This window comes from Psittacula echo (genome assembly GCF_963264785.1).
Source record: "Psittacula echo genome assembly, chromosome: 5".
NCBI lineage: Eukaryota > Metazoa > Chordata > Aves > Psittaciformes > Psittacidae > Psittacula > Psittacula echo.
In genome coordinates, this window is record NC_137739.1 from 31526002 (window position 1) to 31814359 (window position 288358).

At 42.0% G+C, this 288358-nt stretch overlaps 7 protein-coding genes across 33 annotated transcripts; 6 read left to right on the top strand and 1 right to left on the bottom strand.

Annotated features, from left to right (window-relative positions):
- Nucleotides 1-5922: 5922 nt before the first annotated feature.
- TMEM41B (transmembrane protein 41B) lies at nt 5923-21369 on the top strand. Of its 7 annotated transcripts, XR_013957066.1 has the most exons (9): nt 5923-6159; nt 7712-7829; nt 8971-9099; nt 11406-11499; nt 12353-12457; nt 14380-14518; nt 15435-20290; nt 20504-20588; nt 20761-21369. XR_013957066.1 is itself a non-coding variant. In XM_080619700.1 (8 exons), the coding sequence occupies exons 3-8, from the start codon at nt 7792-7794 to the stop codon at nt 15602-15604; spliced, it is 675 nt and encodes a 224-aa protein (XP_080475826.1). In that variant the 5' UTR covers nt 5925-6159; nt 6873-7000; nt 7712-7791; the 3' UTR covers nt 15605-21369. The 7 variants fall into 7 exon arrangements, 3 of the variants coding, with proteins under 3 accessions (XP_080475825.1, XP_080475826.1, XP_080475827.1); XR_013957064.1 differs by having other exon boundaries at nt 15435-20588; XR_013957065.1 differs by having other exon boundaries at nt 20504-21369.
- A 3694-nt stretch (nt 21370-25063) lies between these two features.
- DENND5A (DENN domain containing 5A) lies at nt 25064-142000 on the top strand. 19 transcript variants are annotated; one of them, XM_080617455.1, is made up of 43 exons: nt 25064-25412; nt 43243-43314; nt 43903-44012; nt 44692-45352; nt 52525-52712; nt 61126-61443; nt 63586-63801; nt 64722-64956; nt 65441-65591; nt 66272-66365; nt 68321-68602; nt 69927-70058; nt 72355-72507; nt 75655-75739; nt 77534-77618; nt 78574-78702; nt 84352-84473; nt 86419-86564; nt 87128-87246; nt 88426-88607; nt 89478-89560; nt 90729-90852; nt 103904-104026; nt 104478-104603; nt 107790-107924; nt 114646-114771; nt 115755-115871; nt 116768-116857; nt 118590-118706; nt 119668-119790; nt 121639-121755; nt 124242-124364; nt 124855-124971; nt 125569-125655; nt 126244-126348; nt 127547-127702; nt 128054-128257; nt 134592-134759; nt 137358-137519; nt 138681-138878; nt 139565-139717; nt 140760-140839; nt 141604-142000. In XM_080617455.1, the coding sequence occupies exons 1-43, from the start codon at nt 25286-25288 to the stop codon at nt 141754-141756; spliced, it is 6594 nt and encodes a 2197-aa protein (XP_080473581.1). In that variant the 5' UTR covers nt 25064-25285; the 3' UTR covers nt 141757-142000. The 19 variants fall into 19 exon arrangements, with proteins under 19 accessions (XP_080473581.1, XP_080473571.1, XP_080473583.1 ...); XM_080617445.1 differs by lacking the exons at nt 124855-124971; nt 125569-125655; nt 126244-126348; nt 127547-127702; XM_080617457.1 differs by lacking the exons at nt 124855-124971; nt 125569-125655; nt 126244-126348; nt 127547-127702 and having other exon boundaries at nt 52636-52712.
- Nucleotides 142001-157865: 15865 nt separating this feature from the next.
- NRIP3 (nuclear receptor interacting protein 3) lies at nt 157866-169426 on the top strand (the record flags this gene model as incomplete). The annotated part of the gene is made up of 6 exons (XM_080619902.1): nt 157866-158039; nt 164643-164822; nt 165605-165687; nt 168594-168733; nt 169173-169225; nt 169325-169426. 6 exons carry the CDS (start codon nt 157866-157868, stop codon nt 169424-169426), a joined length of 732 nt encoding a protein of 243 aa, XP_080476028.1.
- A 27443-nt stretch (nt 169427-196869) lies between these two features.
- On the top strand, nt 196870-209311 carry TMEM9B (TMEM9 domain family member B). Of its 3 annotated transcripts, none has more exons than XM_080620139.1 (5): nt 196870-197016; nt 198804-198895; nt 202528-202636; nt 203643-203777; nt 207639-209311. In XM_080620139.1, the coding sequence occupies exons 1-5, from the start codon at nt 196888-196890 to the stop codon at nt 207792-207794; spliced, it is 621 nt and encodes a 206-aa protein (XP_080476265.1). In that variant the 5' UTR covers nt 196870-196887; the 3' UTR covers nt 207795-209311. The 3 variants fall into 3 exon arrangements, with proteins under 3 accessions (XP_080476265.1, XP_080476266.1, XP_080476267.1); XM_080620140.1 differs by lacking the exon at nt 196870-197016 and adding an exon at nt 197025-197284 and having other exon boundaries at nt 207639-208847; XM_080620141.1 differs by lacking the exon at nt 196870-197016 and adding an exon at nt 197056-197295 and having other exon boundaries at nt 207639-208847.
- Nucleotides 209312-209490: 179 nt separating this feature from the next.
- On the top strand, nt 209491-213458 carry ASCL3 (achaete-scute family bHLH transcription factor 3). Its single transcript, XM_080620142.1, has one exon. The coding sequence runs from the start codon at nt 212719-212721 to the stop codon at nt 213235-213237; it is 519 nt and encodes a 172-aa protein (XP_080476268.1). The 5' UTR covers nt 209491-212718; the 3' UTR covers nt 213238-213458.
- Nucleotides 213459-216307: 2849 nt separating this feature from the next.
- On the top strand, nt 216308-223135 carry LOC308221205 (uncharacterized protein C11orf16; the record flags this gene model as incomplete). Its single annotated transcript, XM_080618191.1, has 7 exons — nt 216308-216474; nt 217266-217425; nt 218537-218765; nt 219548-220207; nt 220399-220493; nt 220653-220840; nt 223033-223135. 6 exons carry the CDS (start codon nt 216308-216310, stop codon nt 220797-220799), a joined length of 1458 nt encoding a protein of 485 aa, XP_080474317.1. The 3' UTR covers nt 220800-220840; nt 223033-223135.
- Nucleotides 223136-224529: 1394 nt separating this feature from the next.
- Nucleotides 224530-231614, bottom strand: AKIP1 (A-kinase interacting protein 1; the record flags this gene model as incomplete). Its single annotated transcript, XM_080618063.1, has 5 exons — nt 224530-224743; nt 225618-225668; nt 225981-226094; nt 228509-228586; nt 231504-231614. 5 exons carry the CDS (start codon nt 231612-231614, stop codon nt 224600-224602), a joined length of 498 nt encoding a protein of 165 aa, XP_080474189.1. The 3' UTR covers nt 224530-224599.
- Nucleotides 231615-288358: the final 56744 nt, after the last annotated feature.

The window sequence follows — 288358 nt, forward strand, 5'->3', positions numbered from 1 at the left end:
AGGATAATTGCATATTTTATTTTGTCTTGATTTTCTTCCCAAGTGATATAAATGGAGCTGAAGAAAGACCCTTCTGTAACATAACATCTGCACAACTCTGCTATACTACAGACCTCCTGTAGTTACCTCAGAATGTTGTATCACTCTTCTTTGCCAGTTTCTTTCCAGGCCTGTGCTCCAAGACTGAGGCTGTTGGCTGCCCTCCTTTCTGAACTGGTTCAAGCAGTACACTTTCTCTTTCACTGAGATCACTGTTGTATTTGGAAAGTCACTGTCACCTCAGCATGCAACACCCAGCACCCATGCTGAGATAACTCTGCACAGTCAGTGAACAGACTCAAAACCAACCATAGACGATATGCTAAGTGTTTGTAAACATCAGGCTTTGTCTATCGCAATCCTAACCAGACCAGGGAGGAAGTACCAGGAAGAAAGCACCTGTACAAAGTCCTTTTGGAGAAAAGTGAGGAATGATGTGACCCATGATGCCCATCTCCGTGCATGTTTCTGCTGGAACAACGTTCCAGCTCTGCGGTGGCTGACGAGGGGCACAAGCCATAAGCAGGCACTTTGATCCCAGTAGGTTGTCCAGCTAAATGTTACAGCCTGGCCCTCCACCACATTCCTGGTAACTGCCTCTGGCAGGGAGGTGAGTTCTGCTGTCATATACCTTTCAGGCTGTAAACAACTTCTTTTTCCAAGCTACTGCCTCTCTCATATGCCAGCAAAGCATTTCTCTCTTCTGTGTAAAGCAAAATCAGCTGGTTTATTCTAAAGTTTAAACTGTTAGAACAGCATAATTTCTTGCCGTAGTTCATAGAATCATAGAATAGTTAGGGTTGGAAAGGACCTTAAGATCATCAAGTTCCAACCCCCCTGCCATGGGCAGTGACATCTCACACTAAACCATGTCACCCAAGGCTCTGAACAACCTGGCCTTGAAAACCACCAGGGATGGAGCATTCACAGCTTCCCTGGACAACCCATTCCAGTGCCTCACCACCCTCACAGTAAAGAATTTCTTCCTTATATCCAATCTAAACTTCCCCTGTTCAAGTTTTAACCCGTTACCCCTTGTCCTATCACTACAATCCCTAATGAAGGCCCCCTTCAGATACTGGAAGACTACTATGAGATCTCCACACAGCCTTCTCTTCTTCAGGCTGAACAGCCCCAACTTTCTCAGCCTGTCTTCATACGGGAGGTGCTCCAGCCCCCTGATCATCCTCGTGGCCCTCCTCTGGACTTGTTCCAACAGTTGCATGTCCTTTTTATGTTGAGACACCAGAACTGCACACAATACTCCAAGTGAGGTCTCATGAGAGCAGAGTAGAGGGGCAGGATCACCTCCTTCCACCTGCTGGTCATGCTCCTCTTGACGCAGCCCAGGATACAGTTGGCTTTCTGGGCTGCAAGCAGACAGTGAAGCCGGCTCATATTAAGTTTCTCATTGATCAACACTCCGAAGTCCTTCTCCACAGGGCTGCTCTGAATCTCTTCTCTGCCAACCTGTAGCTGTGCCTGGGGTTGCTCCGACCCAGGTGTAGGACCTTGCACTTGGCATGGTTAAACTTCATAAGGTTGGCATCAGCCCACTTCACAAGCGTGTCAAGGTCCCTCTGGATGGCATCCCTTCCCTCCAGCTTATCAACCGAGCCACACAGCTTGGTGTCATCAGCAAACTTGCTGAGGGCACACTCAATCCCACTGTCCATGTCATCGACAAAGATGTTGAGCAAGACTGGTCCCAACACCTATCCCTGAGGGACACCACTCGTTACTGGTCTCCAGCTGGACATTGAGCCATTGACTACAACTCTTTGCGTGCGGCCATCCAGCCAGTTCTTTAGCCACCGAGTGGTCCATCCATCAAATTGATGTCTCTCCAATTTAGAGACAAGGATGTCATGTGGGACAGCGTTGAACGCTCTGCACAAGTCCAGGTAGATGACGTCAACTGCTCTACCCCTGTCCATCAGTTCTGTAGCCCCATCATAGAAGGCCACCAAATTGGTCAGGCAGGATTTCCCCTTAGTGAAGCCATGCTGGCTGTCACCAACCACCTCCTTGTTTTTCATGTGCCTTAGCATGCCTTCCAGGAGAATCTGCTCCAAGATTTTGCCAGGCACAGAGGTGAGACTTGACTGGTCTGTAGTTGCCTGGGTCATCCATTTTCCCCTTCTTGAAAATGGGGGTTATATTTCCCTTTTTCCAGTCTTTGGGAACTTCACCTGACTGCCATGATTTTTCATATATGACAGACAGATAGTTATAGATATGATGGACAGATAGACATAGTTTTACATAGTAAAGATATTAATGCAGTTTTCTTTGAGGTCGTCAGAAAGAGGACAATAATAGGGGAAAGCAAGAGAAAAGGGTTCTAAATCTGCACATCTGAAGAAATTATTCATATAATTCACTTATTGATAAGTGCTCCTGGTTTTGGCAATTTTCAGCTAGAAGCTCTGAGGCTTAGGATCACTCTCAAGTCTCCCTTTGTCCTCTTGATGACAATTAGCATGACTCAGTCTACAAAGCATCAGTTTCAATGACTCAGCATGTGACACATCAGTCCATCCAGGCATGATTTAAAAAAGAAGCAAATACAAGGTTTTGTGCTGTGAAAAGACAGCTTTTTCAATTTGATAGAAATAAAACATTCCATCCAACCACCCACAGAAGGAAGTGCCCTCTTAGCTGCTGTCCTAGTAATTGTCGATATATTTTGTTCCTTTCAGACATCTCAAAAAAGCAGGTTTCCTTTTGTTCATATATAATTTGAAAGAATTAATATTCTGAGTTTAAGGTATATTTAAGAAAAAAAAAAATTCTTACAAAGCTTGTGGGCATTTGCCCCATTCAGTCTATAGCCTATCCAACTGGAGACCACAGCACTTTTATCATTCTTTCCATGCTGAACAAAGTATTGTGCAGCATGTGTTCCATATCAGGAGGGGCTTAGAAAGAAGCTCCAACGACAGAGGAGATTTTATTTTGCTTACAAAGTTATACATTATGTATAGGGGTCACTTTATATGTGAAGAGAGTAAATCTATTGTCAGTCAACAGCTATCATTCTCAGGACACTGCAGAATGAAGCTCTTTCTGGCAGTGCTGGTTTCAACCACGTGTCAGAAATTTGCTTGATCACTCACTGAGTTCCAGTTACCAAAGATCTTTCTCCTCTGAACACATAAGGGATGTGGCTGACGGTGGTATTTTGCATTCTTTGTTTTCTTCCTAGTAAATGAATCTAATTTAATGTTTTAAATAGAGGATCTGAGTTGTTTTATTTACAGAGTGAGTCCTAAGGAACATTCCTCAGATACGTTCCCTTGTTTCCTGACTGAATGCAGAGGTTCTGCTGATCCTTGTTAGATGTAGGCGTCTTTGGAGGTGACTGTTCATATTGTCAGCAGATACTAAACACTGCTGACAGTTTCAAAGTTCAGTAAAATAGCCAACACATTCACAACAGCACTCCCCTCCATGGGGAACCAAGAACAGCATAAAATAATCTAAGAGCCTTCTGATAATCTAGTCTAAGAAATATCACTTATGCAGTATATTTCAACTTTAAAGTGATCTAGTTAATGAATCCTTAAATTTCACTCTGGCAGCAATTCATAAAGCTGGAGCTCTGTAACACTGAGTTAATTGGAGTTAACATCTCTATTTTTAATGAGACATATACTATTATCAGGAGCTTACTGCAGAATCAGCTTTCTGGGAACCATCTGCAGGCCATGAGTTTGTACGAAATAGAATGAGAAACATGGAGAACATTTTATTGCTCTAATTGTTTGTTGTATGTCTTACAGTGGTGCCTTGGACAGTGGGAACTGTAGAGAATTTAGCAAGAGTAATATGTTTCCCAGCCTGTGCTATCAGATTACCTGCATTTGGGTAACACAGAGGGGCTACAGAATACCAACAGGTTAACTAGAAGGCAGACATGCACTGAAGCAGGCTCTGCCTGACTCTTTTGCTCTGAGTGATTACTGAGCAACATTACTACAATGCCAGACTACTGGGATTCATGCCCCGCTACACAAACCACCACACCAACATGAGAGATAGCCCTTGCAGCATTTAGAATCTATTCTACAGCTTTTAAATTCTGGTATATATTTTATTTATATCTTTCACTATGTGCTTTTTCTCCTCTATTTCAGGATGACTTGGTAAATGTTTTCCTGCACAATAATCTCATTTACAATTTTACTTCCAACATTCTTCAGTTTAGTACCTATTTGATGTTTTATCAGAAATTATCCAGACAAGAAAGAAGTCCCAGTGTTTGAGTCATTTTACCTGGAGTACCAGAAACAATGGGATCAGCAGAGAGAGATGACAAACATGATGTGCACTTACAGTAGGGGAAAAATGCTATCTGTTACAATGTCAGCGATTCCCATCTTGCCAGTATGTACAATTTTCTAGTGAAAGGGCTTGAAAAAACAAAGCATTCTGTCATCTGGCATCAATGCCCAGAGCAACAAGTTCATAGGCCTGACTGGCTCCTAAGGGCATTAGCATTTCTGAGCTATTGATTAAAAATACTAGTGAATTACATGACTTAATGAAGTATTTTTAAATAGTTAGATTCTAAATGTAGGAAATTCTGAGTAAATTAAAGCTTCATGTGGAACCTGTCAGGAGTTGAAGATTTACTTGGAATCTGATAGCAATTTATAGTTTGGATTATTTCCTCCCATTGGATTTGGCAGGGGCTGTACTTGTGTAATAGCGCATTGGAGTATTTAAATCTTTAATGAATCATCAACTTCCTGTAGACACACTGTAACACAAGCAGGTTTGGTACAGTGTAGCAATAAAGCAACACTTTAAAGAGGTCTGCTGTGTGCTGAACTGCATCTTCCTTGCTGCTTTATAAATATCTATGATGTCAGGAAGTACAGTCTGTAAAATCCTAGTGTTATAAAATTACTTAGCTGTTCTACACTGTACAATCAATTTTAAAAGATATACTTAATCATGGTATAAGGCTAGTTGCATCCAGCGTATTCAGATGAATGAGGCTGAAGTTACATGTCAGAACAGTGTCCAGTTCACCCATTACAAAGCCCTGAGGAAGGGCTGGCCATTTTTAAGTAGATACAGCTGGAAAACGGGAGAGGGTGACACACTATCTCCCTCAGCCAACAAGTCTGCTAAGAAGCTTATGCTCATGTGTTCTTTGCACGGTTTCAAAGTGTACTTCCCTGAGAGCGTTTACTGTAACACTTATTGGTGGTGGGGAAGAGTTGAAAGGTTAAGAGGTGCACTACTGCCATAAAACTGCATGAGGAAATAAGTGCTTCGAGGTCAGATTCAGCTTGAATGCCAAGGGATGTGTGAACACTGGGACATGACCGTCCAGCTTTTATGAGGGATTTCAAACCTTCTTACTGACAGGAAGAGACACAAACAAAATCCCGATGCAGCTGGCGGGGTTTTCTTTCCTCCCGGGGAAAGAGCAATCCAGCTCTGTGGAAACAGCACGCTGAAGCTTTCTTCTCAAAAGGAAGGAACAAATCAGATCGAAAATCAAAACTGTAAAAATCAAGTAATGCTTCTTCCCCTCAGACCCCAATGCTGTTCGAGGCCCACTGAGGTACAGCCGTCCACTGCGGGGTTTTCGCCACCCTCTCTGAGAAAGGATGTAGACACACACGGAATTAAAGCCGCTCCCACACCTCACGCCGTTACTGAGGTAAAACAAGCTCACAACCGAGTTTTACCCTACTTTCCGCGGGCACGGCCGACCTGCACTTAGGGCTGAAAACACCAACTTGCATCCCACCACACTGAGGGGGGCACCCTCGCACGGCTTTTAAGCCGCCCAAACCAGCGGCACTCTGCAGTCGCGCATGCGCCATGCGGCCACTGGGGCGGGAACACGACCGCGACCCGGTGGGGTGAGCCGAGCAGAGGGGAGGAGAGGAGAAAAGGGGAGGAGTGACAGGTTTCAGCCTGCCTCCTTCCCGCGTCGTTCTGTGCCGGCAAGGCCTGCCCTGGCCCTGGTACGCCGGTCGGCGGGCGGGCCCAGGGGGTGTCGCGGAGCTATGGCGCAGCGGAGGGCGGCGGAGCAAGGGCCTTGCCAAGCGGTGGCAGCGGCGGCGAGCGGCAAGCACCAGCGGCAGCTTCTAGAAGGTGCTAGGGGTTGGGGCAGCGGGAGCGAGCGTCCTGCCAGCCGGGGACGGTGTCCGCTGGCGCAGAGGGCAACGTCCCTGGCCTACGCGGGCGTTTGACACGGCCGCTTCAGGGGCAGTCGGTGTGTGTGGGGTGAGGCGGGCCTCGTGAGGGGAGAGACTGCGGCAGCTGGGCCTGTTCAGTCGAGAGGAGACTGAGAGGGGATCTCATTAGTGCATATGAATGTCTCAAAAGAGAGTGCCAGGCTCTTTTGCAGTGGTGCCCAGCGACAGGATAAGGAGCAATAGCCATAAACTAAAACACGAGAAGTTTCACTTTGACGTGAGGAACAACTTCTTTGCACTGAGGAGCACTGGAACAGGGAACCTGGTCCCGCTGGCCCTGCTTTGGCAGGGGGTTGGACTAGGTGATCTTTAGAGGTCGCTTCCAACCCCGATGATTCTGTGATTCATGCTTGTAACTGCCACATGGATGTCTCCTTCGGTCTTAGCTCAGCCAGAGCACACCTGTGGGGTCACGCAGACCTCAAAGGGGATAGAAGTGCCAGCTTGTCCTGCCGGCTGTTTTGTCTGTGGGTTTCATTATGCTTTCACTGTGTTTTGCAACAGTGAGCTGGCAGTTTGACCTGCTTGAATGTTGTGCCTTGGCATTTAGTCATGCCACCACTGTTTGGGAATTAAAATATAGCCTTGCTATTTTTTTGTGTTCTTCAGGTGACCAAGACTGATACTCACTGTGAAGGTGTGCTACCCTGACAGTGTCAGAGTGTTTTAATACATACGCACCCTAGTGTGGATGCAGCGAGTTCTTACTGTCCATTCCTCTCTGTTTTAAATTTTGTGTGGGTATAGCTGTATTTGTGCCAATTGTTGTATCGCATGTGTATGGTCATATTGGTAAAAATCTAAAGTATAGAAGAGGCCTAAAATGTAATTGTGTCACTCTAAAGAATTCTAAAGCTAATAAAAGCTTGTATAGACGTATCCAAGAGAAGTCTATGAGTGTAAAATATGTGTAATTCTGAAGTCTTGAGAACTGTAATCCTTATATCCTAAGTTGGTGTGTGTTTACATATGTTTTTTCCTCATGAGTGTGTCTGTCCTGACTGGCTACTGGCTCTGGTGCTCTTTCTTAGGAGGGGATAAAATATAGTGAGCATGTCCAGAACTGCATTATCATACTGAAGATTTAAGTTCAAGTTAAATCTTTAGGTAACCAGATTGGCAAATGTCTGGCAAAAAAAGTTAAAAATACGTATGGCTTATTTTGTTTTGCTCTGTTTTTACAAATTTATTAATTGATGCTTAGATTCTTATGAACTGTAGAAGTTGACTTCTACAGGATGTTTGCCAGTGTAAGAACTTCAGACGTATTTGAAAGCTTTCAGGGAATGTGAGCTGTGTGTTGTATATATTAGTGAGAGCATTGGTGGGAAGATCATGTCCACAGAGAGCTTACCTTGAAGTTTCCTTGTACTACAAGTTTGAAGCCTGTTGTGAGAGCAGTGGTGTTTTGGTTTAGCTTTTTTAACTTTGTTATTGTTGAATTTCAGGAAAAGCACAGGCAGAAGGTGGATCAGCTCGGACATCACTGCTTATATTAGTGTCCATCTTCTCATCGGCTGCTTTCCTTATGTTCCTGGTATATAGAAATTTCCCACAACTTAGTGAGTAAGTATGGCAGGAAAGGTTAATTTATTTGCTTTTCATTCAGTACCAAATTGTAGAGGAACCTACATGGGGTTAAGTGATTTTTAAAGTGACATGAATTAATTATAGACAGAACCTAACATAAATGTGAGTTTATAACCTGGAATGCTAGGATAAAATGCATTAATATGGAACTACTAACTGGTAGGTTCTGTGAAAACAGAGTTGTACTTGACCTAGGATTTCTCTGCCACAGTTGAGATACCATGTTTTGAAAAGTTGCTGGCTGTCACATTAGCAATGGTAACTCACTGTGTTCTTAATTGTCTTCAGCTGAGAGGCAAAACATGCTTGGGTAGGCCTAGGTTTGTTTGAAAATTCCTTGTGTGCTGGCATAACTGGAGGCTGTCATCAGAAAGGGACATCCTTCTTTCATATCTAAGCTTCATGTTCTTTTTTCTCCTTTTTATTGCATCTAGTACTTGTGTTGGGAAGATAGATAGTTTGACAAGATGGAAGTCTGCTTGTCTGACAATTTTCTTTTTTTCTTTTAGTAGTTATTTTACTGTCTGATTAACTTGCTCAACAAGTTCAGTTTGCAACAATCCAGTCACTAAGTCTGGTACAGCGGAAGAGAGGACACTCAACTGTGCTGCCCAGGGTTGCACCAGATTAAGGTGTGACATGAGATTTTGCTCTTAAAGCTTTGTTTGTTTGTGAGGTAAAACTTTGCTGCTGCTCTTGGTGCACTTCAGATGTTAAGACCCTAGTGCTGAGGCAGTTACAGTTGGTTTTGGCTGAAATGTTGAGCGCTGTTCAGTTGCCAAGGTTTGGTTTGCGTAATTATTTGGTTTTGATCAGTACTTGGTAAGAGAAAAAAAATTTTCTAGGAATGAAGCAGATTATTGTAATGAATAAAGAAAGTTTGCAAGTATCTAAAATTGAGGATTTTCTAATGCAAAACAAATTTTAAATATTGTGTTCATCTGAGAATGTTATCGTAGTAGTTCATGTGGTTTGTTTGATGAGGCTGCAGTTTAGTGATGTAGTGTATCAAATTACCTATATATTACCTATATTCAGTAACTAATTTTATTATACTGTTTGATTATACTTACCACCATTTCTGCTTTTTTTTTTTTTTTTTTTTCTTTTTCTCCAGAGAGGAAAGAGAATGTATAAAGGTTCCTAGAGATATGGATGATGCAAAGGCCTTGGGAAAAGTCCTGTCCAAGTATAAGGACACATTTTACGTTCAAGTGTTAGTGGCTTATTTTGCCACATATGTTTTGTATCCTTTTTCAAATATAAAGGGCAGTTTTGATGTCATATTTATCTCAGAAAGAAATCTTGTATGTTCTTGATGATGGGTGAAGGTTAACCTACCTAGTGTGGTTATAGACACAAATATTCCAAAATCTTTGAACTTAAAAACATTTCTTTCATGTTTCAGTGTGCTTTTTGGACTGCGAGAAAGGATTGAGTAGGAAGAAATTGATGCATCATCTATAGTAGTAAATGGTGGTGGGGATTTGCATGCAGCTTCACCTTGACTCTGTCTGTTATGGACAATATTTTTAGCTTTGATATCAGACTCGGTCTCATTTTACTGTTTTGCTAACTTTTTTAATTGCAAACTGAATTTCCATTCAGAAATTACTGTTGATCCTAAGGAATACTGAGATTACTGCACTGCTCTTCTTTGAGATGTTCACAAGTGCCATATCAGGGTAATTTACAGAATATTTTGCAGCTTTTCTAAAAGAAAGTGTTTTGAGTGAGTTCTTTCATCTCTGTAGTGCCCACATTCAAAAAAAATTCTTTTAGAGAGCTAAATTTCTGAAGTAGTTTCTGCCTGGGGAGACACAAAGACTACCTGTGTTCCTTGTTAACTTTTTTTCTGAGTGCTGTATATGTTAATTAATCATTAAACACACTCTTAACTGGAACACTTAACTAAAGGTTAATAACTTAAAAGCTGTGTAAGAGGTCTGTTTTATAGTTTAATGCAGGAGGCTTTTGTAACTCGGAGAAAAATCGGCATTGGATGTGCTATTAGTAAGTGTCCTCTAGCTTGGTCTTTTTAGGTGTAGTTCACTAGTAATAGATTTATGAAGAAAGTTAAAATGTTAGTTTATATATTAACAAGAAATAGAACATAATTGGCTGTTTATTGAATTACTATAGCAGCTGATATGATCACACTTACTGTCTTAGCAGTAAACTGTGTTCAGTTGGCAAGCATGTTACAGTTATCTCAGAACCTTGACACTTACAAAAAGTTGTACTGGTTCTAATGGACTTGAGGAAGATTATTGGGCTTTGTGATATTTCAGTCAATTCAACTCAGATAAAATAGTTTGCAGATATAATTTTGCTTTATATTTCTATCTGAAGTGGGCAATACATCCTAGTCTCAAGCATACCTAGCAAGCCTTAAGCTCAAGGGCCTGTTTGCTTGTGATGCAGAAACTTAACTTTTGCCTTTTTGAAAAATTCTGACTGAAATTAGTGATCGTGTGTCCTAGTTTTATCTAGTGATTGCACCATATCTATTTGTAAGGAAGTAGAAATTGCCTTCATGTGTGTCTGTCTTCCATGAAACCCATAGTAGTTAATGGGTTTGGGCAGTTCTGTGAACATTTCAGAGAGAATATCTGAAATTTGCGTATCTCTAGTCAACATTGTAAAATCAGAAGTATGTGTTTTCTGTAATGTTATGATAAGTCTCCAGTGTCAGTTGGAGCCCAGAGAAAGAAGAATGTAGTACAGCTTTTATTACTTAGTGACTAATTTTTGTATGTGTAATGATCAATTGTCGCGGAATGGACTCAGTCAGAGATCAATGAGGTCAGACAAAGCCATTTATTCTAGAAAACTTAACTCTTTATATACTATTTCTTAAAGTTGTTTGCACTAACTTGGCACATTGTGATTGGATACGTATCTGTGAGGCCCTTAATAACTAACACATAGTTGGTTAAGCACAGGTGTGAGAACCTGACCTTCAAAGTTTTCCAACAGTCCTCAATTTATCAACTCAGTAAATTCCAGCTCCTTCTTATCTTGCTGGGATTCTCACTCCCAGTGCCTCATTCCCATCCTCCTTCACCTTTAGTTGTCCCTCGGTTCATGTCGAACTCCACGTAGGCACTTGCTGATCTGGGTATGTGGCTGTTCTTTGCCAGAAAATCATCCACAATCAATCTACTGCTTGTTCCTCTTGGGCTTTTGTTGCTCCTCTGCAAATGTGTTTTGAAATAAAGATCTTTATTTATATAAATTCCTATATAAATTCCTATATAAATTCCTATATAAATTCCTATATAAATTCCTATATAAATTCCTATATAAATTCCTATATAAATTCCTATATAAATTCCTATATAAATTCCTATATAAATTCCTATATAAATTCCTATATAAATTCCTATATAAATTCCTATATAAATTCCTATATAAATTCCTATATAAATTCCTATTTATACTTTCTCAATTGTAATATATATATCCTGACTGCTTATAAAATTAAGAAATGGGTAGCTTTTAATTTTGATTTGTTTGTTTTTCTTTTTTCCTTAAGTAAGATGCACCCAGCTTGCAAACGTTTGCTATTCCTGGGTCTATATTTCTCAGTATCCTGTCAGGGTTTCTTTATCCCTTTCCATTGGCCTTATTTCTTGTTTGTCTGGTAAGTATGAAAACTAGTTTGTGAGGGCATATATTTCTGTCTATTTGGAATATAACCAATCATCTGATCAGTTTCCTGTTTGAAATTATCAGAGTCTGAGTGAAATAGGGATGTACTTTAGTTTCTGAGGAATGAATAAGTTCTCATTCAGCTCTGTTGTGAGAATGGTGTTACCCGCAAAATTCACTGTAGCATCGGATGATGATCCAAAGGACTAAACTGTTTCTCCAAATTTTCTTAATAACGGAGGCATCTGAGTGTGAATCAGCCAGAGTTTCCTTTAAATTTGTTTAGCATCCACCAGAACCCGATTGTAATTTCAGAACACAATTACCGTATAGCAAAACACATTTATTTTTAAATGGCTTACATACCCAAGAAGCTTTGTTTAAGATACGAAATGTATGTTAATGACAAGCTTCAAAAAATACATAAAAAAGATGCAGTCATAATGAGCTGTAGTACATGAGAATGAGATAATTGAGTAGGTATAGAGGACCAAGTTGATGATTTTTCAAGTTAACATCTCTTTAATGCTGTTGTGTCCCTTATTTGCAAAGCTTTCACTGTTCAAAATCTTAAAACTGTAGAAGCACTCAATATTACCTGGTAAGTAATCAGCATTGTCTACTTTGAATGTTAAGATTGATCTACATGCCTTGGAAATAAAGGAGCTGTCTTGTCTAAGAACAGCATTCTTAGAGAGTGTATATACTGCTGAAGGAGAGCTCCTCAGCCCCAGTGGAGGGCTGCATAGGAGCAGGTATTATGCAGCCATGTAGTTAATGGGGATATAAGGCTTAAGATTAATTAGACTTTCTGCTCATTTGTTCTTTCTTTTTTTGTTTTTCAGTGTTCTGGACTTGGAGCTTCATTTTGCTATATGCTTTCATACCTAGTGGGACGTCCTGTTGTATACAGATATTTAACAGAAAAAGCAGTAAAATGGTCAGAACAGGTAAATTTTTTGGAGATGCTGAAATTTGTCAGAAAATGTATAGTATAATAGCATAGAAAACCAGGGCTTCATGCTTATGTATCTAGTCACAAACAAAGGATTCTGCCTCCTTTCTAACACTGTGTAATTATTTTCTCTGAGCCTTTTTAAACAGTGGGGAGTATTCCTGTTTTTATGGTATTTCCTGTGAGGAAGTTATTTTTACCTGGGAAGAGTTTGCAACTGATAACCCCCCTGATATAGCTCATGTCAGTAGGAAACCTCTCCAGTTTCAATTTAAAATAATAGCTCTCCTAGCATCAGAACTAATGAAAGCTGGGTTTGTGTAATTTATAGGGGAAGAAAACCCATAGCTGTATGTTTGATTGCAAAACGTTAATCTGAAGATGATGATGTGGTTGGAGCATTTGGAAACTTTCTTTTACAGTATCTGATAACATTACTTTCAGCAAGTGTTAGTTGTCAGATGAAGAGAAAAATTTGCAATTCAGAATCATAGCATGATTAGTATTTGACCTCATGACTCTTGCTTTGATACTGTGAAACATGAGGTTTTTTTTTGGTGGGGGCAAATATGAAGCACAACTTACAAATGTACTCTGTTCAAGACTTTTTTTTTTTTTTATTCATGTAAAAATAGTCTAAACTTCTTCCCTATTAGATAAGATGTAGAACTGAGTCTGATACATTTGACCTTATTAAATAATACAGTAGTATTTTGACTCTTGACCCAAGTAAATCCTGGTATCACAGTGTAATCTTGAGGCTGTTCTGGGTAACAAATGATTACTACTTCCACTAATGGAACTGGATATGTGATTTAAAATTATGTGATTACATGTGCAGCTCATATCTCACTGTTTGCAGGTTAATTGGACTATATCATGCTTGCATTTTGAGGACTAAGATGCAAGGTTAATTAATGCTTAAATATTTGTCCTTCACTAAGATTAAAAAACCCACAGTGGCATTACTGAACAGTAACAGGGCTACTGACTTCAGTGTTGTAGTTAAAGCTAAAGGGAAAAACAAGTTGCTACATGAGATTTAGGATGGAACTGCAATCAGACCAGGTTTGATTTCAGTTGTCTGAGGCCAGATGACCATGTTTAGGCTTGGTGAAGGTTTGCCAGGATAGGCCGGAAATGGTGGATGTTTTGCTATTCTTAAAAGTCGGTTTGAGGTTACAGTTCTCACTTGAAAGGGCTGATGTACTAAAATAGGCTGGAAGGAGAAGAGACTTTGATATAGTCCTAGTGTAATGAACTGGGCTAGACTCTAGACTTGAGAATATAACTAAGACTGTACATGAGGTTGGGGCTTTTGTGGTTGCTCCTGGGTAAATAATGCTAGGTGTTCTGACTTCTGGGTAGATAGGTTTTGCAACTGCCTTGGCAGCAGCCACCTGATGAACTTCAGAGCCATGACCTGGGTAAGTTTTCAAGAGAGGAATACAGCTGTGTTTGAAGTTTGATCATGAGTTATCATGGAATGGTTTAGGAGCAAATGTCACTGCTAGTTCCTGCAAAAGCTTTAGGAGTAGGATGACAAGCTGGCTATGCTGATTTGTGCTACAGTTAGACAGGCAGAGGTTGCTGTGTTCAAGTTAGGGTTCGGCCTGCTGCTGTGTCTAATTACTTGTTTGCTGTTTATGTTGGCTGATTCATTGCCATGCTCCACTACAGACTGGTATTTCCAGACTAACTTCATTACTGCTTAACGGTTGATTCACTGATGACTCTTCCTTGAGTCACTCATTGTTTAGCTGACTTTTATGTTTGCAACTTGTAACTTTCTACAAGAGATACTCAAAAACCCTCCTAAAAATACTCTAGTAGTAAAAGAATTGTTTAACTATTTCATGTATTTTCAAGGCAGGTATTTTTTTACTGATTATTTTGTTGTTGGTTTTCTTTTGGCAGGTTGAACGACACAGAGAACACCTCATTAACTACATAATATTTTTGAGAATAACACCTTTTCTTCCCAATTGGTTTATCAATATAACATCTCCTGTAATTAATGTGCCATTGAAAGTATTTTTCATTGGCACTTTTCTAGGTAAGAATTCTGGCTAATGACTCGCAGTTTGGGGTAGCCAGCAGAGGTATTATTTGCACCTGTGTATGAGTTATTCAGCAGAGATCACCACCTAGTGGAAGCCAAACGATTACACAAGAATATTTTTGTATTTCTCGATGTGTAATGTTTGTACCATCAAAAGATTTTTAGTAGTCAGGACTATTCTGATGCATTGAGTGAGAGGTGATGAGCCCAGTCTTAATTACTTGATTAAGGAAACATACATTATAAGAACACTATATTGGTAACTTTTCGTTTCGCTCAATGACTGAACACCTTCCTCAACTTCCGTAAGTTCCTATTTTGAGTTCAGTATAACTGTGTGAGGATGTATGGGACTTTGATCTGATGGATTTTTAATCTCCGCTCCATTTTGTTCATCATACTATATCTTCCTAGGAGTGAATTCATAATTTAACTAATGTAGTGCTAAACACTTTAGGTTCGTAATTGGTATATTTTTGCAAATGATTTTTAATCTGCTTAGGAAACTATCCGTATTTTTCCTTTATGAACTTAAAATTGGTTTGTAGAGAGAGCTTGAAATCTGCAGAGTCTAAAGAGCAAAGATTCTTTTATTAGTTACCTGTGTTTGATATTAAAAATATTTAAAATGGCATAAAGCCAGTTCTTTTGATAAGGGTTTTTTTGTCTTTGATTTTGTATTTACACTTCTCCAAAAACCAACAAAAACCCCACCAAAAACAAAAAAAAAACCCCACATGTGCAAGCCAACAGGGTCTGAAATTTTGGGTCTTAAAAGTTTGACTAATTTATGGTTTTTTTGCTGACAAGCTGTTGTGTTTTTTTTGTTGTTTGTGTGTGTGTTTTTTTTTTGTTTTGTTTTGTTTTGTTTATTCCTCTGCCTTCCTACCATTCTAATTCCCCACTCCAGGTGTGGCACCACCGTCTTTTGTAGCCATTAAGGCAGGAACAACGCTGTACCAACTTACAACAGCAGGGGAAGCTGTTTCCTGGAACTCTGTTTTTGTTCTCATGATTCTAGCCATCCTCTCCATCTTACCAGCTGTCTTCCAGAAGAAACTGAAACAGAAGTTTGAATAAGGATCAGACTGGACCAGAATTTCCCATACTTCATCTCAGGATCAGCACTTCTGATATTTGTATATTTGCTTTTCTATTGGATCTTAAGCAATTAAAGAGAAGGCTTGTAATTGATAAGAATGTCTTTAAATGAACACATGGCCCAAAATTGAAGGAACTGTGTTCAGAAATGTACTACATATAGTTTTGTAACCAAACCATCAGTGTTTTACTTTGGGAGGGGGTGAATGTGGCACTGAGGATGAGGGAAGTGTAAACACAGATGTAATGTTTTGCTCTGATTATATGCAGGGCAAAAAAATGTTATGTAGACATAAACTACAGATAATGCTTTCTGAAACTTGCAGGAAACCTTAATTATTCAGTCCAGTTTTGTAATATTCTCTGTAGGCGTGCATGTGATCTGGTCTTGAGTACATTTCTCATCAACAATATTTCTGGGTTTTTTTGCCTTTGGGAGTTCCAAAATAATAACAATATAATAACGGTGCTCACTTAGAAACAAAGGGGGGTTTGCAGTACTTTAATTACAATGATATTCTCAGTCTGATTGTTTACTTCTACTTATTAGCGCTGTGTGGATTTAAATACTTGAACCGACATCTGCTTTAACAGATTTAACTGGATTAACAAAGGCAAAGTGTCACATCATTCCCTCTTGTCCCCTGTAAAGTTTTATTCTGGGAAAGATATGAAAAGGGAGAGAGCAGGTTAGAATTTTGATCGTGGCTGGTTGATGATTTTGACTTTCTAATTTTTATTTTTTTACTGTTGATTATTTTGCCAATATTTCACTTGCTTAGATTTATCCTGCCAATTTAAGAAAATGATTGTATGATTATATGATTATATAAAACTTTCAGTTCTCAAAAAATTTAAAATGTTTAAGCAATTGTCATGGTTTAGCCCTAGCCGGTAACTTAGCACCACACAACCACTCACTTATCCTCCTTTTTCCCCTGCTCCACAGGGCAGGATGGGGAGGAGACTCAAAAGAATGTAAACCACACAGGCTGAGATAAGAACAGTCCAGTAACTAAAAAAAAAGTAAAATATACTGATAATAGAATACCAACACTAACAACAAAAATTATTTATAATAGGAAACAATAACAACAAAAAAAGCTCAGAAAACACAGTTGCTGACCACCTATTGACCAATACCCAGCCAGAGCCGAGCGCTGATCGGTCCCTTCTGGATGACTGCCCCCAGTTTATATCCTGGGCATGACATGCTATGGTATGGATGTGGTAGCCGCTTTGGCTAGTTTGGGTCAGGTGTCCTGTCTCTGCTTCCTCTTGGCTTCTTGTGCCCCTCCTCACTGGCAGAGCATGAAAGACTGAAAAGTCCTTGACCAAAGTAAGCACTGCTCAGCAGCAACTCAACCATTGGTGTGTTATCAGCATTATTTTGGGACTAAAGCCAAAACACCGCACTAAAACTAAAGCACTGCACCAGCTGCTAGGAAGAAATTTTAACAGCTGAAACCAGGCCTATATCTGCCCCTTATTCCATGCCATTTATGTCAAGCTGAGGTTCCACATTTTCCAATATACCAGTATCTTTTTTGTCTGTTTTATATATATGTATATATATATGTATGTATATACACACACAGAGGTATCATTCCTTAGTCCGTGGACCATCCCTATGAAGTTTGCTGCATTCATTCACTCCATGATCTGTTGTAACAGTCCTTCAGGGCAGGAGACATGGTGTGTGGTGTTGAATTGTTGCCTGATGATGTCACCACTGAGCTCATCTGGTCTCATCAAAGTTCATTCTTTGTTGAGGTGATAGATCTGAGGGAAGTCAGGTTCAGTCAGTGGTGACCTGGGAGACTCCTGCTGCTGCTGCCATTTTTTCCTATGGCTATTTTCTGCTAATGATCATGACAGTATGTATTTTCAGAGCCCAGAGTGGCAGAGATGGGCACATAGCTGAGGGGCTATAGAACCCTTATATAGCAGGCAACAGCATGTAATTGAGTTTATTGGCTGTTTTCCCTCAAAATTAAATCCCCTTGAGGTACACACTAGACTTCCGCATCTTCTCACATTACCCACCAAGTATATCTAGGTTCCTGAGCAAAAGCAATCCCATGAGTGGGTTTGCCTTTACCTGGAGCAGGAATAACCCAGACTGTCTTCCCCAGCAAATTCTTCATGTGCACCACAGGAACTTCGTCACCCTCTGCAGTACATAAAAGTTCCGATTAGGCTGGGCCAGCCCTGTTGGCAGATCCTCTGGTGTTGACCAACCAGGTGGCTTTTGGTAAATGTGTATCCCAATGTTTGAAAGTCCCACCGCCCATCGCTCTCAGTGTAGTTTTTAACAGCTCATTGTACCGTTCGATTTTCCCAGAGGCTGATGCAGGACGTCATGATGTGCTGTGGTATGGAAGACTCTACTAGGAAGAAAATTAACTGTTAAGCTGAAACCAGCACAGCAGTGTAATTTTGATTACCATTTCTCAAGCAATACATAAAGAGTATAAAATTTTCCATTGCAGGTTGATTAGCTAGAAGAAATGTCAGCTAGGCAAATTGGTGCAATTTTTACTAAAAAGCTGATTCTGAATAATATTCAAAGCATCATGTAACAGAAGGCTTTTTTGTCAGTGTATATAAAATTGACAGGATCGTTCCATTGTCTGGTAAGTCAGTAACTGGCAAGGGCAACCATCTATGATTTACCTTTAAGCAGAAGTATATATATTCACTCAGTAAGGTATACGATACCTCTCCTTGTATGCTTATAACTGTTGTAGCTTGTAATGTTAGTGGAATTCCATAAAGTCATGCCCTGGTAAGCAAGGAACTGGGGTGTGCATTTAAGTTTTATCCTACTGAAACCAGTGCTGCTTATATGCTTTAAGTTGGTGCCCCTAAAGTATCTTGCTGAAATGGCAGTTGGCACATTAGCATATGCTCCAATTCAAGCGTTTATTTGTCTGTATCTTCATGTTATCATACAATAGATCATTGAGAGCTGTTTCATAAATGTGATAATGTGCAAGGTACTGCTACCTTAAAGGGTTTTGGGGTTTTTTTTTGTAACATAATGTTAATTGACTCCTTTGATTCATCACAGTATTACATGTAAATATTCAGTAAATATTATTGATATACTGTCTTTTATTTAAATTCAGGCTGTACAGTAAATGGTATTTTTGACATAGATGGATAAAGGAATTCATATTACTACTGTTTGCAAGTTTATCGTAAGATCATTTAGCTTCAGTAGTTGGTTTGTTATTAGAATTTAAAAGTGTATTTTATTGGCATTTAAAACTGAGCAGTGATTACTTCTGTTGCTACAGTTTTGATCTCAGAGGTTGCCTACCCAGGGGATTTATTCCATAGTAAACTTTAGGGTGAATTTAGCTGTTGTAAGCGTCTCCTGGACTGTTGGCGTATGAAGTTGCTGTACATTTACAGCCTACTTTTCTGCATAGTTAGTTTTTCATGCAGATGAACTTTCAGAATAAACTACTTACTACTTATTGCCCAGTGGTTTTTCTCAGTATTTGTCTCAATTTCTGGTCAATTACAGATGCTGTTGTGAAACCTTTTCTGTGCTGTATAAAGCCAATGTTTGGTGGAAACAAGGTTCTAAAGGCTAAAGAGGGAACACTAAACGCTAAAGAAGGAACGGAACTTTTTCAGTTTAAAGTGAATCATGCTGTTGCTTGACATTTTCACTTGAGTTGTATTTCACTGTGTAGATGGGATCAGGCTATATCATCGAAAAACCTGTTGTGTTTCAGCCATGGACTGTGTTCCCATCACAGTGGCTAAAAGCCTTAAGACTTTAAAAAGGTCAAAAATAAGGTTCTTTCCTTTTGCAAAACCTTAGTGATTTTTTTTTTTTTTAACCTGTTCCTTCTGTGTTTATCTTCAGCTGCCAATGGCCTCAACCGGTTTCCTACCCCACAAGGGCTAAGGGTGGTGAGGAGTAAGGAAAGCCTTGTGGAAAAAGACAAAAAAGCGCTGTGTTGTGGAATACTCTACTAGCCTACATTTTTAGGGAATCCAGCAAGTGATCCAAGAGATAGCTGTAATATTTTGATAGGAAGAAAGTGACTACCATGAAACGAACCAGGACAGGCAGGTGTAGCTTTTATTTTACTTGCAAGGAGTTTTGAGCAGTTAGGTGACCTATCTTTTGGAATGTTTTGTGATACCTGCATGACATCATCACTAAATGTCTCTTGCCATTTGATAATAAAGCTATTACATAAAACATGGAACATTGTATCTTTTAGTACAATGAAGCATACTAAACTTCACATTAAGCTTTCCTTTTTTATTGACCTGTTTAAAAGGGATGAATTCTTCTTAAATGGGGTTTTTAATGACTGATTAAAAATGAAACTGAGCTGTTTACATCTGTAGATGAGATTAATTTTGTTTCTACCTCTTTCAGAATATGTAGATAAACTTGAATTTTCTGTCTAATTTCTCACAACAGTAATTTTGAAAAGTTTTTGTATTTTGCACTGAAAGGCATAATTTGCTTTTTTATGAATTCTTGATGAAAGGCTCATGTGCTGAAGTTATATTTCATCTTCCCTTTATATTCTGTTCTTTCCAGTTTATGAAATTCTCTTCTTGTGCCTTGTATAGAAAATTGATGCTGAAAGCTTGCCAAAAGGTTAAGAAAACAGAACTGAAAGTTAAAAGGTGTGAAGTCTTCTTAAAAAGTCAGTATTATGTAAAGTCAAAGCATGGCTTTTGTTGTTAGGTAACTGAAAGATTTTTGTGTGTTGTTCCTGAGCCTATTCATTCTGTATAGTTTCTGTGATAACCTATTTTTATGACAGTAACTAAAATGCAGTGTGGATTGCTCTGCTTTGCATTAGAACTGATGTATGTTTCCTGCCTCATACTCTGCAGTTCACTGGGATTAAGCTGCCCTACCAGCAGAACGGACTCAGCTGGGTAGCTGATTGAGGACTGAAATACCCAGCAGTTACTGCAGGTACAATTTTGTGAACGTACAGACTAACTGAAATAACAGCCTTTGTGAGAGTGTTGCTACAGGAATGAAATTCATACCTCCAGTGTTTTGCACTAGAAATTTATTAAAGGAACAAACCAGGAAATGCATTTCTTGTTTAGTCACATACTTTTTTTCTTTCTTGTAATAACAGTGGAGTAATGACTCTGGGAATTGTGGGAGCTGAAGCGCTAAGAATCATGCCTTCTAGTCAAATTCCTCTGTTCAAAATTAAGTTGGGCACAGAGAACAAATCCCATCCCAGAAGTGCTGCCTGAGTGCCTGTCCATTCCTTATCACCCACTACAGAGCTGTGCCAGAAAGGAGAAGTCAAACTATCCCTCAAATATATAATACTCTATTTTTCATAATGTAGGACAATTGCTTTTGCAAGATTACAGAATAGTTTTGCGTGGTTGGTTTTTTTGTTTGTTTGTTTGTTTTTTGCCCCTCCAGAAGGCTGAAAAAAATACAGTTCAAATTACAGAAAACTTTCATTCTGTTGTAAATGGTGTGAGGTTTGTGAATCATGTATTTCAGTATAGCAGTGTTAAGAGGGAAAAGAAAGAAGTTTTGACAGGAATGTGGGATCCAGAGTGAGCTTTTCAGATTTCTCCTCAAAGAGAAGTCAGTTATTCTGATTATTTCTATGGCCAATCGATGTCTTGCAATGATACACATTTCTGTTTACCTCTCAGCTAGTGGCTCTATAGCTCCAGGTCACCCAAACTGAAAGAAGTTATGGCCTTTAAATAATGGCAATTAATATGAATAAGAGTATAATATGTTTACTAACATACCATAACTCCCCTTCCTGACCTACTGTAATAATTCATGTTTCATTGTTTCCTAGTACACAAGGAAGAATCTGGGCCTTGATTATGAGAGCTAAATCAATGACTGGTGTATAACTATGCAAGAGGCCTTGTAAAAGCTTCTTTCTGTAGATGGTTTTCAAAGCACAGAAAATTCTGCTTCTGCACATCTCTAGGACTTCAATATCATCTTCATAGCCTCAGGAGGTCAGCAGGCTCTGGAGAGGAGTAGGAGTGCCACAGTGGGACATACCTTTTAAAATTTTGCATTGTAAGTAAGATGTAATGTTATGGGAGTAAGTTCTGATTTTTCTTTCACAACACTTGCCCTTGAGCAGTTGTATCCAATAATTTGGAATTTGCAGTGTTTACTGGACTTGGAAAAATTCTATGCCATGAAAAGGTGCTTTGAGCAAATCACAATTCCACAGACTTTCTCAACATCATAAATAATACTTAGAAGAATTCATAATGTAGTTTAGTGTTGTGGCCTTACTCAAGAACATCTAAGCAATTCACAAAGTTTACTGACAAAATTGCCATATTTTGGGTGTTTCCTGTGATGAAAATGTTGCTCAAGAAGACTGACAGATTAAAGCTACTAGCCTTTGAATTAGGCATCAGAGATGTTGCTTGTGGTCACTAGGCAAGAGCATTTCAGAAATTAAATAATCATGGGGTAGAAGATACAATAGGAGGAATGGGAGGAGGAAGCTCCAACTGTTTGGGTACATGTACTGGATAGTAGAATCATATAATCACAGAATAGTTAGGGTACAAAAGGACTTTAAGGTCATCAAGTTCCAACCTCCCTGCCATGGCCAGGGACACCTCACACTAAACCATGTCACCCAAGGCTCTGTACAACCAATCCTTGAACACTGCCAGGGATGGAGCATTCATAACTTCCTTGGGCAACCCATTCCAGTGCCTCACCACCCTTACTGTAAAGAACTTCTTCCTTATATCCAATCTAAACTTCCTCTGTTTAAGTATGAACCTGTTACCCCTTGTCCTATCACTACAGTCCCTAATGAAGAGTTCCTCCCCAGCATTCTTGTAGGCCCCCTTCAGATACTGGAAGGCTGCTATGAGGTCTCCACGCAGCCTTCTCTTCTCCAGGCTGAACAGCCCCAACTTTCTCAGCCTGTCTTCATACGGGAGGTGCTCCAGCCCCCTGATCATCCTCGTGGCCCTCCTCTGGAGTTGTTCCAACAGTTCTATGTCCTTTTTATGTTGATGAGTAGATTTAAGAGATACAAAGCTGTAAGCTGGCTGGGAAAGCAGAGAATTTATCTGACAAAGTATGAATGAGCTTGTCCTTTGCCCTGTTGCATAGCAAGGCATCAGTGCATTTAAATATTGCTGCTCAACAGCATTTCTAGTAATCCTCTGCTTGCTTACCAGCCCATCTAACTTTATTTGCTAAGTCTTCTAAATATGTGGTTATTGCTGGAAATGTTAAAATGCAAGTAAGAACAATTCTTTTTTTCCCCATTTTAGTCTTTATTTGACAAAAACCCTGCCAATATCTGTACTGTTTCCCTAGACCTTCTTGCAAGTCCTTCCAAGACTCTCAGGCTGTGACTTTTGTTCATAAGGGTTGACTTATGAACAAAAGTTCAGGCTTACTCAAAAGAAGTTTACTACATGCTGCATATTGTCCTTTGCCACACTGAAAGCAGATGGAGAAGCAAAATGTGCACAAAATGGCTAGAGAACATAGCAGAATAAGAGCAATCAGTTGTAGCTAGTTCTGTTCTCTGTTGCTTTCTTCCGCAAACCACCAGGCAAGCTCAACACAATCTAAATGTATGCGCTTACTGTAAAGTTAACATGAGATTTTCACTCTAATATTGCCTCTAATTATCCTGCTATCTTTATTGAAATCTTCCTTGCGGAACTGTCAATCAAATCTAAGCAATACCTTCATTCATTGATAAACAATTCTGTGGCACATACAGTCTTAATCAAGTGAATACTAATAGTGCCAGTGCTTCTTACAGTTTTTCCTATTTCCCAGAAGGATTGAAAAGCTGTCCACAATTCACCAGGCAAAATGGCATCAGAGCTTAGTTATTGTACTGTAAAAGGCTGTAGACCATTGACAGTGAAGTCTTATGAGCTGCTCTTAGTGTCCACAAAGAACTCGGTCTGTAAACTCATATGTGAGAAATTTTTCATGCTTGATAGCATGTTTAGTTAAGATTGGTGTCTGATGAATTCAGCATCATGGATACAACCTTAACTACTCAGGCAGTCCTAGATAATAATCCTAAAAGACTGAAAAGTTTTAATTTCTCCTTTTATGAGCCCTACAGGGTAAGGAAGAATACTGATGTGAAAGCCACGAATAAAGAACTGAGTGAGGAGGGGAAGGGGAACTGCTTACAGACCTAATTTTAGTCTAGCAAGTCTATCGGAGGCCCCTCTGTGGTCAGTGGAAAGAAGTACTCTCAGCTCAGAGCCTGGGTATGTGTCCCTCAGCAGCTTGGTTTGAGTCATTCTTGTTCTTCTTCCCCAGGGGAACAACCGTTTCCTTTCCACGCTGGGCCCAAGGGGAGGGATTTCACTCAGCTGTGCAAGCCTAACCGTTAACAGAATTGTCTGTGTTGTTAATTCAAATGGAAAAAACCCCCAACAACCAAGCACCCAAATACCCTAACACCAAACAATGCCAAAAGCACTTCCCTGGCAGCCACCCTCTGTCCCCCATGACCTGGGCTAGTTTCAGGGTATGGCTGCTCCACCAAGCTGCTGAGTCACAACCACTGGGGCAGCAGCCTTCAGGGCGTAGGGATGAGAAGCTGTAGGTGACAGAGAAGGATGGCACTGGTGAGGCCATGCCTTGAATACTGTGTTCGATTCTGAGCCCCTCACTACAAGAGAGACATTGAGATGCAGGAGCAGGTCCAGAGGGCAACGAAGCTGAAGGGTCTGGAGAACAAATCTGATGAGGAACAACTGAGGGAACTGGGGTTTAGTCTGGAGAAGGCTGAAGGGAGACCTTCTCACTCCCTATACCTACCTGAGAGAAGGATGAAGAGATGGATGATCTCTTCCCACATAACAAGTGATAGGACAAGAAGTAAGAGCCTCAAGCTGCACCAGGAGAGGTTTAGATAGGATATTAGGAAACATTTGTTCACTGAGAGGGTGATCAGGCATCAGAACACGCTGCTCAGGGAGGCAGTGGAATCACCATCCCTGGAAGCATTCAGAGACCATGTAGGTGAGGCCCTCAGTGACATGGTTTAGTGATGGACTTGGCAGTTCTGGGGTAACGATTGGACTTGATCTTAAAGGTCTTTTCCAACCTAGTTGATTCTATGGTTCTATATGCTTTTGAAGTATCACCGCAACTAAACCGTGCCCTGGGTGAGCAGCCCCTGGCAAAGCCGCCTTCTCCTCTCCAACTGCAGAGGGGGCAGAGCCTCTTCTGGCTGAGGAGAGCCTCTGCGGGAAGCCCCTCAGTCTCCGAAGCTTAGACAGGTAGCTACAGTCCCTCCCCAGGAGGTAAGAGGCACATCCGACGCCTACCCAAGGACAGCCAGCTCAGCCCACCCCACCGCCCTCCTAACGGCCACCGCGCGAGACCGCCCCTGCGCGCGCACCGCCCCCCGGCTGGCCCAGCAGCATGACGTCATCGGGGATCCCAGGGCGCAGGCGCAGCATTGCGGTTCCCTGCCCGGGCCGCCCCTCCGCAGGAACCGCTGGGGGCTGTACCCACAATGCCGTGCGGCGTTGCCCGCTCCGCTCCGTCATGGAGGCGGCCGGCGCAGCTGGCGCAGCTGGCGCAGCCCCGCCGCTCGCCGCCGCCCGGCCTCTCACCTCCTGAGTGCCGCGCACCCCTCGAGCTCCAGCATGAGCGGCGGCAGCGGCGGCGGCGGCGGCTCCGGCGGCGGCTCCTCGGCACCCGGCCGCTTCGCCGACTACTTCGTGATCTGCGGGCTGGACACTGAGACCGGGCTGGAGCCGGACGAGCTCTCCGGTGAGTGGTAGCGGGGCTGGGGGTCGGCGGCCTATGGCCGTCAGCGGGCCGCTCGGCTGTGGTGGCGGCGACAGCAGTTCTGGAGGCGGGGTCCAGCCTCGCCGCCTCCCCGCTTCGCAGACCTCGGGGCGCTGCGGGGAAGCCGGGGAAGCGTCCTCTGCCCCGGGCACCGGCGCCTTGGGATATTTCTAGCTGCCCTGAGTGCTCGACGTGCAGGAACGGACAGCTGTGCACAGCTGTGTGTGCGTGAAAGTGTACCCAACTTCTGACAAACCCGACAGAGTACCGCTCTTAAACGGATTTTTCGAAGGGAAGACGCTGTGGTGGCCGTGGTTATCATTTTAGGTCATCTGTATCTTAGCAGTGATATAGTGCCCTCCTCTTGGAGCTTGGCTGTATTTATCAACTTTTAGTCAGGCTTCTGGAGATTTGAAACACGCAGGGAATCTTAATGAATCAGGTTCTGGAGAGAAAGCAAAAGACTTTGCTTGTTCAATATTAAGTTTTGTTGTAGGATAAGAAATCTATTCTAGCAGTATCGGAAAATAAATTAGATTAGGAATTATTTATTCTGTTAGATGAGAATGATCACACCAAATATGCAGCTAAATTGTGTCAGACTGTGCCACAACACTGCGTCAAACCTGTGTTTTTAAGGCTAAAATCTGTTCTTTGTTTTAGCAGCACCTTGCTTCAGCTTAGTTTCAGTGTACTGACTTCAGTTAAATTAGATTGTTGCTTAGTATCCTTAGCTGTCCAGAAAGATATAGGAATGCAGGGGTGAAAACCTGACCTAACATCAAAAGTTATTTTGTGTATTTGAGCTCGGATACTTGACCAGTGATGTGCTCTTTCTCCCCCTCCCTTTTAATTAGCTTCGTTTTTACAAGATGTCATGAGAGTTTTTTTACATCATTGTATTTAAACCCTCTCTCACTAATAAAACCTTGTTTTTTGTGGAATTGAATTTGAGTTACTAGAACTGACTTACATTGAACTCACCTAAACTTTGGCTATCATGGAAGCTTCCTTTTTTTCGGTTATTTTTTTTTTTTTCCTTCTAATGACTTCAAACAGAATTTCTCATCCTGAGCAGTATCTTACCCTAAAAGAATTCGTGTTCGTCTGATGTTAAAATAACTGTAGACTACCGTTTGAGACTTGAAGACTGAATACATCATATTGGTCGGTTCTGTATTGACACTTTAATTTACAGCATCAATTTGATTTAAGAAACCCAAAAGAACAAAATGCAGTACAATTTAATTGAAAGATAAGTGAGGTTCCATAGATTTTTCTTGATGAAATCACCAGTGAGCAAAGTTTCTAGATTGAAAACAGTTTCTGGTGTTGATTTTGTTATTCATTTATTATATATTTGTGTAACATAGTGTAAGGCACACTCAGTAATACTCTCTGGTCTTGATAGAAACATAAATAACTTTCCTCATATAATTAAACTTAAAAGCAGCAGTATGTTATTCTGAGCTAGCTATCTAATAGGAAACTGGAAGACATCAGTGCTTTATTTAAAATACTCTGAGTGCGCAGGTCTGAAAGCTGGAGCATTTGTGTTCTTTCTTATATTTACTTGCCTGGTCAAGGACTGCATCTACAGTACATAAAACTGTAGTGTGCAGTGTATCTTGGATTCTGCTATTTCGCTGTGATACTGTAATGTTGCTTCTGACAAGGTGTGGGGTATGGGGGAACAATAGGTTTTGTTACTTATATGTGAGACTGATTTTTCATGAATTGAGGAAAGGATTTAAAAAAAAGAGGGGCAGAAACAAGGGGGAGGAAGCTAAATTTACGATAATGTCACAGTGTATGAGCTAGCTGGAATTTCAGTGCCTTTTCTTGGGTTTGTTGTGTTATTCATAATGCATGATAGTGTGACTGATAATGCTTTCAGATTGTGTCTTAGGGTACAGCCTTCTCCAGTGTCCACCGATATAAATGGAAAGGGCCTCTGTTGATTTCAGTGAATTTTGGATAAAGCTTTGAAATACTTTCTACTTCCTGGAAGGCTTTCTTGTTTGAATGAAAGAGTTACTGTGCACTGTTTCGCCTCCCTTCCCCCCCCCTCTACTTCTGTGCTGAAAGATAAATTCTGAATCCTTGTACTGTTGAAACAATTTGCTTCATAAGTGTCCATTGTTGGCAGAGAGGCACTGGCACTTGAGCTGGTGGGTGCAGGGTGGGGAGAGGATGCTCCCCAGCACGGCGGAGCCGGGCACACTGAGTTTCTCCAAGGCTCTGTGCATTGGGGCTGCCGAAGCTCAGATTGGCATGATGTCATCGCTGCCCCGCTGCCGGGGCCTCCTGGGGATGCTGCTGCCACACTTTGTTCTCACTGAGCTAATGAAACTGTGCATTTCAGGTATTCAGCCTTAGCACTGATGATACAGCATTTTCTGCAGGCTTATAAATGAAGTATAAGATCCTGAATTGATGCTCAGTTGTCCTGGGTTCAGCAGTAGCAGTCATTTTTTCTCCTTCTTAGTAGCTGGTGCAGCGCTGTGTTTTTGACTTTTGGCCTGGGAACAGAGCTGATAACACTGATGTTTTTAGTTACAGCTCAAATGTTTAGTCTGACCAAGGACTTTCTGAGCCTCATGCTCTGCCAGGGAGGAGGGGAAGCTGGGAGGAAGCAGAGACAGGACACCTGACCCAAACTAGCCAAAGAGGTATTCCATACCACAGCACGTCATGCCCGGGATGTAACTGGCAGTGACCCGGAAGGGCGAGATCACTGCTCGGTCGGGCTGGTTTTTGATGGGTGGTATCATATTCTCTTCCCTTGTTATTTCCCTTATCATTATTATTACTGATGGTAGCAGTAGTGGTTTGTGTTATACCTTAATTATTAAACTGTTCTTATCTCAACCTGTGGGAGTTACATTCTTTCCATTCTCTTTCCCACCTCTCCGGGAGTAGGGGGGAGGAAGGGGGAGAGTGAGTGAACGAGCTGCGCGGCTGGGTTTAAACCACGACATCAGTCTAGATCCTTTTCTTGTAGAGGCACCTCTGATGGCATTTTTCTTTGTGTGGTGGAAGCTTACTAAATAGCACAGCTGTAACACCTTTTCCTGGAAAAGTTGGCTGACTGATGGAAAATGCACAGTGTATGTATATATGTTTGCTTTCTTTTAATATAGTGAGAAATACTATGCAGGACTTTGTAGTTATTCTCTATTGCTAGGGCACTTTCATCCCCAAATTCAAGTGATCTTTTTTATTTTGATAATTGTGTTCTCACTGGGTGACCTGTTAAAGCAGATATTAAAAAATAAAAAATTACTTGGTGGTGGTAAAGCCAAACAAACAGCAAAAGCCCCCCACAACTCAAACCAACAACTTGGACAGGAGAGGAGCTGAGGTACAGTTTCACTTTTCCAGACGATGTTGATGTGCCAGAAGTGATGACAGAAATCTCTAAAGTATGCTGCAAAGGTCTGTTACAGATACATTTTTTTCATAGAGGTAATCACAGAATGGCAAATGTTGGAAGTAACCTCTGGAGGTCATCTGGTCCAACCCCTGCTGAAGCAGAGCCACCAGGTGCCTGGGACAGCATCCAGATGATTTTTGAGTATTTCGAAGGATGAAGATACTCAATCTGTCAGGGCAGCCTGTGCTCAGTCACCCTCACAGTGAAAAAGTGTGTCCTGATGGAACCTCCTGTGTTTCAGTTTGTGCCCATTGCCTCTGGTCCTGTCATGGGGCACCACTGAAAAGAGCCTGTCTCTGTCCTCTTTGCAGCCTCTCTTCAGGTGTTTATATGCATTGTTAAGCCTTCTCTTCTGCAGGCTGAACAGTCCCAGCTCTCTCAGCCTTTCCTCATACAAGAAGTGCTCCAGTCCCCTAGTCATCTCCATAGCCCTCTGCTAAACTGTCTCCAGTAGCTCCTGGTCTTATTTGTACTGGGAAGCCCAGAACTGCATACAATGCTTCAGGTGCGGCCTCACCAGGGCTGAGTGGAGAGTAAGGATCAGCTCCCTCGACCTGCTGGCAGTGCTTCAACTAATGCTGCCCAAGATAACATTTGCCTTCTTTGGAGCAAGGGCATATTGTTGGCTCATGGTCAGCTTGGTGTGTTAGCTGAAGCCCATGCATTCAGGAAATACTCTTCCTGAAGACACCCTTCGTTTGCCTTTGGAGAATTCATGTTAGATCTCCTTTCACTCTAGTACATGATCATGTGATACCATTTTAATTATTCTTCATCTCTCATACCTTCTTTTTTTTTTTTTTTGTATTTTGTTTTTAATGGTGTTGAGGCAAGATCTGTGTGTATGTAAGTAATGTAGCGTAGCAGGACTGGTTATGAGCAAGGTGTCTGTGCTGGCACAGTAACCATTTGGTGCTGCTGTGTGAAATTTGAGAGGAAGATGATACCTGGTGTATAGTATTCACTTAGCTCCACTCAAAATTAATCTGACAAACTGATATTAGAGTAAATGTTTCTCCTCACCAGTAAAATAGAAATGTTGTCTCACCCATTCCTCTTGTCTGTAGTTGAAGTGTTGGTATTTTTCCATTTTGCTGGCTTTGGATTTAAAATGACAGCTTATCTTCATATGTTTCCTGGTGGTGGGGTTTATTTTAACAGGGGTGTGGTGAAAAGATTGAAGGCATTTGTCACATAGATAAACCACTAAATTGCTTAGTATTTCAGAACTAGGGTAGTATTTTTCTATGTGGCATTCCATGTAGTAGTGCTGTTATCAGCACCTGTGTTAGTTTCCAAGTTCAACAGACTTACATAGTTGCAAACTTAAATGTTTTGTTTTAAAGGTATTTGTAAGGGATAGTTGAAAGAGAAGGAAGAAAAGTAAGCAAAATTTAAATTGGCAGATACCATTTTCTGACATATTTGACCTGTTTTGTATTTTCCTCTTTTGGGCATTTTTATCATGGAATTAAGACATGGTGTTTGGGTTAGAGCCAGCTGTGTTTCTTGCAGTGAACCTTTTCTGCAATACTGGTTATTCCTTGGGTAAATAGTGTGTGACTAAAAGTACTAACGCTTGCTGCAGAAGTGAAGTGTGCTGGTGGGAGCCATTGTTTGATTTTTGCAAAGACTGAAGTGTTTTGTGATTTTGTGAGGTTTGGTTTAGGTGTTTTTTTAACTCTCTTCCTCCCTTTGTCCATAATATGGATGGTATCAGTGCAAGCTTCCCACAATTCCCAAATGGTGTGCCTCTTTCTTTGAGGATTCACTCTGAGACTGAAAAGGAGGTTTTTCAGTTTCTTTGCTTTCCTGAGATTGCTAACCAAGGTGTTAATTCTGTGGGGGGCCTCTCCAGTAGCACCAAGGTTGAGACCACACACTGTTTTCACATAGGTCACTGTGGATGGGCAGTAGATAGCAACAACTTTTGGCTGGAATAACACTGGCACATGTGAAACATTTTAATCTGGATAATAGTTCATTCCACTCCTCCCTACCCCCTCTATCTTTTCCCAAGGAGCTGGAGCTGTTTGCCATGTTTGACTGCCAAAAAGATCTTTTGTTTCTTTGGGAACTGAGGCAGACGTGCTACGGTAGCTGATATGTAGAATAAAGAACGGGAGAGCTGATGTAGGGGGGAAGCAGTTGTACTTCGCTGAACTGCATTTGAAGCCACAGTTTATTAGGTGATGTTTCTATAATGCCAATCTTGTGATTGCCATATTTGTATATTAAGTTGATTTCAGCTGTGTGCTTTACAGAATCATCTCCCTCAACCCCCCCCAAAACTCTTTATTTTTCCACCCTTCAGTATTCAGTTACAATTTCAGCTTATTTGGAAGGCTCTTAGATAAGGTGTGGGGGAGGAGAAGGGTTACAGGTTCTTCATTTGAGAATAGACTAAAGATCTACAAGAGTGATGAATTAAAAGCTTACAAGACTGACTTTTGAAACCCTTAAAAAAAGCTGTAGGAATTTTACCTTATTAAAGCAAGGCATACAAAGAATGGTTGATTTGGCTTTTTGTTCCTTTGAGGTTTTTTGTAGTGTTTTGTTTTCTTTCTAGTTTCTTTTGCAAGAGTGAAACTGCACAAACGGAGCATCTTAAATTGATTGTATGGGAAATACTGACATTTGCAAATAATAAAACAGCCCCCACCTCACCTCACCAAATCTTCAAATTATTGATCCTGCAGTTACAAAATGCTGCAACTGTTTCTGCCTGCCTTTTGATTTAGTGGTGTCCTACTTGACAATTCTTGGCAATGATTTCTCATACTTACCTTTTGAATTCCCTCTAACCTGCAAGGCTCATGTAGCAGAAATATAATGCATATGAAGTGACAATGTCAGAAGCAATTACTGGTGTGTTCTCTTTGAATTTCTTGACAAGCCTTTCAGATTCATGGTCAAATTCACCACAAACTGATGAATGATGATTTACTTGGAGTGCTTCTGCTCAAGGCATGTTTCTTAGTCTTTCTAGGAAAATGTTACTTTGCTTATGGTTTGGTGGGCAATAGACCTTTAGTTTCAAACTTTCCCATAGAAGTGTAGAGTATTGCCTTTTTTATTTAGTTTTTTTTGGTTTCTACTGGCTCTATGGTCAGCTACAATCAGGTATAATGTGTACCTCTGTATTGAGTCATTTACATACTGATACTGAAGCATCCTGAGAAAGAAACTTTGTTGCATTCACAGATAAGTGATCTGCAGGCAGATAACATGGCATTCATAAGCAACCTTTTTATTTTCAGATATAGTAACATTTCAGTGTTTGAGTGAAGGGAGAAAAGGTTGGTTTTACAGAAATATATTCTTTCAGCATGACATCGAATGAGTTTGGAAAAGGTTTTTTGCAATTGTAGTTGCTGCTGCTTGTGTCTACAATTACACGCTGTTGCAGAAGTATGTATTCAGAGATCTCAAGGTTGCTGCAGTGTACTGATCTCTGCATTGCTTGTGTCCTCTACAAGCATAAATTTTTATGAACTATTCTTCTATTTGCATATATTACTTACTCCTCCTTAACTTGCTACTTTCGGCAAGCTCCCTTATCAACTGTTGTTTCTTGATTTTGGTCTCATTTAAAAGTATTGCTGAAGGTTGGTAAAATTTCTATTTATCAGTATCTCTGCTGTTTCTGAGGATGAATCTGGCATTGACTTTATGGCAGCCCAGGTTGTCATGTCCCTTTCGCTGTCCTTACTGTGAGTACCAGGCCTTGGTGTGAGGAAAGAGATTTAGAACGCACAGCCATTGATTAAATTGATATAGGTGCCCTGAAGCACAGCTCCATTGGGGGCCATATTCAAAGAGTTCTTTAGGCTGAAATCCACGTGAATGATCTGCAGAAGACTGACCTGATGTCTAAAGGGTTTATGATCCAGAGAGCAGAAGTTACTTACGCTGTGTGAAGTTACTTTAATGTTGCAAGGTCATTGCAGTCTCCCATGGAAGTATGCTTAGGATCCATGAACTAACCTTATCTGCACAGAGATCTGCCCTTGCATGTGTTAGTCGCCTTGAGAATGGCTGCCATTTCACAGGTAAGGCCTTATAAACAGGGCCTAATCTTGGCTTGGAAAGATGAAGGATTCTGGATGTATCCACTGAATGAGGTGAATTGAGTGTTCTTTTGATAATTGATTCCACAAATAGTCCTGAGTCTGTTATGCATGGGTGATAGTGAGCCCTGGCAAGAACTTGTATGGTGTACATGTGTGTCTGTGTTATTTTATTTTTAGTTTTATTTCCATGTCTTCCCCCCCCACACCCCTTTCCTTCCTATAAAGTCTTCCAAAGTTAAAACTATATACAACATGTTCTGTTTTACTCAAGTCTGACCAGGGAAGGGTTTTAACTCATACTTGTTTCTGTGGAAGCATGAGCCATCATGTTTGTTTATGGTTTTGTTCAAAGGGATGATAAGCAGTTAAAGGTGGTCGACTTGGACCTGTGACTTTTGTTGCCAGGACTGAATAAACGTACTCAACTTTCTTCTTCCTGTTCTAATCAGATTTTCATATTAAACACTTTTTTTAACCAAACATGAATCATGTCTTGTGAAGAAGAAAGGTAAGCTTGATATGGCACTTGTAAAAGGAGGAATGCTTGAAACAAGTGATTGGTGAGGTAATAAGGATACAGTCAGAGCTAAAACAAACTTCAGAGTTAGTCATATTTGGTCATATAGACCAAACTGTCAGTATATCTGATTAATTTTCTGGTATTAGAAATCACTTCTATTTAAGAAATAGAGAATACCCCATCAAGCAACTTGATGACTTCCTTACAGAACATTTTTTGGGGGGTGGAGGGAATACAGTCCTTACTGCAAAACGTTGATTTCAAAGAGTAGATGACAAAGTGAAACAGACTGGACAGGACTCATATACTGGGATGATTGTATAGCTGAACTTTTTGTATTTTGCTACCTCTGCATGTCATTGGAACCTGCTTGGAAGGCTTCCTGTCTAAAGTAAGGCTTTCCTGTTTCACACAAAACCTCAGTGGTCTCCCAGAAGAATAGAAATACTTGGTTAAAGGATTGGACAGATGCTTCGGTAACATTTGCTCCTTGTGCTCTTACACAGACATGTTTCCATCAGTGCTCAGAGCTGGAGCTGTGAGGGCAACAGTAGCACGCAAGGACACATAACTGAATGGGAGATGTCACTGTAAAAGGATGTCCAGTGATTCAGAGGGGTTGCATGAAATTGTCTGTGCTTCTGTTTGCTTAGGCTTTCCTGAAGCTGTCTCACTGGGTCTGCCAGTCTTAGATGAGCATAAGGAGAACAGCTGATTTCTATATTAAATATGCTTAAAATATGCTTGTCTCCACTTCTGTTCTATATTTCTAGGACACACAAGCCACCCTTTTCCTTTCTTAGTGTCTTCTGTTGCTAGATATATTGTGTAATGAAAATGGCATGTCTCCCCCCAACCTCCATGGCTGAGAACACGCCTGTCATTGTAATTTTGAGTGCTGCTTCTGTTGTTTAGTTGGAAACGGATCTTAATATCTTTCTGTATGTCTTTTTGCTGTGGCTAGAGCAGAAAAGTAGTTTAGTAAAACAATTCTGGTTTTAAGACCATTTCCTTGGAAATTTCTGCCAGTCTTGATTAAAGCGCATTGTGTCCATCTGCCTTCTTGTGTTGCATGCAAAATAGTAAAAAACCCCGAAGCTTTAGGATGCTTTTAAAGAAGCAAGCTGGGGACTTTTGGGGTGTTTTTTCTTGCTTGCTTTTTAAAAGCTGCCCCAGATTCTTGATGGTTTCTTCTGCCACTTCATTGTCCCACCTCTTCCCGCCTTCCTTGAAACAGTACCAGGAAAATAAAAAACAAAGGCTTTTGGTTTCCTGATGTTACAATCACAGAATGCAGATGTCCTCAGCTGTTTTTCTGCAGTGCTTTAAATTCATTGTTGCAGGATTTGAAACTATTCCAGCGTGTGTATAGCAATATGTTTTGTTATCAACTAAATGAATGCTGAAACTTAAATGATGAATGGATAGCTATTAACTCGTAAATTTTTATTTGCCATAGAGGGCTAGGAAGAATTTATTCTATCAAAGTAGCGGATGATCAAGAGATTATTTGTATCCAGTGGTTACAGATATCCAGTTAGTGGAACAAACTTTTTTATTGCAGTTTACAGTGGGGTTCTTCATGTTACAATTCTTGAAACATTGCAACTCTTGAGTTTTGGAAAGAAAAGAAAGCGGGGAAACAATAGGATCTTTTACAGTCAACAGATTAGAGTTAATTTATCTCTTTGTCCTTCCCACCTTTTTAGTGACTGCAGTAGGAATAGCTGTATTGTCCATTGAACATTCAAATGTATGTTGTGTACTGGAAAGAACCAGTTCTCACGGGATTGGGGTGGGGGTTGTTGTTACAAGCAAATGCAGGTTCCCTAGATGACAAACAGACAAAAAAAACCAAACAAACCCAAACAAAAACAAACAAACAAAAAGAACCAAAACCTGGAGCCCTGGAGCCTTTCCTCTCTCTGATTTTCTTCCTCTTCTCTCTACTTCCTCTAAAGAAAGTCCTCCAACTTTTACAGATGAAGGATGACACTCCATGCAACATACATTTCGATTACAATTAAGATAGATACCTAAGTTGAGGGCAGTGTGTCTGTAATGTGTATTTGTGTATTTGCACATTGGTTTTAGAAAGGAAGACAGTGGGCTTCCTTTGCCTTTGAGCTCTTTTGTCAGGGGAAGTGAAACAGTAACTTGCATAAAGAAGTTTTCAGAGGAAGTCCCAGATGAGAAAGTCATAGGTGGTAGATCTGTTACAAATCCAGAGGAATGACAGCTGCTAGAGACAGTGGTTGAAACCCTGATTTTTTAGAGCAGTAGATGAAACCCCTGATACCAGTTGCTGGTCATGAAGATTTTCTTGTATAGATAACCTGATCTACTTTGAAAACTGTTTAAGTCCCAGTTCTAGTAATAAATTAACTGGTCTAACCAGCAATTCAGCTTGCACTGTGGCAGGTGGTCTTGGCAGCAGGGGGAGGGGGAGATAGAACTGCAGGACAGAGGGTTTATGTGTTTCAGGATAAAAGGGAAGAATTCTTTTTAGTATCAAAGGAAGAAGTTTGCTGAGTCCTCTCTAATGAGAAATACGTGCAGTTCTGCTGAAGGAGGAGGAAGTGGAAGGAAGGAAACAAGTCATAATCTGAAGGCATTTGTCCGTTGATGGAGTGTCTGTTTGCTTACAGGTTTGGCAGCTGCAGCTTTTCTTGAATCATAGTTTTTATTCCAAGAATTCATGTTGAATGAATTTCTTACCTCAGTCTGCCAAACTTTAGATGTTAATTTCCTACATTGTAGAGGGGTGTTTTTGCACTTATAAAGAAGGAATTGGAGAAATGTACTGGTTTTGTTTTTAAAATAAACCATGTCTAATTATTAGTATATTAATAGACCTTTAGGTATGTATTGAAAAGACTTTTCTTCAATATTAGAATATTGGGTTCTCAAAAATCAGAATGGTGTTGCTCTGCAGAAGACTAGGTCTGAGGTTTTTGCTTTTTTTTTCCTCTTGTCTGTATTTTAAGGGCTAGAATGAATCAACAGATCGCCACCGCATTTCACATCTAGTATGGTACAGGTACAACCTGATTGTTTGATTATCCCAGTTTTGCTCTTAAGACTTGGAAATTAAGTATTGGAAAGCTTCCATTGGCAAGTGTGTATATGGCAAGTCTTATTTTTAACAGAACTCTTTTGCCTTTGATCTTAAGATATTAATTCTTGGCTTGACTATCTTTCCATGCCTATGTATATTTTATGCACCTGTACTTGTTTTTGCAATGTAACCACATTAACGTTATTGATCATCTGTCAGTTTGACTAATCAAGAAGTGCTCAGATCTCTCAGGGTACGTACCACCCCCCTCCAGTGGCCCCTCCCTCCAAAGTGCTCTCATTTGCTCCATACTTTTCATCATTTCTACAGTGTGGATTGCAGAAGTATGCACATTTTACCTGCTTAGCCAGCCAACTATTTTTATTTAGACCATGAATTTTAAAGCTGGAGTAATTATGTGTTTGGTAAACATAATTGTTTACCATCATATCTGTAGCCTTATTGTGTGTACTGAGAATGATTGCTGGCTGAACTGGGTATCCTACTGCTGTTTATGACATTAGCTGCTGGCTTTAGGTTAACTTAATTCTAAATGTGTTGTGGACTGCTGCCATTCTTGTATCTTTGGAAACAGTTCAGACTTTTTTTCCTTATGTATTAGGCTCTTCGACAGGTACGCTGTTGCAGTTATTGTGTCTTCATCCAAGATCCAAGAACGAGAAAGATTGTTTTCAAAATTACGTCAATTTTCTATGATGTCCATTTTCACTTAAGTATGGCTTTGTGCTTCATTTTATTTTTAATTGAAAGTGGGATAGAATTAGGCTATTCTCTGGATGGTGTTTGTAATTCATGCAGTGCTCAAATCCCCTTGTTGACTGACTTCTGACTTGCCACCGACAGTGGGGAAAACCTCTGCTCTTTGGCTGGCATGGTCAGCTCAGTCTCAACTCGCCACCCTGCACAAGTTGCAATGAGTCCCACCACTGAAAGGTTCTTTGGACCATGGTGTAGGAAGTGCGGAGGTAAAGGGTATGGTTATAAATGCATTCTGTAGGGATTTTTGAATCCCAAGTTTGATTCCTCCAGTGTGCTGCATTGAACGAGAAAGCTGTCCTAAGTGTATGGTTCATAGTATCTGTTGCTGGTACAGACTCTCATTGTTCTTACTCATTTATTTAATCACAGCAATATGACTGTTTCCTTTTGAAGCTATTTTATATTTATTTCATTAAACATTCATTTTAGTGCCAGCAAGAATTGCATATACAACTTGTGTATGCACAAAGATTTCTCTAAGAGAGTCCTTATGTGGAAAATATAAAGTTAATGTTTTGATTGCATTCTGTCTAATATTTTTTAATTGGAAAATGTCATGTATACAATAAATGCACACCGAGACCAAATAAATTTAATGAATAGCAGGCTCTACCACAAGAATTTAAAGAAGCAAGGTGCTTGGCAGGGTGAAAGCAGCAAACCACTTAATCAGAATCAGTAGAAGTTTCTGTGTGTCTTTGTTTTGTAATTATTTTGAGCAGATCAACAGACTCCATGAACAAATGATGATGGCAGTATTAAAGATTCTGTAACACCAGCGCTGCATGACCATTTAGTTCTTTTATCAGGCACTTTTTCTGGTAATGAGGTAGCTGCTTCTGATTTGCTCTGTATTGTCAGAGTCCAGCTCAATTTTCCCTCTACCTCTACCTCTGAAACACCTGCTTAAAGACTTTTTCCTAGCTAGTGTGCACAGAGAATTTCCTGTACTGTTCTCAGTCTTGCATAACTTTTACAGTTGTGGCACTGCAGTCACTTTCTAAAAACTAAAACCAAATAATGAATTGAGAGCATGTACAAAAGGCTGTGATTCAGTTTTAAAAAGCGTTGTTCGCAGAGTATCCCTGGCATCTATTTTATTTTTTATGAAGTTTGACCTTTCTAATTAAGGAAAACGTAGGCCACGTTTTCTGTTCTGTGCTAGAGAGAGCTTTATTACATGAATGGAAACTTTGTGTGAGCGTGTGGGTCACAGAGAATGATTGATTGTTTGATTGATGTATTGAAGAGAAAAAAAACCATCTAGGGTTAGAAGCATACTTACAAAGGAACGAACTACTTGGCAGGGAAAAATAAGTAGTTACAATCATGGAGAAGTTTTCTTGATAATTAGCATTAGAAATTAGCCTTAGGAGGAGGAGCAGCTTTGGGAGTGCTTTAGTTACCCATGTAGGTTATTAAAACTACCGTAGTCCCATATTTTCTTCAGTGCACCACTTTAAGAACCTCTGTGTCGGTGGTTTAATATTTGCTTCCCTCCTGTTTTAGGGGATTGCTATGAGCTCATTAAGCTGTTTGTGTGGACATGGGCTAAACTGGATTAGTGAAATGTTAATCTTTGTTAACCCCTTCTTCATTCTCTGTTTATTTTTAATCCAAATAATTTCACTGGTCCTATTTCAAGTGGGGTGCCACAGATAGTATTTTTCCAATGACAAAGACATTCTGAGATTCTCTGCTTTGCTGTGATTCCTTTCCTAGGTGCAGACTAGGTCTGATTCTAAACTGGTGTTTGTGAGTCTATAGAGTGCCTAGTGAAATGGTGTTCCTCTATGCTGCTGTGATACTATTCACATTGCAAAATACAATGGGATTCTTACTGTTTTGAAGGTTTGATGTTGAAAAGCGTGTTGGCCTGAAACTTCCTGGAGTATTCCTGTTTTTTTTTCCCTTTTCCTGGAGTTTTTACGTGTATGGATTTTGTGTTGTATGACAGTTTCTGACAAATAATCTTATGGCCATTTGATTACCATTCCTGCTTTCAATCCAGATAATTACAAATCTATAGTCTGTGTAGCAGTTTGCATCCTCATTTTTTGTAGAGCTTTTGCTGTAGGAAAAGTGAGGATTATCAAGTGTTTGAAAGGCTTCCTTAGTCTTCAGCAGGCAATACTGTGTTCCATTAAGAAGTTGGTTTTACATGGAACTTGAACAAAAGAAAGAAATTATTTACAGAGAAATCATGTTTGAAGACCTCTTTATAGTAATTTGCATCAGTAAGGAAAGTACTTTCTAGCCATCACTTGTGCTAGAGGAGAGGAACCTTAAGAAAAGCATGATCTGATAATCGCAGTCCTTTGATATTCATGTGGGCAGTTGTGCTCACTCTGAAACTTGTGGGATACATCATATTTTTATCAGTTTATCTTATGTCTTCTTTTTTTTCAGTTCTAGAATAAGACTTTGACCGCTTTTGTTGGTGTATTTGTCTCCTGCATTTGTTAAACCTGCTCTTGTCTTCAGTGTTTTTATCAAAACCATTTCAATATAAGCCATTTCATATCAAACCCAATAGAATTCTATGATTCTATTCTATGAATTAATCAGATGTTTGAATCACACACAGTCAGATCTTGAGATCATGAGTTATTTTTGCCTGCTGGAGATGTGTTGCAGTTACTGCTTTGCTGGAGCATAGTGTTTGAGGCTTCTAACTAGCTATAAATTTAGGGTTAATTACTTTTTAGACTCTGGATGTAAGCAAATATTGTTTGAGGATTCTCGTCTCATCTGTGGATGGCTGTCTTGCGACAATCATTAGCTACTTAGTGGGAGAAGTGAAGGGGGATCCTAGGCAACGGACTTGTTTGTGCTTGGGTTATTAGTTGTAATGGCAAGAAAACAGGGTGGCCTGTTTCCTGGTTTCACAAATCACCTTTCTGCCCTGGACTGAACTTTGCAAAAGCTGTAGGTGAGCTGTCACTTGAGATTCCCTGCCCTGTCAGTATCTTTGGTAGTCAGCATCGCCCAATCTGAAGGTCCAGCGGTTTGCTGTATTACAAGCATGAAGGCTGTTACAAGAAGAGGTAGCTAAAGATGGAAGGCTGTGCTGCTATGAAAGAGAAAATGAGCATCACGCTCACACAGAACTTGACATGACAGATACAGTATCAGAGTAGTATGGCTGTAGGGAAGAAGTGTAATATGGATGAACTCTGGCAAGAGCAGTGTCTGTGCAACAGCTGAATTGTTTGATGAATTGTAATGTAAGTGTTGCCTTATGTTTCTCTCTGGATCAGGACTTGGTGGGTTGCCAGAAATCAAGTTCAATACTTTCATTATAGACAGGCTTAAATTTAAAAAATTTATGTGTGTGTTGGAGAGGATATCTCTTGGGAGGAGATGGGGCAATGCCTTTTAAAATGCTGTCGTGGTTTAAGCCCAGGCCGTAAATCAGAACCACGCAGTCCACTTCCCCCCCCCCCTTTCTTCCCTCCGCTCCTGGAGGGACGGGGAGGAGAATCGAAAGAATGCAACTCCCATGGGTTGAGATAAGAACAGTTTAATAACTAAGGTATAACACAAATCACTACTGCTACCACCTATAATAGTAATGATAAAGGAAATAACAAGGAAGAGAATACAACCACTCACCGACCGGTACCTCACCCCCAACCTGCAGTGATCCAGCCCTTCCGGGCACTCTCAATTCTACATCCTGGGCATGACATGCTGTGGTATGGAATACCTCTTTGGCTAGTTTGGGTCAGGTGTCCTGTCTCTGCTTCATCCCGGCTTCTCCTCTTCCCTGGCAGAGCATGAGACTCACAGAGTCCTTGGTCAGGGTAAACATTCTGACCAGCAACTGAAAACATCAGCTTTATCAGTATTATTCCCAGGCCGAAAGTCAAAACCACAGCGCTGCACCAGCTACTAAGAAGAAAAAAAACTGACTGCTGCTGCTGAACCCAGGACAAATACATAAGCATCCTTTCAGTGTTAGTTTTGGGATTTTGCTTGGCTTCCCCACCTCCGCGTGTGTGTGGTTTTTGTTGTTGTATTTGTTTTTTTTTGTCAGAAGGGAAGAGCAGCATCATGTATTTTGCAATATTTATCACATTTATCATCTTCATGAAAATGTCTTCAAGTAACGGATTTTCTTTTTATTTCTGAAATATGCATGACCTTGCACATAGGTAAACTCAATGACTGTAGCGTGAGGTTTTCAAGTTCAGGAGAAAATTTGGCCTTCAGATATTTTTCTCCCTTGTATGTATGTGAAAGGGAAAAGCAAACCCAAAGGGAACAAAACAGCTTCGTAAATATCTGAGGTTTTCCCTCAACTATCTAAAAGTTGACATTACATCATCTGCACAGATGCAAATATAGAAAATAGTAGGTGTGTTAAATCTCCTGACTTATTTTTAAAGCCTCTTTTACAGAGGACTTTCTTTATTTGACTGTGCGTTTGTGTCAGTAAATAGAGATGTGGCATTATGTCTGCTTTTCTTTCTCCTTCTGGAAGATTGGAAGTTTCTTTAAATGCTTGTTTTTGTATTTTAAGATTGTTCTTGGCTCCTGCTGAAATGCTTCTGTGTTTTCTGTCATTGGCTCTGCTCTTTCCAAAGATGGTTTTATTTCAGTCAAGTTGTGTTCTTTCTTTTCCTAACTATCCTCTCTTATATACGTTTCCATTTTTCCCAAATGCATTTTTTCTCTTTGAACAATGGTATTCCTGAAGAAAAGGTAATAAATAATGTAGCTGAGTGGTTTTGTATGGAAATCAGCTAGGTTGATTTTTTCAGACGAAGAGGAAAAACAGTTCCTCCTTTAAATTCCAGTGCTAAGCCCCAGAGGGTTAGCAAAATGCATGTGAGTATTTTGAGTATTGAGACCTGTCCTAGGTCCTGATCAAGGGTAAGGTCTCTGAGGTGATATCTAAGACTTGGTTTAAACTAAATCAGGGGTTACATGACTTCTTACCTCTCAAAGGACTTCTTAAACATTCCACGGAAATGAAGTTTTATTTAGTGCATTTATTAGGTTCTTTATTGTCTATAGGCAGGGTTATAACTGTTTCTGTATATGGCTACTTTGTGGAAGTAAATGTTATATGAAATAAAGTTCCTAAGTTGGCTTAGAAATTGGAGTTAAAATATTACTGTAAAAGTACAGAACAAACCCAGCCAATTCTGAAATCAATTTCTATTGCCATGTAATTGCTGCATGTAAGAAAACAAGTGAGAAGTTGAAATATGTTTGCTCTTTTGCAGGTGTTGCTGGAATAGGTCAATTTATTTAAAGCATATGATTTCATGCAATTGTGCCTGATTGTTAGTGCAGCTGTCAACAGCTGCATGCTCATTTAACTAATTTCATTCTAGTAAGATAGCTAAGCTTATTTTAAGATATGCAGTTGTGCACTTAATTTTTAAAGCAACTACACACACTTGGAAGATTCACTGCAGAAAGCTCTATGCTATCACAATCAACAATCATTGCTCCAGAGAAAATTTGAGAGCTCAGAATCAAGACTGTATTAGCCAGTCTAGTGTATGGATGGCATCTGTCAAAAGTTGGACCATGCTACTTAAATTCATATAGTTCTGAAGGCCTTGAAATGGTCTTGTCCTTGGGGTTAGTTTCATCATCTGCTCTTTGGGAGTATTTTATAGTTTAACATGTAAAACTTTATTTTCACAAGCTGCTAATTCCTGTTGCTGCATCACTATTCTGATTGTGTATACAGGAGCTATGAATATGTTACACACTGATCACCTCTTTCAAGAAACATGTACTTGAAATGAGGTATTTGTATGAAGTTGTGTATGTATAAAAAGCATATTCAGAGAGTAGATAATCTATTATGCATGCTTGTCCTGTATAACATACTTGTATGTTTTTTTACTGGTATGTGTTAGCTATGTAATTACAGTTGACAGTATGAAATGTATAATGCAGTGTTGTTTTTATTTGTTATATAGCTTTATGCCAGTATATACAGGCCTCTAAAACCCGAGATGGTGCCAGCCGTTTCATTTCAAGTGCAACAGAAGGTAAAAGCGTGGGGTAAAAAAAAGCACAAATCTTTGTTCATCTGATACCCTATCTTCATGGGCATTTATGTGGTTCTTGATCTTTTTAACCTTTTAGACTCTCTTCACAGCTAACTTCTTGTAATAGAGTGGATACCCTTTTTTCCTAAGTCATGAAGAAGAAATTAAGTGGTGCCACTTGTATGTCAGTCTTAAACTTGCATCATCTTTGCATCTTATCTATTTGTGCTTTTCTTCATTAACAAAATTCCACTGAAACTGAAGCTTTAGCTATACTTTAACAAGAATTTGAAGTACCTGAAGAGTAACTTAGAAAATTGCTGTCACAACCACAATTTCAAGATAATTGCGCTTAAGGAAAAGCACAGATACTTAACAACACAGAAATGTTACTATGCTAATCCTTGCTGATATCTGCAGTCTGATTATATGCTGACTAACTGTCTTGCATTTTCTGTTTCTCTTAAAAGGAGTGTTTGCTTAATTCACTTATCCTCGCATCTACCTGCTGATGTCCTGCTATTTGGCCTTGTTTGAGCTTAAAAAGAGAATGAAATATTTATTTACGTATTTTTCTTTCACCTGCAGGGGAAAATTTTGAGCAGACTCCTTTAAGACGCACATTTAAATCCAAAGTTCTTGCTCGCTATCCTGAGAATGTTGAATGGAACCCTTTTGACCAGGATGCAGTGGGAATGGTCGGTATCACTTAATGGCTTCCTACCTTAACAATTGAAGGCATTCATCTGTATTTTCTTTGAAAGGAAATTGTGATATCTGTTATAGATAGAGAAATTCATTATTGTTTCCAAAATTATGCAGACTCAAAAGGGACTTTTCAGTTAATTATGATATTGTTTTAAAGGAGATGAAGTTACAACTTGTAAGTGATAAATTCCTAGAAGAGTCTTTTGTTCTCCTACAGTTTGTTGCCTTTTAGAGAATTGGTGGAAAAATAAATTAGTCTGCAATTAGTGAGTCTTTTTTGTGCATGATTTTTTTGTTAAATAGAATGTGGTGTAGTTTCTTTCTTCAGATGAAACATAGAACTTTTCTCTGTCAGGTTTCTGGTCTTGATGGCCAAAACACTTTCGTTTATCTGCGTTTGAATTCTGTTATTTTATTCCAATTGAGGTTGGTAACAAAATGGTTATGAGTTTCAACAGGAACTGGATATAGCCCTTGTAATATGTTCCTTTAGTTTTTCTGATGTATGCATATTATTGTATTGTACAGAGACGTAACACTTAATAGAATTGAAAGTGAAATGTGACAGCAGTCTGTGGATTCTAAATCCTATTTTCATCAATGTTTCTGCAGGCAAGGGGAGAGAAAAGTGTTTTAATTGATATTATCTCCCCTCCCACTTTTTTATAGCTGTGTATGCCTAAAGGGCTTGCTTTCAAGACACAAGCAGATTCCAGAGAACCTCAATTCCACTCTTTTATTATTACTCGTGAAGATGGCTCACGGACATTTGGATTTTCTCTCACGTTTTTTGAGGAAGTTACTAGCAAACAGATCTGCAGTGCAATGCAGACATTGTATCATATGCACAATGCTGAATATGACATTCTTCATACTCCACCCACAAATGACAAAGATAGCTGCAGCAGCACTGGAGACTGTAATGGCACTTCTGTTTCAAAGCTGCAGCGTTTTAACTCCTATGACATCAGCAGAGACACTCTTTATGTCTCAAAGTGCATTTGTCTGATTACTCCAATGTCTTTCATGAAAGCTTGTAAGAAAGTATTAGAACAACTTCACCAAGCAGTGACTTCACCTCAGCCTCCACCTTTACCTTTAGAAAGCTACATCTACAATATTCTCTATGAGGTTCCTCTTCCTCCAGCAGGAAGGTCATTAAAATTTTCAGGTGTTTATGGACCAATTGTCTGCCAGAGGCCAAGCACCAGCGAACTACCATTATTTGATTTTCCGGTTAAAGAAGTTTTTGAATTGCTTGGAGTAGAAAATGTGGTTCAACTCTTTACCTGTGCCCTCTTGGAATTTCAGATACTGCTTTATTCACAGCGTGAGTACTTGTTTTTTTTCTTCTTTTTTTGTAGTTGTACTGGCACAAGGTCTTTTCATTTCCTGAATTTTAAAAACCACACGAACAGAAGTATAGCTGCATTAAAGTGGCATAAGCATGCTAATGCAGTCCAGCTTATCTGTGTGCAGGTTTTAATGTGAAGAAAAGAATTTGAGTTCTTTTGTAAAGAGAGCATTGTACTGGCTTCTGGTTTTAGATACCTAAACTTAAAACTTTGGGCTTTCACATAAACTTCTGTATTCATGGACTGACTGTCCACCCTATTGTTGTCCCTGGAAATGTGCTTTTGGATAGAGTAGTATGCCTTCTCCATGTTCCTCTCCAGCTGCTTAGCTGAATTGCCTCCTATCTCTGCCAACGTAGCCATGCATTTTGAGAAGTTACCTAGTTAATTATGTATGGTTCTGAAAAAGAATTAATCTTGCAAATATATTTTTCTCTTTAGAGTACCCAAAGTCAGATTTCAGTTGTTACTTTGAAATAAAATTACCTTAAAAAAGTTTTATTTGACTGAATTTAAATCCCAGATCTGTTAAGGCCTTGAAACAGTTATTGCTGAAGTCACATAGATAAAGCTTGCTTTGAAGAGGATAGGCAACAACTAAGCTGAAATAGTATATGTTTATCAATTAATAAGTAATGTGGTTGTGGTATCCATTTTCTGTGTTGAAATTCGTGAATCCTCAGCTCCTTGTTCTGCTCTTGTTACTCTAATACAGAGTATATGCAGTTACGCCAGAAGATAATTTTTCTACACTTTTTTTTTTTTCCCCCCCAAGCTGGCTAACATTAGTCCAGATCCACCTATTTGTAATGGAATGGTTTAAAGTAGACAGACTGCATTTTGAATCATACAACACTGTTTTATAGTAATAGTAAAGAAGCCTAGAAGACTCCAAGACAAATCTAGGGATATTCCACAGTGTTACTGAAATCTGTTTGTGATAGTTTCTTCCAGTGAGATGTGACAGAAATATGTAAATACAAATAGTAGCTATTTATAAGATATAACCTGCAGTTATTAGCAACATTCTGCAAGCATGAAATATGGACGTTTGTGTGTTGAGATGTGCATAGACTAAGGCCAAAGGTAAGTTTTGTTTGTATAGTCAAGGTGATTAAAAGTGTATAATGCCAGCAGGGTGTTATATCACAGTTATTGCATTGTACAAACAGTTAACTAGGACAGAAAAAACTATACAGTAATTAAAAACACAGTCAGAAAACTTACTGTACTTGATAGTAGTTACTCTCTTGGATTTAAAAACCAAATTGCTTTGCTTATTATTCATAGAAAATCTAGAAACACTTGCCTAGCCTGCAAACTTCTTTTGTGGTTTCTACAGAGATGCATTATATGTCTGAGACTTAGGGATAGTTTGTCAATATGGATATCTGTGTCCCATCAGTAGAAGATTCAAACTTCAGCTTTTCCATCTGTAGAAGAAAGCAGTCCAGTTGGCCTGTAGTTGTGCTTTAGACCTCCTGTGCTGGAAGTGCATATGCCTGACTGGTTGGAAGCACTGCAAGAAAAACAATGCATGCATTGCCATATCAGAACAGTATTCCCTGATCTCTTTTCAGGCCATCGTGTTACAAATTCTGATTTCTCCTGGGCTGGAATTCTTCTCGCTTCTGGACTAGTGTTCTGTATCCTGAGTTCTCTTTCTAAGCCATATTAATATGTTCAGTTTTTTTCTTGGGCAGTTTCCAAGTGTATCTGATCAGTGGCTAATTAAAAAAGTTTAAAATAGCTTTGGAACACTTGAGTTGCTTGTTTGCACATGCAGACATCTGGAATTCAGAGGGATCTATGCAGCCAAAGGCCTGTGGGCCTGTATCTTTATGACCAATTTCTGTCCAGTGTTCTCTTGCCTCAATGCAGGCTTTGGCTGAGTTGGGCTATGTGGCACATTACGGAAGTGTCTTGTCTCTCTGTCAAGTTCTTGCCTACAGTTTCTGGCTGAAAAGTCTTCTTTCAGTATAAAAAAAATATTATTTGTTTGCTGACATCCGGTCCTCAATTTTGGTGAACTAAGTGTGGCAGTGACTTAATAGCAGCCATAGTTTTTTGAAATGTAGCTTCTCTTTAGTACTTGTTAAGGGATCTGATCCCTGACTCTTTTTTTATCTGCTTTTTTCTTTTTCTTTAAAACCACTTTGACGCAGTTTCCTAATTCATAGTCAGAACACTTTAAAAACTTCTGGTGACTTAGAAATAGAAGTTACTGCATACTGCTGGCATTGCCAATAGCCAAGTTGAAGAAGCCATTTTCTAAAATGTTTTTGATACTCATGTACTTTATTTTCACATGACTTGAAATGGGAGCATGAAGTATTTTGAAGTTCTAGAAGGTAAACTTTTTCTTCCTGTAATTTCTGTTTTTGTCTTTCCTAGCCATGATATTCTGTTTTCTTCTGTGTGGCATCAAATGAGATAATTGTTTAGTGAAGTGATTGCTTGTATTGCTTTGAAGAAGGATATCAGTAGGAAAACTGAACTTCTGACTGAGGTTCTGATTGTCTTTACCTGTACTTAACAGTTCCCTTCTTTGTTTTAGTTTCTTTAAGTTTATGTGGAGGTTTTTGTTGTTGGTTGGTTTTGTTTGTTTGTTTGGTTGTTTTTTTTTTAAAGCAGGAATATGCTCTTAATACACTTTGCTGTTCTCTATTGTCAACTAACGTCAGTGTTTTGCAGTTTGTAAAACAGGGAATGTTGGATGGAGATACAGGTGAGGGTTCACTCAGTTCAAAGTGGAATCAGGAATTTCTTGAACTTTGGTAAGGGCTTGTGCACATTCTTGCGTGTGCGGTAGTGTAAGGTCTAGGTTGTCCTTCAGGATGTAAGTCTTACACAAGTGTCCTTTGGGTTTCTTAAGTCTCTTGGTGCTCAAATCTGTGACAGTTGAGTAACTTCACTTGGCAGTGCATGTGTTTTGCTTTAAGATTCCTTTGACATGTTTCTGACGTTATGCTTCTGGAAATTCATTTTTGTCCCACTGTATTGGCACAGCCTGCGTGTTTTGGATCAGTGTAAGCCAAATGTAGGGAATGAATACCTTGATTTGATTGTCCTCTTGAGAGAGTTGTCTCCCATTTGGAAAAGCGTTAGAGGAATGCAGGTGACTATAAGACAGTGAAGAATCTGAAGCTACTTCTAGTGCTGAGCCAGTGCTGAGGAACTCTGGCAAAGAGAGAGTGGTGCTAGGGACCTTCAGTAGTACTCTCACCAAATTACTCTGCAGGAAATGGTTTGCATTCCTGCATTTTAAGTTGCTCTTGTATCTGTGGAATAGAAATATTCCTTATCTCTATAGAGCACCTAGAGCTCGTCTGAAAAGTGTGCACTGAGTTAAGACGGTTGTGAAATCTGCTTGGAAGTTATTTGCTCAATTGAAAACTACGAAAGGAGAAAGATAATACAGCACAGACTATGATCTTGAACAGTTTTTATTTTCTTGGTAATTGCTCTGTGCTGCCATTTTTAAACACAAATGAAGTTATTGAGGTGCTTGTCTGCTTTGCTTTCCTTTTGATTCTCTCTTCCCCATCATGTTCTTATAATTATGTTCACTCTGGAGATATAAAGTATTAGTTTTACTTCTTTGCAGTATTAGTCCTGTGTTGCCCAATTCTCGTATCTTACATAGGGCATTTTCTTCTTATGCCTGAGTTGGACACCTGCTGCTTGGTATAGGCGTCTTTAATCAGCCAGTCAGATACAGAAGCAAACATGAATACCAAGTACTTTGACCCGCTGCTTCTGCTAACCGCAGTTTGTTCTTACTGCAGTTACAGGGTTTTTGAAGTGAAAGGCCCAGTTAAAGAAATGTATGTTTTCTGTAAGGAATCTGACATGCCCAATACCTGTGTTCAGAAAAATCTGTTGAAATGTTTCATTTACAGTATGCTTCCTGCTACAAACAGGCATGCCTGAAGTGAACTCTTGAGGTAAAAGTGTTTGCCACCACTGTCTGGTGGCTCAACTGCATTGCATGCTACCTGTCCATAGGAACTGTGTTTATAATTTTTTCCCCTTCTGTTCCCCTTCAGGCTAAAGAAAAGCTTAATCCTGGCAAGTAGCCCATCTTCTGGTTTATCCATATACTTCCTGAAGATACCTAGCTAGACTCATCTGTGGTAACAGTCTGCCACTGTAGGGGCAACTCTCTGCCGTAAAGCAGAATATGGGAGTTGCATGTGGAATGGAAATTACTCGCCAAATACAACAGTATTTCATTGTGATCCATGAAGTAAGATGATGAGAAGGAAAAACATATTCCAGAATGTAATCATGTAATGGTTTTAAATTTGGCCAAGTCAGAGAATTTCTGTAGGCACTTGATAGACTTCTTGCTGATAGAATGTGAGAATAGAGATAGAATCGTGGTTCTTAGAGCTGCCACCTTCCTCCCATGCTGCTGCTCTCTTTCCAGTCCCGAGACTCCTTAATTATTCTTTTTCCTGGATTTACTTGCTTTTTTAAAGATCAACAAAAATGTCTAGATATACTAAATATAGATAAATACTGGCATAACTAACTTCTGATACATGCTTTAAGGGATAAGGTATTTTACCTCCAGTAATTGGTTAGAAGAACAAATCAGCCTTTTTTGGTGTTATTAAGTGGCCATGTTAAGGTGTAGTGGATTTTCTTTTCCTTGCACAGTGATCAGCTAAGTACTTTCCAAGCTAACAGTGCAATAGTGGTATGTCATTTTTCCCTACCAGTGCCCTACACTGTACGCTACCAGTACACTACAAGGCCAGAATAAGTACATTCTGGTTTTAAAACTAAGAGCAAGACGACTACTGAAGCATTTCTTCCCTCTTGTAAGTTTTTTGTTGTTATTATTTTTGAATCTTATGTAGTACCCTGGTACTAAGTGTGCTGCTTGCTTCTTTATAAAAACTAAAAAATATTCCATTCTCTCTCAGGATAGGTATAAGAAAATATTTAAGTCAGTTTGATTTATGTTTGCAGGTTTCTTGACTTTGTCCATACCTTTTGCCAGCCGCTCCTGACATGCGTAAAGCCTACAGAATGTAGTTATTGTTACTTGCAGGCTGCACCCATGCAGGCCAAACTGTTGGGAATGGCTTAAGCTAAGTGGATATCCAGGATCGGAGAGCTGCATTTGCAGATAACCTGATTGGAGAAGGTAGCTGCTGAGTGGATAGAAATTCTGAATTATTGATGTTACTTTGTAATTAATTTGAAGGCGTAATACTAAAGTTAGGTTAATGACAGAGGGAGAAGTTGTATTTGAAGTAGCCAGCAGGATTAGACGGGGGTTTTGTGTAGTAGGAAAACACTGTTTCTATTCTGAGACTTGCTCTTTCAAATGAACAAGCTGAATACAAACCAGCTGGAGTGCTTGTATATCTATGGCTACATTTAAAGTTCCTTTTAAAGATGAAGAAAATAGAGTATGGAATGGATTTTTCCCAAAGCTTATCATTAATTCATCACTTTTTTGCAGTCAGGCTGTGATTAAAGCTGCAAACCAGTAAGTGTGTAGGCAGAAACTGGTTTGCAGGCAGAATAGGAGAGTACTGCTGGTGATGTTCATTGATTGTTCTCTAATGTGTTTCAGTCCAACTAAGCTTTTGGCAGAAACTTTGTAAACTGTTTAAGCTATTCTTGCTTGTTTTGACTAAAGGCTCCTAATCTTTTCTACCAGCAGAGCAAGATCTGAAAAGAAAAATCCAAAGCCTAGATTGCAGATTTATGACTGATGGTAGCAAAACCTGTGCTGGGTTCCTATTGGGTTGTGGGACTCTTTGCAGACCTCTGAACTCTGCAATTTTGCCTTAAAACAAAAATGCCAGGAGCTGAATTTCTTATCCCTGTCTTCTGCTCTCTAAAGTCTGGGAGGCCAAAGGGTAGAATTAAAGCCATAACCTTAGAAAGTGCACAGTTGAGCTTAATTTTTCTCTAGAGGATTTGTTTTGAACAGTTGTTACTCTTGCAGTTTTCATCTGCATTCTTCAGCAGTGTTCAAGAGCTTCAGAAACCTCAACACCTGAACCTATGCATTCAAATGTCTTTTCCAATTTCATAGTGTCTGTAGCTCTGAGAACATATTCGGAAAAGACGTGCATACACCCCTCTCCAGCACACATATGGAGAATATGTGTGTACATTTTTTTTCCTTCCTCCTGTTTCCCCCACTCTTTCCTGGTTGGAATTGAATCTTGCTTGAGTATCATGAAAAAGGCATCCTGTGTTCCCAGGCTGTATTACATTTATAGCTTGGCTGGAGGTAGAAATTATCTTAGTTTTGTGAGCTTGTTCTATACTCTTTCTAGCCTGGCAGCTTGAAAGCAGTCTGAATGTTTCAGCAGTTACGTTAGACCGCACACTCTCAATTCATCTGGTGTTGCCTTCTCCTTTGTGATGCATAGATATCAAAAAATGTTAAAAATGATCCTGCAGTATAAAAGAGGAGGGCGAGGTGTTGGCCCAGCATACTGCAGTGTTAACTGCTCTAGCCACCAGCTGCTGAATAAAAACTTTTCGTATGCATGTTGCACAGGTGCATTTAGCAATGTTGTTCAGTTCTGGGAGATGAGTTGTTTTTACATTGAACTGAGACTTCAGTCATACATTGCAAAGGATAAGTGATGCTGATGCTTTTTATTTTGTGCACAGTTATTTCAGTCGCGTTGTTGGGTTGGCTACTGTACAGCATGCTTTATAGACATTTAAACATGCCCTTAAAAAATGTTTATCTGAGAGACACCGGGTGCCTTGGGTTTCATCCAAGGATTCCATAGAAAGCCATAAGCACAGAGAGAAGAAATAATTTCTGATGTGTTCCTTAGCTGATTACAATACCGCTTCCATACTCAAACTGGTGTTCCTGATCACCCTGGTATAGGTAGCACAAGGTGACTTAGTGGATGCTAAGGCTCAATTTGCTCATTTCCATATGACTTGTAGACTGACCTACTTTGTGTTGAGCTCTCTTAGTTGTTTCAGCAAATGTGCTTGGGTGTACAAGTCTGGGCTTTCATCAGGATGCTGCTCAGTTAGCACTAGGGTTTGTGGTTTCTGTTTTAAGGCAAGCTCTCATTTCTTTAACTTAATTTACTTAAAAATGTTTGTGAAAGAAAAGAAATATTTTTTGTTTCTTGATCTTTTTCAGATTATCAGAGACTGATGACTGTGGCAGAGACCATCACAGCACTAATGTTTCCATTTCAGTGGCAGCATGTGTATGTTCCTATCCTTCCAGCATCCCTCCTTCATTTTCTAGATGCTCCGGTCCCTTACCTCATGGGCTTGCATTCTAATGGACTGGATGACAGGTCTAAGCTGGAACTTCCTCAAGAGGTGAGAGGAGCTTGTCTCGATTGATTAAATATTGTACATGACTATGAGGGAAGTGAGAAATGAGCCAAAATACTAGTGCTAACTCTAACAGACATTGTGCAGTTCTTGCTGACTCAGAATAGCTGTTAGTTTATTTTTTGGAGATGCTGGAGAAAATCTGGTGAAGTAGATAAATAAACCCATTTTGGAAATTGTATGCTCTGATAAACTAATTTTACAGCAGAGTTACAGAAAGAACATTTTTCTGCAGCAAGGCCTAGTCCTGTAATGCTAGGAGATGCAAGAAAGTGCAGTGTGAATTCACGAGCTGTAGCCAAAAGGCCATACAGCTGCTTCTGCATGGTGCCGAGTGAGCAAAGCTCGACTGGCTTTAGTGCTGTGCTGTGCTGGCTCCTGACTGCAGGGGATTAGGCTGAGTTTCCTTGCATTGCACTTCTAAGTTGGGGTTGGCTTACATGGACTCGGCCTGTCAGTTGTCTGCATCTAAAGTGTTTTGTATTTTCTTCTAGACTGCACACTTCAGTGTGCAGCAAAATGTCAGCATATACTTGAGCTAACTGGTGCTGTTTGGGATAGTGCTCAGGAAGTCCTCCCTTGTGGTGAGGCTCTGTTAACACCAGCCACTGTATGAAAGAGAAACAAATGGTCTGTAGAGGTTCTGCGACTCATACATGGGGCTCGGACTACGTTCAGACTGCTTAGAGATTGTTTTTATTTACTTTATCCCACTGTTCACGAATATTCTTTATAGGGATGAGCCAAGAGAGAGTTTAAGAGCTGATCGTGAGAATCAGGGGGCCAAGAGTTGAGCACTACCTGAGGTAGCAAAGGAAATGTCTGCAGGAGCCAGTGACCACCCTTGGGAAGTATGTCGGGTGACTGGTGTCTGGCTGGCTTGTGAGGCAGTTCCATCAGTTATCTGAATGACTTCTCTCATTGAGCACCATTGAATGGTTTATTTGCTTTTGCATGTAGAAAAAAGTGTTATGTATTGGTCTGGTTAGCTGTTGTCAAGAAGCTAGATTTCACAATTGGATAGCCTTGTGGGAAGCAAGTGCTCGCAGGGAACAAGGCAGCTCTGGCCCCTGCTGGAGTCTGCTTTCTTGTAGGTGTAACTTTGCAAGGGAGGACTGTGTAAACCATGGGAAACACCCAAGGTTTATGTGGAAGCACCATGGTAGAAAAAGCGTTCTCTAGTCTGCCATTTTCCCTGGTTGTCTGTTTTCTTCTGTTATCATTTAGGTTGCTGGAAAAGCAGAAGTATGGCAGGCAGAGGATTCTGTGATGGTGGTTGTGATTTTCATTATCGGGCAGCGCTGCAACAAAGCTTGATGCAAAAAAAAGAAAAAAAAAGAAAAAATCCTAAAAAAGCTGCAGGAAAGTAAAGATGGTATTTTTTTGAACCTCCAGTCTGGTCACCATGCCAACATTGCTCTTTTTTGCAAATCCATATGCTAATAGTTTTCATTTGTTTTTCCTGGCAAGTTCAAAGGAAAACTTCTCTTCAAACTGTGTTTCTTTTCCTATGAAAAATAAAGTATTTAATCTCGTGAGTTCTTTCTTTTCTCCTCTTTTTAATTTTTTTTCCTTCCAATGGCATAATTTCTAACAGATTAGTGTATATTCCTGCTATGAAAGCAGTTTATTACTTTGGCTTACTACATTTTTACAAAATCTCATGTCCTGACAGGCCTAATTAATATGGTTAGTGTACTTTTTAGAGAGAATAGTTGGTGAAGTAAAATGCATTTGTAGATATGCGTGTTAATGTGCACCATGGATGTTTTCACTATTATAACAAGCTTCTAAAAGACTGTCCTCCTTTTTTAAAGAATTTCCTCATTTTAAAATCACTGTAATACTTCCAACTAAATAAACATGTTTTAGTTTCAAATAGGAATTTCAGTTATTTAAAGGGTAAATTCTTTTGAAGAGCTTTGTCAGCTTACTTTGGAGGTTTAAAAAAAGGCAGTTGGTCTATTTTTAAATATTAAAAATTAAATCAAAGTGGTATTTAAAACATAATCTGACACCTTATGGGCCATTAAAATCTGATGCCTTTTATGGGGGTGGAGGAGTAGATTTTTGATAGTATCCTACAGAGATCAGAATTGTCTGAGGGCAGAGAGGGGAGAACACACAGGCCTGGGATATCAGCAGCAATGTACCGATGTAATGGAATTTGCTGCAGGACTAAACTTATCCTTCCAAACCTTCAGCTTTTCTCTCTCTTATTCAAAGAGTGGGCTCTTAAAGCTTTGAACACAGTAAGTATGACTTAGTCTGAGAAGTCCTCTTGACAGTCATTGCTGAGTAGGGTTTCTTATGAACTGTTAAAGTCCTTAGCACTACAGGCTGGGAACGTAGCTGTGGCAGGAAAAGACTCGAACATGTGCTAGAGACTTCAAAGATGACTAAGGAGTTATCCCATACCAATGGATTTGCTTATCTGAGAAGCAAAGTAGACTGGGGAGAACAGGAGCTGACTATTGCTGAGATTTTCATTGTAGGGGGTTTACTACTGTTGCAACAAGAAGTAAAATTACCATCTTAAAAGTAAAGCAGAATTCAAAGTGCATGCTGGTCTCATTAATTGAAATAATTGGTCAGTGTCAGTATTTCTGATATTATTAATTTAATCAGTCGGCTTTAATATAGTTAGCACTGCAGATTACAGGTTCATCTCAGACCAACTTTGCTTTATGATTAGGCTTTCAGGTACCCTCTCCTTAAAGAGCCAGAGAAGCTGTACACTTAATTCCTGACCTATAGGAACATGCATAAAATGTGTTGTTGTAGAACAGCAGAAGAGGGCATGTGGAATCTTATTATTTGTGTAAAGACAGGTTTATCATAACTAACAAAAGGGATGTTAATATTTTATATTGTTTATCTCTGAAGTTTGGTATGTATGTGATCCTTTATGAAATCATCAGGGTTATATGAGGAACTTAATTTCCAAGTCCTGCCTTTAGGCTCCTGATTTGTAGCTACAGTAAGTATCAGAATTTTCCTCACTTACCACAAAAAAATATAGACCTGTTCTGTATTCTAATTTATTCTGAGTTCTGCTGTCTTGAAACTGTATGAACTGCATCTGTGTTGCTAATCTGTTTGCATGGATGCATGGAACAGCTGCTGTTAAAGAAGGCAATACCTATTTAGGCAAGGGCCAAGATGAGCTCTGACAGAAAATCTAGTTAGTGCTTCTCAGTTGAAAGGCATTGTGGAAGGATGCCTTGATGTCACTGTAGGCTTCTCGATTGTGGTTTTATGATGATGTTCTTAAAAGACTAACTTGCCTTGATTGAAGTGCTTTAGGCTAATATATGTGAAAATACTAGCTATCCTAACTCAGTCAGGTGTGGTTTAAGTCTTGCACATATCATAAGGCTTGTTTTAGTTTGTTTGTGGTGGCAGTCTCCCATATTTTGGTCACATCTGGTGCTTTAAGGGAATGTTATACTGTGGGAGCATGGAAACCCAGCTGTATTCTGGAAGTTGGTGCTTTGTCAGATGATGATTAAAATCTTCAGCAAAAGTATACTGCATAAGTAGTTTAGACTATCTGTTGGGTACATCAGAAAACAGTGCCTGATGGGGGAATTCATTGAAGTTCACCAGTTACTTGCAAACCTGAGTCTCTGGCCCAGTAAAATTGTAACAAAGGCTGGACGCTTACTGTAGGATTGAGTTTCTTGTACATGTCAGTGATACAGTGCACTTAAAGGTTAATCTTGCTTTTATTTTGCTGAGGGCACTTTTTGTATGCCTGAGCATCCTTGTGGTTTCACTGGTGGCTGCATCAGAGGGTTGTAAGGAGCTCGAAGAGAAGAGGGGAGCATGTGAGAAGCGGTGCTTAGAGTAAGGTGCTGCAGAAATCAAAGGGGAAGGGAAGAACATGTTTCAGATGTTGCTGGCAAGTGTGGTTTGTTTATCAGTAAAATTGATCAAAAAAGTGGTTAAATGAGCTTTCTTGCATATCATAAACTCAGCAAGTACTAAAGTGAGATTGTTTTTTTGATGTGTCTTTTGAATTTCCTCTTAAAGAAACTTTTGCAGTGCTGTAGCAATGTATTTTCAACAAGCAAGTTAATCTGGGCCATTTCATGCTACTGGATTTGCATGTGCATCTTGCCACTCTGTAATGCAGGAGAATGGTGGAAATTAAAAATATTTTGAGTGAAAATAAGCAACACAGAATCTTCCAGCACTGGTTAAATCCAACAAAAGTAGCATTTCATTATAAAAGCTTGTTTTTAATGAAGTCATCTCAAGGGGCTTGGGTAAAAGCTTTTTTCCTAGAGAAAAGTTGAAAGATTTTTAAAGCTGAAATCCATCTCTTTGCTAGCATAAGAAATATATATTCTCAGTATTTTTATTTCAACCATTAAAGATATTATTCAGTGCTAAATATTAACAAATTCTGAGGGTTTTTTATTTTTGTATGTTGCTTTAGAAGATAAGGAAAATATATTGATGCCAATATGTTTAGGCCAGACTGACCAAAATAGTTATTTTGAAAGATAATTGGTGCTTTGTATGCATTCTCAGGCTTTCTGCTGGTGTGATAAATCCTTGATAATACTGTACATTTATTGACAGACTTCAGTGTTATATGTTCCTGTATTTCAATGTTAAATAGCCACTTGAGGAGTAAAATTCATGTTACTGAAAGCTGCAGCTGTAAATTATTCTCAATCACAAATCCTGGGTAATTCTGAGAATAAATGCAGAAGGTCACCATTTGCTTACAGGAGTGCACAGGAGCATCCTTTAGAATTTAGAACCAATGTAAACACACTTTCCAGAAGCCAGTTGTGTGTGTATAAATTTACATATCCATGTTTTCCGTGTGTTAAGTGAGGTGGGTGGTTATTTGCAAGGTTTGGGACCTAATGCACAAAGGTGACACATGCTGTTGATGAAAGGGTTTTAGTTTTTCAGTGCTGTCTGTATTCAGGCAGAAGCCTTAACTCAGAACCATGTTTCAATCTGACCATCTAAGAAGGGATTTGAAAACCCATATATGACCTATACCTTAAGCACTGGGACTGCACAGAGAATTGGTGGTGATTGTGCTATCAGAACTAACTGTTCTGAATTGCTCTAGGTATATTGGCATACCATGTAATTATATATTAATGTTTAAAATCAAGCATATTTTTTCTTTAGGATGTCAGTGGGGTGGGACCTTATTATTAGTGAATGTTACTTCCTCCTTAGACATCCTTTGGGCAGAACTTAAAGTATTTCCTTTTACATTTTTGAACAGAGCTGAAAGGAAGGATGTAGGTTTGATGCAGGCCTCGGTAGATCTGTGTGTGGGTTTGGCTCTTATTGTACTTGAGGTCAAACTAAAGAATTGCAATTGGCTTTTGCCTCTGGAATTGATGGGTGTAGTCCAGACCCCACTGAGCCAATGGAAGGGTGTGCTGTTGACCTCAGGGGACCAGGCTTTGGTATCAGATACATGATCATTGACTGACTTGCATCCACATTTCTAAGGTTTGTCAGACTTTCACCTGGACACCCGATTATTTGTGATGATAACAGTTTATGAGAAGAAAGATTTTAAATTAGGATGTGTCACTCTTGTTCCTTGGTGTAGTGTCTCAGAAGAATGTTTTATTGTGTGATGATGTTATGTGTTCTGTCTTGTAACAATCTGCTATTAAAGTGGTGCATAACTATGTGGGGTTTCCTTTTGGTCAGAAAACTGATACTTGAGAAAGAAATAAAAGAATATTTGACTGTTACAGAGTCCTGAAATTCCAAGCGACTGACTTAAGGATGTTCTTCTCTACTTAGACATGTTGCTAAGTAGCTTGTCTTTTATATAATTTAATTTTGTATGGGTGAAATCATGATCCGTATGTCCACAGACACAAACAGCATTGTCAACAATTCACAGTTCACTCAGTGGTGCTGCTGCTAGAAACAAAATAACTAAAACCTTGTGATCAAAGAACTCGTTTATTCTTCTGCTTTATGTACTACTCTAGTTCCTATAATGCAAAATGCTTTGGGTGGCTACCATTTAATAAAAAATAAGTGTCATTTCATTTCTCTTGCTTTTTAAGGGAGGGGCTGTTACTGGTATTCTGTTCTGTTGGATCTATAGTATAGCAGTGTTGTGAGATTTAGTGTTTTGGTGTCTCTTACTGGTGATTTATTTACTTGGGATTTCAGTTTCACAGAAAGATGTTGTTTTGGTACCTGTTGAAGGGCTTGTGAAGTAAGGTGTCTTTGCCATTTCTGTTCCTTGGGGAACATGGCCTTTTCGGAAGTGCTTATGCAATTCTTGAGGATGACCTCAGTCTCCCTGAGTTAAAAAAGGTGAAAGCCATCTACTAAGTCTCATTTGCTTAGGCTGCTCTGGGTAATCCTCTACCTTATGTGTTGAAAACAAGGCACTCAATAAGTGTAGTGTCCCCAGAAATTTTCTTTACACGCTTTAGAGTGTGCACTAACATATTTATTTTTTTCTTCTATATAGGGCAAATTCTGGGAAATGTGATAGTAAGTGGCTGATAAGCCATTATCATCAGTGGCTTAGAGAGTTTAAACTGTGTGTATTGCTCTTAAAGAGAAACGCTGCAGAAGAGATATTTGACTGTTGGAAGAATTACCCAGATGAGCCCAGATAGTTATAAGGAATTTCAGCAAGCATTAAATTTGTCTTTTTCTTCATTGGCAAGGAGTTTATTTTTGGTGTGAAGACTAGAATCTCTACACTGGTAAGGTTAACGTTTGCCTACTTTGTGGCCAAGTGTTTTATAGATAACAACCAAGCTTAAACAAGAGTGATGTTTTCTGCAGAGTCTGTGCTCAGTAAGATGATCCAAAGAGTAAGAAAAGTTGCATTAAAGGAAGTAATGCAGTTAAACTGTAGAGTTTCTTAATCAGTCTGTCTTGCCGTTTTGCAGACTGCTTGTGAAAAACAGTTTTAGTTTTTCCCTCAGCACTGACTGGTAGGCATTGTGCCTTGTTTCAAGGCTTTACTTCTCTCATGTCTTGAAGTGCTTAGAGTGTTCCTGATGAGCATCAGCTGACTTGACTTCTGATTATCACGGAACCATGTGTATAATGGGAGTCTTACTCCTAAATTCAGGTGCTTACTTGAAACATGAGAGTACTTGTGTACATGCTGTCCCTTTGTGACAAGTGTTCCTTTGAAGGAGAAGACAGATGCACTGTGTGTGCATTCCTGGCCTGCCACTGGAGCTGCCTTGTTAGGTAGGTACACACTCCACCTGCTGTGTTTGGGCAATATGATACTGGGGAAAGCTGAACAATGACACCTGCCCTCGTTAAAAAATAAGAAAACTCCTTATAGGGTGCACCAAAAGCTGTTTCGGAATCAAGCTATCAGTTGTATTTATTGACTTTGGGTGCTTTGCAACACCTAATTCAATTTGTGATTTACTTTACACAGCTTATCCTAGTCTGTTTATGATCAGTCCCATGGCAAAATCCCACCGGAACTACTCGGTCCTTACTGATGATTTGCTGCTTGTGTACATTGCTCAAATTTCTGGCGTCATTGATTCAGTGTGAGGTTAATCTCTTCAAATTGTTTCTTTCCTGTTAAACTGTGAGAGTGCTTCCTTCTGCACTTAGTGAATCATAAGAAGTACCTGGAGATCTGTTAGCTCTCATGACTTGATACGTATTTTTGCTGCAAAGCCATAGTGAGACCTGAGTTCAGATGTACCTCCTAGAATAACGCGATGAAGCTAGATTAAAAGTACCCTATAATCTGGGTGAAGGGATTTTGTATGGAGAAGGCTAAACAGACAAGTGGCAGTCCATGCTAATTCTGCAGTGAAGAAAAACTGAAATGCTTCCATCGAAAAGCAATGTTTCTTCTGTATACTTAATTTTCAAAGCAGATTTCACATGTGAATGGGGTTGTTGCTGTAATGTATGTGATTATGTAATGTCATGAAACTATTTGATGCAGATTTTGCGATGTAGGGTGAGGTAAACCCTGAACATAGGTTCTTTTGATGTTGCTGTGGAAACCGCATAGATGGTTTTCCTTTTTTTTTTTTTTTTTTTTTTTTTCTTTTTTTCTTGGGGTTTTTTGATGTGAAATGAGAACAGGAAAACAGAATTGAAACTAGTTCAGTTGTTTTTTTGCCTTGGTAACAAACTTCTAAGCTCGTTTGAGGAATTGCATTAGTTCTCAAGTTATGATGCTTTTCTCAAAGTCAGCCAACCAGTTCAGTTATGATTGGGGCAAGTGTGTTTTACAGAATAACCAAACAAATGCAATTTGTTTCTTTTGTTTTTTTTGATTCAAATGCAATTTGAATCTTTTAATAAGCACAAAATCCAAAGGTGAATAAAACATGACCCTTATGCTTAGTAATATTGTAATGGTATCCTTTTCTAAATTAAATCCCAGGCTAACCTGTGCTTTGTGGATGTAGACAACCATTTCATTGAGCTGCCAGAAGACTTACCCCAATTCCCAAATAAACTTGAGTTCATTCAAGAAATTTCAGAGATACTAATGGCTTTTGGAATTCCACCTGAGGGAAACCTTCACTGCAGTGAAAGTGCCTCCAAGATGAAGAGCCTCAGAGCATGTGACCTGGTTTCTGATAAAAGAAATGGGAACATAGCAGGATCACCTTTGAATTCCTATGAGCTGCTAAAGGAAAATGAGACTATTGCAAGACTCCAAGCACTTGTTAAAAGAACAGGCGTGAGTCTAGAAAAGGTAAGCTATGAAGGTATCTGCACTTTCTGGACCTTCGGTAGCAGGTTGTCTGAAGTCATGGTCCAAAGACGTTGTTTGTCTGTCTTCACCAGAAAGAACTTTATATTAACATGTTCACAAACCTTGTGAACATCTGAGAGACAAGGGCAAGCTTGGAGGGAAGAGAGGGTGGGGTTTAATCCCACATCATCTAGGGAGACCTTTGGCTATCCTCCAAGTGTTTCTTTGCCAAGATAATGTGTTTTAAAAAACACCTTGCCTTGTTTATTCTTGGTTTTAAGATTTATTCTAAATTCACACCACTTTCCTACTATTTACGTGGCTAAAACTGACATCTACATAATCCTGAAGTTAGGATCCAGTCTTGGTTTCTATAGGTATCTTTCTGTAGGAAGATGTAGAATATGTATATTCTACATCATTCTGTATGTAGAATATGTATGTGGAGTATGTATAATTTTGCTTTTGTATGTTTCCCAGAGGGATACTATGATGCTTTTGTCGGGTTGATACTTTAAATTGCATTAGTGTCTGATTCCCAGCAAGTGGATGTGCACAGCTCATGGTGACCCTGGTTAGATTTTTTTTTTTTTTTTTGGCGATCAGAACTGGGGAGAAAAAGTTGTGTCCTTTTTTCATAAAAAGGATTGCCTGAAAGACCACTGTGGGTTTTTTGAGCCTTTGTGGAATGCAGTGAAGATTTTCTCAGCAAACTAAGGTTTTATTTCTTGCATGTTTAATTATCTTGACCAGGTCTTTGTCGCTGAGTCTGACTCCTACCCTGTAACTTGGGCTACAGATGATGCTGAACAGATAGAAATTTTGTGACCTATGATAGGCTGGAGAGCTTCTTTGTGGGGAGGGAGCTGCAGGATGGTTACAAGAAGCAGCATTTGGTTACTAGACCAGATCTGATGCTCAGATCAGCTGTGTTCCTCTTCTCAGGTTTTTCTTTTGCATTGTTTTATTTTTGTTGAGGGGAAAATTGCTGTGAAACATTGGCTCCTTTGCTGAATGGTTTGGGAAGTAATGGGAAAAGTACAGGTCTTTTTAATTTTTGCACATTCAGGCCTTTTCTACTCTTTTCCATAGCGATTAAAATCCCATTTTACTAGCCTTTTTTATGATGATAGGCGTGTATAGGTTGTAACTGTGAAAATTTTCTCAAATATGTAATTAAAAAATCTGCTTAATGCCAAATACCCAATTAATGAAGAATGAATAGATGCCAAGTGCTACTTATGAGAGGCAGCTAGAAGAAATGGCTGAATAGCAGAGCACGCTTTAGCAGTCAGCATGGCTATAGGATGCTATTTATAGCCAGCCTTAGACTGCTATAACCAAGGTGCTTCAAGAAGCATGGGACAGCTGCAGCAACTGCATCATTGTGCAGATGTTGTAAGCTCTGGATATTATGTCAGTTATGTGTGGTGGTGCCTCTTATAATAATTAACAAAGGCAGGGGTTGTAAATGTGTATTCAAACTAGTGCATGAATGCTTGTGGCTTGGATTTTTTTTTCTAAATACCTGGTTCCTATCAAAACTAATATGAACTCAGTATCTGAATCTCTTAATGCTGTTTTCATAAATCTTAGCCCATGTGTTTAATGAAATATAATGCATTTTCAGTTAAAATGACTCTGGGCTGTGTAGTGATGAATTGTGCATTACACTGCTAAGGACTGAAGTTACAGGACATTAGCTACTAGACATGCATGGCTTCTTTTTACAGCGCACTTCTGTTTTCATTTGAAAGCTGGTAGGTATTAAACTGTAACAGAAATATGTATTTGCTTAATATGCAGGGGTAGTAAAAACCGCTAAAAAGCCTATGCAAGTGATTAAAGGGTAGAATAAAGGCATACATGGCATGTGTATGGTTGTTATCTATCGTTTTTAGTGCTAAAGTAGGTTATAGTTTATTATTGAAATTAGAACTTTTATAGACAAAGGTTTTTTTTCTAGATTTATTTGATGTTTTATTACAGTGCTTGAAACTACTTTTTTTTTTTTTTTTTTTTTTTTTTTTTTTAATATTGAAATGTTGACTTGAGAGCTGAATGGCAGATTAAGAGCTTGTATACCTGGATACCTCACAAAACAACAATACAGATGTTTTGTGTGTTCTCTTACTTTCTCAGTTGGAGGTGCGAGAGGAGACCAGCAGCAAAAAAGATCTTAAAATTCAGTGCGATGAAGAAGAATTCAAAATTTACCAGCTGAACATTCAAATCCGTGAAGTTTTTGCCAACCGCTTTACACAGATGTTTGCAGATTATGAAGTATTTGTTATTCAGCCCAGTCAGGACAAGGAATCTTGGTTTACAAACAGGGAGCAGATGCAGAACTTTGATAAAGTAAGTTATAATAAGAAGCTATGTGAATTTAAGGAGTAAAACAGTACTCAAACCTAAGACTTTGTTTATTGAGCCATAAAATGGAAAACGGTACTCTCAAAATTGTAATTTCTTCTGTAAATTTCAGTGTTCCCCAAAAATGTCACATAATGTACATGGAAAAATGCATGCATGCACATGCTTAGAGAAATAAGGATATGCTTTTAAGGATAGTGTAGTAAAATACAGTTTGCTGTAGAAAAATAGCTTAGGAAGCCTCACTTCAACATTGATATACAGGTTAGACATTAATATCACTAGTGAAAATACTTTGTTTATTGTATTTTTTTAACTAGAGGAATTGCTGAATATGTTAATAAAACCATGACTTCACGTGACACTTACATACATGTGTACCAAATGTTTTCCTAGCTGTATTCCAGGGAAACACAAGACCTAGTTCTTCAAATTTTACTACTGTCTTCTTTACTGGAGATCACGTATTTATCAGCAGGATAGTTCACGTGGGTGAAGATTATGTTGTAGCATTGCCTGCTAAAGCGTTAATCTGATTCCCATCAAATCATATGAAAAGATTCTTATCAATGTCATAGGCTGTGAGTCCAGCCAGAAGTACATAATATCCACACCTGTGGTACTGTTGCTGTGGTTAGCTGGGATTCTGTTGAAATTTTTTGAAAATTAAGTAAATACTAAAATCACAGTTAAATAATTGACATGCTATATAATAGGTGATTGTTGTAAAGCTGGTGATTTCATATAGAATGCTTGTTCTGAGATAGAATTGACGCATGTAATAAAACTAGGCTTTAAGTGGCACCAGAGCTCTATAAAATGTCACTGATTAGAAAAGTTGGTGCTTTTGGTGGATGTATCTCTCTGAAGATTCCCAAACTCTCTTATCTCTTCTTGTCTGTTAGGCATCTTTCTTGTCAGACCAGCCTGAACCTTACTTGCCTTTCCTCTCAAGATTCCTGGAGACCCAGATGTTTGCATCTTTTATTGACAATAAGATTATGTGCCATGATGAAGATGATAAAGACCCTGTTTTGAGAGTATTTGATTCCAGAGTGGATAAAATTAGGCTGCTAAACGTTAGGACACCAACTCTGCGAACATCTATGTATCAAAAGTGCACAACCATTGATGAGGCTGGTAAGAGTAATAAGCCACTTTCTTGACACTGAAGAAAATACAACTAGTCAGTGCTGTTTCTGGTAGACATTAAGTAATGATTCATGCTTTGAAACCTCAAAAAACCCAAAAAAACCCCCAAATGAAAGGACTGAAAAAGCTGAGGTATAAAGTTTAAGGGGGAAAACTAAATGTTATATTGGAAGCTGAGATGTGAGATGAAATTAATGTAAAGTTTAATTGAACTCAGCTGTTTTTCTGCATGCTTTGTGTGAAAAATGTTTGAGCTTAAAGAGGATAAATGTTTTTCTCCTTTTGGTGGCAATTCTTTGTTTTTTATTTTTTTTTAAGTACGCTCTTGTACCAGTGTACCTGTTGGGTCACTAAGAAACTTTCACCCCCTTTCTTAAATTTGACATCCGCTTTTAGTTGAGGATGTGTGATTATAGATACTTGTCTGATTAAGACACCTTTAAAAAAAAATCTAACTTTCTTATTGTTTCAGAGAAATCTATTGAATTAAGGCTAGCAAAAATAGATCACACGGCAGTCCACCCACACTTACTGGACATGAAAATTGGACAAGGGAAATATGAGCTTGGATTTTTTCCTAAGCTTCAGTCTGATGTTTTATCCATTGGACCAGCAAGCAACAAGTGAGTAAGCTAGGACAACAGGTGCTGGATCTTTGCAAGATCTATGGAATGGTACTAAAGCAGAGATACTAGAAAGCAAATCCGGTCTGGTATCTTCTTGTGAGCACAAATCAGGTGATGTGGGTGGGTTGTATGTGGAGGAGTTTTTGTTATGTCTCTTGATTCCACCCCCCCCTTCTTTTCCTTATTTTCCTCTCCTTTTCGTTTTTTTTCCTGCTCTTTTTTCCCTTTTCCTCCCTGCTCTTTTCTTTCTCTTTTCTGAACTTCCAGAAGCAAATTTAGGTAAGAAAGCCCTAGTAAGTTTGAGGTTAAAATTGATATATTTTATGTTACTTTTAATTACTGTTGATGTAAAAGCATATCTCTTTATTTGATCTCAGTTAAGACCAAGCAAATATTTTAGGATATCTTATAAAAACTTTGAAGAAAGAAGAAGGTGGTGTAAATTGCAACTAGATATCACAAAGGAATAGAAAAATATAAAGCAAGTGAACATGTTCTGCTTTTTTTAAATACTTTGGTTGCCTCACCTTGGATTCTTTTGTCTGTATTTGCAGTTGCCCTTTGTCTGATGTAATTAATGTCAAAATGTTCAATATACAATAAGATAGAAACTTATTTTCACCTCCGCCCTTCACGTCACTGTTGACATTTATTTAATAATATTCTTCTGTCTGTAGGTGGACAAAGAGAAATGCTCCTGCACAGTGGAGACGGAAGGACAGACAGAAGCAACACACAGAGCACCTGCGTCTTGACAATGATCAGAGAGAGGTGAAAATCATTCAGCTATAGAGATATGATTTTTTCCCCCCTTAATTGCCTGAATAATGCTCTGTAACATTTATGAAATGTCTAGACAGTTACTTGCAGTCCATCTCTGCTCTGCCTTGTGTGTATTTAATACAAATGAAGGTCCTTAGCAGATCAGAATTTCTTAGTTTGCCTATTCTAAAGTTAAGCCATTTTTACCCCCTCTCAGGACAAAATTGTTTCATCCCATGTACAGAAGAGTTCCCTGAAAATGTTTTCACATGCTTTAAAATTTTGTGGGGTGATTTATTTTATCTTGTCGTTGTGGTTTGGGTGGGTTTGGTTTTGGTTTTTTGTTTGATGGGGTGGTTTTTTTTTTTTGGTTTTTTTTTTTATTTTTTTTTTATTTTTTTTTTTTTTTAGTTTGGGTGTTTTGTTGTTTCTTTTTTTTTTTTTAATATAAGGGAGGGGAGGAAGGGGAAATTAAACTTCAGTTTTTAGTCATCTATTTCCTATTTCTAAATAAATTAGTCACCCTGTGCTGCTTTTGTGTATTTGATGGAGAAAAGATAATCACCTCCAGAGAGCGATTAATTTAATCCTAAAATCAGAAGCGTTGCCTTTCGGAGTTGCCTGGCTTTTCTCTGTAGATCATAGAGAAATTCTTAAGGTGGCAGATTGACACACAACCTCATACTAAGGTGGGAATGTAAACCCCATCCATACTGTCAGGTTTGTGTCTGCCTGTTTTTATACAGGCCAGGCTGGTGCTGTTTTAGCCACCTTCTGAACTGATAATTTCTCTAATGACAGTTACTATAGCTGACAGTTACTGTTTGTGGTGAAGAGATTTTGAAAGATCTGGATGATGTGAACTAATTACAGTACAGTTTCTGATTTGTATGATACAGACTGCAAACTGTTATACCAGGTGTTGATTTTATGGGTAATTCTAAAAATAATGTGGTTTAAAATATCAGAATTTTTTTTGTTTTTGTTTAGTAACCCAAAGCTTTACTTTTGTTTAATGTATGTTTTTCATTGAAGACAATATTCTCTTGCCTTGTTAAATATCTTCAGAAAAGCTTCATTTGGAATTTTATAGTCTTGTGTCTGTTAGGATAGTGCTGTCGAAATCAAATATCTTTGCCTATCCAATTCATTCTTTTATGGTAGTTTCATTGTTTTTCCAATGTACTAATTTCCAAAATTTTCTCACTGGTTTCTTAAAATTGTGTTGAAGTATAGTGTTATCTATGTCATTCATAACCATGTAACAGAAGAATGCCTGTGTAATAAAACCCCACCTGCGAGTAGTTTCTGGCTTTGACATGTTCTCTATGCTCAGATAATTCTAAAGTACTTTTTACTTAGAAGTAACTGAAGTGAAGAATAGTTGATTTGTAACTTCATTATTGCTTTTAACACTTATGATGTTTAGCATGTGAACTTCTGAGATATTGATTAGGTAATCACAAAGGCAAAAGTCTACCTCTAGTCTCTGGGGGCTTTTGTTTTGTTTTTTTAACTGACCCTTCACAAGTTCATTGTCTTGTAGGAGTTATTGTGTCACACAAGGCAAATAATTTGTGAGGAAAAAGAATTACAAATACAGATTAACTGCCAGGTTAATCTGTACTGGTGTTTCAGTGTTGTATGCAGTACCTTTTTGATTTCATAATACTGACTGAACATTGAACCCCTCTCCCAGGTGAACCACTGACTTTCCTATTCAGTGTGAAAGAATGGGGAGGAGGCCAATCTGAGATGAACACTGGGGATCAGGCTGAGGAGGAGGCAGTGGTTTCAAAGTGCAGTGTTGTGAGTTGTAGACATATCAAAGCTTTGGGGCAGCCGACAAAAATCTGTGGAATTGAAGCTTAGTGGTTTTTAACTTGCAAATATTTGTGCCCAGTGGAGGGCAGAGTTTAAACCAATCCAATGACTAAACACCATCTTTTCTTTTTTCCTTTCAGATTCATTACTTACGAATTTATTTTTATGTTGAATGCTTGGGAGTTCTGCATTGTATTATGTCTTCACTCTCTTCCTTTTCTGTTTTGCATGCTTGCTTTTATTACTTCATATGTGCTTATCACTTTCACTTTGCATGGTCTGCTTGGCTTTTTGCTACCAACTTCTCCTACCAGCACCTGGAGTTTTCCATGTCAGAACTTCCGTTGCAGTTATGTTTAGTCTGGGACCAGCATGATTGGCCCTTCATGCCCTCTATAAAATCTGTGTCAGAGCGTTATCTGGTATGTCCAATGCACAATATGACTGTAATCATAGTCCTGGATAAAGATGCATAATTAAATGTATATATCATAGCTCTTTAGTGTAAGGCTGATAGAGAAGGTGCAGTTTTCCCTCTACAAAGATTGTACTGTGTTTGACAAATCTGTCTGTGTGGATAGGCTGCGTGGAGACCTCATAGCAGCCTTCCAGTATCTGAAGGGGGCCTATAAGGATGCTGGGGAGGGACTCTTCATTAGGGACTGTAGAGATAGGACAAGGGGTAATGGGTTCAAATGTAAACAGGGGAAGTTTAGATTGGATATAAGGAGGAAGTTCTTTACTGAGAGGGTGGTGAGGCACTGGAATGGGTTGCCCAAGGAAGTTGTGAATGCTTCATCCCTGACAGTGTTCAAGTCCAGGTTGGACAGAGCCTTGGGTGGCATGGTTTAGTGTGAGGTGTCCCTGCCCATGGCAGGGGGGTTGGAAGTAGATGATTTAAGGTCCTTTCCAACCCTAACTATTCTATGATCCAATGATCTATTCACTGATGTTTCAGTTGGTCATTATTTCAGTGTAAGGTAGAGAAGTTGCCTATTAATCTGAAATATGTACTAATCCGTAGCATTCTGTCAGTGCCTATACAGGGCTTTATAACTTATTCATAGCTGGCCATGCCTGAAACAATCAATGATCAGCTGGCTTTCAAAACATTTGTAATAGTATTCTTGTCTCTGAGGTGAAAACAATGGCAACTCCTTGGCAATAACAGGAGCTGAAAAGCTCTTTTGAGTTTATTGAATTCAAGAAAGTATTTTGCTCAAAACTGCGGGTGCTTTATAGCTGAGAGCTGCAAGTAGCATTTTGAAGCTGTTTCTGTAAGAAACAGAATTTCTTCAGGAATCCAGGGCATAGTACAGATCTCAGATGTTGTCAAGCTCCAGGCAAAGTTTTCTTGCAGTCCTCATGTAGACTGGTGTGCCATTTGAACAAACTTGGTCTGGGTAGTTACTACAAACTTCCATTTTATATGAAAAAATAACAAGATAATTCTCAGTGGTGGAGGCAGTAATTGAATCTCTATGCATCTAGATATCCTTGGCAGTTTGTATTGTGTTTTTGTTGTTCAGCAATGTATGTTGTAATACTAGTTAGGTAACATGAATGGGGATTTAACTCACAGTGAACTAGCACGCTGAGTGCCCAATATAATGCTGAAAGAGGATGTGATCCTTTCCTCCTCATTGCACAGGGGTGGGTTCTACAGATAAGTTTACCTTTTTCCCTTGGCAAAGTAGTCTCACTTGCACTTTTATCTGTATTTGTCAATTTTCTACCCCAATATAGAAGTATATCCAAGAAGCCAGGAATCTGGGCAGCACTATTCGACAGCCCAAACTGTCTAACCTCTCTCCATCGGTAATTGCGCAAACAAACTGGAAGTTTGTAGAAGGCTTGTTGAAGGAATGCCGAAATAAGGTAATACAGAGATAGTTCTGTTCTCTTGCACCTCATATTCATCCTTTATGGACCATTTTGTGGCCAGTGTGTTTGAACTCTCCTCTTTCATCATCTGTTTCTGCTTTATTCGTATAAAGGATTTTGCATTCTAGTGAGAAATTCAGGAAAAGATAATGTATTTAGCAGTTCTGCAAGGAGTGGAAACTTTATCAAGCAGATTATGATAGAGAAAGTAAAATGATAGAAAGATTGAATATTGTGATGGGTCTTTATCACCCCACTGCCATGTCTATTATAGTATATTTCAGTTATTATTAATGTGCACTTGGCTGAGGAGCCACTAGCGTGAGGCTACCATCTGCGGACTTATGACTGAACGCCTCTAAGTCAGTATCCCGCCTAGACGCTTGATGTTGTGCTATTGCATCATTGGTTGCTTGAGGTTGACCCAGGAGATGACAGTCTTGTTCAGAATGCAAGAGTAAAACCCTTTCCAAATCTTCGTTAGCAAAGACATGCCTTCCTCATAGGAGAAGGAAAACTCCTATGTTCAAACCGGGGCTGATGGAGCTTGTCTAGCCTTGTAAGGTCTTCCATCTAAGAGAAGGACACTCTTACAAAACCTATGACCTGAGGACTTTGCTGTCACCATCCTAGCTATCTAGGCCATGGCAGATAAACCTCAGGTGTAAAGGGTGGGGCCAGTTTTGTGCACGCTGCACCTCACCCAAAAAATCCATTGCACAGGCTGGAAGGGTTTATTCACACTTGCAAAGCCCTGTAGTGACAGGCGAGGGTCAAAATGGCAGGTGACAAGGTGCACTGGAAGCTGCAGGTCCAACCTTGCCTGCGGGTGGTTCAGGCCTTTGGTCGCTCAAGCTTGATCCAGGAGATGGCAGTCTTGTGTGGAATCTTCCTGATTGCCTATGCAGCTTTTCTCCAAACAGTTTTGCTTATTCCACTTGCCCTTAGTCATCGTGCTTGTAGTGAGCACAGGTAATGCCCTTCCCAAATCTTCGTTCACGAAGCCAAGCCATCAGTGAGACTATACTATTTCAACAAGAGTGAATATTCCAAAAGAGGAGGTTCTGGTGAAAATACAGGAGCTTTTGTCATAACTAAAGGAAATGGGTTAACAAACTTCTGAAACATAAGTTTTCAAACATTAAGCAAAGAAATTTGGCATTAGTTTGTAGACATGATTCACCAGTATGTATTCGACAATATATTCATCTGAATTAAATGTTAATGTTTGTACTAAGACAGTAAAGAGAATAATTATCAACTAGACATATTCTTGCCTTAAGTCAGTGGAAGTAATACAGCAATTGTATATAACTTTGTGAAACTGTGTTTGATACATGCATCTACTTTAGTTTTGTGTGTATATGGAACTGTCCAAATAATCCACTTAACTTTATAATAGAGGCATATGACGATGAAAATCCTTGAAGATAGACTGTGGAAATGCAACTCTAGTGAATGTAGTGAGCCTGCTGTTAGAAAAATTACCAGGGAAGGTGAGGAGAAGAAGCTAGAGGCTAACTTGTGATTCTTCATCTCAACTAAGACTGTGTGTAGGTGCCTAAGGGAGTATTACTCGTTTGAGGGATACTCTAGAATAGCAACGAAGGTGAAAAAATGTGTAAGAGATGATCAGAAGTGATTCCCCAGTAATTTTCCCTCCAGACCACTATACAATGACTATTTTGTGACTGGAAGACTGTACTTCTAAATGTTGGTGAGAGCTTTGTTGACCAGAATGAAACTGTGCATGATTTAGGAGGATGTGGCTCATCAGGAAACTTAGGAGGTGCACTCCAGAATAGGTCTGACAGAATGGGGTCTCACAAGAATAATGTATCCCCCTGCTACTTGGAAGCACTTGTGCATGTTCACCTACACTCGGAAGATGCGGACATAGCATATTGCTCCTAGTCCAGCAATCATCAGTCTTCAAAACCACTCAGGACCTGTGTTGCAGGGCCTCGCTGCTAGGCCTCTCACTTGTCAATGTATATCCTGCTATTCCCTTTATTTGAGTTACTCTGTGGAAGCTTATGTGCCCATTTGCAAGCCCCCGCTAGAAAGATGGAAGAGGCTGTAAAGTAGGCAACATTGCTGCAGCCATGGCTTGAAAGACAGGGGTAAAAGAAATGCAGTCATGCACTAGCTTCAAAAATACTGGGTATACACAGGTACTCTGCCAGATCTTTGCTATCGTGTACTTCCTTGTTGGTTACTTAAAAGGTGTAAGTGATCTTGGAAGTTTCTGTGGAAAGAATTAACTCTTTTTTGCCTTCTCCTATTTGAGACCAAGAGGATGTTGGTTGAAAAAATGGGTCGAGAAGCTGTGGAGCTAGGTCATGGTGAAGTGAATATCACAGGTGTGGAAGAGAATACCCTGATAGCCAGTCTGTGTGACCTCTTAGAAAGGATATGGAGCCATGGTCTGCAGGTCAAACAGGTGAGGAACAAATGCTCCTGTATGTTGCGGAATGCACTTTCCTGAAGTCATGTTATGCCCTTCCAGTTTCTGCTTCCAGAGGATACCTTTTGTGTGCATATAAATGTGTTAAAATACTTGTGTCTCTCTCCAGCCTTTTTTATGTTAGTTACTTCCCCTTGTCTGTCTCCACTTTCTGCTCATCTTCCAAGATGACTTCTTGGAAGACTTTTCTTTCCATTTAACCTGGGGTTTTTGTTTGGTTTGGTTTGTGGGTTTTGGTGTTGGTTTTTTTAACAGGATGGTAAATAAAACTTTTTTGGTGTTCTTAATACTTTGCTAATGAAGTTGCATAGGCTAGAATGCAGCATATGCTAAAGATGCTCTAAATGGGATATGGTATAGGGAATTTGTTTTCATGCATGTTAATTTAGTTAATTTTTGTTCTTCCTAAATAATGGAGGGATAGTTAAGTGATGTTTACAAGATCACTAGTTAGGGGTGTTGTTTTTCCTATGAAATTCATAATTGTCATGTTCTTCTGTTTGGAGTCACTTGTGGGACTAGACGAATTTTGGAAGGCCTTTATCTTTTCCTCCTCCTTTGTACAAAGGAATAGCAAGGACAGGGAGAATGATAACTTATTCTTTTTTTAAAGAATGTGCAGAATAAATATACATAGTCCAGTGAAACTGTAATTCAGTATCTCTGTTCCCAGCATCCAAGCACCAGTGTTTAAATCTGCTCTCCTTCAAACTACATAGCAGTTCTCTATGTGAAGATTTATTGTGTGATTCTTTCCCTTCCCTCTTGTATATCACTTAGGATAGAAGCTGTACTGCTTTCATCTTAGAAGACAGAGCATCAGTATACTCTGCTTCAACTCAGATTTGGGCCTTTCAGACCACCAGACGGCCAACTGTACATAAAGTTAATGCTTTGGATTAATTGCAGATGTTAGCAAACAGTGCTGAATGGTGGAATAAATAGAGTGGTGGAATATAATAGAGGCCTGATGGAGGAAGTGCAGCACATCTTGTATTATCATCCACCACCAATTCTGTGTGTGCTCTGGCCTTTATTAAATATGCAAAAGCCTGCTGGTCTAGACATGGGTTTTATCTTATTTTTCAGTACAGAGCCAAGTAAGACTCTTCTTTCACAATTGAGCATAGTAATGAGGATGACTTTCCTTCCACCAATGCCTGCTTTCACCTCTTCCCTGTTGATGAATCCTGAAAATCCTACATTAGTTGCCTGCCAATTCTTCCACCTGCAGAGTGAATCCACACCTTCCTTTGCTCAGAACAATGCAGGAGAGTTTTCAGATATAGGATCTAATGACTGAAGTAGTCTGAACTTTCAGAAGGCTATGGTTATTCTTTTGCCTGTTCTCTGTCCCACTACTTCCCTTAGGCTGTGTTCCTTTCCCTTATAGATACAGCTTGCATCATCATTGCTATTTGGTGAAGTTAAAAGAAAGTAACATGATGGTAAAGGAAGCGGGCAAATATGTGTACACTGCATGAGTTCTTACATTCATCATATTGTTGACATCCGTTTTCTGCAGGACCCTTTGCTGCTTTATGTGAGCTGTTGCAGTTTTCCTTGCCATGGCAGCTGGTTGCTGAACACTAGACTATGCATGCATTGTGTGTTCACTGAGAGAAATGCCATTTTGAATGTAGCAGTTCCCTGGTATTTTTCATGCTCCTGTTTTATGTTTTTGATAAGACTTGCAATTTTGACTTTCCATGTTGGATCTGTAAGGTATACACATGAGATACTGAGCTGCTCTGAATTTTGTTAGAAGTTCAGCAGTGAATGCATATTTTTAATAGATTTCTCTCAACACAGATGTTAGAGACACTCTAGTCATTATCTTCTGGAAGCAGGCTGCTTCTGGAATAATCTCTCATGGTCATTAGTTCTTTATGTCAAAGAGTGAGCTATAGTATTAAAATTCAGAGATTTTTAAAGATAGTGTTTTAAAAAAGAAGATATTTCAGAGATGAACTATAATTACTGCACTTTTAGGAAGCCACTTACATGACTTTAGATGACATTGATGGTGCAGAATTGACAGCTGTTGCTTTACAGTCACAGTTTCTGCACAAAGTTGTAAGTAAAAATATGGCTTTGTAATACAACTGCATTTCTGAAATGGAAAACTGGGAAATCTTTCCTGGGATTTCAAGTTAATATAATAATTTAGGGTAATATTAAAAAATTTCCTCTCTAAGTAATTCCAATCAGTGTCTTTGAGAGCCCCTGTTAAATTACTGCTGCCTTTCTGTGGCTTTGCAAGATTTTGGTTTATTGTGCAGAATATTTTAGGATGAATCCAAGAATCTATTTAGTTTGCCAGCGAAAGATTTCCTCAACTCTGTGTTAAGCTACCAGCAGTTTAAGAAAGCAACAATGAGAAAGGTGCACCTTTTAACATCATTTGACAGATTTACCTTGGCCTGAATACTACATCCCAAGCTGTAACTTTTAAGTTGGTTTTATAATGTGTAGCATTGGAGTATTATTGCTGATGTGCTTTCATTGTCTTGTTTGTGTTTTGGGTTGTCGTATTATGCGTGTGATTATCCAACTCCTTTGCCTGATGAAATAGAGGGGGATCTTTTGGGGTTCTAAAAATTGACAGCATGCAACTGTAGCCCTGTATTACCCTCAAGAGAACAAAGGCACAAGGCTTGATCTGGGTATAAGATGGTTTACTCAGGCTGGTTCTGTATCTCTTGTCACTTCACTGCTGGAGCGGCAGGGTGGGAAAGACACATAGTACCTGTTATGTCCTCAGAACTCTAGTTGCAGTTAGGGTTTTACAAGCATTTAAATGTTCTCTTATGAGGTTAATGAACTATGAGGAAGGAAGTTCAGTTGGCTTTTTTTCTGTTACCAGAATCATTAGATCCCAGTAGTTTGACTCTGGTTTTTCTTTCTCAACCTCTTTACAGTTTCTCAGCACCTCCAAATTGTGTCTCATTTTTGGTTTTACCAATGGCTTTGTAGGGAGAAATATACTTAAATCAAGTCATTGTTATGGCTGGTACTTTCAATGGTGATTTAAACTTTTTGTTTTAATTTTATTTAGCTGATAGTGATTTCTTTAATGAGGTTTTTGTTTTGGTTCATTGGTTTTTCTTTTTATAATTTTAGGGAAAGTCTGCTTTGTGGTCTCATCTGTTACACTACCTAGAAAACAGACAGAGAAAAACTACATCAGGCAGCTTCAGTACCTCAGGTAAGATTGGATTCCACTTGAAGAAGATGATAAAAAATTGAGTAAGAGCTGCCTGCAGATTTGCACCATGCAGAGATTGTTTCCTTGGAAATATCCTTCACTCAGTATAACTGAATCAAGTATTCTATCTGCTACAGAATTAATATGGACCTGGTGTATTGTCCCAATATATTTTGTGAAAAATAAACTTGTTTGGATTGAGCCCGGTTTTTTGGGTCTGGTGTCTGGCTACTGCAGGTACCAGAAATATCTGGTGTTTCAAAGATAGGCTTTAAAATTTATTGCTGTGATATACCAGCCTTCATATGATACATGGTCACTGCATGGCTGACAGAGCATGTTGAATTGTGGATGGGAGTGGAAAACAAGTATAAATAAATACAATTGAGCTGTATGTACTGAAATTTTACTTTCTGTCTTGAAAAACAATTGAACAGTAGGCTTATTGTTTAAAAGAAAGACACGGAAAAAACTGCGACAAAACCAAGAAACAACAAAAAACACAGTAGAAACATTTTAATTTTTGTTATATACGGTGATGCAGTAACAGTAGTATTACAAGGTGTTTCTAAGGTTATTAATGTAATTTTTAAGCACTGCTACTTGTTTCAGATGTGGGCATAACTTGTGTTATACCCTTTGTGTATAATTCCAAAAAGGGGTATAGATGGGTTTGGGGGAGGCAGTGGGTGCTGTAGGCAAAAAGCTGAGCATTACTAACATGCATAAGGTCCTGTAAGGAATCAAAACCAAAGATTTGGAAAGTATTAAAATCTCTTGAATGTCACTTGGTCCATAGCCGTTTTGCATATCAGACTGAAGTTGCAATCATTTTTATGCTTTCTAACTTTGGATTGAGGGCAGGGACTGTATTTGACATGCAGCTTGACTATAGAGTGGAATTTGAAAGATAAGAGTAATAATGTTGCTTAAAAACCCCAAAATGTTCTATTTTTAAAAATAAGGGTGTTGCAGGAGCATGCAAAGTGATAGATTAGTTAAGTATGATGTGTGGTGTACTAAGCAAAACACGTTGAACACAGTTTTCTGGTGTCAATAGTGCCAATCATTTTTACTATATAGAAAGAAAATAGGGTAGTCTTTAGAAGATAATACTTGATTAGTATATATCTTAAGCCATTTGATGTCATACCAATTTCAGTTTAATCTAAGCTCATTAATGTGTTTAATGCTCAGTATGTGCTGATCTGCATAACTGTCGCGGAATGGACTCAGTCGGAGATCAATGTGATCAGACAAAGCCATTTATTCTAGAAAACTAACTCTTTATATACTATTTCTTAAAGTTGTCTTCACTAACTTGGCACATTGTGATTGGATACATATCTGTGTGGCCCTTAACAACTAACATATAATTGGTTAAGCACAGGTGTGAGAGCCTGACCTTCAAAGTTTTCCAACAGTCCTCAGTTTAGCAACTCAGTAAATTCCAGCTCCTTCTTATCTTGCTGGGATTCTCACTCCCAATGTTTCGCTCCCATCCTCCTTCATCTTTTGTTGTTCCTTGGTTCATGTCGACCTTCACGTAGGCACCTGCTGATCTGGGCACATGGCCGTTCTTTGCCAGAAAATCATCCACACATAACCATCTGTGTAGCATACTAGATTATCCTGTCACTTGAAGTGGGAATATGCCACAATATCTTCACAGAGCAGTAGTCACCAGTAACTCAAGAGTGAAGTTGATGTTAATTGACTTTTTTTATATATATATATTGATTTTAAAATCTTTATATGTATTTCTACTAACAAACACTGTTCTTCTGAGTCTAGGAATACTTCTTGATTCAGAAAGGAGAAAGTCTGATACCAGTCCAGCCATGTCACCTCTTAGAATCTCTCTCGTCCAGGATATGAGGTGAGTTTAAGCTCTTAGGGCAACACAGAAACTTCTGAGGTTTGCATAAGTGTTTCTGTGTTTCATACAGCAGGGGGGGAATGTGGGCAAGAAACCTGATGAAGTGTTTTAAGGTATATAGCACAACCTTTTCACTGACCTTTACAAAAACTTTGCATACGGTTGAGATTTTATATTGTCACAGCTACTGCTTATTGAAATACCCTGGCACAGTTTTAATCTTTTTTTTTCCCTAAGTATGCTGTTTTGTTTTATTTCCACAAACGTGGGTGTAGTGTATGTGTTTTCCCAGTCATTGACAAGTTGGTTGCATAGCTCTGAGCGCATTCTTGATTCTTAGTGAAGAAAGCGGTTTAAAGAACTTGTTTGATATAAAGAATGGGTTTATCTGACAATGAGTGCTGTAGTGTGAATAAAACTATAACTTCTGCTCAATGCCTTCTTTTCAGTACATCAAAAACCAATATGCATAACTTCTAAATTATTTTTGAATGGCTTTTTTTATCCTATTTTTTCCTTACCAACATCTAATTATTTTCAGTAGGGAGGAGTGAATTTTCAATGGACATGCTTGTCCTTTCAAAATACACCATTTGTTCCTTGTATGTAAGAAAAGCTACTACTGAGCATACAAAGACAGTATTTAATTTTACAAAGCACTCAGCCATAAATACTGCAGTGAGAAGGTCCAGAATGATTCTTAAATCATGTGAGGCAATGGGCCTGCTTTAGAATTTTGTAAATAGGGCACTGCATTGCAGATATTTCCTTTTCAGGCTCTTACTTTTTTGAGCTAGATCTGCAAGGAATTTAGATAGGGCTGAATGTTTAGGTGATCATGTCTCTTTCTCTAGTAGTTTGCCTGATATTTTGTATTGGTGGATAGCTTGATTCAAAAGGGCTGTCACACTTTGAAAATACTGGACAGTGTCTTTTGTTTGTTTTTATCTCCCAGGCATATCCAGAACATTAGTGAGATCAAAACAGATGTTGGCAAGGCCAGAGCCTGGGTTCGTCTCTCTATGGAAAAGAAGTTGCTCTCTAGACACCTAAAACAGTTGCTTTCAGACCATGAACTCACAAAGTAAGACAATTTATCTTGGACAAAACTTTTAAAAAATAAAACCTGTTCAGTTGTTTGACTTCAAAAACTCAGAAGTGCCTGTTCTTCCATCTGCTTAGCAGTGTGCAAAAGCAATAGAGCTAGCTACCCTTTCAAGTGTGTCTCTGTACCTGTGTGTTTGGAATTATGATTCAGTGATGGCATTCTTCAGATACAGAATCAGTTGTGTTGGACTGCCTGCAACTTTGAGGTGAAAACTTAAAAAATTGCTAGGGATTAAATGAAACAGGGCCTAAGTCCAAACACCACAACTTTGCTGAGTCAAGCTGTTTATTTTGGCTCACTTTATGTAACTGTGGGATATTTTGTGTTCCTTGGATTGTTTGTGTGGTTTTGCAGTGCATGGCAAAGTGCAGCTTAGGTCCTGGTAGCAGTTGGGTCATGGTATGGAAAGTGTAAAGGCACATCCACATTGGTTTTTGTGGTTCTGATAAGCATGACTCAGACTGACTGTTCCTTAGCTTCTCACTTCCATTGCCAAATCTGAGACATTAGAATCATAGAATCATAGAATAGTTAGGGTTGGAAAGGACCTTAAGATCATCTAGTTCCAACCCCCCTGCCATGGGCAGGGACACCCCACACTAAACCATGCCACGCAAGGCCTCATCCAACCTGGCCTTGAACACCACCAAGGATGGAGCATTCACAACCTCCCTGGGCAACCCATTCCAGTGCCTCACCACCCTCACAGTAAAGAATTTCTTCCTTATATCCAATCTAAACTTCTCCTGTTTAAGTTTGAACCCATTACCCCTTGTCCTGTCACTACAGTCCCTGATGAATAGTCCCTCCCCAGCATCCTTGTAGGCCTCCTTCAGATACTGGAAGGCTGCTATATGAGGTCTCCACGCAGTCTTCTCTTCTCCAGGCTGAACAGCCCCAACTTTCTCAGCCTGTCTTCATATGCGAGGTGCTCCACTCCCCTGATCATCGTCATGGCCCTCCTCTGGACTTGTTCCAACAGTTCCATGTCCTTTTTATGTTGAGGACACCAGAACTGCACACAATACTCCAAGTGAGGTCTCACGAGAGCAGAGTAGAGGGGCAGGATCACCTCCTTCCACCTGCTGGTCATGCTCCTTTTGATGCAGCCCAGGATACGGTTGGCTTTCTGGGCTGCGAGTGCACACTGCCGGCTCATGTTTGTTTTCTCATCGACCAACACCCCCAAGTCCTTCTCCACAGGGCTGCTCTGAATCTCTTCTCTGCCCAACCTGTAGCTGTGCCTGGGATTGCTCTGACCCAGGTGTAGGACCTTGCACTTGGCATGGTTAAACTTCATAAGGTTGCCATCAGCCCACTTCACAAGTGTGTCGAGGTCCCTCTGGATGGCATCCCTTCCCTCCGGCTTATCAACTGAACCACACAGCTTGGTGTCATCAGCAAACTTGCTGAGGGCGCACTCAATCCCCCTGTCCATGTCATCGACAAAGACATTGAACAAGATCGGTCCCAACACCGATCCCGGAGGGACACCACTCGTTACTGGTCTCCAGCCGGACATTGAGCCATTGACCACAACTCTTTGCGTGCTGCCATCCAGCCAGTTCTTTATCCACTGAGTGGTCCATCCATGAAATTGATGTCTCTCCAATTTAGAGACAAGGATGTCATGTGGGACAGTGTTGAATGCTTTGCACAAGTCCAGGTAGATGACATCAACTGCTCTACCCCTGTCCATCAGTTCCGTAGCCCCATCATAGAAGGCCACCAAATTGGTCAGGCAGGATTTCCCCTTAGTGAAGCCATGCTGGCTGTCACCAACCACCTCCTTGTTTTTCATGTGTCTTGTAACTCTTTTCACAGCCATGTAAAATACTGTAGATAAACCACACCAGAAGTTGATTTTAAGAAAGCAGGTGAGTAGTGTACATGCAGTACCTTGGAGGTGACTAGGAGGGCTGTGGTGATCAGTTCTTGAGTCTCATTCTGGGGCCATAAGCTTAAGATGAGATCTGGTAATCTTTTGAAATCTTCCATCTAAATTTTTCAGAGCATGATTGTCCACATTTCTAGTTCAAACTGACAGTGTCTCAGCTTTGTTCATCATCTCCTGCACAGTAAAGGTTTTGCATTTGTAGCCTGCTTAAGAACATAAAGTAAATTCTTTTTATAATTGTCAAATATTTGCTATTATGATCCATTTTTGGTTTTATTACTTCTCCTAAACGTTTCAAAATATGTCACGTCCAATTCCTCGTACACAAAGTCATTAAAAAAAATATGAAAAGACCGAACCACTGAGACCCAAGACACTACTTAAAGAGTAATTGTACTATGGGAAGAAAAGGGGACAAGTACATGAAGTATGAGGAGGAGGAAGATGTGAAAACTGAAGACATGAACCTATAGAGTTCCAAACACCACTGTTTTAAACTCTGTGTGAAGTACTCTGTGCTAATGCTTCTTATAAGTACTCAAAGGACAAAAGGAGAAATGCTCAGAACAAGGACCTGTGTACGTGATGTCCAAAACACATGCACATTATATTGTCTTTGTAAACATAATTATTTTGTAAATAGTTTTATAAATCAGAGTACAAGCCATATTTAATACTTTTTTTTTTTTTTTTTTTTGAGTAAATATTTGAGGTTTATTTATTATAAGCTGTGCAGGAAAAAAAGAGTGTGCCAGTAAGGTTGAATATACTGATCACTGCATGGAAATGAAAGGTTCCCGTGTATGGGCCCTAGTAGTTGTCACTAGCTTTATTTGAAGACTTCTTTCTGGAGACAGTTTAACCTATGCTGTCTACTCTTCATTTCCTCTCTTCCCAGTCACATCACCTTCCAAGAAATGTCTTCCCCCCAAAACCCCTCAAGCCCCAACTGCTAATTATTTGAGATTTGCCTTATATTGAATTATTTTGAACATTCTGATGAAGCTGTGGCCTTCCAACAGTGAGTAAAGAAAAGCTGAAAGACAAAGTCAGGACACTTAATAAATCTACTTGTATCTCTAAATTAAGGTTAGCCCTCTTCAGTGAGGTCGGCAGTCCAGATTGGGTTAAATTAGCTGTGCTTTCCCCATATAGAACAAGTGCTGTGAGAGGACTTTGAGCATATTCTCCTCCTCCCCTCTGTCCCCCCCCCCCACCTCCAAGAATTAAAACCCCAGCTCTGTCAAACACATTCTAATTCTCTACAGTAGACTGAGACAGTTGCAAAAATATGTTTAAAATGAAAGAGAGACAAGTGAAGGAGCAACTTGCATAGAAATGACATCAGTTCTTTGCAATCCTGTGTGCCTTGTGCTACATATTTAGATACCCTTCTTAAAAGTGTTCTATGCAGCATGGATTTAAAATGTGCTCCATTTGATTTTAGAGGAAGCAGTGCCAAATTCAGTGAGGTACTAAAAGTAATTGTGCAAGTGCTGACATTTTACAGTTAACATGATTGTATTTTGAAGCAACTATTAGATATTTTAATTAACTCATTTGCTTCACTTGGCATTTGCTAAAAATATACAAAACCTAAAATGTTTGGTTTCTTTCTAGTCTGCAAAGGGACTAGAGTTAGAGAACAGAAGGAGGACACATTGCTTCACTCCTCAAACACCATTGTGTGCCCAAGTAAAATGAGAAATCTTACACTCTGAAAAGGCAGGGCAGCACATACCCTTGTAGACAGGCTGTCTAAACATGTGGTTCAGATTGTTCAAATGAAACACGGACACAATCACCTGCGAGACCTTTGTGGGTGTCCTGGGTTCAGCAGTAGCAGTCATTTTTCTCCTTCTTAGTAGCTAGTGCAGTGCTGTGTTTTTGACTTTCAGCCTGAGAACAGCACTGATAACACCGATGTTTTTAGTTACTGCTCAGTAATGTTTACTCTGACCAAGGACTTTGTGAGTCTCATGCTTTGCCAGGGAGGAGGAGAAGCCGGGAGGAAGCAGAGACAGGACACCTGACCCAAACTAACCAAAGAGGTATTCCATACCACAGCACGTCATGCCCAGTATATAAACTGGGGGCAGTTACCCGGAAGGGCTCGATCACTGCTTGGGTCGGGCTGGATATTGGTCAGTGGGCGGTGAGCGGCTGTTTTCTCTTCCCTTGTTATTTCCCTTATCATTATTATCACTGATGGTAGCAGTAGTGGTTTGTGTTATACCTTAGTTACTGGACTGTTCTTATCTCAACCCATGGGAGTTACATTCTTTTAATTCTTCTTCCCATCCCTCTGGGAGCTGGGGGAGGAAGTGTGGGGGGGGAGTGAGCAAGTGGCTGTGTGATTCTGGATTGCCGGCTGGGCTTAAACCGTGGCAGTGGGATTGCTACTGCTGTGACTACAAGCAGGTTATGTTGATTTAAGGCTCAGTATCTTTATTTCCTTTGAACATTTCCTGCCAATCTCTCGTGTTACGTTTGTTATGCAAGTGAGAATATGTGTGTATGTTAATCATAATTGATCTGCTTTGCAAATTTCTGGCTTGTGAGTCACTTTCTGACTTTTTTGTAATTGATGTCTGAAATTGAGAGGAGTTGTCAGGATTCCCTCCTGGGAGGAAGAACCTGGACAGGGCTGTGTCAGCATTTCATGCATTCATGACGTTTTGAATATTCCTCTAGCATCAGTCAGATTTTGATGCGTCTTGGAATGCTCTTTTATTCACCGACACTAGTATTATTTATTTGTTGCATAATTAACAAAAATAGTGGTGATTGCTATGTACAAGTGAGTAACTTAAGAGTATTTTTGAGTAAAAATTTTGCACTTAAGAAGCTTGAGGTTGTAAATTCATTTCAAGGTTTCTCCCTTGCAAATTATGCAGTGTTAAAGTCTCTAATGTGTTTGAGTAATTTCAATAAGTTTAAAAGATTGTTTCCGTTAACAGTGCATCCTTCTGCATAGGTGTTGGTGTCTCTATTAGTAGAGAAGGCTACTGAGCTACATCTTTTGATATTTCCACTTAAAAGAAATTGCACTTCTGTTCAGTGTTGCAGTCCAAGGAAAGTGTTTTCTACCCAGTAAAAGAGAACAGTAGGACTTTAAGCCTTTAAGAAGGACTTTAGACATGCAAGACTTCGCATGTCTATGATTTTGTTCATCAGGAGCTGTGTACGGTCAGCACTGAAGCTATTCCCTGGATTTTGCGCAAGTTGTTGTAGGCCCTAGTTATCACCTATAGTCTAATAGAAGCATATAGACCCAGTATTTGCCCTAGTGTCCTTTGAAAACAGTCTTCTGTCTTATGTCATGTGCTGGTGGACCCTCCCATGGCACAATCTGCTGGGAAGTAACTTGTGACAACTCTTTTACTTCCGTTCTATCATTTTACATTGCCAAAAAGTAGTCAGAGAATACAAAATCACTTTTTCCATCTTGGGGTGTTGGGTGGGAGAAGACTCTTAGGCCTCCAAACTTTTGATTTCAAGGGCTGGAAAATAGTGTGGACTATTGGACTGATGCACTTGGGAGACTTCAGACTTGAAGAATATCAGCATACCTCGGCACATTAAATACTGTTGGCTCTACCAGAATCACTTGTGATTTGTAATTGCTTGCCCATTCTTCATGGTTTACCTAATAAATACGCACAGTAGAAAACGTTTCACTGAAAGTATCTTGTTACTGTAACAGATCATTTGTTTTGCTTTGTCAGAAAACTCTACAAGCGTTATGCATTCCTCCGCTGTGATGATGAGAAAGAACAATTCTTATATCATCTCCTGTCATTCAATGCTGTTGATTACTTTTGTTTTACCAATGTTTTCACAACAATCTGTAAGTATTTGCTTTCCCTGAAACTCTGATTTCCAGATTTGGTTGAGTCCTTATCCAAAATTCTGAACGGCTCTGAGCAACATGCCTTAATGTATTTGTTTGTCTTTTCCTGGTATGCATCTGAGTGTGCTGTAACACTGTTTCTGTAATCTTCTCTGGTGGGCAGTAGTGTCTCTGTTTGTGTCACTAAAGGCTTTTGTTTATGAAATAAGCAGCTTTAATCCTTTTAGTTGGGGGAGAGTTCTCAACAGCAAATTTTGTGGGCTTGTTTGCATGATGCTAAACAAGAACCGTATGGATTGCTCATTATCAAAGTAAGAATATTAACACCTACTCAGAATTGAAAGAAAACAAAAAAATCTTTCCCCTTTCATGCTGAGCCTACTTTGCCATATGCCTGTCTCTGAGTTTCAGATAACAGTGAAATGCCCATCAGAACTCTGCAATGCAATGAAGTACTTCTTTTGCTTTCTTTCCTTTCTTTTTTAAAAAATAGATGCCCTAGAGAAACTTTTAACCTGTTGTTGCTGATGCTTAAGCATATTACAGAGTCCTCATGCATTTGTGTACCTGCTGCCACGGGACCTCACTAGTAGGGAGGAATAAGGAAAGACTTTAGCAGGGCTTATAAAACTGGGGATGGGGGAGGGTGAAAGGACCCCTGTGGCCCCATGGTAGGAGCTACCCTTGATGGTATGTTATGTTATGATCCTTATTTATGTGTATGAAAGACAAAGCAAGCAGACATCTAAAATGTATGTAAAATGATTCAAAGCAGAATATGTTTTGGTGGTCTTGTGGGAAAGTTCTGGACAATGCTAAAATCTAGTCTGCTGGATGAAGTTAAATTGTCACTTACTTTAAGACTATCAGCACAGAAAATAAAAAGGGAAACGTATTAATTCATTCTTGAATGCTATGAGCATCAAGCTTTTAAGAAAATCCAACCACCAAATAGTTTCTTGAGGGCTCTGACAGCTGAGGAGACATTGAGAAAGAAATGTATTAAATGCTTCAGCTGAAAAGCTCCAACTGCAATCCATTTATGCACTATAAAAGAAGGGCAGATTGCCAAGAAACACAATGACCATTCAGATAATTGGATTTTATTATAAAAGTTTGGTTAATAGGGGGCTGTGCATGAGATGCTAGGCAATTGAAGAGCTTGCGCATTTCCTCAGGAGCAGATGCCTCCTGAGTCAGAGAAGGGGCTGTAACTTGGGTGATACTGTGTTGAATTAATTACTGGTAAACCAGCGGACTAGGAAGTGAGCAAGTCTGGTGCCCGTTAGAGGGGAAAAAGCTGTTTATTCTTTTTAGAATCAAGAAGTCTTATGATAGCATAATTAAGAGCAATATGGTACAGAGAAACTTTCAGCATTATAAACTATTTTCACTGAATTTGTTCAGCCACAGTAGTGAATGCTGGTGCAAGAAAGCCCTGCAAACACAGGCTTTGGTTAGTAATTGAATGGGGATTGGTGTTAGCTGTATAGTGTGCGTACATGCACAAACAAAAGCAGGCAGTTAGGAGTTGAGAATTGAGTTGCATGCTGAGCTGCAATGTAGTCCTAGATACATGAGTATTCTGTCTTTACTTTCTTGTCTCTAAGGGACAAGTAACCATCTTCATGATATGTTTTGAGGCTGGTAAATGAAAAGTTACTTTACTTCCATGAAGGCATTATGCCATCCATACTTCTTTTTCCAGTTGATAATGTTTTGCCGTCACCTCTGCTTCTTAATGACTGCTATATGTACATTTCCTGATTGTCAATCAGTGCTTAGTATGCAGGTGTTAGAATGATTAAATAGCAACTCTGATGTTTTAACATTTCATGGTACTGCAGTATTATTTTGACTTACCTTTCCCCCCTTCTCTTCATTAAAGAGGTTACGTAACTATCTTTAATTTCTGAAGTGTAATTTCTTCTTGTGTTTGCAGTGATTCCATACCATATATTGATTGTTCCTAGCAAGAAACTTGGTGGCTCAATGTTTACAGCCAATCCGTGGATCTGTATCTCAGGAGAACTGGGTGAAACAGGAGTCCTGCAGATTCCCAGGAATATATTAGAAATGACTTTTGAGGTTTGTATTGCTTGAAACAAATGCTTTGGATGTTCTGTTTGTTCAGTTTTAAATTCCCCTTTTGCTGTACCATCCTGCCATGCATTTTGTATCATTAGTCTGTGTGGTTAATCACAAATATTTCCTGTGCCTGTACATAACAAATTTAATCTATATGTAATAACATGCGGAACAAAATGACTGACAAATCCTTAGTGTAAATAGAAAGACTGTCTTTATATTACAGCTTTGTGCTGTTATGGTGGGAGATATCATACCCTCTTCTGTTGGAAGCAAAGTTATTCTGCACTGATTTTTGTGTGTGTGCATGCATTGGGTAAAATTTAATTGAAAAATCTAGTTTAACTGTGTTGTTTCTGATGATGAAAATAGCATTTAACAAAGAAAAGCAAACAAGACCGAATAAGGCAACTTATACCTAAAAAGTCCAGGATCAATCATGTGGTCAGAAAAAGGGAACCACATTTCTGATTCCCTATCTGAGCATGTTCTTTAATAGTTTAAGTCTCCAATGTGCTGCTCTTTTTCGGTTTGCACTGACAAATTCTTTGTTCAATTTGCAGTGCCAGAACCTGGGAAAACTGACCACAGTGCAAATAGGACATGATAATTCAGGGCTGTATGCCAAGTGGCTAGTGGAATATGTTATGGTCAGAAATGAAATAACAGGGCATACTTACAAGTAAGTATCATCCTGAAATTTCATATTGGGTAAGTAGAATTTCTGTGGGGAGCTGGCACAGTAGCGCTTGTTTGATTAGAAAGGTCTTATCTCCTGGGACTTTGTGTCTACAATTGCCGCTACCTGAAGGCATAGAAAGGTCATTCGGCTTCTGGCATTAAACAAGTTGTGATTCTTATAAAATTAAGCAGAGTTTTCAGTTTGCAGATGCTCATGTCTAGCCTTAAAACATTGGTGGAGAAACTGAGTTGAGTGTTGCACATCTTAAAAATAATCTCCCTCGAACCCAAGGAAGAAATAGCAAGTTAGAGCTTGCAGCTCATCAAATATGGGTGGTATTTTATTTTAAGGCTGAGTGCTGTAGGTGTTACAGAGAAACCTTTGGACGCATTCTGGGACACAGGGGCTTACAAGTGTTCGAAACTTGTATTTGCATAGTGAGAGTAAAGGAACGAGATTTACAGTAAAAATTAAATTAGGTACAGCATAGTTCGATGCCCTGACCTTTGTCGGAGAAACTGTCATGCTCATGTTGATGACAAACTGGTGGGTAAAGTCCACTCAGTTTTCAATTTCAGCTTGTTTGTAATTAAATGAAGAGGCAAGATTCTAATTTTGGATGCTATTCAGTTTTCTGATTAATCTGATTAAACTGACATCAATATTGATTTGTAGAAGGTGATGATAAGCAAGTGAGCATGTGTGCTTTCTGTGTCAGATTTAATATCCCAGTTTTGATAGACGTATAGCTGTTTCAGCCTTTCAGAATATGTTTGGGGTTTTTTTGTTTTGTGGCTGGCCTGCTGTGTAATCGGTGAAAGCATAGGAGTATTTCACCACCCATTTATAGTGTTTAGTGGGTGTTCCCCTTCTACCTCTGTTTCCTCTGCAGCCCTCAAATCATATGCTACATACAGGACAAGACAAAATCTGCCACTCTTTGCTTTGCAAATAGTTCAGTGCAACATTTAATACAAACTTGAAACTGAAAAACTGGTTTATTTTTTATGCCTCTGCTGGCAAAAGCTAAATCCAAGTCTTTGTTGCTAGATGAGTGGTGTATTTCTAATAACTATACTAGCAGAATTTGGGGTTTATGCAGCTGCAGTTGAAGGTCTTTGGCATGGGATTGAATCTGGGATGAAGGACTTGATCCATGTATCTCCTGTATGTTTTTAGGTTTCCCTGTGGAAGATGGCTTGGAAAAGGAATGGATGATGGCAGCTTGGAGAGGATCCTGGTGGGAGAGTTGCTGACTTCCCACACTGAGGTTGATGAGCGGCAGTGCCGAACCCCTCCTTTGCAGCAGTCACCAAGCATGATCAGAAGATTTGTCACTATATCACCAAACAATAAACCAAGTGAGTGGTGGAGGTTGTCTTGTCTTGTACTGTCTGCATCATTACCTGAGAAGAGATGCTTGCAAACAGAACTGTAGTTTCCTTGTATTTTAGAACTGTAGCTTGGAGAGAACCTGGGAAACTCACTTAGCCCAAACCCCTGCTCAAAGTCCTGCTGATTTCTGAATTACAATCCTGAGCAAGCTGTTATATCTAATCAAGTTCTGAAAGTCCCCAGGGATGGAAGGAAGATGTCTCTGGACTCCTGGTTCAGTGCTTAGCAGCTCTAGTGGTGTTTTTTGTATTCTTGTCTTTCATCTGTGGAATGAATGCTATGGAGGAAGGTAGAAATCTGCTGTCCTGTCTTTACTGTCCTTCATGGACAAAAAGCTTGCTAGTGTTTTCTATTAATGGACTTTAGTTTTCTATTCAGGTTGTTGTTCTGGGCTGTCTTCTTCCTGATAAATTAGGAACAGGTGGTTACTTTTCTCCCAGGCATGGCTGGGTTTACAGTGAAGCTATCACAGGAATTATTTCTAGGACATCCAAGTTTTGTGGTCCTAATCAAAGCACAGCTCCTTTTCTTAGCTTTGGGCCCTGGTCTGAAATTTCATTTAATATGTAAAAACTCTTTCCACCTGTTGTTGTGTTGAAACACCACAGTGTTAGTTTTGGTATAAACCCAAACCATCTCAATTTCTATCTCCTCCACAGTAAGTAAAAGTATAAGTAGATTTCTGTTATCCATAGTCCAGCACCTTTTCACTAACAGCGTAAGTTATGCTGGTTCATGCTCCTCTTCTTTTTTTTGTTGTATACCTCACTCCTTGTGAAGAGGTACAATTTCTAAACTTGTTACAAAGTGACTGGATATATTTTTATATTTTGCAGAGTTAAATACTGGTCAGATACAAGAAGCTATTGGTGAAGCTGTAAACGGTATTGTTAAACATTTCCACAAGCCAGAGAAGGAGGTAAGGAGGAGTTGTTTGTGTAGTGGCACTCCTGTCTTAACTCTTATTAGTAACTGTAACATTCTGTTCATTTCAATGTTAACATTCTGGTATGGGAAATAGTGCTTTAAGTTAATTCTACCAAGGATTCTAACCATACCACTGTCAACAGTGTGGCCTCCTGTTCAGTTTGTTCTAGGTTAACTGAGATTTTACATCTGCGTTGAGTACTGAGTAGGGTTTTTTATGTCTGTTTTGCATTATCTGTGCTACTTAAAACATGAAAACCCATAGGGCACTTTAAAATGAACAAACAAGATGCACACCCAAACACCTACCCCCCACACAGAGCCTGCCCAGCAAGTGAAACAGAAGTGCTCTCAAAGGCTCAGATACACTTCTACATTATACATGTAATCATCATAACAGAAACTGCAGTTATTTCCTGAAACAAGCTTAAGCAGCATGCCTTTGTTAAACCATCACAATCCAGCCTTTCTGAGCCAAAGTGGTCAGAGCAGTGCTGGCTCCTGTATGGATATCTCCTGAAAGTCATTAATTTTTATTAAAAATACACCCCCCCATTCCTTATGCACCAATCTTCTTGAAGTTCAGTGTTGCATGGCAAATTCACATACAGTGTAATTGTGGTTGATAATCGTATTTACGCAATAATCTGAAGAGCTCATGCACTGGTTTTGCAAAATACAATTTACCATTATGTTCTAAGGATTTTTTTCCCCTGAGGTTTAAAAATTTTATGAAATGTTGTTTTTGTTGATAAGCAAACGGTCTGAGGCACCTGCTGCAATAGACTTGTGGTCTTTATTACTGAAGAGGAAAACAGTTTCTGTGCAGTGGTCATTATTGTAGGTAAAACCTGCTCAAAACCTGGTCTTTATCTTGGCCTTTTTGTGGCTTCATTTGATGATGATGATGATGATGATTATGAGACCCTGAGACTGCTTTCTTCAGCCTCCTTCTTAGAGAGGTCACCACATTTTTGAATGCTCGGGACTTGTGAGGACTGGGCCATCCTCTCTGGGGCCGCTGTTTAACAGTAGACTGTAACTTTGGGCATCTGTTTGTTTTAAAACTGGCTTCCGTAATAGATGCATGAGATACTTTTATGTCCCAGACTTTCAAACTGCGATACTAAGTGTGTGTGCTTCATGTGTGTGCTTGACAGAGAGGCAGTCTGACGTTGTTGCTGTGTGGAGAAAGTGGACTTGTTTCAGCTCTTGAGCAAGTGTTTCAACATGGATTTAAATCACCAAGACTCTTCAAAAATGTCTTTATTTGGGACTTTTTAGGTAAGTGGGAGAAAAGACATACCAGAGCCTGTTTGTGTCTTTAAAATATATCCATCCATGTTCCTTATTCTTGCCAGTGTCTCAGCTGGTGATAACAGCATACGTAGCTGCATCTCTGCAGCTGAATTGCCATAAGAGCTCTTACTTTCTTGTACTTTTGAGAGAAAGAACATCTGTCTGCCAAAGTTGATGCTGTACTTAATGCAGTAACTAGGCTTTATCCTTCTAGTAGTAATAGTGTAAAACAAATTTAGCGAGGAAGAATTATTTAAATAAGGTGGTGAATGGGCATATGATAACCTTGTTATTAGTTGAGCATAGTGGAAGCAATAAATCAACTTCAAAGAGTTGCCTTATAAAGCACAACAGGTGTATCTAGTGTTCTTGGTACTTAATGAATGTTGTAATAAAGGGTTATAGACATACATTTTTCACACAGTAGTCTAGATCCTTTGACATAGAGCTGAATAAATCAACTGAGTATACAAATGCCTTTTAGGAAAGGAATTTTCTAATAGTGCTTCTGTGTTTTGAGTAGGTACTTTGACATCACTCTTCTCCTTATATCATCATTTTACTGTGGCATCTCAAAACTCAGTAGATAGGAGAACCTCCTTAGTACTGTTCAGAGGGAAGTGGAATGTCAGTTTTACACATGGAGAACACATAACTGGATCATATGGGAAGAAACAGTGGCTAAACATAATCATTCAGGAAATTCATGGATGAGCTTTGAATCTAGGCCTTTCAACTCTAACTGTGCCCTCCATGATACAGACACTCATGCTGATTTGCCAGTGGTCCAATATGAGCTATTAGATAGCTCATATGGATTTGTAAGCATGCTTATGGGGAAAGTGAGGTGGTATTAAGTTTAATCATCTAAATTTCAAGGTCATAGTGCCTGATTATTTTATTCCAAGCACAGCAGAATCATATTTCAGTTATTTTAGGTCTGCTATATACACTGATAAAACTTCAGTATCTCCCACCATTCTTTTAAGAAAAAGCACAAACATACTATGAGACCCTTGAGCAGAATGAGATGGTTCCAGAAGAGAACTGGCAGACAAGGGCCAGGAATTTCTGTCGCTTTATTACTGCTATCAACAACACCCCTAGAAACATTGGGAAGGATGGCAAGTTTCAGATGCTGGTGTGTCTTGGAGCCAGGTATAAAAAAATCTTCTCTATTATTATTGTTTTTATTATTGATACTTTACTAAAATTAAAAGGATGTTGCATATTAGTCAGATAAAGCCACACAACTGCTGGGTTGTGCAGTTAGCTATCACTTACACAGTTCTTTGGTATAACTATAGAAGAATCAAGTGAACCATATCCTGACTTGTTGGGCATGTGAAGTGTGGGTAATCTGACGTATAAAACTGAGTATCCCAAAGAGCTGAGCAGCTGAATCAAGAGAGGAAGGTAGTAGGCTAGTGTGAATAGTCTTGCCTCCTTTTCATTTACAGCTAGCAGGGTCAGAAGGTAGACACAGAAAACCATCCATCAGTGAGGCCTCTTTTGTTAATGGCTGGGTGAATTCCCCACATTCCACCTACTACTCATTGTAGGAGGTGAGTAGGAGGGAAGCTGGGACCATCTAGAAGCCTCTTCACACAAAGGCAATGGAGCAGGCTAGTGACTTTGGGCCTGCCTGGGACTTCCAGGCCCCCTGGGAAGCACTTTTTGATGTGAGGGGTGGAAAGTCTAGAAACATGTTTGTTGCAGATGCTTCCTGTTTAAACTAGTTCCACAGACAGTATTTCCCCTTCCCTGTCTTATAAAAATATGCAGAGAAGGTAGTAGGTCTGTTTAGAATGCAAAGAATAAGAATCACTTCAGTGAAAACGTGAAATTAACTTGGCTTTATTTTTGTTTCCAAATTGCAAATTACCACTTTGTCAGAGACCACCTTTTGCATCACTGGATCGCCCTGCTTGCAGACTGCCCGATTACAGCACAGATGTATGAAGACATAGCACTGATAAAGGATCATACTCTTGTGAATTCTTTGATTCGAGTGCTGCAGACCTTGCAGGAGTTTAACATTACGCTGGAGGCATCTCTTGTCAAAGGAATTGATATTTGACCTCTTTGACCTCTTGTCCGACAGGAACAAACTATCTTTAAAAACAAACAAACAAAAAAGCAACAAGGAGTGAATCTCGTTAGTATGCAAAAGTTCTGTCTTGCCAGTACATTGTATCGTGAACTTGTTCATGGCCCTAAAATGCAACTTTGACTTTTCTTGTAGAAAACTCCAAAAATAGTACAGGCACATGGATAGAAGCTGTAAACTCAATGTAAAAAAGAGGATTTTGGTATAAATCTATTTTAGAGTTTATTTGCTGATTTGCTTTTTACACACTTTCATGTGAAAGAGATAGAGATGAGTATTGTGCAGCTTATTTTAAAGCTGCAGTATTTCCTTGCCATAGAAAATGTGCAGTGAGCCTTTCAGCATTCTGTGAACTTGTCTTCAGATATGCTGTATGTCATAGACCCCAATGTATACACTCCATTTCTGCTGAGAAGGTCATTCTATAGTTTTTAAACTAATATTTTCTATATTAACATTATTACCAATGTTTGATTTTTAACGTATTGGGTCATGTTCTGCTGCAAGGGAACTACAAATCTGATGTGTGCTTTTTTTAATAGCTCCAAAGCACTGATTTATCAACAGATAATTTTTTTTTTCATTTATTTTTGTTGTCAGTATTATTTTTAGTGAAATCCAGGAGACTGAACCGTGAAAGGTGCAGAAATCAAAGTAATATTTTTCATATTGGTACGTAATTGCACAGATGAAATTAAGCGTGTTTTTTAACTGATGTTTTTTATTTATTTAACCTATCTTTGTGTTTTGTAAGTTTGTCTTTAAAAAACCCAAACAACTTCTATGATACAACTAGCTGTATTATGTTGCAATTCTGGATTTACAGTGCAGCCCACTTAAATGAGAAACCTGGAATAATTGTTCATATACAAAAATGTTTCCACTTGAACCAGCCTTTTGCAGTTTGGTATATAGTTGCTGCTGGTAATTCTCTTAACTGCTAATAAAGAGGGACATAAGTTCCCCAAATACCAGATGACTAAATAAATGTGTTTATTCCCTCGTGAAATAATAACGGTATACCTTACTAACACATATAATGATATCTTAATTTTTCTGAAAAGATGGTGAGTGGTAAGGTTTTTTCTTTTCCTTTTCAATGAATATGTCTTGGGTCCTGTTGTCATAGTCTGCTTCATTTGGGATACTTTCATTTTTAGCAGAGAAAGCTTTAGCCCACTTCTACAATAAAACACAAGCATTCTGAAAGCTTAATTTATTGGAGATCTGGAACTTGGCAAATGCCTAAAGGCATCTCTGTTCGTTTGGATCCTCTGATAAAAATCTCTTTGAAATGAATATGTGACTTAAAAACAGGCTGATTTATCAGCATCGCAAATTACTGTACAGAAATTCAGGGCTATGTATTTAAGAGGTCTCCACTGTATAAACTTATCTCAGCATTGTCTCTGTTTTGAGAAGCAGAATCCAAGTGTTTTAGCTCATACAATGTTGTAGCACCTTTTCTCTACCTACATCTTAGTCACATCTTGTGATAGTTTTATTTCCATAATTTATAAGTTTAGAACATGTAATAAATTTTTTGCTATTTTTCCTTTTGTCTTATTTATTTCATTATTAAACTAAGAGGTTGCTTTGTCACTACTTATCAGAGCAAGATTCCTTTTTTGATGTCAAAGTAGCACTGGGAAGATACAAAGTCAATGTCTGAGTCACTCCTCCTGCAGGGTGGGCATGAATTCTTCCACAGTCCAGAGCTTACAGCAGTATTTCACAGAAGTATTTTGTGTGTGCAAGTTTGGGTTTTGGGGGATTTTCCAGCTTTGGAAGGGCAAAAATAAAACAGATGTCCTTTATTCTAAGAATTTCATGTATTTGACTTAATATGTTGGGATAATCTGTATATGCCTGCCCCAAATTGCTTGTTTATGTATTAAGAACTACAGTGCTTCCAGCTATATTTAAAACAACTTTACTAGGCCTGTGTATTTCAGAGGGAATATGTCTAAGTAAGAAAGGAGGATTGGATTAATTTTGACCTTAACAGATTAGTTGATCCTGTTAAAACCAAATCTACCATAGTATTAAGTATGGATTAATTTTCTCTAGCACAAGGTAGTTAACCCTGAATTCCTGAATTAAGATGTTGGTTTTGTTTTGTTCTTCTTCTTTTCTTTGCACATGTTCACCTAGTGTGGTGTGGTACCATTGGTTTAATGGCTTGCTTTGGTGTGGTTCTTCTTGGCTTCATTATGAAATAGTTAGCGATACCTGGGATGGACAGTGTGTGGTTTGCTGGTTCCCAATTGGTGGGCTGTCTGGCTAGCACATGAGGATGAAGCTGTTCATTAGTGACGTCACCCTCTGTGCTAGCTAGATGCAAAAGGATGATGCAGAGGTCATCTTCCTAGCTCCTGAGTTTATTTTCACAGAAAAGACTGCTTTATGATAGACCCTTCCTACTGCTCTGATAGGAGGTCTATGCTTAATCCTGTTAGAATTCAAAGCACTTTTTGCTATGGACTTCCAAGTCTGTGAGGATTTTCACCACTGAAGGACCAGTAGAAAGTTCTGAAATGCAGCAGGAAAAAGGTTGGTTTTGTTGGGTGCAGGGACCGCCAGGGAAGACTGAGAGATTAAATATAGCTGGATGGTAGCCCGTGCTAGGGTTCTGAGAGGAGATATGTTGGCATATCTAAGAACAGTTCAGTCTGCAGTAGTAGCTATAATCCCTACCACTCTTCAGTGTTTACCACAAACTGACCTACTTCTTTCATTGATGTATCTAGCATCAGTCCCACAGAATAATGTTAGGATTCAACATTTCATCCTTCTATGGATGGGTGACTGTTAAGAACAAATGGTACAGCCAACATCTTTACTCTTTAACTAGAACTTTGTAAAACCTATCTCCCTTTCTAAAACTTGCCTTGCATTTTTTTGTTCAGTAATGAGCTATAGAATAAAGCAATTGTAACTTTTTTCCCCCATTTACTTTTCTAAAAGAAGGGGGCAGGTCTGGTAGATGCAGGTTTATGTGGTTATGCTATTTTGTTGTTTGGGGGTTTTTTTGGTAACAGTTAATGGGAAAATATATATATTTTTCTTTTTTTTTAACAGCACACATACGTTCTGTAGAGAGAAATATAATGATAAAAAAATGTAGTTCATAATGTAGTAAATATGTAGTTCTAAATTAGCTGCAGGCTGATACCTGGTTTGAGGAGAAGAAATTGAACTATAGACTATTGATTATTTATGCTTCTTTGATTAATGCTGCCAGAGTTGATGCGATAATACTTTATACAAAAAGAAAATGCAAATTAATAAAGACTTGATTTAAATATAATGAAATACTATTACAATAAGTTTATACAAAAAGAAAAAGCCTTTACCTGCCATAGACTTAAACATCTGACATTCTGTAGCTGAAGACATATTCATGAAGACTATTCCACAACTTTTTCCATTATGAAGTGTGGTTTTCAGATTATTCAAATGGGACCTACTAGCTGGATGATCCATATTTTCTGTGTTTTGAATTCTTGAATATGTTTAGATTTCTGCAGTGGAACTATTCAGAGTTAACATTTCTGTATATTGTCAAATGGTTCTTCTCTGTAGTGCAAGATACTATAGAATACTTGAAAATACTTGAAGATATTGGACATGTACTTCACATCTTTGTAGTTCTTTATTTTATACCTAGAGATTGGCTGTCAGACCAAGATGAAGCATCGGTACCTTATAAACTATATATTTTATATATGAGGAAATGACTGACTAGTTGTTTTTTTTTTAAGGGTGGGTGTTGAAGTCCGCATTATGATGACAAAACCAGGTACTGTTTTCCTTTTTTATTTTTCCATTATTTCAATCCATTGGACATTAAATGTTAATTGGATATATGAAGCAGTTTTACAGGTGTAGCTCATTTGCTGAATTGCAATAAAATTTGTCTTCTAACATGAAAAATAGCATTAATGTGCTATTTCCAAAAGCCTTTTATTATAATTTAGCTAATCATCTTTTCTTCTTTGCCTGACTGAAGGTACGTATGATGTTCTAGTGTCTTAATTTCAGGAGAGGCTTTTTGTATGGTTTTGTATCTGATATGTTCAACTAAATGCCTGCCTCACACCCAGCACCAGTGTCACAAGCAATTGCTGTCAGTCAGACTGCTACCAGTGGAAGAGATGCCTACTCAGTAATCAGGGAGTGAAGAGAGCAGGAAGGCAGAGGAACAATTACAGGTCTTGGAAAGTATCTGTGAGTACACACACGCATATGTGCTGCTGTTCACTCTATGTCAAATTGCGAGATCATCACTGGACGTTTTATACTGTTAGGGAAAACACAGAAGGGAAGGAGTTTCATCATTATTTGAAGGTATCTCTTTTTGTTTCTCCACACATACACCATAATCTGTGGTGGAGACTTTTAATAAAATAAAAATAAAAGGTGTTAAGATCTTTCTTGAGGGAGCTTCATCAGCCTTCCTGAGCTGGCGGTGATTCTGCACTACTAACTGATGGTGCCATCCTGCGGGCTCACTGGGGGAGACACTGAGAGCGTGAACGCAGCCTGCTCCATGCTGAGGTGGTGCTGGTAGCCTGGGCCCTGGACAGGTTTGGGGAACTGCAGTTGGTCCCTGCTGCCAGGCATGCTGTGATTGTGCAAGATGCCAAACCTGCCTCTTGGAAATTGAGACCATCTCGATTCCCTAGGCTTGTTAGACCTGCTGCTTCTAGTTCCTCTGCAGGGCATTATGGAGATGGACATGGGAAAGGCCCTGGATGCAGCTGTTGGGTAAGCGCAGCTTCAAAAACAACATTCACTTCATCACGGGTGACCTTGCATCTTTCAGGCTTCCTGCAAGGGGAAGGAACAGCAAGGACAGGGGTGTTGGTGAACGAAGTGTGTCATGGAACTGCAGAGTTCATAGCACTTCCAAATGTCAGTCTGAGGTGGTTTTATAGAAAGTGGTGTTTATTAACATCTGGAGAGTTTGAGTGTTAAGCAATGACAGTTGACTAACTGGTCCAAACGTTTAGAAATGTTATCATTTGTTATAGTGATGACTTGGAATGTTCTCACAAAGAAATACCAATGTCAAAGAGCTGCACCAAGCAGATCTTTGTCTAAAAGTTATTTCACATGGCAAAAATTCTCCTTGTTCCCTGTTAACCTGAAGATTCATTAATAGAAGAAACTGTATTTGGTCCTGCAGTAAATGGGAACTGTTCTTCATTTCAGTGACAGTGGCATTTTAAGGTGCAGATCCTACAGTGTTTAAAATATCACTGGTGGATCTGATGTTTGTTTTGAGGGAAGTTTTTCTATCAGTGGCATAAAAATACACAAGGAGTGTAAATTACATGAGAGGGTCTTTTAGACTCCTTGTGACTAGGAGAACCGCAGATTACCTGTCTGAGATTTAAGCCATGTGCAGGAAAGCTACTGTTACATTGCAAAACTAAACGCTGAATACTGAAATGTGTTATTTTACATAAAACTCAATAACCTGTTCGGTAGCTTGGAAAACCCTTGGATACAGATGAAAAATAAATGCAAAAGTTTGAGTGATTCATTTCAAAGGACAATTGTTCAAAGCCCATTATACCTACAGAAGTGAGTAATACTTGAAACTACAGGTCTGAGACATTGTGTGTGAAAAAACTTTGGAATAATTAAATATTTGAAGGTGTTCCTGACTTGTCTGTTTGCCCCTTTCACTTTTTTGTTCTGGCATCTCTCCTCCTCACCTTGAGTTGTTTTCAGCTTCTGTCACAAGCACTCATTATGCTTGCTCAATTGTGTGAAATTTTGGGTCAGTATAATGCACTGTTCCTCAGCACAGCAGATGCACTACTTCTTACTACATCAAAGTACAAATGAAATGGCAATCTAGACGTCTTCAAATAATGTTTGCTTATCATTAAATAATAAAATTTAACAAGGGTTATAAAACATAAAGCAGGTTTTATCCCAGATTTTCAGACAAAAGTATCCAACTCTACTCAGGTGTAGAATTTCTGGAGCAGTTTTTACATCCAGCTGCTCTATAGCGACTTAGTCTTGATCTCTCAGTGTGAGGCAACTTCAAGTGATAGTTGAAGTGGAGGGCTGAGGAGAGTGGGGCGTCATACCTGTATGGAAGTGTTACTTTGGAGCAGCAGTGTTAGTAGTGTTTTGCTCCTGGCAGTCCAAATGGATCTAACTGTGTTAATGGAAAGAAGTTCTATGTTTTGCAAGACTGTAGGGCAGCACACACACACTGGTACTATTGGAAAAAGCAGGCAAGTTTTCTGATGTGACGCGTTTTTCCAAATGTGAACCAGCCAAACCTTGTTCCCTTGCAAAGCATCTGTGACATGTAACTGAATGGGACTCTGGTCCACACAACTGAGAAAATTTAGTTCAAGACTGATGTGCTGTGTAATATCTATATGAGCAAAAACTTTGCTATTGGTTTTAGGATCGGTATGCATAATGTATGAAAATCCTGCTTGCATACGCTTCTTGCAGATATTTGCCATATTTGGCAGATATTTGCAGGTATTTTCATCCCTAAAACATTGGATTGCATTTTATTTTTAATTGCCGGAAAAAACAAACAAACAATTCTATGTGTAGGTCTCTTCCTGTTGAACTGCTCTGGGATGTTTGTTTTTCTTTCATCATACTTATTGCTGAAGTTGAGTCTCACGAATTCTTCTAGTTTCCCTCTCCCAGTAAAGATCTTGTGCAGTCATCTGTCACTGTGACTCTGTAGTTGAATAGAAATAGTTGAGAAGGCTACAGAAAGACATCTGGGTTTGATCTGAGCTTCTGTCTGTTTGTGACTTTACAGAGATATTTTAATGGCAATTCTTCATCATGAACAAATGAGTGTTACATGTGAAATAATAGCTAGGATACTTCCCAAAGCACTTTGAGATTTATTTATAAGATGGTTTCATTAAGAGAAGTTTTATATTGTTCTGTTTGTTTTCCAAGCTGTGTTAGGATCTTTTGATCTAACACAGGCATTCCCAAATATTTATGTGTCCCTTTATATTTTAGTTTACAAATGTAAGAAAGATGCTTTGCTTTTATGGTGTCTCAGAAATCGTCAGTTGCTTGGATATATGGCTCTGCAGTGTCTCCTCCTGTTTTTTTTCTGCTACACTCTTCATATGTAGATTTTATGGTTTTTGTCAGATCTTGTGATTGATTTTAATTGAATTAATATTAATCTAGTTCATTGAGGAACCTCAACTGAAAAGTGCCTCAAATACCAACAGCTTTTCCGTAAGGTAGCTTGTAGTTGTGTGCCTCAGTGGGAGATGGCTCCTCTGTGCATCTGGAAGATGTTTGCAGAGACTGCTACTCTCAGTGTGAGAGGTGTGTGGATGTGCAAATTCTAATTGTAGATATGATTGTTTATTCATGAGATCATGGAAACTGTTGGGAAAGTCTTATTCATTCTTTACTTTCTGTTGGTAAGGGGAGGCTGGGGTATGGTGCACGGGTGGAGAATCCTTGGAGTGTTTAATGAGCAGCTTTCTGCATTTAGAGATGAGTTGACTAAGACTGAAACCATCCAGGAGATACAATAGGCTGTTCCTCACTGGGTTTTAAAAGAGAATAACTTTGATCATTTCAAACGCAATGAAGCAAGATGCTCTGGTGAGAAAGGAAAGTGGTAATTTATAGCTACCATTAAGGAAACAAAGACTGAGGGAAAGTTTCATTATGAAGATTTATTAATGTGTATAAACCACCCTTACAACTAGAAATAGCTTGGTATTTCTCACAGAACAAAACAAAAGACAAAATACAGTGAAATGGGGATGGGAGAGAGAAGCGGAAAAGAATACTGCATGCTTTGGCTTGCGCCCTGAAAGCTCAAACAACGTTTAGGAACTTATAATTTCAGTGAATAATGGTTAGGCTGCTTTTACCTGCCAGAGGAAGGACATCTGTGGGAAATCCCTGGCTGGGAAAGGAAGTGGGATAGGGCTTGGGGCTGGTGATGTGATGTGGGTTAACGCTGGTACAGTGTGAGAAGGGGAATGCATGTGCTGCAGTGAGGGGTAATCACTTGGTAAAGACTGTAATACTGTGTGTGTGAAGAAAAGCAAGCAAGGCTGGAGTGCACAGTGTGTGCATATGTGTGTGTGTGTATATATATATGTATATATGGGTGATGATGGGATGCCGGCACAGGGTATCTTTGCATGGGCTTGCCTACTAGAAAGAGACCGTCTTCCGGGCCGCTACAAGAACGGTAGCCCCCGTTCAAATACACTTGCCGCTGGCGCTAAGAGTCTGCGTGTGAGGTATTTCATGTACCTTCGGGAAGCGCCGGCTCCCCGGAACATCTGTGTTTGGGGTGCTGTGCAGGTGTTTGAGCGCCGGTGCTGAGGGTGGGTGCGCTGCTGCGGTCGGTGGAGGGTTTTCATGTGGGACGGGGCGGGCAGGGAGGCCCGGCCGGCCCGGCCCGGCCCGGGGAGGGGAGGCCCGCCCAGCTCTCGCCGCTGCTCCCCGCCGCCCCGCGCCCGATGTCAGACACCTCCCTCTGCCGCCTCCTCCTCCCGCCCGGCGGCAGCAGCAGCAGCAGCCGCAGCGCAGCCGCCGCCGCAGCGCCATCGATGGGGTCCGGCGGCCGCCGCAGCGCGGCGGGGGCTCGGGCGCTGCAGCTGCTGCTCCTGCTGCTGCCCGCGCCGGGCGCCCCGGCTGCCCTGCCCGGTGAGTGCCGCGCCGCCGGCCCGCCCTCAGCCCTGGACAGCGGCTCCCCGCGGGGCACCTGGCGCTGCCGGCGGGCGGGTGTCCCACTGTCGCCTCAGGGAGCCGGGCCGGGCGAGCGGGAGGGAGGCGCCGTTGGCGAAGGGAAGGGGAGCCGCAGGCGAGCGGTGGCTGTTACCGCGTGAGGTGCTGCCGTTGGCGGGGCGAGCGCGGACCGTTACCGGAGAGGGAGGTCGCTCTTGGCAGGGCCCTGCAGGCACAGCCGGTGACTTTCCGATGCCGGTTCCCGGGAGCACGGTGACCCAGAGGGGCAAGGCAGGCGGTTAGCGTGTCGCCTTTGCCGGAGGAGCGAGGAGGTAAACTGTGCGTGTACCAGGGCTCGCTCTGCCTTTGGCCGCCGAGGAATAACGCCGGTAATTCTTCCTGCAGCCTCCTCGCGGCCGCCCTTACTGCCAAGTTTAAGGCTGTGATGTTTGCTCACAGCCTCCCTCCTCCAGGGTCTCTCTCCAGCTCAGGATACTGTCATTGCAAGAGAAAATCTGCCCTGTGCCTACCGATTATTTTTCCAGCCCTTTTCCCCATACTTCTGTATGCGCTGATGCTGGGATTTTTTGCCTCTGTTCATCCCTGCACACTGCAGACTGCAAAGGATTAGTGTAAAAATAAGCTAGCAAAACGGCCACTTTGCCGCTGGCGTGAGGTCTACTTGATGTCTCTGTGTCCTGGCTTTGAAGGAAGCCTCCTCCCTGATGTGTGTTTTCTGGGCTCCCCTTGCTGCGGCTGGGAAGGGGAGAGCTTTTGAGCCACGGGCATGCAGCCAGTACATGTGGCTAATGCTTCTTTCTGCCCGCTGTCATCCCTTCCCTACCCATCCTTTCCTCCTGCCCCATCTACCTGAATCCCTACGGGGGAGACCTCTCAGCTACTCCCTGCACCCCTCCTTGCATCTGGCTCCCTCAATTTGCTGCATACCGTAATTTTAAAGGCTTGACTTTCCCACAGATTCTGCTGCTTTCTTTGTCTGTTTCTTATGTTCCCCTTGCTTTCTGGTGGTGGTATCAGGGGACCCCATCACTGCTGTCAGTTCTATGCACACCTGAGAGCCAGGAGAGCACTGCTGCTCAAGCACTGGCTCTTTGCCTTGTTTCCCGCTGCTGAACGCCATTAGGAGTTAAAACCAAGTGAATACTTTCTGCAGTTGGCAGCTGCTGCAGTAGCTACAGGCATATTTTGTGACTGGGGGGGAGGAGATGAATGCTATAATTGTTAATGGAAGAGGTGCTGGTTGAAATTCCCCTTCAGAAGGTGATCCCCACTATAAAAAGTTGACTGTTTAAGTATAGTCCCCTCCTGCAATTAGTCCTCTTGTTCTAGGAGTTTGTACCAATATGGGGTGCTGCCTCTGCAATTCTTCCTTTTAGGCAGTTGCTGGAAATCTTCCTGTTACTGCGTCTGAATTCTCTCCTGCTGTATGAAAAACTTCTGCTGATGTCTTCTGCTGCCTGCAACTTTCCTTCTTCTTCTTCTGTCTACACTTCTCCGTCTCCAGGACTTCTTCCTGCTGGTGTTTCCCTTTCTCCTCATTTCCCCTCCTCTGAAGTTTCCACCTGGATATTTCGCTTCAGTATGCTGTGCTTTGTGATGGCTGGCCAGGTGATTTGGCAATGCTGCTCACCAGCTACTATTCTTGTATTTAAAAAATTGGTATTATCTCTAAGTTACGCAGCTGTTTAATGGTAAGTCAGTCTTTTAATGTACTGGTGGTTGGCTGTGACTTTTAAAGTACATTTCTGTAAATTCCCTTTATTAGTTTAAAAATGATTTGGCTTCCTGAGGGTGATGTCATGGATGTGATCAAGAACTCTTTCAATAGCTGTTCTTTGTTAACCAGAAATATTAACAGCCTCTAATGAATCTCTGTAAAACTGTCAGCTAAATCTCACTTAGAATCTAATCCATAATACATTACTTTGGGTGTATTTGTAGGTGGGTACAAAAGCATAACACAAACTTATCTGAATTGTATACAAATACATCTGTATGCCAGTAGAACTTTATACAAATTAAAGTTCAGATATGGTCTCTGCATGTTTCTGTTCTGTCTCACATATAGTACACACGGTTGCACCTCGAACGGGTGCTCAGCCTTATGTCACCTCGTCTGCAATGTGTGCTGGAGCCATGCTCTGTGCTCCACCTTCTGACATCTCTTCTGAATCTGTTGTCTTCCCACAGATGTGGATGAGTGTGCCCTGGGGCTTGATGACTGCCACCCAGATGCTATTTGTCAAAACACCCCGAAACTGTACAAGTGCATGTGCAAAGTGGGTTACACTGGTGAGGGGAAGAAATGTGAAGGTAAAGTGAGCCAAGCACTGTGCTCTGCCTGTGTCAGCATAAGATGTTGATAAGATAGAGCCATTAAAAATAATGGTTTGGAATATGGAGGGTGATTTGAAATCAAAATAGTTGTTGTTTCTTCACCCTATTTACTACTTGTTTACAAAATCAAAGGCTAACAGACTCCATGGTTTTTCATCTAGTAATGTCACTTGGTCTAATAATTAGTTCCTTGTTCTAATAATTAGTTACTTAACCAGCAGCCTTAAAAAATATAAGGTAAAGCTAGATGGGAATCTCAGGGTGTTTTGTCACTTTTTAGAAACATTTGGCAAGTAATTTGTTAAATACAGTCTATTTACAAGACAATGATGACTTCAGACAGCAGTCGCTGCTCACATTTACACAGTTGCATCTCTATTACACTCAAGCAATGATCCATCATATTGACTTTTGCTTTATTCCTTAGACATTGATGAATGTGATAATGACTTTAATGGAGGCTGTGTCCACGAGTGTTTCAACATTCCAGGAAATTACCGCTGTACTTGCTATGATGGCTTTATGTTGGCTCATGATGGCCACAACTGCCTGGGTAAGAAGTGTGTTCATGACCATTGTAAGTGGGGATGCTAACATAACTCTTTAGCTGCATCCATGGGAAATGCATGGTGATATGTTGGGCTGAATCGGCTCAGCTAGAAAAGAATGTTACAAGTGGGACTAAGGAATTCCAGGTACCATATACCATCCCAGTGTGGCTCTTTTCTTCTCTGTAAATGAGGAGGATAATTGTGCTACGTTTCTGTTAAGTGCTTTGGATTAAAATATGTGAAGTGCCATTTATTATTATGTGAGTATACGTAAAAAAGCATGTGCTATCATTGTCTTTTCTGTTCTAAAGTTAATTTAGGATCAGTTCTCAGGTGTGTTTCTGGGCTCAGAGATCTTCTCACTACTACATCTATAATGTGTGTTTCTCATTCTTGCTGGGTCTGAGTACATACTCATGTGCAAGCTGTAAGAAAAGGATAATTGTGAGTGTGCAGTAGCTGTATATAATAGAGGCCATTGAAGTACAGAGGGACGAAGCCAAATGCTTGGAGTTTCTCGAGGTGGTTAATATGGAGCAAAGTACGTACCTCTGGAAACATGTTCAATCCTGGCAGTGCTCCCTTGACCCGGCATGCACATGTTCTCTCACAAAGACTTTGATAGTTTCCCTCTTTTTGTGTGCCAGCCAGTGAAAAATCTTTAAAAATGGGTAACAAGACTGTATGATTTTTATCCTTCATCACACAGTGAAGCACTGTATAGCAAGCAGTTGCCAGCCTGTTGGCCGTGTGCTATGCAGTTGGTGATATATCCTTGGGACAAGAGCCTCATGGTGATGAAGCTATACTGCTTCCAGAACACACACTGGGTATCCTTGTGTGGCTCTGCCCTGTGCTGTGGTACCTGTCCCGTTTACTTTTTCAGAGATGCCTCTGTTTTTCTTCTCTGCTGCACTGAGTGTGGATGTATCAGGACAGGCTCCCATCGCCATGTCAGTCAGGGAGAAACTTGCTCTCACAGCCTGGCTGGGGTATTTCCCACTAGTGTATGGCATATCAGGTGGGAGATGAGACCATCCCTATGCTGTATCTTATGCTGGAACAAATCAGAAAAGCTCTGGATTCAGCTGGCATTGTGTTGGGTTTTACCTGCTGGGAACCTGGTGCATGCCCACAAGTCAACTTTATTACAGTGTAAGTGGAGGAGAGGATGAAGTTACTAAGTTCCAAATATTTCACCAAAGAAAGTAGAGAGGGAAGCAAATTATCTGCTGATACTTTAAAATAATAAGAAGGGCATCTTGTTTTTCTCTAGTGCATTTGTGTAAACATGGTGGAGTTCAGGTGAGGTTACCATGAAGGGCTGAATGAATGAAAACCTTGCCTCTTATACTGGCACCAAAGAGTGTATTCTCTTTGTATCCAGTAGCCTCTCTAGAGCTAACTTCAGCTGACTTGTTTGTGATCACTAAGACCTAGACATATCTTTGACCAAAATCTACCACCTGCTTTGTTACTGGGGAGCTGCTCAGTATTACATGGCAGACTTGTAAGAATAAAATAAAATGTCATTGACACGCAATGAAGTTTTTATCACTGACCTGCCAGTTTTGAGATGTGATGTAAATGTTAAATAAATGTTTTGGTATGCAGCAAATTGGATCACATCTTCTCTTAATCTGTATATTTACTTTGTTCAAGCCAAGGTTGCCCTCCTCTCACCCTTATTTTTGAAGGTCTCGGTTGTGTGCCTGGGTTTAAGCCAAATAGACAATTACTTGTTGGAAAGAGATGATTTTTTTTGAAAGCTTTCCAAGGTCTGCAAGACAGAAACATCTGCTGGAGTTCAAATCTGTAGTACTAAAGACCCATGGTGGCTGTTTATTCATGATTGTTTGCACATTCACATCACTGTAGAACTCCAAAATATTCAGCTTCTTTGTGATGGAGATATGGCAGCCGCTCTTTTTGCTTCAGCAGGTCACATTCTTTTTCGTCCAATTGGCTTACTCATTGCCTTTAGTAGAAATTAAATCTGTTGTAATACTATGTTATACTGCTTACTAAAAGCCTTTCTCTTTCTCCTTTTTAAGACAGCTGTTTTATGCCAGAAATGCTACAATGTTAAATTAAAAACATTGTACTATTAGCACAGGAACAATGAACAGAACAGGGAGCAAATATGATATTCTATATAAAGTCACAAATAAGACCAGTGCTTTGCCTCAGCAAGGTCTTGTCCTGGTTTTTAAGGGACTGAGCATTTTTACTTCCTGTTCAAATTGGCATTTCTGATAATTACAATAGGAAAATTCATTGCTTGTTGTGGTTACAAAACCCGGCACTTATGAAGGGGTAAAATTCCAGACAATTGGAATTTGAGATGAACATCCTGTTGTTTGTTCAGAGGCTTAGCTAAAGTTTTGCTACTTTTTGTTTCTCTTGGTTGTCTTGAAAGCAGAGCCCTCCTTCTATATTCTCTGGTATTGCTGAAGCTCTGTGTGTTGCAAAATCGTTAAAACTGCAACTTCTGCTGTTGTCCTTGACTGCAGTCAGGCAACACAGGAGTAGCCTGGATGGTAAGTGGTGATGATCTAGAGCTGAGGGAGGAGGATTTTTTATCAATCTGAGCATTAGAACAGATATGATGTGTGAATTCTAGCTAGAGTGAAAATAAGGAGCGAGGATAGGTTTGAAGCTAAACTTATTTTGAGGTTTGTATTTTTCTTGTTCAACCTTTGCTTCAGAATGAGGAGGTTTCTGTAAAAACGCCTTTTATAGCTTGATTGTGTTTGGATGCATCCCACTAAAGACAGAATCACATATGGATGCTCAGTCTAGATGTAAATGTGCTAGGCTGCTGAGTGGTGGTACTAACCAGCTGCACTGAAAGACAGAATATGTTCACATAGGTGGTATGGAGCCCTGCTTCTGATGCCACTGAGGCTACTTTGTTGTAATCAGTAGCTCTGGTTAGTTGGCCAGCATTTCTTGGAAGCCCTGTGGCTGATGGGGAAACTGTGAGCAGGGAAAGAGCAGCAGCAAAAATACACTTTCCCAAGGGTGACAGCAGAACATCAACAGCTAGCCTGGGGTGTGTAAGCTACCTGGGTGGTTACGTTCTGAGTAGATGTCTATCTGTACTGTATATTGAGTGGCTGCTGCCAACATGAGTGTAGTGGTGTTAGTACAAAGCTGGTATCTCTCTCGTTTTTTTTTTTTTTCAGATACGGATGAATGCATGTCCAACAATGGTGGTTGCCAACATGTTTGTGTCAACACTGTGGGGAGCTACGAATGTCGCTGTAAGGAAGGGTTCTTTCTAAGTGATAACCAGCACACGTGCATCCACCGCTCAGAAGGTACTGGCTGCTTCCGTTCAGGCACCAAGCAGGAGTTTTGGACAGAAGCTAACTGCAAAATCTGTAAAGCATCTTTAAAAATATTTTTAGGTTGAGTTTTTCAAAGCTGTGAAGGGTCTTGAAGTCTCAACTCCTTTTAAAAGGAAGAGTATGTCAGAATCTTCTAAGTGACTTTGAAGACTCTTTACATCCCTTCTGCCCCTTTGATCCTACCTGTGTGTCTGCAGTGCTGTGTTTTGTTAAAGGCTGTACTGCTCTACTTCCACTGTACTTTATGCTCTGTTGTGCAGCTAAGCTGTGTCCTGATCCAGGGAATGGTAACAAATTGAAGGCCAGTGAGTTCTGACCACTTCCATTGGCTTTAGTTAGTTACAGGGCAATACCTGCATTACCTTCAGGTACCTTTTAGGTTCCCTGTACAGTGTTTAGATTTCAGCTAAGGGATTTATTGTTTGTCAGACCCAAAGGTATTCAAATCACATTCTTTGTTTTGAATGAAACCTTTATGAAGTAACCTTTGAGAGATCAGAGAGCCTTGGATATCTAATTAAACTTCAGATTGAACAAAATTATTTTGGATGCCCTTGGGGAATACTTTAAAGTGGTTGCTCAGATCGTGGAGTTGTCCATTGAACTGTACAGTGAATCTCTTACCAAGAGGCATTTTAAACTGTAAAGCTTTCTTTAATCTATGGCTTATCGTTGGCATGACTGTAAGAGGAATCTGAGCATGAATAAACAAACCTTACTTAAAAAATCCCCATAGTGAAAAGATCAACATTTACAGACGTATATGGCCATCACTGATAAGAGCGCTGAGGTGGCTGTCATCGGCTTTATAGCTGAATTGATCTTTTGTTTGAATTAAGAATTTGTATTCTCAGCTTCTCTGTATTGGGCTTGGTATCGCAGGGGTCTGCTGATGCATGGTGATTTCTCAGGCCATTGCTCAGCTTGCCACAGCAGGAGCTGAGCCAGGAGTGGGGACAAGCAGGAAGGCTGCAGTGGTGGGGCAAGACATTTCCCTTCATGTTGCCTTGCTATCAGTGATGTGTGTGTGTGTGTGCATGGATTATGAATCTAAGGATGAAAATCAGTAGCTTCCACTTCTTGTCTTGTCCAATACCAAGAGAGGAAAGTCTTCCAACTCTTTAGTCTTACTTGCATACCTTCTACTCTCCAGAACTAACAGCAGCAGCATTTACTGTCATTAAGAGTTGTTCCCTAAATTGTACCTTTGGAATCTTTTCAGGTTATGCTGTGACTGTTTCCCTCCTGCCTCCCTGCCATTACTGTGAAGAATCCATGGGATTCCCCACTTTTTTTTTCCTTGGGTGGGCAGGTCTGTTGTAAGCCAAATCTCATTGCTTCATCTTTCCCCTCACTTTGTTCTCTGCTTTTCTGCTTGTTGCTAGGTCTTCTATTCTCTGCCTTGTGTATGCATCTCTCAGTGTGTATACTTTATTAGTTCTCTTTTGAGACCTCCTAACATTGATTAAAACAGAGTTTGGCACCTACTGTCTAGACCATCTATTCATTTTTGCTTCTTACTTGTGATGTGAGGTAGTATTTCCTTCCCTGTCTCCCACCCCAGTTAAGAGAGTGCATACATTAGTGCTTGAGAGACCTTTCTAGTGGTCTGCAGTACTCTACATACTCAGAAAAAGAGTGAACTGGACTTGAGATAGGAAAAATAGAGAGGCTTGGAGCTGTTATATTCCTCCTGGTGTATGACCAGAGTTAAGAGTCATCTGCCTTTCCAAGTTTATCTGCAATTATTGTCTGGGTTCTCTGTCACCTGCTGTGACATGGGACTCAAGGTCAGGTAGCTGTTTAGAGGAGAGTTTGATAATTAATGTTGATTTTTCATCTGATATGACAGTGTTGGTCTGAGGCACAGTGCAGTTCTGAGAGGGCTGAATGGTTCTGCCTAGCCCCCTCCTTAAGCCACAGGAACTCAGAGTATCTTGGGACGTTGTGCACAACCCTATTTTTTTTCTTGACTGACTGCTCTGGATGAGCTCTTCTTCACCTATGTGTGGAAGAATGTGTTTACTCTGGGAGGCTGTTACAGTAGCTGGCAGGGCAGCTATGCACATGTAGCTTGTTTCTGGTTTTAACTTGCTCCTTATTACAGAATACAAAAATTTGAAGAAAAATAGTTTTTCAATGTGAATATGTAGTACATCTTGTGGTTGCTGTTGCTATAGGTCAACAAATCTTGCTACTCTTCCATGTGGTATTTCACAGTCATAGTTATCTACTCTTGGGCTGAATCAATGGTAGTGAACTGGATGTGCATGTTGAAAGTCACATTTGAAATCACTGTGTGGACTGAAAGCTTGTACACAGGAGACCATCTTAGCTACTGCTCTTAGAGCCCTCCTGGCTGTGGAGAACAGTCAGACAACCAGCAAACTTTTAGAAAAAGTTGCCTTAACACAAGGGTGTACAGAGCATGAAAAAAACTAAAGTGCTCTTGGGATGTCCTGTGCTGCTGGCTGTTCTGCTGACAAATGCTCCTTGCCATTTGTCTATCAGAGGGTGCCTTTGAGAATCTCTGGTGTTGCTTTGTACAGTTGCATCCTCTCCCTCTGTTCTATTGAGCACCTGTTTGAATGTGCCCTAAATGGAGCCTTGATGTTCTTAGCAGGTTGGTGGTCATGTCCCTAGTCTTCTGTGTAAAAAAGATTTAAACACAGAGATTAATGTGACCTGATAGGGAAATACTGTGCTGGCTTTTTGCCTTTGTCTTGCCAGTGACAGGAGTGCTCAGATCTCACTGAAGCTTGCTGGGTAATTTCATTAAAATCTAGTCATCAGGAATGGCTTGGGGTCCACTAGGCTAGGCAGGCACTGGGTTTGGCTCTCTTGGCTGTGTGTATGGTGACCAAGAGACTCATTCTAGACACTTGTGCACCAGTAGGACAGGCTCTCCTGCAAGAGAAACTGTGTGTCTGAGAAGCATGTGGTGGGATTTGCCCAAAATTTGCTTGGGCTTTGGTTCTGGACCACAATCTGCCATTGCAACAGCTCTGGAACAATGTGACCTGCGAGACTTTGTGTCCGTGAAGGAGTTTACAGTCACAGAGCATTTGTTGATTTACAGACATTTCTTATATACAACCTCATAAAATAGGGCTGAGGAGAAATCTACCACCTTTGGAAACAAGCAGCAGCTTTGTAGTAGGTGCTCTATTTACTATGTGTCTTCTATGAAATGCTGTCTTTTGGGTCAGCTAAATTTTGGTGGGTTTGGTCATGTACCTTGTTACACAATGGGTACTTTGTTATTAAAATGTGCCCAGGTTTGGGAAGTGCAGTTTTAGCTTTCTCTGGGAGACCTGATTGAATTCTGCTCACTTAGAATGGAGAGTCCAAAACTGAGCATTTAAGCCATTTGTCTGATGTCAGTGAACTTTACCAAAGTAGCTGCTTGAGCAGTTTCTCCTTTGATAGCTCAATAGAGACAACAGAATAACTTTATTAACAGAAACCAGGCTGCTAATTCTGTTAATGCTTTCTAAGACTTGTGAGCTAACAGACCAAATCATACTGCATGCTTAAGAACAGAAATGTCACAAAAACACTAGAGTTAATTAAGCTAATTTATGGCCTCATAGGTTGTCTTGTTCCTTGACTGACAGCACAATAATGGATCACAGCTTTCATGTGGGCTCTTTGAGCTGTGGCTGTGTGCTGCAGGATTTGAAGGGTCATTGTCTTGTTAGACTTCTACAAAGTCTTCACTGTGGGAAAGGAATCAAAAAGCCATTACAGCAAAATAACCTAGGATCTGCAATATCCATTATTTTGTTGCTTAAATCTGTCTTAGTAGAGAAAGGGTAGTGTAGCTTGTGCTTCAGATGGCAAGACTAGCCCTGTGTAGAGCAAGGACCTAACTGAAGTGTAGTGGAATAGTGGTGACGAGCTGACCTCTGCTTGCCAATACAGTGTTTTTGTTTAACTAATAAGACTGTGAAAAGGGCTTGTGTAAGTTTAAAAAATATCTAGGGTGTGGAATTGTTCAAACAATCCCTTTTTAGCAGCACAGTCACCTTCTCATTCTCTTTGATTGTGCATCTGCTCAACTCAGGAGAAGTTCGCTGTGGTAATGTGGGATAAGCCCTTGCAGCCAAAGTGTGCTTTACTCGGTCTTCTCACATGAAGTATTCTCAGCAAGGAGGAAGAGATTTTGGTGTAATACGTCTTATAAGAGCCCAAGGCAGAAAATTTGATGACAATGGTGTGCTTCCTGTATAACTGAAGAGAACATTCAGTTGCCTTCTCTCCCAGTTTTGTAGCACTGTGGAACACTACAGCAAAAACCTTTGGCATATTGTTAGAAGAAAAGCTGTTCTTGTAATTTGGCTTAATAATCCCAATTATAATTCACCCAGCTGCTGTATAGTTTTCAGTTGTGTGTGTACAAATTGTGTCACCATCTTGCCAATGCAAAGTAAAAGAAGTTTTTGCAATAATTTTAGCAACAATTCCTTCCTATTTAATTTACTTCAACTTTTTGCAAAGACCAGACCAGACACTTTGGCAGGCATTGGGTGCTGGTGCATGAACAGCTCGTAACTGTCAGAAATCAAAATGACAGATTGTTTTTAGGAGGTGCACCAAAAAGAAGAAAGTCACTAGTGTTAAGTTGCTTTTTCATTTGGTTAAAACAGGCACTGGCACTAAATTCTGTCCAGCTGGGACAGTACAAATACACAATGCTGTGACAATCCCCAGTGGGGTTATTTTGGGAGGTATTTATTGAAATCAGAAAAAAATTGAAAACGAAATGGTAATCAGAAAACAGAATTGACATAAAGCATATGTGCAATCTGTATGTCTGACTGGTTTCTACTTGGTCACTGCTGAGGTAGGTTATAACTTTGGGAATCTGCTTCATACGCCAGTAATTGAAATAGGAATGACTTTGTGACTGTTAGCCTAGGCATTCCTGTGTCTGGTGGCTGCTCTTTTAAGCAGAGAAATAAGAGCTTCACTCTAGGATTTGCTTTTGCAGGTATCAGCCATCTTGCAGTTTTTATAAAAGACATGAGGAGGTTTTACAAGCACTGGTATAGAGTGAGAGCATTGGATGAGAATGCAGATGCTGTACAAATCTAGGGATGTTGCTTTTTGACTTCGCAGTCAAAGAATATGGACACAGAAGATCACAGATGGGGAAATATTGAAGCCATTGACTTTGCAGGATTGGACTTCCTGCCTTTCCTGTCTTGTAAGCTTATACTTCTTGTCCTAACACTGTAGAGTCTTCCCACATGTAGCAGGCTGTTGCATGTGTGTGTGTATTGAACTGACTTCACCTCTATGCCTGGCAAAATCTTGGAGCAGATTCTCCTGGAAGGCATGCTAAGGCACATGAAAAACAAGGAGGTGGCTGGTGACAGCCAGCATGGCTTCACTAAGGGGAAATCCTGCCTGACCAATTTGGTGGCCTTCTATGATGGGGCTACGAAACTGATGGAGAGGGGTAGAGCAGTTGACGTCATCTACCTGGACTTGTGCAAAGCATTCAACACTGTCCCACACAACATCCTTGTCTCTAAATTGGAGAGACATCAATTTGATGGGTGGACCACTCGATGGATAAAGAACTGGCTGGATGGCTGCACGCAAAGAGTTGTGGTCAATGGCTCAATGTCCGGCTGGAGACCGGTAACGAGTGGTGTCCCTCAGGGATCGATGTTGGGACCGATCTTGTTCAACGTCTTTGTCGGTGACACGGACAGTGGGATTGAGTGCGCCCTCAGCAAGTTTGCCGATGACACCAAGCTGTGTGGTTCAGTTGATACGCCGGAGGGAAGGGATGCCATCCAGAGGGACCTCGACACGCTTGTGAGGTGGGCTGATGCCAACCTTATGAAGTTTAACCATGCCAAGTGCAAGGTCCTACACCTGGGTCGGAGCAATCCGAGGCACAGCTACAGGTTGGCAGAGAAGAGATTCAGAGCAGCCCTGCAATGAGAAAATGAACATGAGCCGGCAGTGTGTGCTCGCAGCCCAGAAAGCCAACTGTATCCTGGGCTGCATCAAAAGGAGCATGACCAGCAGGTCGAAGGAGGTGATCCTGCCCCTCTACTCTGCTCTCATGAGACCTCACTTGGAGTATTGTGTGCAGTTCTGGTGTCCTCAACATAAAAAGGACACGGCACTGTTGGAACAAGTCTAGAGGAGGGCCATGAGGATGATCAGGGGGCTGGAGCACCTCCCATATGAAGACAGGCTGAGAAAGTTGGGGCTGTTCAGCCTGGAGAAGAGAAGACTGCGTGGAGACCTCATAGCAGCCTTCCAGTATCTAAAGGGGGGCTATAGGGATGCTGGAGAGGGACTCTTCCTTAGGGACTGTAGTGACAGGACAAGGGGTAACGGGTTCAAACTTAAACAGGGGAAGTTTAGATTGGATATAAGGAAGAAATTCTTTACTGAGAGAGTGGTGAGGCACTGGAATGGGTTGCCCAGGGAGGTTGTGAATGCTCCATCCTTGGTGGTGTTCAAGTCCTGGTTGTTCAGAGCCTTGGGTGACCTGGTTTAGTGTGAGGTGTCCCTGCCCATGGCAGGGGAGTTGGAACTTGATGATCTTAAGGTCCTTTCCAACCCTAACTATTCTATGATTCTATGATTCTATGACTATGTGACTGTTGCCTGCACACAGGGATGATGAGGATGCTGATGCTCTTGCACTTGTCCTGTTTTGCAGAAGGTATGAGCTGCATGAATAAAGATCATGGCTGTGCCCACATCTGCAGAGAAACACCCAAAGGAGGAGTTGCCTGTGAATGCCGACCAGGATTTGAACTGTCCAAGAACCAGAGGAGCTGCATTTGTATGCAACATTCTGCATATGCTTATGGTTTTCCAAAAAAAAAAAAAACCCCAAAAATAGTGTTCTGTTTGCAGTGATACGGGTTTTGGTATGGTATAGCTAAACTCGGATGACTTGCCTAAAATGTGTACATTTGAATTAAACTAAAATCAGTGGCTTTACTGGACACTATCACATTGGTCTATTGGTTGCTACAGTCTATTGGTTGTAGTTTGGGAATTGCACCATCATCCATAACGACAGGAAGTTTGGATCCGCAAGAGAGCTCTGCGGTGTTTAAGTCTTACAGAGGTCTTCAGGAAGGCAACATGTTAGAGGTGTATTGGATGGTCAAATATTCTATGATTCTATGATTCTATGAAATGGAGACAAAAACTGCACACTGTCTTTCAAAGATGTTGGAAGTACTTAAAGCTCATTTGGAGAGCTTTAAACTAGATTCGAAGGGGGATGGGGTTGTAACTGGCTTGCCCCAGTGGGGCAGCACTCTAGAATTGATGAAGACTGGGAGGCCTTCTCCCTTATGGGGCCATCTCCCTTATGAGGAAAGGCTGAGGGAGCTGGGTCTCTGTAGTTTGGAGAGGAGGAGACTGAGGGGTGACCTTATTAGTGTATATAAATATATAAAGGGGGAGTGTCACGAGGATGGAGCCAGGCTCTTCTCAGTGGCAAACAATGATAGGACAAGGGGTAATGGGTACAAACTGGAACACAAGAGGTTCCACTTAAACTTGAGAAGAAACTTCTTCACAGTGAGGGTGACGGAACACTGGAACAGGCTGCCCAGGGGGGTTGTGGAGTCTCCTTCTCTGGAGACATTCCAAACCCGCCTGGACACATTCCTGTGTAACCTCATCTAGGTGTTCCTGCTCCGGCAGGGGGATTGGACTAGATGATCTTTTGAGGTCCCTTCCAATCTCTAACATACTGTGATACTGTGATGCTGTGATACTTGTGAGATGTAACATACGTTTTCTTCCTAGTGACATGTAATCATGGAAATGGTGGCTGTCAACATACATGTGATGATGCTGATAATGGGCCTATTTGTGGATGTCACCCCAAGTACATCATGCATGTAGATGGGAAAACCTGCTTGGGTCAGTATATGGTGGGGGGAAGTAGTCTTCTGTTGATGACCACCTCTAACTGGTGTGGTGTTTCTGTGTGCCCATGATTAATGCTCCTCATAATAGTATGGCTAGAAAATATCAAGGAATCTAAAAAAACCACTAATCCATGAGTGAATTGGTTGAGTCCTGGCAACTATTGCTTCCCTGTATAAGTAGCTACCTAATATTTCTGGAGCCTGTAATTATCATGGGTCCCTCTGAAGCACAAGGCTTGTCACTAACCAAAGAAGATTCCCTTCTCTCCAGGATATTTTAGGTTCAGTTTCTTGTATAGCATGAGCCAGAGAGTGTAACCAAGACATGTATCTGTTAAAAGCAGAACTCGGGAGTCAATTGAAGTACAATTTTTGCAAGGCAGTTATCCAGAAAAAACCCACTTAAGACTTATATAAAACCCACTTAAGATTTATATCCTAGTCTCTGGAAGAGTTTGTTGCCTGTTGACTGAAATCACTGAAATGCTCAGGCATGACTGGTTGGTCCTTGTATTAGTCCATGATAGATGAGGACAGCATGCTCTTAACTGAGCAGTTCATGACAGTTCAATTAGTTCTTTCATCTTGTTGCTGTTCACTACATCCGTAGCACTTCACCTGCTTTGTTGAGAATACTGAAGCAAACATCAGTTGTAAGGAAACAACAAAAGCACAGAAGAGAAGTATTCTCATGGTTTTGACTGAAGGGTTGACATGATTTTCATTATTACTTTATTTAAAAAAAAAAATAAATTTCTGCCTAGTCTGTTCTGACTGTGATAATTCAGCATGTGATGCAGCTTACTGCATGTGTGTACGTATTGGATATCAGATGGTGCCTCTGCTCTGGGCACCTTTACTCATTTGCTTTTTTCATGTTCCGTACAGAGGGGGAAGAGACTGCTCTTGAAATTTCTGAGGGAAACACTACAGCAGGAGCTGATGTGGACAAGAGGGTGAAGCGACGGTTGCTCATGGGTAAAAGTGCTTATCCAAAATGATTTTGCTATTTGCTGAAACCTGAAGATTGAAATTTTTTGCTATTATTATTATTATTTGCTATTTGCTGAAACCTGCTGATTGAAGAATTGTTGGGGCTTTTTTTACTGTAACCATCATAGCTCTCAGCTGAATTCTGCCTGAGATGTTCCAGTCCATTTTAAGGAAATAATATTATTCCATAACATATATAAAACTAAGTATGTTGTTTGTGGTATTAGTAGGAGGTGTCAGGAAGTTGCTGTTGAAGTAGCATATATTTCCATGGTTATAATTCATCATGGGAATGCAGTACAATCCCTTCTGTGCCACAGGTTTAGTGTGATTGTGGAGGAAACAGTGTTTTACCGGCTTATTTTCAATTGAAGATACACTTCTGCATGGAAGACAGTTGGGCACAGTGGTGGATCTAGAAAGACATGTTAGGATGCAAGGACATCTTATTCTTCCTAGAGGTGTTTGCATCTGGCCCAGAGTGCCAGCCTCTGAGACTCTGTCACTATGGGGAAGGCACTGGCATGGGAAGCAATCACTGTGGTCTCAGGGCAGCTGGGTCAGTGGATGTCCACCTCTCAGAAGCCCTCACTCCAGGCAATCAGGGTGATTTACCATTCTTACTGTCATTTGCCACAGAAGTGCACTGGAACATGGAGACTGAGGAAGAAACTACCAAAAGTATAGGGCTCTGAGCTCCTGAGTCCATATTTAGACATATAAATTAATAGTCTCATTTAAAAAACAAAACCAAAAAACCTCACAAAACCAACCAAACATAAAACAACAACCAACAAACCAACCCACAGCAAAATGTTTCTGTGGAAAGGGGAAGGAAGAAGAGTCACCCTGTCTTCATTTGCAGGTTAGACACAGCCTCCCAGCATTGAATGTGAGGTGGGAGACTGGGGTAAAGATCTCAAAACTTGAGAATAAATAGCATATGCTGATGCTGTAGAAAACAAGGAGACAGAGCTAGAAAGAGGATTTCAAAAAGCAGATGGAAAAAATGATCTTTGAATCTCTCTGGATCAGTATGTGCTGGATAAAATTGCATTTGGATAGCCAGTGGAAAGGCTGTTAGACTGGCTGCTGTGGTTAGACTGACTACAAGAAGATGAATGCCAGAGTGGGTTATTTCTGTTTAGTTGGATGTGAAGGAACTGTATCTAAGGGGTGTTCAAAAAGATTGGTGAGATTTATACATGGTTTGCGTAGGGGTAGTTAAAGGAGCATGAGGTTGAGATGGCACCTGGCTGAGAAGGCAGGAGCACTCAATGTAGGTGTAATCCACCATGACTGGGAGCACAGGTAGCATGTGAAGGTGTGTTGGAAATTATTTAAGAGAATCCGTTTAGTAGGGCTGAGTGTAATCAGGTATCTGAGCATTGGTGGGAAATGTCAAAGTTTCAGCTGGGATTGAGTGTGGGCAGGAGGAGTCAGACTGACAGGAACAGATGAATCACTGAGGAGTGGGGATTTGTGTTTGAGGATGAGAATATTCAGAGACAGTATTTCAGTTTGTAAAGTCTGCAAAAAACATGGATGTAGCTGAGGCAGGGATTTTGCCAACATACGTATTTAGTAGCTGCTCATGTATATGAGGCTAAATGTAGTTGAATAGCAGTGTGCTTGGAACCATGCCTTCTATCACATGATGTTTCTTGTTACCATTATAATATCCCTGAGCAAACTTCAGCTTTATCTTGTTGGCTAGAAACGTGTGCAGTAAATAATGGTGGCTGTGATCGTACGTGTAAAGATACATCTACCGGAGTTCACTGCAGCTGTCCTGTTGGGTTCACGCTCCAGTTTGATGGGAAGACATGTAAAGGTGAGTTTTATACTGGTGGGTACATACGTGCCAACACCTTATTGTAAGGTATTCATCTTCAAATGCAGGTAATCCAAGCCAGTATGTGTAATCTGACCTAAGAAAGGACGCAGCCAGGGGTAGATGCACAGTTTCCGTTGTGTCAGGTGCATCACACCACCTCACTGCTTTCACCCCTCCTGCCAAGTTGGCCTCATTTTTCACAGTAGGAGGTAATACAGGTCTGTGGTAAAGTAGAGGTCTTTACTGGGGAAGGTAGGCATGTCTGTTCTTACAGGCATATAGTTCAATAGGCTGCTATTTTACCCGCAGTCAGCTGGGCATCAGAGCAGTTTAGAAGTAAATATCAGTGTGTAAACAGGGATGTGTGAACAGAATTACTCATACTGGCCCAAGCAGCTCTGGTGAGAGTACTGGAAAGAAGCAAAGGGGCATTTAGGTTGTATATTAGAATACGTTTTCCAGTAATTAGATATTAAGACTGTTCTGCTGGCAAAAAATGCTGAAATCTGCATGCCTGAGTCAATTAATATTAAAGAACTCATTCTAATGTTGGCATGAAAAGGATGGGGTAGCTCAGGAAGTTTCCTCTGTCTAAGATTTCTGCAGGGCTTAGGGAGAGGAAATGGAGAGAATGTTTAAAAAGCTAAAACCTGTTAGAGAAGATTTAAGTCAAAATGTTTCCAAACATAACTTAGGGAAATTATCTTTTGCAAATACATGTACCCAAGTGTAACTGACAGCAATATGTTAAATGAAAGCAAGTAACACTGTCTTGGGGCGGAATGGGTCAGATCATTCATAAGAGCTGGTTCTGATCATCCTTAACATTTGTAGTAGTTCACTAGATTTTGTTTCTGGGTTTCATTAACCAATTGGATGTGTCTGTGTTCTGGATCCGGCAGTGGAAGTATGTTGGATGTAGTGTGTTTATTTGCTGAAGCACTTTTTTTTGTTACAGATATTGATGAATGCCAGTCCAATAATGGAGGCTGTGATCATTTCTGTAAAAACACTGTTGGCAGTTTTGATTGCAGCTGCAGAAAAGGATTTAAATTGTTAACAGATGAGAAGTCTTGTCAAGGTACGTGCACTGGATAAGCAATAGAAGTAGAACAAATCAGTGTGGCTTGGACATCTACTACAATGATGAAGTGATAATGGACTCCAGAATAATTTCCATGCCTCAGTTTTGAGTTTTCTTGTTTCGTTTTGTTTTCTTCTCAGAATAGCTGTTGAGTTAATACATACAGTTGGCTTGATATTATTGTAGGAGGTATGTTTAATGGCACAGTGAACTATTATCTGGAAGCAACAGAAATAGCATCATATTAAAAAGATTTTTATGAGGATAATGCGCCCCCTCTTCTATTAACGACTTTCAAGTAATTTACAGGGAAAAAATAGACAATATCTCTCTGTTCATCTTACTGACTAGTTTATCATTGCAGTGAAATTATTTTTTCTTAATGGGACATTTAGATGCCATGAACTCATTATGTAAAGAAAAAAAGACATTATGTGATCTATGAAATTATAGGCCTGTAGACACATTGGAATTGCTATTCCGTAAAACATAGAATATTTGATTTTTAGGTTGACATGTATTTTTCCTGTGAGACTTGCAAACATATTTGCTTTTCTGTATAATGGTTTGTAAATATAGATTTAGCAATCCTGTTTAAGCTGCTTAAATACATTAAAATGTAAAGATCAGAGTGGTTTGTGGTTTTGGAAAAGCTACAGTATGAAACAATGTAAAGCCATCAGCCAGTTGGAAGGTGAATAATTCCATTTCCTAGACAACCAACTGACGTTAATGATGAATTTCAGAAAGCTGAACTGACTAACAGAACATAGTTTTCACCTGGGTTTTTGATGCATTCTTATCCTTTCAAAATCAGGCAAAGAACATCAACAATTTTATGGAACAAACCACAACATATTCAGGATAGTTTTTGTTTGGTGGTGGTGTTGTTTGTTTGTTTGTTTTTCATGGAATCTCTTTGTGAATGTATTTTTAAGATTTACGTCTCCCTTTTGGCCCTTTCACTTCCCTAGATTGTTTCAAAAGTGGTATCTTGAAGCTTGCCAAAGCCCAAGAAAAAATAATGGTGTAATGTGTCAGTCATGCTGATGGGAACTTTTGTGTATCTTACAATATTCTTACCTGTCATGCATAATGTGCTAACATAGAAATTTTAGGTGCTTTTGATGGTATAATAGAAATTTAGGGCTTCAGAGTGATGGGAATTAGATGAATTTACCATTCAATTCACCAAGATCATGATTAGGCTATTGTAGTAACTATGCTTTACAAAGATGTGTGCAAAGTGATTATAATGCCAAGGAAAACTGGCACTGGAGAAAACAGGTATCTTGGCAGCCTTTAGAGACAGACATTGAAGTCTAAATATACAGTATAATGGATCTGTGAAAAAATTCAACGAATTATTCCAGTCATCTGTCTTCAGGTGTATCTTGGAGAACATGGTGATTTTCAGCGGGCTTAAATCAGGCATTGCATATCCACATAGAGTTAAAAATGTGACATTTGCTTTCATTTATTTGGCAAAACCTAAGGCAATACTTTCTTTTGTAAATCTGTTTCTGCAGATCTAATGTAGAATTTTTGTTAATGAAATAAGAGTTCTGTCAGCATTTTTTTTCTTCCTGTAGAATAGAAATAATTTATTTTAAACATAATTCTAAAAATGTAGCAGCAGATTTTATGCTTGCCAAGAAAAAGCTTGTTTGGCAAGCTATTTGTTCTTTTAAAAGTAGTCATTTCATAATATTACATCACTTGCTTTAAAAGAATTTGCTTAGTTTTTTGCTTAGTTTACATACATCTCTGTGTTGAACTTTGTTAGCTTGTCAGTGCTGCCTTGTCAGGCTGAAAGATACTAATGTATTCCTTTAACACTTGCAGACATTGATGAATGCTCTTTTGAACGGACGTGTGACCACACGTGCATCAATCATCCAGGCACCTTTCAGTGTACTTGTAACAAAGGATATGCTCTCTATGGCTTCACACATTGTGGAGGTGAGTTATAAAAAGACACTACATGCCATGCTGTTGCCACAGGTCTAATTAGTGTCTGTGCAAGACACAAGCCTATATATATATGCCATAGGTGGACAGAATAAATTTTACTCTCTGCTGTGATAAGGAGGCACAGCAAAAGTAGAAACTAATCCTGCTCATTTCTGTCTTTGGCCAAATGTTTTTTCCTTCACACCCTGCATCCGAAAAGCATCTGTGACTACTAGAACAAACTGATGTGTTTTGCACCTGGGTATGAAAGCCTTAATTTGATAGAATTTTCACATACAGAAGTCTTATTGACTTCAATGAAAAGTCAGTGGACTTGCAGTTAAAGTACAGGAAGCTCTGGGTGGCATAGAAAATTGTGGTTTTGCAGGTTGCCCTTGTGCATATGTCAGATTCTCACGTGATGTAGTTTTAAATTTAGCTGATGTAGTACCACTGATTTACACTGGCCAGGATTAATACTCTTGAATCTTTATGTCTTTCCTACAAAAAAAGTTCAAGAGAAAGAGAGAAAGATGTTCACAGAACCTCTGTTTGCGTTGAGTGTGAATATTTCTGAGACAAGTTCCCAGAATTAACATGAGGAAATACGAATAACTGGACACTAAATGAAATTAAACCTGTTTCATAAAAGCCTAGGCAAAATCTTACTGACTCCATATGCTTATTTAATTCTGGGTAAGACTTACTTATGTCTGAGGCAGAGTGAGCACATGTGAACTTGGAGATAACAGTTCAGTGATTTCCCTGTGTTCGATCTGTTCTAACCTCTGCCTCTAGAAAGTCTGCAAAGAAGATTACAGATACAACATCACTGTGTTTTATCCTTATGAATAAGCAAACCTTTCTCCTGATGAATAGGCAAACCTTTCTGATGGGAAGTATCACTGTTCATGTGTTCGAATTTCTAAGAGAAGTCTATTCTCATTAAATCTCCTGCATTAATTCCATTCTTTTGGCCACCAATAAGGGAAATCACCAATAAGGGAAAGTTACTGTAATTTTGCTGTTGGCTACTAATTGTCCGCTTCATATCATGCTCCTGTGCAAAAGATAGTAATCCTTGTACCATAGGAAGTCCTTAATTTACTGGCAATCCAGGCTGTGTCAAAGCTGGTAGGAATATTGATTATACCCCTTCTGACCTACATGGAGGCAGTTCGATAAGTACTGGAGGTAAAAGGTTGCCATTGCATTCCGCATCCTAACAAAAAGTCAGTGAAACCCAAAGATTTGGGCTGATTCTGTGGTATCTTAAGCAGTAGCACCAATTTGAGTTGTTCTTACCTTTCTCCATTATTCCTCTGCTGCTCATTCCTACCTCTCTGTCTCAGTTCTGTTAGTAGCATGTTTTCCCCCTGAAATCAGATTGTTTCTGTAATCTGTTTCACAGTGTTTTCTACCAAATTGCTACCTATCTAGAGGGGGGAACTGATGGCTGGGGAGAGCAGTGAGAAGAACTTGTTTTGCCATTGAGAAAAGTGTATCTAGAAATGGGTACCCTCAGTTGCACAGACTTTCTGGGGCTTGCAAGAGATTTCTTGCTGGCAGCTTTCTAGGCTTATTGTATAATTGCCATAAAGCTACTGGAGACAAAGGAAGCAGTCATCAGAGTGTATCTGAGAAGCAAAGACATAGAACTTTGCATTTCCCTTTGTTGAAATTAATGAGATTCCTTTCAGGCCGTTTCTCCAGCCAGTCAAGGTCTCTCTGAATAGTGGCACAACCATCTGGTGTATCAGCCACTCCTCCCAGTTTTGTATCATCTGCGAACTTACTGAGGCTGAACTCTTGTCCCATCATCCAGGTTTAATGAAGAGAATAAATAGTATTGGCCCCAGTATTGACCCCTGGGATGCACCACTGGTGAATGGCATATTCTGCATCAGCATGCAAGTTCGCACCAAAGGCAGTATGTTGTGTTGCCATTAGTTTCTCCTCCTGTTGGCATTTATTGGGTGGGGAAAGGCCCTGAAATTGGATAATTGACCAAAAGGGGCAATGGTGATACAGTGGTGTTATTTGCCCGCATGGGGTCACATAGTGTTCCACAGCAGTTGTATGTATCTGAGCACTTTGGGACATTGATCAGTAGGAATCCTGTCCGTTTTGTCTGCCTTTATTCCAAATTAGAAATATTAATTAACCAGGCTCAGGGCACTGCAGACTTGATTTGATCTCCTTTTCTTTGAGTTAATTTGTTGCCATATTGCTGAGGCTGAATATATTTTTAGTTATATAGTAATGGTTTAAGACTATACTTAACATCTCCCCTCTGACATTTGATCAATTTTGACATTTATCAAAGGATTTCCATGAAGAAAAAGCTATTTCAATGTAGGTGTCCAGATAGCATTACTAAAATCTTTTCCAAGCCCTACCAAGCAGTATTTGTGTATATTTTTACCTAGTGGAGTTAGAGTACAGGTCTTGGACAAGAATAACATTTTAAAAGTCTTTTTATCTTTCCTCTGTAGATATTAATGAATGTAGCATCAACAACGGTGGTTGCCAACAGCTGTGTGTGAACACACTGGGAGACTATGAATGCCTGTGTCACTCTAACTACAAATTACACTGGAATAAAAAGGATTGTGTTGGTAAGGTGCCTAATAAATACATTTCTACTCCTGATGTGTCTGATGGCCATGTGGTTATAGTCAAATCTGAAAATCTTGATCTGTCCAGTCAAGTGGTATGAGTCATCATTTCTTGTATCCCACTTTACTTTTCATGATGGTGCTGATGTTGAAACTGGTAAAAGCAAGTGAAAAAACAACCCAAAAACAGGAGATACTTTGAGGGATTTTGATGCTTGCTTTGCTGTGCTTTTATCCAGCTCATGCTTCTATTTCCTTTTGTTTCTCTGCATGAGAAGGTTTGCTGGTGATAGCTTTACCTGAAAGGAAATTACTTATGTGTTGTGATCTTCCAGTGACTTTATTTTGCTTTGATTTTCTGTCCAGACAGCATTTTTAACTGTGTGGGTGCTCTTGGGTACCAGCTTCAAAACCAGCTGCATGCCTATTTATTAATAAGGTGTGTATGTAGAAATTTTACTTGTGTGAGTATTTGTTTTATCCTATTTAGAGACAAAGGGTTCCTTGCCTGATAATATGTCACCCAGGGTATTGCTGCACTGCATTAAGAGTGGTGGGAGTGATAGATGCTTCTTAAGCTGCTCTTCAGATGTCCAGGTATTTTCTGGTAAGTCAAAACCAACAAAAAGAAGCCTGTGATTCTGCAGAGTGTAAGAGCAGCAAACCTCTTAACTCTTATGGAAGCCCCACGAAGTAGACAATCAACAGGGACCTTTCCCCTTTCACTATAGATATAAAGGGCTATATCCCTGCTAGTGTCCTTGTCTTTTATAACCACTCTACCCTCAGATTCCCTTCTCATGACAACTGTCTTTGTGAAGCTAGGGAGGACAGGGCAGAATTCTCCGTGTTCCCTGGGCCATTCCTTAATTGGCCCTGAGAGCTGCTGCTGAATGGGGCAAAGGCATTCCAGCCCTGCGTGGGGTCTGAGATTTTGCCCATACAGTCCCTGGACCTCACAGGACACAGCATGCAGACTCGCCTGGTGCTTATGGGACAGTTGCTGCTTTTCTTCCTGGACCTCTTAAATTACTTAAGAAGAGACAAGCTCTAATGTGGAGTCTTTTATGAACAACATTGTTGAAAAAGGGTGAAGATGATGATGCCAAACAGCAAATTAAAAATGTCTTTTATACTACAGGAGTCTTCAGTCTGTGCACAGTGCTTGTGTCTTTACTGTCTGTCTGTATGATCTGTCTGTTAGGAACACAAGATGCCTACACCTTCACCTGTGGCAGATCATCTCAGCTTAAGAAAAAGCAGCAAAATACAAATGCATCCAGCTGGCTGGGTAATCACTGGATTTACTGTTGCATGATTTGACTGATTTCTTTAAAGAGATAACAGTGAAATAAGGGTGTTTCTGTTGAGTATTTTCCCTCTTCATTATGCTCCCTTTGGTTTCTCTTCCTCTTCCTCATGATTGCAGTTCATGATTTCAGCAGGAAATTCCCCTTGCACTGCTTCATCAGCATCACTCAAACTAAGACATAAATAAGGAAAGAGAAAAAGATCAGTAGTGAAATAAACAGCTAGGCTAGGAGTGTCATGCCTCTTTTTAGACACTCAAACTGGACAGTGCTGGCAGCATACAATATGTTTAGGTTGAGCTGTTAATGAAATTTAGAAAGTATTTAAAGCTGAACAGATAAGATTTTTTTTTTTTTTTTTTCAATAAAATCTATCCTACTTTGTTCCAATTCCAGTTGTGAAACAGCTTCACAGCAGGAAAAAGCTGGTGTCTTTTTAGGTTTTGTGTGATGACCACTTTTTCACTTTATGTCAGCGTATTTTTTTATGTCATCATTATGATGTGACTTTATGGTTACCTAAATTTTCTATTCCTTTTTGAAAATAATGTCATTGTTTCTTTCTGAAGATGCTTCAGCCATCAAGATAAGCGTAGCCTTTAAATTAAATGAAGGAAAATGTAGTTTGAAAAAGACTGAGATGTTTCAAGAAGGTCTGGAACAGATGGTACCAGGTATGAATATAAAAATGCGGGTAAGCAGGTTACAGTCATATAGGTACTTTCCAAATATGAAGTACACCAGAAGCAAAGCATAGAGGACTGCAGACTTTCTTTTCTTCACTGACCTCATGAATCGCACTCTTGCCCAGACATCATTCTTGCAATAGTTATTTTATATCGCGGCACTTCCCTGTGACAACCTACAGTCTTGCTAGGAAAGCCTTTCTCCTTTTTTATTTGTATTACTGCCAATAAATTCTCAATAAAATCAACCATTCTTTTCATTCTTTTGATTTTTCCTTTCCTTTTTCTCTCACCCTTCTTTCTGTTCTTTCTTTTCTCACCTGCCTAATGCCTCAGTGAAGAATATCCTGGCCATTTATGCTGACATTTGTCAAAGGTTATTCCTCTTTTCTCGTGTTCCTTTTATACTTCAGCAGGCCCAGATGGACACAGTGAGATCAGCTCTTCCATCTGTTCCAAGGCAGAAAAGTATGGCCTGGGAATTCACAAAGTCAGCAGAAAATGGGGAGGAGTACATTAAAAAAAAAAAAAAAATATCTAGGGGGAGAAGCCACTAAACAATAAGATGAATCAGCATGTCAGTTTGTTTGTCCTTAGAAGAGTAATAGTGGGAGACTACAGTAGATGCTTTGTGAAGAATTATATACTCCAGAGCCAAAGCTTATTCCGAGTGTTTTCTTTAACTAAATTTATTTTCTCGTAGAAACCTTGAAAGTGATCTCCAAAAGGCACTACTTGATTTAAACACCATTATAAGCTAGCATGTTTTTCACACGCTTCATATGAGTGCACAATTTTTTCCCTTGAGTAGCCTGCTTGATGCAGGCAGTGTCATGGTTTTAAGATGCTCTGGATAGCACAAAGGCAATTCATTAGAACCTGCTAGCAAAACCCAAGGGAAGTGGGCTAAGCACTGCAGCCAGGCTCTCATCCTAGCAGCGAATGATGCCTCGGACCCGCTGCAGTGCCAGAGTCTCAGCCCGACAGTAGATCTATAAGTGCACTGGAGTAATGATTTCATGTGAGGGTGTACCAGTTGAGAAACTGGCTAAATTGTTTACTGTAATGTGAAGTTAATAATTTGCTCCTCTTTAACTCTTCATAATGATAATATATGCTAAGCACTAGGGAATGTTCAGTAATATAGCTGGCCAAGCTTTTGCTTCCTTTAATTTTGTTCATACAGAGAGACATAATTCAGTAATGGAGAGTTTCCAGTATGTAAACCTAACATGCAGCTCTGGAAAGAAAGTTCATGGAGCCCTCAGTAGACTGACAGCGACTAGAGAAATTTTTATCACTGCGGACTTTGAGCTTGAAACAAGCCAAAAGGAGGTGACAGGTTGGTTGGAAAATAACCCAAGGTGCGGTTTGAAGCTTCTTGGCATTTGCTCCTTAATTTCTGTATTTTTCACTTCTATCTGTGTGCAAAATGATAATGAAAAGTATCTCCTGTTTTGAAAATGAATTTTACTGCTTCAAAAGAGTGAGGGATAGGGATAACTTCAAAGAGCTGCCTGTTAATTGAAGTCTTGTGGTCTGATGAATTTTCTTCTAGCCTGGTGGTGTTGTCCTTAAGGATTTCAGATTTGTTCACAGAGTGGCTTTCTCAGTTATTTGCATAGTTGGTCTTTTGAATTGGGATTTTTGTGCACGGTCACTTATAGCAGCTTTCACCCTTGATACTTTTCAGACACATGTGATGTGCGCTGTGCTCGGAAAAAGACTGAAAAGAGGTTCCGTAAAACCATTCGGACCCTACGGAAGACAGTCAGCAGGGACCAGTTCCGCATTCGTGTCTCTGGCATGGACCATGAAGTGGCCAGAAAGTCTCTCAAGCTATCTGAGCCACAGCAGTCTTGTGGTGTAGGACAGATGCATGTGGGTAACAGATGTGGTAAGTGAAAGTAAACTAGGAGCAAGCTGTCACATGCATTTCAGTTTTGCTGTGATCTTATGAGCTTGGTGGGATCATAGGATGCTTATCAGGGACAGAGGAGGGCTGTGCAGGAAGAAGTAGGGGTTACTGTTCGTGATACTGAGATGTGCCCTTCAGTGTATTTGTTGCTGGCAATTCCCGTGTTACAGAGTACAGTAAGGCCTCAGTATACTACACTTTGTTATAATTGATGCACAGCCTACAGTAAGCTCAAAGGTAGAAAATGTGGGAATAACATCAGGCACCAATGGCCTTGACATCATCAGTGTTATTTTTATGACTACATTTAATATCCAGTGTAACACTGTTTCTGAACTTGAGAATTCTCCCTTGTTCCAAAGAAAAGGCTGGGCAGAATTTGAAACAGTCACATTCTCTTTGCTGATAAAGCTCTGAGTCCCAGAGAATCTTCATCACAGTTATAAATTCATGGAAAATAGGGGTTTTATAGGTCAGTACTGGAAAAAATCTTAATTATCATGACACTGGAGGGCACCACAATAGTGCAGCCTATAATAAATGCTTCCAAAGCACAAAAGTTAAGGAGAGGGGTCAGATGTTATCTTTACAGGGGCCTAACAACCATGACGGCTAATTCAGGCTGCATAAGGTAGGTGGCATGTAGGTGGTTTTGTGAATCAGCAAGCCTTTAAAATGCGTGTCAGATTGAATTAGTACATCTTCCAGCAGCAACACATTTGGCGTAAGAATAGGTTTTCCAATCTGAAAAACTTGGATTCACAGAATAGAAAAATGAATTGGTGTTGTTTAAAACATCTGTGCAAGCAAGCAGACTAGGGAATTACTCAGGAATTCTGTCAGAAAAAAAGCTGCAAGTTTTCTTTTTTTTTGCAATGAGTCTGAAAAACTTGGGAAAGCTCACCAAGATGAGTTTACATGGACGTTTTCAAGCTGTTGTGTTGGATGCTGGAGGATAGCTTGGACAAACTCTGTCTCAGTCTATGGTACAGAGCACAGTATGGCTTTCAAGCCATTTGTGATTTCATCTGGAAAACTAGCAATGAGTAAGCTAAAAATACTGAAGATAGAGAAGGCAACATGAGTTACAGTTAGTAACTGGAACAGCAAGGAAACAAATTTATATTTTTTCAGGTAACTGCAGAACCAGTTTTAATTTCTCAGTACAAATGACCTTCTTACGTGGCATTTCTGTGCTAGTTCAGGGGGAAAAGGGACTTTTGGAGAATGCTGGTAAACTCTTTGGTCAGGTGAGCACAGATAGCCTTTCTATGGTTAAAACAGACACTGATCATATGAAGACAAGTGTTTTGAAGAACAGCTTTTAAAAAGCCTCTTCCATCACTGAATTGGTACCACAGTTTGCTCTGTACATCTTAACAGGTACTGCTGTGAGCAGTGGAACTAACAAGACCAGATTCCCTGTGCGTCTTGTGCCTTTTGGTTTGATTTGCTCGTGCTGAAAAAGATGCAGTTACCAAATGAATCTTCATTTCTTCAGCTGTATTCAGACCATATTCTTGTGTAGATTTTCTGTGATCGAATAGGTGATGGAACTTGTACCACAGCTTTTGACTTGCATGGAGGCTAAGAAGGTCTCTCACCTCCACTTGCACGTTGCCTACTTCTTTATATTAAATATACAGAAGCTTGGTATCTTTGAAACCTCTCTGCACCCTTCGTCAGATTGCTGGTAGTTGGACAGAAAGTTCACTAGTTGTCGAGGGGACATAAAAGTACACACAGAGGCGGTGTTGTTACATACGCCTCATTTCCTTAGAAAAAGCTGGTTGTCCCAGTGTGTATGGTAAAGGCAGCACGGGGTGGGTGATGCTGCTGCTTTGACTGGCAGTCAGAAGGAGCTAAGAAATAGACTGGGCAGAAAAGAATGGAGTGGGAACAGTGTGGAAGAAGACGAAGAAGCTAGCTCAGGGATGTGTGTGAGAGAGTTGGGGGGGGGGGTGTTTTGTTTTGATCTGGTTGTTTTGCAGAACTGCTGAGAACTTCTGGACAGGACTGGGGGCATGCTTATCTGAACATGCTAATGATTCTGGGCAGAAAGAGATACCAGGTCAGCAGACTGATTCAGTGCAGGTGGTATATGTGGTCTCTAGACAGGCAGAGAACTTTGGCAAGGGGATTTCGCTCAGTCTGATCAGAGGAGTAGGAAGCAGTGAGGGAACTTAATAAGTCTAGGGAAAGTCTTCCGTGATGCAGACAGTCAAGTGCAGGTTTTAGTTAATTTTCAACTACTTTTTCTTTTTTTTTTTTTTAAACAAAATACTTGGAGTATGTAGGTTAGATACTGATTCAGACAGTCTTGTACTGGTACTCTTCCTGTGGTAGGCATCTCCTGGTGCAGTGCTGTCTCAAACATTAGTGGTATCTCAGCAGCATAAGAGGGAAAGTCCAGCTTCTTCTCTGACAGCTCTTGCGTTGAAGAACTGACCTGCAGCTGCAGCAGTAAATTAAACTGCATTTGGTTTCACACTTTTGGTGAGATAATTTTATAAAAATCTGACAAGAAGAAATGAATTATCAAATGAGAGGAGGGGTGCTATTTTTTCTGCTGACATGCTTGCTCTGACAGTCATAGATTTAAGACATAAATCCTTAGCATATTTAACCATCTCAAGTGTCCTAAATACGTGAACTGCTACAACACAATAGCTTAAAGGGTGCTGCTTCAGAATCAGTTTGCTTCAGTTGTTGGTGATTTTCCTTGTAAAGTCAAGGCATCATTCCGAAGAAAATGGTGAATTGGTGGATCATGACCTTCTTTATCATGACCTTCTCAGCCACTGAGATACTACAGCATTTGTCTATAGGAGCAAATGCTCAAAGGCTAACCTGCTGAAAAGAGGGGAAGAGCCTTTAAATGTCTTTGTAACTGTTAATCCTGGTTCCCTGTGGGCCCCTCTCTTCTCCCTCCTCCCCTTTTCTTCACATTTTTGCATCAGAAAAGCTTTCACTTTTTTTTTCCCTTCTTTAAAACAGCTGCATGAGACTCAAGATCTGTTTTTTAAAGGGTATTGAGGACAAAGACAGTGGCTGCAGAAATGAAGTCTACTAGAGGCAATTGATTCTTTTGTTCATTTGGAGAAAAACAATCAGGTTTCTGAAAACAGAGCGAGGCCAGCCAGTGGAATTCTGATTTAATGTCATTATTTGCAAATCTCCAGATCTTGTTTCAACTGGGTATTTCCCATGTGTCAGGTGGGACCATGCAGTTTCTAGTTTTGTGAAATGTTTGGTTTCATTTAAACAAATGATTTTTTTTGTGTGTTTTTGTTGGTGGTTTGGTTTTTTTTTAAAAGGGCTTATTTGTATCACCCTGATTTCATGCACAGTCCTATGGATTTCCATGGGATGATTTCTGTGTTGACATAATGTTCCTATAATTAATGTTATTATGATTGAATCTAACACTAAGTCTGTTTTGTTATGCTAAACTGGGTTCTAGTGAGTGCTGTGAGCTTCTAAACAGGCTTTTCTCGTTATGCCTGCTCTGTGCTTCAGTGGGGTTAGACGGGTGACCTCTGGAATATTTCTGGGTGGAAGATGAGGAGGAACTGGGAGCTGTTTACAGGGAATCGATTAGTTCAGATCAAATGGAAAAGTTTTGTTTTGGCCCAGGCTGATTTTACACACTTCCTGCCTTTTCCTGTCTCAGACCTGTATTCCTTCTGTGGATGCTGTCACAAGCATTGCCTACCATCCTGCTCACCTGCCATATTTGACCTGGGTCACAAATGACCTGGGGCAGCCAGTGCAAGTAGAAGATAGGAGGGAAAGAAACGGGGCCTGAAGCAATTGCATTGTAGCTCCAGTGAAGTGTAATGGACCTCAGATTACTGCTGAGCAAAGTTGAAACAAAACGTCAGCCTTCTTTCAGTGCTCAGAAACTGTCAAATTGCAGAAGTCCTGACAGTTGATCTGCCCTAATGCTTGTATAAGCATAGTCTTGATATCACCTTGAGCTTTATCAAGTAGTCTAGCTGCTGACCACCTAATTTGACTTTGTACCCACAAACAAAATGTTAGAGACTTGAGATTTTTTTCTTATTGCTAATTGGCTGAAGTGTGGGAATATACTATGATGAGGAATGAGAAAGTTGTGTTTTATGCCCTAATAAAACTTAACAGGATGGAGAAGGACAACTAACTTGTACCTCTTCCTGCAGTCCTCAGAATCCTGGAAACCAGAAATCAGCTGGAGCTCTCAGTGTGTCTCAATATAGATGTAAGGCACAGAAACAGACTGTCTGGTGCCTTATCTTTCTCTTGCTCTCAGAATTCAGTCACCCAATGCATCTAAGAATGCCCTGTATTGAGAATCTCATTGATGTCTGTGGAGATCTAAGTTTACTTTCTCAATGCAATTTAAAAAAATTAGTCATTTTGCTAAATAATCTTGGAAGATTTAGATTAACTCAGTTTTGTTCCACAGAGAACTCTACCATTTTACAACATGCAATTTCAAGGAAAGTAAGGTGCAGATGATAAAGTTGATGAAAGAGATCTGATGGGATAAGTTTTGAAATGTAACATTTCCATGTAAGTGGTGGACTTGGTTCATGCCTGGGACAGGTTTCCTTTGAGCTCTGTTAGCCAACCTACTGTTACGCTGGAGTCTGAGCAAGTTCAGGAAGTAAAGTAGCATTCTGTTCAAAACAAAACCAAAACACACACTCACACACTGAAAAAAAAACCAAAACAAACCCAAACCAAACCACTCCAAACTTGACATGTGATTAAAAGGAAGGGTAAAAAAAACAGGTTAAGACGAGAGAGCAGATAGTTAATAGTCTGTAGTAAGGCCACTCAGAGCTCTGATTTCTCATAGAGCCATAGAGGTTTTTGAAAGAAGATTTGCGCTGGTCTTTCCATTGCTTCTGGGTTCTGAAGTCAGTAGCCACTTCTGAAAGTCACCTTTAATAACCTTGATTGTCTTTCCTTGTTATGAAATGGTAAATAGTGCTCTTTCCTTACCTTATTAGAAGTGCCGTAATGAAAGCCTTAATTCATTTGTGTTTGTTGAGTTGCACAAAGAGTAGAGAGATGAGTGTTCTGTAGGAATGTTTATAAATGAAGTGAAAAAAAGCTTGAAAAGTGTGGGAGCAAATGAATGTGTGTCCTTATGAAAGCAGAAGTCATGTGTGGTGGAAAAAGTTAGAACCTAGAGCTAAGACTTCCTCATTAGCTTTCATTGATAAGCTATAGAGCATTGCTTAACCTAGTGTATTTTATTTTTAAGCTAAGGAGGAACACTCACTATTCTACTCAGTATATCAGCCATAAACAAAGCTTTTCATCATTGATCATGACCGGTAGTTAATGCCCTGCTTGTTGTTAGTTGTATATCCTGAAATGAAGCCAAGGCCAATTTAACTTCCTAACAAAACAGCTATTCACTGGGTGATTTATTGAAGCTATAAACTAAAACTAACAGTTTATTATCGTAACAGGTCTTGAAAAGGACAGAATTTTTCAGCACAGCTGAACAACTGCAACAGTGTTTTGTGCCTTTCTAGAGCAGGATAATTATTAAAAACTGGCACTGAACCAGTCCTTTTGTGAAAAGCTTGAAAACCAGCATTTTTCAGTTACCTGTAAATATTGCTGGAGTTGTTAGATAATATTGAGGTGCGTGTTTAAGTAAAATTAGTTGGATTGCCTTAGCGCTACCTAGACATTGTTCGGTGCACAGATAATCCTTAAAAGAACCAGTATCAGAGGAATAGGAAGAATATTTGCACTTTAAAAGTCTGAGGCACTCATAATGTTTAGTTGAGTGAATATGCATGATTACTTGTTGTGCTTGAGGTTTTCACATAATTCAGTAACACCAAGAGTTTTGAAGTATGAATATTCAATAATATTAAGAGTAGAATACTTATAGAAATCTGGAAGTACATTTTTGGCACCTTAGGTTCAGTGCTAATTATTTCATAAAGAGTTTTATTAGCTAGAAAGAAGAGATAATCACTCTATAACTGCTCTGTATAGATGTATGGAGAGTACTGAACAGGCCTAGTGTCCAGCGTAGCCTGGAAACAAAGCACAAAATCCATTCTAGCTCACAGAAGAGCTCACTACACCAGAGTGTATCAGTGTCTGTTTCAGTTTTACAGGGTACATTGTATGTATTGAGTTCTATCTGTTGCTAGCATTCAATTCTGAAATTCTGGTTCCCACTCCCAGGTAAAGAGGACAGCAGTTTCACCTTTGAGTTTCAGGTCATGTGAAGGCTCACTAATGTACTTTCATCTATAATGTACAGGTTAAAGCAAGTGTGTTCTTCCTCATGTAGATCAGTGCTCACCAGGTGAATATTCTCCTGATGGCTTCAAACCCTGTTTGCCATGTCCCCTTGGAACATACCAGCCTGAAGCTGGAAGAGTATCCTGCTTTCCTTGTGGAGGAGGTCTAACAACAAGACACAGCAGTGCGTCCTTGTTTCAGGACTGTGAGACTAAAGGTAAGGTTAAGATTTATTTGGTGAATTGTTTTGCTCCAAGGGAAAAGTAACTGCTGCTGCTACAAGTGGGGTATTCAAAGAAGGGTCATCCTCTTTTCAAGGATCATTCCTTCCAGGGGTCTCATAGTTGGCTGGCCTGGCCTGGCTGCAGAAAAAATCAATAAATCCTCAATTCCTTTTATAATTGATTTTCATACCGGGCTTGAAAAGGGCTTGAGAAGTACATGGAAGTTGATCAGGGAAGTTGTTGGTCTGTGAAGAGTTGCATAAAGGAGCAGGGGGGAGAAAAAAAAAGTCTCCAAGAAAATCAAGGCCAGTATGTTATATTGACATTTGGGGTTTGAGCATAGCAGCAATGCGAAAATGTGAAGGAGGGAGTTGCAGTTCTGGAGGATAAGTAAGAAAATAATTTCTTCATCTTCATAATGAGAAACTGGCTTGGATGCCTTGGGATATACCTAAAAAGCTAACATTCAGGTTAACCATGCAGTACCTCAGATAGCCCTCTAAATTTGATCTCAGTGGGGCTAACATGCAGTCAGCTCCCAAGGTTTTCCTCACAGGAGTGAAAATCAGGTAGAGACCCTCTCTTTAAATATGAAAGAATTTTGTTAGCATCTTAGTTACCTAAAATGTAAAAAGCTGCAAGACAGCTATGAAGTTGTCCTTGAAAATGCTGTTAAAAATACGTGTCTATGGAGAGAGATGAAATGTTGATCAGTATAACTGTTTACTCAGTGTCTTAAAGCATGGGTAAAAGCCAATGACTTACATTAAAATCAGCTGAATAAGAAGTGTTAATAGAAAATCTACTGCTGTAGTTTAGAAATAAGGGATAGAAATATGTTCCTGATGCAAACATTTGGTAGTGGTTTGGATTAAGAGATCTCTCTAGTGTCACTCAAGATATGTTTACTATTGAAAATTGCAACATAATAGAAGAATTTTGAAGAATGGTTGAAGAATTAATATTACTGTTAACAATGTGATAGCTAATAGATTTCTTCAGTGAAGAATTACTGAACCCACAAATGCTGTTGTTTCATACTTAATTTTGTAAAGTTGAAACGATACTGTGATACTGTGATACTAAAAAACCATGTTAAAAACCTTGGATCGAGATAAGAGGAACTGATTTCAGTTTTATTTAACATAAATAAAAACAGGTCTATAAATGAGCTTCAGTTTTCGAAACAGAGTGGAGATTAAAGGAATTTATTTGTATTAACTGGAATGAAGACCTCAGGGATTTGCATGTGGAAGAGGCCACATGAGACATGGACTCACAGATGCAAGAAATATTTGGAACTTGTATCTGAAGCATTTGGATTGGGGGTGGAGCATGTAAGGAAGGACTCCAGGGTAAGCTAGCTTACAAAGCTCAGTAAGACTAGGGTTATGTGGGAGTAAGCAGAGCTTAAAAGGAATAGAAAAAAGGGACTGTGCAATGCAGAAAACTACATTTGAAAGGCAAGTTAGTAAATCATTTTGATGGTTAACCTGACAGAGGTAAACTTGCCAAATGAGGTAAAGGAATAGGAAAATATTTTAATTTATTTTAGTCCCACAAAGGGCAAGGAAAAAGAAGCAAGGTGGTGATGGAGTTAAGAGCAAAGATATAGCTGATGCTTTTGACTGCTGTCTGTAAGGTTCCAGTACGGATGATGATGGGCAAAGATTCAGATGCATAATAGCTAAACAAAATCAAATGAAAGGAAGCATATGAGAGATGTAAGCAAAGGTGTTTGGGGTCTCAGATTGCATTGAGAGAAAGAAATCTTCCTGACTGTATGCAGAGAAGTAGAAAAAAAAAGTTGCAGGTCAACTAGAAAAGATTTTTCTTCTATGTCTAAAACTTCTATAAAATCTGTAATGTTTATGAAAGAGTTTGTATGTCAGAATGGGGTCTCTTTGGTGATGCAGGAGGTACTCTCAGCAAGTCCTGTGAGGGCTATAGCTTATATGTCTAGCTAACATGATGATTTGCATGACATGATGAAATAAAGTAGCAACAGATCTGGTGGAGGTGGCTGTACCCTGACTCACAGCCTGTTGTTGCAAGACAGCGTGTGATCATGAGAGAAGAAGGCAATATATCAATTTAGTCACTAATATTGATGTAATATGCCACTTGCAGAAGGCCAGAGTCTTTCATCTCTGCTTGTGGTAATCTCATCACCAGGGTAGACTAGGATGAAGCAGCAATGCACATGCTGCTTGGCATAAGCAGGCAAGAAAGAAAGGTTTAGTTAGTATTTCCACATACATTTCCACATAATTCCAAGTTAAATGTCAGTGACAAGACCATTTGGTAACACACTATTCTACTTGGTGTCCTGCTTACAACATCATGGGGCGCATGATTTTCTTACTGCTTCCCCACAGAACTACTTTACAGTGTTGCATTTAGGACTTCTGAACTTTCACGAAGTGACCTGACAAACTAAAATCTGTTCAATTGCTCTGCTTTATAGCCCTCACAGTTTATGAACATGGCATTTCAGTTACTGAAATTATACTAGGTCCTTTAAAAATGCACAAAATTTCATGTGCTGCTGCCAATTTTTTAACTATGCTGCATATTTAATTACCATCCAGTTCAGTGTTCACCAGGCCATTTTTATAATACCACAACCCATCGGTGTATTCGCTGCACAGTTGGAACATACCAGCCTGAGTTTGGACAAAATTATTGCATTTCATGCCCTGGAAACACCACTACTGATTTTGATGGGTCGACAAATATAACACAGTGTAAAAGTAAGTATAACAAGATGGTTTTGATGATCTCTTACAAATAAAAATATTGGGCCATTAATATTCAGAATGGCCCTAAGGTAAAAATTTAGCTTTGCTTCAGGGAGCTTGGAGAGAAGGCAGTGGTGTTGCTCCTCTTTTGCTGCCTGCCAGCATCTCATCCCACATGGCTTACTGAGGTCCATGAGAGACCATTTCTGCAGATGGGTTCCATCATTCTTGTTAAGGTAAGTGATGATTGTGTCTTGCCAGTTGGTGCTGGGCCACTCTGTATCTTACTATTATATCTTTTATCCCATGATATAGCAGACAGAGTTTGTCTCCTTGGCATTCTGATTTCTTTCCCTTCTATTAAAAGGAATGGAAAGTGGCTTACAAAATTTAATAGCCCTAGTTTTCTTCTGAATAACAACCTTTGAAAGAGGCAATTACAAAAAGAAACACTGTTACAGATTATGGTAACTGTAGTGCAGGTAGCTGAGGGTAAATTAAAAAAGGAAAGTAGAGAGCAGAGAAGTAATTCCTCAGAAGAACCTCTGGAGCCACTTGTATACATGCAGATGCATATCACACTTAAAGCATCTGTTCCCTGGGCATGTCACACCCGCACATCACTGTTATGGTGCTATGGTGTTTTGGTGGCCACAGGCTGCTAGGAAGCACAAGGCAAAGCATCCTGCACTGGAGTTCACCCTCTCTTACTGCCAGCAGTGCTGATCTGTGCAGAGAAAGGGCCATCTATACTTCCTGTTATGTGCTGCTGCAAGCATGATGCCTGAGCAGGGCCCCTCAGACTCCAGTTAGACTTCAGCTGATACTTCTATAAAGATGTTCTGTCTGATACAAGCAAGTGGAGCATCCTTGCTATACCATTTCTTTGTTCTCTTACAAGTGCCTTGCCACTTGGCTGTGACTTGGTTGATAGCACCTGCTGTGTTAACAGTGACTGGTCTGTATTTTCTGTCTCAGTGTTGATTAAAACACAAAGGTAGATGCAGGCAGCAGCATGAAATGAAGCTGGCAAAGGGAACTGTACCTGCGTCAGATGCAGACAGAAAAGTTTTTGTGTCTGTCACCTATGTCCTGTTTTCTGACAGTGATTGTAGAGAGAGCTGTAGGATGACCTCACTTTGCCTAGTCTTGCATACTGTATTGCTTTTTCAGATAAGCAGTGTGGAGGTGAACTGGGAGATTACACTGGATATATTGAATCACCAAACTATCCTGGGGACTATCCTGCAAACACTGAGTGCACCTGGAACATTAACCCACCACCAAAGCGCCGTATTCTGATTGTGGTTCCAGAAATATTTTTACCAATAGAAGATGAGTGTGGAGACTACCTAGTGATGCGAAAAAGCTGTAAGTCTGAAATATCTGCTGAGGCATATGGTATCTATCTTGGTGTGCACCACAGGTTTCTCGCATGCTATTTATATAAATGAAATGTAGCCTGGCTGGCCTCTACTTATGAGTAGAAACTTCTTTAAATGACAAATTGAGAAATCCTATTTGGTAACATTACTCCATAGGTTCAGGTAAAACTAGGGTGCAAGGCTATGATGCATCAGTGAACTGTGAGAGAAATACTGTTAGGAAGGGGTGTATGGTTCAAGCTATCTAGATATGAATTATGCTAAGCAATTCTAGCCTGGGTTAGGAAAGAGGAGGTGCTTGCTAGTCCCTACAGGTGGCTGATATGTGAATAAACAGCTTCAGTTTCTGGTATAGGCAGATCCCTTAAACAGTAGACTGTGGTGGTTGGTTTGTTGTTTTGTTTTGTGTTTTTTGGTTTTTTTTTTTTTGTTTGTTTGTTTTTGTTTTTTTTTTTTTGTTTGTTTTTGTTTTTGTTTTTGTTTTGTTTTGTTTTGTTTTTTTTAGGAAAAGGGAGAATATTCCTTAACTTTGATCATCCACTAATGGCCTGCCACATTTCAAGTTTTCTTAACACCAGAAAGCATTTGTTATGATAGCTTAACCTATTTTCTAATTGTGCATTAATATGAAGCATTGTCAGATAACTGCCTATTGTGTGTTTTCTTTGAAAGCTTCTTCCAACTCTGTAACCACGTATGAAACCTGTCAAACCTATGAGCGCCCTATAGCTTTCACTTCTAGGTCTAAGAAGTTGTGGATCCAGTTCAAGTCGAATGAAGGAAACAGTGCCAAAGGATTCCAAGTTCCTTATGTAACATACGATGGTAAGCAGATGTGAGCAGCTAAGCCAAGGTGGACTAGTGCAGCTGCAGCAGTGCAGAACTCCTTGATGGGCTCCTTGATGCCGCTAAGCAGCAGGGTTACTCAGCACTCTCAACAGTGTTGTTATAAGACTACTTCCAGTAGCTGTTCTTATTTAAGGCTGGTTTAAGGAATTCTGCTTTGCACTGCAGTCTTAAGTGCCACTGTTTTTCTAGTCTTCCGCAGACCTAAACAAAGAGCTGGGATTCTGGGCTCTGACCTGCATTTCTGTGCCTTCCCAGTTCTGGATTGCAGTGCACCCCCAGTTAGGAATTGGGCAAAGTCCAAGTGCCTCAGATTTATCATGTTGTTGCTACCATCTGTATTCTAGTACCAGATACTAAAATGTCTATATTGAAAAGAAACCTGAGGGGCAAGAGTTTCACCCTATCCTAGTCAAAGTCACCAGGAGTGAAACTGGAGCTGAGGCTTTGCCCTTCAGCATAAGCGATGTGAAAATGCTAATGCACGTTTGTGTGCATACTGGATTGATTGTAAAGGACTCATCCTTGCAGACTCATGGTCTGCAGGGTTTCATCAACAATGGATAATTAATTTTTTTAGGGGAAACCTCTCGTTTTGAAGCATTTGAAGTTTTGATTGACCACGGGAGTTGTCTTTTAAGAAAGTTTCCTCTTACCATTTGGGCTTTTTTTTTTTCCTTTCTTACTGTAAAAGAAAAAAAGCCAATACCAGGTTGTGTGTACTCATGGATAAATTTCTGCAATGCAGTTGGTTTGAAGCAGGCTACTTGGTTACCGTGTGCACTACAGTCCTAAATGCATTATGATTTCTTTTGCTTTTGACAGATTGATGCTGAGCAGCTCGGCAGAGTACACTGTTTTCATAGTAAACAGTATTTGTAGTTTATTTACAGAAGAACATTTGGAATATTTTCTAACTACTAATGTGAGGGTCAAGTAGCACTGGTTCTTTTGGAGGCAGGGCTTACATGTGTAACCAAAGTGAACCTGCAAATTCCTCTCTTGTGTACATTCCCCATAGAGGATTACCAAGAACTAATAGAAGACATTGTTCGGGATGGCAGACTTTATGCATCTGAAAATCATCAAGAAATACTTAAGGTATATTGCTTCCACTAAACATGTTGGTTTTGATTGAAAATTACACTTTTATGCAGGTGAATTTGCTTCCTGTTCTGCATCAGATCTGTTCCTTGGTGCCCTAGACACATGCCACTTCAAGGAAGTGGGGTGAATCAGTGGGGTGACCCTTTGCTAGGGAAAATAAAGGTGGATCAGACCTACAAGGGAAATCTAAGGTGAAGATATCCCCTCAAGCGTCATATAGGCTGTGCTGAAGGAATGAGTGAAGCAAACTGAGGGGCATGGGATTTAATCTGTTGGAGAAACACTTGGTACTGCTCCTTGTAGCCTGTAAATCAGTAAGGGCTTTCCCTTCCTGGACAAAAAAAAAATCTCTTTATGGATTTCCTTTCTTTGACACTTGATGAGGTGATAGTTGTATGGGCAAGTTCCCAAGTAAACCTTTCTTGTGTTGGATATCAGATCCAGTGTTTACGCTTGTTTGGTTGGTTGGGGTTTTGTTTGTTATTTTTTGTTTGTTTATTTTCTTGTTTGCTTGTTGTTGTTGAAAGTATGAGGATGGAAGTAACCCTGGTGCTGGTAATAATAAATGTGGAACTCCAGTGACTTCCCTGTGGCTTGAATGTCAGCCTTGCTCCAGTAGTTTCTGAGCCTCAGAAAAATTAGTACTTGAAAATCAAAATGCCCATAATATTTTATGAATTAATCAGTCATTAAGATTTGGTAATACCAACCCTAACTCCGCTGCGGGATTACTGTAAAATCTGCTTTCCTTTTTCTAGGACAAGAAACTGATAAAAGCACTGTTTGATGTGTTGGCACATCCACAGAACTACTTCAAGTACACAGCCCAGGAGTCAAGAGAGATGTTCCCAAGATCCTTCATTCGGCTGCTCCGCTCAAAAGTTTCCAGATTTTTGAGGCCTTACAAATAGTTGGCACCGTACTTAAAAACTAACCAGCCCTGGGCATGCACAGAGGGGTTGTGGTAGGTGGGGCTGCTTTCTGTGCTTTACACACTGGCAGAGAAACTCGAGGGAAGCTTGCCAGCTCTGTTCTTGGCACAGTTTGGCTTTCTCAGCTAATATAAATATTTTGTTGAACAGAATTTTGATTCCTTTCCAGATAATACCTTTTGGGTACCAAGGATGCTTCATGGGTCTCTGAATTAGAGACTGTCCGTCATTTCTATAACTAAATGGTGCCAAGCAGAAGTTTGTAGAGCTTTGCCCTGTTGCTTCATCAGTAACTCTAAAAGCTAATGTGGACAGACAGTCTAAGTAGTGTGGTTTGGGATGAACTCCGGGGCTGCCATTAATGCATGTTACCTCAACAAAGCTGTGTTCATGTTTGGTCTTGCTGAAAGTGAGAAGAAGATCGATGTCTCTCTTAATTTTTGCTACAAAGGAAATTCAGAGCTAAGATTGGAATAGTTTTAGTCCAAACCAGTGCGTCCAAGAATTGCACAAGGTATAATTTTTCTCTGAACTATATATTGTATGAGGAAAATGGAGGAATAAGCAAAGGGTTGAATATTAGCTTGAATGCTCTGGGTCTGGATCAAACTGTGTTCATGCTGATGATCCACTGGTTTAAACAGAGTGATACCAGAATAAAACCAGGGCACCAAAGTAATGGAAAATAGACTGTGACCTGCTGGACACTTCCATTTTGGGCTGGCTGCAGATGTTACAGCAGAACAGATTCTTTGCTAAATCCCAATGCTCTCCTTGTGCCTAGGCCTGGGACAACATGAGGCATTGGCTTTTCCAAGTAGCGTAAAAATCTGTCCTTTGAGCACCTGCAGGTGAACACATAAGCCCCATTTTAAATGCAGGCTTTGAATAGGTTATGCATTTGTACATCACTGTTTAAACTTGTATAAGGTTCTTATATGAGTCTCAATCCTTACATTCCTTATCTTGTCTGAGCACCTTGCAATGACCTTGTGGAGCAGAGAAGGACTGCTTTCCTTGTCTTGCTGGAGAGAAGTAGCTGTACAAAGGTATTCCTCAGCCAGACTGTGGCCACAAAGTGATCTACGGCAAAATGCTGTTCAAGATTCCCAAGCTCTGTGTCCTTTTCCTCAGGTTGTGTCTTATGTGACAGAAGGGTATACTGAAAGGGCCCATAGAGAGAACTATGTTGATCAAAATATTGTCTTGGTGCTTTTCTGTCCACCCTTGCATTACATCACTGTCCTCTGGCCGTGCAAACCATTTCCTTGGTGTAATGTACCTTCTGGGCCTTCTATCTTGAAGGCAGATGGCTGCAATTCTGCTTATTTGGAAATAGACTTATGACTTCTACCTTTTAGTCACTGGCAGTGCCAGTGGGTACCAAACTTCCTCTCTGTGCCCCCTTAGGAAAGGTACTGAAAATTCACGGTGTAGGACAAATGCTCCCTTTCAGATCTCCCTGGGTTTCATTGCATTAGTATGTGGTATTCAACTGTTTTACGTGAATAATACTCTGCCCACATTGCGACAGATGAAATGCTCATCAAGAGCCAGGGTCTGAATCTCTTCCCTATACTGTTTGGAGCAAACAAATACTACCAAATGCAGCCTTGCTGAACTATTGTGGCATGGTAGCCCTATTCTACAGCATGTGTGGCAGTGCAACCTGTCATGTGTTAAGGGCATGTCTTAATCATGCTGTGATGGAAAGGGGCAGTGGCCACAGGCTACAGCTGGGGAGCAGAGCTCCTAGGGATGGGGTTCATGTGATGCTGTGTTTCTTTTGCTATTGCCCTGACAGAATTGCCATGCTGTGGGTGGAGAAGGGAAATGTCTTGTGTTGCTGCCAAGAGGGTGAGCGGTGTCATAGCTGGCTGCTTTGGGGCTCCTGCTCCAGCTCAAGAGCTGCTTCTGGGTTTGTGTGACAGGGTGATGAGCACCCATTCCAGCGGTAGGGCTGTCAAGCCTGTAGTAGAGGGGAGCAAAAGGCTTGGGCAGAAGAAGGGAGGCAGGGGGTGAATTAGTAGAACAGAAGGGAAGGAACCCAAGTCCTTGTGTGTTCCTGCCTGGTGTGTTTCATCCTGGACAAGGTCCCTGCTGCCTTCATGGGAAAGGGAGGACAGGGGTTACCTAGAAGAAGGTATGAGGCAGTGTGGTTGGTGAGAGGAATGGCTAAGGGATGCCAAAACAAGAGGAAGGGTGTTGAGAAAAGCTTGCTATGTCTGTGGAGAAGTGTATTGTGGTGGTGAGATCTCAGGAAGGTATTTCAAGATAGTTTCCCTCTGGCTGAGCAGCCCCTACCTCTCTGCTCTTTGTGGCTTCTAGTGCCAGATGCAATGTGTCAGTGAATTGCAATGACCCACCATCTCTATGTGGCAATGGAGCACTTTGAAATGGTGAGACGCTGCATTTCTGCTCTGAGTGCATGGGTTCTGCTGGTGGGGCACTGGGAGGAGAGGACCGTGGTGTGCCAGCTTCTGGGCCAAGCCCAGCAAAGTGGCTTTGCTGTGGTCTGTGTGCTCTCTGCCCAGGGAAGCAAGCCAGTTATTGCTGTGTTCCCTCCCAAGAAGGCTACAGATCTGAACACTTACTGTTTATGTTGCTGAATGACACACAAATCGGAGTGATTGGTTTCAACAAGGGTTCAAGAAAACAAAAGCTGTGAAACATCCATTTATTTTTAATTTGTGAAATTGGGCTTTCTTGCTTTGTGCACGAGTTACTGACTTGAACTCCGGGCTTGTTGCACTGCACCTCATCTTGTAGTCATACTGTTCCAGCTCTGCCCAGCTGCTCTGGGACCAGTGTCTTGCTTTCAGTCTGTACAGTGGGTCTCAGTAGTGCATCTCCATTCCTCCTTTGTGCACAGGACATTTTCATTGTCTGTGTCTAAGTGTGGTGTACAGTTTAAGGCTGAGGAGAAAAACCTGCCTTTTCTTGAAGAATCCTTGCTCCACAGCCCTGTTCGTTTTCTATATAAAAAGTAAATGATTCAGAAGCACTTCTCTTTCCCTTGATCTAACATTATGAATCAAAATTTCCCCTTTTACTGTTGATCCTGTGTGTGCAGTAAAAAGTGAAGAGGAAATTTTTGCCATCTTAAATGTTGGGAGAAGTGATAACTGTTGCAGAATGCTGTAACACTTGGCATTGTATCTTCATAGTGATGGTAGTGGCTCTGTACAAATTTTAATTTCTACTTTCTGTGTGGTTGTAGACTGATATTTTTTTGGCAACAAATGATTCAAAAAATGTTTAACCTTATAAAAACGGATTTAACTTTTGAAATAAGAATTAGTGTTAACTGAGTGACTTAACGTCACCTACATGAGATAAGCATAAGCATCTTTTTTCATAATGTAAATTAATGTAAAATGTTTCAGACTGTTACTTTTAATAACAGAAATAAACCAGTGAATTCTTAGTTGCATGAAAACCTTGAGTAATATTTTTAATTGTCTTTGCTGTCCTAAATAATAGTTTTGTGTCAAAATGAATGGTTGTGCAGCAAGTTATTGCACATCAGATAGACTATCCTGGGAACATCTGCTTACTGTTTCATGTAATATATTATTAGCCTGCATCTATACCCATAAAGATACAGCTCTTTGTATGTTTAGTGGTGCATATATTTCTGGTTAGTGTAATACCAGAATTATACGGGTACCAATTCTAATAATGATGCTAAAAATTTCTCCTGTATGATGAGCTGGACTCCACTGGCCTGTTGTAACCAGCTCTATGAAGGCAGAATAAACTACATAAAGTAACTTCAAAGTATTTTATTAGTTGGTTTATTAATCTGATCTTTTTCTAAAAAATTGAAAAAACAAACACCCTCCCAACCCCCCTTGATTAAACTTACAAATAATAATGAAACCAAACCAGAACAGGGTGAAAAGCTGTGTTAAGACACAAACTCCCAGAATATTTTTAAGATTACACCACAGTTTCATCAGAGCTTTTCATTAAATCCACCAATTTAATTTCTTAGAATTAAAGAAGTCACAGGAAATTATAAATTAATTGATCTACAACGATTTTTAATAGTTTTTCTATATTTGTTTCTGTGCTTTACAGTGAGATTATGAATTGTAGTCAATCTACCAAAGTTCTATAAAAATAATCAAGATATCTTCTCCTTAATTTATTCAGATGTTTGTTTGACCTTTAGCTTCCATTGATCACAGTGACAAGAACTGATTTGCATTAAACTGAATGTAGCTATCCGGGTTCATCTGGGGGCACTTTTGGAAGATACAATTCAGCTCTTAGCTGTAGAAAGCTGACACTGGTTTGTTTATATGTAAAAGACAGCAAAGTAAACGACATACAGAAATATAGGGGTCATAGAAAAGTATGATGATTACAGGCTAATCACAGCAGAAAACTCTGTTGCTCAGATATTCTTCCTGACATTGTAACTTCTGCCACCTCGCAGTGATGGACACATGAATGCTCATATACCCTCCAGGATGGGGAATGTCATGGGGAATGTCGATGTGAAATGTCTTGTGAACTCCCAGAGCAGTGGGAGCTGAAATGCTGATTGGGACCTTTGGGTGTTTACATAACAGAAATAAGTAATAACAGAATATAAAGAGCAAGATTTGAAGCTTATTTAAATCCAAGGAATTAGAAGAGGTCTGATGTGGGTAAGCAGGAAGGAATGGTGTTACAATAATCCTTGGTAACAGAATGCAAGGATAGTGGCCTGCAAATATTTCTGAATTAAAGAAACTTATATGGTAATACTTTTTCTATCATGCATATAGATGACATCCTGTAAATGCATTAGATGCTGAAGGTAAAACCTGACACAACTAAAATATACATCTTTTAATTCTGCTCCATTTAAACTGTGTGGAAGACTTCTGCTGGAGGAGCGAGCAAGTACTTCTTAGAGAACTTCAACCAAATTTAGTGGTACAAGTAGGTGTGTTTCTGTGCATCCCTGAAACCAATCTGTCTTACAACACAGCTTGTTATTGCCCATTTAGTTTGAAAAACTCTTTTGCTCATAGGCAGGTTTTCACTTTCTGTTGTGGAGCTCTGCTTTCCACAACATATATTCTGCTGTCATTGTAGAACATCTGTGTGAGCAGTGATGCAGATATAGCACCTGTGGGAAGACCAGAAGGAGTTAAGAGTATTCAAGGGACAGATTCCACTGTCAAAAGGTCAGTTCATCTAGTTTCTCTCCAAGTCAGTGCAAATTACATTTGACTTTCTGCATGTTGCTTTTTTAAACTATTTTATTAAACCACTTTAAGTGTAGAAGAAAAAGAAAAATCTTTGTTTAAATGTTAGTGCAGCTTTGTTCTGATAAAACAAATTTGGAAGAGTAATAATGTTTTCTGAAGTCTGTGAAGTATAGCCTGTTCAGCACACAGTAAAAGAAATAGGTCAGAAAAGGTGACCTTGAAATCTTTTTTTCCGTATTGAACATGTCTATAAATTTGAAATTCATTAAGGAAACACCCTCGCACTGACTTGAGCCAATGCAACCAAAACCTTTTTTCACTGCGAAGTTTATTCAGTAGGCAATGTGGGCTTTCAAACCTGGATATTAATCATGTGCCATGAAGTTTCCTATCTGGGATGATTAGGGGATCAGGAAATAAAAGGTTCATAGCTTTAAGGACAGAAAAAGATGCATGGGAAGCTGAAATATTCTGAAGTGGTCACTTGAGGTGCAATTTGTTGTTTAGTAGTTCAACTGTTCATGTTATACCAAGAGCACTACAAACATCCATGAAACACTTACGTACCGAGCAAGTTTATGCTTGACTAGCTTTAAAGAAAGCTTTGTCATTTTTGCCCAAATCTAATATAGCAGTGGTAGCATGAATATGTTGTTTGTGCATTCTTTCCTGCTTGCTGTGCTAGAAGAAATGGAACAAAATAATACTAAGCAAGGAGCCTTGATGTGAGTTGGACGGAGAATCTCTATCTGGAAATAAGTTCAGGAGATGGAGAGGTGTAGAGATATGTTAAATACACATATGTGTGTGTGTGTGTGTGTGTGTGTGTGTATGCTCTGGATTTGGAGCCAGAGGTCAGGAGTTGCGAGTCACTGTGGTAGCCTCTGTCTTGCACCCTCTCTGTGATCAGGCCCTGTAGCTACACTTGTCCCGTCACCAGTTAAAAGCTCTGTCACAAAATGACAGCTCTGCTGGCTTCTGGAGGTGCTGCCTGGGGTAAAACCCAGACATGAATAGCAGCTTAGGGCAGGAGCGGAGATAAAGATGTTTCTGGGGTTTAATGTGGAAATTAAGAAAGCACTCCAGAAAACCGAGAATTCAGCATCTCTGTGTCCAGCAGACAATCCTGCCTGTGCCACAGCCCTGCTCGTGAATTTGGGTGGCCCTCAGTTTGCTGTTATTGATGTAGTGCTGGTGTGAGGGGCTGTGTGGAAAAGCTGAGAAACAGCAGTTATTAAAAAATAGGACTGGCAGAAAAGTGCTCAGGGGGCCTGTCTGGCTTACATAGCATAACTGTCGCGCCCTGGCTCCCGTAGGTGCTAATTCTCTCAGCAAACTTACGAAAGTAAAACCCTGAAAAGGCTCATCCATGCTGAGAACAGCAACTTCATTCAGTGGAAGAAGGAAGCTTTGCTTTAGGAACTGAACACTCAACACTGCAGGCATTGCTGTCTTCCTCAGCTAGTCCAGAAAGTCCCTCAAGCCACTGCCTGTGGTGTGAGGTTGATGCAGCAGCGCTGAAATAAGCACATTACAAATACCTGTCCCAGCTGTGCGTAGGACATATGTCCAATTTGACCATTTGCTCTTGGAGTGGGTAACAAAGGCCCATAGCGCTCTGCCCCAGAAGGTTGTGTTTCTGCATGCAGTAATGGAGAAGTAAAATTTGATGCAGAAGATGCTGTGGCTCAGGGATGCTGTGGGCGCATGCTCTGGCACACCTTCATGTAAAATGCCAGAGCCTTGTCCCTCCCTCAGACACCTCTCAGGATCCCTTCTTGTCTGGCATATTGCGGAGAGGCTCAAATAAGATTTTTGAGGATCTGGGGATCTGTGATAATGAGGCATAGGTTGTGGTGGCTTACATGTTCCTGGGGATGTTGGTAGAGTGCATCAACCTGTGTTACCTGCCCTGTTCATACTGGCTGTGTCACAGGGCTCGGGGCTGTGCCAAGGCAGCGGGGCACCATCCACAGGGCTCCCCACAAGAGGGCAGCATGTGGCCCTAAGAAATAAAAAGTCCTATTAAAACCGGTGCTGACAAACAGCCATGGGTTTTGGGTTAGGTCTTAAGTAGCAGCAGGCCTAAAACAATGGGCTGAAACTTGGGAGCTTCGTTAACTCCATGGTTCATGGTGTGCTTCTGTCTTCCTGCCCAGACGTGTGAATGTACCCAGGAAGATCATCTTGCTGTCTTGGGCTGGCTTCAGCAGCTTTGGTGGGATCTGAAGGAGTATTTCCCAGTCCACTGGCAACTCTCTGCAGGACACATGCGCCAAGGAGGGAAATGTTCTTTGGGGTAGCTGTAACAGGAGCTCTAGGCAGCTTTCCTAAGGGCATTGGTACCATTAGCCAAAATACACCATTCAGATTTTTTTCATTTAGCAGCTCTTGGTTGTAACCACTGCCTCTGATCAACCTTTTCCAAATTACAAGCAAGGAAATGTGCTGGCTGCCAGTTGTTGATTTCCAAGCAGACTAAACCTCAAAGGAAGCTGGAGGAAATGGGCTGTGAATGTCTAAATTCAGTTGCTGTTATTTACTTCTAAGAAGAGTGATTGATTCTGGCACTCTGCCTGACCCCATCCCTCTCATGACTCAGTTCTAAGAGATGTCAATAATGGACTCTGAACATTTGTCTTTGGAAATAAAATTGTGTGTATAATCAGCTACTGATTTCCTCCCTTATTTCAGGGGAGGTTGCTCCGCTCGATCGCAACTTGACTCCTATCAGTGGCTGGACAGATGATCTTGCTGTAAATTATACCCAAGGTAGGGCAGAAACACCTCAAAGCACCAGTTATCAATAGCAATGTGTGTCTCATCATTCATAGCCGCAGTGCACATGCTCCCACTCTCCTGGGGCAGCTGGCTTCCTTTTCAGACATAGCGTGAGCTAAAGTATCTTTCAGTTGACTAGACTTGAAGGTGGAGATGTTTAACCAAACCACAACACGGCAAACACAACCCCTGTGTTAGGAGAGTTACATTGAAGTACTGTTGATGACTCTGTGTGTTAGCAAATCTTAGCGCTGAGTATCCAGTAACATGGCTCACTAAATCTCACCCGTTATGAGTTGCTGCAGTTTTGTATGTGCCGTGTGGAGGGGGATACAATGGTAGTTCACTTATACTTGCAGCACTTGAGAGTGTTGGAGTCTTGGCTCCATAAAATAAGCATAAGAGCTCCACAGAGGTGGGAGATCCTGTGTTTGACTAACACTGTGGTGACCTCCTCTCTAAAGTTGGTGTAAATTATATTTTTATCTTAAATGGAAGCTGTAAAATATCTGAGGCTCAGATTTTGATTTACTTTAAAGTCCCAAAATAAAGATATTTAGATGTATTTGATGAACTCAGGATTTGAATGCTTTAAGTTCCAGAATTTTATATATGTTAAAGCATTTGAATTGTAAGTTCCTTGAATATTGGTTTGTTGGGAAACCAGAGCAATTCCAGACTTGATAAAGAACCCGTACAAAGCAGCCTACCCCTTCTTTCTCTTCTCTGAGAGACGGGTGCAAATCTTAGATCTGAGCTCCGTGAGAAGGTGGAAATATTTGCAAATGAACCCCCTCTGTGAATACTGCTTCAGCTGACAGAGGCAGAAGAGGTTCACGGTCAGTCTTTTAAAAAGTAGGGTAAGAATGTTGTTCTGTGGTGAATCCCACATTGGCACGGGTTGAAGCAAGCACCTGTTCTCAGACCTTTTGCAGAAGAGGTGGGGAATTCCAGTTCTGTTTAAGTCACTTGCTTATTTCATCACTGGAGCTCCTCTGCCCTCTTTGTCGTCATCACCTGGTAAACTGGGTATGCCATGTATGTAAACTGGAACCTTCCAAAAGGCAGTGCTGCTTCAGCATGACCTGTGCTAGTCCTGTTCCAGAAACAAAGCAATCCTTCAACCCTTTTTCTTTTTTTTTTTTTTCCTCAGTTTCAAATTATGTTTTGAGGTTTATGTTCTCTGGAAGGTAAATTTCACAGAGCTTGCCTAAGGAGTTCCCCCTCCCTCTCCCAAAGTACTGCTGTTTAGGAATCGTACCACTCCAAAGCATCTGGAATGCCTTTGCAGCAGATTTATACTTGGGCAGAGGAAAGTTCTCTAGCTAGAGAGCAAGAGAAAGCTTAGAGCTGTTAAAAGGTTTGCGGAACTGCTTTCAGGACCAAGAGTTCCCCCCTGTGGCAGGGAGCTTTCAAATACCTGTGCTTCGCTGACCCTGGACACTTCAATATTTATCCTGGAGCCAGTGTGCATTTCACAATGACGAAGACACGGGGTTGTGGGGAACACAACCCTGGACATAACCACCTTGGCTAACAGAGAGTGAGGCGCTTCTTATATCCCAGTGGAAAATTAATGTGATGTGACCTTTTCCCGGCTCGTTGTGGGCACCTGCCCATGGCACCAAATGTTTCTGAGAATAATGTATTAGTTTGAAAGGAAAGTTTGGGGGGGGAAATGGCAACCTATTGCTCCATGTTTGCAGCAATTGATGGGTAAATATTTAAAACTTCTTGCTGCCAAGTTAGAATCAGGTTAGTAAACTACTTCCAAGAGGGTAGCCAGGTGTGGATGTCATTCTGGGTATCAGGTATCTCAGCTGCATCTCCACTGATGTTCAAGGTGTTCACTCAAGTCAAAATTAGGCCAGCTGCCTTATAATTAATTAGCCACACAGATCTAAAAGCAACCACAGATCTCCTGAGTTTCCCAGGCTGATGTATACATTAAGCATTGAAAAGGCTTTGCTTCATACTGTTGCCCTAACAAATATCCCATACAATTTTGGGTGCATACTGATGTTTTGTGTAGTAAGAAGTGACTTGTTGCCATGCTGGGAAGGAAGAGTTTTGCTCAGGGAGCCGTTTGCTTGCAGTCCAAAGTTCAGCAAAGTATTTAAGCAGGTACTTCAGTGCGTTGGTGGATAGAAATGGATTGTTATATTGGAGTATTTATTATATATTGGACTAAGAATGGACTCCTTTGTGTTCAAACAACGCTGAAAAATTGCTGTCTGCTAGCACAGCTGGGGCTCTGTAATGGGTGCTGTGCAGAGCCTTTGTCCTTTATGCTGCAGAAAGTGAGAACATTGCTGACCAGGCGAAGCAAATATGTGGGGTGTGAAAACAATGGCATATCTCTGCTGGAGCAAATTCGGTGCTATTCCTGCTCTTGCAATGGCACTTCATCGATGTCTTGGATACTCTCCTTTTTAGGTGCCATTAGTCCAGTGGCTAACGACAGTCAAAACATCTCATGGCTCCCTTAATGTGGCGAGTCCATAACCGCTTTGTCAGGGACGGCTGTGAACTATCTCAAGCAGCCAACAGGAAAGCAAAGTTATGCAGCAGCCTGGTGGGGAGGTTGCTGTTCAGCCCGGCATGCCCTGTCGTTGATGCTGAAGCTCTGGTTTTACAGTTTGTTGACAAGCTCTACTTTGTCCAGGCACTCTGAGCTGGGTCCATGAAGAGACTGAATCTAGCTATTGCACAGCATCTTTCATCAACTAGGATGAGCCAGGCATCCCAACCGCATTGCATGATTGTGAATGTGATCTTTTTCAGTGCGGAACCCAGCTGCGAGGCTTTGTCTCCATGATCTCCTTGCCCTCGCCTACCTCTCAGAGCCAGCATCTCATCCCATCAGCGCCGTGCCTTCCGGGGAGCAACAACAGGCTCTCTGTTACTTGTTAGCAGTTCCTGCTGGACTGCCATAGGGCTGATGTGAAGAAGAGCAGCGCCCTCTTCCTCCCGCCTTTAGAAGCTCGGGTTGTCTTGAGCAGCAGCATTCGTGCGTGCCCGGCTCTGCTGCTCCTTGGTCTTGTGGGTGTCAGGCTTCTGGAAAGGTTGAAAAGGAGTGAGAAAATCCGTGTTTGTGTGGTGTGGAATGACTCGTGTTGCTTTAGCCTTAACAAGATCCCTTCTATATCTTTAATGATCTCGGTGTAAAATTTACGGCGTGGAATGCCCCAGCAGCAAGAGGAAGCCTTCAGCACACAAACTGCCCTTTGCAGGACAGGAGGGGAAGTGAAATCCTCTGAGGTTTGGGAAGTCTGAATGATGTAGTTATGGTTGGCGCTTTGAATGTATGTGCAGCTTACGTCAAAATAAATATTGGCAGTTCAACTCCAGCAACATGCGGGAGGGTGAGAACTAGCATTAATGTATTAATGTTTCTTAGAATTAATTATTATGAAATCTTATGCTGGAATAATCTTCCTATTGCAGAAAATAAACAGAGGTTAGTGTGAATACATACTTGGGAGAAATGTCACCTGCCCTCTATGTACGCCATTTTCTGCCCACCTGCTCGGGTAGAGTTCCTGAAGAAAGCCATGCAAGGGGTATTTTGGGAGAGAAAGAGATGTGAATCTGTCCTTTTGTTTGGGAGAAAAGTTTCCTAGCTCCATGGGTAGCTCTGAAAGACCCAGTGGCCATGTCTGTGCTTATGTGTGCAGCAACAACTTCTGAGTTGTGCACGGGTCTTGTCTTGGAAGAAACCAGCTGGTGAGCAGTGCTGGGGGCAGTCAGCCTGGTTTTCCCCCACCTGTGAGCAGGACAGCTCAATGCACAGCAGCCACTGTTAAATCCGTTAAGGGCTGTTCCTGCCAGTTCTATGATGTGGAGATCAGGGGAGGCCAGGCTGTCTGTCCCCCATGCCAGCCCCCATGTGTTTTCTCTTATTGCTTCCCCAGTTCTTGGCAAGTTGCCTGCCAGCTTCTCCCTTGCCCCTTGGCAACCTGCCCCAAATCCTGTGCCAGCACATGGAACCAGCAGCTTCTTCCCTGGCTCACATGGGACCTGCAAGGGGCTCAGCCCATTTTCCCAGTGCAACACAGTTGCCGGCACCACTTGCCAGGTCCAGAGGCAGGACCTGTTCTTATACACTCCATTAGCCACAACTAGCTTCTAGCCAGGAGTTGGCTGCCACTGAAATATGCGGTAGAAGATGCTAGGAAGTGAACCACATGTTTCCTTGACCAGCTCATCCTGTGCTTTTATTTTGTCTTTAGAAGTGTGTTTCAGCCACTTCAAAACAGGAAAAATAAAGGTGAGGGATCTCTTGTAAGACTTGTCATTTTAAACTCTTGGTTTGACACATGCACTTTTTGTGTTCCTGAAACTACTGTTCTCCTGTTGTCTCTGTATATGAAGAGAACTGAACAGAGAAATGCAGTTCAGTCTCCTATTCAAAGCTGCACAATGTTGATTCCTCACCTAGCATCACCAGTGCCCCCACACTGTGCCGCTGCCACCAGCTCCTGCACTGCAGAGGGCTTGCAGGGGGAAAGGAGGCTGAAGCAACATGAGGGTAATTAGAGAGAGCTGCCCCGGGAATGGTTGTCTCCTGAAGGACGCGTGATGGGGCTGTATCCCAGCCCAGGAGGTCCTTCCTCTGGTCAGCACAGACAGTGGGTGTGGAGTTACTGTACAAAATGGGCCACTTCTCTCAGGAATCTCAACCTGATTCTGCCTTTGTATGTTATAGGATTTCTCCAGCTCTATCCATAGGCTTTGTCTTGCTACAAATGATGATAAGGAAGCTCACTAAATCCTTCTGTATTTTTGTATCCAACCTTCTTAGAAAAGACTGTTTTCTAGTCTCCAAAGCACTCCCGTTGCCTGAGTATGCCAGAGCTGACCCTTGCGTATCCCGCACTGATGGACACGATAACTTATTTTTCTACAATTATTATGGTCTTGTTTCCTCGAGCTCTTCACAGTCTTCCCTCTGGAAACTGACTCTGAAGTTTTCTCTTCGTGCTGGGGTGAACTGTTCTTTCTGGGACTCTTGCCTGCTGCTGTTTCTATTAAATTATACCTCTCTGTCCTTTCTTCTGAGTTTCCTGGTGGATCTCTGCTTCTCCTCATGGAACGGCAACCGCTAACAGATCACTTCTTTTTAAGGAAAGATGAGAAATCAGAGAGAAGAAAAAATAAGCAGCACAGACCCACTTCCTGCTTTGCTGCTGCTTTCCTTTCATCAAGAGAAGAGGTGACACAGGGTGTGAATGAAGCGCCGCAGCTCTTTCTGACATCAGCCATGATGCTCTACTGTGCAGAGAACTGCGTGTGCTGCTCTGGAGTCAGGAAGGAGCAAGGAAGGTGGTTCTATCCCTTGGGATTTTCTGGAGTGAGGGGCGGCGCTCATGCTCAGGCTGTCCCAGTGAGCAGATGGGAATTTGTCTGAAACGTGTCCCTACCGAGACACACCGCGTGGGGAGGGAGCGATGCCCTGACAGGTCTGCTGCACATGAGTGACCATCCCAGACATTAACCACATGGTTTGCAGTAGCCAAACTGAACCCCTGTTCCAGCGTGGATCCTGAGTAATGTGAGCAGATGATTTACTGCTCCTCTCCGCCCCCCTCTTTCCCAGGATTAAAAATGAAGATGGGAATTAGGGCTTTATCTCATTCATTACCCTTGTGCACTGGGCAGGTTTTCTTTTGTTCTGTTGGTGCATTTATACCATACAGCAGAAGTGAAATTGTAGGGCTCAGACAAAATGCTCATTTGCTGAATTAAAAGGCAGGCTGCAGCCTTGGAGCTCAAGTGAGAGGGGGAATTTTCGTGCTTCACCTGCTCTAGCAGCTTTACCCTTCTTGCTGTAAGCCAGTGCTGACTGAGCATTTGCTAGTATTCCAGGCAGAGCGCTGCTCTTCCACAGAGCTTTTGTATTAAAAATGGTCTCCTGGTTTCTGTGGCAGTCCTGCTGCTTTCTTCTGGGCCTCCTTGCCTTTGGGAGCATGAGGATGTGGTCTTACGTCTTTATTAATCAGCTGGAGAAGTGCCAAGTAGCTCCCAAGGTGGAAAATAAGGTTCTTTTATCCTCCCGGGCATGTTTGCTTGTAATGACACAACCGTCCTGTCGTGTAATGAGCCGAGTCAGCATGGGGAGAAAAAATTATACCCCCTTTCAGACTGTCAGCCCTGTTATCCTTCTGCACACTGACATGTTCGCCGAGCTCAGGCTGGCTCATGCGTAGTGGCCTTTATGTGAGGCTGTGAAACAATGGGTTTGGGGTTTATTGTATTCTGCACTCTGATCTTCCATTTCCCTCCCTCTTTCCCAGGACACACGAGGGGTTGCTGAACATGTGCAGCTGGGCTGTGGCTGCAGAACTCAGGTGTACAAGTTTACTCACAGTTGCTGCTCTGACATGACCACAGCAGCTGGCATCAGCCCTGCTCAGTGTCAGCACTGCCCTATGTGAGAAGCCAGAGCTGCATGTGGGGTGCAAGTGGTGCAGGCACTGCTGCCAGTGACCCTCCTGCAAAGGAGCCGCAGCTCCTCCTGAAGGTTAGGATTGTCCTGAAGTCAGGCTTGGCATAAATCCTGGGCAAAGCTCTGCTTTTCTTGTGCTTTATCTTGTGCATCAAAGGTCTCTCTTAGTTCAACAAGAACGAAACCCCTGTGGGGTGTTCCCAGATCCACACTGTCTCTCTGAGGCAGAGCTGCATTTTCTCTTGCACATATTCCTTGCAACAGATTACTTGGAAGCAGAAGGTCCAGGTGAGTGCCCACCGCCCCAGCTGTGCTGCTGCAAGTGTGTGGGCCCTCCTCGGGGAAAAAAACAACTAACGAAACAAACAGCAAACCCTCCTGAAAATAATGAAAAACTATTTCTTTATGGTGAGAGATGATACATCCCTTAACAACTCAATGCTGTGGTGAAATAAGCCCGTGACTGTGAGCCCTGTTAAGAAAGTTCTTTTCCCTATTGTATCAATCAGTCTTTACAGTATGAAAGTGTATTAAGTTTTATCGTGTTATACACTAAATGTAATGAGGTAGTGGAATTTTACTGGAGACTTTGGTATTGTTCATGCTTAAATAAAACAAGATAAAGGACAGCCCAGCCCCAGAAATAAGGACATTGCTTCTTGGAAGCATAGAACTGTCCATGATGGATAAAGGGTACCCCAGACAACCAATATAATACCAGCATCCTCACCCTCCAACATGTCTTTGAAGCCCTCCCAGCATTGCCTGGCATCAGAGATAAGTAACTATAGCAAGACTGACTCCAGCGTCATCTGGATCGATAGAGAAACAGCAAGAATGCTGCAAAACTATAGTTGCTTTGCGAAGTTTTACTCTGGTTAGTAAGCGATAGTGTGGATGCCAGTGATCAGTCAAATCGTGCTGTACCTGAATGTTTGATGGGTGTAGAAACCTTGTGTAAAACCACATTTGGGGTGCCCCAGTTTGGCTGGGAGAATTTTTGTGGCAGTCCTTACCCTTCTGTGGACTTGAGTAGACAGTGACACGCAGATTGGTGCCTGCAATGCTTTGGTGAGGCCAGTGGCATTCAGAGCCCTCCCTAACCCTGCTGTGCCCAGGCATAAGGTAGCAAACCCCAGTGTGGCCAGATACACAGTCTGTGTGGGGCTGCATCACCCCAGGCCTGTGGGGCAGCAGCATCCAGGACCGCCGGGCAGCCATCACCTCCTGTGACACCCCAGACTCCCTGTCCAGACCCAAAGAAGCTGTGCCTGCAGAGGCTGGCTGGGAGGTGTGCTGGCCCCTGGGGCTGTTTGCTCCAGTGCTCCAGCATTGTCTTTCCTGCCTGTGAGGCTGCTGGAGGGCTTTGAGAGCTGTCGGATGCCTGCGGCTGATCTCACTTCAGGAGAGTCAGTGGGGAGGAACGGCGCTGAATTATTTGTCAGACCGAGCCTGAGCTTACCCGCCGTTGTTTGTGCGACCTATAGCAACGAGCCCAACCCTTCCTTTACTCGGCTGTGCTGGCTGGAAGTACCTGCTGTCTCCAGACGTCACCGGGCTCTGGTTATAAAGCGCAGGCGACAGAGCATCTCCCCAGCTCCGTCTCTGTGAGAGACACATCCTCGAGAAGCGAGCTGTACGCGGGTGGAAAGATGTTTTATTCGGGTATCCTGACAGAGCCGAGCAGGAAAGAAGTGGAGATCAGGGAAGCGGCATCTCTCCGCCAGCAGAGGAGGATGAAGCAGGCGGTTCAGTTTATTCACAAGGATTCTGCAGATCTCCTCCCTCTGGATGGGCTGAAGAAGCTGGGCACTTCCAAAGATACTGTAAGGCTTTCTATTGTGTTTGCTGGAAAGAGGCTTAAGAAGCGGGTAGGGCAATGTCTGTGTTTTGTTATCTTTGTGCTGTTTTTCTGTCAGGAGAAGTTGACTTTTTGTGGAAATTGATTAAAGAAAAATGAGGCTTTTCTATGTAAACGGAAGGGAGTAGAAATACGACACTAGTTATCATCAGGGTGCTTTTTGCCAGGAGGTGCTTTCAGATGTCTGACACTTGCGTCTGAGAGCTTTTAATTCTTTTATCCCATTTACATGAAAATGGGGTACTGTTTTCAGTACAAAATCCTCTCTGAATCAGAGTAAATCAAAATGGCTTCATATAATACATACATCTGTACACGTTTGCCTGTGATGCATATGTACATACAGCATATAATCAGCAAAGATACAGTAAAGTGCAGTCACTGGTACTTCAAAATGTAAACCTGCCAAGATTACACTTTGATAAAGGCTGATGCATTTTTGGGGGTTTCAAATGAAGATACTCTAGGTTTTAAATACTTACATATGTGATGGTCCATGTGATCCTGTAGCTCACATATGATGTTCTACATGATATTCTTCATCATATCCAGGGGCTGGAGAGCATTTCTAAATGCTCATGCGTGCAAATGTTTGAGCTTTCTCTAATGGCAAATGATACTTCAATGTAATACCAAAAGTTCTGATGTAAGGAGCAAAATTTAGAAAACACATCCTGCCCAGGAAAGCTCCTTTGTGGTTTTTTGGCCAATTGTTGAAAAATTCTTGCACCTTGTAACACACAATATTTGATTTTCTCAATACTTGATACAGGTTCATTGAAAAAAAGTCAATCTTCTTACTTTTAGTGGTGTATTTCTGTTCTGTCACAGCCTTCCTGCTCAGCTGGGTTAGGCTTGGCTCTGCCTGGCTAAGTGCAGTGAGTTGGCTGTTCTCTGCAGTGCACTTGGAGGTGATTGGTTTTGACATCGCAAATGTTTTGCATTTGTAGGGAGTGAAGCTCCTGCCCAGGGAAAGGCTCAGAGGGAGTGTTCCTGGTCACCATGAATGCCAACTCTCTGCTTGTGAGCTACAAAGTGCTGTTCAAAGTGTGATGGTGGCGTTATTACTATTCTCTGCAGAGTCTAAATAACATGCCATGGCTCAGTGACCCACAGTGTGTGGGGTTGGGACTCTGAAGACTGGGGGTTCTGCTCTGCCCAGACAAGGGAGGCAACAGGTAGCAGGAGCCAGGGGCACTGAGCACTGAAGCCCTTGTCCCTGCAGCAGTGAGGACCAGGTTTGGTGCCAGTGACAGAGGCAGAGCACAGGGCTCCTCGCCAGGGCCCTGGTCGTGGGAAGGTCATCGAGGTTTCCTCCCTGCTCCTGTGCCCACACCATCTGAGCCGTGCCTGCAGCATTGAGCCTGCTGCAACCACAGCCCCTGCCAGGAAGGTCTGTGGGGCATGGGGAGTCCTCTCCAGGGAGGTGCAAAGGCCCTGGGGAGTCCTCAGCTCCCGATCCAGGGACAACAAGGAGCTGCAGTGTGGCAGAGTTGTGCTGCCTACCCGGATACCCAGCTGTGGTGAGTCTCTGGCCAGGGATGGGGGTGAGAACTGAGCTGGTACAGGCCACCCCACTGCAGAACCCTTCTTGTCCCCATGCCACAGTAAGGGGTGATGGGACAGTGGGCACATCAAGGGCTCAGCTTGGCTACAGCCTCCTGCCCCTGGGAAGGGGCATGATGCTCCCCATCATATGTATGGGGAGCCCCCAAAATGACAACACTAGCTCATTCCCCCAGCGCCAGAGGTGATGCCATGAATTCCAGAGTTGTTGCAGTGGGTCGTGTTGCCACCGAGCCACACTGCCAGCACTTCTATGCTCATGCTCCATGTGGCCAGGACAACGATGAGCACTGCCTCAAGATGTGGGTCCTGGTGCCATGGCTGCCTGGAAGTCACAAGAGTTTTCCCCAGGATGAGTGGGAGGTTGTGCATCTCTGAGACTGGAGAAGCACCAACAGCCTCCAAATGTGGGAGTCCACCTTGGCATGGTCCCAAACCAGAGGTGTTGAGCTGCGTGGTCGGGAGGCCCTGGGCATCAGGGGTCTTTGCCCAGAGTGTCTGCATGTCTTTCCTGTGAGTACCTGCCCACCTCCTGTCAGAGCAGCACGTTTTTATGTCTAAAGCTGTGTGACAGCTGTGGTGATGTGGGTGAACAGCTTTTGATGTGACTGGTGTTACTGATGCAGGGTTTCCTGCAGGGGGTTTTCCAGTGACCTCTCCAAGGGAAGAGAAGAGGTAACAGCTTCCAGAGACAGGGACAGGCGAGGACAGGTCCTATCTGTCAGGGTGACAGCTGGCAGTGACCGCTCCGATTTGGGGAGAAATCCCTTTCTTTGTGGCAGCAGTGTAGGGAGTGCTGTGCACAGTGAGGAGGCAGCAGGTCACTGAGGCGGCTGTGCTGATGTCCCCAACTTCTGTGCCTTTATTCCTCTTCTGAAGCATCTGTCCTGGTGATGCCCCATATAGGCAGGTAGTTTTCAGTGCATTGTTCTGGGTTGGACAGAACTCTTCTAGTTCCTTTCTCACTTTAGGTATTCCACTTTGCCTAGGATAAGACCAAACTATAGCATAGCATACACTGGATTTGGCAAACGTAGGTCTGGATGTACAGAGCAGAAACGGTTCTGTTTTGGTGCCTCACTACCAGCCTCCTCCCTGAAGCCCAGAGAACGGGCACAGGATGGTGGTTAGGTGGGATTTGGTCTTCCCAGCACTTTAACTACGACCCCAGACCCTGTTGGGCAGCGTGTGCTGGCTGCTGGCAGCTCCTCCTCGTGCTCTGACACTTCACCCTCAACCCGAGAGCTGCCAGACTGTTTTGGGGGGGCTTTCCTGGAACAATCCCGCATTGCTTTACAAGCTGGGAAGTAAAGTTATAAATAGAAACAAACAACAACAAAAAGTGTTTGAGAACCTGGCAGCTGCCTGGGCACCTAAGGGGGTGCAGGAGAGCAGGGGGGCATCTCCTGTCCCACCTTGTCCCCTTGCAAGAGGGGCTGATAGCACGTGAACATGGGCTGCCCGTGGAAGAGGTGAATTTGGATGAAGAATGGGAAGAAGAGAGAGGAGTTAATCATTTCTTGGGATGGGCTCCATTGGTGTGTTAAATCTCCTTTTTCCTACTGTCAAGGTACAGAAGAGAGCACAAACCTCCCAACATGGGTTTGGGGAGGGGAGGAGCTGGCACCTTCCCTGGCTTCTACCTGCACCTGACTGAAACTGTTGTTGATGGGTCTCGTTATCCCCAGATCTAGAAGCCAAAACAGTTGGAAACCTTCCAGCGAGATGGATGCTGCAAGCTGCAGCGAAGCGCTTCCTTATAAATTAGAGAGGAATGAAACAGCACGGAGTTACTTGTGGGTTTGACAGACAGTGGTAATTGGGTTCAGCAGTAGCTGGTGTCTCCGCTCCTTTCAGTTTCTTACCGTGACCTTTCAGGGGATACAGGTTTTTGCAAAGTCTCAGGGATGGAAAGGGAGACCCCTTATGATAAAAGTCCTGGTCTATATTTGCATTGTGCTGAATGATGCTAGGAAATAACTTATTTGTTTTGCACTCCCACAATGGAATGTAACATTCTATTTTTTTAGAAGACTTTGGACAGTTTTGTGCAGTGCACAGGAAGACAATGCCAGGTAATCCGGGTTACTTCAAGCACTGGTCCTGGCTGCGTGGCCAGCCCATGCTGGATAGAGACCACATCTGCCTTCCCTATAGCAGTCACAGGGCGGTTTTCCTCCTTTCCCTCCCTCCCAGCCGTGGTCTGCTTGTAGCTTTCCAGCAAAATGTGTGCTTGCAAATGTCCTCTGGCACATTATCTGTTCACCAAGTATATATCCATCACTTGAGTCATCTCCTTGACTAACATCCCTCACTCTGTTGCACATGAGAGTTGAGGGAAATACAAGTTAAAGCAAACTAATTAATAGCCTGAGACAGGATGGTGCTTCAGGAAACCTTTTCAGCCCCCTCTTGCTGGATTATTTTTGTACTGGAGCACCACGTAAGCAACATTTGTCCCCCCAACAGGCAGGATTTGCTGTGGCTTTCTGAAGAGCAAGCGTCAACAAAAGACAATCCCGTTGTGGTGGTAACCCATGTTTGCTGAGTGCTGGACCTTTTCCTTTCAGTGATGTGTCCCGTATAGGATTCATAAAACCAGGGCCTGAGGAAACCCACATATGTAACTGGTTAACAATCCATAGGAGAACGTGTAGTAAAAAACATTTAGATTTAAATCAAGGGCAGGTGACAGATAAAATGGCAATGATATGTGTGCTGGTGACTTGCTCTTCTCCAGCTTGTCCTTTCACAGGTGTCTGGCAATGTGATTGAGGCCCATCAGACCAGACGAGCACTCCGACTGCCCTGGATGATGCCATTCAGAAACAGGTCCTAGCTCAGCAGGGCTGGGCCTGAGGAGGTGACCACTATGTGACTGGCTGCCTTCTGGCCAGCTGGGAACTTCACCCATCTGCTTCCTCAGTTCCTATCCTGTATGATGGGTTTTTTGATGAAGAATTATTCCTCCAGATGTGTGCCTCAGTTTCAGGCAAACACAAAGGGTAAGAAGGAAGTGTCACACACTGTCAGCAGTCCTGAGCATTTTTGCTTAGGTGAGGAGCCTTGGAGGTGAATTACAGTGCTGACTGTGCACCTACAGCTTCTGCCTCATGCGGGGGAGCCCTCACTTCTAAAATGATTTGCTTGGCCCTCAGCACAGGGTACACTGTGGAGCCAGTGTGCCTGCCTTTAATCTACTTAAACGATACAGGTTTCTGCTGTTCAGTCTCAGTGGGAAGGCAGTGGTCACCAGAGAAGTGCTGGAGCTTTGTTGCTCTTTGTATGTGAAGGAGGCAAGACAATGTTGGATCTGATCTCTTCCTGGTGCTGGGAGCGTGGCTACGTTATCATCTTTACACAGGACATGCTCTCTGGCATGCTGGCCACACATAGCACCTGTGATTGAAAATGGTCTTCAAATTCTATTTCCTTTAAAGCCACAGGTTTTATGCAGAAGTAAGAATAGTGAAAAGTGGGGAAAAAAGAAGATTACATGTCCTGGTGCCCACTGATGTTGGCTGCATCTACCCAGTCTGATCAGCAGGTCCAGCTTAACTGCCCATGTTACGCCTACAGCAGGATCTGAAGCACTAACGTGGTTGCAGTTATTTTAAGATGATGCCAAGTTGCATTAGCCTGCTGGAAGTGCTGCTATTTAATGTGCCACACAGATTCCTTTAAAGATGAGGCACTGCACTGCGCACAGAGGTGCATGCTGGCCACCTGAGAGAGCCATGGCCTGAGGATTTCAAAGTTATCCTGATCCCACTGAAATTCCCTCAGGATGAAGAGGTTTGCTGGTTCAGATGTCCCTGCAGATACACAGGACATGGGCATATTTAATATGGATGCAAAAATTCAGGAATAAGCCGGTAAGAAGGCCTCACTGTGGACAAATGAGTACCGTAAGGAAAGGGCAGTAATGGGGTGTGTGTGTGAGATTAGCCACGCAGAGAAATGAGCAGATAATCAAGCAGTCATTTCACCTCCAGCGCAGTACGTGCATCCATCTGTGACAAACATTAAACATAAAAAGGCTTTTGGGAAAGCAGTTGGAGGAGATTTTGAGAGGCAACATGCTTCTCACAGAGCAAGTGGAAATGACAGAGAAAGTGAGAAGCAGCCACATGAACTGCTGGGGGTCCCTGGGAGAATACCTACCTACCTTGGCTGATCTTACCCTTTCCTCTCCTTTCCTTTCCCTCTCACGGCATGTTACCCAGGATTGGGCCCACTTACTCACCCTTAGCAGTTAAATACAAATGTGGGGGGAAGAGGGATGCAGGGCAATTTGAGACCGAATTCTGACCCGATCTGACCAGGAGACACCGTCTGTAGCTCTCTTCTTGCAGCTGTGCCTTGTTCACGTGCACCTGTAAAGAGCCAATGCACAAACAAATCAACTTCTTAAACTCTGGGTGGATTCATACCAAAAGCATTGCCAGAGGTGGAGGCTGGACACAGGTAATTCCTATGTCAGCAATGCCAGTGCTCAATGTAAGCATCTGTGTTCATTCAGTAAGTCCATACACCTTTTCCATACTTGGGTGGAATGGCAGTTTGTTATTTCTCAACTTTTCACATCACTGCAGGATTCCCCATATCTTTATCAACAGATGATAGGCAATTACGGCTGTTTAGGCTGAAATACCACTTGGAAAACCTGATTTGTTTTGATTTCTACATGAAATCAAACCTTGAGTTTGGAAAAAGAAAGGCATCCCTCCGAATTCTAGTTAATATTCTGAATGGATTATTCCCTTGCCAGGATGAAGCAGTTCTCTTTAGTCAAAGCCAAGTAAGCCAGAGCTGGCAGGAGAGCACACAGATGTAGGCTAGGAAGAGTACACGTAGTCTGGGCAGCAGGGAGACTTTAGGGCACCTGTCCCACAGGCGCAGCACTGGCCCAGGGGCACCACAAACAGTCTGGCAATGCAGGTCACTTTGTGGCTTTCCTCTGACTTCACCCTGCTCTTCTGTGTGTGTTTGTTTCTTAAAGCAACCACATAATATCCTGCAGAAGCGCCTGATGGAGACAAATCTATCAAAATTACGAAGCAGCCACGGCAGCTGGACTCCAAAGAGTGATACCTCAGTGCAGACCAACAAGCTGAACCAAACCAAACTGGACAGCTCAGGGAAAACAGAGGATGAGGAGCTCATAGTGGTGAGCTGCCAGGTAATAGTCCCTCCCCAAACTCCCTTTCCCCACCTCCCAGTTTTATTGCTGTGCTCTCATTCTCCACGTTTCCCTCCCGTGGCAGGGGTTGGAACTGGATGGTCTTTAAGGTCCCTTCCAAGCCAAACCATTCTGTGATCCTATGGTTCTGTGTTTCCCAGTCAGGGTTGCCATCCACCAGGGCTGTCACAGCTGTGTGGGTGCTCTCTCTCTGAGGTTCAGGGCTGCTGTGGCACGGGTACACTCACCTGGATAGCACAGGGAAAACTGGTCTGATGGATGTCTTCCCTTGGACATCAGGGCAGAGGGAGTAGCCAGGCTGGGGCAACATGCTGAAATGCTGAGGAGTAATTATTGACGGCGAATCCCTGTGCTCACAGCCAATTTGTTTTCTTCAAGTGCCATTCCTCTTTGCTTTCCCCAGGAGTAATTTCACATTTCTTCTCCTTACCCCCATGCTCCTTTGTATTTCCTGCACTCCACAGTATCTCCCCCTGCCTGGGGCTGCCCCTTCTGCCACTGGGAAGGGATCAGGACCCAACACCATGTTGTTTAGTAGCACCACTTTATTCAAAAAGCAGCTTAAGAGACATCTCTTGGGTGCCTGGAGTGGATGAGGTGATGCCCTGTGGGCACTGAATGTATGGTGGAGTGGAGAGGGGCTGGCACAAGGAGATGTTGGCATTTCAGCAGAGGCTGGTGTGTGTGAAGCAGAGATCCCAGATATCCTGTGCTCATCCCTCATCCTACGTGTTGTCTCCTATCTCTGCTTGCTCTTGCAGTGTGCGGGGAAGGAGCTGAAGGCTGTGGTGGACACTGGCTCACAGCACAACCTCATGTCATCTTCCTGCCTGGACAGGCTAAGGTAAATATCCAGCTGGATTTCTCTTCCGTGAGAACTCGTGGCACCTGGCAGCACAGGCAGTGCTCCCGTGGCTGGGGCTTTGCTCTCACCAGCAATGGCCATTCTGGAAGGAGTGCTTTGGGCTGTGCCTGGGCAAGCCCTGAGCTTCCTGTTACATCCAAATCCTGGCTTATTCGTAAATGTCTTTGCAGGAAGCTGAAAAAGAAAGCCACTTGTACCAACCTATTCACCTTCGAGTAAATCACTTCAGAGGGTTGGATGCATTTATATCTTTTCAGTGCCTGCCTGTTTGTCATTCAGTGCCTCAAGGAATAGCTGCACAACCCTTACACCCCTGTCTTCTGTGTCCCCAGGGCAGCTGTGCAGTTGTGTGCATGCATGTGCTTGAAATCTGGTGTCTGATGCTACCCCCAATAATAAATTTCTGCGAGTTGAAGGGAGATGTATGTACATAGTGTTAGAGAGCTGACTGCCATTTGCAGCAAAACTCCTACTGATCTCTGAGGAGCAGGATCAGGCATAAGCTCACAGAGTATCAAGGAGATTTTGGCACTTTATTCACATGGAATCGTTGCTTTTTATCACTGACTTGTAGTGATTATACAAAACCCAATCACAGTTGCTCCCTGAGTGCTACTGCATGTTCTTGGATTAATGGTGCCTGTTTTCTGTCCAGACAGTAATTACTTCTTTGCACAACAGTGTTTAGTGGCTGGAAGGTGGCTGTGCTTACTGCAAACTTGTCATGAACTGTGGAGCTGCTCAGCCCAGCTTCTGGATGACAACAGTGTGTTTGGAGTGGTCTTATCTTGCAAGATGCTGTATTGGCTGCTCAACATGTCTGAGTTGCACAGTGATGCTCTCGACAGTTCATCTGCTCTCTGTGCTACTCATGCAAATCCTGTGTAGTTTTTGCTGCACCATTCTGCTTCAGCAGTGCTGCCTGGATTGCGCCAGAAGAGGTTTGGACTGGATATTAGGAACAATTTCTTCACAGAGGGAGTGATCAGACATAGGAACAGGCTGCCCAGGGCAGTGGTGGAATCATGATCCCTGGAAGCACTCAAAAAACGTGTAGATGAGGCCCTCAGTGGAGGGCTTTAGTGGAGGACTTGGCAGTCCTGGGTTAAGGTTGGACTTCATGATCTTAAAGGTCTTTTCTAACCTACTTGATCCTATGGTTTGAAGAATGCTTAAGAAATAGATTAGAGCCAGTTTCTGCTCTCAGCTTATGGGGATTCCCTCCTGATTTGAGCGAGACCACTTCTGTAGCCATAAGCTGGACAGTTTAAAGCTGGACAGTTTACAGCTGGACAGATTAAAGGCTCATGTCCCTCCCCACTGTTACTCATTGGCAATGAGTGAGCTTTGATTCATACTAGGTGGGACCCCACTGACACCGGGGTGTGCAGGAGCCACGTTAGGTGTGCAGGCAGATAGCACGGCCAGAGCAACACCCTGTGCCACATGCACTGCCAGCTGAGGTGTGCAGCGGGCAGGGCTGCCTCGCAGGCAGCTTCCTGCAGCTCCTTTGCTGTTCGTGTTTGCAGGGACAGACACTATAAAGCCAGATTAACAAAGTGGGTCAAAACCAGGGCTTTGATGCCTGGCTCACTCTGCCATCACTGCGGTAGGTCCCATGTGACAACAGGCACTGCTCCAGGATGTTTTAGTTCAAAGCAGTCTCTCGCGTGTGGCAGCGATAAAACATGAGCATTGTTTAAATCCAGCCTGGAAAGCAGCAGGGAGGAGGCGTGCTAGGCCATTGTGCCCTAGGTCCTGCCAGGGCAGGAGTGGACCCGCAGTGGCTTTGCCAGGTGCTGCTGCCTGCAGCCGAGGCTCAGCAGCTCTGGGATGGTCTCTGATGCTGGGGTCTCTGGAGGCCCAGCACCTACAAGCAGCATGCATGTGCCCAAGGCACAGGCTCAGTTACTCTCTTCTCTTGCAAAAGTCTTTCTCCATCTTGTCATAGTGCGGTTCAAGCTCTTCCCCTTGCCTTGGAGGAAAGCAGAGGGGGGAGCTTGGAGGTTGCTTGCAGTGTAAGAAATCCCCTGTGGAGGAGTGGATGCAGCTGGTATGTGAGCACTGTTTGGGTCCTGCTCCAGTGTCACGGCCTGTGCCCTGAGGTGAGGACAAATGGGGGGAAACAGGCTACAGGAAGCTGGTCCCCCCAGGATGGATGGGCAGACACACACAGTCACTGCTGCAATGCAGCTCATCACAAAGGTTCTTCAAATAGCCGAAAAGCAATACAGCTTTTATCCAAAGGAGAGATCACTGCCTTGAAATGCCTTTCCATTAGGTTCTTGTTCAGTTCAAAAGAGAAACTTAAGCTAAATAATTAATCTGTGTTGTCAGACTAGCTCATGGGCCATAGATAGAAGGAACAACTGTACCTGAGATATCCCTGACACCCTTTTGTCTTGTCTTGAGCTGAATGTGATTGATCTGTCCCTATTTCCTCTGAGTAAACCCAGCAGCAGCACCTGACAACAAGCGTGGTTCGGGCATGCTGCCCTGGCTGTGAGGGGGGAACATGGTGTCAGTGGCTTCACTGTGGGAGCCACGCTGCATTAGAAGTAATTTTGGATCAGCAGCTTCCCCAAGTCTTGAGGAAATGTAGGAAAAAAGATTCCTCAGGTAAAAAGCAAAATCCAGTAAGGAGCTCTGCTTGGGCAAGGGCTGACACAGCCCCAGGGCTGTGTCGTGCTATGGTCTGACATGCGTGTAGGCTGCTGGCTGTATGCAGAGCATCACAGAAAACCTGCCAAGGAAGCAGCTTTCTGCTAATGACATGGTAAATGTGAACAGGCTAAGAGCACTTCCAAACCCTGTTTGCCCCTTGCTTGCTTGCTGGAGCAGCTGAACCATGTCCATGTCATGTCAGAAGTGTTTTCAATGTGCAGGTTAAAGGAGCATCTCAAAGAACTCCCTGACGAAGATGAGATGCTTCCATTGCCACACAAGGTGAGGGCAATCGGCCAGATTGAGAGCCTCGCCATCATGGTGGGAGCGGTCCCCGTGGAGTGCAGTGCCATTGTCGTTGGTGAGTGTGAGTGTGCTCCTCATGCGGCTGGGGCTCTACTCCCTCCTACCCAGGGGAAAATGAAGCTTCAGAAACATGTTGAAGTTAAAATAGAAATACTGATTTTCTGCAGCACAAGTGCCTGAGGGCCCCTCAGATGGAAGGAGGGTGGGAGAGAAACAGGCAGGGAGGGAGGGAGAAATGGAGAGAGGGAGGATGAATGTTTTCACAGGGCTGCGCTAGCAGCACCAGGCTTGCACTTTGTGAGGAGAGAGCACCATGTCTCCATGCAGGTGTATCTGCCTGCCCTCGTTTGACCATGTACCCCTTTGGAGTAACTCAGTCCCTTTATAAACAGGGCTCTGTTTGGCAGAGCCACCATGAAGGAAGGAGGGAGTCACTGACAAAAAGCATGGGAGAACGTTTTGAATGTATAAACTTAAATGTTACTATTTTTCAGAAGACTCTGAGAAACCCTTCTCCTTTGGGCTGCAAACACTGAAATCTCTGAAGGTACGGGTTTTACAGCAAGGCTTTTACCCATGCTGGGGGAGCTGGGACCACTGTGAATTGCAGTTTTCCCTCTTACCTAAAAGCATCTGTTCTCTACAGTGTGTCATAAACATGGAGAAGCACCATCTCGTTCTGGGGAAGACAGACAGGGAAGAAATCCCGTTTGTTGGCAGTGGCAGTGCTGCGGAGGGAGAGCAGTAAGTTGTCTGGGAAGTGAGCTATGTGGATGGCAGTGCCCCCGCTACGGCTGCACAGGAGCCCCCAGACCCTCACTGCAGATGAGTGAGAGCTCATCAGCTCATTGGGTTTTGAAACCGAGCTCCTGGGTTTTTCCACAGCCTTTTGCACCTTTTGCTGCTTTTGTTCCAGTGAACACTGCACAGCAAAGGCGGTGTCTGAAAAGGCACTTACAGGGAAACACCTTAGGAAATGTACTTTTTCGAGGTTGCAAGGAAAACTCCATGAGTGCTGTTTTGAGAGTGTTCCTAAACAAAACTTCTTCTGGAAAAGATTTATGGAGCACGGTAGATCAACCCACGTGAATGTTTTGCAAAGTGCAGGACAGAGAGATCCTGCCTGGAGGTAATGGTGTTGCCACTTCCCCCATCATCGCTTGGGCTGCACTCCTGCCACCTGCTCCTGATGTAAGGGACTGTTTCAGCCTTATCTCCCTACAGAAAGAGAAATGTGTGCACATCCGTGCCTCTCTGGCACCTCCTGAATATGTGTAGCTTGTGATGGCTGGCTCTGCAGTCAGGCAGGCAGCAATCCTCCTTCCAGGCACTGCGCAGGGCTCTTGCTCACTGAGCACTGTGAAAAAGAGATGTATGGCTGGCTCCTGCTCCTCGCTTATGAAGCCCTGAGATGAGGATTTGCACTTATGTGCTTCTCTGGCTTTGCAGGCAGCACGTGTGGTTGCTCATTGATGGACGCAGCCATTTAAAACATGTTTGCTCACTGCACAACAAAGCATCTTTAGCGAACGATGCAGGGCAACACCTTCTTTAGCTGCCTGTCATGATCAGCCACATTCAGTTTTGACATCCTGCAGCACCTGTGCAGCAGGAGCCTGTGTAGGAGCAGGGAAGGAGCAGACCTTCCTCAGGTAATTGTATTTACGCTCCTTGGAGACTACAGGAGGGATGTGTGCTCTAGTGCAGAGAGTCAGGACAACAGTGCATGTGCACCCGCTGCATGCCCAGGACAGGCGCCAGCCATGGGTACTGCCAGTGTGTGAGACAGGGAGTGCTTGGTACAGCACCACAGGGAGACTGTGCTGCAGTGCAAAATCATAGGATGCTGTCCCTGTCTCCTTTGAAAAAGGGATGTGAGAGGCATAGTGTAGTTCTGTCACCACTGCAGTGCTGAATTATTTCTTGGTACTGCATTCAAGGCCAAATTTTGCTGGGTTTATTTATTTATTTATTTTCCATGAAAAATGTCTATTTTATTGAATGTCTTCTTTTTTTTTTTTTTCCCCTGTTTCAGCAGTTTGGAGGCGTAAAGAGAAATTGAAACACCATCTCCATGCAAGAGCTTGACATCAAAGAAATCTTGTGCAGCTGTTTCAGATGAAACAGCAGTGCACTGCTTTGAAACCATTTATACCAGGCTACAGCTTGAGTAGAGCTAAATGAAATCCTGTTCAGTAGCCAGTTATTTAGAGATATTGTCATGTTTATCTATGGGTTTTGAGAAACAAACATGTGCTTATTTTCTGGACTTTTCTATATAGTGTCCTCTTTATTACAAACAGTTGAGAAAACCTCATGAACTTCTTCTGATGAGAAAAATACTTTTTATAGTGGCCTCGTATGGGTAATTGTATTTAGCTGTGATTAGAGGCTATCTGAATGAAATTTTTATTAATGATTTTTCCAGGGGCTAAGCATTTATATTCACTTAATTGATATTGCCACATTCAAATGACCATTACCAGGAAGTTACTCAGAGTAAAACAAGAATGCTAATACCACCTAGAAATTATAGCTCATCCTGTTAGCATAGTATTGTTGCCATGTAATTAGGGATGCAACTGCTGGCTTGATGAGAAAGAGCAATTACAGAATTATTAATGGATTATAGGCTTCCCTGCAGTGGTGTGGCAGAAGCACAGAAACAGGGTTTGGGAGGGCTCCTGGGGTGATCTCCCACAGCCCCCAGCCCGCCGCAGGGTTGGTGCAGCAAAGGGGCAGCCCATTATAGCACTGCCTCGCTGGGGTTCCAAGCCTCCTGAGGAGGGGTCCTCCAGGCAGGTCTTGCCTGTCTTCCTAGCAGGAGCAGTCAGGACAATTAATCATTGTATTGAGCCAAAAAGCAACAAACAAGCACAAAGGTATGTTGTCCAGAGAGCAGCAGGTATGGAACCAAACGGCCCCCATGTGCCCTCCGTTCTCCCCTGCTGCCGGAACTGGTGCCTGCCTGCTCACCCAGCACCCAACCTGAAGCACCAGCAGCACCCGGGCTATGTGCTGGTGCAGGTTGACTCCAGATGGATTTGAGTGTTGCTGCCAGAAATGCCATATTTTTTATACCTATTTACAAATTTCCTGGGATCTTCAGTACAACACTAACCTTGGCCACCCTCAGGGCAGGTGGGAGCTTTTACCAGGACAAACATTTAACTTGATGTTACTGTCCTGTAGCAGTAGGATTGCTACTTCACGTGCTGTTCACTTGCAGACCAGACCAAACATATCGCCTGGGGATCCTTGCCTGATACAAAAGCAGCTTTCTAGATTTTTAAAGGCTAATGGGAATTAATTACTGTCATCTGCTGAAGAGGCATCTTTAAAGCTCAGAACAATATCCTTGTGATGATGTATATCTGCCCATGGCCAGTCCTGCTGTGTCCAGATCTGCAAGGACCAGCTGTGTACCGCAGGAGTGTTGCTCCAGCAGCTCTTGCTTATCAAAAGCCCTTTGTCCCCACACAGGCAGAGGCTGCAGCTTGACTCAGCTGGGCTGCAGGGTCTCCCATGGGATCCAAGCTGCCACTCACGTGCTTAAAGCCCCCCCATACATTAACGCACTGCTCTCCCTGGTATTCTGTGGTGCGTAGCATCAGCTGCAACCACTAACATCGTCACTGGCATTTCCGCTTAGGAGATGTCTTGACAGTCCTGGGTGAGGACTAGTAGCTCTTGCCACCTCGTGGCCATCGGCTCAGGTTTGGAGCCTGTCCCAAGAGCCAGTCTCCTGCCAGTGTTAGTCAGTCTGTGCCCAGGAGTGTCATCTCATGCCTGCCATGGCATTTAAGCTACAGCTTTATCTCCTGCAGTGGGTTTGAACTTCTTTCCAATATTGGGTGTGAGTAGCAAATCTGAACTATCCGTACTTTGAGCTATTTTCTATTTCAGTGATAAGTTTCAGTGCTTTCTCTACATACAGTATTTTATATAACACAGTTATATAAATATATATATATTTACAGAGTTGGGCTGCCCAGGGCAGTCCCACTGATGTGCTGTAGAAATATTTCTCTAAATATGAAATATATTGGATTATTTTCTATGCTATGAGTTTGGTATTTTGGTACTTCTTTCTTTCTGTGCTTATTACTGGGCTATATGTCAAATTAAATCTAAATAAAGTTACATTGTTATTGCTGTTTATTTGCTTGGATCCTGAATATGCTGGGTTTTTTGTTCTCAGTGCATTTCTTTGTTGAGAACAGGAGCTCATTTCACTCTTTACCCTGGTGGGGCTCCACAATGCTTTTGTGTTTCTGTTGGGAATTGCTATAGAGAGAGTGGCAACGGAGACGTGCTAACCGGGCAGGCCAAGTGGCATATGGCACTTGTGGTAAAATGCAAGCATTTGAAATCCCAGCCTTTCGCTGCCATTCATCTCCCTTCCAAAGAAGGTGTGAGATCCTGCTTGTGCTGCTTCGAGTCTTACCGTTTGGAAAGCTGAGTTTGCTTCTGCTGTTTGGCTAGCAACCTGGGGCAGTGCCAGCCGGTGTATGGGAATACGAAGGTGTCTTTGTAAATTTTATGAAGGTAGGAAAAGAAAGTGGTCAGAGCAAAAAGAGGGTAAGGGATGTGTGCAGTAGTTATGTGACCACAAAACAGAGGAACAGGAGCCTAAGGCTTCAGTCTTCCCCAAAGCTCTGAACATGGATTTAGGGGCTTGCTGTCTCTGCCCAGATGTGCCTTAGACTGCTTGAGCAGCAGTTAATCTCACTCTTACCAATGACAAATTATCTTTTTCCTTTTTAATCAAAGGCCACAGCAAAAACCTTTGATGGAGCAGCAATACTCGAAGCCCAGTGAAAGTGGCTTTTCTCAGGACTTGGCTGCCTTCCTCTGAGCACAGAAAGAAACCAGACTCCAGCAATAATGTGGAGAAACAATGAGGATAAATGTACAGGCAGAAATAATTTCTTGTGCTTCCTGGAACTGCTGTGGGTTTCTAGGCTTACTCAGGCTGTTCCTGGTGCAAGAGAGCAGAGTCCTAGCACACGCAAATGAAAAATCAATGGGCAAAATTTTGTCCCTTCTGTGTAGAGCAGGTCTAGCTCTGGTGGTGGTGGCCTTTCAGAGGTGGCTCCTGGGAGTGAGATGCTCTCTAAGACAGGACAGCTGCCCTAAGAGACTCCCCTCAGCCCAGAGGGATTACAGGCCATGGGAAGTAACATCAGATCTGTGTATCAACACAAGCACTTGCATGGCCACAGAAGTAAGTGGTAAAGTGGCTGAGCGTTGTAGACAAGCTCAGCAAGCCCTGGGTGCTTGCTCCTGCTTATCTCCAGCACAGGCATGTACTTATGCACCTTTGGCAACCTATCCCTCACATGGGTTTGCAGGGAGCCCAGGCATGTCCCCACGACCAAGAGACCTGCTGCCTCTTGGCAGGTGGCTGCGGGCAGAGGAGAAGGCAATGTCTGAAACAATCTGGGATGAGAAGGACTCAGGAGATAAAAAGACAGCTGTAAGAACATGCTATGAGAAGCCCCTAGGGTAGTGGAGGGTTTTGTTGGATGATTTATGCCCTAGCTGGTGAATGCTGTCACGCAGCAAACAAACATTTTGCAGGTGAGGACAAGTGCAACCCCCCACCCCAAACAGCCTAAAAGAGAGCGAGCCAGCTGCTCCTTGGCCAAAGAGCTCTCTGGCACTATTGCTTTGCTAATGTAGTCAGCAAAGAGCAGTGGGACAACACACCTTAGCCCTCTGTTAATGTCTTGTCTTCATTTTGGTCATGCCTAAAACAGAGTTGAAACACACAAAGAGGAAGGCATTAACAGGAGCCTTAGCTGGTCCATTGCAGCGCTTCAAAATATGGTGGAACTTGCAGGGTGTTGTAGCTTGGACTCCTACAATTAAGACGGCCCCTGTGATTAAGACATTAGTGCTTGCTGAAAACTTCAGAGATCTGGACAGCTGGTGGAGGGTGGCTGTTAGGCTCCCAGGTCATGCCTATATTTGACAGTAAGTGAGGTACCCGAGGCCACATGGGCAGGCAGTAGCAGAGGAAGAGCACACCGGGGCTGTAGAGTGGGCCTCTCCCCCTAACCCCACCACCTTCCTCTCCACATCAGTCCAAGTGCTACAGAACCAACTGTCCAGTTTAACTCTTTCTGGGCTGGCCACTCTGCAGCAGCACTTGCTGCTGATCCAAGTGCGAAGTCAGAGGATGCTGCCAGAATTAGCCCTACAGCAACATTATTCACATGCATTTTGTTTCCTGCTGAGATCCACCAACATTTTTTCTTTGCCTCTGCCAGTAGAGCAGCTGATTAGATGAGACCCGCTGGGGCGTCTCTCCACAGATATCTGCAGGGTAATCGGTTATCTAATAGTTCTCCAGGGAGGTCCTTTTTATGGGCTTTTCTATTGCTGTTTTGCTGATGCTAATGTGATGCTCAACATGTTGTGAAAACTAGCCTGATTTGTATGTCTCAGAAGCAAATAACTAGATGACTTATTTCAAGAGAAACATATATTAGGGCTGTACATTGCTTGGTTTATTTTATGGGGCAAACACCAGTTGTGGTCTGTATTGCTTTATCATCTGTTCACTTAATAGATGGAGGTGAGGCACTGGTTTTCCATCAGTTTAAAGTCTGCTCCTTTTCATAAGCTGAGTTTTCTTTTTTCCCCTTTTCATGGGCTGTGCGCTGCTGGGGTTAGCTCAGCCATGTGCTAGTCTCCTCCTCCTCCTCCTCTTAACAACCACATTGCTGATGAAAGGCTGCAGACTCTGGAGATTACACTGTAGGTATCAGTGACATTTCACTAGTGATGGTGTTGCTGAAAAGGCAATTGATTTAATGATTTTGTTACTAGGGTGGTGCTGCCATGACTTCCCCGGAGTGAGACTTCATCACTCTCAAAGTGAGTGTGAAGACAGTCAACCTAAAAATACCAAGAGTTTGGGAATAACAGGAAGCCACAGCAGTGAGAACTAGTTGGAGGGACGCTGCAGGGACTTTCTCTCTTCCTTCTTCTGAATGAGACAGGATCAATGCCTGGGGCTAGTGGCTGCCCCCACTGTGAGACATGGTTGGACTCTTCAGAAAAGCATCTTGGCTCTCACAAGGGGAAGAGATGCAGAACTATGTGCTCATTGAATGTAAAACTTTCCAGTATCCTAGAAACAGCTGGTGTACCTGCAAAAGATGGGGAGTTCAGCCCTGTGGTCTCACCCCTGCTGTCCACGTGTCTCCCCTGGGCAGTGGCAGGGTCAGCACTGACTTACTGCTCACCCTCTTTCACATATCCTTCTCAAAAACCAGGAAAAACCACCTCCTCCCTGCAGTGGACATGCAGACACTGTGACTGCAGGTGAGGAAACCACTACCACCCCGAGCTGCCTTCAGGAGGTTCACTGCCTGTGGGGTTGGGACAGTCTTTACCAGCCCTGTGCTCCACACCATGGTTTCTGCAGTGTTGCACTGTTTGTACCTGGGTTGGCTGTGCTAGCCTGCGCTGTGGGGTGCAGCAGGCTGCACTTTGCAGCATCCTCATGCTCTTGCTGGGCAGCAGCCCCATGGGTGACATTTCCAAGGGATGAAGGATTAAGAAAGGGCTGACAGGAAGACTGAGATGAGAGACATGGACCCAGCCAGCTAAAAACTCTCTCTGCTGTTAGGAAATGGTAGGCAGGGCTAGTACCAACGTTACCTACAACCCCATTGTGCTGGTCACTGTGTTTTTCCAGCTGTTGCCAGCTGGGGACCATCTCAGTGGCACTGCTGGCAGAGACTATTGAAAAATACTGCTTAAGGGAAAGAGCAGTATTGAGACCTACCTTCTCAATGAGAAAACCAATATATTTTAAGCTGTTGCTATAAACCCCAGTCCTCTGTTCCTCCACAAACAGATCAGATGGAGCATGGCAAGTGATCAGGCACTCGGTGGCTGCAAAACACACCAAGTCATGGAGAACGAAGCCAAACAGGCTTCATATGAGAAACTGTGCAACATCAGACAGCACTGGCTATTAATTTGAAAAGAAAAATCTAATTGGGGGTTAATCATTGGACTTCCCTGGATCACAAATCCAAAAAATACTTCAAAATCCCTGGTCAGAAAACAAAGCCCAGCACCCTGGATTTATCCAGGCCAGCAGAGATGAGGATAGACAAAACATGGTCAGGATTTTGCCACTAGCCTTTTTGGGTGCTGGCAGAGAAGCCAAAAACCCTTAATTGGGCAAAATATGACTTGGACCTGGTGTAACAGAGAAGCTGGGTCTCAGTAGTGCAGATGTCTGAGAACCCAGTGAAGTGGGTCTGCTGGGAGTGGTGCCTTGGGAAGGGCTGTTTGGCCTTCTTGCTCAGCAAGTTTAGAAAGGAGACCTGTGGGTTTTAAGCTCCTTCTGCTCACAGAGAGCTCCTCTACTGAAAGTATCATGATGCTTCTTGATTTAGGCTTCAATGACATTTTTCGGATAGACTTTTTAGGCTAACAGAAGGGAGAAATGGGCTCTTGTTCCTCCAGAAGGAGATGACAGTGTATTTTTAAAACCAAATTACGTATGAGGGCTAATTAACTTGGCATTTACAGTTTAGCATTCTCCTAGATACATTTACTCCAACTGAGACCACATTTTGTTGCAGGGAAGCTTCTGCCTAGCATCTCTTTCCTCCTGCTGCTTCATATGCTGTGATATTAAGGTCACGAGGTATCTTCCAATATTCATTTCAGTGCCTTCCAATTAAGTAATGAATAAAGCAAAGATCCCAGGTATGGTTTAGCTGTGAGGGCTGAGGCATCTCTCAGTGGGGCTCCTTATAGTCCTGGTCAATGCTTTAACAGGTAGGAAGAGCCTCGTGGGGACAGGGTCCTAGAGCAGCTTGCTACAGAGCAATGATTTAACCGGTGGAGATGCTGTTGTTGCTTCTCACTGTAGAGAGAAACTCTGAAAAGGCCATACTAATGAGGGGAAGGACACCATTTCGGTGAGGATCTTATCTCTTCCTCTGTTGCTAAGGCCTTGTCAAATAATTTGCTCTCTGAGCATGCTGTGGTTATGGCTAGCAGGCTGGGGGGTCAGACAGCCCAGATACATGGGCAGAATGGGGCAGGTGAAAAAACTCATGTCCTTGCTGATGCAGGTTCTCCAGGCTCCTGCTGTGGTGTGCAGGACATGGCCATCAGCAACCTATTCCACCACAGGAACTCCAATATCCTGTTTGCTTGTGCTATGCATGTGCTTCATGGCTATGTGGCAGAACAGGGCAGTGCTTGCTCTACTCAGTACGGAGGCATAGCTGAAGAAAGAAAGCTTAAGCTTGTTTCAACAAGGTGTGGTGACTTTATGTTAAAATTATTTGGATGTCATTTAACTCTCAGCAAAGTCCTCCCTCTGCTGCCAGGATCATTTTCTGCCCCAGCGAGCATCACCTGCCCTCAAGAGAGCATTCAACAGTAGAATCCAACTGGGAATTTGTGCATTATCTAAGTAATTATTATAAAGAAGGGGAAATGGGTTCACCTGTACCTATCCAGAGAGCAACCGGACACAGTGGCAGCCGAAAATATCCCTACTTAGAGAAAGTACCAACATAATGAGTCACCATAGTCTGTATGAAGGGGTAATTAATAGGATGCTCTCATTCCAAAATCGTATTAGATGGCAATGAATTCACGTCAGTTGCTCTCCACACACTTCCCCTCTCTGCTGTCCCAAATTGAGTTAAGGTAATCCAGATGCACCTCTTACTGCTTTAGCAGAAAAATACGGCAAGATCAGTTATCCACTTTCCTCACTAATCCCACAGTACCAAGCCATAAACATAAGTGGTGGTGATGGGTACATAAACAAATGAACCCAAAAGACACATACACAAACCCCAAACAAAACATTCAGTTGTTGTGAAACCCAGAAGCATTAATCAGGGCTTCACTGTATTAAAGATGATACAGAACGGACTCAGTGTCCAGCTTTTGAGGCTGGTAAGTTAAAATTAGGGTAACGTGGCTAGTGAAGAAGACAGGCAGGATGGAAAAAGGAATGACATGCGATTAGTAGAAACAACTGTGTGCTAAAATAATCCATAAGAGACTACTGTTAATAACCAATTATATATATATGTATATATACATATATATATATAACAATAGTGTTAATTCCCACAGCTCTCCTGTGTGGAGTATGCTGCCTACCTAAAAGCCCATCACAGCTGCATTTAGGTGGGTGCAGAAGAAGCCTCCCAGGGAATATTGCTCAGAATGGGCTGTCTCTAGGTAAGTCCTACAGCAAGAAAAGCAAGGCTGTGTATTTTGTAGAATCACCTGCATGTATTTATTGACCTTCCCAGAGATCATGGCTGCTTGGCACCACTAAGCTGCAGGCTGGCTCAGACGGCTTTCAAAACCAGCCATCCTCACTCTGTTTGAAAATGGCTCCAAATTTTGATCATTTTCTTGATGCAGCAAAGCTCCTTTCTGCCCCTGAGCTGAGAAAAGCGGGTGCTCTTGTCAGGCAGAATATCTCTGCACGAGATATTCTGCAACAGGCAGAATAACCAGAAGCACATCTCAGAGGCACATGATGTACTAGGTTCTCTGGAGACTGCTAATAATGTTTGATTAATTTTTATTATCAGTGTAAGCAATCTTTGGGCTCTCTGCATCTGCCTTATTTAGAGTTGTCATTTCTTTCTTAATTAAATGGCAGCTTCTACAGACAGTGATCTAATTGTTCCTCAGAATCTGCTTGAAGCTATCAAAGTTAAGGATGGTCATTGTATGATTTGCTGTACATGTGATTTGGTCTTTAAGGTGCAGATCAAATAAAATGGAATAGCAGATTAGCCAGTAATTGAATGAAGTTGAAGGCAATGTGCAGGCTGATGCTGAGGTCACAGAAATGCTTGGGCTGGACAAGGTTGAATAATGGATCAAATCAAAATATGCATGATGCAGCCATCAAAAGGCAGGACAAACAGCTTTTCAGCAGATAGCCTGACCTCATAACAGGCAAACTGCTTTGTCTGTCATGGCAATGAGCTTTTGCAGTGGATTTTATACCGAGTCTTTACAGTGCTATAAAACTCAGGACACAATACTCAGCTGCTGCTGGTGGGGCAAGTGCCTGGAATAGGTTATGGGCTGTCATTTATGGACTGCCAGCATCCTTGCATGCGGTGCAGAAAGCACCTTATGCTGACCCCTGTGACAGTGAACCTGGCTCCTGAATCAGGACCATAAAAGCCTTTCGAGTAGCACACGGAGGTATGAGGTGAGGGATGCTCAGAGGACTGCTGTTGGAGGAAGTGTGCACAGAGTCTGGCTTGCTGATGCAGCCGTGATGCCCTCTCACGGGCACTTGCAGGTCCAGAACACCAGAGGTGGTAAGTCAGCCATTGCTCACACCTCAGTATGGCCACGACTGTGCCAGGACAGAGCACTTGCCAGCCCCCAGGAGTGTTCGGTACCAGAAAGGGGATAACTCTGTCAGAATCCAGCTGCAAGTTCTTCCCAGTTGGGCAGGCTTGGAGAAGCCCCTTAGTGGGCTCTAGCCCTTTGGTGAGTCCCACTTGTATCCCAGCACTTTCTTGGTTATATCAGGCCTAAGTTTGATTCCCTCCTATCCAGATGACAACATACACTGGTTGAGGCATGTATGGAGTAACTGGGATTGGTAGAGCCAAAGCCACAGACTGAGCTCTTGGTCTACATATAAAAAGCAAAACAAACCTAGAATCTGTACTGGAAAAATGTTTTAAAATATTTTTAACTTTAAAAGAAGAGAAAGACTACCATCCTCCAACTCACTATAGCACTGGTCTGGCAGGCAGGAAAACGAAGCTCACTTTCCACCACTGCCACTCAGCTTCAATGTCCTGAATTCATCTTTATGCTCCACATTTCTTATCTACACAGCCGAAAGCATCAGCTCCAAAGACTTGTGCCTGGATAGGTGCTGGTTTGACTGATCTGTATTTGGCCCTTGTGAAGGCCTCGCTCTTGAGGTGCTCCCAGGAGGCATACAGCTTTTGGAGGATGGGCAGGATAAGGCTCACTCCCAAACAAAGCAGATCTTCCTCTCCACAATAATTAGTCTGAACAACTCCTTGACTTCTATTACATGAGATGAGGAGTTACTTGAAGTGCTGTTATATTTTAATTCATTTCAGCATACATGGAGAATCAGGCACATTGTACCCAGCACCAATGAAAACAAATATAGCCCCCAGAGCAAAACCAAAAGGCATTCCAAATTATATTACTGAGCAGCAGTGTGCAGTATAAAATGGGAAACAAAACTCTGCCGTCTCCCCAGTGTTTGGGTGGTGGAAAGCTTACTACTCTCTGTTCTAACAATCCAAACATCACTATTTCAAATAGACCTTTCTTTCCTTGCAAAACACTTCTTGTTAATTGAAGGAAGAAGCATTGTCTGGGGTTGAACTCTGCAGCCCGGGTATGGCTGTCAGATGTGATGAGGCAGTCAGGGGGAAGCTCGCAGGGAGCTGCTTTGCAGGGTGTTGTCATGGGAACAGAGCAAGTAGGGCATCCTCCATGCCGCATCTTCCACATAAACTCTGGCTATGTAGTCTCACAAAATCAGTGCTGTTCTGCAGCATGAGGAGAGCCATCTACTAGGTTGTCTCTATTAGAGGTTCAATCTGAATGAAACACAACGGCCAGAACCTCCCTATGCATGAACGTGGCATCACTTCTTCTGATCTGAATGGAGCAAGACTTTACTGAGTGTCTAGGCACAGACGTCAGAGTGAAAGGGCTGACATGAAAAATATCTGCTGGAACCACAGTTTCTTTTAAGAGCCCTCTGAAATAAGGCCATGTTAGAAAGCAGTTACTGAGGGCCTTGTTTACTTAGATTATTTCACTTGATTTTCACTGTCTGTGCACATTTGAACAGCCTATGAATTTGGCATCCATAATGATTCCATGGCAGAAGGAAAGGGTAGAGCCCCATGTGTACGTGCCCATGGCGTACAAGCTAAGAATACAAAATATTGACATAATGTCAATATTTGTGGTCATCTGAAGTATCTGACTCCCTTTGCCCAATGCTGTCTTTGAATGAAACTTACCTCCTCTGTACAGGTCTATATATGCAGAATTATTTGAATTTTCTCTATGTTTATAAGAAAAACCTTGTGTGATACTGTGGTTGCTAAGGATAAGTAGCGGTTAAGAATGAGAATGAATAAGAACGCCAAAAACCCTGCTTGTGCAGTAATAGGGGATGATGTATCTAAAAAAAATAAAGAATATTGTTAATGTTACACCACAGAGACCAGTGACAGTATGATCAAATGCAGTAGGTAATCCAAGATCTGAGAAAGGTTGAAAATGCTAACTGAAAAAAGGTTAAAAGTGCAAAACTCAGTTCATTGCCTCCAGGCTTTCATTTTGTCTTGCCCGGGTCTGCTGACAAAGAGCTCTTAATTAAAGCAGGCATCTGCAGCACAACTGCACTACTGCCGCTCACCCGGGCCAGCAAGATGCTGAGTCTATGTTCCTCATTTCCTATTGACACCGAAGTGTGAATGAGGGGCCCACATCCATTCAGGGCTTGATGTGTACTTTGGAAAACAGACCAAAATAGCAGGCAAGGGAAGAGAACAGAGCCAACACATGGAGGGGTTCCTAGTTTATTTGTTGAGGTTATTGATTAAAGCCTCTCTGCCTAGCAACAAGTTTGAGAAAAGTAATGATAAACTATCACAAAAGGCCTGTAGCTGTATCATAATCGTAGCCTTGACTTGTCTTTAACATATCTTTCACTGGCTATGGTGTTTCCATTGCAGCAAAGATTGGAATGAAATCTCTGGCACTGAGCAGAGTATGTTCCGGATTGATAGTGACTTTATGTTTAGTGCTAATGTCTTTGACTATAAAACAGGGAGCACAGATCTATTAGAGTAATCCCAGTGGATTACTCTGCATGGGGAAGAAACTGTGGTTCGTTTTTGGGCATGGCTGCCTCCATGCAAACGTGCTTCTGGCAAAAGCTCTCCTCAGGAGAAGAAGAGAGAGCACAAGACAAAGCGTGTGGAGCAGCACTGACCTTGTCTCTCCCATGGGCAAGACAAGCAGGGTGCCCAAATTCATGCCAGGTCAGGCCTACCAAAAGCTCTTAATAAATTTTGGATTAAATAAACAGATGCCGAAGCTGTTCTTAATGCTGAAAGGAATGAAGACTGAGTTGTGGACCTACAGATAGTGCTTAACCTGCTGAAGCCCTCTTCTCATATATAAGCTGCTGTTCCTTGTGACTACAGTATGTTTCCTTTGCTGAAGGAAAGGACATGCACCAGGAATTGCATTGATAAGAGCCTGACATATGTCACTAACTGATACCATATGCAGAACACAGCATACTCTCTACGTCTGTGAAATGGCAGTGGAGTGAAATGCTCCACTGTACGACAGTACCAGCTGACCTTGCATTAGCAGAGAGGGACCTTGAACTCTTACAGCCTGCAGAAAAATCAAGAGTGGATTCACTGAGACAAAAAGATAAAATGAATGCCGTGCTCTTTCAGCACTTCCCTCCATTTGCTTCATATCGTAAATATCAATACAAATATAGAAATACAGAGGTAAACAGTTTGTCTGGCTTGTCCTTTCCATCTGCATACATTCCTGTTGTGAAAGGCTTTATGTAACTTCTAACAGTAGATTGCAAAATGATGCCTCGGTTACGGAAGGAAGCCACCAGCCATTACATTGCATTACGGTAATGTAATGGGTCTCTGAGATGAACTATATTTGCAAAGCTTGCTTTTATTGTAAACCTTGTACCCCATCCACCCCGCTGGCATTGATTTCTCTTTCTATTCTCCAGAGACCATGAGGCCAGAATATAAGGTAGACCTGAACAGAGCCACTGGGTGTTTGGCTCAAAACATAAACTCATGAGGCAAAATTGTGCTGTTTATTTTAAGGGATGCAGTACCAGCAGTACCAGCAACAAAACGTATTCAAAAGGATGCTGATGACTGATCTGCTGAAAGGTGAATTTCTCATTAGCCTAGAGCAATTGACATTGTAATTAATTGCTTCCCACACTTCTCTGCTAAGTAAAGACTGCTCTAATAACAAGTGCTGCCATCATTTAAATTTTTTAACTGAACATAGGGAATAGACAAAAGAAAATCTGTATTTACTTTGTTTTTCTTTCTGTGTAAATGTCACATTGCTTTCCTGTTGGCAATGACTGCAGAAATGCTGATTCAATCACTTATTTACATAATCCCTTCAGATTTTTCTTCTGTATCATTGTTGATAATGAAAAGATTTTCTTGTCTGAGAAAAGGAAGGGAAGCATGCGAGTTCTGTATGTGAATAGGCTGAACTGACACAAAAATATGGTAATTTGCATTAGTAAAAAATTATCATAATGCAGATGATTAAAATTATGGTAAATACCATCTACCCTACCTGCTGTAAGAAACATCCACCCCATGGCAATGAACGCCTGTTCAGCCAGAGTGCAAACCTATATAGCAACCCTATACAAATTTTTTTACGCACCAGAGTCCAATGTTATCACCACTTAGTGCATAAAGTTACTTTACAGGGAAAAAGTTTAAAAATACTCTTATTCACATGGGAATCAGTGCAGCACAGTAAGGAGGAACAGAGATACAGCTTAGTGCACAGCTGGCTACAGAGATGATGCGACGTTGGGAAGGCCCCTGCAGCAGGAAAGAAAAATCAGAAGGCTGCTTTGCACGTACAGTGCCTGAAAATATAAAGCTCTTAATAAGCTATTTTCATCAGATGACTGAACAGAAAAGATAAGCCCCTGGGGTGGCTCTCGCCCACCAACACCTATGGATGATCTGCCTGTGCTCTCTTTGTTGCAGCCTTGTCTTTTGCTCCCTGCTCCAGCTGTGCCCCAAAGACCATGGGGGATTTGCTGCTCCCCATGGCTTGCCCCCTCTGTGGCCAGGGTGGGAGCAGGATTACCCCTCCCCAGAGCCTCACAGGCAGGGCCTTGGGGAGGGCTAGGTTTGTGGGCCTTCATGATGGAGACATACATGATGGCAGCTACAAAACTGTAAAAAGCTGACTTTTTATGGTGCATGATAGCAAAGCACAGGGTTTAGCTTAGTGAGGCCAGCACATAGCTGCAACTCAAAACAAATCTTGTCATTAAAGTGTAGGAGCTCAGCTCCATTAATTTGAAGACGGTTGATGCAGTAAGGACTGAGTTGACAGTGCAGGAAGCAGCCTGCATGCTACTAAAGCTCAGACTCCACAAATAAACCTTTGAGAGCTCTCTTGAAGATGAAACCGATCTTCAGCCTTTCTGGCAGATTAGCTAGCTGAAGAGCAGTTATGGTCAGGGCAATCATCTAATCATCCTTTTTCTTAAAATCATCCTCTCTTCACATGTTTTAACTTCTGTTTTTTAAACTGTACTTTAACAGAAATGCTTCTGATACTGTTGTGCTGACAAAGAAATTAAAAAAAACCCCATACGACAAAACCCAAAACCCCAAATGATAAAAACTTCCAGTATCTTTTTTTTTTTTGATAATTCATCCAGCAGTTTTGATTACTAAATCATTGCTTAGTGTTTCCTACAGGAAGAATGGACTCATCTTTGAGAAAGAGTAATCTTTGCCTCTAGCTTGCAGCAGAAGCTCTCATTTCTTTTTTTGGTGTCCTTGGATTTGAGGAAGATCCAAGACTGGCCTTGAAGGTCCCAAAGGCCATTCCAACCATCTAAGAAATGTGCAGTTATTACATGTGTACTAGAGCTCTTTGAGAGTGTTAGAAGATTAGTCTATCAGACTAATAAAACCCCTTTTCTACCACGAGCTCTTCCAAACGCAGCGGTGCCTCTGAAACTGCACATTGTTTACTTCAGCTCAAAACTCTATCCGTGTTTTTCTAAGGATTCAGCGTGTTTTTCAACTCAGCAGTCACTTCACCCATTGCAGACTGTGAGTGTGGGTGGTGAGGGAGACACAGAGCCACCTTCACGCTTCAGAACACTTCCATTGCAGATACAGTCATTAAACAGACAAATTGTTTGGCTAAGGCTGAAACCTGATGTATGCTCATTATACTCTGCTGGCAATTTTCCCTGAATTTTAAATAAAGGTGTTTTGTGTTTCCATAGTAACTCAGATTCCTTTACTGAGACGCCTGATGCAGTGTTAGTATTACACAACTATTAAAAAAAAGTATAATAGCACAATTGAAAAGTATACTATAGCTAAAGGATTAATTTTGTTCCTGTGAAATTACAAACACTAACTGGTGGGTGGGGAAGCACAGAAGGAATAGAGCAGCTTTTGATGATGTACAGCATTGTTACGTAGCAGTTCAGGACAGAAAATTGATATAAGGAAGATACAACGTATAAAAGAGAGGAGAGGGAATAAATGGGCTGTCCTGCAGCCTTCAGTTCCTCTATAAAGTGTGTCACAGAAGCTGAAATAAGTCTGAGTGGTTTCTCTCGTTGGGCTCAAGCACTTGCTTGACCGTGGCTGCTGTGCCAGGCTCATACTGGATCCAGCCCCAGCACCAACAGGTGGGTTTGGGGTTCACAGAATGGTTTGAGTTGGAAAGGACCTTAAAGCTTATCTAGTTCTGACCCCCAAGCAGGGACACCTTCCTCTAGACCAGGTTGCTCCAAGCCCCGTTCTACCTGGCCTTGAACACTGCCAGGAGTGCAGAAGCCACAGCTTCCCTGAGCACCATGTGCCAGTGCTTCAGCACCCTCACAGGGAAGAATTTATTTCTAAGAAGAATTGGACAAAACTGCCTTGGGTTCCTTCCCAAGTCTGAAACGTTTGTAAACTGCTTGATCTGAAGGTCTCAAGGGACTACAGCTGGAAATGCTGATCCTCATCATCGCTGGCTGCCCTCTGAAAGAAGGTGAATACTGCTCTTGGGTGGCATTAGATCATTATATTCCTAAGCTTTATTTCCTGCTACTTATGCCTGATGGCATAAATTCTTGAACAGCAAAGCCCATGCAAGGCCCCCAGCTTCTCGCTGCTCGAACACGGAGAAGATAAGTCAGAATATAGAGAGGTGACTCGGGGATTTTCTGTGTGCACGTGATATGTTTTCTCTCTATTTGCAGAACCAGCTGATCAGGAGAGCAGTGTGACTTCTGACAAGTGAATTACTCTTAGTGCAGCAGAGGAATAAAAACCCGTGGGTTGTTTCTTACTGCTGAGAGCCCTTTAAAAATTATGCTTCTGAGCATACTGAAATAGTGAAGATGACAAGAGTTCAAGCAAAAATGCAGATGCGAGCACATGCGCAGGAGAACAGAACAGCCAGAGGATTATTACTTATTCATTTCTGCCATGTGTTCGCACCTACAAAGCTAAAATACTTCTTGTAGCGGATCTTTTTTTGGTTATTTTATTTTTGCTTCTGCTACCAGTAGTGAATTCCTGTAGAACACAGAAAGTGTGCAGGACAAGGAATGCACCGATATGTCAGTGTCTGGCACAGGAAGCAGCAGGGCAGGACGTGGAAGAGATTCATAGTTGGGAACAAGATTCAAATGACACGAGCTTGAAGCATGATGTGTGCAGAAATTAGTCCAGCCCTGTGCTGCCAAGCACCCCAGCTCTGCTTGGGCTGCTGCCTAATGCTGAACACAAATACACTCTGGAGGTACTTCATTTCTATTGCCCAAGAGATTGGATCTGCTCCTGCATGTGCCCACATCAGTACTGTGGAAGAACTTAAGTCCATTCGGACTCCTGAGGCTGCTGAGCCTCTGGATCTCCAGAGATGTTTTGTTAGGTTGTTGGAGCGTATTTCATCCACACTTGCATGTCTGGGTTTCTCCACCTGCAGTGGTTCAGGGTGGTACCCACTTTCATCGTAATACTCCAGTTGATGGAGCACACTCTCCTGGCATATTGATGGTCTTGGGTTCACTTCTCAGTCTGCGGGTTTGGATGAGGGTGAGGGTTTGGATCCACATCTTCCTGATTTCAGAAGAGCCAGAGACATGAATAAGGAGAGTGGCATTGGGTCTGGAAAGCAGTTTTTCTTGAGGTTGTTACGGAGGCTCTGTGTCTCTTGGTTGCTGAATACACTCCATGAAAGAAGAGTCTTCCTAAATGCAGGTAAAGTGACAGCCACTTCATGAAGGAAATGACAAGAATTCCCTTCATGAAGGAAATTCAAGAACTTACAAGAATTGCCTTTGGAGCAGATGTCCCAGTGGCAGTCGCTCCTGAAACATGGGGTTGTCTGTGATGCTTGCTGATGAAAGGGATCAAGACTTGGAAATGGCATCCAGCGTGTGAGAGTGCATGGTTTCTGCTGCAGCCCCTCTGATGCAGAAGGAGCCCAGGTGTACTGGTCTTTAGCCTGCACCGGTCTTTAGCCTGCACCGTCCAGATGCATGAAAAACAATGGACCTTTCCTAAGAAAATGCGGAGCAGCTGTTTACACTGCTGTTTTCCCTCCAGCCTGACATCTTTTCTAGGCCTTACTTGGGGCCACACCACTTTGCTGCCCTGAGAGAAGACTCCAGAAGCTGGGTCCTGATTTTCAAGAATCTTGTTATTTGGTTGGGTTTGGGTTGTTTTCTGTGTATGTATTTGGTGCACGCAGGCATGCACTAGCACCTCCATGGGACAAGGGAGGAGGAAAATATGGAGCGTCCAGGTAATATGTAGTCCATATGAGACGCTGTAGGGTCACGTTTCGATGTCCTGACTCAGCTATTCCTTAGGCCAGGCTCCACAGACCAGCTCTTCAAGGCCATTTAGATACTGGACTTCTCAGTATGGTTAAGCATCTGACTGAAGCTGACAGACTCCTGGGCAACTGCATACTCTGAGGTTATGAGTCCAGTTATGAGGCTAGTTGATATTTTTGTCTCAGCCTTATGAATTCCAGAAAATCAATTACAGAAATTACTTCTTTTTCAGAAGGACATCGATTTTATTGTTATTTTCCTTGGGCTGTGAAGAGGGACTGTGAGACTGGGAAAATGCCCATTGGTTATCTAAAACCTGATAGTTTTCTGTAGCTCTGTTCCCCAATTTCCTCTTCCCAGCTGAAGAGAAAATACCAGTGCAGAAACACCTCTTCTTCCACAGTGGTCAGATCAGCGCTTCTCAATTAAACAGCAAAAAGGTAATGATCTATTAGCTACCTGGGCAACATGCAGATAGGTGTAGAGGTAGGACTGTGAAAGGATTCAGGTGTTGCAGGGCTGAGTATTTCAGGGCTTTACCTCATCCATTTCTCTCTCCAGCTATGATCTGAGTCCTGTACAGATCCTGGGAGAGCTGGACATGTACGAGTGGGATTCATCAAGGCGAACAAGGAGCAGTCACCTAAGTAAGCCTGCAGAAAATAGCAAGAAGAGTAGCAGAAACCTGCAAAGAGATACAGACACTTAGCTCTGAGCTGCAGAGATACTTGCTCGCACCTTGGGTCAGTAACCGTGGACTGTTTTCCAGGAGATCATGTCTGTCCTGGGTTCAGCAGCAGCAGTCATTTTTTCTCCTTCTTAGTAGCTGATGCAGCGCTGTGTTTTTGACTTTTGGCCTGGGAACAGAGCTGATAACACCAATGTTTTTAGTTACTGCTCAAATGCTTAGTCTGACCAAGGACTTTGTGAGTCTCATGCTCTGCCAGGGAGGAGGGGAAACCGGGAGGAAGCAGAGACAGGACACCTGACCCAAACTAGCCAAAGAGGTATTCCATACCACAGCACGTCATGCCCGGGATGTAACTGGGAGTTACTCAGAAGGGCTAGTTCTCTTCTGGGGTTGGGCTAGGTATCAGTCGGTGAGGTGTTGTATTCTCTTCCCTTGTTATATCCTTTATCGTTATTATTATTGGTGGTAGCAGTAGTGGTTTGTGTTATACCTTAGTTATTAAACTGTTCTTATCTCAACCCATAGGAGTTACATTCTTTCGATTCTCCTTCCCATCCCTCCGGGAGAGGGGGGAAGAAAAAATGGGGAGAGTAGACAGCATGGTTCTGATTTATGCCCTGGGCTTAAACCACGACAATGTCCAAGCCATCCTTTTGTCACAAAGCACAGCTGGGAAGACGCCTGTCTCCCTTTGCACACAATAGCTCTGTGTTTGCAGGACTCTGGTAAGAATCTGAAGAACAATTACCTCAGTTACCTGAAGAAGGGTGCCTGAAGGTGACCTCTCGCTGTACAAGTCTTTTGTGAGCATTGGCTACGCCACGGAGAACTGCTGCAGTAGAGAAGAGGCACCATGTCCAGCAGGATAAAAGTTATACGTAGATCTTCTGTGTTGTACTTGTGATAATGCTCAGCCATTCATGCAGTGCACATCAGACAAAGAAACCCCAAAGCCCCTCTATGTCTTTCATTGGTAATTTTTACAAAACATGGAAGTCATGCTGCCCGTTCCTCATGCAGCCAGCCTGGGGCCAAAACCAGCTGCTGTGCCAAAATTCACGTTAGGTACAATCAAGTGCCCTCTGAGATTAATGGGAAAAGTTTCCCCCACCCTGGTGGGAGCTGAGGAGAAAATCAGAGCAACCCGTATGAGCCGGGAGGTGAGCGCTGCTGGAAGCAGGGCGCTCCGTGGTGGGAGAAGGCTGCGGCCACCACCTGGCAGCGGGGGTCCTGCAGAGGGGTAAGCATCACCCAGCTGCTTTCCTTCCCTCCTCGGGGGAAAACCCTGTTTGTCACCCTCCTGTCCCTCTTCCAGCGCTGCTGCAAAGAAGGCGGCACTGACCCCACTGCTTCCCCCCTCTGGAGCAAAGCACCAGAACCCCCTCTCTGCCCCTAACCTCAGGGGGACACGTCCCTCCTTTCCCTTCTTCTACCCCCAGGGCTTGGGGATGCTTTTCCCAACCCCCTTCTGCCACCCAGTCCCTCCCCATCAGAGAGGAGAAAGCCCCACTGCGTGCTGAAGCCCAACACAAGGTGTGTCTGAAGTGGAGAGGTACCGGGCAGTCTCTGGAAGCAGTGGGGGGCACTCGGGGTGTGGGGGTTGGAATGCATCGAAACTGTCAGAGACCATGGGAAGGAGGAACTGCAGCAGACAACTAAGAGCGACCCATCCCTGACTGGTACTTGGAAGATGTTGGAACTGGCAAGGAATAAGGATGTCAGAACTGGATAGAGGATGTTGATGAGAAAAATCAGATAGACCTTTTGCCCGAAGTCGCAAATGTAACCGCAAGGCAGACACAGATGTGCTTGGCTAATTGCTTGGAAGCATATAAATATCGTGTAATCCTTGTAATAAACAATCCAGCTTGTACGCTACCTCTGGGTCCGTGCCTTCCATCCTCACATGGGGTGTCACGGCTGGGCACTTGGGGCAATGCAGTGACACAGAGCGGGGGGACAGACATGAAGGCGGTGGCACCTCCTATGTGAGAAACCCCGAGGGGAACCACAAGGACAGACTGTGGGGACAAAGGCATCTGGGGAGCATCGCCGTACCCCCGCTGTGCTGTGTCCCTGGGGGCGCCCTGTGGAAATCCTGCTCTCCCGGGGATCTTCTCCCCAGATGAGGCAAGGCGGATCCCCCCGACCTGCCTCTCTCCCCAGCAGCAGACCCTGCCCAACCCGCGGCACCCCCCAGACACCTTAGTCCCCATGGAGCCATCCCTCATGGATGTTTTACCTGGGGGGAGTTGTTCAGGGGGAAAATGTGAGCTAACAGCCTGTCTTGGGCTAAAGCAGCATCTGGGATTCCCCCCAGTGCCACCTGTAGTTGAGCTGTTGTGTTCCCGTTTGGGAGGGTTTTGACCCCAGTTGCCTGTGTCGTGAGCAGTCTGGGGGCTGCGTTTCTATTCCATGTTAACGGAGCTGGGCTATTGAAGCGCTAAACCAGGGGCTGGCACGTTGTTTGAGAAGGGAATCGAGACTGCTCCTTGCCGCGGGTGGGCAGCAAGAGGAGACAAACTTTGTGTTTCTCTTTCTGACTGACTTGCCTGAGAGCACAGAAGGGAACACTTCCTTCGGGTGCTGCCCGGCCAGCCAGATGGTTTGCTGTGGGCAGAGCGAAGCAGCCCCTTGCTGGCTGAGTGCCCTCTCCTGTCTTGCACAGCAGAGCAAGGGCTTTCATCCAAACTAAGTTGGTGGAACATCCACAAAGGGCAGCTCAGGGCAACCTGTTTGCTCGCAGGGCTACTCAGTCTCTCAAGTCAGGGCACTGGAACCAAGCTCATGTGTGTCTCCCAGCCAGGCCAGGGATGCTAGTTTATGTGCTGGCCTTTTTGTTTTGTGAGCTTTGCATCATTCTTGTTCTGCAGCGGCAAGGCACGTGAGGGTCTTGGTCCTCACTTGAACTTTGCCTGCGCTGCAAAAGCTAGGCACCGTTCGTGGAGTTGCCTGGGGCTGCTGAGCTGTGGCAGAGTCTTTGTGGGGAAGGGGAGTTGGAAGAACATCTGCAGGTGTGCTCTCCAAAACGCTGACACTGACCCTGCCACCTAAGCATAGGATGTTCAGGTTTGGTGCTTCCTGTGAAGCTTGTCCCCTCTGAACAGCCGCTGCATCTGTCATGTGGGGCTGTTGCTGTAACCAGGCTCACTTGGCAACTCACAGCCTTCTGCAGAGAAGCAGGACTCATGGCATGCTCCCTTCTTGGGTGACACTAAGCCTTGGCTGGAGGGGCACTTGAGAAAGCAGCACAAGGAGCTTGTGAAGGGCTGTCTGCAGGATGCTAAAAGGATGAATTCTGCAGCTATGATCTTTCCCTTGATGAGGCAGACAAACACGCTCCAGTAAACGGGCACCATGTTACAGCCTGCTGAGGTGGGGGACAAAGCCTGCTGGGGGTGGGGGGGGCAAAGCTCTTGCTTCCAAAGAGTGACAGGCTGCTCCTAGCAGGCCCTTTTGCTTCTGCCCACACCCTTCTCTTTCAGCATGTAAATTGCGTGCAAGGGTGCCAAGAGGCGGGCAGCGTGTGAGCAAGGCCAGCCCTGAGCAGTAGACAAACAAGTGTGCCTTGCACCAGTGTCCTGTCTCGTAGCTGGGGAGGGTACCCAGAAGCCCGGGACGGGTGGGTCATCTCCAGTAGCTCCACCAGGGATCAAACCTCGGAGCCAAACCCCACGAGAGGTTCGCAGGCGTGGGTGAGGTCTGAAGGCTGTGGATGGGTTTCCTGTTTTTTCCAAGTACTAGGGACAAATCCTGGCTGTACCCTCTGAGCATAGCATGGCTATTCAGCCTGTTGCAGGAACAGAGTCCTGTGCTGAGAGGATTATGGAGTGCATCCACTGGAGTGCATGGAGTTCTTGCAGATGTGTTCAAGCCCCCCCTTGTTCTGAGCTAATACTGGACCATGCTTTTCAGCCTGGCAGCCAGTGTTCAAGATGTGAGCAGCACTGCTCTTTTCTCCCAGCTGCTTGACAGACCTGCCAGAAGTAAGGTCAGGGCTTGCTGCCTGCTATTGCGCCACTCGGGCTTGCTTTTACTAGGCTGTGTTTGGGTTGTACCTGTGGAATCACAGCCCCCGTGACCAGAGGGTTGAGCTGGTGTCCCCTGGGTCGTAGTCAGCACCACAACCTGAGTTCCCCTCAGGCTTCGCTTCACACCTTCCCCTGACTAGAAGCCAGATGCAGTTGGCTAACCTGAAGCCAGGAGATGACTCAAAATCCCTACCTGCTTTAGGAAAACTGGCACCCTGCATTCACTGGGTCCCAAAGGTTGTGGGGAGATGGTGGGTTGGGGCTTGGTGGACGCAAGGGCACAGCATCTGCCTGGCCGGACGCAGCGTGGGCCCTGGTTGCCACCCTGTCAGCATCGAACCTCAGTGCTTCCCCTTCTGCCCCAAGGTCCCTCCCTTGCTGCTGCTGTCTCACTGTGCTGGGGTGGCACTCACCTTTTTCCCGCTTTGTCCTTGCCTGCATCCTGTGTTCCCACGGTGCTCTGGGTGCCCGTGGCAGTGGTTCCCATAGCACTGGAGGGTTTTGGGTGATCCCCTCTTGTGCCTAGGATGAGGTGGAGCTTTTTCCCAGGAGGAAGCCCGCAACCAACCACTCTCCCTCATCCTGTCCCCTTTCTTCTGTAACCAGCCAGCAGGTTGGGACCTTGTTGGTGTTGGGGGGGATAAACCATGCTCAAAACCAGGTTTCCCAACTCACCCAGCCCTTTCTCCCCTCCCCAGGCAGCTGCTGGTGGATTTCCAGTGCCTGTCTTGTGACAGGCAACTCAGCGGGCGGGTGCCTGGCTCATGAGTACCACCCAGCACAGGCGCATCAGGAGTCTGCATGGGTAGGATGGGGGGAGACTGGTGCTGGTGGTGCTCCAGACCAAGCATGGGGTTCGGGGTGTCTGCCTGCGAGGGTCCGATCCTGCCCAGCACCCTCCACAGGCCTGCCCGTCAGCGGGTGGATTAGGACCCCTCCCTGAGTGCAGTGGGCAGGGGATGCCAAGAGGTAAAAGCCTGTGGGGTTTGGGGTGCTGCCATGAGCCAGGGTGGGTCATTTGTCCCCTGTCACCCACTGATGGCTCTTGCCCTCGCCAGGCCTATCCTGCCCATCCCGCCCTTTCCACCGCTGGTCCCTCACATCACTAGACAGTCCCACCCTGTTCTGAAGACGGAGCAGTCCTACCGGTAGGGGACACGGGACCCATCCCCATCCCTGGGGTGCATGATGGCTCTGCCCCAGCAAGGGAGAGTCCTTCCCTGAGTCGGGGTAAAGGGCTCTGCTCTCTGGGCAGGGCAGGGCAGGGCAGGGGAGGGGAGCAGAGATGTGCCACAGAAGCTCAGCTGTGCTTGCCCTGGGCCTGGGAGGGTTTTACAGCCTCCCCACTGTGCTGCCCCGTCTCTCTCTCAGTGGCGCTGAAGCCACATGTGCTGAGTTGTGTGCTGGGTGCTGAATGTACCCATACCCTGTGCTGCAGGGAGTGGATGGTTGCATGCAGGTACCCCACCGTGCCACGGCAGTGTGGGGGCCAGCACACCCTCACACACCTGCTGCAGCGCAGCCTGCGCCTCCAGCTTGTCCAGCCCAGCACCCCACAGGCACTCCAGCCATCCACCCTGCTCCCCAGCAAGGTAGGGATGAAGAAAGAAGGGATCTGGTGGGGGTGACTGAAGTTGGGAGGGTGATGCTGAGCATCTTGGGGTGGGGGGATCCATGCCTCAGTTTCCCCAGGAGAGATGGGCATAGAGGGTTGCTTGGGGATGCTGAATTCAGCCTCCTGCTTTAGCCAACCCATTCTCTCCTCCCCAGCATGACAAAATAGAGCTGTTGAGGCAGGACAGCCGCAGGGCTGGCCCCTGCCCCTCAGCCCCAGGCACCACGGGCCCACTGGAACACAGGTCAGCCTCATCCCACAGCCAGCTTCTCCAGGTACACTGGCCTCACCCGCCCCTGCAGCCCTGCAGGATGGATGCGGCAGCCGGGCAGGACTGTGGGTCACTGGCTGAATCCCTGTGCCCCGGCACCCCAGCAGGCGAGGAAGTAGCTCCCAGCAGCAGCAATAAAGGGTGATGCTCAGCAGAGCACCTGTGTGGCCTGAGTGGGGGCACCTTGGCTTGGGATCTGCCCTTGGCCTGTGGCCACGTGTCACTGAAGGAGCTGAAAACAGCCCCTGGCCACCCCCCTGCTCCTCATCCCCAGGGTCTGAGCAACCTGAGCTGCTGCGCTCCCCCTGGCACCTCCACGAGCCCTGTGTGGCCCCGATGGCCCCTGTTAGGGGAGCCTGTGGGCCCAGAGTGGGGCTGGGGGAGCTGGTCAGTGCAGCAGGAGGAGGAGGATGCTCGGTTGCTGCTGCAGGTGGCAGCAAATTGGCACCTGGGTGGGAAGGGTGGTGGCAGCAGCACACGGTGAGGGACAGCTCTCAACTCCCTGCTCAAAGCAGGGAACTTGCCCATGTTGTTGCCCTTGTTTTCTGATTGTGAGTATTGCAGTGGTATTGGTAAAGAGCACAGCGCAGGAAGGGGCTTCATGGCTTCATGCTAGAGTTGGCTTCCTTGGTGTTTATGTCAAGGAAGGCAACGTGTGCGGCTGTACTGCTTCTGGCATCCAACTTAGATCATACCTAGCCCTTAATTCATCAGTAAGCCATGACATCAGCTAGCTGGGGCCAGCCAAGACTGTGGAGATTTGGTGCCTCAAATTGCATAGGAGAGCTAACTCTTGCCAGAAATAGGGTGTGTGGACTTCTGAGGCTAGGGTTCGACTCCCCTGGCTTCAGAAGTCTACAGAATAAAAGCTTAACACTGTGTCCCATTGAAGCCAAAGGACTGTAGTCATCCGACCGTATGTGGCTGTTAAGAGGCTGTGCTGTTGACTTCGCTGTCTGTGTGGACCGTGCAACCAACAGTCTTCAATCCGTGACTGTAGACCCTTGAACTGTCCTGGAAGCCCTGGTATCAAGCTTAGATGTAGAAACATACACAGCAGTTATCTATGGTTAGGTGAGAGGAATGCCAGTAGAGGTGTCTGTGGAACTGTAAGATGCCTGTGATGAAGTGAGCTACTGCAGAGGATCAAGAGATGAGACAGAGGTTTGTGCTCACTGCATCAGGCTGTATTAACCAAATGCCACAGTGCTGGGCCAGTGCCTGTGACAGGCACAGCCTTCACGATAACATGTAAGTGGCAGTGTAAGGTCACAACTGCTCTGTTTGTGTAAGTCCCTTATACCCACCTGGACCTCAACAGGGCTTGAAAAGAGGATGTGCACCGTCTCGGCATGATCTGTTGAGGCACCACTTGGGTAGAGGCAGCAGTGGCACTTGATAAACATTTAATTTGGCAATGAACAACCACACTACAAATAGGGAACATTGATGGATTTTAGTGATGTCTTCTCAAACAGCTATCTATAAAATGTATTGAGATTTATATAAATTGCTCTTGCATGTTCAGTTACAGAAAAACTGGATCATCTCAACAGGAACGCTTCATTTAGAGTGCTAATTATTGCCATTTTTCAATTTTAACCCATTTCAATGCTTTCTTCTGAACCCACCCCCCCCCCCCCAGTGAGTGAGGAAGCACTGTGTAAAAGGCTCCTCCGCTTACTCTTGCAAGCAATCCGTTGTGCCACTTGGAGGGGATCACTGGCTGGGGCCCGCGGGGCGCAGCAGTTAGCGCGGTGGGGAGACGCCCTTCACGGTCCTGCCTTGCAGGCCGAGCCCGGCGGGGGAGCGGAACCCGGGCTCTCACCCCGGAACCATCCTGTGGCGCCACCGTTACCGCGGGGGCCGGCAGCGCGGAGGGACGCTGCCTCACGTGAGGCCGGCGGAAGGCGGAAGTGATGGCGGTGGGCGATGTGGGGCTGGCGGCGCGGCAGCGATAAGCGGTCGGGGTTAGACATGGCGGCCTGCGGCACGGCCTGGGCTGGCGTCTGCTGGCTCCTGGCGCTGGCTGCGCTTGCGGGACTGGGTGCTGAGGCCAAGGTGAGCGGCGCGGGCGGGAACGGGTCACGGTGATATTCCCCGCCCCCCCCTCTCGGTACCGGGGCCTTCCCTTTTCCGCCCCGCCGGTCTCTCGGTGTCGCCTGGTGGTTCCATCCCCCCGTTCCTGCCGCTTCGGCCTGCTTTTGGTGGAGGCTGGGCCTGGTGGTTTCGGCCGGGCAGCTGCCCGCTGGGAGCTCGGCGCTTTCCGTGGGGCAGGCGGAGGAGCGGGACCGGGCTGCCCGGTGTCGCCCGTGTCTGCGACAGCCGTGTAAGTCTGAGGTAATTTATGTAGTTTTTATGTGGTCCCCGAAGCAGCCGTCCCCAAAACTACAACCGACGGCCGCGTATTCACTGGAAGGGCTTGCGGGAGGTGAAGCTGCTACATTTGTGTGCCCGGGCTGGTGTCGAGATCCGCCCCATGTCTCGCCTCTTCAGCACGGAGCTCCGCGGTCCGAGCTAGCTCTTCTCACCGGGCCTGCGGCGGCTCTGTCGGCTCCTACTGCCTTGCCCGGGTTAAGTACCCCCAGACGCTCTGCTGTTGATGCTTCTGGGTTAATATTTGGGACTGTAATCTTAGTGTCTCTGTGACTGACTGAGAACTTCATGTCTCCTAATAGTACAAGTCTTTCCTATTGTCATAGTACCCGCATGTCTGAACTTTCTCCTGTTTAATGATAATCAGCTCTTGGGGTTTTCTGTGGAGAGACCAGAAGTGAGTTAATATATAGTGCAGTTAAGGTTTTCCAACTGACATGTGCCCACTTAGTGTCACACTGACTTGATTGTTCAGTGTGGAGAAAGGTTTTCCAACTGACCGATACTCCTTGAGATGTTATTTTGTAAGGCTGTTAGAAAGTAGCTGGTATTTTAGATAAGTCATGTTTATTCTCTGTTATTATTTACTCAAATATGTTACTTTGACTTGGTATGTATTTGAGGATGCTGAGGATTCATAGCCCATTGCTGGACACCTCTGTTCTTTCCATGGGATTTTCTGTTCCTGTGAAATTTGGGAAAGAAAAGAATTCTTTTAATATACTGCACAAAGTGATCGTTTCCTGAAGTTCAATTTTCCCAGTACTGATCTAAATATTAATTTTGGGTGCTACTTCTTTCTCACTCCATAACAGTTAATTCTCCTCACTTCTTTCTGCAGTGCCTATTGCTTCTGCAGGTGTTAATTTGTTTCTCTAAAACTCGCTTATACAAGTTTCTATAATTTTGCACACTTACTATGCCCTTGTTTGGAATTCCAGTTTTGTACTTGCTTTCTCTGCCTCACAATATCCTGCTGCTGTTTGAAACAAGGACTGTAGGTTGTACTAGTCCCTCTAGTGGTTTTTCTTACAGGATTATTTCTCTTGTGGCCAGGTAGGACAGAGTTATCTGCAGAGGTTTCTTTGCCAACCTCCATTTGGGGTTAATATTCTTTCATTAATTTTAAGCTCGTCACTGTGTCTGTTATACAGTTGAATAGTTAAGTATATCAACATCAGTTACTTCTGAATGTTGTTTTTCTTTAAGAGTGAGCTGAAACTCCAGGGTTTGTATTTGTGAAGAATGCATTTGCTATCTAAAACAATAGTGTTACTTGACAAGTTGCTTTGCATGCTTAGTAATTTTGAAGGGCTGTTCTTAAACTTGAAGGAGAACCTGGGTAAGACTATTCAAAGATACTTGCAAGTAGATTGTGTTAAATATTTCAGGTATTATGTTAAGGAGTACTTTCTATATCCTGTTACAGTTACTGATGATAATTTGTTCTAAGCATGTTGTTTACTCTGCAGAATTCTGAGGATGTCCGATGTAAATGCATCTGCCCTCCTTACAAAGACCATTCGGGCCATATTTACAACAAAAATGTTTCACAGAAAGACTGGTGAGTGTGTGTGGCATAAAAAATTATAATGAGTCTTATTGGTAAAAGACTGGTACCATAGTGATTACATGTGAGTCTCCTATACTAGTACCAGGAGAAATGATATCTCTTTCATAACTTACTGGAACTTTTAAGTACTTCAAAATCCAGCTCTAGGAGGGGACCATGCTTGAAATCCAGAGTTTTTGCCCTGTCTTCTGTTTTGTTTGCTTGCTTCCATGTTTAGTTATTTATTTAGACTTGAAATTAGAAAAAGGTAAGTGGGTGCTGTAATTTGAATTCAGTGATTTGCACAAAGGCAAGGGAGCACGGCCATGGAACTAGGACTCGGGAGTACTGTCTCCTCTTTCTCCAGTCTTGAAAAGCATACTAGAATTTAGAGACTTGTTTCTGGAGGTTTCTGTTCCTCGGAGTTGCAGCCACAGAGTGCAGTTATATGACATAGCCTGAGCCGTGTAACAACACATTTTTTTCAGAGAGAGTTCTTACATCTCTGTGCCCCAGCAGTGTGCTCTATTATATTGTTTAGGCCAGCTATAGCATTTACTGGACTCCAAGCTGAGGACTGATGTGCTTGGCCAGGGATGAAGGGTTGGAGAAGAAAAGGCGATGACAGTTATTTATTACATTGGGATAGCTCCCTTGCGTAATTTTACCTTGAGTGTCATTGTCTGTGTAAATCATACAAATACAACATCATGTTGTAGACTTGCATTGATGTTGGAAGTGCCCAGAGGTTCTTGGGTCACTCTATAAAAATGTGATATACTTCTTGATATATTGACTCTTCCCCAGTTACGTTCAGAATTCATAAAAGACTTTTCGGTCTGACAAGTAGCAGCGGATTGGCGTCTTGATTAGGAGAATTTCATGCCCCTGAGGAGGCCCACAAAAATAATTATAGGAATAACATTAGTAATACAGATATGTGTAGTGCTGTGCCTTGATTTATTAAATTAGTTACAGGAGAACTGTGAGGAGTAACACTGTAAATTTCAATCTAAACCAATAAACATAAATGTACTGTCCAATCAAAATTACTATTTTTGTTCCACATGATTAACTTAACCATATTACTTCTACTGTGACAAATTAAGTTGCAGCAGTGAAACATTCTGGGAGAATTCCAGCAACAGCAGACATTTCAGAGTATTAGTATCACTGGTTTTATTGTTCATTACCACTCTGCAAATGAAAATGGATTTTTATTTTTTTCTAGTGGGTACTGCATAGTATGTGCCTTACTAACAGAAAAGACCCTGTTTTCCTTTAAATCAATATTGGTATGGATTGAAGGAGAAATTATGTTTCAAGGCTTGACTAAAGTTATTGTGAAAGATACTGATGGATATAGTATCTCAAAAATTGATTTTCCAATCTTGCATCTCGTTTTGTTGGGATAATTTCTTATGTGGGGAACATTTTATGGCTTTGATCTTCTGTTTCACATGTCTTCATGCCACTTCTAAAAGGCTTCATTGCTAGTTTATGTGCAATAAAATTGACAAATTTAGCGCCGTATTTTGACTTCTGCATCACTGCAAGTAAGTTATTGAATAGAACTGGCTGATGTGCACCATCCTTTAGGTATTAGATCAGTTATAGACCAGTTACCTGTGAGACGAGCCAGATCAATGTTTACTGTCTTTATGAATTATGTACAGTATAGTGACCACTTACTGCGGGCTTGTCCAGACATAAAATGAAAATTTAATTTTTAATGTTGAACCTATCAAGATACTCTTATTTAGATGTTCTAGTTTTTTCACTTGGAGTGGTGAGTTCTTTGTCTTCAGACTGACAAACAGTGCCTTATGCTAACAGCAGTATGGGCTTGGGTGATTTGACACCAATAAAAGCTGTTCATCCTTCTGGAGTTTGCAACTATTTCAGGCAGTCCCATCCTGATGGACAGTGCGCTAGCAAGCATAGTGATGCATAAGCATCTAAAGGGTAAAGAACCCATTTCAAAAGTGCTGGTGTTTGTTGTACTTTGAATATATTGCTGTATATAGAGGCCAACTTCAGTAGTAGTCATGGATGTGCAGGAGGGAGGACACCCTGTCTACAAGCTGAATGAACTGGAAATCTGTCTCTGCAGAAGCTGCCCTTCTGACTAGCCTAGCTTGCCTTGGAAGAACTGCTTCCTTGGTGCTGTTACTGTGGGTGCAAGAGAGAAGGTGGTAATGTAGAGGCAGTTAAGTGGGAAAATCCAGTAGAAAGGGATCAGCTTTTTGTATGTTTTCCATTAAAATTGCCATAGAATCGCAGTCCAAAGAAACACAACGTCAAAATTCTAAGGTTCTGATAGATCCTATGCTTCCTAGCAACTTGAAACACTGAACTGGAGGAAAAAAAAAATGCTGGTATTAATATTTGATCTACTTAAGTAACAGACTTTCTGCTGTACTTAAGCTACATACAAGCTTTTTACCATGCCTGTGCAGCATATTGATGCAAGCTTTCAATCATACGAACAGAAACTGTATAGATTATAATTTGCATGTATTTTTGATTTTGAAGTTTGAATGCTGCACCTCCTCCACAGAGAATGTCATTTTACTTTCAAATAAATGGGGAAAACAAGCCTTCCACTCTACTCCAGAGACTGTGACTTTACACTCAATAGTTCTAGTTATGAAGAAGAAATACAAAGAAAATAGAAGAGATTAGTTGGTGGCTGGCCATGTATTGTAATCTAGCCTGGAAGAGTGTTGAATCCTAAACTCCTGCTGCCATTTCAGGGATTTTATTTCATTACCTGCTTCTGACTGTGCTAATATTGAATTAACCAGGATAAAGGCGAAACATGATTTTTGTTCTTTTGGTGCTCTGCAGGAGCTCTGGGGTATGAACTCTGAACAACCAACCTGAGTCAGCAAAAAGACCAAAATTACATAAGTTATTGGTGGGAGCAATTGTCTCATGGCAGCTGGACTTCAGTGCTATGATATAGAGTGCCCATACGATTGTCAACCATGCTTTTTGGCACAGGACTGACTTACATTTATAATCTTTTAAGTCACATTGTGCTCTCACATCTGGGTCCGTTGCTAAAAACTGAATGGTATTTATTCACTATGTTGTTGCTTAGAGAAACAGCCCATCTGACTTTTATGTATTTATTTATATTTTCTTCAATAACTGTAACTCATAATGGCAAGAAAAGAGAACTTCTGTTCATGAACACCAAAGAGAGGTTAATCTCTCTTTGTATACTGGCATGATAAAATAAGGCTCTTTTGAGTATGATGAATAAAGAATTGTGTAGTTGGAATTTACTTTCATCTATGATGACAGTGTCAAATGATGCATTCAGCCTAGGATTCAAATCGTTGGACTTCTTATGCTAACAGCTTTAATGCTTTCACTGAAAAATGAAAACATTGTACTTAGAAAGGTCTTAAAACTTGTTTAGCAGATTGTCAATAGCTGAATTTTTTGTCTAAGTAGAATAATTGTGGAGTAGTGATTTATTTGTTTATTTTAAATCTTGAGTGCCTGTAATTTAGAACAGCTGACCTTAAGCAGAGGTGGCTTATCTGCTCATTCAGCTGGGGTCTGCATGCATAGTAGAACAGGTTAGCTAAAAGCAGCTCAAAATTGACCTGGCACTTTTTCTGTATCTTCAGTGATTGTCTTCATGTGGTTGAGCCTATGCCTGTCCCTGGGCCTGATGTAGAAGCATACTGTTTACGTTGTGAATGCAAATATGAAGAGAGAAGCTCCGTCACAATTAAGGTAAACGATGTAATTTTGTTGGCATAAATTAAATACTTCAACCAATTAGTAAATATGTCTGTCTTTTAGATAAATACTCTTCTTAAAGGGAAAACGTTTCTAAAGTGCCCTAAGATGTAACTTTTTTTCATTATGGTTGCTCACAATTTGTCTTGAGTAGTAACAACAGCATCAAGCTATGGCTGAAAGGGCGGGCGTGAGATCCTTTATTGAAGATTTCCATTTTTGAGATTAGGTTTTATACCTTGCTGAAATTCAGAGTGTTCTAGGCCATATTTTTCAAGCTTTGGACTTTGTTTTCATTATTATTTTTGGAAGGCCTGTCATCATTCAGCTGTCTCACTTGCTTACTGTAAATTTTCTGTGTACGTTGGCAAACTAAAAACAGCAAAATTGTTAGTGTTTGCCCTAACTGGTTTCTGTATTCTTATATTTTATGTATTTTGTATATATTTTATATTCTTATATTATATAGCTAATATATATTTTTATCCTGTTGGAGCCATTGGGCCCTAAGCTGGTGTGAACAGATTGTGCAGTCCATCTTTCCTTTTGTAACACAGGCTCCTATTTTTGGTCTTGTAGAAATTTGTTTTTTCTTTTTACCTTCCCATTTTTCTTAGTGACTGAATGCAGATCTGTGCTAGAGAATGGAGAACATGCAGGAACCCCAAATTTGTCATCCCAGTTTGATGGCTAAACTGAACAGTTGTGTTGTTGAGGTGAGATTTATAATACCAGGTTGTTCTAAGAGGGGATGGCATAATATCATAAGATTTGTAGCAAGGTGTCACTAAGAGAAACTGTTTCAAGCCATAATTTGTCTGCCCCAAACTCTTTTATTATCAGGTCATAGTTTGGTGTTTTTTCTTCATTCACGGGTTTTGAGTCATCTGGTGACACTGCCGAAACCAAGCTTCGCATGTACTTTTGGTCCTTGCTTCCTGCTGAGAGATTGTGAGGGGAATGTCACAATTCTGACATAAACTGTGCTTGCATTGTGTAGGTTACAATCATCATATACCTGTCTATTTTGGGCCTACTTCTTCTGTACATGGTGTACCTTACACTGGTGGAACCTATACTGAAGAGACGGCTCTTTGGACATTCACAGCTCATACAAAGTGATGAAGATATTGGGGTGAGTTCACTAGAGTGCTTGTGTACTTAAGTTAACATAAAGACTGGGGTGGTTAGTTGTTAAATAAATACTTGGGATGAGCAGCTTTTTTTGAGCAAGCAGTGTAAATGCTTTTCCTGAAGGGAGAGGAAAAGAAAGCTGTGTGATGACTTCTGTGAAGCCACTCTTTCATTTTTCAGTGGCCTAGAACGTGGTAAGATTAGGACTCCTTCAGTTATCCCAACTCTAGACACAGATTATTTTCGCAGAGTAGGAATGGAGGTAAGCTGTGTAGGAAGTACAACTTCTTAAGTATTATTGGTCCATGCAGTTGTGCTAGAGATTGCATTTATGCAGGTTGCTTATGGCTTAGATTTCTCTCTATAAAAGAAGCTAGAAGGATTGCACCTGCTATTGATCCAGTTTGAACTTGTTCATGCTGAAATTTAAGAAGAAATTATTATAATGAAGTAAAATTGTGACTGATGCTGAAATAATGTCTTAATGTTACTGCTAGGAACCAGAATGTGACAGTATATTCCAACAGATCAGAACAACCTTTCTGGGGCAGGAAGAGGGAAGCAGTCAATTAATGACTTAGTTTCCTGTCATTACTGACCTTCCCAATCTCCAGCACAGTGTTTTTGACTTCTAATAAAAATGGAACAAAATTGTCTTCAGTCATTACAAGAAAGGGTTATGAGACCATATGAAGCTATGTTGGAAAGAGGAAGACACTTGACTAACTGGTCAGTGTGGATAAGGAATACTGGTTGGTAGGAATAGGTAATTTTGTATTGAAGGGGGACTTCGAATAGTGTAAAAATATGAATTATGGCTTTGCGTCTGATGAATCTGTGTGCATCTGAACCTGATGTATCTGCATGCCTGGGAGGGTATTGCCGTAAAGTACCATTAGGAAGGTTTTCTACAAAGGCATCTGAGTTGGTGGTGAAGTGTCAGTGCTGACCCACACAAACCGATAGAACAATTCTGAAGTCTCAGCATTAGTGTACTTTCAGTATTGAGCCCTCAAGCAGCACTGCTTTTACTGATAAAGTATACTTTGAGTGTGGTATAACCTTAGAAAGAATTTTTGAAACCAAAACTAGCATATGAAATGGGAATATTGCTGTATGCTTAACCAGTAAACATGAGCACTTTATTACTGTTGAAGTAAATGAGAGCTGATCAGAAAGACTTAAAACTTTTATTAGCGTCTTACAATAAAATTGTTAATAATATTTTCATGGCTCCTTCAAATAACTAGAAAGTTAATAGTAGGAGAAAAACACATTTGTTCTTGGTGAAACAAAGTTACGATGGCAAGACTTTTAAAATGTTTGAAAATGTCCTGTAGTTTTCATTGCCTATTGTTTTGGTGGCTTCATAGATCTGAAGGTATCAAAACTAGTAAATGCTATGGTTTTAATGTGAATTGAGCTCAGCTTCTCGAAGTTGTTTCTGGTTTTGGAGTGACAACTGTCACTGCTAAGTAAACTGAGCATATGCTGAGTTAACATAAACTGAGTATATGCTAATAAAGCACATACTTTAGTTCTACTGGTTTTCATCAACAGTAGCCACATCAGCCATTTTGACTTACAAAGGTGTTCTGTTCTGTTGGGGGAGGATACTAAGTGTTCAAAATCAAGCTTAATAATAGCTTTTATCAGCTGTGTCTTCTTTATTTACCTTGATTTCACAACAGAAATGTGGGATTGTTAGCCAAGTTTGAGCTAACATTGTCTGAAGTTGAAGGTTCTTTAAACAGAGGTATACTATTGCTATTATGCCCCACTATTTCTGCACTTCCTTATGTATTATATTACATGGAGACATATTTCAGATGTCTTTGTATTGACATCTTAAGATTTCCCAGTCACTTCTAAGAGGATATTGGGGTTTTGGTTTTGTTGGTGTGTTGGTTTTGTTTGTTGGGTTTTTTTTTAAAGGAGGGATTTGAATGACTCTTTTTCTGTCAGCATTCTTACAGCAGATTGAGCAGATTACTACTTGAATAACATGAATTTGTACTGTATGCTGTACTTTATTTTATACTTTAAGTGAATTATATTAATACCTCCAAATCTGGGTTAGAATCTTCTGATAGTAGGTAGAAAAGTGAAATAAGTCCTGTGGCAGAACTCAGGTTAACTGCAGAATGAATTTACCTTAAAATCTGGGTCTATTTTAACCAATTTTATGTTTTACTGTAACTGTTACTGTGACCCTTGTTACTGTGGCTAGTGGAGTCACTATTGCTTTTATCTACGGTAGTGCTCAGAACAAAAAGTACTTCACAAGTCCTTGCTCTAGTTTATGTTGGTCCTTTTCTGTTTGTTCTCCTTCTGTGACAGTCAACATGAAATAATTTAAGGACCCTCATGACTTATCCCCATCTTTGTCTTCCCTCTTGCAAGTCCTTGAGGTATTGATCTTTGTCATGCTTTCTGTGCATTAATTTTGTTGCTGGATTTCAAGCCAGTATGTTTGCTCTTTTTCATTGCCCATTAATGGCAGTGGCAACTGATGAATGTAAGCTGCTTCCACAGACCTCTTTTCTCTTAAATTCTTTTTTCCCCTTGTTGTCTACATAGAAATCGACAGGACCTAGCCTTTTGAGCTGAGATTATTGCTTATCAGGGAAGCCAGCACCATGTAGCTTGTCCTGTGCTTTCACTCCCACTATCTATTTTATGGCAGAAGTGTGTTGCTATCATGATTTTGTTTCCCTGTGAATTAAGTGATTTGCCACCTGTTACCTGCCTGTTCTAGGTATATCCAACTGCATGTATTTTTATTATGAGACTATAGCTCTGTGGGTCAGGGATTCTCTCTTGTTATCTGTGAGCATGTTTCTTAGCCCAGTGAAGCTCATGTGTGGCTTTGGGACTTGTAGACATCATTTCAATGAGTATCATTAATGATAATCTCTGTACTACTAAGAAATACCATTGAGCTACTCTACACAGTACAAATTTATTTACAAATAAAGTATCCATTAATGTAAATGTATTCAAAAGTGTTCTGGGGGAAAAAAACAACTGTAGACATGCAATGAAGTTAGTTATTTAATATAAGACATAATTATGTTAGTTTTCATTATGCATTGTATACATGATAATTTCTGACATAGATTTAGCAATGTGACATTTGTCCAAAACAGTTTGATAGCCAAATTAAGTTCAGTTCTGACTCTTACTGTTTATAACCTGGTTATATTTACTATAAGAAAATAAAGCTTTGCAGGTACTGTTAAAAAACAGAGTAAATATTAAACAAGCACTCAGTTACTGTTGAGTTCTATCACTTAAACAGCTGTATTGACACTGTGCTTTTAGACAGCTCAGTACAATAGGTTTAGTTTGGTAAACATCAGAGTGTGTTGGGTTTATATAAAAGCTGTGTATAAACATCTAGAACTGCCTGATGGTAAATGGCCAAGAGCTGGCAGAGAACTGACTCTAATTCAGCTTTCAAGTGGAGTGCATTCAGGACAATAACAGGAGACTCCTGGTTCCTAGGTCTCGTTCTAAGCTTCTGTCCCACCAGCTGCTAGTGGATGCAAGATGGTTCTTATCTTGCAGCTCACTGTGAGGTCTGTGGGCAGCAGATAATTGTTTGACAGTACTATGAAGTTTGGTTTATTTGGGAAACCTGTGGAAGTTACTTTGGATGAGAAATTGAAGTACAGTTCTAACTATTCAAAAACTTGCTGGGTCATTATTACTGACAGCTTGTTGAAACAGCTTGTTTACTTAAAAAAACAAACCAAAACCAAAATAACCCCCACCTCCTTTGGAATGTAACTACAAAGACAACTAATGTAATTGCTCAGTGGAATTGTTGAGATCTAACTAATGATTTTTGCTATTCCAGGATCACCAGCCTTTTGCAAATGCACATGATGTGCTGGCTCGTTCTCGAAGCCGCGCCAATGTGTTGAACAAAGTGGAGTATGCTCAGCAGCGTTGGAAGCTACAGGTCCAAGAGCAACGCAAATCCGTCTTTGACCGTCATGTTGTGCTGAGTTAATTGTGTCACAGTAAAATAACTCCAGGGAAGTAAAGTGGACTAATTGAAAGAGCTGACTTACGTCTTCCTGATCCTGCCAATTCAGAAGGGTTTTCTTGAATGGTTCTTTATTGATTAAAAAAAAAAATAAAGTATTTGAACTTTGAAGGAATGTACTGGAGCGGAAGCAGTTTTAAAAGATTAACCAAAAGCTAAAATCTTTACATTTTCAAGTGGCTTTTACTAACAAAACTGAGAAGAAAATAAACCTTGAGATGTCTTGGGTTGCCGCTGTGGTACCTTATTTACAGTTGTGATTTACGGTGTTTTTAACTGTATATTTCTCTCTACTATTTATGTGGTTAAAAAGTACCTGGGAACACAGTAATTACTTGCAAATCACTAATCACTTTATGTAAAGACCTTTTGTAAATATACTTGGATTTTCTGCTGACTAATGCTAGGTACAGGAAATCTGAATCTTGCAGTGTAGAATCTTTCATATCAGAGAATGAAATCCTAATTGGCTGTATTCATCATTTGGTTCCTTGCACTCGTACTTTCAAGATGCTTGTATGTCAAGTGATGTTTGCAGATTTAAGGTGAAACTTAAATGGACACTGAGTCTTCGAGCTGCATACTTGAAGTACTGTGATGTAGATAAACTCAAATGCAGTGCATATAAAGACAGTGTTGGCATTTTGTTCTATTTTGCTTTAATAGCTTAATATATTGTATGAGTATGATATCTCTTAAAAAAAAAAAGATCTTTTTCATTTCTTTTCATGGGTAAAGTCTCAGGAGTTAGTATATGATGAAATATTTATTATAAAAATCTTCCTGCATTTGTCTGGATTGATGGTGTGAGGCACATACTTTCTCTAGCACCTGTCATCTCGGGAGTTAGGTGTATTTTTTGTATCCGTGATTCTGTACTTATCTCCCAAGAGGTATACGGTTGCTAGGTGACTTTCATATATCCCCTTTGGAATGTAACAATTAAAGATAAAACTGACTTTTGAAAACTGGATGTACGCTATCTGTATGTCATCTTTTTTTCTCCCTCATTACCCTGCATGTAAAATCCATCTATAAAAGCACTTCTCTGAAATGCATCAGAGTAGAAATACCACTTGGTCAGTGCTTAGGCAAAGGAAGGATGGGCTCACCAAATTGCTAATTAAAAAAAGTTTTTAATCCCTGATGCAAATTTAGCTATGCATATGCAGTTACATTGTTATTTTCCTCAGTTGTCAGCTCCGGTGTGGAAGGGAAAGTACTGTATGTTAGGTGTAGTTTTGGCTTGCTTAGTCCACAGCCTGTGGGACAGAGTAGCATGGGAAATAAACTGCACCAGCTATACCTGTACACTTTGCCACATCTGGAGTGGAAACACAGTTGCCCCATAGCAACATTTGCATTGACTGAAGCTCTTTGCAGATACAGAGCTTTATTCTCTTGTCAGTCCCATAGTCTTCCAAAAACTGGGTTAATCTTGGGGATTAAATCCAGGCTTGGGTTCAATTACTGTGTTCAACATCCCAGGCTGGTAAATTAATAATCTATTCTGGTGGTGATGTACCTAGGGTCCCCTAAATAAAAATAATGTACCTTGGGTATTGAATACATGCCTCTACCAGTTCTAGTAAATGTTCTACCTCATGGCTGCCTTTCTGGTGAGGTCTGAAGCTGGCATGGAAGGGAGAATGCCGAATGCAGCATTGCTGTGGGCCCACACAAGGGCAGCTGAATCACAATACTTTCTTTGATGGCTGCCAGTCCCAAGAAGACAAGACGGTATATGTAGCTGTCTTGGTAGTAGATCAAGTGTTTAAACTAAACTGGTTTGGTTTTTTGTGTGTGTGGCTTGAGTATGAGTGATAGAAGGGTCAAATAATGTAATAGTCTAAAGTGTCAGGTAATCCTGTAAAATGTGGGAGTTCTGAAGTGGGGTGTCCTATTTCCTTGTACCTGTACAGCTGGACAGCTATATACTGATATATGTTGCATCTATATACCTATACCTATCTTTGATTGTACAGATAGATTGCTCCATATTGTGTTTCTAAGTTTAAGCAAAACTTTTAAACATATGTCTTGGTACCAATTTCTCACTGTTTTCAAATTTTGTCTTGAGAACCTCCATAAATTCTTTATTAGGGACTTTTTATATGGTGTTATACTTCTTAACAGTAAGGGAATTTCCCAAAATTTTGGGTATAATGAAGATTAAATTTGAAGCTATTAAGCTAACTAATATGTGTTCTCACTTCTAACCTGGAAACAAATCCATTCCAAGTTTCTTCTAAATAAATGCTGATTTTCTGTGTTTGAAATGAAGCTATGAAAATTAGTTTACTTATGCCTTGATGTAAATACTTAAATTCGAACCAATTGTTTATATTCGGACATCAAAACATGAAATGCCAATAAATTAAATCGCTGCTTTAGTACACTGTAACAGAATACATACAGGAAGTAAACAAAGGACATTCCTGTAATCTGGTTGTGTTCAATACGGTTTTAAAATTTTGAGCCCTTGTTGCCAAGTTTTGTTGCCATCATAGCTCTGGTGTGGTTGGAAAAGCCAAACCAGAAATGAGCAGATCTAACTGTAAGCTACTTTGCATGTTGTCAATTGACTATAAATTGGAGCAGTTATTGGCTCTAGCTACATAATCCAGGTAAGAGACTTGTGTATTTCTGTATCTAGCAACAGATCTTAATTGAATATCAATGTTTTTGTAAATTACTTCTACTAGCTATTCAGTAACAGTGCTGCTTTAGCTTTTCACTGAATCATGTTCAATGTGATCTCTTATTAAATAAGGTGTAAGAAAATGGGATATTAACTTCTCTTTTGAATGTTATTCAGATATTTTTAGGTGTTATTCATCAGTCTTAAAATAGCACGTCTTGTTTCCTTGGATTTTCCTTTCATCTGAAGATTGGTGAGTCTCTAGTCTAGAAGGTAAATGATCCTAAGACTTCTTGCATGTAGTAAGGCAGCAGATAACTGGTTTATGTAATGTTGTTATGCAGCAGAAGTGTCAGTCCTAAGCAACAAATACTGCAAGTATCTCTTTTTGAGGGGTTATGTTGGTTTTGGTTTCTTGTTCTATATGATACTTTGCTATAAAGTTGGGGGGTTTGTTGCTATGTAACAGGCGCTTTTCCTCAGACTGTTTTTAAGTTGTTAGCAGCAGAAAGTTTTTAGACAATAACCCAACCTGTATAATTAGAAAATGGAAGGATGACTGGCTAGTATTTCCATTTTATAATGAGTATATATTCACCTCTGATTTTCTGCATGTATATTAATGTAAAATGTGTGGTTGTTTGCCTACCTAGAGACGTACCTGTTTAAGATGCATGTGACTTTCTCTTTTGCCTAATTGCATACTATAAAGGAATTCTTAACTCATAGAATTTCTGTTGTGAGACGTATGTGTATTAGAAAAAGAGACAAAGCTGAATGCAGAGGCATTTAGATAGAACATGTTGTAAGGGTAGGTCCATACTGAGTAAAAATTCTCTTTATTTTAGACATGGTTGGTATAAAGTCATTAGAAAATGTTAAAATATCCCCATATCCTGTGAAGGATAAAGGGGATCCCATTTATGTTGTGGAACTATGGTTGGAACATTTGAAGCTTTGCAAGGTTTTTGTGAGAATGGAGTGTAGTTTCTAGTAACCTAGTTAAATATTCATGTGTGTTTCCATTTTAGGGGGTGTAGCATAACCGAAGTGTTTTAGACAGCAATGGATAGATGTGGAAGTGGGTGGTGAGTAAGAGCATTTTTCGATAGATGCTGTGTAGGCAAATATTGCTTGCAGTATGTGAGGATGGATCACAGAAATTCTTTAAAAATCAGCTAGGTATTAAAAATACATTTTTAGGTAGCTATCAAGTAGCAATCATTAGTTATGCTGATAGTTAGCTGTTGGAATAATGATATTGAGAAGGCACTATAATGTAGCTTCCTGTAAGACTGCAAGTTTATATTTCTAATAAATACATAAGGGTGATTTGAGTAGTTACGCTTGCTGTAATGCTGCTCTAAAGAGAGGGTACATGGTTTTAGTAGGCTAGTCTGAGTTACAGGTTTCTAGCAGTGCCCAGATGACTTTATAACTGGAAATATTATTAGGACATGCATTTTTTCTTTTAATAAATTATTTCATAATCCTTTATCAGTGGGATTGTATCTGGCATTTCCTATCTGTTTAATCTGCAGGTGAGCATAGGAGCATGAGGACCTAAGGGGATGTTAGGTTTAGCAGAAATTCATCCTCTAAACTTTCTGTAAACTTTTTTGTGGAAGGGATGTAATACCTGACAAACATAGAATTAAGACTGAGATTCATACCCTGCACAGGTTTTCCATCTATCCAGATAATACAGTGAATGAAAAATCAAATAAACAGAGAGAAAATATAATTCTTTTTGAAGGCTTTTTGTTATGGATAAGGAGTCTGTCACTGGAATTGTAATTTTCTTCAAGGAGGAGAAAGGGTTTGAGAGAATGCCTCAGATATTGGTCTGCTTTGTTTATTGTCTGTAGAGATGAAAGTTTTGGTAGATTTTGAGACCCTAAACCCATGTGGAGTACATAAAAGTAGATTCTCTTTATTTCTATAGCTGAGGTGGGAGTGTTTGCTGTTTCCTTTAGGAAGTGTTAGTGGCTTTATTTTCTTTAAGTCTATTGTGGATTATTTTAATGAGTGATTAAAATGATTACTTGCACTGTCTTGTGTTTTCAAATGGGATGTTGTCTGCTCTATGTAAGTCTTCCAACACCACTCTGAAATGTCACAAATGCATTGGAAGTCTCTACTGGAAAATGCCAGTAATGCCAAATGTTGGTAAGTCCAGGTGAGGTTTTTTCTGCTGCTCGTTATGAGTTGTTTAAACTGTTATGTAATTATGTATTTCCAGGTTAAATGCAGAACCTGATGGATGGCAAAAGCTACTGTAACCTCATGGACAAGCTGTCCATCTGTTCTGAGACTCAGCGCGTACAGCTGGCTAGGTCTTTCTGTGCTGACCCAGTGCTCACCTTTCACATGTACCCAGAAACACCAAGCCAGGTCACTTGCTCTGAAGATTTGTCACTCCTTCCTTTCATGTCTGAGCATCTCATCGTGGAGAATTTCTACAGTGAGCCCTGTGCTTTTCCCTACCAAATGCCCCATTCCAATTACGGCAGAAGTGAGTACTCCTATGGGACAGCATTCATCAGAAAGAGGAATGAGAGGGAAAGGCAGAGGGTTAAATGTGTCAATGAAGGCTATGCTAAACTGAAGCATCACCTACCCAAGGAATACTTGGAGAAACGGCTTAGCAAAGTAGAGACACTCCGTGCCGCTATAAAATACATTAGCTACCTGCAGTCCATTCTGTACAGTGATTCTGTGGTGGCAGAAAAAAGTGTCATGGAGCCAAGCACCTGTAGCAATTAACAAACAAAACCAGATTTCAAAGACTATCTGAACCATTCCAAACCAAGCAAAAGGTATCCTGTCTGGGAACCTACTGTATTATTAATGATGTGCATGTTCCTGGCGCATCTTAGAAGCAGATCATAGTGCGAGTCAGTATAGGCCCGCACAAAAGAATTTTAATTATGCAGAAAGTAACTACACTTATATATGAAAAAGACAGCTGAAGAAATCTGATCTGAATGGCCTAAGTTAGTTAGTTTATGGAAATCACAAAGCATTTATAAAGTTGTCACCAAACCAAACGTAATAACCTGTACGTGTGAAGTGACTGTGTGTGTCATCTCATCACAAGCTGCACGCTAGAAAATAAAAGCTTTCTGCTGACTGGACTGAGATTCCTCTTGTTTTCTGTAATGTGACTGCTTTACTCTCACATGTACTTTCTTAAAAAGTTTTTTGCCTAATTGCCAATGTTTCTCTTAAAAGGTCTTTTTAAAGCTTCCCAGGGATGTTGTTAGGTGCCAACAGAAAGGATAACTTAGTTTAAAGGGGGGAAAATAAGAGGGTAGCAGCTTTCTGAAGCATGTTACTGAATATAGAAAGAACATAATTAATGTTGTGCGAGTGTTGTTCTTTTCTTATTAATGAATGCTTTAATTCCATTAAGAACTGTTGATTTAGCCTAGTTTCTATTTAAAATTGGCTATTTCTTCAGCTCTTGGTGCCCTTAAAGATTACTAGGGCTACTCACACAATACACAGTATAAGGAGAATTGGCAAGGGAGAATTGCCTTGGACAGGGTGTGTGTGGGGGAATAATCCTGCAACAGAAAATTTTGGGGACTTATAATGGTTGAGGTCTGGGGTGGTTTTTCCTGACCAGCCAGTCTGTTTCCCTGTACTACTGACGGTTTCAGCTAAGTGGTATGAAATAGATTTGTGTGAAGAGAGTTTAGCTCTTAACTGGCAAAGTGTTCTTAACATTTGCTGTATGTAAGGGTATTTTGCTACTGAGCCTCTGCTGACTGCATGAAAGCAAGTAGTCTGTGGGTGCAGCAGGATGTAGAGAAAATGGTTTCAGGCTTCCTAAGTGCTGTATCCTTGTCCCTAATTGCAGTCACCTCCTCTGTTATCTTATAGCAAAAATGAAATCAAGGATTCCTTCCCTCCCCTCCAAAAACAAAAACAAAAACTTAGCATTTATTAAGGGAAAATGAAGATTAGGGATCACAGCAGAGATTAACAGGCAGATTTCTGCATTTTGTTCTGGTATGGTTTTGATATGCACTTTGTAGGAAGTATAGAATTCATTAATCCTTCCCCTTTATTGTGAAAAGGAAAAGTTTGTCAAGCAGTCTGACCTCAGTTTGTCTCAGCTTTAACCTTTCTGTCTGCATTTCAAACCAATTTATTTGTCACACCCCGTGGTGGTAGGCTGCTTTTTCCTAAATCTGAGCTATAGCTTCGTCTGGTGCTGTTATTTGCCCTGCAATAGTTGGCAGAAAGCCTGGAGGACATTGCGCTCTCTTATAATCCCTTCCCTGCCCCAACCGTCTTTCCGTGCAGTATCTATCTAGATCAATAGGAGGTTGAAAATGGTGCAGACAAATGGTCCTCTCTGCAGTCATGTTCCGCTGGTTTGTAACCAGTAAGGTCAAGATGTTCAACCCCGTGGTTACAACTGTGGCAACCTCATAGCAACTAGGAAACACAGGCAGCAAACTGCTTCCTGCATCCAACTGGCAAAAGGCAAGATTTTTGCACTGGGGCTAAATACAAATCAACGGTTATCAATAGCCGGTAAGTTTGAAACACTGCTGTGTTAAAGTACTTGTAATTATCCAGGAAAAAAAAAAACCCTCAGAAAGTGTTGCAAAATTGCCTTTGTCAGTGCCCTATTTTATACAGAAATAGGGGACCTGCTCTCAGCAGTAACAGTGCTGAAAGTGTTTAAAATGTGTTTTAAGTAGAATTGGTACTTGCATTTCTTTGCACAGTATTACTGATTCCATTTTGGTTTATAATGGGGGAGCTTGTGTACTTGTGAAATGAATGAATATATTGTGTTGATTTGCTGACTTAAAAATGTGTTTTGTAGCAGTTAATCCACTCTTCTTGCTGGGTTGGGTGTGCTCGTTTTATGAAATTACATATATCTGGAAGTCCTCATACAAAGGACTCGCAGATCATCTCTTGTCAAAGAGGCAGAATATTTAAACATAATAGAGGGCTTAAGCTGTATTTTGTAAAGTAAATTAGGCACTTAAAATTTACATTGTGTAATTTCCATGCAAGTTTTACCCTAAGCACGTAAAATACTTCTAAGGTATATTAAAAAAATAAAATGGAAGCTTGTCTATCTACTACATCTTGTCAGATTACCAGAGATACCATCACGTCATCAGTCTTACTGTGACAGCCTCTGAATAGTTATCGCTTGTCAAATCTGAGCATACCATTCTTTTTCATGGCAGGCCGTAATCTTACTGTTATAAAATGTGACAGGACAGCTGAAAGATCAAAACATTTCCTGTTAATACATCACTATAAATAAAACAAATAACAGGCAACTGTAATCTAGCATCATGTTCAAAACCTGTTGTGTTCACTCAGCTTGTCGGCTTCAGCTGTAGTTTCTGCCTCAGCTTATGAAATAGGGAAGGTTTGACAGGGACGGTGTACAATAAAGCCCTAAAGGAGAATGTAGGTGTAGGAGACCTGTATGTTAAAGATGGAAACAAAAGTAGGAGGGAGCTAAAGGCTATTGCTTTCTGGAGGGTTTCACAGCATTTCTAGTTTTCTTGGGTGTTTCTGTCCCTCTGCCAGGTTGGGATTTGGGTGCTTGGAAATCCCTGAAGTCAGTAATATGGGTTCATCTGACCAAATGCCAGTCTGGATATTTTAAATTACTTGTTTTTATCTGAAAATAATTCATTACTAAAAGCTACTGGGTTCTTGAGGTACACCAGAAAGCATCTGCTTGTGTTGTAAAATGACAGTGCAACCCTAACTATTCTATGGTACTATGGTTGTCTCTTTATTACCAACAGATCAGGACTGAGTCCTGCAGGCAGCTGCTTTCACAAGAATGGCAGCTTTGGAAGTGTTCCTGCCTACAGGTTGCAGGTACTGCAGTGCGATGCCAGTTATGGACAAGTTCTCGTGCTCCAGAGTCATGCCTACTGTCAGCCCCTGCAGCAGGAGCTCTTCTGTAGTGCCTCCCACCTGCATCACCAAGCCCCGAGCCCCCCAGAGGTAAAATAAAGTTCTTGTTGGAATCTGTGATTTGTTCTTTTTCATGATATCTGATAGTATAAATCAGGCTGGTGTGTCAGATGAATAAATTAGCAACTCGAATGTCATTTGAGCTTTCCCCTCCCCTGCACTGGCAGTGGTTTAGATATTATTAACTAAAGTGATTTGCTGCCCTGGAGATTATGAAAAGCAAAGCCTGAGAAAACCTCCTGTCAAAGAAACATTTCTTTAATATTATTTGGATAAATAGAAGCATCTTGTATTAGCAGCCGTCTTTTGTGAAATGTTTCTAATGCTTTGTGACAGGGGATTAGTTTTCCTGTTTTGGACTTAAACCTGTCATCAACCAGAAGCTTTGTTGTTTACTTTTCTACTTTTCTGTTGTTCCCCAAATGCCCCAGTGTGAACCATCAGTTGCTGCGCTCTCGAGCACATCTACTCTGTGCTCTGTGCTGGAGATGGCTCCTTTCTCCTAATCTTAGGAGTTGCATCTGCTGCCATGTAAAGAGCAAATGGGCTAGTGTAGGTAGTGCTGGCTCAGGCTTCCAGCTTACTTCCTCTAAACCCCAAACCAAAGAAATTTGGGTGAAAACAAGCACTGATTTTTTTTTTCCCAAGAGAAGGAATTGTCCCAGAACCAACAAGTTTTCTGTTTCTTCCCACATGCTTTGGCCTGTGGGAGTGCTACAGAAGGAGGTGGAGTGATACAGTTCTTAAATCTTACAAGATTTTCCTTTTTTCCCTAAAAAACCCTGCTTTCCCCAGTGCTGACCCATTTTCTTTTCTTCAAGGTGCCAATGGATTGCCCACTGTCCCACTTCCCCTGACCCAGCATGGAAGAGGCTGAGTGCATCAGAGAGATCAGTGGGTTTAGATAGCAACATCCCTGTGTTGGTGAGAGGGGAACAAGATGGATTTTACTATCGTGGTACAGTGAAAAAGGAGGTAGAGGTGAGTGACGGTTGCTGTGCGGTAGTCGTGGGTATGTGTAATAGGGTATCCAGTCCAGCAGTCCTCACGTACCAGTTGAGTTTTGTGTATCAGTATTGATTTCCGCTGGTGCGTAAATTAGGGAACAGGTCACCAGAACGGCTGATGCTCATGGTTGTGCTGATTCATAAAGCTTCCAATGTGCCTGATTCCCGAATGTCTTCACCTCCTGCTGCCTGGCATGCTGGGTGAGCCTCTTGCATGCAGCACAGACTCAGGCATCAATAAACTAATAGTGATCAGGACCTTGCTCTTCTCAGCCTCGTTTACTGGGACCATTTCTAGGAGTAAGCAGGTGTGTTTCGGGGATCCTTATCTTGTACAGAAGATGAGTGCCCCTTAAACTCCCAGTTCCTGGCGAGAGCAGTGGTGTGCACCTTGCAAGAGCAGGCCCCCTGCCAAGCTCAGACAGCGTGAGTGCTGTTGTGAGCAGCGTATACCACCCACTGTTGTGTGTAGACACATAACCATCAATAGCACAGGAAAAGCATTAGTGTTTTATGTACACACTTCCAGCTTGAGTCAGCTACAGACCAATGGTTTGGTGTCTTTTCAGAAATGTTAGTGAAAGCTTTAATTCATTAGTTTGTTAGCACTTCAAACTTGAACAGAAAAAAGAGCCTATTCTTCCTCAAGAACAGGGAAGTACATTGTTTCGTTGTTGATGGAAAGCCTCTTGACAGGCCTTAATTTGAAAGAAAATTGAAATTCCCAACCACCTCTCAAGAAGCAGAGTTAGTGTTGTATGTAATGAGGAAAGGCATGACTAAAGAGCAGGTCTGAACAGCTTCACTGTCTCTTGTTACCTGGAGCAAACGGCATGGTTTGCAAAATCCAGTGGTACTCTACCTATAGCTTTTTCTTTTGGGGAAGAAAACACAGCCTGCTTTCTGGTGAGCTTCACAGGGGTTTTCTGACTGTCTCAGTGCTGGACTAACCTCACACTAGTTACTGTTTGGGCTTGTTTTGACCTAGCCATGTAGCCATCAAATGTCCTCCTGGTGAAGGTTACATGACGTGACACATTATGGACTGTTCTTCAGAGAAGCTATTATTTTGTTCCTGGTAACAGAATGAAAGAGGCATGTTCCTGGTAGAGTTTGCCAAACCACTTGTGTCACATGGAAGGCATCCAGTGTGTGTACAAAAAACAGCAAAGGATGACATCCTAGAATACGTGAACAGGATGAAGCACTCCTTACTCCCTGGAGACAAAGTGCTGGCACCCTGGGAGCCAAATATGGCCAGGTATGGCCCTGGAACTGTCCTCACAGGCATTGAGACAAGGGACCCCTTACAAGGTAAGAAAGGTGCTGCCTTCTTCTTCCTTGTCTTGCTCTGGAACATAAATGAGGCTGTCAGGATAAACTACTGTCATTGTGCTACTGCCAGAGAAAAATCAGTGCACAGACTACAGTTTAGTTTTACTTAAGAGTTTGCAGGAGCTAATGGGACTTGCTGATGGATATCTGTGTAACTTCACCAGTCTGACCCTAAGGCAGTTGTGACCCATATGTGACCCATAAAAATGTCATCTTCATTGTTTGTGCTATTTCCCGTCTGCTTGGACAAGGCTGTGTCTGCCATGCAAAGGTCAGTGGCCTTTCCTTGAAGGTTACAAGTAAGACAGCTCTCAGGAAGCACCTATCTGCTTGAGTGCTCACATTTGTACTGAATGGTACATCTGGGGTGATTTTACCACCCAAATGTAGGACATTTTAACAGCCCATTGATTTTTCCCATGTCTGACATTCAAACTCCACTGACTTACCAAAATACTATTCTTGGAGCATTACTGCTAACCTTGGCAGTAACAACAAAAGTTACTCAGGCAATATTTTCTTGTTCATCTGATGGCAAATTGGAAGGAAAGATACTGCCAGGCTTTCTGTTGCACCAACAGTGCCGCAGCTGCCTGCTACCATGATTTTATGGTGAAGTGTTACAGAGAGGTAGTTGATCCTATCGCTTGACAGGAGTAGAAATTGCACAAAGCTGCAAAGCCTGATCTGTGTATGAGCACTACCCAGGCAGGCTGCCCGCATAAGCGGGCAATAACGCTGCTTACCTTTTCTCTCAACAGCCTCAGAAGATGAAGGAATTATGGTCCACTTCTGGAATGACAAGAAAGTCAAGCTCCCGCGAGGTGTGGCCCTCTGGATCCCTCCTAGCCTGTGGGAAAGGATTGTAGAGATGATCCACATGCCCTTCACCAGCAGGGAGAAGCCCAGAGAAATTCCAGACACTAACTGTTGTATTTGTTCCTACAGTCCTAAAACAGCCCTGATTCCCATTTGTGCTGTACATAGCCTTGCCAGGCACTGCTTGCTCTGCTTACCCTGCTGGCCATGTTTCCACTATCACTGTGATTGTATAAGATGTTTGTCAGCATATATAAGCATCTGCTGCTGTCATCCCCATGTCAGTGCCTGGTGGCCTCTTCCATCCAGGCGTCTGGTATTTCAAAGCGAAACAGAAGAGGTAAAGTCCAGCAGTCAGCCCTCTCCATGCCTTCTAGAACCACAAAGCCCCAAACCAGAAGCAGCAGCAGCTGTGGCACCATCTTCTTCCTCTTCTGATTTGGAGTGGGACCTAGAGCCATTCACCACTCAGAATACTGTGGTGGACAGTGCTGTTAACACAGGCTCCAGCTGTCTTGAGAAGCCCAGGCTAAAGGATTCTGCAAGACCCGAGTGGAACTACTGGAAAAGAAGCCACCACAAGTCCCATCCCAGTAACTCAGGTACCTTTTGACACCCCCACAGGCAAGCAGCAGTCAGAGGGGAAAAAAACCCAAAATGTGTTCTGGTCTTCTGAGCAGTTACTTAGCCTTTAGCTTATTGGTATAAATGTAAATTTAGAAGTCTCTAACACAATAATTCCCCCTCCTCAATATTTCTGCTGCCTCATCTTGCATGCTAGCTCTCCTTTTAGCATATAATCCAATGGAAAACTACCAGAACATGAATTTCAGTTATAAGCATAGATATCCCTCTCTGAGTTTGTTCCCCATCGTTTCCCTACACTTTGTATGATGCTAACATCTTCATTAACCTTTGCTAGTCCATGCAGAATAACCTTAAAAACATTCCTTTTAAGCTTAAAGTGCTTTTCCATCTCTTTTGAAGTTAATGTTTCTCCATTTCAGTTCTGGTTTCATTCTCAGATACAATTTTATTCCTTCCCAGGACTCGTCAGTTGCAGCAGCACATGTGCAAAGAGCAAGCTGGAACCCAAAGACATCTCTACTGGGGACACATTCAGTGTTGCCTCTACTAATCATAGTGCAATGTTTGAAACCATTGAGCAATCTCCCAGAGGGCAAGTCACAATGAAAGAAACCTCAAGCGACCAAGACTTCAAGCTGCCAATGGGGGTAAGGTAATCTGTATTAATACTGTATTTATGTAAACATGTGGTTTGTTTGAATGAAAGAAATATTCTTGTTAATGGTCTGAAAGCTGGTTTTTAACTGCTTAAGGCCATCTAGCAGTTTTGTGATAAGCATGACACGTCTCCACTAATGGAAACAAAAGGAAGGTCCCAAAACCCTAAGGAAGGGCTGAAGCCTACTTGATAAAATGCAAAAGATTATGCTGGTAACTGTGTGAGCATCCAGGAACGCAGATTTCAATTCAGAAACCTGCCAAATGCCCATTGACATCATCCCAATGGAGTCCTGTGGAAGTAGGGACCTACATGAGTGGCCTTGGGAATGGACAGATATGAGCGTCAGCAGCAATAAAACACAATAAAAGATTCAATGTGGAAAGGTACTGGGCTCTGCCAGTCAGACTCCGATAGTCACAATCTCTATCTCTGAAAGATAAAACCAGGGGTTTTTTTTTAGTAAGCAGCCTTTATTGAATATCTTCTCTTACTGCCTCTCAAGAAGCAAGCAGCTTAAACAGCAGATTCCTATCATGAAGCTAGCGGATGCAGAGAAAGCAAACTATGTAACAGCCAGGAACAAAGACTACCACCAGATTTTTAGGCCTGGTTGCTGTTGGCCACGGTCCCCTCCTGTTTTAGAAAATTGGTGTGTCCTGGGTTCAGCAGCAGCAGTCATTTTTAGTCCTTCTTAGCAGCTGTTGCAGCACTGTGTTTTTGACTTTCGGCCTGGGAACAGTGCTGATGACACCGATGTTTTCAGTTGCTGGTCAGAATGTTTACCCTGACCAAGGACTTTGTGAGTCTCATGCTCTGCCAGGGAGGAGGGGAAGCCGGAAGGAAGCAGAGACAGGACACCTGACCCAAACTAGCCGAAGAGGTATTCCATACCACAGCACGTCATGCCCGGGATGTAACTGAGTGTTACCCAGAAGGGCTAGTGCACTGCTCGATCGGGCTGGGTATCGACGGGTGGTATTGTGTTCTCTTCCCTTGTTATTTCCCTTATCATTATTATTATTGGTGGCAGCAGCAGTGGTTTGTGTTATACCCTAGTTACTGGGCTGTTGTTAACCCATGGGAGTTACATTCTTTCGATTCTCCTCCCCGTCCCTCCAGGAGCCGGGGGTGGGGGGAAGAAAGGGAGGGGAGTGAGCGAGTGGGGCTGCGTGGGTTACTGACTGCGCTTAAACCACAACATGGGGAAAACCAATCCAAACCAGAATATGAATGCCAAAGAAAGCAAGCACACAAAAGGGGAAGAAAAACGCTTGCGGGAAGAAGGGGAAGACAAAAGAAAAGTGTAGGATGTACAGAAACACCTCGCTGCACAAGAGCAACAGGAGAACCATTAATAAATTATATATTAAAAAAATCAAATATTAGCTTCTCTGTATCTTCATGCTGTGAGCTTACTGCAGAGTAAAACATGCTAAACTTACATGATTTTCTTTAGAAGATTAATGTGTTAATGATGTGTTAGTGAGCAGAGAATGTACTGGAATACCTCTTGTGTTCTCACAATTACACGCATTAATTTTAAGCAGTTGCCTATGGACTTATTAACTGTATGGTTCTACTTTACTATTTCAATAATCATAGTTCCACAACTTTGTAATTGATTTCCTAAGAATTTTTAGGCCAGTATGGAGCTCCAGTGCATGAAAATGACATGCTTTGCCTCTTGGTAAAACGAGAAGAAACTGGAGTGGTTTTATTCTAGCCCCAGATAGGCTGCCTGAATCACAATAGTGGGCTCAATGTGGTAATACAGAGTATGACACACTTTTATTCCTGTAAAATAGCCCTTGGTGTTTTTAAACCCAGAAGACACATTGCTACTCTTTGAGATAGCTGAAGCAATTTCAACGTATAATACAGACTGCATCAGAAGTAACTCACAGAAAGAAGTGAAGCTAGACAGCAGGCTTCCCAGAGGTATTCTCTGTGGGGTTACTGTCCTCCTGCTCTAGTCACCAAAAATCCTCCTAACTTCTAAAGGAGCAAAGTCTTTGATAAAAGCCTAGCACCTTCTGAAAATACTTTGGTTTATTCTGTGTTTCAGCAGTAGTCTGTACTAGCACAGAAATGATAGCATTATTAAAGCTGCATGAGGCAGAGCTATCTATCTTACAGGAGACACAGCAGATACAGCAGACACTGATGCTTTTTTTTTAGACTAGACTTCCAAGGGACTTGTTTTCTGTCCTCGAGGAAGAAGGTTTTGTGGCATCAGAAAAACAAAGATATAAAACAGCAAGAAAGAAAACAGAGTTGAATGATAAACATAAAGCAACTTACATACAAGATGACAAACTTTGGGATACAGACCATGTCAGAAGAGAACAGACAGAAAAATCAGACAGAAAAATCTGCAACAGAACAGAGAGACATGATCAACCAGAATTCTATAAAAGTACAACTGATGAAGCTCAGGAGCTGAAATTTCAGGTAAACTGCTTATACTAGAACAGTGTAGTATTTATTAACCAAAAAAGTTCTGATTTGGGTACTGTGTCTGTAGACTATGAATAACTATAAAATTTTAATATCTGAGAAACTCTATTTCTACACACACTGTATGTGTGTAATACTGTAATTTCAGCATCCGCATTCTTTACTTCAAGGTACTGAATGAAATTCCTAATTATTTGGACTTGACTTTACAATTCTGGAGAGATCAGGTAAACTAGTATGAGCACTGAGACCCTGAACAGATGCACAGCAAGGGTTTAATAAACCTCCAATTTGTCTACAGTTCTCTGGAGTCAGCCAGAGGAATTCAGCATAATGACTTCTTCTTGTAGAAAGCCAGAAGAAATGAAGAAACAATACAAGCTGACAGCTGAAAATATATTTTTCAATATTAAAGCACAAAAGAAAGTAGCCAGAGGGTGTAGAGGACCTGCTACCGTAGATACAAAAAACAAAATGCTTAGAGATCTAGCATTCAAGTTGGTGAATTTTATATTCCCATGAAAATTAATTGAAACCTGAATACCATCAGCTACAAAAAGATTACAGACATATATAGATCATGTTACTAATTCTGATTGTGAAGTCCAATCCTTCAGAAGAGTTAAGCATCCAGGGAGTCTTGTTAGTGTGAGACTCCTCATGTTTAAAGTGTATGAACTTGGCCATAAGCTGCAGCATGCAGTGGCTCAGCATTACCTATACTGAACACCTGATGCATACTCAAGCACCTTCCTGTTGGGGAGGGTCCTAGATAGTGAATCTCATTTGCATTTTATTTCTTTATCAGAATAATAAAATTACAGATAGGAGAGACGCATTGTGAGCCGGCTGCTCTAAAATCAGCACCAGCCCACAGAAGCTGATGCACATCCATATGCATGCCACATGGATTATCCTTTCTGTGGTCAGAAATATGACATAGACATTCTGCCTGAGGATAATATTAAAGAAGCTGTCACCATAAAGACTAAATAATGCGTTTTATTCCACTGATTGTATCTTTAATTGTTTAAAACATAAGAACCTAGAATTACAAGTCACATAATTAGATTTAAGGCACACAATGTACAAATATCTATAAAATCAGTGTACAAAGTGGGCTGCATATGATTGTATTAGGTAGAAAACAAATACACAGGTCATAAAAATGGAGTTGCAAAGATGAGGACACTATTAAAGTGCTAACAAGAAAATATGGTCATAGTTCATTACATGCATTAAAACAGCCTCATATTTTATTCCCGTGTTTGCTAAGAAACAACAAACGTCATAGAACAAAAGTTAAATCAATACTTTGCCCTGCATGGACATCCACCATGTGGGTTTGTTGCACCATGTCTTCCGAGGTTGCTGTTACAGAATAGAAGCCAGGAGAAACTTCAATGTAGATGTCTTCAGAACCTTGTCTGGCCTTTGGAGGCAGGGAGGAAATAAGTTTCATTACTGTTTAGTCTAAGATTTCCTACAAAAATACACATGTTTATTTGGGCAAAAAAAAATATATTTCAGCTGCTATGTAAAAATACTAAGATTTTTCAGAATATACAGGCAGTATGGACAAAACTGTGAAATGTTTTTGTCAATACAGAAATTGGCAAGTACCATGCTCAAAGTATTTCATCTAATGTTTCAGTCGCTAGAAATAATCAACATGCTGTAATCTCTGCCCACAAAACTGACAGTTGCCAATCTAAATGGTTTTGTACGTAAACCTGGAACATAATCCCTACAAGGGTGCTCCCACTAATGTGTACAGTGGTACGGACTCCATGTTTCTCATCTTTTGTGGCTTAGAAGTTCCTGAAATTGGTTTGGTGGGGTGTTAGACTTTGAAAAGCAACAGGAGTCTTTCCAGGGACTGTATGAAGGCCAACCATAACCGGCTAAGAAATTGCTGTGTGCCCTGCTGCGTGCCTTTCCTCGGAACAGGGAATGTGTCGGCAGAACAAATGAGGTGAGACTGGAGAACTGTTGGATTATTTCTGCTGATGCCATTCACAAGAGCCTAAAGATTAATCATGGTGTTTGACATTCTGTACCAGTCCAAGGTGTAGAGTCTTAACTGGTTACGTGCCAGAATGCCACAATCTGGTTTATAATTAATTGTGAGAGTCTCTGTATGCCCATTTTACTGCCCATCTATAGGATTGTGAGTCCACTCACTGGTTAATATTCTGTGCCATCGCAAAGTTCCTTCACCTGATCACAAATTTTAACCAGCTTGATGCAAACTAATAAAAAAAAGCTATAGCTCAATTTAAAAACAAAGTATTGTATGAACTTACACATTGCTGGCAAGTTTGATCTTGACTGGGTGGTATGGAGGCTTCAGCCCTCTGCAAAGAAAAAGGTACTGTTCTCTAATGATAAAACATAACAGCAAATTCAACCCCTGAGGGGATGCTTCATGTCCATGAAATTTTCCTCTCCACAAAAGGACTGATATGACACTGACTGATGTCACCAGAAGTTATTCTGCCTCCTCCCCACCCCCACCAGAAGTTTCAGATCAGTCCAAGTTTTCACATGCCCCTAAAGTCAAACTGCACACAGTAGTGTAAACAATGTCAAATGTATTAGACGGCTAACAATTGTCCCATGGCAAGGGAAGGAATAACCTTTAATCAAAACCCAAAACACCTACTAACCTTTTCTTCAGAGGACTCCAGCTCTCTTTTCCCTGCTTGCCTGGCATGGTATCTACAGATGTGTTTGATTTCATGCTCTTTGCATGTACAGGTTGCCATAGAGCTGTAATACTTCTGGACAACAACAGAAACAGAAAATAAATGGAGAAGCATCAAAGCCATGCTCACAACTACTGCAGATTTACAAATGAAAATGGAACTGCACAGCTACTGACTTTCTGTATTAATTGGATGGTTTGTCCTTGTGTGAGGATGAAAGTAATTCCTGGATGTCTGCAGGACATCTGCCTTCTGGTACAAAACTGTCAGCTCTGATTTTGGATGCCTGTCTCCCAACACAATATATGGGGACTCTCTGAAACCTCAGAACTGAATAAAATATAAATAAAATATCAGAAGGAATGTTCAGAAATATCTACCTGATCAGGCTCTTCAAGAACAGTTCTGGTGGAAGAAGGCACAGTTTATGGGTCTTATATTATGTATATGCAAGCTAAGTGCCTTGCATAGGTGCTTAGTCACTGAAGACTGGTTCTGCAGGGCACATGCAGGAGCAGTACTCTAGAAGAAAACCAAGTTGATACTGAAACAATGCATTGGCAAAAAAGCTAAAGTGTCTTCAAGGCATACCATACCAGCAGCATAGTGGTTTTGTGAGCTGTATTTAAGTCCACAGCAGCCCTTTCCTGGCTCCACAGTAAAGGTACTTGAATCTTACCCACTGCAAATTAAATATCTGAGTACAGCTCTGATGCCATCTGTTGTCACCAGAAATCTCCTCACAGGGTTACTTTTTTGATAACAGGGACCAAAAAGTTCCAAAATATCTATTTTATTTCACTTATATTTTCATTGTCTCTGACTGTCAATACTAAATTTAACAAAAATAAGGCAAATAGCAACTGTTATTTCCAAATCCACTCCTTGATGTTATGCATACATCAACAGATGTGGTTGCTTGTGTTGTGGTTTACTGTGGAGCTGTGTCCCGAAACATACCAATACTCTAACCTATTGCATAATGCTTCACAGAGCATTTCTATATCACAGGAAGTGAGCTGGATTCTTTTACATGATGTTACAGAGCAAAGAAATTAATTCAAACTTTTGGTAAGAAGCATGGGTAAACTTTGGTCCCTTAGTAACTCTGAAGCAACTTATTTTAAATAACAAATTTAATCGTTTGCATTTAAGTGCTTAAATGGTTATTTTCAGCTGTGGATTTTTATTTGCGTTTTGTAAACTTTACCCGTGAACTTGTGGATCTGAGAATTCCCTTTCCCTCCCTGCTTTATAGCTTTTCTCTAGAGAAGATGACTGAAGCAATATTGTCTTGGCCGATGCATAGATGCAAAAGTCATCCACTGCTTGTTCAGCTCTCATACTTCTAAAAGGGCATAGGATAAGTCTCTATACACTTATATTTTTGTTTCATCTTGTGTGAAACTATTCTGCCCCAATTGTTTTAGGATTAACTGGTTATTGTGCATGTAGTGCTTCAAAATTATAAAGGAGCTGCTTAAGAGCTAATCGTCTCTGTGTTTAATTTAATTGAAGGCTTAGCCTCTGTTATTAACTCTGCAGACAATGAGATCTCTGCTGCATTATGATAATGGGTCCCGAAGGGCATAGACAATGATGATAGAGTTTTCAGAGGCTTTAATGCAGTAGCTGGGCTGCAGGGCTGCATTCACGACGACAAGCTGGCAGAGACAGGCTCCCAGTCCGTCTGCCCAGAAGAGTTATGACATCCAGCAGGCAGAGCCAACATGAAAGCAGTGGAGCTGTGCATCTGCATGCCATACCTCTCTTGTTGCTACTGTGATAAGTTTCTACTTACTACAAAGATACAGGGCTGCTCAGAACGGAGCCTGCGCTCATTATCCAATAGCAACATTCCAGCCTGAGTTTGCTTAAACAACATGGGGGAGGTTAAAGTTAAGTTTAGAGCAAATGTGTGACATGAAGCAATGTCTTTGCTCAGGATTCAAACTCTCACTTACTTCTGCCACCCAGAATGCACTGACTCTATTAGCCAGCATGAACAGTTTGCATTGGCGTGATGAAAGCAAAGGATTATCCTGCGGTTATGCCACTGCACAGCACAGGTGCCCAGGTCCCTGGCAGCCCTGGGAACAACTCTGTGTCACAGCCCTGCAATGGCTGACACAATGTAACCTGTGATGTCTCTTTAACCATATTGCCTTTCCACGGTGAAGTGGAGTAATGCTCTGCTACAACCTACCACCCTACTGGTACTTTGGAAAATGGCAATCGTGGTGTTTTATTAACTAAGGTGGTACCAGTAGGTCAGGATAACCCTGATGAAACCTACCATGTCACCTACCCCATGATGGCAAATGCCCCACATTTCATCATCATCACAGGCTCACTGGCTAAGCTCTTGCCATGCAGTGAGCAAAACTGAAATCCAATTTTTGCAGTTTTAGCAGGAGTAATACAAACAGACCTCTGCCTGGCACAGCATAAGCATTCCCCTTTGCATGGGTCTCGGGGTAAAACCTCACCTCACATTCCTTTGAGGCTTGATTCATCAAGTTCACAATTGAAACGAAAGCTGCATTGAGACGTTCTGAATCTTCTTCCTGCAATTAAAGTAATCTTTTGTAATCATAACATGATGTTCATTACTTAGAGGTAGAAAGTGTCAGGTGTCCACGAAGTTCCTCGACTGTGTGGAAGACAACTTCCTCCTGCAAGTAATGGAGGAGCTGACAAGGAGAGGTGCCATGCTTGACCTCGTGCTCACCAACAGGGAAGGGCTCGTTGGAAATGTGACGCTCCAGGGCAGCCTTGGATGCAGCGATCAGGAGATGGTCGAATTCGAGATCCTCGGGACAGTAAGAAGAGCGTGCAGCAAGCTCACTGCCCTGGACTTCAAGAGAGCAGACTTCGGCCTCTTCAGGAACGTGCTTAGTAAGGTTCCATGGGATACAGCCCTAGAGGGCAGGGGGGCCCAAGACTGTTGGTTGTTATTCAAGGATCACCTTCTACAAGCTCAGGAGTGTTGCATCCCAATTAGAAGGAAGTGCAGCAGGAGGGCCAGGAGACCTCCTTGGATGGATAAGGAGCTGCTGAGGAAACTTTTGAGGGGAAAAAAGAGGCTTATAAAAGGTGGAAGCAAGGACAGGCGGCCTGGGAAGAATACAGGGATGTTGTTCGGGAAGCTAGGGACCAGGTGAGGAAAGCTAAGGGCCAGTTAGAATTAAGCTTGGCTAGGGATGTGAAAGATAACAGGAAGGGGTTCTATAGGTACATTGCAAATAAAAGACAGACTAGGGACAACGTGGGCTCTCTCTGGAAGCTATCGGGAGATCTGGCTACCCTGGGTTTGAAGAAGGCTGAGGTTCTTAATGACTTCTTTGCCTCGGTCTTCACTGGCAAATGCTCCGACTACACCACCCAAGTCTTGGAAGGCAGACGCAGGGACTGTGAGAATGAAGACCTTAGGCCCACTGTAGGAAAGGATCTGGTTTGAGATCATCTTAAGAACCTGAACGTACACAAGTCCATGGGACCTGATGAAATCCATCCGCGAGTCCTGAAGGAGCTGGCGAATGAAGTTGCTAAGACACTGGCCATCATATTTGAAAAATCATGGCAGTCAGGTGAAGTTCCCGATGACTGGAAAAAGGGGAAATATAACCCCCATTTTCAAGAAGGGGAAAATGGATGACCCGGGGAATTACAGACCAGTCAGTCTCACCTCTGTGCCTGGCAAAATCTTGGAGCAGATTCTCCTGGAAGGCATGCTAAGGCACATGAAAAACAAGGAGGTGGTTGGTGACAGCCAGCATGTCTTCACTAAGGGGAAATCCTGCCTGACCAATTTGGTGGCCTTCTATGATGGGGCTACAGAACTGATGGACAGGGGCAGAGCAGTTGACGCCATCTACCTGGACTTGTGCAAAGCGTTTGACCCTGTCCCACACGACATCCTTGTCTCTAAATTGGAGAGACATCAATTTGATGGATGGACCACTCGGTGGATAAAGAACTGGCTGGATGGCCGCACACAAAGAGTTGTGGTCAATGGCTCAATGTCCAGCTGGAGACCAGTAACGAGTGGTTACCCTCAGGGATCGGTGCTGGGACAGGTCTTGTTCAACATCTTTGTCGGTGACATGGACAGTGGGATTGAGTGCACCCTCAGCAAGTTTGCCGATGACACCAAGCTGTGTGGTTCGGTTGATATGCCGGAGGGAAGGGATGCCATCCAGAGGGACCTTGACACGCTTGTGAGGTGGGCTGATGCAAACCTTATGAAGTTTAACCATGCCAAGTGCAAGGTCCTACACCTGGGTCGGAGCAATCCGAGGCACAGCTACAGGTTGGGCAGAGAAGAGATTCAGAGCAGCCCTGCAGAGAAGGACTTGGGGGTGTTGGCTGATGAGAAAATGAACATGAGCTGGCTTCAGTGTGCGCTCGCAGCCCAGAAAGCCAACCGTATCCTGGGCTGCATCAAAAGGACCGTGACCAGCAGGTCGAAGGAGGTGATCCTGCCCCTCTCCTCTGCTCTCGTGAGACCTCACTTGGAGTATTGTGTGCAGTTCTGGTGTCCTCAACATAAAAAGGACATGGAACTGTTGGAACAAGTCCAGAGGAGGGCCACGAGGATGATCAGGGGACTGGAGCACCTCCTGTATGAAGACAGGCTGAGAAAGTTGGGGCTGTTCAGCCTGGAGAAGAGAAGGCTGCGTGGAGACCTCATAGCAGCCTTCCAGTATCTGAAGGGGGCCTACAAGGACGCTGGGGAGGGACTATTCATCAGGGACTGTAGTGACAGGACAAGGGGTAACGGGTTAAAACTTAAACAGGAGAAGTTTAGATTGGATATAAGGAGGAAGTTCTTTGCTGTAAGGGTGATGAGGCACTGGAATGGTTGCCCAGGGAAGTTGTGAATGCTCCATCCCCGGTGGCGTTCAAGGCCAGGGTGGACAGAGCCTTGGGTAGAATGGTTTAGTGTGAGGTGTCCCTGGCCATGGCAGAGGGGAGTTGGAACTTGATGACGTTAAGGTCCTTTCCAACCCTAACTATTCTATGATTCTATGACTAAACAGCAAAACACTCTCTAGTCCTGGAGGCTGCCTTGGGAAGAGAAAGAGTCCTGTGTGGCCACCGCTGTGGTGCTTGGCTTTACCGCAGTGTGCACCAGGCAGCGCCGAGGCACCTGCTGCACCCAAGAGACGACTGGATGGAGCAGTGTCCCGCAAAACCCGGTAAGTGCTCGCTGGCTCTGACTAAATAAAGCGCAGGGGCAAGTAACCCAGCGTGAAGCCGTTCTACGCATTTCCGAACGCCTCCAGCTCGTTAAAGCACACGCGTGGCTCAGTCCCACGCACACCTATATATATATGTGTATACACACGTATATATGTACACATATGCACCACCCTGCCACCACCTCAGGCCGCAGCTGCTCCGCGCTTCTTGTTTGTGCTGCTGCATTTCTGCCGCCACGGCAGCTCCCGCCCCGCCGCCGCCGCCGCCCGCAGCACTGACCGGGTCCGAGGCCGGGCGCGGCTCCCGTACCGCCGCCCGTCGCCGCCGCCGCGCCCGCTCCAGCACGTCGCGCGCCAGCCCCGCCGTCCGCCCCGCGCGCGCCCCCTCCATCCCGCTGCCGTGACCGCGCCGTCACAACGCGCACGCGCCACCGGTCTGTCCTGTCCCGCCCATTCATCCTCAAGCTGCCGCTAGGGGGCGCCACAGCCTCGCCGATGCGACGCCGGTGGCACCGGGGCAGGTCGCGCAGGTCCGGGTCCCCCGCAGGGGCCGGGGGCTCACCCACAGTGCTCTCTTAACGCCGCCATGCCTGGGGCGGGCCCGCGCGCCGCCCTGAGGCAAAGCGACTGCGCCGGGCGGGCTTCCCGTGAGCTTCCTTCCTTCAGCGGCGCTACTTAGACGGAGCCGGACCCGTGAGATGCCGCTCCGCCGCTGTTTCTTCCCGGCCACTGCGGGAAGAGCCGGCAGAAGCTGGAGGGTGCCGAGCCGTGGCTGAGTGGGCCGCTGCTGGTGTGGCCGGGGAGCTTCACCCCGTGATCTCTGTAGTAGAAAGCGGTACACCCTGGGTTTTATCATTTTTCTTTAAACTTCTGAAAACTACAGCATGCAGGGATGGTTGGCTGAGTGAAACAGGTATTGGTAGAGGGCAGAGTGTCTGCAAGCTACAGCTGCCTCTGCTCTCCAAAAGAAAGCCATTTCCCTTGGCTGGTAACCAGCACAAAGTGCTTTGCCCTACTGCAGGCCAGGTTTGCCAGACAAGCCTGCGTGCTCCCTGGAAGCTGCCTCTGGCCCAGGAGAGTTTTTCAGAGGGATAGCATGTATGTGCAAAGTCAGCCCCACAGTCACTGCTAGGAGCTACCAAACAGGCTTCCAAACCAGCAGTGGCTGTGTGTAAATGGGTGCTGCTCTGTTGCTTATCTCACTTGTGCAGTGGTGATCGTAAGAAGGGCAAAATAAGCACAGAAACTTTCTTTACATGCAGTGTGCCCAAGGTCAACAAGTAGGCCCTGATTCTTTAAATCCTTCACTGTTGGTGGGGCTTTGCCTGCTGTAATCTGTTTGCAAACAAGAAAAAGAATCCTCTCCTAGTTTATATTTTGTTATCATCTTCCAGTTGCTTAGTCAGAGCAGTAGCCAGCTCCTGTAAGAAACAAGCCCTTCTTAGGCTGCTTGTTATGAAAATACATTGAAGGCCCTAATTCAGTGTTCAAATACAACTTAGCTTTGTGTTGATTCTCTTGTACTCTGAGGAATATGTAGGCAGTTGCTGGGGTGCCTGAGGTCTGAGGGCCTGAATGCAACATAAATGGGAGAAAAAAAAATTGATAAAAACAATGTTAACATGTTAGCATGTTTGAAATGCTTGCTTGATGTGCTGGAGGAGCAGCCAAAATAGACTGCTTCCAGCTTAATTGGGAGTGGAACATCTTGAACATCATTCGTCATTATCATTGCTCTCCTGGAAAGGCAGATGGTTTACTGTCTTCCTGCACTTGTGAAATGTACTTGGGAAGGCCCTCCTATGTTGTTTTCCTAACAAGAAAGAAAATTGTATTCACTTTATATTCCTCCCCAGTACTTGCAGTAGTTGCTTGTTGAGAAGGTAAATCATTCCTCATGTGTTGTAATGTAAACTCCCACCATTTTTTGATGTTCAGTGGCACAGTGCTGCGTTTGCAGCTGAGTAAATACATCTGTCCTGAGAAGGCTGACAGCTGAAATAGTTTTTGCTTTGAAACATGCATTCACATCAGAATCCAGATGAGAGTTACCCCTGTTTCCTGTGTGTTCAGTCTTTTGATTTCTTTGATGAGATTTCCTTGTCATGTGGGACAATGGGTCAGAGTATCTGAAGACAATATCTTTTATTTTGTTGATGAGGTGGCAAAAGTGAAGAATAGTTTATCCTGAGTACTTGGGTTTGGAGAAGTATCCTTCAGTAGGGAAGCTCATAAGCATTTGCTTAATGCTGAGCACCATTCAGTTTCCATTTCAGTCAATGGGAAGAAAGTCAGCATGTGTGTAAAGTTCCAGAAACGTTAATGCTGAAATTTGGATTTCCAGTTGCAGAATGCCTGTGTCGCTCATCTCTTTACTTTTCTTCTGTTCCTATTATCATTTGGTTCATATAGGGTGAAGTGACTTGTCTGATAAATGCTTATGTAATACTTCAAGACATAGGTGCAGGGTCTGTATTTTGAAGTACTGATGTTCTGCTAACAGCTGGTACCCTGCCTCCTCTGTGTGGTTTTGATATCAGGTATCTTGTGTTATTTTATCACCCATTAGGCTGGCAGAAGCACGGGGACAGGTGGGCTGGGGCTTGTGTGAGGTAGGCAGGTAGGTGCACTTATCGGCTGTGCCACGCAGAGACCTCCTCCCCGCTCTGATACGAGCGCTGCGCCGTGCGGACCTCAGACTGCGCTCCCCGGGCGGCAGCGCCCTACAGAGCCGCTGCCGGGAGCTAGTCCTGGTAAGGCAAGGGATTTGAACAAGGAACTAGGAATGGAGACCATAAACAATCCGCTGCCTCCCTCTCCCCCTACCTCTTTCTCCACAGGTACTGCTCCTGTTCCCCGCGTCCCCCCGCTGCGGGGGCTCGCCTATCCCCTGCGCCCTGATTGAAACCATCTGCTCGGCGCTCGGGAGCAGGAAGCACGCTGCTCGCTCTCCTCCTTCCTTCCTTTCTTTCTTCTTTCCCTGCAAGCGGCTCCGCGCGGAAAGCAGCCTAGCACTCGCCGGTTTTAAATAAAAAATAAGCTCCTCTGGAGTAGGGGGAGGAGGAAGATTGTCAGATGGGGAGCTCAGTTCTCCCTTCCTTCTCTGCCCATCGCATCTCCTCGCAGACCGGCCGGTCCTGCTCGGCACCGGCTGGCTGATCCCCTTCCTCCCGCCTGGCCAGACCTCGGGTTTGGGGCAGGAGGGAGGCGACACCCACCCTTCTGCGGTGCTGAAGCCGAGCACTGCCGGGGGGAGCGGTGGATCTGCCGCTCGGGTCTGCCCGACAGCGGCGGGGCTGCAGCCCTGGTCTGGCGGCGCTGCGGGAGCAGGTTTCTTTGTTGGCTGCCGGGTGACTGGTTCCCATTAATCTCCCGCACTGGCCGTGGCCGTCTCCACTTCCTGCCTTTGCATACTTCTCTCTCCCTCGATCTCAGTCCCTTCCCTCCCCCTTCCCTCCCCCCTTTCTTTCTTTCCCTCTTCCCAGCTTCTCCAAAAAAGCTACAACCGCTCGGGCTACGGGACGGGGTCTACAGGCGGCCGGCGGAAGGGAGCGCATCCCCGGGCGCCTCGGTAAGGGCCGGGGAGCCAAGCTGCCGGGTCGGTGGTCTCCTCTGGGGAACTGGGCAGGGGAGAGGGGCTAGGGGGAGAGACGATTGATCGTGCTCCGGCTCGCCGTCCCTGCGCCCCAAGAGCAGCCCGCCTCCGGGGAGCGGGGCGGGCCGGGGATGAGCGGCGGCCGGCGGCGGGGAGTCGCCGGAGCGCGGAGCCGCCACGGCAATGGGGCCGCCGGCAACAGGACAGGACCTGTGGTCCTTGCCGGTGTCTCTGCCCTGCTCTGCCTTGCTCTGCTCTGCCGGGGGAGGGAGCGCAGAAGGCACGGGGTCCTTGCGCGCGGGCGGGGCGGGGAGTCTGTGTTCCTGCAGTGGTGCTACCCGTGCCACCGCCGCGCCCCGCGGGGAATTTCTTCTCGTGTGTGGGGCGAGGGCAGAGGCACCCCGGAGGGACGGAGGCCAGGAGACCACCTCGGCGGGACCGGGCTGACTACACCCGGGCTGGGCAGTCAGCCGGCCGAGTGCGGGGCTCTGATCTGGAGAGCGATGCGGAGCTGTAGCACTGCTTTTCCCCTTCAGCGCCCACTCGCATCGTCTGTCCAGTAGGCTGTAATGTTCGCATGCGTCTTGAAAAGAGTAGAGAAGCCACCTGGACTCCGGCGGAAGCCTTTAGGACCCCAAGACAGATTTAGCTGAAGAGCTAAGGGAGCTGCTTCAGCAGTTCACTTGGTGGGAAAATCAGATGTACTGCTCTTGGCTTGGCACCAAGTATTTGCTTTACTAAGGAGCAGCAGGTCAGCACAATCAAAGAGTGGTGGCTACGTATGAGAAATCCTTCCTATATTTACTTTTTATCACTCAAATGTACTTTGAATTTCAGTAGCAAAGGTAAACTAAGCTGGATGCATAGTATTATTGGATGGAGTATATCAATAGTAGTGTTTTCTACACCCTTGTTTTACTGTAGCACTGGCTTCGGGGAATAGGTTTTCTTTCAATTTTATTCCGACTGAGTAGTCAGTCTTTTAACTTCAGCCAGATACTGAATAATCCCGTAAAAATTACCTACAGTGACCCAAACTTGTGGAATATAAAGGATGAAACTGTTAGTAACAGATTTCTGATGATGTAGAGTAGGATGAATTGTAGTGAGGTTCATTTGTCTTTAAGACTTAATAATGTTTGTTTATACATGATGAATATATAGTCACTCGATGTGATGTATATACTCCATATGTGGATGTGATGGATATACTCCATATAGTGGAAGGGTAAGTTAACAGAGCAGAAGTGGGAGTATCTTGCTTTTAATGTGAGGTTTGAGAAAATCACATATGTTCTGGGAACATCAGATTTTAACTTTCATTTTGATGATTGGGTTATGCAGGTGATAGTGGAAATCTGTTACCAGGTTGATGGGCAACAGTAAAATACATGGCTTTGATCATTCTTTTCCCTCTTGCTTTAAGATTAGTTATTTAAAGGAAAACTGCAACACATTTAAGCAATTATTATTACTTTATCAAGTTAGCTAAGAATATTGTCAAACACCATTAAAGCAAGCTACAGCCTATACACTGTTAAGAGTGACTACACTGACATGGAACTGCCATCCTGCTTCTGGGATGGAACAAGTTTTCTTTTAGAGTATGGGACAGTGAGGAGCAAGGCTCTTTGGGAAGAGGTGATGGGGTGGGTGGTACCGGGCCTCACTGGGGCATGGAGATTGTCCTGCTCCTTGAAGTTTTCTCTCTTGTGCAGCAATGAGAAAGTCCTGCCTAGCCTGGCTTTCTTCTGCTTCCTTCAGGGTGCTAAACTCCCCCAGCCAGCTTGCACACTGCAGTTGCCCTTCCTGGCACTGGGAAGGAGAGGTGTCTTCTGTCCTCTCCTACCCCTACAGTGTGTTTGTGCTGTGGCTGCCAGGATTTGCTCATAGGAGTTCAGGACTGAACATTGCCACTTCCCTTTAAGCAAGTGACTTTTAACATATACTGTAGCTCTTTAAGGAGCTTGTGACCCCTTGTTATTGGTGACCCTGTAAACCATTGTGTAATCTGTTGACTGTAATGTACCATGCCAATTTATTCTTGGTTGGGAAGTCTTGCCAAGGACTTGATGGAATAGCATGATTTTATCCACTTTATTGTTTTCATTGTGTTTCATAAACATCTAAGACCCTCTGGGAAGAATCACTGGGGCGGCTGGGCCTCATTTTTTTAATTGCTGGTTAAGTAAATGTTGCCAGTTTAAAAAAAATGTAGTGGTATGCAGGATCTCAGAATGCCTGGAACTGCTAAGCACTCATGTTTAGGAAGCAGGACTATTTTTAGTGTAGGGGCATTTAAAGAAATGATACTAGCTCCTTGTGAAGAGGTCACTGTGAAGTGAGCTGAAGAGCCTGCTTTTAACTGGAGAGCAAAACCAAGTTTCCCACAGCTGAATAAAGCTAAAGAATGAGATTTATACTTTTCCCACTTAACCAAAGAGGGAGAGGATGGACTTTTTGTTAGTTTACAGTAGTGGGAGTGAGGAGGCCCAAATTCTTATGATACAAAAAAAAATCAAAATCCTTGACTTGGCGAGATGCTTGTCTTTCTGATTGCCTCCAATGAGTGTCTGCAATGGACACACAGGACTGAAAGGCATTTAACACTTTCTGAGAAGGGCTGGGAAGAATGGCTGGGAACTGGCTGCTGAGAATGCAGCGTATCCCCTGGGATTTGTGGTTGTTGGGGGTTGAAAATCTTTTGGATGGATCCCTGGCTGCCATCCTTATCTATAGCTAAAAGAACTGTGGTAAAACTGAAAAAAAACAAAAAAAAACAAAAAAACCCCAAAAACAAAACAAAACAAAAAAAAAAACACCAAACAAACAAACAAAAAAAAACAACCCTGGCCTGTGTGGAAGAACTCAAGGTGATTTGGGATCCTAAATGAATTCTGAATATAGGACTGAGGTTGCTAAATAAATTACTGCAGGTTCAGAGAAGACTTCCTTCAAATCATCTCCTCAGGAAAATAGAAGTACTCGCTTTTGATGGCTTAAGAGAATGTGGTTTAGATCAAAGTTACCACTGTGTACTTGATTCTTTGTATCATCTATGGGGTCTTGAGTAACCTAGATATGGTTAATGTAGCCCAGTCTCTTGCAGGGCAGAAGACCAACATCTGGACTGATCAGACTTTCAAAATGTACCAAATGATAGCTAAATCAAGTTAAGTTTCGGTCCAAACTTCATTGATGTCTTGTTTAAAATAAGTTCAGTTTAGATTACAGTTTTTTTCCCTCCCAGTGCTGAGTGCCGTGTGTGTTAGTTTTGTCTCTGTGCTGTAATGTGTGTGCAACTGTTGCTTTTCAGATTTTTCAGTCTGCAGTTGGGATTTAGTTGGCAGCACAGATGGAGGCAAGTTTGGGGAATTGAATCCAAATATTTACATTCTCAATTTGGCCTATTCCTTTTGCTTGTAAACACTCATAGTCATATTGAACTTTGGTGAGGTTGTAAGTGGTGTTGCCAAGCCTTGGAGAGTCAAACCGCATGAGACCTGAAATTTCCCCTCTTTGAAAGAATTTTGGATATGTTTTTCAGGTGTACATACATCACCTGAGCGTTAGTACTTGTCACACCACTAATCCGACTGCAATATTTTTTCCTGTATCTTCCTTCTGTTTCATGTAGAAATGCCTTCTGCTGGTGGGATGTGTCAAGTTAAATGTCGTGGAAGAGATGTCCTGCTCACCTAGGAGCTGCCACACAGAATCCAGAAATCCTGGTCTCCTGTGCTGCTCTAGAGTTCTGCTCTGGTGGAGGGGGCAAGGGTGAAGATCGTGAAGATCCTTCTCCCTCTGTAGCTACTGTTTCCTGGTACTTGCTGTTTGGGTGTGCAGAAACAAAGTGAGGACTGATTTGAACGATGGGGATGCTTGCTCATGGAGTTTCAGATTTAAGTCCTCTTTCATTCATATAGGCTTTGAACAGCTGTCTGAAGCCCATCTTACTACAAACTGTAGGGATAGGGATCAGCTAGCACATTAACACTTCATGGCCAAACCACTCTGGCTTTTGGGTATGCTTTTCTGTTTGGGTCTATTGCTGTTAACTACAGTGGGAAATTAGATATGATAATTGTATATGTGCAGAGAGCTGGAGATTATAGATAGAGGTGATAGAATTGCAATGACTCACAGTAGGAGTTCCTACTCATCAGCTGAGGTCTGTAGCCTCATATTCTTAACCAACCTAGTTTGGAAGAAGACTACATTACCTTAATCCACAGTGAACATGTATAGAGTAACCTAACTTGTTCTCTATCTGGATTGTATACGCAGGTAGTTAGAACTGTTAAGGTAAATGCATGCTATAATTCATACAGCCAGTGATTTTGATACGTTCTGCTTAAGCTTCTGACCTTCGAGATGCATTTATTAGGCTAAGGAACATAGGACAAGAGTAGGTGTTCATTTTTAATGCCACCTTTCACCACTCTTTGAAGAGATGTTTCTTTGAGCTGTGTCTGTATGCTGAAAACCTATCAGCTGCTTCAGTGTAGCTGACTTCAGTGAATCTGTGCAAATGAAGAAGTCCTTAAGGACACAGTGAAAGCACAGGGAGTTTCTTTCAGAAATAGACAAGTGTGCTCACGCACACAGGAATGAAATGTTATTTCAGTTTAAGTATATCTCCTTCTTAATTTCTCTTTAAAATGAAGATGTAAATACGCTTGATGTATGAACATTTAGTCTTAGCACTGGTGCCAACACAGGAAACCAGGTCTTTATGTTGAAACATTTAACTTTATTCCCTAAATCTCAATTTATTAAAAACAGTCCTTGTGTGAAGTTTTAATATTATTATTTGTTTCATCATTTTGATGGGGTCGTCACACTTAATTACTGGTTTGCATTTTTTCCCTTAAGAAAAAGATTAGTTGTCTTCATGGGGCATCCAGTCACAATCACAGGGGACATGCTGACTAGCTAGGGTTGTGCAGAGTGCCCTGCTCGGCCTGCTATTCCAAGTGTTAGGGCAGAGACCAAAGTACTTTGTGAGAGCTGCCCTGGAAGACCTCACAACCCTTCTTCAGTGAGGAGCAGATGTTCTAGACATGGAATCTGTTCACTGTTCTGAGAAGTCCTTCAAGTCAGGAGATGGGTCTGTCTCTTGTCATTATTGCTTTCAACATTGTTACTTCTTTGAGGGAGTGCATAGCTTTTGCAGGACAGGGTGGAATTAAAGAGGAGCTCTAATGATTTTGATCCTTTGTCCTGGTGGAAACTTATCACTCAAGGTCACTGGAGAGGGCCTAAAGTCATGTTTCTTTCTACATGGGCACAATGTGCATATTGACTGGCTTTGTGTGAAAGTGCTTCTCATTTGTGCTACAGGGTTGTAATGATTGGCATTTCCAGTTTGCCTCATCTATTAATGCTGGCTCTAGGCTCACAAGGTCCTGCAAGCTGGTGTTGTTCAAATGAGCTTTATTAACAGGGAATATTGTTTTGAAGATATAGCAGATCAGCAAAGCTTACCTGACCTCCTGTGTGATGGCAGGCTTTGATTATTTCCATGTTAAGTTGCAAATTGGTCAGCACTTCCATACCATAGTTTGTGTTTTACTGCCTGCTATATCCCTGCTATATTGTGAACCTTAGTTTTTGGTCAGAACAGCCCTGTGACACTCAAACTGTGTAAGAAATGGCTGACTTGAGAGTTGAGATCAGAGCAGGAAAGGACAGAAAGGGATCAGACAGAAGAGGCCTAAAATCATCTGTACCACCCTATAGGCCTTTTGCAAATATTACTTAATCTCCAAAATTGTTAAACCAGCATTCAGTATTATTTATGCACCTGAAAGTTTGTATGCATAATTCACTGCTGGTTTTTTATGGATGTTTCCATCACCATATCTCCTGTGGAAATGAGTAGATATCCTCAATTACATAGTTATACAATGCCGAGAAAACCAAGGACAAGTACTAGGAGCTCATGCTCTCTCCTTCTTGGCACCTGTCTAAAAAGCCTGTGTGACACTCATGGGTAATCTTGAACTTTAATGGCATAATCTTGATTGTCGGTTTTTGGTATTAACAGAATATCTTCTAGGCCTCCCTCCTTGCTTTCACAGGTGTTGTGCTTCAGCTTTGCTCTCCCCAGTGCCAGGGACTGGTGCTGAGGGGTTTCCCGCTGATTGGCTCAGTGCTTTTTTATCCTCTGAACCAACACCTTGAGCAGGACCCTCTGAGACATTTATTGCTGTAGTTGTAGAACTGCCAGCAGAGGATCTGGTCTTTCTTTCCAGAGACATACTCATGCTTGAGGATCAAAAGGGGATATTGCTGGGTGGCAGAGCTACCTTTTCATCTAGTGCCAAAGTGAGGCGGGGATAATCTTACTAGCCTGTCCTGTTTTAGCTCTGGCTACATAACCTGGACAACACAGGTAACTCCCTAGTAAAAATAAATTCAAGAGAGGCAAGGGCCCTGAACTCTTGCTGTTTTACATGCAAGAAAATCTTCGGCTAAAACCCTGTGCTTTGGGGAAACTCATCTGTTAGCTCCAAGGAAAACATTTGTTGTTCTTGTCTCTTTGGCTTTTCTTAGTGTGCTTCTTTTCTTCTTTCTTCTTTTGGCCCTTAAGCCTCCTTTCCAAAGCACTCCAAACCCAGCAGCTGGGCTTGAATGAACTGTATGTGTCACACCCTCAATTGTGGTGCTGCTGTGTCCAGGCTCTGTATGGATGTAAGACCTAGATTTTAGGTACCACTTTAACTGTGGCTTGAGGTTTATCAGGCCCTAGAAAGGGAATAAATGGTGACAGAGAGATTCTTCATCTGCCTGTGAGCATCCAGGCTTGTTCTCTGTCATAGACAGTCGCTAACAGTAGCTATTTGAGTTGCAAGAAGTTAGCTGTTGACATGTTCCTTTACTTGGACATGTTTTCTGATGTTCAGATTTGTGTTTAGTGGAACACCAAGAAAGATGTTAGTTTCTGCTTTGCATTGTGAAACCAGCAGCACATAAGGTTTGATTGAGATTCAGCTTTAATTCTGGCTTTGTTTACCATTGAGTTATCTCCCTGCAAGACTGTTATCTCTGAGTTGGAGAAACAGAGGAGTTGATGAATGTGCAGCTAAGATGACGTTGCCCAAATGAAACAATAAGAGAGCCATCAACTTTTCAGTGGCACGTACTTGCTCCAGATTGAGGACAACAGTGGAGAGTAAAAAGTGATGAGAAAAATATACTGTTGGTTTACATCCACCTCCATGAGATTGTGCTGGGAGGACACTCCAGTATATAAGGCTGAAGGGAGATGATGGTCTTGTCTTTTCAGTGGACCATTGTATATTGTGTTATTTATAGCAACTGAAAAGCTGAAAAGGTTAAGACATAGCATAAAATTGCAGCCTATAAGAAAGATAAGAGAATTTGCTTTCTGCTTTTCTGGGTGAAACCAACTTCTCTTTTGAAGAGTAATGGTTCAATCCATTACCGTTATTTTTAGTAGGGAGCATAATTATGCACAGAAAGTATGAGATGAACCTTACTGGAATTTTTGGCATACTAGTGTTGACCCAGAACTATTGGGGATGAGCTGATGTGATAGAGGAAAAAAATAGGGCCTACTCTTAAGTTTGGAGACATAATAGAGTTTTTTGCCCTGTAGAAGTGTATCTGAGCTACTGGGCTGGAGGTATGCTCTGGAAGCAGAATAATTCAGTTTACTGGCATAGTCATGTGAGAAATTCAAATACTTAATGAATTTTGAGGGGCATGCGTATTCACAAGGTAATGGATGAAACAGCAGGAATCCAGCCCTGGATAACTTAGTGCTTTGTCTTGGACCAGAACTTCCTTTTCCCTTTCCCATATGCTTTGCAGTAGAACAGGTTGGCAATCACCTCTACTTGTCCAGCCCAGACAAATATGTAATCAGAAGGCTAGCTGGGGTGGAGACCACACAGAGCAGTGTGATTTGGACCAGGTGAATTATCCCAGCATATAGGCACTCAACTCTTCCTCACCTTGCCCTTTATTTCTGGCTGTGACTTTTCAAATTGTTTCTGAATCCACCCCCTTCCTATTAGGCAAAGAAAAAAAGGCAAGTACGCGTCAACTGTTTTGAAAAGAAAGGTTTTTTTTGTGGAGGCTTAGCATGACCTTAAATGTTGGACAGTCAGTGAGAGAATTTTTGATCCAAGACACACTGACATAAATGAGATGTACGTGTGTGTATATATATATATATATTTTTTTTTTTTCATCCTTCTCCCCCCCCCCTCCATTACACAACAAGGGTACTTACCTCCATAACTTCTAAAATCTGGATGCAGGAATCCTAAACTTTGGGCTAATGGAGATATATAATTTTCATCTCTAGGCTTTATCATGTGGATTTTAAATATCAGAATGATGAGGACTTCTGAATCAAATTAGGATTAGTGGTTTCTGGAGTAGGGCAAATTACAATAAAAACCAGAAGCTGAATTCAGCGGCAGAAAGATGATGCAATATTGCAGCTGTGTAGCATCTTTCATTTGTAAACCTGAAAGTACTTAACAAAATGTATAACTTTGGTAGGGAAGGGAAGCATCAATACAGATGAGAAGGTTCAGGAAGGTAATCCTGGAAACAGATAAAACCTTTTCTCTTCATTTTCACCTAAAGTCTTAGGAAAATCAGAAATGTATTGTGAAACAAAATATTTTCTTTCATCTCAAACTGTAAATAAACACCCAGAGCAGTGTTTCCGAGACAACAATACTGCTGCTGCCCTTCAGTGCTTCAAAAGGCATTTTTACTTTTTTGGCAAATAGAAGGTGATTTCAGATGAGTTTATTTGATTTCCAAATTTGTATGATTAGGTGGTGAGATTAGCAGGGTAGTTTAGGCTTTTAATGCTACGATTCTTAACTACTTAATCTCAAGTTATTTATTAATGGAATAATGTATATATAGAGATACAGATATGATGTTAGTCTATTTTTTTTTTTTTTTATTCTTGAAAATCATGAGGTCTTCTGTATCTAGTATGTTTGATTTTTGAGACTTAGCCATAACACTTATTTCTGGTTACTAGATGACAGTTATTTTGTATCTACTCTTTCAGCCCCCTTCATCCTGCACCATGCCAAGAGGCAAAGGTATAATTGCCAACATCAATGCATAGCCCAGCTTTACGTCTTATGTAGAATATACTTATCCTAACTATTCAAAAGATAGTAATTTATCCACATCATTTCACAAATACTAGAAGCAGCATTTTCTGTATGCTGATTAAATTAGTTGTAAAACACTTTTTATTGATGAAAATAGAGGTTAACTTTGATACACAAATTAGCACAGCAGATGTTTCAGGATAACTGAAACTTCATTTTGACTAGGGAGCAGAGACAAAGACCATTTCTGTCTTCACAGTTTTCTATCTTTATTTATGGGTTCTCAGCTCTCTACAAGGCCTTAAGCAGGCTAGCTTCAAATAGAAGAAAAATTCTCTGGCTTTTTTGTACAACCCCGCTGAGATTTTCTATGTCACTTATGAGAGTTTGATGCTCATTTTCCATTAAAGTCAGTTTGAACCAGATACAAAAATCCTCAGGGTGGTTTTGACCTAATTGTTTAACAATGAAGCATCCACATGTTCTTTTTAGAGGAACTCAGGATATTCACATTAGGAATGTGATTAAGTATTGCAAACAAAAGTCAGCAACTTATTGTTTCAGTGTTTTCCTTGTATTAAAGATACTTACAAATGTCTTTATATAGTTCTACTGAAACAGAAAAGTACCTCTTTCCTAAAATAATGTTACCCCAAAATATCTGCTTTACTTTTGTTCTTAAACTCAGAAGAAAACAGCTTTGATCTGTAACATTAGTGTTTTTGTAATCTTATCCCTTTGATTTTCTCCACTCTGGGAATAAGCACCCATAAAGAACAGCGTTTGTCTTTCTTCAAAAGAGAACAATTCATTTTTTTCAGAAGCAACTACCATTAAGGACAATGTCTACAGGAAGATGTAAACCCAGGTAAAGAATTACTAGCTTGCAAATCTCTTCTCCTGTTTCCTGCTTTGTTGTTCACTTGCTCAGAGGTCTTCTAAGTCATTCCATAACCTGCAACCTTAGTTTCTCTGTGCATCTGTAAAGGGATAACTGGTATCTCCTGAGATCTGCACATCAAACAAGCAAAATTTACTAGATATTTATATTGAGCTATTTGTTATGATATGTACCTTTGCAGTTTGTTACATTTCTTTCCTTAGCAGGAAAAGGTGTGATGGGCTGAAATTGCACTCTGAAGGGTGATGGCAGTTTTACTGTATAGTTTCAATGAGCAGAAGATTGAGCCTGAAAAGTGCATGTGACATGGGGAGCTCTGAACTTAGGAAGGCAGTTCCTTGTGTTTGTTCTGCACTGACACCTCTAGCCAAGCAAAGAGAAGGTGTTGACATTGGAAAGAGCTCAGTTATGCTTCTTTGCCAAATATGAGGTGAAGCTCTGAAGGGAAGGAATAGCAATGGTGTGTGACCCAGCAAAGAGTATTCAAGAATACTCTCTCAAAGTAGCTGGACCCTCCAAGGCACCTGAAAATCCATCAACTGCCAGCTGGGCACTCATGTTAGAAGCTCTACGCAATAGGTTTTATAGGTCTGTTAAAGCAGACCTGTGCAAGGGTGCTGTTATGTTAATTTTTGTGATGCAGCAGGAGTTCTGACTCCTTTTTCTCATCATATTTCCCAATGTCCAGTAATTGTAGTACCTATCAGGCTACACTTTCATTTAAAAAAATGGAACAAATATGTTTAGATTTAAACTTTCTACATAAATACCTTATTTTACTGCTTCATTAAACGTGTAACAGATCTGTTTGGCAGCCACCTAATAGGAAATGGTGTATAGGTCTCTTGCACATTTACTGGGCTCTAAAGTTTTCAGGTTCAGGTTAAATTGGGTTTTATCTTCCACTTTCACTGAAAAAGCCTTTCAAATAACTCTATTTCTTTCTCAGTCCTTTGGATTGTGTAGGAACTCTGTTAGCATTTTATGTGTGCTGCCTGTTTAAATTGCTAGAACAACTTGAGTCCCGTGAAGCAAACCTTGTTGCAGCTTTTCCAAAATACATTTTTCTACAGCATAAATGGATTGCACATGTGGTTTTTTTTTTTTGCTTGTTTAGTTTTGTGGTTTTTTTTTCTTTTTTTTTTTTTTTTTTTTTTTTTTTAAGTTATGTGAATAAAGTACATAAGTGGGAGAATAAGCAGGTAACAGGAGCCTTATTCACATCTTCAACATCAACTTTACATCCTTTACAACTCAACATCCTTATTTACATCAACTGTGCTTTGGTTTCTGCAGTGACTTTACTCATGCTTAGTACCATAGCTGTAAGGGCTTTTTTTCTCCTGCCCCCTCTGTTGTGGAGGGGATGCAGGCTGGCTAAGTGAACTGCTCGCTTTTCCTCCCTTTGTAATATTTTTATTTTCCTCTTGTTTCATCCCCCAGTAATATTTTTGGTACTTTACTACATTTACATAGACATTTCCATGATGCTTGGATCAGGAGGAGCTGAGTTGGCTGATCTTTCATGACAGCACTTTATTGTATTTACCAAAAGTTTCTTTCAGTGTCATACTAGATTTGTTGCTACTCTGGAAATTCTCTCCTGTCCTTTTAAACTGATGGTGGGAGGTGGTTTAAATAAAAGATGAGGCTGGGTGGCAATTTCTGGCTCAGATGGGTGAAGAAGGAACACTAAAGAGATAGAAAATCGTTTTGACTTGTCTATAGCGAGACTGAATGAAGGTGATTTTAGTATACTCCCCACTTGTTTTCCACAGAACTGTTCTCTGGCCTGAGGGAATTGCTCCTGCAGTCTCCTTGGTTTAGGCAGTTTGTGACGGGCTCCCTGGCCCCACAGCTGCTCCATCCTCAAGCAGTTTGGGCATGTCTTTACAGTGGGCCAGATGCCAATTGCATATTTTTGACTGAAACTCCATCTGGGTTTTTTTTTGTTTTTGTTTGTTTTGTTTTGTTTTTTTTTTTTTCTAGCACAAAAAAAAAATCCTGACAATGTGTCTGTCTTTTATATTTTGTAAAGGATGTTGTTCAAAATAGGGGAAATAGACATTTAAACCTTGAACTGTGTAACACTTGAGTTATCTCAGCAAAATGCAAATGAATTAAAGTGCATGCAAACAGCATGATACTGTGTCTCTTAGAAGAGGATAGTGAAGTAGTGGGAGAAATCTCCCAACAAGGTGAAATAGAAGTTAGATCTTCCCAATGGTTTTGTTTCCCATTTAGAAACCTGATCCATTGATTATTTGCTGTACTTTGCTTAGTAGCAACAGCAAGCGAATTGAAAAGCAGGGACAAACGTATGTTTTTCCATGACTGATACTTAACAGGATCAGGGTTATATATCCTTCTCTAAGACTGAGTGATCCCCAGTTGTTGCCCACCTGAGAGTGGTAAGAAAACCAGCACATTCACTCTATTGGTTTTCTGCTCCATTTGTCTAGAAAGTAGCTCTTGGGGGATTGCTGCACTGTGAGGAGCATGCTCCTGGTTGGAATTTGCAATGACCACCTTCAGTGCCCTTCCTTACTGTAAGGCTGAACCTAAGTCTTTCCTGCAATGATGTTTGAAAGAAAAGTAGTCTACATCCCAGTTCTATTCTTTTCAGAGTATATTTCATGCCCCACTTAATATAAAAGGGTGAAAAAACTCCCAGTGTAAGAGTGTTATCTTTGCTTAAAGAAAATGTAAATTTTTCAGCAGGATTGGAAGCATTGTGGAATCTGTGTTTGAATTGGGACTAGTGGGTTTGGCAAAGCCCAAAGGCGTGCGATATGAAACTGGTTGTTGCAAGGTCCTCCTAAGACTTTCTGACTCCTAAGACTTTCTCATGAGCTAAACCGTACTGGGAGAGGCTCACTATGTGGGTAGGAGACCTCCCAAGAGCATGTTTGGTTCTGTGATTTAGTGTACGACAGCTGTCCCCTGAACAGAGAAGATATGTATCGGTGGTCCAGGGAGGAGCTGAGGGCACAGTCCTGTTGGAGACCATGGCTTTTAAATGGGATATGGGTCAGGTGCTGGACTTAGTGGCTTAACACTTGTGCCTGTCTGCCTGAGGAGTTAGTACATCTCTTAGATTTTAGCAATTGTTCTAGGCACTCTAAGCTTACAAGAATGTAATAACAATTGTGCTGCAACATTAAAGTATGATCTAAAGATAACACAAGATCAGCCCACCAACACTATTAAACAGTCATAAACAGTACAGATTAAGTTACCCAGTAAATCAAATAAGGACAAAACTTCCCATCTACCCTTACCAACCCCTATAGAGACTTGTTGCTTTTGACTCCTCCTTGGAAGACTACTTGGAAGAAATTTATGTGAATGCCCACTTTTCACTACTTATTTTTCAAAGGTGTTGCAAGGTTATTAATTGTTAAATGCTTTGAAATTCTTCCTTGAGGAATGTCATACGACTTGGAGTAGTGTTTGAGTCAACGAAGGCATAAAGAAGTTTCTTATGTGTATTTTGAAGTCTTCAAGTCATATTTGTGGAAGTGATGATACCTAGCTCCAATACAGTGCTTTTCATTGTAAGTTTTCCAAAGTGCTTTGCAGAGTTAATCAGAACTATTATTGGGGCTAATTGACAGGTTCTGATTAAATGAAGCACAATTAAAATATGCTATTTTGATGCTGTTTGATGGTGGAATTAAGTTGCTGCTAGGAGAGCTTCCTAAGGAGCCAGAGTGGGCTCAAGGCCTAACTGAAGCAGAAGCTAACCCAGCAACTGCTTTTTATTGGAGAACAGATGTATTGGCACAACTGGCTTCTTGTGCAACACAAGGTTTTTGTATTTCGTTGAAATATCAGATAAAAGCACAGAATGAAACTGTGAATATTGTAATATCTTTGAATGAGCTTAACCAGTATTTCCATTTTGTAGATTAAGAAATCAAAGCAGATGGAAATAAAATTACTTGCATGACTGTAGTTGCCTAATATGTCAAAGGTGGAGCTGGGGTTTTGGGTTCTCCAGCTACAGGGCTACCTCTGTGATGCTTCACCATAATTTATCAAGGTACTTGCTTTACCACTTTTGCATAAGCAATATTATTTTCTTCCAGAAATGAAATTTATGGTTCCAAGCAAAATGGAGTGTGCAGCTAAGTAATAACAGTAAATTTCTCCTGTTTGAAGAAAAGGGAAGATACATCTACCTTTTGTTTTAAATGCTTCCACTGTAAATGAGAATGAAACATTAATTGTTTCATTGCTGATTTATTGCAACAGTTCTGACTTTCTCAAATTATAATAGAAGCTTGGGAGCAGAGGTGGAACTGGAATTAATTTCCTCAGATTATAAAAAATTGAATGGATTCCTGCTAGTTCTTGTATCTCTAGCTATCTACCTGGTATGACACTACAGAACATATGACAGGAAAATACTAAGATATACCTGTGGCAGGATGGATTTCATATTGAAGCTTTTGAAAGCAGCTGATCCAGCCAAGTAATGCTGTGCTTTTGCAGTCTATCTTCTTTTAGGTAATTCTAATTGATAGTGCTTATCCTGCATCACTTTGCTGTTTATGAAAGGAAAACAAGGTACTGCCATCAGTCAGAAAAGGCCTTCCTCTAACAAACAGCAGAGATTGGATGCCCCATTTATTGTCTTGACATTTTGTTTTATTGTTCCAGTTTGCAGAGTGGTCTCTGGAGGTTTATAAAGTATGCATGAATAAGAGAGAGAAATGCACTCCTAGTTTCTCTTGGGAACGCTGGGCATTTTAGCTTGGAGACAAGCCTAGCTCTCTGTCTAAACCCATCTGTCTCATTCCTGTTGGCATTGGCAGGAATCTGCGTAGCACAGTACCCTCCTACCTCACCTTCTACTTTTCCTTGCCTTCAGTGTCTATACCTACTTTCATGCTATGCTGTTTGCTAACAAGTCTGGTGGTCTTGGATGTCTTTTCCATTGGCTGACTTATATTACCTTTACTCTTATTCCAGTGTTGTCTACAAGCACCAGTTAGTGATTGAAGCCAGATTTCTTGGTCTTTCTACTTGTATAAACTGTGTGTGTAAGCACTAACAGAGGTCCCTTTTTGGCTGGAAAAAGGCAGATACAAAAAGCGGACATGAGGAGGAGAAATACCTGTTAACCATCATTCATTTATTGGTAGTATACTAAAAAATGATCAAATATGTCACCCCCTAAAAATTCTCAGGGTGTGGAGTGACTGGGCTGTAAGCAGTCTTGAAAAAGTACGCATGGGAATCTTCATCACATATGGGAGAGAAGTTATGTTTATATCCCAGAATATAAATGAGATGCTAACTTGAATAGTTTTGTAACGGAATGTCTCTCTTTCCTTCATAGTTTACATGGTTCAGTGCTTCCCCCTTTTCATGTCCTCATGCCTGAAGAATGCAGATGAATAGCTGAAAAAGGTTTGTCTTTAGTGCTGTTAGGTCATTAAGGTTCTTGGCCAAAAAATATCCCTGACTTTCTTGGTCAGAGGAAACTGCATCAACGACGATAGTTTAAAGGAGATTATAGCTAGTGTGTCTCAGCTGTTGTGTATGAGGCCTAAGGGTGCCTTAAGCGGATAGAGCAAAACCTGCTGGAACTCTTGTTCTCATCCTTAAGCATGTGTCTAGTGAAAATCTTTGTTTCATTTCATGCAAGGATAATGCTCACAGAAGACACAGAAAGGCATTCTTCCTGTGTCTGTGTTTGTAAAGCTTCAGGACACTTCTCATCAAAATCCTGAGGATGGAGGGTCTGTCGGCCTCTCCAGCTGAAGGAATTCAGCTCCTTGAAGGAGCTGGGCATCAGTTAAGAAAGTGCGTGATTGACACCAAACTGATTGTACCTCGAGGATTTTCCCTTCAATTTTCAGGGCAAACTACTTCCAACAAATCCATGCACGTGGACGTGGAGCACTTTAATTTTTCTAGCAGGGAGCAATTAGCACAGCTTTCTGCTACACAGCTGAAGCCGCCAGCAGATTTCCTCTGAACTGGAGCTGCCCTGCGGCCTTGCAGCACAAATGAACCTTGGACAGGTGTTACCCGAGACTGTTCATGACAGACACTGGATATGTTGTCAGGCTGGCATCAGGGGAGCACCTGAAAAGCTAATAGTTTATCAAGCAGGAGCATCAAGAGCCAATCAGAGGATCTTGAGTTCCAGCCAGCAAACTGGAATTCTGCAGGAACTTTGTAGACATTCTATACTCTGTCTGCATTGCAGCAGATAGTTTCTAGATTTGTGAATATAATCAAATACCCTAAATAGAATCATAGAATCACAGATTTGTTTAGGTTGGAAAAAAACATTGAGTCCAACTGTAAACCTAACACTGCCAAATCCACCACTAAACCATGTCCCTAAGTGTCACATCTTCATGAGGTCTTTTAAATACCTCCAGGGATGGTGACTCAACCACTTTCATGGGCAGCCTGTTTCAGTGCTTGACAACCCTCTCAGTGAAGACATTTTTCCTAATATCCAATCTAAACCTCCCCTGGCACAACCTGAGGCCATTGCTTCCAGTTTTATCTCTTATTACTTGGAAGAAGAGACTGACACCCACCTCACTCCATCCTCCTTTCAGGTGGTTGTAAGAAGCGATAACATCTCCCCTCAGCCTCTTTTTCTCCAGGCAACAACCCCAGTTCCCTCAGCCATTCCTCTGCATAAGTTGTTCCCAAAGAGGCTGATAAGAAAACAGTGGTGGCATATGCCTTATCTCTCAGCCTGGTAGTGGGTGCTTCTGATCCTTCACAATTCTCGCTGATCTTTTGGTATTGGCTGTGCCCAAGTCATGCTTTAGCCTTTGGGACTCAATGCTTCTACTGGATATGATGGCAAGAGGTCTCTAGGGAAACACCTTTCTGGTTCTTAAAAATTCTTCTGTTTCTCTTCTTGTTTGTGGCACTCCCCTTTGTATGCAGACCTCTTCCAAATCACTCCATTTGAAACACCTGCCCTAGTTTTTCTTGTACTGTTGGTTGTTGGATTTATTTGCTAAAAAAAAAGATATATTAAGAAAGTACTTGAATTTTACTGCTTCACTAGAAAAGCTCACAGTAAAGCACTTGAGCCTGTTTCTGTATGGAAGGTGGAATACATGGACTGTGTATAGACTGAGCCCTCAGTAGAAATCACTCTGACACTAGAACTCCTTTTCCAATGCCTTTTTGAGGAACCTGTGAAGAGTAATTGAAGAACATGTAACTTAAATCTAAACCAATGTACAATCACGTTTGTTACTTGGGAGTATAGGTCTTCACCCTTTCTGATTAAAAACCCAAATATGGGGAGTTGACAAAATTCCTTAAATGGTTAATACCTGATTAGTTTCAGATAAAGTTTATTTTCTTGCAGTTATTGTTGGTGTTGCTTGTCCTAATCTTTCCTGTGTTGTGAACCTTGTGGGAAAGTTTGCTTGTGTGATAGGGCTGGGCTAAGTTCACCACAGCCAAAACCTAATGATTTCAACTTCTGGATTCAGTTCCAAATAGCCTATGTTCCCATAAAGCTTGTGTTCATTGCTGAGAATTTTTTAATGTATTTTCTTTAAAGACCTTTTGAATATCATCACTGTTATGTACAAGTATCTGCAGAATTGAGTGTTCTTTGGGAAAAATGGGTTTGGTTCTTTGAGCAAGTGTGTAGTGTTGAAGCAGAGCAATGCAGAAGAAGAAGAATTAAAAAAAACCCCAAAAGGTATCTTTTACTGTGTACGCTTTAGCAAGATAATTGTCCAGATTCACAAAGGAACCGTGAAACTTCTGGGTGTCTTATGAAACCGCTGTGTGTAATGACATGTAATACCTGAACACAGTGTTTGAACTGAAATCTGCTGAAATAAGGGACTGTCATTCTAACGGTCTAAGTAAGCAGACTTTGGGTAAAGCTCTTGGGAAATAGCAATGTTGCCTGAAACTTGTAGTATAGTTTGTTTTCTTTAAATGAACAAAGCTTTCTCCACGGCTTTTCTTTTAGAAAAGCAGTGTTTGCTATGTACGGTGTGAATCACTGCAGATGGACTGGTTCATGGATCTTTAAAGGTGTTGCCTCTCTACTTGACTAAGCAAGTAAAACTTGGCTGCCAGCCAGGTGATGGCTGGGATTACCACAGGGATAACATATTTAATGAGATAAATGAGGGATATTCTAGTTAAAAGGTAGGGTTTGGATTCTGTGAGTGCACACTATTGCCAGGCGCAGGTAAAGTAGTGAGGTCAGCATTTGTGTACTTTGCTATGAGGCATGGGCTTCACTGGCTTTTGGGGATGTCCCTGTCTGAATGGGAAACGAAGAAGGAAAATTCACTATGAGATAATTTTTTTTTTATTTTTTCTCCTTGAAATATAGCCTGAATCAAATGCCATGTATTTTTTATTAAGATTTCTAAATTAAACTCCAGCTGGACTTCAAAGTACAAGTTTTGTTTTGAAATGAAATCTCAATATACTTCATTTAAAAAAAAAAAATTAGAAAAAACCTCATGCCCTTAATTATTTAAAGGCAAAATATTTCAGCATAGATTTTGTACAACCAAATTTTACTTTTTTGATGAACAAAGCATTTAAAGCAATTCAACTTGCTTGACTATTCTTGTCCATTTTAATAGTCATGGAAACGTCCAGACCATTTAGTGCCAATCTATTCCAGATCCTGGTGGCATAGTGATCTTTAAGGCAATATCTGCTTCCTGAAAATTAAAACAAACCAACAACGTGGGTAGGCTATTTGGAACGTAGAGGGCTGTATGTAAAATGGCACCTCTTCCAAAACAAAATTATCTATATCCAGAAACTGTATCTTGGTTTTCTGGTGGTGTATAGTATAGGAAGCCATTGTGAAGGTTCCTATGCAGCTTATGCTATTTTGAAAATACAGATTTGAAACTCGTGTAATATTTCTGCTGACCATATGCCCTATTTTTGCCTTGTCACTCTGCAGGACCTGCAGTAACTTCTGAAAGTTCATACAGTGCACCTGATTATTGGTGCCTTTCTTTAGTGGAAATCAGCTCTCTGGATTTCTCCACCTTTACCTATGATCAGGAAAGAAAGAAAAATACATTTGTTCTGCTGGAAATGATCGTGTGTAAAGGAAGAGATGTGAATCTCCAAAATCAAAATTAAAACAGCTCCAAAACCAGACTGGTTCCTTGCCAGTGCTTCCAGCCTGTGCTCCCAACAGGGCAGAGTTAGTGAGGCCAGAGTGCTCACTAGGATTGCTACGTATCCTGAGGGAAGCTCTCTGTTGTAGCTGTAGTTGTCTTGTGGGGTTGCAAAGAAGCTCCCTGCCACATTGTATTTAGTGAAAATGGCAGAAAATTTTGTTGTTTACTGGTGAATAGCAAACTGATTTTAAGTGTTTGTTTTTACTCTCAGATTAGTTAGGAAAATCCGCATAGCTGAGAACCTTGCTAAGCGTGAGTAGTTGAATTTACTCATCAGCCCTTTCTGTGAACAGGAAATTATACGTTTCTGTGATGCAGTATTTCTGTTTGAAGGAAAGATGCCTTTCGTGTTCACTACATCTGACTGTGAAAGCAGGGATGTTTTGAACTCTCCCTGAACCAGATCAGTATCTTACCCTGGAATTAATCACCAGGAAAACCAGCGACCCTGTTCCCCAAAGCTGCTCTAATACCAGCATAGCTGCTGCTTCTTAAGCTTCTCCACGGGTCAAAAGCAAGGTGCTAAGTGCCTCTGGAAAAGATGTTCTGATGCTTCTCATTCCTCCAAAATCCACCTTTAATGCCAGCTCTCCCTGGCTATCCTGTGATGCTTGTCCTAATCCTGCTTCAAGGTCCATCAGCCAGGGAGGATGACCAGCAAAGGGGAATGCAGCATGGTGTGCATGATACTGTCAGGAAGCATGTACTGTCAGCAAGGGCCGTCCCATGAGTAAGGATAAGCCAGGATCTATGGGTGACCACAGCACAGGCGGGATAGTGTTCTCACTGACTGTGGTGCAGTCCCACAGCACCTGAGTGGCACCAGGCTGGTGGCAGTGACAGGTTTTGCTGGCAGCCCAGTGATCACAAGGCAGATGAGGGGGGAAGACCCAGGACCAAATTCAACCCAACAGTAAGTTTGGACTAGCAAGGACAGGGTTGGGGGTGGGCAAACCTGCAGCATGGCGGTGCCTGAGCTTAAACTGGGCTTCTGGTCCCTTGAGCAATGGCTATGTGGGTGCAGGTCCCAGGTCAGGCTGGTCATGGCCTTTAAGGGCTGTTGGTGCATTCAGTGCCTGGACAGATGCTCTGATGCGGGCCAGACACTCGTGCCAATGACATGTCTTTTACTGTGCAAGAAGGCCTTCTGGGCTCTGTAAGACAGCTTGGTGAAGGAAGTGCTACCAAGTGTGTGTAAGGAACAGCAGGGCTTCCTTTCAGGAAGCCAAATTGCAAGTTATGAGTGTACACCAAGCCAAAGCAAGGCAGAGTCCAACATTTCACTCCCCGAGGGGCAGGCCAAGAAATCAGTTGAGTTGTGATAGGCGAAGCTGCCGTCTCCTGCCTATTTGTGTTCCCCGTGGTCCCAGGGTAAAGCTTTGTGTAGTTGCGGTGGGTGATCCACTCCCTTCCTCCTCACACTGTTACCCGCTACTGCCAGTGCTCTCCACTGTCTCTGCACACTTGAGTGGGAAAAGATATGCTGAGTTAGCAGAAGCCTTTTTTGTAAAGGAGGCAGGGAAGAGCATGTGCGTCTTCATCTAGGCAGCTGTTCCAGCTAGTCCTTGTGGTAATAATTCGTATGTTCCTAAGGCTGAACTATAAACTCCTCTGCTGACATACAGCTGCCTGCTGAGTAATGGGGACCCCCGTTTTTGGAGATGCTTACTAGTGCAGGATAGGCACATTCTGCCCTGCAGCATCTTTCATTTAAAGCTTTCCAGGCATTGCTACTGTCTGGCAAGGTAGAAGAAAACTTTCCATTAAGGCAATGGAAAGTCCTGCACTGTCCTGTCATCATGGGTGGGAGGATTCCCAAAAGGTCCACAAGACCGTCCTTGGGTAGTGGCACTGGTGAACATTATTTGTTGATCCAAATCCAAGAGAGTGAAAAGCACAGTATTGTATTTGCATTTTCATGGCATCCTGCTGTCTTGCCCTTTTTGCGCTAATTACATTTACGCATGCCAAAGAAAGGGACATTGTTGCGTTCACGAAGAGTCTGGGTGAATGTAAGTTTTGAAATAAGGGATAAAAAGTTTTTTCCCTGAATCTGTTTCTTTGGGACCAGTTGTCATTCTGCATACACGCTAAAGGAACAAAAAAATGAATCTGGTTTAGTACATGCTTTTGTTTTGAATATTAAATAGAGCTGCTGAAAAGCCAAGGTGCAGAATCCATGTGGATGAGAAAGCTGGGGATGGAGAAGTGTAATCTACTGACCCAAGCATCACTGCTTATGTGGTCTTTCTAATTTCTGATACCAGCTCCAACACTGGTTTCGTTGGCATGTGGTAAATTCCCAGGAACTGGGACTTCCAAGCAACATGAGCTCAGAAAATAATTGTCTCTCCTCCAGTTTTCTCTCATTGGGTGTTGGATATGCAGTGCTAATGAGCTGTACCGGCAGGCAGGGCTCAGGGTGTGGTGAAAGCAGGTTCCTGCTGTGAGGAAGTTACCTGGCTGCCCTGCAGCAGTGCAGTGGTACCTCAGGCATCAACAGCCCTAGCAAGTTTCTCCTGGACAGTCAGAGCCAACGCAATGCCTTGCTATTGGGAGATGAACGTTTCCCTTTTAAATGATGCAGTGGGAACTGTTTTGACACTGTGGATCTGCTTGTTGGAAAGCTGTTCCAGTACTTTGCTAGTCCACTGGCTAGCAGCATTTTTCTAATTTCCAGCCTAGGATTATTTGTGGCCAGTTTCTGTCTAATTTGTCCTTGAGTCAATGAGAAGAAGATGAACGTAGAGTGCAGAGAATGAGGTCTGCCTCGAGAGCTTGTGGGAAAAGCTGTCTGAGCAGGTCACTCTCCTTGTCATGCAGCAGTTGTGTAGAGATTCTGCATTTACCTGAAAATATGCAGTGCAGTTCTGATGTCCTCTAAAACAAAGGAAGATAGGTCTGGTCCCAGGCTTGGAAAAGCCATGGGAAGGCCCATGTTTACTTCAGTGTTCTTGAGAATTAAGCCTTACAAGGTTTGCAGAGAGTTGGTGCCAGATACATCTCCCACCCACAGCTCAGGCACTGAACATGTGAGCACAAGGCTAGTGTAATTATGGAGAGTTCAAAGGGAGCTATATATCCACAGAGAAATATTCATAGGCTGATTGTGCCTCAATAGTATACTTCCAGGCAGCTACCATCTGTAGTGTGGGGCCTCTCCAGACATCAGACGCACCCTGGTTCCTCAGGAGTATGAGTTGTATGCACATGTTCCCTGGGGACCCGGATAAAGTTCTGCATGTGCTGTTCCTGTGTGTTTATTTTGTAGCAGTCCTGATCAGGTTTAGGTCAGGAGCACACAGCAGCTTTCTTGCTTGCAGTTTGAGCTGAAAGAAAGGTCTTTGGTAGCATGTGTTTTTGCAGTGAACACAGGTATTTTTTGGGCGTAAAGATGAAGTATGGGCAGCATGTAATGATTCATATGGAAACTAACTGCAGGAATAGCTATGGAGAGGGTTGCAAGTAGAGCTAGTGAATGGGAAGATGATGTACTCAAACACCATAACCTGTTGAGAAAAGCCAGATGTGCAGATGGACATGAAGATACTTGCTCCAAGAAGATATCTGAAAGTTTTTATGGTATGAAACCTTGTGCTTTAGGTTGGTGGATCCTGTTTAAGTTTGGGCCAGGGTGTGCTGGTCTGGCCTTTCAGTATTCAAATTTCAGTGTGGTTGAGCTCTTTTCACTCTTCTTCATCTTCATGCATCCTGCCACGTTGTGGTCCACATGCTGCTGTGTTTTGCTGGCAAGTGAAACCAGTTCTTGTTTGCTCTGTATACAGTTACAGTGGCTAAAGGCATTTAAAGTGAGAGCTAGGAGTGTTTCATCACAGTACTCTTACACAGAATGATTATGTGGGAGAAGGTGGGTGATAGATGCAAAAGGAAAGAAAAATATTGTTCTTTCTTACTTGTAAACTATCAATTTTAATATGAGATATTTTTTTTTTAATGTTCGTTTGGGTTTTTTCTTCCTTCTTTTAAGGCCCACTGGAGTTCAGTGATTATTAGAAATATTGACCCTCTCTGGCTTTTATAGCTACATGGGAAAGCTTGGAAGCATGAGTCCCAGAGATTTGTATTCTGTAAAGCTAATAGAAGAGTTCTACCTTTATTTATACCTAACATTTTGTGATTTGTTTAGATCATCTCACAGGGTCTCAGCGTCTTGTCTCAAGGCATTACACCTAGTAGTATGCATTTCTTTCTGTTCTCATTGTCCATTTACTGGTGTGGTGCTGGAGGGAAGAGCAGGAGATGAGTCTGTGACTCAGCCTCCTCCCAGTGAAAATCAAGTCTACCTGGGGTGGTGAGCAGTTGTGTTTGCTGAATGGAAAGGAATGGATGCCTTGTCTTGGGGTGGGGTTGAAGTGGTATCTTTCATTATCCTTAACACAGATGAGTATCTACAAGGGATGATCAAACCCACACCTTTGCATAACTGTTATTACTTACAGTACAGTTACTTTCCTACTGGTGTCACTGGAAATACATTTAATACTGCTACCACCTTTTTAGCATGGCCAAAGATCTTTTCAGGAGAGAACCTAGTAGTCCAGGATTCCAGCTCTGTGTAAATAAACAAGTATTTCAGTAAATCCCTGAGAATGAAAGCTGGGGGCCTTGGCATGACAAGCAAACCCATCTAAAATGGATTTGTTTGTTTGTTTTTTATTTTATTTTAATAACAGGAGAAATTGTCCAAGCAGGAGGATTGCACGTTCTGTGTGCCATTTGTCTCAAAAATTATCTCTCTAAAAGGAGAGGGGAAAAAAAAAAAAAGAAAAAAGCAATAACTTTTCAGTTAGCAGACAAACTGCTTTTATCTTCCACGTGAAATGAGGGTGCTGACTCATAAGCTGGAGGCTTTTTCCTGCATCAAGATAATACAGCTTTATGAGCATCCTTTCCACCTTGCTCCTGTTCCAGTAATAACTGCACTGAAGTCTGCAGTGAAGGTAGCAGGGGTGTTTGACTAGGGCTGTTTGCTACCTGGGCACTCTCCTCCTTTCAACGCCTGCTTTTCAGAGCAGAGTTTTGCAGGAAATCAGATGTGATTGTGCATTGAGTCTCTTTTCCTGCCAGCCACCCAGATGAGGCTCGTCTAATTTGCTTCCAAAGTTTTTAATGGGGAACAAAGTATTTTGAGGTTTAATTTTCAGACTCTTGAAGGTTTGATTGGTCCTTAGCACCTTTCAATGCCTGCCCAGTTTTATTTGGTAGAATGCAAACAGTTTGAAACCATAAAAATCCATCCAACCTGTTGCCAACCCACCCTGTCCCAGGAAACACTTCCAAAATTTGAAGCTTCATAGAAACTTGCCTGTTGATTCAAGTGGTATGGCATGCAGGAAGAAGGTGTTTGCATCGGTAATAACCAAATGAGTGGGGTGTCACTAGTCGCTCTGCTGTGTGCTTTTTGGAGAGCCTGTTACTTGATGGCATTGTTATAACTTTAAAACTCGTCAGATTACCAGGGTGCTGTTTGTATTTAAATGGCTCCATGCTCTGGGTCAGCTTTGGAGCCAGCAGCTGGTATGGTGTTTGCATTTTTGTGGACACATTAATGACAGGAATGATCTTTTGCCTTCAAGCATGTGTGGGTAGACTTATCAGTCATTTCAGCACTTGATCAGCAGGTGCAAACAGGTACATAGGCATCTGAAAACTTGGCTAATTATAGGCATGACCCGTGAGTTCAAAACAAGATGCTACCCACTTCATAAAGCTACCTCTATTTGGTAGGTGCTGTACTTTTGTAGCAAGTTAGCAAAGTTTACCTTGCATTACCTTAAGGTTACAAGGTTAACCTTGTATTGCCTAATATGTGTTTGTTTTAAAACACTTTTACAGGGCATTAGTTGTTTTATCAATGGTCTCAGTCTTCAGGTAGTAGTCACAGCTTTATGGGCAGCAGAATAGCATTAGTAATCTACAAATGGTAATGATTTGGTTTATTAATAACTACATCTTTATGATAACCCATGAATTAGGCAAAACAAGTGCTATAACCCTGCACTGAGGCATGGAGATGCTGATGTAACTTTGGATAGGTTGGTGGAACCATGTTAAAATTGAAACTTAGGGTTTGGAAGGCGTTACTCTACCTGCAGGGAACAGGCTGCACCTCCACAGCTGCGATGCACCCTTGTGGGCTGGGTGAGCCTGTGGATGGCAAGACCTGGCTGCTGGCTCCATGCTTCCCTTCAGGAGACCTTTCTTTCTAACTAAGGATTGCAGCATCTTTTTCTTCTGACATCTGGCACTTGATGATTTTGAGGAAAAGGGCAGCAGATCAGGACATTTAAAATAGGCTGTAACATTGTCAGGAATCAGAATGGCTTTACTTTTTTTTTTTTTTTTTTCACAGAATGACAGGGAAGAGTCATGCTTCATATGCCAATGATCATCCTTTGACTTAAACTTAAACCATGAGTTCAGTGAACAACTATTTATAGAATTGGTTAAGTCTGTAATTCTCTGTGTGAATAACAGGATGGTCTGAAAGAGAAAACAAAGATTCTTACTTCTCAGCAAAGATGCAGAATAAAGACTGTCAAATTATCCTGGGTTTTCTTGTTGTTACTCCTATTTATTTTTTTTATTTTTTCTCATGAAGCAGAATTGATGGGGTTTCAGAAATACTTTCAGCCAGCGTAAACCATTTCCTATTGAGGCTGGCAGATGTACTTTCAGTGTTTGCAGACGAGGGGCACAGCAACTGTCTTTAAGAAACAATCGCTTGTGAGGAACAGATGAGTCTGAGGTTCTGGTTAAGGCAGAATGCACCCCATAAATTACTGCTTTTTTATACATCCAGAATACTTTTGTAGTCTGTCATTGGAGCAACCATTGAGTGGGATTCTGCATCCCACACTTGAAAATGGTCCCAGTTCAGCCAGATACTTGAGCATGTGCTTGAAAGCTAAGCATTGACTTCAGCAGCTTGTCTAAGGGCTGACTCAGGTTCTGTGCTGGCCTAGAAGGCTGCTGTAGTTCTCACGGCTGTTTTCATGTGGTGTTTTCTTTGGTGAGAGTGGGCAGCAATGTTTGTGTGCTCCCTGTGCCATACAGTGATCACTCCTCCTCCCTATCAGTGCTAAACTCTCACACATATGTGGATCACTGGGGAGGGGTGGGTGGGTGACAGACATCTACTGATGTGATGGGGTTTATCTGGAATGAGTCAGTCCAGATTCATCTTTACTCCAAGTTCACTGCTTGTGAGTTCCAGTATTGCTTTGTGCATGGCACAGGAAACAAAGTTGACACAAAGCAAGCAAGTTATGTTAACTAGCATAGCTGCCTCCAGTTACAGAAGTAGAGCCAAATCAAAAGATAATGAAGATGATTATTCAGGATTGAATAACACTCTTGATTTCCCTTGATCTGAGACTTTTAACATGTGGCTAGTCAGAAGGCTGTTAAGCAGTCTGCTGCAGGGATGACATGCGTTTGTCACACCATGTCTCACCCTGCATGGGCTGAGGTGTGGTATTACTGTGCTGAGTGTGACTTTGCCATAATTATACCCCCTATGTTGTTTTATAGTGTTTTTTAAGAGGAATAACACAAAATCAGTGACCAACTGACATCCCGGAAAATCAGTTACTGTGAAGGATGGGAAGCTGGTGATGGTTGCGGTCTGTGCAGCTGCAGGGTAGGAGACTGACTCTAACCTATCGAGCATAGCTATGGTAACTCATACAGATTGCTGGGAGATCAGATTCATTGTGTTTGTTCCTTCTGTATTGATTCAGCATGGTAAAATGAAGGCAGTTCAATGCACAGATAATAAACAGGAAAAAAAATCCGAAGGCTGACAGACATTTTGTCATTTTTGGGAAAAATAAATGTACACTCTTAACAAGTTCACAGAGCTGTACAGCCCTGCCTTTGTGTTTTGGGAGTGCACATGATTTACTGCAGAAATCAGTTTGGCACAGTGTAGCCGTGCAGATTCAGTAGGATCTACCAGTATTTTGTCGTGTTTTTTAGCAAATTGACTTTTACAAGGCAGCAATTCAAAAACATGAAAGAGAAATGTGCTACGCAATCCATCCCTTCTTGTCCCCTCCCATCCATTGTGTGCTGGTAAATCTGCCACAGCTGCACCCACGGGCATGGTGGTGCTCAGCTCCCTCTCTTACATGCTTTGGGCATCCTGTGTGTGTCAGCTGGTGTGGGTCTTGGTTCTGTTATTGTGTGCTCAAATGCCCAAGCTGCTCACTTTTCAGCCAAGTATGGCAGTTCAGACATGGCTCTCTGTCATGTTTCACTTTACAGGCTTAACAGGATTTCACTGATAAAACAAGAGTAGCAAATGCACTGTTAGCAGAATGTTGCAAATCTTGCTGCTTTTTCAGCTCTGCTTACCCACAGCCTGCAGTCTCGGACAAAGAAAAATGGCCAGAAAGCAGTTAGGTTTCTGAGCTTGCCCTGACTAGCATTGCCTTTCACTGCCTCTGAAGGCAGAGTATTGAGCTAGATGCTCTGCTGCTCTGACCAAGAAGGGCATTTTCTGTGTTTTTAATGTATGTCTCTATTCCAGTGTCAGCTCTGAAGTAGCCAGGGATAATTCCTGTATTCTCAGATGTTAGGCAAATATGCCCAGATCTTTGTTTATTTTTAAGGAGTTAATTCAAAATGTGTAAAACTTTCATACCTTCTGAGAAATCAGGACATTCAGCCTGTATATGCCTCAGCAAATGGCTTCTTATTTAATAACACCTTTGTACGTTGCCACTGAGAGATGACTGTCTCTAAGAGCTGAGCTGTGGATGTGCCCAAGGGTGAAAACAGAACAAAAAAGTAAGACTGAGAGGAGGGGAGATGGGAGAAGCAACATTCTTTGTTTGTGCAGGTTTTTTTCAGTGGGTAATGTGTGCGAAGGGTAGGGATGGAGATGCTCTAAGGAGTATTTTGAGATAACAAAATATCTTGCTTAGCTCAATGGGGTGAATTGAAATGACAGGCCTACACATCCTTCTCTCTTCCTCTTTTGTAAGCTAACCAGTGCTGAAGAAGCAGTCTTCATTTTATGAGCAGGATTTTGAGATGAAACTGCAGTGCTACCTCCAGCTCCTGAGCTTAACAACTTATGTGTTGAAAGAAGTTAATTGCCCAGTACTACTGCCCGCTCCTCGCAGTTTGACAGGTCCTCTCCCACCAGCGGCCTGTGTGTCACCACACTCCAAGAACCTGCCCCACAAGCTCTGCCTTAAGCCACAGCAGTCATTTTTTTGAAGACATAACTATTTCCTCAACAGAACTTTCCTCTGTAGAAAGCACTATTTCTTTTCTTTCCTGTGCAGAAACTATTTGTCACTTGAAAGACCAATCTGGTCTTGAAGATTAGCCAGTTAGACCAGAGATGCCAGTAAGGGACACCTATCCTGATGCAGCAGGTTTCAGATCTCCCTGCAGCCCATTGTCCCTTGTGTAGCTTTTACTTCCTGTCACAAGTAATGTCTTAAAACCTTTTAAATGGATCACCTGATAGAAAAACTCTTCTCTGGTTGGTATTAATGGTTAACGGGTCTTTCTAGCAGATGTAAAATCCAGTGAAACATATACAGTTTCTTTGGTTTTAACAGGAACAGATGATTTAATAAGCAGCCATAAATCTCTTGGGAATGTACAGACACAGTCAAACAGCACACTTCTGCCAGATTTTTCACTGACTAGACTTACAGCCTGTGAGTCATAGTGGTCTGCTCCACTGTCCATCTCACATGCCTGTTGTTGTTTTGCCTTTTAGAGGTGTACTGTGTTGCTTATGGGGGTTTTAATCACCTTTCCCTGCTAATGGGCTTGCTCTTTCATCCAGGAGACAGCATCCTAACTGGTGACTCTCATTCTCTCCATGTGTGCATGACAGCGCATGACATTTCTTTTGCATTCTGTAGCCCAGCTTGTGATTTTAAAATTGTTTAGTGAAAATGTCTCTGAGGATTATATTAATACAGCCTCCTAAATGGGCTTAGTAGTGGGCATGTGGTTAAATTAAGAGGTATAGTCAGCCTATTTCTTACTACAGTAATGCTTTCCTTCCAGCAGTCTGTGGCCAACTCATGAAGTTTAATAGGTTTATTCTAATAGTATTTCTAATAGATTCAGTTATTATCAGCTCTTTAGAAAGACAGAAAGCAGAAAGCTGCTTCAGTTAACTGTGGCTCATGCAGAATTGCAGGGGAGGGTTGTATTTCCTAAAGTATGGGAGTGCCATTCCAAATGGATGTAAAATGCAACAGAAAGCATGTTTTACGAATGCTTTCTATTGCGCTGGTCTGTTGGCTTTCCCTAAATGTCTTAGATGTCTAGGAACTGGGGTTGCAAACTCCTGTTTTATTTTACAGTTGGTTCACAGGCCGTGTGAATTACACTTGGGAGCTACTCCAGAGGAGGTGAGTTATTAGAATTGCTAAAATTTGCCCCAGGTCACACCCTGGTAAACCAGAGATGAAACTAGTGATAAACCACAACATTTTGTATGGGATTTTTAACCATTGTGGAGATTCTTGCAAGACAGGTGCAGCACAGCTTATTTTGAACACAGCTGGATGGAGAGGATTTTAAAAATGCCCCAACATAGGTTTTTTTATTATATTTTTTTAATCTTGCAGTGCAAATATCTAATATTTTAGACTGTGACGAGATACAAAATCTGTTTAAGAAAAATTGTCTGAAGTTCTGACTTCATCATACCCAGGCAGGAAAAATCAGCCTCTAAATATTTCACTGGCTCAGGGTTGCATTTGCACTTGTTATGCTCTGGGACTGTGTAAATTGTGAGGAAAAATTTCTTATTTTGGTGGTAGGAATGATGAAGTAACTCTGTTCATGTTTGGCCTTTTTCAGGCTGGAGGGAGTATCAAAAATACATAGATGTGAAGCAGGTTAAGAAACTGGAAACAGCGTTGGAGGTCGATCAATGTACAAAATTGTATAACATTATCAAAGATACACGTTGCTTGAAGTTTATGATGAGATTGCAACTTACTGCATCATTCCAATTCTGTTCGCTTCTGGTTTTCAAGTGCTTCAGAAAGCCAAACAGGTATTGTGTTACTAGGCGAAGAAAGCTATCCAGGGTCATAGAACTGAGTGGTGTCAAAATCAAGAGCAACATTTAATTCTTCTGACTCCTTTTTACATCCCTCCACACTGTGCAGGAAACAGAGTAGAGGGTTTCAACCCTATGCATATGCGGAAAAAAAGCCCTTTCAGCTTTTTCTGGCAAACTGAGAGCGTTGCTTTATGCTTTCGGTAAGCACAGAGCTCTCATGTTTACTGATGGGACTTTCACACGTCAGGAAATCAGAAAACTGGAGCCATAATCAGCATGTCTGTTCTTGAATGGGGAATTTTCCCCAAAGCAAGTTGTGATGCATGCTTCTAATGATTTGAATCTTATGGTTCAGACTTTCCACGACCTCCTTCCAGCATTGTAGGCACTAACTTGTGTTTGCAGTGAACATACACACACCCAATTGCAAGAGTAACAGCCATAACAGCCATAAAGTACATATTTAAATCTCAGCCCCATCCCTGGCAGTGTTCAAGACCAGGTTGGACGGGGCAATCCCGGAGCAACCTGCTCTAGTGGAAGGTGTCCCTGCCCATGGAAGGGGGGTTGAAACCAGATGATCTTTAAGGTCCCTTCCAGACCAAACCATTCCATGATTCTGTGATAAATTGTAAATGGCCAGTGCCTGTAGAAGTGTGGTCCTGCTGTGGTGTTTAGATGGAGGTGTCAGTGCAGCATTCAATGCTCATGCTGTTGCAGGCCAGGTTAGGGGTTAGCTAGAAATCAAGACTTTTAGCAGAGATTTAGCTAGTACTCCTTCACTGGTAGCAACGTCTTTTGCAGACTTTGTGGTGTGTGGTCTTTGCACACTAAATAGCTAACACTTGGCCTGTGTTGTGGGATTTCACTATTTTCATAGTATGAACAGCAAGCAGCAGCAGTTCCAGGGTGTGAGTTGTCCATCCCCTTAGAGCAATGTACATAGCAATGGGGAACGTCATGTGACTACATGGACCTTATCCAGTGTTTTAAAGGAAAAATATCTGTAACAGTGTCCTGGCCTATATAAGTTATATAGTTTTCCCAGACTTGGAAGAAAACCACTGGTACTTTCCCAAGTTCCGCCCTTTTCAGTTTGATGTAAAAAAATTGTTGATTCTTGCTTTTCTTTTGTCTCTAAGATGGGAAATACTTTAATTAAAGTAAATTATACTTTTTCATGGCAAGAGGCAAAATCTGATCTCTGAGACATCTCTTTTGATGACAGTAAAGCAGACTGTACTTTTTTTTTTTTATTTTCTTACTTGTTTTTTTATTTTCCTTCTTTTTTTTTTTTTTTTTTCTTCTTAAATAAGTCGTAGTGGTGAAGAGGAGATAGGTAAGTGTGTGACTCCCCAGCAGCCTAAAAGAGGGTGTTGGAGGAGTCCTTCCTTGAAAGTGAGGCTGTTTTCAGAGGCTTCCTCCAGCTTTGTACAGAAGAGTGCACAGAATCGAAGGAGGAGGAATGACCTTGCTTTTAAGGCATTCATCTGGAGCTCCAGCACTGGGAGCTGAATTCCCAGCACTGGGACTGGCTTCCTCTGTGGTCTGCAGCACGTTGCCCAGGGGATGTCTGTGCCACACAATGGAGCTCAGCACAGAGAGCCCTGGAGCTGACTTTGGGAGGTCTGCACAGCCCTGCAGTGGAGTGGGGCACTGTGTGGAGGCATGACGACCTTCCCCCAGAAATACAGCTGCACTAGTTCAAACACTGCTTGAACACTGGATGCTGCTGGGGCTGTGCTGCTTTCAATTCTGCAGTTATCATGAGTGTGGCTCATTTGGGCATCTCTGTACCACACTCCATTGCTAAACCCAGGAAGCACCAAGGTACTGAGACACTAACAGAGTTCACAAAATGGTTTTGAACTGTCTGCGTGGTCCGGTTTTGGATTTCTTTTGTTTTGCACGTCCTACTCACTCTGCTGTCACTAACTTTCATTTCCTCCATGGCACTGGAAATTAGCTAGAAGGAAAGCTTAATTTCAGCTGTTTCCCATGTCCCTTGGAGTTCAGCTGACCCCAGCCACCCTCCAGGTCCTAACTGTGATCTCAGGGGAGGCAGCAGAGTGCTCCAAACCCAGTTGGTCACACTGTTTCTGAGGGCCACTGTGCAACCTCATGCCCACGGCCACTTCGCTTTTTCCAAGCAGCCACACAGGAATGGCATTTACTCAGCTTTGCAGAGCACGCTGAGAGCTATGAATGAAAGATTGAAAGGAGCTGTGCATATTTAAAGCAGTATTTTGTTTATCTGTTCTATCCAAAATAGAGAAGAAAATAGCTTTATTGTCTGCGGCTTGGAAAATCTGCCTGCTGTGATGGTTATGACAACATGAAAGACAAACTTGTTATATGCATAAGAAAACACATGCTGTTGCTGGCTTTGATTTTGATGGGTTGTAGGTGATGGGAATAGTCCTGGGCTAGCGCTTGCAGCAGCCTTCCTCCCCAGAGATGCTAAGCAGGGCTTACAGCAATGCCCCAGCACATTAGCAGCAGTTCATGGGGTCTCCAGGCCAACTTAGAGGTTCAAGTCATGACTAAAATGAAGGGAGCCAACTGCAGAAGTTAGCACACAGATAAGTCACTGCTTTTTGTCCAAAGGAACATCAGGCTGACACTTTCTTCTTAGTCTCTTGGCCAGTAGTCCTTGGAAGATAAGATCTCTCCAGTCAGAAGAGGGTAGCATAAACTTCCTGTGAACTTTCATAGCTGACGACCAAAAGGAATCGCAAAACATGTTGTCATTATTTATTTCTTTATTTAGAAGTTCAGAGAGTGCTCAGTGCTGTTGGTTGTGATTTTGCTCATGTAAACAAGGTAATACTATACTGGATGCTCAGCCTTAGGCCCTCTTCTTTTCCATTTTGAGTTTAAGTGAAGAGCTATTTTGCAGTGGGGTAAAACCAACCCCCATGTTCTGCTTCAGAAACCAGCACTGCATTATTGAATATACCTGTCCTTGTATCTGTTGCTTTGCTGAGAGATCCTCTTACCTTTATTAGCTCTGTAGAGCCAGTGTAACAATAGAGATAGTTCCTGCCAGCAGCAGCATCTTTGTCCCACTACCTGAATGCAAGTGCAGGAAGAGTTACCTTGCCAACAATTTGAAAAGTGCCTCTTCAGGTGGGGGTTTGTTTAAAAGATCTGTATTCCCATTATTCATGTGCTCTGAGAAGGATTCTGCTCCTCTGTCCCTATTGTCAAAGCTTTGCAGCAGTTGGTCAGATTCACACAAGGTTTAGTCCTTCCAGAGCTATTCTTGTGAGTCCTGCTTGCATTGCAATTCCAGGTGTGAGGGGATCTGTTTTTTAAGTTGCCTTCTAGTCCCATGTGTAGCATCTTGTGTCGCAGGATGTGTACTGTGAATGGGGGCAACAGAAACTTGTTCTTTGGCTTTTACTTAAAAGAAACAGTAGTAAACTAAGACAAATTGAGGTATCTCACATTTACATAAGGTCAATTCCTGTGGAATTCCTGTGGAATTTCAAGCAACTCACTGACATCTCTTCTGATATCGCTAGTTCCCAGAGGAAGCCTGCTTGTCTCATTTGCCCCATTTCTTGGGACATAAATCCACACTTGATGGGGATACATGTAGTGAAAAAAAAGGGGGTATAGGAAGAGACAAAAACCTATAAAGGGCAAAATTTTCTTGTTATGTCCAGGCAGGACTAATAGTCCCCCCTTGGGGCTTCTCCCCTCCACCAGTTTTGGTCCTACAGCTTCCTGTCTTTCCTATTCAGGCATGCCTGGGATACAGCACAGCCATGCACAGGAAGGGTGTTGACTGGAGCGCAGATGGGTTGCAGACAGGGCTGGCTCTGGAGAGTTAAGAAGCAGGACTAATTTACATGAGGTTCCCACCTTTTGGTTATCGCTATGGCTTGGCTTGTGCCTTGGCCTGGTGCCATCTAACACAGTTTGCAGCTCTGGGATGTTGAGGGCTGGCTGAATTGGCTGCCTGGGCCCAGAGCCAGTTTGTATGGCTGGTTTGGCTTTGCACCACTTTCCTAGCAGGGTGAGCTGTAATATGTGTCTCCTGTCATGAATCAGACCATAGGTATGGATAATTCTCAAACCAGACATTTACAAGAGTTAATTCTACACTGTTCAGGTTTGAAGTTGTTTTATTAAGGAATTATTCATCTTATTGCTCAGCAGATTTTCAGTCTCATTAGTAGGTTTAGCATGGGGACCGTGTCCTGATTGTATCACCAAACAGTGTCTTAAGGATTTAATTGCCAAATAAAAACTCTTTCCATCTCTCTCTTCTGAAACATACAACATTACTAAAGCGCCACTTTGGTAAAATATTGTAGCACATTTGGCATATTTTTAAGTTCTTTTGAAGTCGGTGTTTAAGTACTCTGCTGAATCAGGGCCTAAAACAATAATAGCCACAAATTTAAGCCACTTCACTTCTGAATGAGTATTTGCACAGCAGTTGAATGTGTGTCAGTTTCTTGTCAAGACCCCCCAGGTACAGATATACTCTTAGTTTCATTGACTCACTTAGCAACTTTTGCAAATTGCTGTCTTGCACCCAGTTGAGACGTCAGGGTCAGGCCCAAGTATGGCAGGCTTTCATTTGCAGAATGAGATCAAACTGAAATAGGATCTTGGGCCATAAAGGGATTGGCAGCAACACAAAGAGTGCACAGCTATGGTTAGTCATTTCCTATATACATATAGTGTGTATACATACATATATATACACACACACTTTTTTTTTTTCCTGGTTAGTAAAATCAGTGCAGTGCTTCAAACATGATCCTCATTGGGCTATTAAAGAGGTCATGGAAATTTTTAGTTCTCTTGCTAGAAAAGAGAGTTGTGGAAATACTATGGGTAATGGATCTGATGCTGAAATGGGGGAAGAAAACAAGTTCATAGGTGACTGATCTTAGGACTACACCTGGGCAGTCTCATTGCAACTGGGTGGGCTCATATATTGGGTCAACTCCTTTGCTGTGGTTTGCAGGGCTGTGATATACTTTAGTACTACTTACTATGTCCTAGTAAGTACAGTCCTAGTAAAACATGATGCAAAATAGAAGTTAATGTGCCACTAAAGTTGGTGGAGGTTTTATTCCCTTCAGTAGAATGATGCTTTTGGGGCCCGAGGTGTTGTCTTGTGCCACTTGATTTATTGCTGTGCTCTTACACGGTGTGTACGAGTGTTAACAATAAAGGCCAGTGCTAGGCACTGTTAATTCAAAGAACTCAGTAGTCTCGTGGGACTGCTTCGAAGAGTATGGTGGCTGCTGTCCTGGATGTCGTCGTTTTGTCCCGCCCACAGAATGCACATATGTATGGAGTGCTGGGCCTTCAAATCAAGTGCAAAGAGCACAGGTTTTGTAGTGCAGGCATGTTTTGTATTATGAGCTGGTTAGAGCCTTTTCCCTTATTTCCATACCTCTGCAAGTCATGGACTGGTGACAAGGAAGTGCTGCTGCATAGCTCTCTGCCTCTCCCAGTTAGATCAGTGGAAGCTGCAGGCACTTGCTTTGCCATAGTATTGGGTTAAAAACGTACTGGGACAGGGTACTCAACCTTCACTTTTTGCTGTTCAGTCTTGAATTATCTAAGTTCAAATAGACAGGTATCCGTTGAGGTCACTGGAAAGATGGTCAGTAACTGTGGTGTAAAGATGACACAAGAGGAAGAGAAATAATGTGGTTATTTATGAGAAAGGTGTGAAGCCCTTCTGAAGGGCAGAAAGTTATTTGAGGAGGGGAAAAATTGCAAATAATTTTCATAGAATCATAGTTTGGGTTGGAAGGGACCTTTAAAGATCATCTATTTCTGATCCCCCTGCCATGAGCAGGGACATCTTCCACTAGAGCAGGTTGCTCAAGGCCCCATCCAACCTGGCCTTAAACACTGCCAGGGATGGGGCAGCCACAGCTTCTCTGGGCGACCTGTGACAGTGCCTCACCACCCTCGTAGTGAAGAATTTTATAAGAGTATTTGTGTGTGGAACTTGATTTTATCTTAAAAAAAAATGCAAAGGAAAATGTTACTGAACTTGGTGCAGTGATTAATCTCTGTTCACACCTATCAGAGATTTCTGCTTTTGTTGTGAGTAGTTTAGTGTGTACCCCATGTCTGGTTTTGTCTTTTTAAGTCCCTAAGTTGATGTTATGTTCTCACCTACTGAAAGTGATAAAATTTCGTGAACCAGTTAGGAGCAAATCTGATTTTTTGTTTCCTCTCCTGTTGCTGATGATGGCTGCTTGATTTGGAAAGCATCCAGTGAAGAATCTCAGAGCAAGCAGCTTGTGTTGAGAGTGGCTCATATTTCCCTTCACAGTCTCAAGGACAGACACCAGGTGTGCCTGAGTGAGGACTCTCACTGCACCCTCATCCTTTGCAGTGCATGCCTGCTCCTGCGTGCCTCACGTGGTTTCTGCATCCTGCACTTGTGACTGCAGAGCATAGGAAGGAGTGTGTTCAACCAGTCAGAAATGAGAAGTGTATTGGAAATAGGAAACTAAATATCAGCCATGTGTGAGTAATGGATTGTCTGTCTCCTAGAGGGCATGAGGATGTGTATTCCAATGTCTTTTGATGTTAGTAAGGCCATGACACTGTAATTAACATAATACCAGCTGCTCATCATGTCCTCTGTTTATGATTCCAAACTCTGCCCTGATTCTAAGTTTTATTCTGAGGTGTTGATGTGCTTATGGAAAAGCCCAGTGATAAAAAAGTGGGAATGGTTCTTGTTTCACTGAGCCAGTCTGAGCAGAGTGTTTCACCTTTGGAGAGGAATTGATTAGAAGTGTATTCATGAGACTTAGAATAGAAATGGGCTTGTCTGGGGTCTTCCGTGATAATAACCTGCCCAGGACCAAAGCTTGGGCCATAGCTTTACTACTGTGCTTTATACCTACATATTTGTGCATGTGTAATGTATTTTAATGACTTCATTTGTTTTGTTTGGATCTTTGAACTGTAACTGAGTATATATGTAATGCAATGAGTATTTTCAATTGTTTATAAATGCTTGCTTGCATGCTCCCCTGAGATCCTTGCCATGTATGCAGATGTGGTCACCTAATGAAGTGCTACAGAGCTCTGTGATAAACTGGGGTGGGATGTGATGCAGACAGTTAGTACATGCTACCAGTAGTGGGGTCTGTGGAAAATCTGAGGCTGATCAGCTATTTCACCTGCCTGTTGCTCAAGTCCTAGGTTGGCTTTTTTTATTACTTCCATATCTTTGAGCACTCCCTTTGAGGTGATATAGCATAAAACATTCCTTTCTTGGGAGGAGCTGCCTGTCTCCCTTTTCCCCAGTTACACTGCTGAAACTGTGATCACTTGTAACATGTGATGCGTTTAACTAAGTCGTACACCATAGGAAACTTTTCAATACAAAAACATATCGTAAATTTCTATATTTGGCTTGTTTGGTTCTGCTGGATTTCACTGGTGCATTCTTAAGGGAACTTGGCATGAATTTGCAAGCTTAGTATGTGGTGCTTTCACGTCTAGAAAAACTTTCATATGATGACATTTCAGCATCTTCTGGATTCTTGGCAGCTGGAGTAGCTGTCTTTTTAGATTCACCTACCTGTGAATAGTCTGCATGCACTTTTTGGTAGCTATAAAGCATGCCTCATGTATATGCAGAGTTTTCAGTCAGTAATATGCTCCAGTGTAGTTTATACCTTATAATAGCTATATGGAGACACAAGTGTTCCTGTAAGACATCTCTGCTATCTCACTGTCTAGTTTCTATTTTCTTAATCTCACTTTTGCTATCCTGTTACAATCACAACCAGAAGAGTAATATGTTGGAGCTCTTTTGTTTTTCCTTATGTATAAATCTAGCTGTGTTGATTATGTGATGTACATATACATATTCCTGTGTTCAGCTCCTTAAATAACCTATAAAGGGCTGCATATGCTAATTTTATGTTAGGTTTTTAGTGCAGGGGTGAAATATCATAACAGCATAATGAAGCGGTTGATAGAGGAAAAAGAAGTTTATTTCCTACTTGGTATGGCATAGTCAGCTTTGCAATTTCATGCCCACTAGAGGGACTGTTGCTTACACTACTCCTTGCAGAAACAGAGTCATGCTGTCCCTTTAGTATCTTTTATGAAGTTTTAAAACTTTGAATGACTGACTCTGGTTAAATCCTCTAAGGATTAAGTCTCCAAGCTGTTTCTCAAGTGTAAAATCTTTGGGCACAGTGCTGTTCTTCTGAGTCCAGATGCTTTGTACTGAATTTCCTTACTAGATGTTCTTCCTTTTTTTGAAAGTATTTTCTGTTCTCTGGATTTATCAGTCCAGGCTTCTGTATGTGATGTTGCTGGGGATTAATTTAGATTTTTTTTTGTCAAGGAAAAAATGTTGTCTGTCTTTATTTATGTTTGGAGTAAGTTTTGTTTTGCAACCATGGTGCAAGTGGATATGGTAAATTAATCAGTTCTTGTATTCACAGACGTCATTGAAATGGGTTTCCCCTTTAACTGAGAGATAGTAGGTTTTGGGTTAGAGCCATGCAAACTTATAGTCAGTATGAGAAAACTTCCAAATGTATCTATGTTTTCTTGTTAAATTGGGGGTGTGGGTGTGTGTGTGTGTGTCTGTTTGTTTGAGTTACGTGTTCCTGACCTGTGCATTTTTCTTCTTAGTTGCAGAAACATGAAAGAGTACAGGAAGTCCTGCATGACCACAATGAATACCTGTGCTAATTAAGTCACTGGCTGGTACTGGGAGAACAGCGAGGTAAGCAGTCAGGCCGTGCCAGCAGCATTTCTTGTAATCTGCATGGCTGTATTTCAACAAAGCCTTAGTGCTTTCAGATATCAAATTCATAACAAGTTGAGTGAAGACAAATAGCCTGCAGGTTTGAATGCAATAGATTTACTTTTAGTTCAAAGCTTTGGCAAGTGAAAGTCTCTGTTTTCCTTCGGGGTGGGGGGGTGGGTGAGAAAAGTACAAGTTCTGTGGTGGTTTTCTTTTTTAAAAAAGGCAATATCTCTAATTTCAACAATTGATTCCTGACCAAAGCTCAGCTTCCTGGGCTGAGTCTGGGGAGGGCTTGGGGGAGGGGAGGAATGCTTCAAAAACGTAGCTGATGAAAAGGCATGCTGTTTTGTGGATGCCTCCCAGAATTGTTTAAATCTGTGTGTGTGTATGCGCGCGCGTACAAAAAGAGAGAGAGAGGGAGAGAGAGATATCTCCATGACAACTGGCCTGGCCAGTCTGTGTTCCCTGCAATCATATTAGTTGGAGTCAATGCTGCGAAAGGTCGTATGAAGGAGTTGTGGGAAGCACAGCAGGTATTAGACGCTAAAAGACTGGTTTTCCGATTGCCTCACATAGTAAGGCAGAGTTTTGTCTGGGAAGTACAGATCTGAGAATGGAGTGGAAGGGGAAGTGCTCCAAATTTCAGGTAACAAAAACTGCCTTTTAATGTTGTTTCCTCCCATTTTAAAGTTTGTTGGTTTTTTTTTCTTCTTTCCGTGGTGTTTACTCCCAGCCGAGTGCCTGAGCAAGCTGAGCTTGGATTCCCTAGCTCTTGGGAATGATGTCATGCGGCAACAGTTGGATTCTATTAACCAGGGAAAGAGGAAACATCCTGCATTTTTGAAGGAAGAAAGAATATAAAAAAAACCTTTGGCTCTTTGTTGAATCTTGTGCAAAGGCTGCAAGAAATGTTGTTTGGTTTTGGTTTTCTTAAAGAAAGTTTCTAACATTAATTCCCAGAAAATGACATTTAGGGCTTCGCACCAAACTTTAAAAGCACTGCAACAATTACTCCTATCTACAAGAAAATAATTATGGAAGTTTCGCAGAGTTCAGAAGACTCTTCTTTCTTCTTGGTTATTCCTATATGCATCTTTAATGAAGAAATTAACTGCACAATAATTAAGCGGAGGATTTGGAACCTCCATGCAATTAGGGATCCTTTAGCAATAGTTTGGAGAATATGCTGCTAGAGTTTCTTCTGGGTTGGGCTCTGTCTCAAACAGCTGCTTATGAATAGATGATGCTGGTAGTGTTGTTCTTAATAAGGTTTTCAGTTCTGGACTGTGTTTTTCGTAGCTTTAAACCAGCCTTTTTGGGAGAGGGTAATGGGAAGAAAGCAGAAAACTAATAATTTCAGCAATTTGGAAGGGTCTTTTCCCCCCTCCCTCTTTCCTCAGAGACATTTGCTAACTGCTGTATCCAATGCTCAACATTAGGATAGCATGCGTAGTATTTTAAGCTGAAAAATTACAAGGTATTAATGTACAACTGCTATGTCATAATGAAAAGATGTAGAAAATACATACAATCCTGCCTCCTTGAACATCACAAAAATCCAGTGTACTGGTAATAATGATGAAAGGATTAGTTAACCCCTGTGCTGTTTAAACTCCTCTCTAGTAGATGCTCGTTTCTACTTTTAGGCTGCTTTTTTCACTTCTGTGTGTTTCAGACATGATCCGAAGCTTGCTGGAGTCCATGGGAGTTCTCCCATCAACTTCAAAGGGCTTCAGATCAGCCTCTGCCTGAGAACCTCTATTTTAATCTGTTGACTGCAGGACCATGCCACAGGCTCTCCGCTTTCTTTCTTGAACTTTCCAAACAGAAGGCCTTTTGTGTTCCTCCAAACAATGCTAGGAGCTGCTGACGGGCTTCAGCATGGCTGCTAACACATGCTGGAGATAGTGGTGATGCTTATTTTTGCTTTCTCCTAAAATAGTCCTAGAAGGAGAGAGTGCAGTGGATGGAAGTCAGATCCTTCTATTCCACCTCCATTCCTCGCAAATGGCCATTGTTTATGAGTGTGTGTCTGTGTGTGCAAATTGTTCCTTGATTAAAGGGCAGTATTGGCTGCACTTCAGGGAGGAGTTCCAGGAAGACTTTGGGTGGAAAACACTGTTATCGCTGTGATCTGCCAGTAGAGCACTCATGAGGGAGAAGCAGGCTGTCCTGGAGCAGGCAATCTTTGTATAAGACGAGCGCAGACCTGACAGCTGCCATCTGAGAACTGAGGGCTGGTCAGCACAGTCTTAACTTTGTGTCCCCCTCTTGCCTACCAGATTTGACCAACTTGATTCTATGAATAAGACACTGTTCTTCACTATCAATTAATAACCTGGTTAAGTGATAGGAAAAATAATATTTAATCCATTTAACAGTTTGGAGCAGTTTAATAAGATATCCTTGTGCTATTTTGACTAGAAATTAAAATCTGTGAAGCTGGCGTTTTAATTCGAACTATCCCCCTCTGTAAGGAGGAACACTGTGATGATTATCCAAGTTTAAGGCTCATTTGTGGGAAAATGTTATTTGTCCTTGAAATTTCTGAGACAAAGATCATGATTTTCAAAATCAGAACTTTTTAGTGCTTGTATTTTACAGATGGTCAGCTTGAGAAGCCTGAGAAGCCTCTGCAGGGTGTTGCAAATTGGGCATCCCAGTAGCAACAGTTGCCTTTAGCCATTTATCTGTTGAGTGCTGCGATGCAGTGGGAAGCTTCGTGGCTTCTGTCTCAGTGGTCCTGGCTGAGTGGCATTTTCTTTAATGGTCTGCATTATAGTATTTACCCATTACTTTGAAAAGTGCTACAAGGCGTCATTTGCATAGTTCTTTAGTATAATTTCCATATGTCCTGGCATTATGAATGAATGAATTTGGAATGAATTTCAAATGAAGTTTTCACGTGTTATATACTATGTATGCCTCACCAGTAGGAAATAAATAGATAAAAGCAATAAATCATAATATATTTATAACTGCATTCATAACAAGATACCTTATAGCTGACTTACTATGGTTGGGCACAAACTTGAGCAGCAGCACACACGCATTGGCACATTGTTTCTTAATCCATTAAGGGAGTAAGCAATTCCAGAAGGCTGCTGCTAAACCTGGTAATGCATGTGGAGCTCTCGCAGCAGTGTGTGCAGTTGTAGTGGCTCTGTGCTCCACACAGCTCCTGTGGACAGGTCCTAAGCTCAGTGTTTTCAGCCTGCTGCAGCTGTCACTTTATAAGTGCATTCATTTCTGTATCTCACAGAGTTGCTTTATGTTGTTGTCCTGACATAAATCTCCTTGTTGATCCCCTGCATGTTTCTGCCAGTGGCTGTATGCCTGCATCGTGTGTGGGGATAGTCAGTGGCTCCAAGTTTTTCAAAGAGATTAATGTGGTTTTTTGATAGGATTAGTTTGGCCTTGTCTCATTGCACTTAGAATGAAAGTGAAAAGGCATGGTAGAAATCTCCTTTTGTTCTCTCTCCTTGACTTGGAAGTTCTTTACTGTGAAGGTGGTGAGGCACTGGCACAGGTTGCTGAAGGAAGTTGCGGCTGCTCCATCCCTGTCAGTATTCAAGGCCAGGTTGGATGGTGTCCTGGGTGACATGGTTTAGTGTGTGGTGTCCCTGCCCATGGCAGTGGGCTTGGAACTGGATGACCTTAAGGTCCTTTCCAACCCCAACTATTCTATGATTCTATGACTCTATCTAATGAGTAATTTTTATATTCTGAGTTACAGTGCTTTAACTGCTTGTTTTATCTTGCATAAGATCATATTTTGTGTAACTGCTTGTACTCCCTCTATCAATAGGTTGACAGTGTATGTTTCCCTGTTGCCTGTTGCAGTGAGTTCCAGGTCAATTGCTTTGTTGACATGTTTGTCTTTATTACTTGAAAATACACTGCTTTGTTTGCAAGTGAGCTGGGACTACCTACAAGCCTAGGATTGACTACATCATAATTCAATACTTATTTCTGCTCCTACTCCCTTCTTTAAATAACTCCAGTCTCTTCAGTTTTTCTTCTTAGGGAAAGTCTGAGAGAGACTGGAAAAATACTGTAGTTGTCTTTGTTTCTGCTGTTTTCTTTGAAGCTTGGGTTTTCTTGGGCACTTGATATTGCAGCTGTGGACTCATGTACCATTAAATTCTTGTATGTGAGATCGGTATTCTCCATTTGTAATCTGATGCTCATAATAGATGGAATTCATTGACTGAAAACAAAAGTATTGCATATTTAGAAGAGGTGTTCATGAGGATGCTCAAATCTTTATTTTCTGTAAGCTGATTTCAGTTCCAACTGTATGAGCAATTAGTTGTCGTAGTTGTTTCCTCTCGTGTTGTTTTCTGGTCATGGTGACTCTGACTGACTTTTCAAAGTGTAAAATGTGACATGCAAAAAATTTGTTCTCAGCAGCTCACACTGAATATATGCAGCTATCTTTAATTACAGTAAGACCCTTGAAATGATTGCACTGTCATTTTGGTCTGCAGTGCAGGCTGTCATTGGTGCTAATCAGTGATCTGTGTTCTGCCTTTGCATCTTTGACCCAGTTACTTTGCTGAACTTAACACAGTTGCTAGTGTGACACAAAACAGACTCTTGGCACAGCCCTGATCACAGAGAAGGAAGAGTTCTGGCAACTTTCACACAAATCCATTATAATTAAGGCTTCCAGTCTGGGATTTAAACTTCTTCTTTCTCTTAAAAGCCTGAGAGGCTTTTAAAAATATTTTTCAGGCTGGATATGAATGTAATGCTGGTAAAGGCAAAGTCCCCTGATGGTACTAGCTGCAGGCAGGCCTGGAAGAGTCAGGTGCAGCTCTTGTTCCTTCACTGGGCTTTGTAAACATGCTTCCACCCTGAGCACTTTATGAACAGAGCCTCCAGGTTGTTTCACAGTTTCACACGACAACAAGAGTCCCCTAAGCAGTTAGAGGAGTGTTCCATAGTTGGCTTTCCTCCAGTGCCAGCTCTTAGTCTTAGTTCAAGCCTCATGTAACCTTAATCCTCTCTGCCCACTTGGAGCCAAACTGCTGTAATATAAGGGGCTGTTCAAAAAAGTCCCATTTCCCCATCCTGCCAGAGGCCATGTTCTCTCCTTGGAACTTTTTTCCCCATCCTGTTGCAGCTTGATGACAAGAAGACAAATCAGAGGTTAAAACTTCAGTCAATGGCAAGAGCACAATTTGGCATCCCTTGCACAGCTGGCATCCAAAGAATATAAGCCATCGAATTATCTGTGCTCCTGGTCCAGCTGAGCTTGCTGGTTTATGACCAGAACACCTCTCCCCCCTTTAAAGCATGCTTGAAAGTTAAAAGGCATCATTAAGCATTTATCACATTATGGACATGCTGAGGACAGTTGGACAATTTTGACAGTACAAAATCTGCACCCTGCAATGTTATTTCATGCCTTGTTCGTAGAGAGCAAAAAGCAATTTGAGAGCTGTGACAGTATGGAAATATTTGCAGCTGCACAATTTGCATTCCCATGTTTCAGTCTCTCACAGGCCCATGCAGACCTTCTATTATTAGTTTTAAAAGGAGAATAGCTGGCAGCTGATTAATTTGACCAGCGTATTCCAGAGAGCTGTTTTATGACTGAGTTGTCAAGAGTGGCAAGCCAAGAAAGTACTGACTGAATTTACAAAGAAAAATCTCTGATGTAGAGCACAATCCCCTTTATCCAAAAGATTTGTATGGAACAAAACCATCTTCATACCACTCTGCTGTTAACATGTTCAAACCTGTGCTGGGGGAGGTGAGAAGCTGAGAAGCTCAGCTTGTCGCAGTTTCTGGGAGAGCTTTTGGGAGTTTCCTAGCACGTTGCAGGGCAGGGGACATATTGCAACTCAGTCTTCAGAAACCCACCTGAAAAATAATTTCAAGTGACTCATTCTGGTGTGTATTTTGGAGAAGAGTCAAGTTGGTTTCAGAGGGAAGCTGATGCTCTGGATTAGAGCTGCTCCACTGTGCATCAGACTGGGTTTCATAGACTCATAAAATAGTTAGGGTTGGAAAGAACCTTAAGATCATCTAGTTCCAACCCGCCTGCCATGGGCAGGGACACCTCCCACTAAACCATGTCACCCAAGGCTCTGTTCAACCTGGCCTTGAACGCCGCCAGGGATGGAGCATTCACAGCTTCCCTGGGCAACTCATTCCAGTGCCTCACCAGCCTCACAGTAAAGAATTTCTTCCTTATATCCAATCTAAACTTCCCCTGTTTAAGTTTTAACCCGTCACCCCTTGTCCTATCACTACAGTCCACTACAGTTTCACCATTGTACTGACTCTGCTACATTCATGCTTGGTGCACCACATTGACTTTCGGGAATGCATGAATACCTAAGGGAAAACATTGGTTTTTCAATGCTCTTTTTATTAGCAGCAGCACATGACAGTAGGTTGCAAGTGGAGCAGTATCACCTAGGGACATGCTGTCTGGCCACCAATTTTGTTTGCTACGGAAAGCACTGCCCTTGTGTGCCGCTGGTAAGCATGACCCTGCTCCCAGACTGGGCAGCTGAAGCACAGCTCTCTTTCCCTGATCTGAGGCTTTAGTGGAGACAAAGAGCCAGTCCTGTCCCTGGAGCTGCATAAGATGATCCATTTAGGCCTTCTATCTCCTCTGCCATGACACTGTAAAAATGCCACCTGCCGAAAGCACTGTTGCCCCTGCCTCTGCTTGGGATGCTCTGGGTGGCAGGGGTCACAAAAGCAAAGAGAGAGCAAAGAGGGGGGCACAAAGCAAGAAAGCTAAACTCCCACCTAGTCATTGATGGAGACTGTTTTTTAGCTCAGAGAGCTTGTGTCCTCAAGGGTGATCAGCTGTCAGGAAGACTGTCCCCTTGAGCCAAGCTGGAGCTGCTGTTAAGGCAGGGAGAAGGTGGTCCCAAAGTTCATGCAGAGCTGAGAAGGTCACAGACCCTGCCTGTCACCACGTGCTGCCTTCATCCTCCTCTGTAACAATGAGAGTGAAGAGTGAGAGTTTTTCTATCCAGCAGTTGAGCCCAGGTTCCTGTTTCAACAGTTTTCCCATAAATGAGATTTGTTTTGTGTAAAGACTGAGTGAAAGCAGAATTTGAATCTTAATGCATTTAGAAACTCACTTCATGTCTATGTGTTTGGAGCTCTTTGTGTGTGATAAGAAGGCTGCTATACAAGCTGGCTGTACAGGGGACCCCATCAGAGGCTTATAATATCTTCTATGTCAGACTCAGTGGATAGCATAATATACTGTCAAATCTGGCATTTGCATTAAGATTCTCTTTCCTCTCCTATGGAGACATTATCCAATTTTCTGCTGAGACTCACCAAAGGCTGAGACCCCTGCTGCATTCTATTTACTACTGGCTGACATGCATGGACAGTAGAAAACAAATGTAAACATGACTTGGTGCTATGTATTACAATAGCACAGAATGTTTCCTGGGGATTTTTGACCATCTGGAAAAAGAGGGTGTCCAAGAGGCAGCCTGAGATCATCAGCTGCAGCACCTTGTTGGCAGATTCCAGAGCAGTTTCTGTGCCTGTAGCACTGATAATGTGGGTATATCTACCTATTCTAAAAGTATAGCCAGATCCTCAGGGAGAGGAAGATGAAGCCGGTGGAGTGATGTTAAAGGTTCCCATGATTTTTCTACAAAATCTATGCAGTTCATATTCTGGATAGGACAGACTGAGAGCAGAGTGGTCATTTATCTGGAGATTTCAGGTGTCATTCAACGGCTGCTCTGGTCAGCAGCCTGTTGTCCTGCATCCTGAACAAATGGCCACATTCCTCTTTCCCCACCTCAATAAAATTTCCATGTGCAAAACTAGGCTGCATTACGTAAAGCTCTCTCATGCATCAACCTCTTGCTGAGTTGTATCAGGTGTGTAATGTGATTTTGACATTATACATAACGAGGAGTGTGGCCTTGCCTCCAGTAGCAATGCAAATGGACTTACTGTCTTCCGAGGTCTGGTATCACGTTTCCCTGGGGACACAGTGACAGGACAGACTCCAGAAATGAACTGCCACTGGCTCTGAGAAGGATAAGTTCCTTCTGCCTGTATTGGTGTCAAATGATATGCTGGCTTATGGAAGTGTTAAAGTGTTTACTATTAAAAATGAATTTGTCATAAGAAAAGGAAAAACCTGTTGCTTGCAGAGAGGGAACAGTTGGCTACTTCTGTGCCTGAGCAGAAAAGGAAGATGCTAGGAATAGGTTGGAGGAAGAATATAGAAAAGGAAAAGTGCAGCTGAATATCTGTGAAAAGGAAAGAAGACCTAATTAAAAGGTAATTGTTCTTCTGGCTGAGTGGTTTGCTTCCTGTAAAGTGGGCAGAAGAGTAGAAAAGTCAGAAATCTGGCTTAGCATAACACTTATTTCAACATCTGCTTACAGTCTGACTTAAAGGCAAACCGACCAAGCCATTAAAATATTTTTTCAGTAACATGGACCCATGATGCTTCCCCCAAAAACCCAGTCCACAACACTAGTGACAACGGAGTGACCTGAGAGCCTGCTAGACTTTTCCACTGCTGCCCACTACTGAACAGGAACAGCAAATCTGTTGGCTTGAACAGGTTGCCCTTGTGACAGTGGCTTATTAACGGTTGTCACATCAGTTATGTTTCCATGGTAGCCTCAGGGCTGACAAATGTGACAAAGCTGTGTTTTATTAGCAAATCCGTCAGCAAATCCCCTGCTGGCTGTAGTCAGGAAAGCATACAGATAAGAACAGAAAATTATTCTTCCAGCCCTGTTACTGACTGATTCTGCTCTTTGTATGTGAACCAGCCAGCTAGGACTGGTTGCATTCCTCTGTAATTTGCAGTACCTCCTGTGTGGGGCTGAACCAGTGATGAATTAATACCTTTTTCCATTTGTTATGAAGTTGTTGTCATTGTTTCAGTGGCCAAGGAAATTGTAAAGGTCAGACTGAAGTTTTGGGGAATGGAGCAGAAGCACCAGTGCTCTGACTGTTACAGGATGGGATTAGGCTGTCTTGAATCAAATGTTTTTTTTTGCAGAAGGGTTATGGATATTCAGATAGGTATTTGGCAGGGGCTAAACCTGTGGGGTTAATCAGTCACTCTTGTTCTATTGCAGTTAATAAAAAAAACCCAAACCCACAAAAAACACACACACACACACCAACCAAACAAAAAACCCTCAACAAACAAACCCCAAAACAACAAAAAGGGAAAAGCAGGAGCATTTAATTTATAGTCAACTAATGTCTCCCTTTGCTTCGTCTTCTAGCGTTCAATGAGTAACTTCAATCTGCAACTGTCTGTTACGTGCAGGTTATCTATAACATGTTGTCTGTCAAATCATATTTATATGTGAAATTGGGAAAAACCAATAAAATTATAGACATGCAAAGGTCTCTTTCTGTCAGGAATGTATCAATCTTGAAATCTAGCAGGGTCTTTAATACATTTGCCCCTCTTATGCAGGGGATATAAAAGAAGGGAAATGCTAGTTGAATAAATTTGATAATATGACATAAATAAGAAAATGAGGAGGGGTCCTGAGCTTTGTGAAGTATAAAATGACTGGCCTTTCCTAAATAAAATCAGATTTGCTTGCAGGCATTCAGTCCGTCTCTGCAGGGAATTGCAGACAGGATGCAGCTTTGCTCATACTGGCAGGTACTGGAGTTGGTTTTTTTTTACTGAAATGACAGACCCTGGGGCCCTGTATCAGAAGGTCATGAGGCTGAATCCTGGTACTACACACCACTCTCGTGCAGTTCAGCTAACTGCTGTGTGTGTGAACATACAACACATGTATTGTATGAGTTACTGCTCTCCTCAGCTGTGTTAGCTGATTCGCAGTTCTAAAACTCTCACCAGGAACATTTTATCTCCAAACCAGGTAGAAGCATTTGTTTAGGAGATCCTAACTTTGCCAAAGAGAGGTTTCCAGGAGAGTAAAGGCATTGGTTCAAGTCAATGTCCTGGGACTGACCATCTCACTGGACTGAAGCAATCCTGTGCACAGGCCGTACTGGGTGACTTCCTGTAATTTCTAGTAATTTCCAGTATTTTCTCCCAGGTAGAAAATGGTGATGCTTTAGCTGCTTACTAGTGCACTGTTGTTTATGGTGTCACAGTGGTGTCATTCCAAACTCAAAGGTGATGACTTTGACTGAAACAAACATAGGTGAATGTATTTATTTTAAACCAGTGAGTAATAAATGTAAGTATTATTTATGTGGTTACTGCTATAAATCGAGTCAATGCTTTTTTTAAGGGTTGTTGGAAATTCTAGACAAAACTGCCAAATTAAACATGTGAATCCCATTTTATAGCTCATGTCTGCTAGGTGCAGAAGGGGAAACTGAAGAAAAAGAAACCAAGATATACCTCCTAAAGACAATTTTTTTTCATGTACTAGTGGCAAATGTCCTGATTTCTACTGTCCTGATTTCCATGGGAGCCATGGCAGAGAGAGGCAACAGATCATCTTTATGGCTGATCAAGTATAGCCAGTAAGATAATAAAAGACAAGGAATGGAAATGTGCTTGTTCTCAAAGTGCCATGTACTTCAGCTTCACTGGGTATTTTGTGAGGAAATACCTTTTGGTTTACATTTTTAAGCAAAAAGATTTCTCTATTTTGAGAAAGAGTGAAAAAATACTTATTAAGAAAAGGAAGGGGATGCCTAATGAATTTAAGGGATTAAGGGGATGCTTAAGCATTTCTCTGCAAGATTTAAGATTCTGCTATGTCTATGGCATTGAAAGTAGAAACAGCATCATTTGAGGGCAGTCAATCAAAATGATTTCAAAGCAATTTTTGTACTGAGTGAACTTTGTGGGTAACCTGACTGACACTAGGCTTCCAGGACTTCAGTCAGACATCAGAGAGGAGCCAGCCACCAGAGCAAAGACAGACCCAGCCATGGGGAGTCTTGCAAAGGGAACCTCTGTGAGCTAAAGGGCAGCTGGTGGCAGTGGTATGCAGCATACCAATCATGTTGTATATTCTTTACAAAACTATAGCAAAAGGAAGTGTTAGCTGGGTCATGAAGTTTACTGGAGGTAAAGTTTTCTTCCTCTCCCAGTAACAGTCTCAACAACTTACCTCTTCCATTGAACCTTTCTGGGATGCAGTGGTGGTGTGAGAAACTGTGGAAACATCATAGCAAACTCAGGTTGCCACAATGTTTGATGAGAAACTACTCGAGATTGCCAATTTGGTTTTTTGTTTGTGTAGTGTTAAGCATGCTAAATCCTAATCTGCGGCTAAGTTTCTGAGGTAGGGGTGTAATAATATCTGGGTTAATAAAAATCAGGCTTGATAAGCATCACTATTGAATTGGATGGAATACTGCTTTTTTCTAGCTGTAGCTATTCAAAAGATATGTTTAGATTTTGAAGAACCATTAATTCTCCTTTTGGTTAAAAGGAAGGGAGAAGGAATCAGTGCGTATCCATTTGCTCATTTCTCCCAATCCTATCAGAAATCTGTGGCTAAAAATGTAGTACTTGGAAAATCTCTCTATTCTGTATCTCAATGGGAAGTTTGCATTTCTGTTGTGTTTCTGGAGCCAGCACATTCCTGAAGGCAGTGCAGGCAGGAAAGTGGAAAACCAGCTTCTTAGAACTGTGAAAAAGTGCTTCATCTCTTAGTTATCTGCATTCTAGTTTGGAATTTTTATTGTGCCTTTAAAATCTGCCCCCTGAAAAATGAGCTTGAAGCCCAGGGAGTATTACCACATAAGTGGCTGAGTCATATGCCTTGGGAATTGAGGGATCACTGTCGCCTGGAGTTATGGTCTTGATGACTAAGATGAGCAGACAGTTAGGAATTGTAAATTGATATTATACTATTCAACATTGAATTATTTTGAGAGTAATCATACAGGGAGAAAACAGACAACATTATCATGAGAGAAGTTTTCTTTGTACTGATGTAGTAGCAGCCAAAGCAAATATGATGGGACGCACAAGAAGTAAGATGGAGAATTCATGTTCTTGATGCTGTAATGCTGGGCCTCTTAGTCCCTATAGTAACATATTCTATAGTAGCCAGAGAATAGCCTAAAGGTGATGACACAATTTGGAGGCAAAACTATTCTTCAAATTCACAAGTGCCCTCTAAAGACACACACGGTCAGTTTTCTGATGTATTTGAGCATTTGATCGCACAAGAGAATTTTAAAGTTGTAAGAAGCAGTTTGAAATTTCATTGAAATAAAAATCAATTTGTTTGTTTGTTGATGTATGTGGCATTTCCACGAAATAGATACCTGGAAATCTCCTCAACTGTGCTTTTGGCGATGGAGAACAATGTTCTCAAAAGCCCTGAGCTCCTACCGATTTCCAGAAATGTTGAAGTCCTCAGTGCCCTGAAAGCAGAACTCAAATCCTGTAAGCACCTTCGCAAGGTGTTTCTGTGTGCATGCTATGTGTTCCCCTGTGGGCTAAAATACTGTATCTTCAAATGCTTTCTAAAGTTGTCTGTCACATGGAATTTAATACACTTTTTTTTGGATAGAAAAGTTTATTTTCAGGTCTGTAACTATGTAGCCATTTTTGTACAGTAAGAAATGTAAACAGTTTGCATTTTAGATGAAAAGAGAAATTGAAACCAAGTTGTCCTTTTGAGCTGTGCGGAAGCTGGCTCAGTGAAGGCAAAACGGACCCATGTGGAGTTACGGGGCTTTGAGCAGCATTCCTTCAGTTGTGAAACTGAAGATCAGTAAGAAGAAAACAATAAGAGATGGAGGGAAAAAAAAAAAAAGAAGAAGGTGAAGAGAGTAAAATGGTAAGGGGGGAGCATCTGCATCATGCAAAATCAGAGGGATCTTCAGTAGAATGGCAGTTGAGAGAGATTTTATCTTTCCACATCATCAAAACCTTCCAATTAACACACTTTTTGAAGCAGTTTGTGTTTTACAGTTCAGTTTTAAGTCTCCCCTACATAAACATAGCTAAGTGGATCATATATTTGCAGTTTCATACCTGAGGCTATATTAACAATCCTAGATATTCAGGTAAATGTGACACATCTTTGTGAGGGAGCTAACTTGCCCCTAGATTAGGGGCAATAGATAGGTAGGTGCTGTACAGAACAAGAGAGATCTGTGATGTACACAAAGAAGCAGATCAGGTCTCAAGAAACAGTGTCTATGAGTAGGTGACTATACAGATTTTTCTTCTTCCTTTATCCCTAGATGAAAAAGGATATACCCAAAGGGGCTATGCAGGGTATTGTATTCAGTTCTCAATCTGGAAGCTGTTCATGGGTGAGAAAGAAATTGCCTGCACTTCCACTTGTGGGAAAGACATGAGGACAAATGCCCTGAAGGATAAGTGGTGTGTAAGGCTGTGAAGAAATAAGGAAAAGCTTTAAAAATAATTGAATAATTAGATCTCATTTAAGCTATGATTCATAGAACTTGGTCTTGGCTGTCTTTGGACAGAAATTTTGGAAGAAGCAGTAGCCAAGAGGTGACTGAAAATGCACCACAGTTCTTTTGGCATATTGCCTTCCAAAATAGATGGTGAAACTTCTCCTGATGAAGCTATAGCTGCTTTGCTAAAAAAACATTTGTTACCTTGGTCACAAAGGCGCTCAGAGCTGAATTTTGAAAAGGTATTATACAGCAACTTTAGTCAAAGCAGAGTTCATTTTAAATTGTCATCCACCCTGTAAAACAATTTCCCAGTGACAGTCAAAGAGAGTTTGAAGACTTGAAGGGATCTAGACTGATCCACTCACTGTACATGTTATTAGGTGACTAAGTCTATAAAATGTAAGAATGTCATGCAAAAGAGACAGAGCGATGGTTTTACGGTGGGCAAAATGTGTGTTAACTTATCAGAAGGAAAGCTTTTTACTGGCATGTGAAAGTTTGGCCAATAGTTAACATATTAATAAATTTTAATGTAGAAAAATTCTGTACACGATGGCTGGTATAATTTCAGTTGACTTCATTTAAAGGTTTACGTTAACTTTAGTCTAGTTTCTACTAACTGTGAAAAGCTGATTTGTGGTGACAGTGTCTTGAGTAACATGGTCTAGTGAGAGGTGTCTCTACCTATGACAGGGGGCTGGAACTAGATAAACTTATGGTCTTTTCCTACCTACATCATTCTACGATTCTATATCCTGACCAAGTTAGAAATTTCTAATGCAATAGCTTTGTGATTAAAATGAATATGTAGAAATCTGTTAAATCACAGATTGAATTGCTGCATTTCATCCTTGGGCTGAGGGACCATGTTGCCAATTTTAAAGGGTTTGTGCCTTTAATTTTATTTTCTTCCTTTCCCCCTCCCAGGGGTGAAAATTACACTAGCCCAGGAGTTGAATGGGGGTTTTGGTTTAGTTATTTAAATTGCTTTTGGTTTGTGGTATCCTGGCATCAGATGCTTCTCTCATCTTGCTGTATGCAGATATCTATTGATGGAAACTTTGTCAGCTCTGTTGCAATTTCTTGTGTGGTGTTTTACAGCGAAATATTGTAAGACTGTGGAAAACTGGAGACAAATGCTGCAAAA

Bases quoted from the DNA above. Each gene is read 5' to 3' on its own strand.
- DENND5A (XM_080617455.1), top strand. From the start codon at position 25,286: ATGAGCGGCGGCAGCGGCGGCGGCGGCGGCTCCGGCGGCGGCTCCTCG. The intron at 128,258-134,591 runs GTAAGTGAAAGT...TTCCTCATGTAG, and splicing joins GCATGTGGGTAACAGATGTG to ATCAGTGCTCACCAGGTGAA. The intron at 138,879-139,564 runs GTAAGTCTGAAA...TTTCTTTGAAAG, and splicing joins CCTAGTGATGCGAAAAAGCT to CTTCTTCCAACTCTGTAACC.
- TMEM41B (XM_080619699.1), top strand. From the start codon at position 6,072: ATGGCGCAGCGGAGGGCGGCGGAGCAAGGGCCTTGCCAAGCGGTGGCA. The intron at 9,100-11,405 runs GTATCCTTTTTC...AGATGCACCCAG, and splicing joins TATTTTGCCACATATGTTTT to CTTGCAAACGTTTGCTATTC. The intron at 11,500-12,352 runs GTAAGTATGAAA...TTTGTTTTTCAG, and splicing joins CCTTATTTCTTGTTTGTCTG to TGTTCTGGACTTGGAGCTTC.
- ASCL3 (XM_080620142.1), top strand. From the start codon at position 212,719: ATGCAGAACCTGATGGATGGCAAAAGCTACTGTAACCTCATGGACAAG.
- TMEM9B (XM_080620139.1), top strand. From the start codon at position 196,888: ATGTGGGGCTGGCGGCGCGGCAGCGATAAGCGGTCGGGGTTAGACATG. The intron at 197,017-198,803 runs GTGAGCGGCGCG...TTTACTCTGCAG, and splicing joins GACTGGGTGCTGAGGCCAAG to AATTCTGAGGATGTCCGATG. The intron at 203,778-207,638 runs GTGAGTTCACTA...TTGCTATTCCAG, and splicing joins AAAGTGATGAAGATATTGGG to GATCACCAGCCTTTTGCAAA.